Genomic DNA, 288358 nt, shown 5'->3' on the forward strand with positions numbered 1-288358 from the left:
GGTTCCTCTTTAACATCTCACATGGGAAAAGGCTAATTTTCAGAACCAAAATGTGGCACATTTTTAGAGTGAAATTTCAGTACCTTTGCAGGGCACACAGCTTTTAAGCTTTATATGTACTAACATTTAAAGACCAATTACAAGATTGGAATTTGATCAATGACTCTTGAAAAGCCAAGTTTTCCCATCAGATATACTGTGTATATATTTCCCACTCTATTCCATAGCAGCAGTGAATATATACAGCTGGAATTGGGGGTGAACAGAAGACAGGACAGAATCTAACCCACTGTTTACAACCAATTTAGCTCACATAGGATATTTTCTATTTCCTTTTCTTCATAGGGCCTGCATGCAGCAATACATCAGAGAAGCTTCTACAACCACTGATTCTGGGGCTTATTTATGTTTCCAGATTTGTGTCTTCTTTCAGTGATTTTTGTTTGTTTGCTCTTTGTACTCTACACCTGGGAAAGCTGCAAAGGGATATGCTGGGATGTCCTTCTGTAGCTGCTTCATATGCAAAGGCTTGTACTTCCTCCTTGCTTCAGAGTAAAACTAACTGGTAGTCAATTTCCCTTTGTAGCCAGCATTGTGGGAAACATATTTGCTTTGGGAGTTGCCTATTAGGAATAGATGGACACAACATAGCCAGACTGTATTTGGGGAAGTTTCTATAGAGATAATAACCACATCAAGAAAGAAGGCACAGGCAAACAGATTTTGCTTCCTCTTTTGTTAGTACTATGCATATCTGTACCCTATGTGAGCAACTGATTGCAGTAATGAGATGCAGCCAGCAGTAACAAAATGTGCTGGCTAGACATGGTCAATAGTACTCTAGTAGCAGGTAATCAGTAAGAATTCAGCACAAGCAGAAACATGTAGAAAATAGGCAATATGGGACCTCAGATAATTAAATTCAAATCTAGGCAACAGTCAACACCTGCAGCAGTGACACTAAGGTCTATCCATCATCCACTGTTGTGTTTAAGATTGTGTATATGAAGAATGAAAGACTTGGTTGTCTCTGAACCCAAACTAAAAAGCATGAATAATAACACCTGTAAACCTGACATGCCAATATTAATCCCAGCAGCAGCCAGCAATACAAGTAGCTGAGCTCAGGCTGATAGTGCAAACAGTGCGATAGCTGCTCTATCAGTAAAAACCCTATATTGTGTATTGTTGTATGCAATCTGTGTGCCTGCCTCACCCCCTTCTAGTGTTGCTTTTTCCTCTAAATTAATGCTGCAGCTAATGAGATACTGGCTCTTTCCCACTCCATTTCCTTGTTCTACCCACAATACCCCATTACACAAACCCCACTCCCTTCCTGTTCTGTAAACCCAGCATTTATCTGTTCTCCGGCCAATCAGCATTTGTTAGGCATTAATTCCTGTTCCCTCTGGCCCACTGAGATTGCAGAAATACTTTCTTTCCACACTGCTCCCACCTCCCATTTGGTTTGACTGCTAACTCCTCCCTAAGAGGAAGGATTTGTCAGGAAGACACCATATGGACAACAGCAATGCTATAGTTTTCATCCCACAGCTATATCCTGGTGATACTAATTTACCTAATAACAGCTATCTAAAGGGCCACACCCCAAGCACAGAGAAAGGTGAGGAATAGACACAGAGAAATGAAATGGTCAACAGGAAAGCAGGCATGACTGAAAAGATGTCCATGTACCCTCCCAGAGCTTCAGAAAACCAGCTGCTGGATACCGTGTGATGGGGCGACTGTATAGACAGATACCGATTTTTTTAAATTAAAAAACAGCACCACCTGTATGACACAAGCACTAATTGCCACAGTCCCACACAGCCCAATCTTCTTATCTTCCTCATTACTTTCTTTCATCCAATTCATCTTTTCAGTTATGCCTGCTTTCCAGTCAACCATTTCATTTCTCTGTGTCTATTCATCACCTTTCTCTGTGTTTGGGGTGTGGCCCTCTAGATAGCTGTTATTAGGTAAATTAGTATCATCAAGACATAGCAGTGGGAATGAAAACTACAGCATTATTCTTCATATGGTGTCTCACTCTTTATTAACGTTGACCAATTTTATGGGCCACTTTCTCCTAATACCTTACATGAGTGTGTGTATACATATAATTGTCTGGTTATACTTTTTAATAATCGTGCCATTATTTCAGGTGTTCCTACTAACAAATTCTGCAGGCCAAATTAGCCCAGAGTTGTGTGCAATTCTGTCTTCAAATTTTCTCCTACAACCAATTGCTTTCAAGGTAATTATTGTACAGGTATAGCTTAGATAACTCTGAGGTTGTTCTATAGAACTCATTACCATAGTGTCTATGGGATACTGATAGAACAGAATCCATAGCTTTTGGCTCAGCAGTGCTATCTTGAAGTCCAACTGAGAGGTTTATTTTTATCTGTAATATCTATGTTAAGAGATTTCCCCTCATGATGTAGATAGATATGTCAAGAGAGATATGTAGCACCTGGGAGGACAGCCTTGGGGTGGGGGAAAGAGGATGGCTCTGTAATGATCCTGCGAATCAGTATTTATGTAAATTCCTCAACTTCACACGGACTCCCGCTGGGCTAGTGCTACCTACTAGGAAAAGGGGCCTTTGACACGAGGGCTTCCCTGCTCTATCAGGCTTGTTTCTAGCTCCGCAGCTCGCTGCTACATTCCCTCGTGCAATGGAACCTGGCTGGCTGCTTTGCCGCATGGTCTCCACTACTACTTTGCTGGGTGAATGTGCTGAGGGGTCACAAGAACAATGACTGTGAGGGTAGCTGGACAGTACCTACTCTAGTGGCGATATATAAGGCTTCATGTGAAATTGGATTAGCACATAAAGTTAGATTGTGTGACAAAGCTTTATGTTCTAATTTCTTTAAATCTCCCAAGGAAAAAAAATCCCTTGTCAAACTCCTCTTATATCATTTGGGTAAAATTACAGTACTCTCAGATTAATTACAGAGCTTTTAATAAAGCCCTCCTCTTATTCTGCTGTTAAAATGCAGCAGAAAATGGTGTCTGTTTTGACCTTATTCTGAGCCTGTTAAAGTGACTTTTCCAGCAGACCCCAATTTGCCACATTTTATTTGTCCTTTAATTTTATTTATGGACAGAACAAGGAGGTTGGTAATGTGTTTCTTGATGTTCCTTTTGAAAGTGTGAACTGTGCCCCTTCCTTCCATCAATCTGCAGTCAGCTGATGAAGCTGCTTTTCAAAATGCTATTAACTGTTGCTATGAGCAATTAGTCAAAATAGCAAGTCAGCTTCAAACAGAAAGATTACAGATTCCCTCCATGTGTTAGGAAAAGCACATTAGTAGGATTAAGTCTGCCCAGCTGACACAAGCCTTACATCCCCTGCAGACATCTGGGTTAATGATGCACAACTGCAAATGTATCAACCATTGAGCTGCACGAAGGAGCAACCTCAGGTTAAAAAAAAAAAAAAAAAGCACTTCCCTCTGTCATTAATAATCGTGAAACACTCACACAGCTTTTCTAGATTTCCTCCCTGGTTTAGGATGTCCTTAAACATCCATGGGTGAAATGCTGGCCCCATTGAATGCAATGGGAGTTGTGCCACTGATTTCAGTAGGGCCAAGATTTCACCTCATTTCTGATGTAATCATTTAGTTAAAAGCAAACCCCCCCACCCCCAATCCCTCTTCCCATAGGGCAGTGGTTTTCAAACTGGGGAATGGAGTCGGGGGGTATGTGAGAAAAATCCTGTAATGGCAAACAGAGTGCTTTATTTAGTACAGAGGTTTTCAACCTGTGGGGCGCCAACCCCAGCGAAGCACGGAGGAGCGTTTGGGAGAGCAAGTGGCCATGCCAGGCGGCTCGGGCCAGCCCTGTGTGGCAGGGCTGAGGAGAGAGCATCACCTCAGCAAGCCAGCAAGCCACCCAGCCTCCCTGAGCCCTTGCCTTGGAGTTAACATTTTTTGGTTGCCTTCTCGCCAGACAGGCTGGGTGGCCTGCTGAGATAAGTCTGGGTGGAGATGGTGTACCCTCCCTGAGCCCCACGTTGGACTGGCCCAAGCCACCTGGCATCGCTGTTCACCCCCGTGTAAGGGGACTGTTGTCCCCTTACTAAAACTCATTGGGGTTTTTTGGTTGCCTAGCTCCCAGTACCAAAGAAAGGGGAAGGGTCAATGGGAACTCAGGACCCTGAGACTGACAGTCCCCAGGAGCAATGGGGAGAGGCCAATGCTCCAAGTCAGCCTGATTGACGGGGGGGCAGGCTAATGAGGGAGTCAGGAGGTCCCATCCTCTGTGTGAGCTGGAATTACCTGGGTCAGACAAAGTAGGGCCAAGCTAAGGAGAGAGCAGAGCCGTGCCAGCCCGAGGGGCCAGAGAAGCAGCCCAGGAAGCCGGTCGCTGCAGGGAGCAGAGTCACAGAAGCAGCCCAGAGAGCAGACCTGCAGCAACCAGAGAAGCAGCCCAGGGTGCTGGAGGCAGAGTGGAGCCAGAGCTGGAGCAGTCCGGAGCCAGGTGCGGTGAGGTGAGCAGCTGGGGAGAGCGAGGGGGGACCCTAGGCCATGGGCCCAGCGCAGGGAGACGCTCCCAGCCAAGATGCCTTGCAGGCCAGACTTGGAGGGGGATGGGGCGATGTTGGGAAGAAGGGTCCTTCCAGCAAGAGCCTGAGGGTGTGTGGCCCCCGCCAGAGCAAGTGTCCGACCTGCAGCCTCCCTGCAGCACAGCCACAGCCTGAGGAGGCCTGGGACTTGTGAGGAACAGACGAAATGTCCCTGACATTCCAGAGACGCTGGTTGTGATGTCCCCATGCCACAGAGCAGGGTGACGTGTTTTCCTTTAACCTTTCCCATTTTTTCCTTATTTTTTTAATTGATTGCTGTTTAATAAATTGTATTTGCTTTGAACTGTATGTTATGATCAGTGGGGTAGGGAAGTGTTCAGTGCACAGAGAGTACCCCGGAGTGGGGACACTCTACCCCTGTCCTAAGTGACCGCGATAAGGTTGAGGGTTGAGCCCCCCAGGAATCCTGGGCCCAGCCTTGTTGGGGTTACGAGGACTCTGCCAGACAGGAGAGTGGAAGAGGAGCTTTCAAGGTCAGGCAGGGCTCAGAGTAAAGGAAGTGGGAGCGAGGACTCAGATCCTTTCACTAGCCCATTTCACCAGGGTAGTGTATGAACCAGGAAAGTTCCCCACAATAGCGGGACCATTCCCCCGCTTACGTCTGGAAACTGTTACTAAAGGGAAGACAGAAATTGCGTGGGGGACGGGAGATGCAACGCTACATGCCGCCTCCCTCCCCCCCGTATTGTCTCTGCCTCTCTCAATACAGGCACACCCGTACTACATTATTTGGAAAAGCGTATGTAGCCTAAAAAGTTTGAAATCCCTTCTTTCAGTGTATCAGACCATACTGGAAACTTACTAGATCATTTCTGCAAGAAATTATAGAATAATGTAGCCCTGTGTATGCTAGACTTTCCCCCCTGATATTTCACACCTTTGGTTCTGCTGCTCTAGGTTCTGATTCACCACTCCAATATTCCAATTTCATGCTGGTGAAAACTTGTCACCTTGGCATAAAACTCCTGTAATCGACTGGTGAATCAGGCCCCTTGGGGAGATAAGGAAGCGGGGAGCTGCTGCTATTTCTGCTTCTCTTCAGGGTCAGATGACAAAATGCTTAAAATACCAGTGGCTGTCAATCTGTTGCCCACACTAGTGCTCCCACCTGTTGTAGCAATGACAGGCAATTTTAGGGACAGAGAGAGTCTTCCTACACGTGCATATACTCATAGGTTTAGCGGAAAATCACACAATCATAGGATGGGATAAATTTCATAATTTTTCCCTCTTCTGAAAAGGTTTTTCTTAAATATTCCAACACTGGGGATTTTTTATTGGTAATGCATTGCTAATCTCACTTGTCTTTCTGTAATTAATATGTTTTTTCAAAAAATGGCAGCAGTACCTTGGATTATTAAAAATAAAAAAATGTTTCCATTTTTGTTTCCCTCAGCACTGAACAACAAAGAGAGACTGGTAGGATTATCTTTCTGGCTTCTATATGACAGCCAAAAGCTTTAGGAGTGTAACACTGCAGGAAAGTTTTACATCAAAAGTGCTTCTAACATTTTTATTTCAATTTTAATATTTTTGCAGAAGCTAAACTTTGAGCCCCACTCTTTTGACATTCATTTAAATCACTTGCATAAGGAGTGAAATTTCTCTAAAACACTTAAACTATAATCTTGATAGAAATGAAACTAATGCTTCTCTAGAACATAGTCGCAATCTTGCAAAGACTTCTGCATATATTTAACTTTGTGCCCATTGATTTTACTGAAAATATTTGTGTCATATTGAGTTTTCTCCACTGATTTCAAGGGAACGACTTAAGCTCTGGAGCCTAAATTTGTAAAAATGTGGTTGCTTGTTATATATTAAACTCTTATGGTGGTAGGCTAGTAATGATGAGTAAATGACAGCCTGTGACAGGCACCTACAAGCTCAGAGATCAGGACATCTATCTTCCTACTGTATGAGCTTAATGATAGAAAAAGTTCAGTTCTCTGAGCCCTCACTCAATTATTTGCAATTACTGGAGGAAAATCATCTTGATGTTGGGAAAAGCAATGTGTTGCTCAAATACTTTTTTATCAATAGTTAGAGGGAGCAATCTAAACATACTGTCTAATGTACTACAGCCCATGTGGCTCTTATTTTTAGTATATAAGAATTACAAGAAATCCACAAAAGCTAGTACCTGAATGAACGTAAATGCTATTTTTAGAAGAAAAAATAGTTTAAAATCCCAAAGCACTAATCCCACGTGCAATTTTCAAGATCAAACTTTCCTTGAAGAAAATTGTTCAACCAGTTATTCCTTCAAGTATCTGATAAGACCTAAATTCATCTATTTCATAAATTTGAAGGGGAGAAGGAACAATAATAGTCTAGTCTAGTGTTTCTCAAACTGGGGTCTGTGGACAGCTGGGGGTCCCCAAAGGTATCCCTGGGGGTCCACAGGTCCCTCTGATCAACTCCTCTCGCATCCCTCCGAGCACCTCCTGCACGCTAAAAGTGCGGCGGCACAGTGGGGCTAAGGCAGGCTTCCTACCTGCCCTGGCTCCGTGCCATTCCCAGAAGCAGTGGCACATCCTTGTGGCCCTGGGGGGGAGGCAGGAGGTCTCCGCACACTGCCCCCCTGCACTGAGCACAGACTCCGCAGCTCCCATTGGCAGGAACTGCGAGGGGCAGCACTTGCAGGCAGGGGTAGTGCAAGTGCATGGAGACCCCAGGCCCCCTGCCTAGGAGCCGCTGCCAGAAGGATGTGCACCAAAATCCCTCCATCCCAGAGCCCAAGCCCCCTTTTACACCCCTGCCCAAGCCCAGAGTCTGCACCCAAACTCCCTCCCAGAGCCTGCACGAATCACCCCCTCCTACACCCCAATCCCCTGTCCCAGCCCAGAGCTCTCACCCACTCCTGCACCCAAACTCCCTCCAATAGCCTGCACCCCCTCCCGCACCCAAACTCCCTGCCCCAGCCTGGTGAAAGTGAGTGAGGGTGGGGGGAGCGAGCGACATAGGGAGGAGGGATGGAGTAAGTGGGGGCGGGGTGAGGCCTCAAAGAAGAGAAGGGGCAGGAGCATGGCCTTTGGGAAGTAGGCAGGGCAGGTGCTAAGCAGGGTTGGGGACTGCGGGGTCCCTGAAAATTTTTAAATCAAAATGGGGGTCCTTGAGTTGCTAAAGTTTGCGAACTGCTGGTCTCATGGCCTGAAGTTTCAGCATTTCAGTGTCAGAAATTGAAAAAGAAAACTATAATCTAGAACAATGAAATGGAAGATCCACAAAAATCTAGAACAATGAAATGGAAGATCCACAAAAATCTAAAAAATAGAATGTACATAACCTTCTGTAATAGATTAACAAGAAGTCATGTCTGATACTCTTATTTCCCTATTTTCATATTTGAACAAAATATGGAAATTTAGAGAAGTATGCAGGACTAACACTTAAAACCATAGGGTCAGATCCGCAAATAGCATAAATTATTTTGCTCAGTTTCTACCAGCTGAAGATCTGACCCACAGTTTACCCCAAACATTAACTTATTCTAATGTGTAAAACTGGAATTACTCCAGAAAAGTTAATTTGTAAAAGATTCCAGGTAAAATAATTTTTTCCTATGTGGTTGTTTTTGGTCTGTGGCATTATTATGGAAATAAATCTTCAGCACAACCAGAGGGAGAGAAACTGGCCTGCAACATTTTTTGCCCTCTCTAATCTGCTGAGACAGTTGATGTCTTCATAGCTGAAAGAAAAGGAGGACTTGTGGCACCTTAGAGACTAACCAATTTATTAGAGCATAAGCTTTCGTGAGCTACAGCTCACTTCCTCAGATGCATATCGTGGAAACTGCCACAGTTTCCACGATATGCATCTGAGGAAGTGAGCTGTAGCTCACGAAAGCTTATGCTCTAATAAATTGGTTAGTCTCTAAGGTGCCACAAGTCCTCCTTTTCTTTTTGCGAATACAGACTAACACGGCTGCTACTCTGAAACCTGTCATTAAGGCAGTTTCCACGATATGCATCTGAGGAAGTGAGCTGTAGCTCACGAAAGCTTATGCTCTAATAAATTGGTTAGTCTCTAAGGTGCCACAAGTCCTCCTTTTCTTTTTGCGAATACAGACTAACACGGCTGCTACTCTGAAACCTGTCATTAAGGCAGTTTCCACGATATGCATCTGAGGAAGTGAGCTGTAGCTCACGAAAGCTTATGCTCTAATAAATTGGTTAGTCTCTAAGGTGCCACAAGTCCTCCTTTTCTTTTTGCGAATACAGACTAACACGGCTGCTACTCTGAAACCGTTCATAGCTGAAGTATGCTAGAGCTTTGCTCTAGGTTAAGGAATATACTATGAGGCACTGCTGGTACAGGGAAACCATGATTTCTAAAGAGAAACCAATCAGTAAGGCCACAAGTACTAGACGGGTGTACTGAGACTTCTAAAGATGGATGATGATCAAGCAGACAGCCCTATGGGTTATTATAGGTAAGGAGAATAAAAGATGTGGGAGAGAGACCATAGAAAGGCCTGATAAGCATCACAAAAAGTTTATCTGAACCACCTAACCTGTTGAATATTTGGTAGCAATCAATGCAGATTGGCAGGGGATATATATTCCTCTCTAATTTCTATGATTTGCCTGGCACTTACACAACACAAAGGTTAAGACTTCTCTGCAAGAGACAGGAGATAGATACATGAGGCAAAAAGGCAAAGCTCCCAAAACACATTTCAATAATTAAAGGTGACACAAAATAAGGTGCAAACCAAGTCAGCGTTTTAAATATGTCTTCTTATTTTTCAGGTGTGCCACACTATGCGAATCCCCTTTCTTTGTGACTCTAGGACCCAGTACAGTGTGAATTCTAGGATAAAAAGTCTTACTAAATCGAAGTGCACAGAATTCAGTACCCAGTGTGTGAAACAAAACAGCATTAATTGATAAGATATTGTGCATAAACCAAAATATATTTTCAAATTTCAGATACCTGACAAAGGGGATACATTTCTACACAAACTACAACAGAAAACTTTTATCTTAAGAAAGGCTTGATCAAGTTAAGTACACAAGGAAATAGGGCATCATAGACTACAAGTTTGTGTTGACTAATGAGTGACTGGGATGAGTTTTCATTGGTGCCTCCAATCCATCATATAGATTTAGGAGCCTTCTGTACCCATTTATACTTTTTTATTGATATCAATAAAAAGTAAGTCTGTGGCAGGATTTTGACTTCACTGGAACACAGAATTCTAATGTTCCTATGGTTTTGTTATACAACCTAACGTCTTGGAGTTAGACAGCTAGTTAGTTGACATGGGCCAGCTGTGAGTTTGGCTAGTCTTGCAGAATAAATTAACGCATCCGTAAAGCAGGGCAAAATATCAAAAACATGACATGACATTTTCCCTTGGAAAAGGGTTTAAAGAAAACCTCAGCTTGGGGACAACGGAATCTGATTTTTCCAGCTTCCAGAGGCAAAGAGCCAGGCCACTCTGCCTACCTGAGCTCTGGGGGATAGAGACAGCTCCTGGGGTCTTTGCCTCTCCATCCCTGGAGGTGGGGTGGGGGGGATGCAGTGCACCCGCCAAAAGTGAAATTGAGCAGCTTTCCAGGCATGCAGCCTTTTGATTTTTCCCCAATGGAAAATCAAGTTTTTGGTGAAACTGAAATCTTCTCGTGGAAAATTGGTTTGGCAAAAAGGACAGTTTTCATCAGAAAGTCATTCGAATGAAAACTTTTCAACCAGCTGATCTGCCAGCAGACCCAATAGCACAAATGACAACAAGGGTCAGCAGAGGAGAGGGAAGCCGTGGACACAACGCCTTTACTTTGGTCATGCACCCAAAGCTGGCAGTGAAGGTAGGGGTAGATGAGCTACTGTGCTCACTCTACAGATTTACAAAAAGAAAAGGAGTACTTGTGGCACCTTAGAAACTAACCAATTTATCTGAGCATAAGCTTTCGTGAGCTACAGCTCACTTCAAGGTGCCACAAGTACTCCTTTTCTTTTTGCGAATATAGACTAACACGGCTGTTACTCTACAGATTTAGTACCCGTTTTTGAAAATTTTGGCCCAAAACGAAGGGCAAGATTGTGGCCTGGTTTACAAAATTATACAAGGGAGTATTTCCTTGCGCTAGCTACTCCGATAACAGGGAGTTGAGCAGCTTTGAATGCTGTTGCATCTATGCAAATGAATGAGGCTTTGACTCGGTCCTTCTTTCCTCTACAATGTGTCAGCATAGCTACACCAGTGCAGAATCCTGGTGCATGGTATTTCCTCTGGAGGTAGGGTGTGGGTTCCCTGGGAGGGAGACTCCAAATCCATTTCCCAGGCTTGCTTAGAGGAAAGCCATGACTGAGCCCTATGAATTTAAGAGATGACGGCTGTACTCAGAATGTATTGATGTGTAATTAAGCTGATCTACACTTTAGATTTTTAGCATCTTGAAAGGCTAAACCAGTTACAGGATTTAACTCCATGTCTAAAGATATATGTGAATATGAAATGAGTGATGTCTAATTTGAAATGAGGACATTTTAACCAGGTAACTTCATGAAAAGTGAAACCAGTGGATTACCTGTGTTTACAAGCCATCTTCAATCAGCCTGTTTCCAGCATTACAAAATGTCTCATGGGTCACAGACATTGCAATGTAAGGGATTTCAAATATACTAACCACAGAATCAAACAGGCCTTAACATTTGACCTCACGGGGCAAAACAAACCTGTTATTACCAAAGACAACTAAGCATGCCTAGCTCATTGACTGATCTCAAGACAGGCTTTTCTTTCCATGGCTGAACTTTAGGAATGCAATGCCTTGTCATCTTTCAATTAGCAGGGTTTTCTTAGACTTCATAGGCAACATTTATATCTTAGTATCTTATTTATATCTTAGTATCTTATTATATCTTAGTCAAAATATTGTTGTGATTCTAGGGGGGGAAAGGCAGTGTCCAATATTTTTTCTTTTAAATATGGGAAGTGTGTTTATTAAACGCTTTAGGATCATTATTTTTTAGAACACACAATTATATGCTTCTTACTTCTCCTTATGCCCTCCCAGGTTACTGGATAATCTGGTAATGGAATGTATTTTAATGGGGGTGGGGGGGGCAGCGAGAGAAAAGACTTAGTTTGCTTCTATCCTAAATCAACCAATAATCCACAACCTACGCATGTGACAATTATACATATAAATGTCAATGCCTTTATACAATAGTGTCATCCTTAGGGATATAATCCATCAATGATTTTTATATGTTTTTAAAGTCGTCCCCTGTCTTCAGTCTCCTATAGATTACATCATATTGTCATGTAAAATAGGCTTCTGTAGATACCCATCCCCATTTTTGTCAATAAGGGAGAAATATCGTTCCAGTGTTTTAAGACGATCCTCGAAAATATGCTTCAAATCATCCATAATTTAAAGTGCACATGAATAGACTGCTCACAAACTTCCATTTAAGACTGATGACAGTCCTTCACCAATACTATAAACCACAATCATCCTAAAGCAGGGGGTGAGATTTCCTTCTTCATTCTGCCATCTCACTGGCCCCAGAGGAGCTTGTCAAAGGCAACAGGCTTAAAGACCTTCCTTTCACATGGCAAGCAGCAGGTAGGAGCTTGTAGGCGATGGTCTATGGAAACTCTCAAACTGGGATGTTTTTACAACACCTGGAACAGCAAGTCTCATGTAAATAGTTGGAGTCTCTGGGTTTTGTTCACTTGTGAATCAGTTATAGTGTCTCCATGTTTTATCCAATTTTAGGAAACTCTATCCATAGTAAAAAGAAAAGGAGGACTTGTGGCACCTTAGAGACTAAAATTATTTGAGCATAAGCTTTCGTGAGCTACAGCTCACTTCATCAGATGCTGTAGCTCACGAAAGCTTATGCTCAAATAAATTTGTTAGTCTGTATCCGCAAAAAGAAAAGGATTACTTGTTGCACCTTAGAGACTAACATGGCTGCTACTTTGAAATCTATCCATAGTGTACCATGCTGATTTAAGTACTATCAGACTGTGAAAAGGAACTCTGCAGACACACTCAGGTGTGTTTATGAACATTTACTTGGCATCACCTTGTGAAAATTCAGACTTCTGGGATAAGCAATATGGTGACAGATTCCTTTTTTCTTTTTGGACACCACCTGTGAATAAACTCAAGAGAGATTAAACTGTTTATCCAAAATCTATTCCAGGATGCCATGGTACACGTTTGCTCTTTGGGGGTAACACCCCCTATTCGACCTAACTAGAATGATATCAATAAAAAATAAGTCCATGGCAGGACTTTGATTTCACTGGAACACAGAATTCTAGTGTTCCTATGGTTTTGTTATACAACCTAACGTCTTGGAGTTAGACAGCTAGTTAGTTGACATGGGCCAGCTGTGTGTTTGGCCAGTCTTGCAGAATAAGTTAAAGCATCCTTAAAGCAGGGCAAAATATCAAAAACATGACATTTTCCCTTGGAAAAGGGTTTAAAGAAAACCTCAGCTTGGGGACAACGGAAACTGATTTTTCCAGCTTCCAGAGGCAAAGAGCCAGGCCACTCTGCCTATCTGAGCTCTGGGGGATAGAGACAGCTCCTGGGGTCTTTGCCTCTCCATCCCTGGAGGTGGGGTGGGAGGATGCAGTGCACCCGCCAAAAGTGAAATTGAGCAGCTTTCCAGGCATGCAGCCCAGTAACCAGCCTTTTGATTTTTCCCCAACAGAAAATCAAGTTTTTGGTGAAACTGAAATCTTCTCGTGGAAAATTGGTATTGCAAAAAGGACGGTTTTCATCAGAAAGTCATTCGAATGAAAACTTTTCAACCAGCTGTTCTGCCAGCAGACCCAATAGCACAAATGACAACAAGGGTCAGCAGAGGAGAGGGAAGCCGTGGACACAACGCCTTTACTTCGGTCATGGACCTGATCTGGCAGTGAAGGTAGGGACAGATGAGCTACTGTGCTCACTTTACAAAATGGGAGAATCTGGGGCTGGTTATGACAAAAATGGCTGCACGACACTCTGGGATCTTGCCCAAAGAGTAAATCCTTTTAAAGCTCTAAGAGGGATTAGGACAGAAATCGCTTCATAGATTACACAGTGAGAACCTACATTCCAAAAACAATATTGCTACCAAAAAAGCAGTTATACAGGATGGACTACTGGAAATCCATGGTGAAAATATTATCTACATTCCAGATCTTCAAGGTGATTACCAAAGTGGTAAGCTAGAGCCATGCATTATTGATAAACACTGTGCATCACCACCATTACGCAAGACACCAGTGAAAATAGGGAGGTCACATGCTACTTACCTATTCTTCCTGTAATTAGGGTTTTCAAGATCTCTTTGACAGATGTTAGTATGTGCTTAAGTCCTACTGAAGTTAATGGGACTTAAGTGCATACTTAAAATTAAGCATGCGTGTATATGCTGTCCTTAATCAGGGTTTTAGGCATGGATCCTCAGCTGGTATAAACTGTCATAGGTGCATGGAATTCAATGGAACTGTGATAGCTGAGGAACAGCCCCTTCCTTTCTAATCCTGCATGGTCAGTGTCAATGAAAGTTTTGCTACTGATTTCAGTGAGAGCAGGAGTAGGCCCTTAGAGGCAAGGAAAGGATGAATCACCTCATCACGAACGGTGCCAAAGCAAATATGGGAGGGCACAAGTATAGACAACTTTTTTTTTTTAAAAAAGGAAAGCCAGGATTGCTCTGCATGTAGTCACATGCTTATATCAATGGTAAAATAACCATGTGTGACAGAGAAGTTCTGTAACTTGAAAAAAAAGTGCACTATGTGAATGTTATATGCCTTTTATATTCTTGACAACCAATTTTCAGTGCATAAAACTGAAATAAAAAATGTTCTCCTAAATAACTAAAAGCTTCTGTTGGCAAGGTGTGTTAATTAAAGCCAAGTTGACAGACACGGAAGAGGAGTAGGCAAGAATCCCATGCATCTGTAAACTGTGGCCACATTTCTGATACTAGCCACAAAGAGTCAGGTGCTGTACAAACACACAATAAGGCCTGGACCTTACCATGTAATACACAGGAAGGCAAAAGGGTGACAATTATCCACATCTATTTCCTTCCACTTCCCCTTCTAAAAATACTATCTATATGGCTTATCTGCAATTACCCCTTAGCCTGGTCATTAGTGGAAATCCTACTTCAAACATCAGCTCAGCTGTTTGTGTGGGGTAAGTGATGCCAGCAGTTCCTAGCAGTAGTACTGGTGTCACTAACGCTCCACCTGACAGCCTATGGGTCCTTCCCCTGCTCCTTATTGCTGCCATTGACTTACCAAGTGAGACACTTGTCTTGTCACTGCACTCTTCTTCTCTTGCATCACGCTTCTTGGTGTTGTTATGAAACCTAGAATAGAACAGAGCTGCATATAGATGGTCTGAGTCACTGGGTTTCATTTATAGTGAATCAATCACTTCTCTTCCACTTTGCTAGTATAATGCTTCTCAGAGAGAGTTAACCCTAAGAATGCTGGCACATGCAGTGCCAGCCAAGGGAATACTTAGATGGAACTATATACAGCAAAATAAATCTCTGCCAACTCCCACACGATTATGGTGTAAGTGTGATGAAATAAGCAAAAAATTGCTATCTCCTTATGTAAAAATCATATGTGCACAGTGATGTTATTCCACTCAAATTATATCCTTCGAACACTTTTTAGAGACTGTTTTTCTTTTGCTTAACATTGTCTCATCCATTTAATCTCTTTTCCAACCTGATACGTGCAAATGATCCTCAAATTAATCAGTAGTGTAACTCACATTTGTTTATATCCACATGTGTGCACTTTATGGAAGAGAGCTAAAATTAATACAAAGCTTCTTAGAAAAGTCATATGAAAATTATTTGCACTTTTCAAAAAGCTCTAAGCAAGAACTCTTTCAATAACTATAGCTAGATAAAACATTTAAAATATCAGAGGCATACTTAGGGCCTGATTTTGTACTTATTAAAATCAAGAACTCCCATTGGAGCAGGATCAGTCCATTAAAGAACATATAATGAAGCAATGCTTACACCCCTTTAGTAGTAAAGATGACTTCATATAAATCCAGACATGTCCAATATAATGAAAACGTAGTAAAAGATGTCCACCTTTACATTAGAACAGTTATAAAATGAACATACCAATACACAGCAGCTAAATGCAAGGCACGCATTTGAGGCCCAATTTCGAGAAGTGTTGACCACTCTTAACTCCCAGTAACTTTGGGGGGAGTTGAGGATGCTCATGGTTTCAGGTGATCAGACCCCTAACAAAACTCTATGAAAGGATAACATGACAATTCATTTCGAACTGAGTGTGATTTTTCTCTGCCAGTACATTTGGTTCTAACTGCTGTGCATTATTGCAATTAGTTGACAATCCCATTGATATGTTGTTATACTGTAAATGTTATTTCTTAAAGTCAAAGGTCAACATTGTATTCATTGGATTATTTCATTACTGTGTGCTGTAATACTGTAGACAACGTGAGTAAAGTACAAAAACAGATAAACAGCTAAGGGATATAATATTGCACTTGAACTAGAGCAATGCAAGATAAGAGTAGTTGTAATTTACAGGAATAAATCTGTGAGCAATGCAACACTCAGCTAACATTCAGTTTCAACTGTGATTTTCAAGTTTTTCAATCATCATTACCTATGCACACATCATCTTTACTTTCACCAGAAAGGTTGCTGCTTATCAGTTTTATTACTTTGTTCTACTGAATTTTGAATACAATTTTTAAAATGGCTTTATAAATCTGCTGTTTTCTAAAATGCTCTTTTTAACCCACTTCCATACACTTATTAAAAGGAAAAAATGAAGCACTTTGTGGTTGAGAAAGTTTTTTTTTTTTTTAATCTCATCAATTTCAGGATAATTCCAAATTTAGGACAGCTTAGACTTGTATATTGTCTCTTGAACACTTCAAGGCCTCTTGGTAATTTTAAATTGCTTGCACTGTACATGCACAGAATCTCATTCACTTCCAATATTTTGGAATTGTTCCATATCTTGTATGCTTACAATTGTTGGAATTGGGGCAAGTTAATGGTATGCATCAAACTATTTTCTTTTTCCTGAATGAATAAGATGAAACTGTATTTAAGGCAAAATTAGCCACTTACTGCTAGAAGTAACAATGTCCTGAAATGAAATACTTATGAGAAGCTAAGGAAGTATCCTGACAACTAGTACTGCAAAACCCTCACTGCTGCAGCATCATTCTTTTGCCACTTGCACTAGTGATACTACAAGCAAGAAGACACAAACTACTCCTTTGTTGCTCAGCTATCTTTTAGTTTCATTAAAATGTGGCTTTATCGTTCACAGTTACAAAAGACAAGATTATCCTCAAACCTTGTCATTTTTGGTCAGTAAAAAAGGCTTATTTTGACATTCAGGCTTTGATAATAAATATGAAAAATTTAGAAGCAAATACGCTCCCTACAGGAATTTTAAAAAGGAAGCCTTTGCTTCCTGAGAGCATGAAACACCTGCTAATTCACTCTTTATGGGTGAAACCATGGTTGCAGGCAGTTGATCAGCAGTTTCAAAATAGAAAGCAAATTATGGGGGCTGTATTAAAATAAATGATCTAGGCAGCTCACCAATCACTAATTAGTATCAAGAAGGCACAACATAAGCAATGGTAAAGTCAGTAAACAAAATTTTACTGTAATATTTCATAACACAGATACTGTATTCTGTTTTAAGTGTAAAGCTACTGTCTTACACAAGAAAGATGGACAGACCCTTGTTCCAAGACTAATATGGATACAATAAATATGGAGTTTTACATACTAGATCTGTACACAGAAACTTTGCCCCACAGCCATAAAAATTTACATTTAACAGTGCAACATATAATTTAATCATTTTAGTTTTTCTGACATAAGATGTTTTTACTTACTAAACACAAGCAACTACCTGGTTTTAATATACATATTTTATGTATATATATATATATATTTATATATATTTTCAACAATCTGTACAGGTTTCTAAACATAAAACTCCAAAAAGGCACAATTGTCTATACAACATGTACAAGAATGGCTGGAGCTGACGAGAAACAACAATTATTGGTCAAGAGTTCATGATTGCACAAAGATTAGTAATGAGTTTGTGTCAGAAAAATGTGCTTTAAGGAAAGGAAGGTTTGCAAAGAAACCTGTAAGTGTTATAATAATAATAATAAAAAAATCTAGGTTGCTATTACAAGTCTGTCCTCATCATCACTGCTGCCATCACTAAACTGTACAGTATTCTGCCTTCGTGACAATCCTGCTGGCCTATGTACCTGTCTCTTTGGAGAGAGGGTTTGATGGACTGGGGACTTGGTTAAAACTTCAGAATTCACCTTCAAGATGGGTTCTGAGGTGGAAGCCCTTTTGACCTGAATGGAAATGACATCACACTTTGGTTTGACATGATTTACTGGGTCAGCCTTTTCAGTATCTGTTTTTCCAGGACCATCGAGTCTTTCATACTCCTTCGAAGGAAAAGGCTCTGCAACTTTTTTTATGTTGTACCACTGGACCGTCGGTGCCGCTTGAGGAGATAAAGCACTAGTGATCGGATTGCTGTCAGCTGCAGGAAAACTCACAGGAGTCCGCTCTTGGTGAATTTCACAGGCTTTGTTACTGGAAGCTGGTGTTTCTGGAACTCCTTGCCCATCTGTAGTTACGGGGCTGACTGAAGGGATCAACGTAGGCAGTGCTATATTCAGTATTTGCAGGCCTGGAATGTGTGTATGTGGGCTGGGGTTGCTCTGAGGAGAAGTGTTTGCAGTCAAAACTTGTAGTCCCACAGCATTTAGCGTGAGTCCTGAAGGATGTATTTGAGGGGCTATATTTGTATTTGTCAGGCCTAATATGTTCACTGTCTCCATGCCCAACGGTGGAAGAGGTTGTAGGCTTGGGGCAGTCAGACTCTGGACGCCTGGCCCGTTAATCTGACCTATTGGAATACATGGCACAACACTGTTCACTTCAGCAACTCCGAGTGGATTTGCAGTGGCAGAGACTGCACGTGCCGTGTCACCAAGCGCACTTGTAGTTCTGTGGATCACGCTAACAGCAGGAATGGTGAGTTGCACTGGCCCAGCTTGAATTGGTACAAATGTGGAGTATGTGGCTAGGCCAGCAGGGACCACATGAATTCCCCCTACTGGGACCATACCATAAGGTGTCTTGGCTTGCTGCTGTGAGTGCAACGGAAGGTGGCTAAATAAATGAGTCAGAGGAGCTGTCAGTTCCGTGGCATGCAGCTTCTCTTCTTGGATGTCAGGATAGGGCGAAGCTGCTGAAGGAACCACCATTGTTGTCTGCGTGCTTTGGTCCACGGGTGGTGAGGGAAGCCGCACAGGCGCTGTGCTCTACGAAAGAGCAGCAAAAACATTTCAATATTAAGAGTGCCAATGCAGCTCAATTAAATCAAAATACCCTCAAGGAGGTAGTTTGAATTACAGCCTACTTTCCCTTTAGGAAGTTGCAGCAAATCAGTTCACAATGCAGCTCATGACTTGAACAATTATTGATTATGTCTCCGCCTCCTCACCCTTTAATAAAACTTTCCTAAGTCTAGTACATCTGCTTTCTCTCTAGTGTTAATACTTAACAAGCATTTTGGCATTTCCCTTATAGTAAATTCATTGTGAAACTCAGCTCTCGACTGGGGATTAACTACTGTGGTATCTTGTAACTGGACATCCAGATCTAGAAGCGTCCTCCTCTCCTCGGGGGTATTTATTTAGCCACACATCAGCAGCATTACAATCTCTGCACTGAAAGGCTCATGCTAAATGCATTTGTTAATACAGGATTTTAATCTGGAAGATTAGAATGAAAAGAGATGCATGATAAAGTATTGTTACCATAAACTGACATGGTTAAATGGAGAAGGCACTGAACTGGGACTTGGGAGACCTGGGGTCTGTACGCAGTTCTGCCATTGACCTGCTGCATGGTCGTGGACAACTAACTTTGCCTGTGTGTGCCTGTCTCTTCTCACACTCCTTGTCTGTCTTGTCTATTTAGACTGTAAACAGTTTGATATAGGGATACTCTCGGCCTGTGTGTTTGTACAGTGCCTACCACAATGGGGCTCCCATTGCAACTGGGGCTTCTAGGGGCAACTGCAATGCTACTACTAGGGCTTACTATCCCCCGTGACCCTACCTCATACGTCAGGTTACTGCAGAGACTGAGGAGGCAGGTGCCTTATGCCGTCACCATTTGGCTGAGTTATAAGATGCTGAAAATTGCCATTTCCCATCTGTGTTTTCCTCAGTTTGCTAGAGGCTGGTTGGTTCAATCCCTACTCCTACTCTGCACGCGCAGAATTCATATCCCCTGCAGATTCCCCTCCTCCCCCGAAAACAGATTGTCAGAGAGGCGCTGCAATTACACCTTTCTCCCACCAGGGGCTGCAGTTGTGTCAGAAGAGAGGGCAGCCAGCTCAGGGCTGGAAAAGCCAGCTTCGGAGATGAAGGCAGCAGTGGCTGTGTTCTTTAAAGAGCCTTGCCTGCAGGGCCAGGTGAGGAGTCATGGGATATGGGGGGGGACAGACAGGAAAGAGCACACAGGGCTGCTGTGGTGGGGGTCACAGACTGGGGTTCAGAAGGGCTAGTGGGAGGGACAGAGTGGGGCAGGGCACAGGAGGCTATGGTGTGACAGCATTGAACCAGGGGCTGAATGGGAGTTCAGGTGCAGAGACCCATGGGGGGAATGGAAGAGGGGTGGCTGAAGAGAGGTGCAGGGACACATGAGGATATGGGGGAGTGGTGATGCAGTGACACATTAGGATGGGGCAGAGGTGTCTGAATGAATGGGAGAGGCTAGGGATCAGCCAAGGTCTGCATTGGGGAAGCTTCCCAACTCCCTAAACAATCTCACCTCCCTTACCCCTCTACCCCCAAAAAAAACAAAACAAAACTCGTTCCATACTTCACCCACCCACACCCAACAACCCTCCAGATTCACTCCCAGGCTCCTTCCCAGCAATTACTTCCCTCTCCCTCAGCTCCTCCATTACCCTCACTTCTCCAAGCCTTTGTCCTGGTTCTGAGGGGGTGCAGGAAATAAATTTTTGTTTTATAGTTTAAATGAATTATTACTCAAAGTTTGGTATTAGCATGCCAAGTAAGGAATCTATTTGTCAAAAAAACATTTCCTGAATCTTTTTTTTCCTGTATTGTTACAGACATACTTGCTGACAGGTATTTTGAAATAAATTACCAAAATAATTGAAACTTGTGTGATTACATTGTGTTCTTTTGACAAAATATGCAGAATTTTAAAATTGTGCACAGAACTTTTAGTTTTTGGTGCAGAATTCCCCAAGGAACATATCCCTCAAGATTCCATCAGCATGGCGCATGCATCACCCGAGCATCTTGCTCAGTATGCCATATGCAGGTGAAGCTCCAGACAGACACAATGGAACCGCCTCCTGTTGATGCTGTCCTGTTCCCAACAACTAATCCTTTTGCCTAGGTGAAGGTGCACTGGGCTGGAAACTTTGAATACAAGTCTTAATTTTTTTATAGCTTGAGATTAGTAATTCTGTACTCTTCCCAGCCCTTGGTATTGAACAAGGGCAACTACTGTGCAGGTTTTTTGGATCCCGGAACATACCATTCTATTCTAGCACTAAGTCTATTTGGTATATACCACTAGTTAGTCTGAACAGTACAGCCAATTAATTCAAAACTTTTGCAAAAATCTAAAGAACCATGTTATAACTAATCCTTTTAGTCCTGGAGATACAATCTAATCTACACACTTTTTTTATTTGGGGGGGGGAAGGTAAAAACCGTGTTTCTATATTATTACTATGCTCCTAAACTTGGAATTCTTTTTTTTTTTTTTTAAATCTGTATCAGTCTGCAACAATTGTATGAAGAATATAAGGAAGGAAACTAGATGGCTTTTAGAAAAATCACCAAAATAAGGATAGATAATAGGGTTGGCTCCCAATCACAGCTCTTGAGAAGGATTTAAAATACAAGTCTCCCTTCTCCCCCTAAATTGAATACTCTAACCTTTGAAACAACAGTCGTTGGTGTTGCAGAACTTCCCAAAGCTTCTGCTGTATCTGGATAATCTACAGACATCTGATGACATGGAGATCTAGGAGAAGGGCCAGGGGAGATGGTAGGTTCTATACTTGTTTCCTTGTCTTGTATTTTCTCTTCTTTTGCTTCTTGATGTGTGATTGCTATTGGTGACCTGGAATTCCTGCAGTCTGATTGTACTGTACTGAGTACAGTCATCTTTGTAAGTAGTGCTTTAGGTAGACCATCCATAGAGTCTGTGTGGACCCCAGCAAAGCAGTCTGTAATTCTGATGTCTTCATCAGCACTTGTGGTCTCCTGTAGGATGTTTCTAGATGGATGATGCTGAGGGCTGGCGGTAACTGAGGGGGTTGTAGATAAGACTGATTCAGCTTGGCTGTCTTCATCATCATCTTCATTGTCATTATCATCATCCTCCGGGCCATCAGAATCCTCCACATCAAATCCTGATCTATCACAGCCAAACCTTTGCTTCTCACCTGTAAAATAGACCCAATACAAAAATTAGAAAAATAGTTATTCCACTGAAGGCCTAGCAAAGTTTTTCTAACAGAGTTATCAGCTATGGGGGAATAGGACAAGAGAACTTGACATCATCTGAATTGTAATGCTGATACAAAACAGAATCACAAATGTCTATCACCCAACACTCAAAGTACAACACAAGTGCATCAGCTACTTTCCACTACTAAGTCACAAACAACCAAGGGCTCTAAGCTTCCATTTTCCAAAGTGTATCATTAGGCACACTTATGCCAATCCTGTATCTTTTACTTATGCATTGTTCTCATGCCTTTCAGACTGTGATTTTCCCCCTTAAATCTTCTCTATATAAAGTGTTTCTTTTAATAAATAGTTATTTTGCAGGGGGTAGAGGGAATTGGTTTCCTGGTTCATTAAGTTTCCAGTGATGACAGATTTGTTTGCCAAGCTTACCAGTGGGATATTCCCAAGTTTGTTACTGACTCATAGGTGGACATCCTTGCATTTAGTATGAATCACTACTACACAATCTTTTTAAAGAGACAAACAAAAAGAATGGAAAGTGCTAGTCAGAAATGTGTCGAGTTAAGAGGCAGAAGAGACTAAAATTAGATTTTACCAGAATTCTTCACTTATATCAACCAAATGTACTAGGAGTTAACTGACAACTAGTGCACAAAACAGCCCTGATTCTGCAAACACTTAAGCAGGCGGGTAACTCTATTCACATGAGAAGTCCCATTGACTTTAAGTCTAAAAGCTGAACTGACACTACTGTCTTTGCCCATCATTCAGAAATCAAACTCTTGATCAGTTTTAGTTGGTAAGCTAAACTACAGATATTCTTTCTTTCTTTTCTTTTTTTGTACCACACCTTGGGAAGAGAGAAGAATTTTCTTCAGCAAAGAGAAACCCCATCTGTTGTATCCGATTCCAAGCCAAACTGGCTGGATCATATTTGACAAAAGATGAACTGCTTGGATGCACTAATATTTTATTTTATATTGGATTAAATGTCAGTCTGCCGAGCTCTCCAAAGAAAATATCAGCACAAAACAGCATTTGGCTCAGAAAAAAACCCTAATATTCAAGGATGTCTGGTTTTAGTGTTAAAATTTCAAAAAGAGCCTCTGTTTACGGGAATTTACACAGACAACTTACTGTCAAGATGAATGACTTACGAAAAAAAATCAGATCTTAATAAGAATTAAGACCTACTACCATTACTCTATTCAGCTGTGAAACCACAATCAAAACATGCATCACACAGAAAAACATACGCACTGAGCTTTAGGTTAAAAAAATTGTATCATTAGAACTACCTTGCAACATTTCAAGCCTTTATGCTTTTAAATTAGTAGTAGGATTAGGATATGGAAGAGCTCTGAGTCTTTAAATAATTCTTTGCGTAATGATTCAGACCTTGCATCCTAGATAGTAATCTGTGCATTAACCAAGAAGGGATACTATATATTTTCTTTCTGTGCTCATAGCAACTGTTAACAGAAATATAATCTAATAACAGGTTCAGAGTAGCAGCCGTGTTAGTCTGTATCTGCAAAAAGAAAAGGAGGACTTATGGCACCTTGGAGACTAACAAATTTATTTGAGCATAAGATTTCGTGAGCTGCAGCTCACTTCATTGGATGCACGCAGTGGAAAATACAGTGGGGAAATTTTATATACACAGAGAACATGAAACAATGAGTGTTACCATACACACTGTGACAAGAGTGATCAGGTAAGGTGAGCTATTACCAGCAGGAGAGAAAAAAACCTTTTGTAGTGATAATCAAGGTGGGCCATTTCCAGCAGTTGACAAGAACGTGTGAAAAACAGTAGGGGGGGGTGGGAAATAAACATGGGGAAATAGTTTTACTTTGTGTAATGACACATCCGCTCCCAGTCTTTATTCAAGCCTAAATTAATGGTGTCCCGTTTGCAAATTAATTCCAATTCAGCAGTCTCTCGTTGGAGTCTGTTTTTGAAGTTGTTTTGTTGAAGAATTGCTACTTTTAGGTCTGTAATCGAGTGACCAGAGAGAGACATTGGCCAAACTGGACAGTCTCTACGTAAAAGAATAAATGGACACAAATCAGATGTCAAGAATTATAACATTCAAAAACCAGTTGGAGAACACTTCAATCTCTCTTTGAAAAGTGTGTTTTTCACCATTCTGAGTAATTTTAAAAGATGGATTATGCTAGGGAAGGGATGGATTAGGATGCTGTTACCTATCCACCCTCATGTGTTTCAGGGAGGAGGGGAATCTTTAAACAATATCATGCACCTAAGAAAGCAATTTCTGCAGGTTTCCACTCTGGTCTGGTCTGGACTTGCTGGGAATGCAGACTGCGCATCTACACAGATGAATACCAGGCAGATGGAACCACCTTTGTGAGAGGCATCTGCAAGTGGAGTCCCTCAGGAAGCAGATAAGAGCTGCAAAAGGAGGTGGCTTGTTTGCGTAGCAACCAGGAGCACAAGGGCTTCATTGACAGGACATATGTGGAAACATCTGGGACAGAGGATGCTAGCCAACTAAGGATGACTACAGCAGCACCAGAGGAGAAAGGAGACTGTTTGTTGGCCACCTCGGGCAGTAGACAGTGGTGACCAGGTGCTCAACACAATTATTATTAATGGGGGGGGGGGAAGAGGGAGGAATGCAAGCAAATAGTGAAAAAAAATAGGTTAAAGAGATAAGTTTGATGTATTCAAGTCAGTAGGGCCTGATGAATTTCATCCTAGAGTACTTAAGGAACTAGTTGAAGCAATCTTAGAACCATTAGCGATTATCTTTGAGAACCCAGAGGACTGGAGAAGGGCGAACATAGTACCTATCTTTAAAAAAGGGAACAAGGACGACCCTGGGAATTACAGATCAGTCAGCCTAACTTTGATACATGGAAAGATACTGGGACAAACTATTAAGCAACCAGCTTGTAATTTCCTTCTTTGACAGGGTTACTGGCCTAGTGGATTGGAGGAAAAACACTAGATGTGATGTATCTTTATTTTTAGTAAGGATTTGACACAGTCCCACATGACATTCTCATATGCAAACTAGGGCAATATGGTCTAGATTAAATTACTATGAAGTGGGTGCACACCTGGTTGAAAGACAGTACTCAAAAAGTAGTTATCAACAGTTTGTTGTCACACGGAGAAGACATATCTAGTGGGGTCCTGTAGGAAGGGTCAGTCCTGGGTCTCATATTATTCAGTATTTTCATTAATAACTTGGACAATGGAACAGAGAGAATGAGTATAAACTCTGTGGATCACAGGGAGCTAAACTTGATGATCTCTCGAGGTCCCTTCCATCTCTCCATTTCTATGATTCTATGAATTACTCCCTCTTGTGGAGTCACAATGGTTTAGTTTTTCCATAGGAACAAATACTAGCAAAAGGAGGAGCATGGTGAGTGGTCGTGAACAGTGGCAGGTGGCATAAAATGGTAGTGGGAAGAGGTGAAAAGCTTAGGTTGCCAGAGTTTCTGTGCACATATGACGTACATTCTGCAGAGATTAAGTGTGCGGGATCTGTGTTGTGTAGCCAGTGAGAAATAACCATAGCTGTCATGCAAAACAGTGTGTTGTGAGTAGTTACTGATAGTTGTGATCTGAACATTGCACAGGGGTTGACACATTTCACGGTTGTTATTGAATAGTAACATCAATCATTGTCATTCAGATTTTCAGCCAATCAGTATTCAGGGATTTACATAACTGAGTGCTTTCACTGTAGTCAATGCTAGCATCTTTGCATTTTGATTGACTGAGCTCCTAAGCATTATTTAAACATCTGGATTCCGACTAACTCTTTACTTTTCTCTACATTAGTATGCCTGCTGTGTGCTAGTGTTTAAGTCTCATTTCTTTTGTTCCTATAATTAAATCTCCAATAAAAAGAATATTTTAAAACAAAGCGTGTTCAATGGCACAAGTAACAAAGCAAAGAGGGGTATTCAAAACATTGGCAGGGTTTCCCAAATGGAGAACACCTGCATTATTAGATTAGCATTCATCTGGTTTGGGTTTTTTTAGGTCCAGGCCCACAATAAAGATAAAGGAGTAAGATTTAGCTGAGCGGTATCCAGCACACAGGTAAGCTTGGTTATTTGATGCATTAAGCACATATTTTAAGAGACAGATTTTTTTAGATCATCTTACAACTTAGCTTTAAGGATATATTTTGATATTTAACATATATATTTTGTACTTTAAGTACATTTTTGTCAGCTGCATTATATATTGCAGAAGCTTTGTATCATCACTTTGAGGTGACTACACTGATGTGCACAGAATACATTTTTATATAAGGACTAAAAGAGACCCCAAGTAACTAGGCCAAAATTCCCTACTTCATTGTGAGAAATTACCTTCTCTAAACACACATTTAAAAACAGTATGGATCTCACAGGGAAATACTCTTAATATAGGACCTATGCCAATATTTTGTAAACTTATGCATATGCCTCAATCTTCCATCATCAAAAAGTGGAAAGCATGTAGGGGACACTGATTCCTTAAATGCAGGGCTTAATATGGGGCTATCATTCCCCCCGCCCACTGTTTTCCTACTTCCCTCCATCATTTGAGTTTGCCAGCTTCTGCTTAAAAGTGTAGACCTAGAGCCAGAAGCTTGCATTATAAGCAACCTGACAGGGATGAGTGTAGTTCCATTACTCCCACACTGCTTTCAAAACATTAGATGAAAAAAAAATCACTCAAGTTCTTTTGGCAATGCAAAAAGGAACACTATGCTTTATATCCATGTGTGCGTGATCACTGCACTGATAGGTCCCTGAGCTTTTGTAATTCATGAATGCTTAGAGTATTATCTAATATTAGAGATGTTACTTGTGATAATGTTCAACTCTACGGTTTCTGCTTCCTTCTTACGTGGAGGGGAGGGGAGGAACCATGAAGGTTACAGGTTTTTAATAATAAGGTGCAGTCTTTGGAAGAGTTGTCAAACAGAGGCTGTGACCACTTACTGTAACTGAAAGAGCCTATGGCACCTTTTTTTGCAAGCTGAGGCTTGTTAACCAAGATGCCTTGGTCCAGTTCCAACCTTGGTAATTGCTTTCTGCCTGCCTAAGTTCCCTGTAAAAATTTAGTCGGAAAAATGTATTATTTGCTTGCTGACCTAAGTTCTGTATGATATTGTTATTACATAGTTGATACATCACAAGAGCTGTGTGCATTTTGCTGTGGATATCAGTGTAAGTTTGTAAAGCAATATAGGACATGTTAACATTAGCAGCATTGTTATAATGATTGTGTTTAAATATTTGTTTTAAAAGTTTTGGCACATTTCGTCTTGGTCACAAAATAACCAATACAAGAATCCAGCTTGGTGAAAATAGTGTCTACTACAGCAAAAAGAAAGAAAGGGGAAAAAAGAAAATCTACTTGGAGAACTTGAAGGATGTTTGTGTAAAGCACTCAGGATAAGTGAAAATTAAGGTTTCCTGCACCCTTCTTAACTCTGTCCTCTTACATGTATGCAGTTTGACCCTGTCTAATTATGTGATTTAATCCTCTCTCAAAGAAAAAAAGGATACATTCCTCTAACATCTTAGATATGCCTGGGTAACATTCCACTACATAGTACAACTGTGTATGGATGAGTCCATGCATCATTTATGTGTGGGAGACAGGTACTGAATGAGGCAAGGGATCTTAAGAAAGCACAAACTTAATTGCATTTCCTGACTTAACTGTGCAAATCTAATGGTCTTTAAGAGGTTTTTTTTTGTTTTTGTTTTATGCAATTGAAGATCTTATGTATTTTAAAGAAGAAAAAGGCTCTATCCTGCTCAATGTCCACAATTAATAAAACAGATGCTCTTTATTGATATGGTGCCTGACCCAAAACCCACTGAAGTAAATATTCTTCAGACATTCTTCAGTCTGGCAAAGGAGCCCTGCTCTTTTCAGTGTGTACCTCAGCAGACATATACTGTATGTTCACTGAGCACCTGAGTTAGCCTCCCCAGATTTGTTTCCTTTGCTTAGAACGTTGGTGAATGTGCCTAAAATCTAGTATCCCAACTTCTGCAAATGCTTATTCTAGGATTTTCAAGCACTTATAACTTTGCAAATACAAAACTTGTTTTCAGTCTAATTTTTTACAGCTCTTCTGTTCTATAAAGGTTATTTCCCAGTCAAAGTTCTAATCCCACCATTTGAGCACAAAAACTGTTTAAAAAAAAATCAACCTCAAGAATATTTTATCAATGGCAAACACATTTGGAGAAGGGGAATGAGGGTGTTTTGTTCTCCCTCAAAAAGTGGCTGAACCACCATTTTTTCTTCAAACTTTTCCAAAGAATGTTCTCCTTAGGCCACAAATGAGACCTGAACCTTCCAGCCAGAAAAATGAAAATTTCAGGAAGTTAACTGCAAACAGCGATTTAATAGAAACACTGACATAACTTTTCACTATAGATTTGCTAGCACTTCAGCTAGTAAAACTGAGTTTTTAATCCTACTTATTCATGGGTAAACCCTCTTGATTAATTTTGTCCTTATGTCCTTGGCCTGCCACTCAGATCAGTATTTTTTACAATGGTGTTGATTAGTTAGTTGCTATAATGGCATTTTACCTCCAAGAGGGAAAGAAAAGGATTAAAGTTCCTCCACACAGCAGCATTAGTTGGAATTATTAGCATCTTAATATGTCCATTACTGAGAGAGCCTAGGGCTGACTAACTCCAGCCCTGCTCTTACCAGATGAGGATGCTACAAACTATAGGACTGAGGTAGATAATACTAAGCATTTCTTTACACACTTTTGTAAGCCCTTTATTTTAAAATATTTTCCTGCTTGAATCCGCTGTTCATTTTAGTAATAATATTTACACGCGGCCTCATAGCAAATGTTTTCATAGTCTAAGTTTATAATTTTTCAATATTGATTCTGATATGGTCAGAAATAAGCGTGGTGAATTTTTTGACTTTTCAAGGCCTGATCCTACAGCCACTTAGTCATGTAAGTAACTTCCCACTGAATTCAAATGGCAAAGTTCAGGGGCTTATAACTTGACCATATCTGGGTAAATTTTCATGGGAAAAGGAGAAGACCCAAGGACTATTCCCCTGCCAAATTCCAAGCTCCTGCTACAAAGCAGGGAGGCACAAGAACTCTTCAAAGAAACAGTTGGGGAAAAAATACATTTAACATTCGCATAACTAAGATTTTTCCTTAACCTTGTTTTTTAAAAGGGCGGAACTGCTTTTACTGCAACTTTCCAAAATTGTTCAGCTTGAGGCAGAGGGCAAGCATGGAAAATTTCAGCCTACATGGCTACGTTTGGCAAAGTTTATAAGCTACTGAAAGCAGGGAATTATAATGGAAAATGTTAGGCAATCTTAACTACAAGTGTCCCTAACAGCTCTGCTTATGAGAGACCGAAGGTACTTCTTACTAACTGAATAATATCCTGGGCTGATAAACACTGCTACCTGCAGCCTTGAGTCTATTTCCAATAAATGCAGTTTATTTTGTCCAGAAAATGGGAACATTTAACTTAACAACTAATTAAGGCATTTATTCCATATTATCAAGTTATAGTCTTTATCCAAGTTTAAGAAAGATATAGTATACTATGGCAACGAAGGTGGAAATATTTTCAAATATTACACTGTATTATCAATAATATACAGCAGCGCCTCCTTTGTAAACCATCACCATCCGACCTGTTTTTCTAATAGTACTGCAGGTACATACTTGAAGTAGCATAGGATTATTATTAGTTATTATTAGAAGAGTATTGCAGTCTTTCATTGGACATCTCCAATTCCCCAGTGAGACAATTTAAAACTACTTGGCAGAGAGCTTTCACAGACTTATAGGTAAATGTTACCAAGAAAATTACGAAACAAAATTAGCACCTCTTTCTAAATTTGATGGATTACTATTTTTTAAAGTAAACTCACACAGATTAAGTGTAAATACTGCTTCAGCTATTAGTCTCTGCTCATTACTGTCTAACAGACTCATAGTGACATCTGCTGGAAGAACCTTAAGATCCTCAGATAAGCAGCTGTAAATGTTTGAACCTGAAACTATGTAAAAAAAGAAAAGAGCTTATGGCTTCTCACATTCTTTTCTTTAAACAAGAAGTGTTATTCACACATAATCCTGCCTTGTGTATATCTCGTATTATGAATTACCAGTAGCCACAAACATTCTACTCCCAGGTCAGAGGATGTAGAGTTAGAATGCATATTACATACATTTAAGCTGAGCAAATAATCATGTTAATTATTTTTAAAAAAAATCTTCCTTGGAAAAGAAAAAAAAGGTCAATTTTAGATTCTTCCAGATTATCAGAAGTAGATTTTTACTGAGGTTTTCATTTATTTTAACCTTTTCTATGCTAAGAACGCAGAATGAAACAGCATTGAACTAATCCAGAGCCTTGAAAATCAGTTTATGAACTACTGTGATAAATGACACACTGCTAATTAACTTGGAAAAATCTGATCTTTAGAAAGGCTCATGTAATTTTGTTTGAAAACTACAATTCAGTGTATATTACATATAAAAATATCTAAATTACAGTGTGGAAAGCAAGAAATATTTTTAGGATGAAAACTTTCTGCATAGAGACTGCTCACAAATTCTTCTCATCACTGGAGTTTATTGTTAATAACCTCTATAACGTAACTGGCGATTTACTTAAGTCTGCAAACTCTTACACTTGTGAGTAGTTTTATTTAGGCAAGCAACCTCACTCATATGCACTTGGCAGGATCAGGCCTAGAACGTTTACAATTCAGAAGAGATACAAATTCATTTTATTAAAAAGACTGCAAAGTAAAAACAAACATGGTCAAAAAGGATATCCCCAGTTGGATTTTGTCACACAAAATGGTTCACTTCTGCTGACAGCTGAATTCAGATATTAACATTCCTTACATTGTAACCCTTGGGGACAAGAACATTCCATGGATCAGAAGATGAAAGGTAAAAGGATGTGGGGATGGTTTGGAACACAAAAGGTGAAACCAAAAAGTATTTACTAATACCCAAATGATGACAAATCCAAACAAAAGAACACTGTTAAAAGCTCTGATCCCACAGATTCTTACCCAGCAAGGGGGAATCTCACTCTCGCTCTCTTTTAAAGAACACCGTAGTCCTGTAAATTCTTAAGTGTAATGACTGCAATGTCTCAAGTTGTTTGAAAAATGGATAGCATTAAGTACATGCACACAATAGGGAAATATCTACAACAGCTTTCCATTCCCTTTTTCTATACGCTGATATTAAACTGTGTAGTACTTCCAGGTGAGAGTCAACCTCTTTCTGATATTGGCTACTCATAGTGGTATCAGTACTGGTATTAGTAGGATAACATAAGTAGTGGTAAATTTTAACGGTCAGACTCAAACAAAAAGCTAGTAGTTTCTTTAAATGCCAAACACTAATTTCAGCTGATTAACCCGAAGAAAAACCTACTGAGTTTTACTGGAGACAACAGCTTAGTTAAGTAGGTATCAACAGAAGTCTAGACATGTGTATGGCCAGTAAGAATATGCATTATTACATATGCTAGGATAACAAATTATAACATAAGACCTATAGACACCCTGCTGCTTCAGGACAGAAGCGAACAATTAACTGCCTTAAGGGAAAGATGAAATTTCCGCTATGACCAAGTCATTTCCCAATTGTCCCTTCCTGGATTTCTTGCACCTTCCTCTAAAAAACAGCTGGTATTGGCTGCTGCCTGAGGAAGAATATTGGGTCAGCTGGACCATTGGTTCCTATGATATAAACGTGCCACTTCTAACAATCAGTCAGCTCTTTGAATAAAAAATAAAAGCATGCAAAAGCTGTCATTTATTACAGTAAAAAAAAAAAAAGCATATTTCACACAAATAAAACATTCACCACTGAAAATCAAGGTGGTGGAAGGTGAAAGGATCAAATAATACTGATGTTATTAGGTGAAATCAGATGATTTACACAATGATTTACACAACGCCACAGTTTAGATGTATTGTAGTATCAGATCTTACTGTGCAGCATAAGCATTAAGTGCTATTAAAAATAATTAATTTTAAATAGTGCTGCAGCATGATACACATGTAAATGTACATGCAAGGTGAGGTAATAATCTTTTTTCCCCCCAATTTAAAAATGGTACAGTTAGTAAATTCTACCTTATCAAGCACATGATACTAAATTATTTAGGGTAAAATTTTCAAAAGTGCCTACGTGACTTTGGAGTCCAAGTTCCATTTACTTTACACGGTAAGTTACTGTAAATGAACCGTGTTAACTCAGAGGTTAAAGACTCTTAATTTGTAATAGAGATGAAGCTTAATAATGTGGTTCTTCTAAAGAACATGTGTAATTTCTTCCACAGAACACCACAGACCTTTAATAAAACAGAGCAAACGGATTTTCAACAGGACATAGGCTCCTAAGTGACTCAGGCACTTTTTAAAATGTTACCTTTAGTAAACAAAGGTAAATGTCAAGTACATTTCCCAATTTCCCACCTCTACTGGAGATTCTCATATTAATTTAAAAATGTTTCATATGTAGTTTTGCTTCTGTTTTTGCTCTGGAACAACAAGAGCACAATAAAGGCTGAAGAAAGTGGCCTTTGGAAAAGAAACAAAAGGGGGTGAGAGGTGCACAGCAACCATTTACAACTTTTGCATGCCCCAAGGGGAGACTTCCTGTACATCCTTCATGAATTCAGGTGCCGTGGTTACATACATCAAAATAATTCTCTCTCTTTTGTTTGGGCAAACAAAGACTAGAGAATATTGATGAGAAATAAAACTTTACACAACTGTAAAAACATAAAACTAATAAAGGGTTTAAAAAAACCTATGTGAAATAGCAGCACTTAAATGTACAAACTGTAAGCAGAGAAAAAACTTGGCATACATACAGTCAACATGCATTTCTTTGCTGATGCAATCTTAACACCTTACAGTGCATACCCAAAATTCACAACCTTGTCTAGAGCACTGCTTTTAGAAGGTCCTATGCTTGTATAACGCTGACAGATCCCAGTCGTCGGCAGGGGGGACTGAGCTTGGGACCTCTGGAGCTTCGTGCATGAGCCTCTACCGCACGTGCTAAAAGCCAACTGCCTGTTAGCTACGGCTGTAGAACAGACTCATTTTCTCTCTTGCTAAGTGCTGTCAGTGCCACTAGCTGGGACAGAACACTACACCCAGAAGGTGTGTGGGTTACATTTGCATGTACTGGCACACAACTCCAAAACTAAAGATACATGGAGTCAGTTTCTTTAAGGAGAAACATTTTAAGTGTTCCCCAAAACTTGCATTGATTTCTCTGTAGACCAGAGCAAAATATACATCATTCTACAATATATAGTACATACTACTACTAGGTTAAATTTTGATATACATTAGAACTTTTACAGAGATTACTGAAAAATGTTCAGGTCAATTTACGTCTGGGACACAGATGTACCTGAAACACGACGACAGATCCTTGCTATGTCTCGTTAAAGACTGGGTATCAAATTTTCTTCCCTGAAGAGAATTATGCACTATCTACGTGCTTTGTTTTCTCTTGGTATTTGGGCACCTATTAATGATTTTAGCAGTTTCTGGCAAGTGGACACTTCAGATCAGGCTAGGATTTTCAGAAGAGCCTAATGGAATTAATGTCTAAATCTCAATGAATTTCAATTTTCTTTTTTTTTTTTTTAAAAATCCCACTAAATTTAGCTATAGCATTTTAGTAATTTTCTTGCAAAAATGTTGTGCCCTAATATATGCTAGTGAACTACTATGTAGTCTAACAGTTATAATTAAAATAATAATTTAAAAATAACTATTGTCCAGAGTACTAATGAGGATTTTAAATCCAAAACCATAACTCTCCTACTATAAAGGGACATCTTTAACAATGCAAACATAAACCTATCAATCACTTACGTTTTTTCACTCTAGTGAATAGAACATCCCTGATCACCTATACTACAAAAGGTCAAATAAGATTATGATACCTGCAGAATGGTATTTAAAAAAAACAACAGTTCAGCATTTTTTTTTTTTATTGTGTGTGGAAACTGAACATTTGAAATAAAATTGTTCCTAAGTGAGAAATAAATGTGACTATGTAATGGCTGCATATTTTCTGTGGTACTTGTTTTGTACATCAAAAAAAGAGGACTAATTCATGAATTTTGTTGTCAAATAAGAAAGATTACCTTTGTTTTTTTCTGGTCTTCAGAAGGAATAAATCAATTTGTGCTCAGAAAGGGCAAATGCCGCTTCCTTTGTACTTAGAACATTACTGAGTCATACCAACTGAAGAACATTGAGTCACATTCTCAACATTATTAAGAATTAAATTCAGACTGATTCACTTAGTCTGCTATTAGTTGTCAAGTGGGAGCAAGTGCATTAATCTATTACCCTTTCTTCTTCTTTCAATAAACTCTTCACTACTTTTCTCTTTAAAGCCTCTTCCACAATCTAATAAACTATTCAATGTAAAGAAGAAAAATATTCCAAAGTAAAAATTATGTCTGATCCTACTGCAGTACAGGTGGGTGGGCGGATGAATTCCATCACTACACTGATGAATTTCTAGAGCCAAAACTAAGTCCTATAATAATGTCCTGTCTTACCTCTCAGAGTTGCCCACTGCTAGTGATCCATCTTATTCAATTAATCAAAATCTGCAATGTCCCTAATTCTGCATTTCTGGAACAGCTTCAACCTCCTACCCTCTTCCATCGGCAGCTTTGAGAGTGTTTTAGGAATACAGGATTTGGTTCAAATTTTATCAATTGTTATAAATGCCTTTTACTGATGTTCATGTTATTAATGACAAAGTAAAAAGGGTGAAGGTGGAAAAGCGGCAGAATTGTTAACTGCATATCACCCCACCTAGTGATATACACTCAATCACTGCTACAAGAGCACAGTCTTCTTCTGCATGCAGCACAATGACTGCTTTTTTGCTTTCTGGGATGAGCTGCACAAAATATTTACAGCAATATGTTCATAATTTGAGCATTTTAGTGAAGATTTGACATTTGGTCCAATTTTTGTGAGACTTATATTAAAATTTGATGTTTTCAAGCAAAATTATTTTCAGTGAAAAATGTGAAATTTTGTGATATGGAACTGCATGTTCTGCAGGAAAATTTATGTTTCTGAGATATTTTGAGGTTTTGTAAAATTGGTGATATTAAACTGCGTAGCATTTTTTTGAACATTTCCCAGCAATGGACTTTTAGCAAATGCCATCTTTTTTTTTTTCTGGCTTATGTGTCTTTCTAGTATCTTTTACTCTCTCTGTCATATTTCTAAGGTGTCTATCACACTGGCATTTCCTTCTAACAGAAGTCAAAGGCTTTGGGTGAGAAAGGATAGATACGTGAGATGACAGAAAAATAAATCAGTACAAACGTGGAGTAAAAAAATGAAGATTTAAAATCCGTACCATATTCTTCTCCATCCTGGTCATCTATTAAGCCTACTGAAACTCCTAAATCCATACATTTCTTGCTGTGTGCCTTGGACTTCATATGTTTTGTCAAGTTTCCTTAAGAGAAAAACAAAAATGAATTGCTCTTTAAATATACATATCTATGTACCCAAGATTTACTCTTTAAATATACATATCTCTGTATCCATGTCACATTCTGCACATGGATCTACACTGAGACAAATACAGTTACAGGTGTACTTTGATTTTGTGTATGATATATAACCAGCTCACTCTTCCCCACACCCGGATAAGCTGTCCACAGTTATCAAACATCTAACACCCTGAACCAAGTGTCACAACACTTAACTTGTAGGGACCTAGAAAAATCACCGGAACAAACACTACAATCAAAAAGCCTGAGTTAGGTGCCTAGGCTCACTATACAATGAATGGGGACAGATAGGCATCTAAGAATGAGATCCACAAAAAAACAGCATGTGAGATGGAGAACCGCCTAAGCTAGCCAATCGAAAATGCAGAGGAGAGGGGTGTGTCCTAAGCCGCACTCCTCTCAGGGAGACACCTATCTCTGCTTGCCTATCACAACCAAGAACCCCTCTCCTGGAGTCACTTGCTTAGATGGCTAAAGTGTTTCTTACAAGAATGAGGTAGGGACTTGCCACCACCACAGTGGAAGTGCCTGTTATATTAATTTTGATGAAATAAATAACTCAAAAGAGTTAAGGAGTTAACATGACCCTGTCACTGTCCACCATTAAACAGTTTTAAACCAAATTGGGGGTTTGGTATACAGATAACTTACCCTGCTTGGTGCCATGTGACAAATTCAGATTCAAGACTCACTGAATTTGTCACACGGCAAACATGCCATAAAAGGTGTTTTTAATTTTTTATTAAAGTTACAGAAATGGAGGAAAAACAATTAAAGCACTTGAAATGTGAAGTATTAAGGAAAAGAGAAAAAGTTAGTAGAGATCGGCTGGAGCTGTTGTTGATGTTCGAAACAGTTTCCTAGAAGGCAAAATGACAAATGCACACAAATGGGGAAAGAAAAGAACAGCAACGACAGAAAAATGCTGCTTCTATCTGTGGTGTTGATTCTCACCTGAAATCTCCTTGCTGGAGAAACACGTGGTCTTTTCAGCCACTTTGAGATCTGGCTGACCTCTTGTAACAGAGTTGTGCTGTTTAGGGCATTGCTTTTAGCTGCCTTTCGGGCCACAAACTTACAGCAGTGTTGCAAAATATGCAGTCTTGGCTGGCTAAGCCAGACTCTCACTGGACAGAAAGCAAAAGGAGAGAGACAGGAAAGAGAAGAAATAAGATAGGGAAGGAAATACGGCAGGGGGAGGGAGAGAGGAGAAAGAGGGTGAAGGGTTTGACAAATTCTCACACCCCACCGGTTGGGATTTTGCCACCTCCCCTGGCTATGTTATCTGGGTCCTTCTCTCTGGTCTCGCTTTGTCAGGACATCTCTTAGGATTAGGCTGACGAAGGCCCAACAGTGTCACAGTGGATCCTGGGTCCCAGGAGACGGTGAGGGTGGAAACCATGATGGTAAAGCTCACTTCTTCCCCTTTTTTTCAGTCAGCAATTGTCAGACTCAATTTTCACCCCCAAAGTCTTTTCTCTGAAGAGCTCCAAAAGTGAGTGATGGGTGGAATAGCTCGTCCCCTCATTATGTTGTCCACCAATTAGACCTAATTTCCAGTCCCACACTTCTCTTGTTTACCAGGCATGAGCTTAACATAGTCCTAGTCCATGGTTACGTCAATAGGTCTTTTTGGTTAGACTAAGTCTTTCGGTCTCCATTTTATACCTTTTCCCATCAACATTTATTTTTGTGATATTTTATGAACTTTGATGCACTTTCATATAACAGCCTTGCCAAAATCTGCATCAGCTCTGGGTGCAGTCACAAGAGCGTAATGCTGGGAAAACATTTGTACCGAAGATCAGGTTGCTGTCCTGCAGATATCTAAAAGGTATGTTTTTCAGCAGAGCTACTGAGGTAGATTGAACACTGGTGGAATGAGCTCAAGTCTTGGAGGAAGGAGAACCCCCGAGGCTTACTAACAGGGTAAAATGCATCCTTCAACCCATTTGGATAGTCTTTGGGTGGACACTGCTTGTCCTTTCATGCATTCTGCAATTGAGATGAAAAGCCTGGGTGAAGCCCTAAAGGGTCTACCTCTGTCTAGGTACAAGTCAAGAGTTCTCCTTGCATCCAGTGTGGGAAAGCTTGAGTCTTCTCTCTAAGTCTGAGTCTTACTATAAAACACAAGGAGGTGGATCTCCTGGTTGATGGGAAACCTTGGGAAGGAAGCGAGGGTACGGATGTAGAGTCATCGTGTTGTGATAGAACACTATATACCGTAGGTCAGTGATCAAGACTCCAAGCTTCATTACCCTCCTGGCTGAGTGGATGGCTATGAGAAATGAGATCTTAAAGGGACAGATGAAGGAGGGAACAGTTCGCCATAGGTTTAAATTGAGGTTTCCTCCATGCAATAAGGAGTAAGTTGAGGTCCCTTGGTGGAGTTGGTTCCTTGACAGGAGGGAAGAGGTTGAAGAGGCCTTTGATAAACCTCATTGTGGTTGGGTGAGTAAAAACTGAAAACCCTTTGACTGAGAGGTGAAAAGCTACAACAGTAGCTAGGTGAACTTTGCCGGAGCTCAATGATAAATATGAGGTTTTTAATTGAACAGGTAATTGAGAATGTGTGACAGACAATACTCAAAAGAAGCTGTATATCTCTGCCCGCACCCAGACTGGAAGCATTTTCACTTCTGCAGGTACATTTTCCTTGTTGGAGGTTTTCTGCTATGAAGCAGTACAGTTTGTACCTCTGGGGAGCAGTCTTGTCCTATACCAGAGAACCATCTAGTAGCCAGGCTTCAGGTGAAGAGCTGAAAGATTCAGATGAGTGATCAATCCCAACTCTTGGGTGAGGAGGTTCACTGTCAGGGGAATAAGGAGAGACAATCACAGAAACAGGCGAGTCAGCTCTGGGAACCACACCTCTCTTGGATAAGATAGTACTAAGAGAATGGCTACTAATTTTTCTTTTTTCAATTTCTAAGAACCTTAAGCAGTAAGAGAATTGGAGGATAAGCATAAAGCAATACATGAGGCCAAGGAATGTCTAAGGTATTTCTTGTCAAGTTGTGGAGGTCCCATCCCCTATAGCAGAATTGTCTGCACTTCACACTGGATGGAGTTTTGAAGGGATGTGTCAGTAGCTGGCCCCAGGTAAAATATCTCTGGGAATACCTTGTCATTCAGCTCCCATTGTGGTCTGTGTCTGCAGAGGGAATCTGCCAATGAGATCTGTAGTCCCGAAAGATAAACTGCTGAGATTTGCCCACGGTGTAATATTGCACTAGAGTTCCAAAGTTTTATGGATTTGGTGCATAAGGACTGGGATCTTGCTCTTCCTTGACGACTGATATAATATATTGCTATTCTGTCGTCCAGCATGATCCTGATTGGGTGGCGCCTGTTGCTGGGTAGGAAGTGCTTGCAAGGGTAATGAACCACTCTGAACTCTAATATGTTGATATGGAGTATGGCCTCCCAAGGAGTCCATCTTCCTTGCGCTATGAAGTTCTGGGAGCGTGCGTCCCAGCTTATCACCGAGATGCCTGGAATGATGGTCCTTATAGGAGGAGGCTGCAGGAACAGAACTCCCACACACTCTTTTTGTGGATCTTTCCACCAACTTAGAGTGTTTAGTACTCTCCAAGGAAGTGATACCTGTTCCAATAGACTGTGCTTGTTGGGGATATAGATGGTTCTCAGCCAGGCCTGAAGACACCAAGAGTGTACTGTTGCTAAGGGTGCCACAAATGTACAGGCTTCCATACGGCCCAGAAGTTGTAAGCAAGTCCATGCTGTGATTTACTGTGTCTTTGAACTTCAAGGTAAATCTGTCCTTGGGCAAATACTCATTGGCACTGGAGAAGTCCACAGTGGCCCTGATGAAGTCTGTGTTATCTGGGTATAAGGGTAGATTTTTTTCAGATTGAGACAGACGACTAGTGAGTTGTGAAGAGCTAGAGCTTTGCCAGTTACTGCCTGAGCCTCTAGAAATGAGCAACCTTTCAGGAGCCAATTGTCCAGGTAGGGGAAGATGATTATTTCCATCTAGCAAGATGGACTGTGGCAACCAATAAGACTGTGGTAAAGACCTTGGGCTGGCAGAAAGGTGAGATAGAAATAAGCATTCTGAAGGTCAAGGGAAATTAACCAATCTCCCGGATCCAGAGAGGGAATTATTGCTCCTTGGGTTATCATTCTGAAATGCTGATCACAGATGAAAGTGTTGAAAATCCTGAGGTCCAGACTCGATCTCTGTAACTTCAACTCTCTTCAGGACCAAGCAATACCAAGATTTAAACCTTTTTAGAGGAAATCCAGTAGAATAAGTTCAATCGATCCCAGTGTTAGGAGAGATTATACCTTCTGTCTCAAAATATTCTTGTGAGAATGGCCCTGAAGAGGGATAGGGAAGAAGGGTGAGGGGGTGGTAAGGAGCTGAACTTGATGGAATGGCCTGTGAAAATCAACTCCAGGATCCATCTGTCTGACGTGATGCACTCCCACAAAGGTAGAAAATGGGACAGATGATTCCCATAAGGGTGGGAGAGGGGGAGGTGCAGTGTAGGATCCAGAGTAGATGGTAGTTCGTGGCCCTTGACCAATAGGTCAAAACTGGTATTTTGAGGACATCACTGGTTGGGAGTTCACTGAAGAGGAGGGCCCTTTCTTAGGGAACCTGGGCTTCTTCCTGGGGTGGGGGGATTCAGCTGGTCTCAGGGGCTAGTAGTGGACTAGTCGAGATCACTGAGCAGTCTGCAACCTGCGAAGAGACCCGACTGTGGTGTCACTAACCAACTTGCGTCCCTCAAAAGGAAGGCCCTCAACAGTATTTTTTACCTTCCAGAGGAGGCTGGAAGACAGCTGCCAAGAAGCTTGGTGCATGACTACTGCTGTAGTCATGGAAAGTGCAGCTGTGTCAGTGGCCTTGAGCGCAGCCTGTAGAGGTGCCTTAGCAATTGTCTGGCCTTCTGTAATGAGGGCCTGAAATTGTCCTCTCTGATCCTGAGGCAAGTGTTTAATAAAGCCTGAGAAAAAGAATAGTTTTTGAAGTCATACTTCGCCATCAGGGCTTGGTAATAGGGCTTGGTAATTGGCTATTCTGAATTGCAAAGAAGCAAATGAGTATCTTGTGACCCAGAAGATCCAGTCGCTTCGGCTCTTTGTCTGATGGTTTTGAATGGAACTGATGTTATCTGTTCCTCTTGTTTGCGGTCTCAACAACCAGAGAGTTGGTTGTAAAGTAGGAGGTAAAAAAAAAACACTGACCCTCTGGGTGAAATATGATATTGCTTGTCAGCCCATTTGCAGGAGCTGGAATAGTAGATGGAGCTTGCCACACCTTGCATTACTTGGGCTAATGAAACATCATTGATGGGCAAGGCAATCTTGGCCTGGGGAGATGGAAGAAAGATATCTGATGGAACGTTGGGGTTCCTGTATCTCCTCCAGTGAGTCTGTAAACTGTCCACTATATGTTTCACCAGGTCTTGAAAGGCCTTGATATTATCACAGTAAAATAGTGGAGGAGGCATGACAGCCTCATCTGATGAGGAGGAGCACTTGTGGGAAGGTGTTTCTTCCTCCTCAGTGAGAAGTATTGTAAGAGCAAGGCTCAATAACACTGTTTGTTGCTCCTGACATGCCCTCTTACAAGAGGAGACCTGGTAGAAATGGTCACCATATGGGTCTCAGGGGTTCCAGACGGCTCACTGAACTGGGACAAAGTAAAAAAGGAAGGGCCCCACGGTAGTCCTTGCCAGGGTCCATGGGTGTGTTTCCCACTAAGAGTTTCCTCCTCAGGTTGAACCTTAAGAGAAGGTGGCAGGAAGGCAGAGGACCCTTGTATAGACACTTCAGAGTCAGATGAGGTGTCATTCCCCATATCCACTGGGGGAGTGGATGATGCCAGCACTGGAGGTCGAGTTGATACCAGACTCTAGCATGGTATATGCACCTTTATTGGTAAAGAGGTTTGATAGGTGGGTTGGCTGATGAGGTGGCACCAGGGAAAGTTGTGTTGGTACCAACTGGAAATCTTTCTCAGTACCCTCAAAGTGTGTCCATGGGGACCTTGTTGGTACCAGAGGATGAGACACCATCGAAGAAGGCATAGATGGAGAGTAAACAGGTTCAGAAAAATGAGTTGATACGGTGGAGAGTGTCTCAACAGTGGCAATTCAGGCTCTTCCAGGGAACAGAAGTCCTTGTCTAACAGGAATCTGGATGGTATTGGGGACTCTAGATGGGGATCCTCAGGAGTCAGTATGGCAGGTGGAGATGGTACCAAAGAATGATAAGTGTGTGATGAGGATTTTGTCTAGACTCTGCAATCCCTGTTTTGAAGGCACTGAGTCCAGTCCAAACATTGATGCCACTTAAGGAGGCTTCTAGGTAAGTGGCTTCTTTGCCACTGTTGCAGAATTGGTACTGGAGGGGATGAGAGTCTCAGAGGAATCCGTAGAAGGATGCAAAGTCTCCTGAGACCCAGACCCAAGGGAGACTTTCCCCATTTCTTATCCTGTTTAAGAGAATGGAGTCTTTTCTTCTTTGAAGGTCTGCTGCAGAGCCCCCTGGGTCTTTGCTTACCACTAGAGCAGAAGCAGTCAGACAGGTCCCGGGAACATTGGGGTGACATGGACCCATGAGTCACAGTGAGCACTCAATTAGCAGGAGTTTTAGCCTGTCTTCTCTCAACTTCTTAGATCTGCTCTTAAATCCTGACCAGAGCTTACATTTGGAGAAGATATTCAGTGTTGTCACAGCTGTGTCAGTCCCAGAATATTAGAGAGACAAGGTGGGTGAGATAATATCTTTGAGTCGTCTGTCTTCTGTTGTCTCTCTCACCGACACCTGGTCCAATAAAAGATATTGCCTCACTCACCTTGTCTCTCTAATTTGGAGGGGATGTGAGACTCCCAAAGGCAGCCTGAATGTTCGTCACTGTGGGGAAAAACCGATGGCAGGTCTGGCAGGGTTTGAAGCCTGGCCTGTTGGGCATAACCCATGCTCAAGATCATATAGTGAGGACCAAGAAAAGCGATAAAGGACCATATCAGGCAAAAAGAGAGGATGAGGGGAACCCCCACTCCAACTGTGCTAAATAATGGAAAAATAATAAAACAAAAAGTACCACTAGAAAAATAAGGAAAAAAATAAGCGAGAAGTATACAAAGCAGCATGGCTAGAAAATGGACATTGCAATGCATCATGTCAAGCTGCAGGCAACTGAGAAGGAAATGGAGTTGCGGCAGGTCCACCCCTTCCTATATACTATTGCATTGGGGCATGAGGGTATTTGGGGTGCAGGCATAGACCCTGCTGATGAAAATCAGGACAGGAAGTGAATAAAAATATTGTATCTAACTAAAGTGACAGGGGAATTGAAGTAGGCGGAATTTAATTAGGAGTTTGGAATATGGCCAGCACACCCACTCTTGCAAAAACTCCCATTGGACCTTTCATGATCAGAAGTGATAAAAGCCTCCATTTGACATTTCATCGAAAAGACTGCACCACAAACATGTGTACTCCCTACAATGTGATGGAGTACTAAGTTCCGACACACGTGCTGAATTACGTGCATCACTTTCAAAACAAAACAAGATAATGTAGGAAGTTTTCCACTCCAGTGCTGACTAGGCCTGACCCTACTTAACACAAGAGTTTCTCTGAGATCATAGTGATATAGTTGCATGTAAGTTTTAAGCAAAGATCAGATTTAATTTTTTTTAAATATAATTTAAAAACACTATAATAAGCATGTCATTAGTACAGTGTTTGTCACTCTGTTACTCATTCAATTAAGAAGAAAACAGTTCAGCAACATGAGACAGAATTCTATAGTTAAGAAAATAATTGTGTTAGAAAAGGACTGATCATTTAAAAGGTCAAATTAAAGCTAGCTTAGTCTCCTGCTCTAGACTCAGAAACCCATATATGGTGCCTCTGCAATTCAGAACTCCCAGATCGTAGGTGGAGAGAATGGTGAGGAATAGGAGTCCCTCCCTATCAATTTCTCTGGCCGCTCCTGAGGGAGGCTCAGATACTACCCACCCAATTTCATCTTGGCTAGAAGGTCAGTGGATGTGACACAGAGTGTTGAGAGCCCAGAGCTGGTGTCAAAACAAGTAAAATAGAAAATCCATATTCTTGAAGAATCACTCGGTGAGAACTATTAGGATTGGTAATTACTTTAATCCTTTGCCAATCTAATCACATGTACAATATATACGAACCTAGAGCAAGCAAATCTGAAAATGAAGGCTACTCACCTGTTACTAGAGTTCTTTGAAAGAACCTCTGCACATTCCCACTCTTAGCAGCGTGCAGAGGCCACTCAGAGAAGGAAACTAAGTTAAATTAGAAACATAACTGTTACCTACCATGTCAGAATTCTAACTTTTATATTTTAAGAGCAGTGCAGGACTACACGCTCAGACCATTAAGAGTTCTTCGCAGCACTGCGAATCCTGAGAACTAAGCGCAAGGTGAGTAGGTAACGATTTATCATCCGCTTACCCACCTTGTGCAGTCTTCAGGACTTGTGGAGTTCTTCAGGACGCGTCTCCCCCTGCGGGTGCTGCACTTCAGAGGCGCTTGTGCGCGCCGTCAGTCGGAAACTTTTGGTGGTAGTACCTGCCCTTGCTGCACGCCAAGGGCCTACGGGGCTGCGCTGGCAAACTGCCCTCAGTTCGTTCTCCGCCACAAAGCCCCACACAAGAAACACTGGAACAGGGGAAAGAGGACACGTGGCAGAGCACTCGCGAGGACACACATCTCAAAGAACTCCAGTTACTGCACAAGGAGAGGAAGGTCTCTTTTTCCCTTGGAGTAGTCTCCCTTTGGGTGCCCCTTTTCAGGTGGCTTTCAAGCAGTATCCTCAACATGAAGCAGCTTTGGAGTTGAGTCCAATACTAAAGACAAGGCCGCATTTCCCAAGGCAGCGTCTCATCTAGAAGAATGAACCAACACGTAGTGCTTGGAAAACATATGTATTGCAGACCAAGCTGCAGCTCTGAAGATCTGGACAAGGGGAATGTTTTTGAGTAATGTCACAGAGGTAGAGAAAGGCCTCATGGAATGGTCAATACCCTAGAAGACACTTGTAAATTGGCAGATTCATAACAAGGAATAATACATCCAGAAATCCATCTGGAGAGTCACTGGTTGGAGATTGTGGATCCTTTGGACATTCAGCAATTGCTAGTCTTGGAGATTTTCCAAATGATCTGGTTTGGTCCAAATAAGAGGCCAGTGTTCTCCTGATGTCTAGGGTATAGAAGGCAACATCCATCCTGGTGCGATGTGGATTCATGAAGAAAACTAAAAGATAGATATCTTGATAGATATGAAATTCAGATCACACCTAATATAGAAAATTTGGTATGTGATGTAATGAGTCTTTGAGTACGTCTACACTGCAATTAAATACTCATAGCTGGCCCATTTCATTTGACTCAGGCTCTGGAGTAGACTTGTAAAATTGCGATGTAGACATTTAGGCTTGAGCTGGAGCCTGGGTTCCGGGCTTCCCCCACATCACTGGGTCCCAGGATGGATGGAAGACTCATCACTGGGCAAACAGCAAGCGTACCAGGCCTATCTGGGCCACACTGGAACTATTAATATGATCTTGGCTTTGTCTTGCTTGATCATGTTCAATATCAGGGGCACTGGAGGAAATGCATACAGAAGGCCCCTCATCTACTAATGAGGAAAGCACTTCCCCCAGTGTGTGAGGGGAAGTGCAACTCCTCAAGTCAGGAAAATGTGACTGAGAATCCAGGACTCCATCTCTCATTTGTAATTGCTTGAGAAGTGCCTGCTGAAGTTATCAGCCTCAGTGTTTTGTACCCGAGAGGTAGGCTGCCAAAATTAGGATGTGGTTGGTTATACAGTGGTTCCATAGCCTCACTGTTTCACACAAAGGGGATCTCATGCCTACCCCACCGTCCATCACACCAGTTGATATAGAACATGCAGACTACGTTGTCCATCATGATTTTTATGAAACTGCTCCTGATTTAATGGCAGGAAGTAGATACAGGCATTTCTGACTGTCCTCGGCTCCAGGATGTTGATGTGCAACTATGCTTCTTGTGCAACTATGCTTCATTTGCCCTGAATGGTGTGGATCCCTAAGTGTGCTCCCCAACCCATCAGAGTTGCAGCCTTCATTATGGTGATGGCTGGGGAGAGCTGGATGCATGGAACACCTACACAAACATTGTCTGGGTCTTTCCACCAATTGAGTACTTGTACTCGATGAGGGACTGACACCAGTTTCTGCAGGCTGCATTTGTTCGGGGACATAAACCATCCTGAGCCAGCCCTAGAAACATCAAAAGCATAACCTAGTGTGTTGTGTCACAAAAGTACAAGCTGCCACGTGCCTGAGTAGTTGAAGGTGATTTCTTGTTGATGTTTGTGGACTGATTTGAATTTTTGAGATGAGGTTTGTTAAGGACATGACACTGTCCATGGGCAGGTAAGCTCTTGCTCATAGTGCATCTAAGGATGCCCTTATGAATTCTATCCTTTGCACAGGTCTTAGATTTACTGATGCTGAGATGAATACCTAGTCCGTGGAACCAGAGACATTGCTGTCTTTATGGTGGAGAGAATCTTGTAAGACTGGCCCTTGAATAGCCAGTTGTCAAGGCACGGAAAAACAATTATCCCCAGATGAAGATAAGCAATGACCACTGCCAATACTTTCAAGAATAACCTTGGGGCAGAAGACAGGCTGAAAGGAAGCACCTGATACTGGAAGTGATCTCAACTGATCAGAAACTGAAGGAATCTCTTGTGAGCTGGATAAATCGTGACATGAACATATGCATCCTGAAGGTCAAAGGCTGAAAATCAATCCCCCAGTTCCAATGATGAAGTTATAGCTGCAAGAGTCACCATCCTGAATGTTTGTGCCTTCAGCAAGTTGTTTGGGAATCTTGCATTCATTCACTGCTTCCACAACCAGAGAGTTAGGTGCAAGATTGGAAAATAAAAATTCAGAGTCCTTGTCTGGACTTTTTTTTTTTTTTTTTTAAATCGGCATGCTTACATGGTGGTGGTATTGTTACTAGAGTCTTTCAAATGGTCTTGGTAGGATTCAGCAGGGCTTATTAATTGGCAAGGCTACTCGAGCAGAGGGTGTCCACTGGAGAATATCCAGGAGCTTATGCTGTGACTCTGACCTCCTCTAAGGGGATCTGTAAAGATTGTGCAGTACATTTCATTAAGTCCTGGAACTGTTTGAAATCATCAGCCAAAGGTGGAGGCAGCATAATAATCTCATCTGGAGAGGAGGAGGAGATATTAATTTGCAAAGTAGCATCCTTATCTGTTCTGGCCTCCTGCTCTTCAAAGGATTCCTGCATGTGAGGTAAAGGAAGAGAAAGAGATGAAGTAGGAGAAAGTCTCCTTCTATGGTCTCCAAGAGAAAGACTAGGGACGCATGAGAATTGCTGTTGATATTTAGGCCAAGGATCCCAGGTTAGCCACTGAGGTGAGTCCATAGGAAATGGGATGGTGCTTGAGTCAGTGTGGGGCACGGATTTGTCCTGGGTGTAACTCCCTTCTCTCCCCAAAAATAACAGGAGGGAAGTTCCTTTGGTGAGTAGGGGAATCCTGCACTGAGATTAGGAGTCAGAAAAGAACTCCTCATCTAAAGGAAGTACTCTGCCACTTTTAGAAGGTGCTGGAGGACTGAACGGTACTGGGGAAAGGTCCAGTCTCAGTCACCATGTCACTCTTGCTACCAACAGACATTTGGTAACCATTATTGGTGAGACTTCAGCTCATCTGAAACGAATAAATAACTGGAGTTTTTGAATTCCTGTGGTACAGAGTGGGTTGGCACGGGGCAAGTTTCAGAGTCAACCAACAGCATAGACGGCTCTGGTAAATCTCATCTGATGGAAGTAGACAGTAATGAAGAAGATGGCTTGGGAGGAACCGAAACAGTGTAAGTAGTATGCCTCTTCCCTGGCACATCATCTTCCTGGCCTAGGAATGGAGAGTACTGAGTATATTGTAGGTGTTGTCCTTTTAGGAGTAGAGTGCTTAAACTCCTTCACTACAGTGTCCTGCTGCTGTGGTATGGAGAAGGATCCTGGTACCGAGGCATGTTTGGTGCCTTTAGTCTTAGAGGAGCTTGGAGCTCCAGGCACAGGGCTGGTACTGATGGAACATGGAGACTCAGCAGTACCCATATTGGGATGTGAGATCTTCAGTGTTATCTTACTTTGAGGAGATGGTTTTCTCAAAGCAAAGAACTGGCCCTCTTTCTAGGAGTCATAGAATCAGAATATCAGGGTTGGAAGGGACCTCAGGAGGTCATCTAGTCCAACCCCCTGCTCAAAGCAGGACCAATCCCCAATTTTTGCCCCAGATCCCAAATGGCCCCCTCAAGGATTGAACTCACAACCCTGGGTTTAGCAGGCCAATGCTCAAACCACTGAGCTATCCCTCCCCCCAGGGAGTCTTTCCTGAGTTCTCTGATGATCCTTCCCAAGTAGACCTGGACAAGTATGTAGATATTGACGGGACACTATGCTCATTCAGAGACTGCTGTGTGGGGATGGAGATGGGGGTCTTCTTACCTGGATCCAAGGCCAGATGGAGAGAACACTCCATCGTTAAGAATTTAAGCTTTGTCTCCAGATTCTTCCTAGCTCTGCTTTCAAAAGCTGAGCAGACGATATCCCTCAAAAGTGTATGTGTTTCTCCAAGCAACAGATATGCCAGGAATGCCTATCACTGATCAGAATAGCTTCCCAGCAACTGTGGCATTGTTTAAAACCCAGAGACTCTGGTATACCCTGGGATGATGGGGATCTCAAAAGAAAAAAGAAATGGGGGGAAGGGGGTGATTATAGAACAAACCTCTCTACAAAATGAACTATTGAAAAGGTTAAATTTAAGGAAAGGTAAAGAAAGAAAATGAGACTGAAGACAAGTGGGTACACTAGCACTCCATCTCAGACCAAGTCTGTTAGTCTGGTGGTTAGTCTGCATGGCCTTACATGCCCTCGATAAGGAGCATGAGGATGTGTATGACTCATGTGTGGCCTGACAAGGATCTACACAATAAATCTCCAAATCAAAGGCACAAATGGAGCACGCTTAGGGACACTGCTTGAAGACCACCACAACATTTTATAGTTGTTACTGTAATACCACTTGTTCAATTCATTTTATTACCTCCATACTCTATATTCAGTCTTGCTGTTTTTTTTTTAAAAGAAATCTAAAGGCAGTTTCAAGTAAATAGAAAAGAAAAGAAAAAGGAAAAGGAAAAAATAACTAGCTGTGACAAGTGCCTCTACCTTTAGTTTTGAAGGAGAAGTTGCAGTAGTTGCAGTGGTAAGGACGGACATCTGTATGCGTACGAATATGCTTCTTCAACATACTTGGTTTCTTACAACGTATACCACATTCTTCACAGATATACTTTCCCCTTCCTCTTCCCCGAATATACACGTATTCTTCATTTGATTTGTACCTAACAACAATATGGTAACAGTGAGGAGGTTTGTTATGAAGTGGGTTATTTTCTAGCTAAAGTCCTATGTCAGCTAAAGTCAGAAAATTAGAATTGCAGTAGAATGAACGGAATTCCAGAAATAATGTAATATGTGAATGAATGATGTCCAAATCAAAGCCTGTCTCTGATCAACTCATGGCATTTTAGTCTTCAGTTATTTTACTAGGTGGAATCCTAATGTCTAAGAATGGGCTTCCCCCCATACAACAAACATCTAGATTCCAAACTTAATCTTAAATCTGTTTAACACATACACACACTTCTAAAAACTGTCAATTTTTGAGGGGAGGAGGAAGGTGCTAAAAGAAGAACATGTTGGAGACTGATGTCTATGTAACAGGAATAGTCTGGGTTATGACAGTGAAAAATTCCTCACACATCCCTACCAATGTACTTCACTCTTAACCTAGTGGGACCCCCTCTGGATGAAAGTGTACTTCAGAGTCTACTGCCATTCATTACTTGGCTTCTCTGCTGAGAACATCATCCAGGATACCACTTGAGGTGATGATTTTTTGTGAAGTGGATCCTACCCATTAGGAAATGGGCAGAGAAAAGCAATATCACTTTGCCTGGGCAGATGGTAATAAACTTATGCTCACCATTGCCCTGGATTGGATTCATCAGCCTAGAAATGAATGGCCCTGGGATCTCATCATCACCAATGTCATGTCGTCTCTCTTCTCTTTGTTCCCCCCCAAAACCTTTAAAAATGTCAGTGTTACTTTACTATTACAAAGAACTGTTGAAATATGTTACATGGAGGGTGCCACATGCAAGTGACTTATTTTGATGAGCCATTTGATATCTGATGCAAAATGTTACAGTACTTATTATTTTCAGTAAAATTTTCAGAATGCTTTGGAAGCTAGAGCTCTCCAACTTTTTCACAGCATAGAATGCATGTAAACAGAGATTGTATTGAGGACCACCATCCTGCCCAGGCCTGATCACTTAGACCAGCTCCCCTCCCATCCACAATCACAGAACATAATTGTGGCAGCAACAGAAATCACTTACATGGACTGGTAACATTAGAAAAATACCTATGCCTCTAGCTATAACATCAGACATTTTTAATGTGATGAGTGTCGTGTTCTTTGGAAAAAATTAATCCCACTCTTTACTGTTTCTTCATTTAATCTTTCTCCTTTTATCTGTGCACCACCATGGAACATATGATTTGCTGTTTCTCTAGGGAAAACCAGGAAACATTCCACAGACCATCACTGGTCTACATGCCACAGTTTAGGAACTGTTAATTGAAATAAATTGAAAGAGGAAACAACATCATACTATCAAACAAAGCCCAGAACCAAGAAATAATTATCCCCAACAGTTTTTGGTTAAAAACATATATACTTGCCCTCCATCAAATATTTTAACTCTTCTTGGTTCGGTTTTGGTAAAGGAATTTTCTTTATCGTGCTCTGTGCTCGTTTCAGAGTTTTCTTTATTGCTGAATTCACTTGGAGTCATTTTTTTTTTATTTAATGCCCGCTGAAAGAAAATAGGAAATTTATAAATTTCTGAATACAGTTGCTGTTAGCACCTTTCATTATGTTATTCAAGTCAGTAAATTAAAAGTAAACAAAGTAAAAAACCAATTATATGTACAAATTGCTTTAGAAGCCATACCTGTAACACAGATTGCAGATCTTATTTCCTACTTTTTCCTATTACACCTTGAGAGTTTATGGACCCATTGACCCTTATGGAAATTACTCTCTCATGGCAAATGGGAATGCTGTGAGATTGCATTCAAAGTGACCTCCTCATTCTGTGTCAAGGGCTCGGCTTAGGTGGGGTTATGGAACAAGCATGAAGTTTGGGCCACAAACCTACTTAGTCCCCTGAAATCTGAAGAGGCCCTCCTATGCCTCTCCATGTCTCTTGGCCCCTTTTAAAGGGTTTAAAAGAGAACTGGATAAATTCATGGAGGTTAAGTCTGTGGCAGAAGCCATGAAGTCAGTGGCGGTCATGCTAGCTGCAACCTCAGGACTCTCTTAGGTGATGTTCCTCAGCTGCACCAGGATGCTGCTGTCCTCCATAGTTTGACTAGAAGTGAGAACTTTTAGCCATACAAACCAGTTATTTCCACTTTCTCCTCTGGAACTGCTAGTATTGTATCAGGACTACATTTCATGAGCACCATACATTCCAATCACTTGCTCATTAGAGCAGTCACAAGGGACTGCTGGGGACATGTCTCCCTCAAAAATTTGTGTCTTGTAGCTGCAATGCTCAGATTCTACCGGGGCACATGAACCACTAGTATCTCACTGCCTCGAACGGCGGCTGACAACTGGCAACAGAGATGAAGAGGGGAGAAAGAGATACTTATAGGTTATATTAATTTAAACATATGTTTCACTAAGTATCACTAGAGGAGGTTTTGGAATTAATTGAGAAACTTAACAGTAACAAGTCACCGGAACCAGATGGCATTCACCCAAGAGTTCTGAAAGAACTCAAATGTGAAATTGTGGAACTATTAACTATGGTTTGTAACCTGTCCTTTAAATCAGCTTCTATATCTAGTGACTGGAAGATAGCTAATGTAACGCCAATATTTAAGAAGGGCTCTAGAGGTGATCCTGGCAATTACGGACTGGTAAGTCTAACGTCAGTACCGGGCAAATTAGTTGAAACAATAGTAAAGAATAAAACTGTCAGACAAGTAGAAGAACATAAATTGTTGCGCAGAAGTCAACATGGTTTCTGTAAGGTGAGATCATGTCTTACTAATCTATTAGAGTTCTTTGAGGGGGTCAACAAACATGTGGACAAGGGGGAATCCAGTGGACATAGTATACTTAGATTTCCAGAAAGCCTTTGACAAGGACCCTCACCAAAGGCTCTTACGTAAATTAAGTTGTCATGGGATAAGAGGGAAGATCCTTTCATGGACTGAGAACTGGTTAAAAGACAGGGAACAAAGGGTAGGAATAAATGGTAAATTTTCAGAATGGAGAGGGGTAACTAGTGGTGTTCCCCAAGGGTCAGTCCTAGGACCAATCCTATTCAACTTATTCATAAATGATCTGGAGAAAGGGGTAAACAGTGAGGAGGCAAAGTTTGCAGATGATACTAAACTGCTCAAGATAGTTAAGACCAAAGCAGACTGTGAAGAACAACTTCAAAAAGATCTGAAAAAACTAAGTGATTGGGCAACAAAATGGCAAATGAAATTTAATGTGGATAAATGTAAAGTAATGCACATTGGAAAAAATAACCCCAACTATACATACAATATGATGAGGGCTAATTTAGCTACAACTAATCAGGAGAAAGATCTTGGAGTCATTGTGCATAGTTCTCTGAAGACATCCACGCAGTGTGCGGCAGCAGTCAAAAAAGCAAACGGGATATTAGGAATCATGAAAAAAGGGATACAGAATAAGATGGAGAATATCTCATTGCCCTTATATAAATCCATGGTACGCCCACATCTTGAATACTGCATACAGATGTGGTCCCCTCCTCTCAAAAAAGATATACTGGCATGAGAAAAGGTTCAGAAAAGGGCAACTAAAATGATTAGGGGTTTGGAACAGGTCCCATATGAGGAACGATTAAAGAGGTTAGGACTTTTCAGCTTGGAAAAGAGGAGACTAAGGGGGGATATGATAGAGGTATATAAAGTCGTGGGTGGTGTGGAGAAAGTGAATAAGGAAAAGTTATTTACTTGTTCCCATAATATAAAAACTAGGGGCCACCAAATGAAATTAATGGGTAGCAGGTTTAAAACAAATAAAAGGAAGTTCTTCTTCACTCAGCGCACAGTCAACCTGTGGAACTCCTTGCCTGAGGAGGTTATGAAGGCTAGGACTATAACAGGTTTTAAAAGAGAACTGGATAAATTCATGGAGGTTAAGTCCATCCATGGTTATTAGCCAGGCCGGGTAAGGAATGGTGTCCCTAGCCTCTGTTTGTCAGAGGGTGGAGATGGATGGCAGGAGAGAGATCACTAGGTCATTACCTTTTAAGTTCACTCCCTCTGGGGCACCTGGCATTGGCCACTGTTGGTAGACAGGATACTGGGCTGGATGGACTTTTGGTCTGACACAGTATAGCCATTCTTATGTTCAGATTTTCACTGTAAGAGTGGTCCATTCACAATTTAGTAACTTTCAAAGCAGAGATTCCAAAACCCCTTGATAACAGTATTCCATATTTGTTTCTTATTGCCAGAGAAAATTAAGAGAGTGTACCAGTCATCTAACAAAGCAAAATAATTTTTTAGTTTTCCCTTGATTATTAAAGGAGACTATTTTCTATCATTTTTTCTGTGAAGGCTGAATTCTACAACATTTACCAATTGAAATCTAATCCTTCCAAGTCTAGGGTATTTATAAAATGAGGCAATGATCTAATTAGCTGACAGTTATTACAGCCATATTTATAAATTGTTCTACCCACATAGCTGGCATAACTAGCACATTTTCTAATACTAATAAGCCAATAAAATGGTAGGAGAAAAATATTAGACTCATTATTTTAAATGCTTTTTACTGGATATAAAAGTGAATGCTGGAGGTTTTAGGATTCACAGGAAAGGCAATACCTCAGCGATTTATTTACATTGATTGCGTATTAAAACACTGTAAACTACATTTCTTAAAGGGTGACAGTCATCCTGGTATGAAGGGATTGTACAAGTTCCTCTGTGCTACTTGAGCCATGCTTTTGCTTATGTAGAAGTATGGTGCAGAGAACTGCAGCATTGGGGATGGGTCAAAGGAGAAACTAGTATATTCATAATTTGACATATCCAATGACCCTAACAGTCTGCACAAGTGCAGGATGCTGCAGCTGCTAATCCAGCATGTAAAGTTGATACATCTCTGTGCCCTGACTGGTACTGGTCTTTCGTTTCTCCAGACTCTAAATACTTCTTCCACATCAAGCCTGATAATTTTGGCTTTATACAATGGAACATAAATTTCACCCTCGTGCAAAAATATTGTTAATACAACATGAAGGATAAAGGTATCTAACACTCTGGACAGGAGATACCAGAAGTTCAAGTGGCTGTGCAAACTTCACTCAACCATACTGAACTTCCTGTATATTTCATGGCATACATTATAGCTTACACTATAAAAAGTAATAGACTAACATTTATGTTTAACAAGGGAAAGGGGAATAGAAAATGCAATTTATGTGCAATGTGGCCAGCAGTGTGTGATCATTCCCAGCACTTGGAATTTGCTGACTTTAAGTGCTTGATCTTTCAATCTTAATGAATTAACTTTTTTTTTTGCACAATTAATTTGTAATGGTATAAAAAGGAAAAGGGGAAGAGAATCCAGAGGTAATTGGTCTATGTAGCTTACAAGCTCTTGGGCCATCTGCACCAAGGTGAATCTAACTTTTATAAATATATGACCTATACATAATGGCAATGAGACAGGATATTCAAATCCATGTGTTCAAAACTACCATCCCACTTCCCACAGTCACATATTTTAATGAACTGGTTTATGCTAATTTAGCACTGGTTTTAGTGTTCATAACATACAAGGTAACCCCAGTGAGCTGTAGCAAAACTTCTGCTATTACAGAAATGCACGAATAGAAATATTATTTGAATTTCTGTCAGAGAGCATTGCAGGAATCACTGAGTAATCTGGAAAATCTGCATTTTTATTTATTTTTTGTAAATCGTGTTTGTGAAAAGTACCAAATTGACCCTCATGAAGACTCAGGTCCTCTCTTTATCTGTTTGAGAGGTACAGTGCAGGGACAGGCAATACAATCCATTAATGTGCCCCACTCCTAACCGAAAGGACCCCAGCTTGTGGTCAACTGATAAGAAAAATTATACTGGACAGTGAAAGTTTCCTTTCTTCAATTACTAATGCCTGACAACCCTCTCAGTGGCTTTTCCCCTGTTCTTATGACTGGAGGCAAAGGGCCTGATTCACCTCTGCATTATTCCAGTTTTCTGCCACACTAAATCCACCAACTTCAGTTAGTGGTATAAAACTGGAGTGACAGTGATTAATGCAGCACAGAGACCAGGATTTAACAGCTACTGCTGGCACGTACAACTGTCTCATGGAAAACTACACCCAGAACCAAAGTCTTCAAGAGCTATAACTTTCATTCTATAATAATCATTTTTCCCCGTTGGCACAGAGCCATTTAGGGAAAATGTTTTTTAATATTTCGAGATCGTTTGCTAGTTTAATATAAGACTGCTCCGATTTAACTTCTTTCCAATGGTGAGTTGGATTGTTGTCAAACATAATCCAAGAAAGGAAATGATCTGATTAGTAGGTATTTTCCATTCTTCAGCCTACTGATGGCAAAAAATCCTCACAGTGAACTGTACCAAGAATCACCTCAGAGAGGGAATCAAATTTTAAAAGAATAGTACACAAAATTAGGTAATATCTAGTCTTAAGGGAGCTACTGAGACACCACAAATAATATCAGGTGATTGAGCTTGTAATGTCTAGGGAAGAAAATGGAGTTTGGACCAAGTAGCTACCTCTCCTGTCCAAGAGGCTGCATTAGCTCACTGGGCCTTTAATTTATTTGAACATACTGTATTTATTTATTTTAGGAGCAATAGCCCCACATCTATTACACACATCTTTGGGGTGTACTTTAATCAATGGTCCATGCCCACACTATTTCCTCTGGTCCAGTTAATGGTAAAGAAAAAAAAAGGGCCCTGGATTCCTTACTGCCTGCATTTACTTCAGCATATCTTCATTCTTCTTTTGACATCTAATGTCAATAGAAATACCTTTTTAAGGATTGGGATTAGCTCGGAAAGGTGATAATATCGTAATAGCATTCTGAGCATCCAGAAAAACAGTTCAAACCCTACTGCTTGAGTCAGTTAAACCTGAACTGGACTGGAGGAAACAGCTGAGAATATACTATAGGAAAAAATCCTGCATTAGTAAGGTATATGCTAGACACATTAGGTCTTTTCTATCCTTAATTTCTATTTTTCATCCTAACCTTCGCACAATCTGAGGTATACATTAATCTTCACGTGATGATTTCTTTCAGCACTTTCTTCTTTTATAACTCTTAAGTACAAGTGCTAGTCACTCAATTTGATGAGAGTCAGAAGCTGGAGAAATGGAGATGAATTTCTCTCCAGCTTCACCATAATAATATACTTTTTAAAAAAATCAGCATATAAACTTGAAGAAAAATTAGCAACTTTGCTTCTTTGGCAGCAGAATAAGTGTAAATGTAAGTAATGGCCACATATGACAGCAGCCTCTGTTTAAAAGGACACTTGTCAAAATATTTTTCAGAATCTTGTTACTCAGTATTTATACTCTAAACTGAAATTATTTTCCGACAGAATTTTCTTTTCTTCATCATCATGCACATGGGTACCTTTTTGCAGAGGCTGCTCAGAACTGTTAAACTGTTCTTTTAAAAAAACCAAAAACTAAAGTATTGTGAAAAGCCCATGCAAAACTTGGCTTTCCCAAAGAAAATGGCTAAATGCACATAACTGGAAAAAAGGCCAATTTAATCCTACCTGTCCTGACAGTATCCCTTAATTTTTTTTTGTTTTATTTTAGTAACATTTAAATACATCTCATCTACTATATGAAGGTGACATCTTGAAATAGATGAGTACAAACAAGAAAAAGAGAAACACTGACCCACTCTCCTGCTAGTAATAACTCACCTTTCCTGATCACTCTCGTTACAGTGTGTATGGTAATACCCATTGTTTCATGTTCTCTGTGTATATAAAATCTCCCCACTATATTTTCCACTGTATGCATCTGATGAAGTGAGCTGTAGCTCACGAAAGCTTATGCGCTAATTAATTAGTTAGTCTCTAAGGCGCCACAAGTACTCCTTTTCTTTTTGCGGATACAGACTAACACGGCTGCTACTCTGAAACATTTGCAATACATAATACAATTCAGTGGCAATATGGATACAGAAACAGCAGTATTGAAATGCACATTTTTTGTTAACACAAAGGGTTAAGTCTTCACCCCAGTGAAATTAATGGTAAAACTTCCAGGGCCAGGATTTCACCCTAATACTTTCCTGCCTATAGGGGTTTAATAGAATATCCTTACAGCTCCTTTTGCAATTCTGAAGTTTTTTTTTTCCTAACCTTATGGTATTATCTCTCACAGTTAAGATGAATTAACTGTGAGAGATAATGAATTATTATCTCTCACAGTTAAGATGAATATTTTGCATCTTAACCTTCTCTTCAGCACAGAAGTACTTGACAGATCCCTTTGGAGCTGCTCAACTATAGTCTTTGCCACTGAACAGCAACACTTCTTTCCCTCAGATGGTGGTGTGTTTCCTCCACAGCAGATGCAGGTCCTGTTGACCCAGATTCAAATCCTTACACAGCCGCAGCACAAAGAATGTTGTGCTGCCAGTACACTGAAGACTAACCCAAAATAATCATTTTTAAGCCCCCAAATAATAATTTTGTATGTTCTAGACATTCTTTGCATGATTCTAGACAAACTGATCTCTGGGGCTAATGTTGAAGCCTTACAGCTGTACCCAAAAAAGAAAAAAACCTGCACAGAACTGGCATCAGGCAAAATGGTTAGGAAAATATAAAGAGGAATCTCAAACTGTACTGTACAGTGCACAGTTTTCTTTATCAGATGATGATACAGCTCAATGTGCACATTTCTACATTTTCTTAGTAATTAACCTTTCAGTGTCTGGGACAACAAATTCAGGCAGACTAGATAAACACTGACCCTTGCTGCCAATTTATAATATCTTATTGGTGTAGCATCAATAGGGAAACATTCTTAGGGTACAGAGTCTTCTTAATCTATTCGCAAAAAAGGTGCATCAGTTACTAAAGAACATCAAATTCAGTGCAAATTAGCATACAGCTCTGTTCGTTAGTTTTAAAAACACTGAAATACATAGCCATTGCAAAAAAAGTCTCCTTTCTTCCACATCTTTATAGTACACCAAGGCATTAAAAATGTTATCACCTTGCAGCTTAGAGAGTAGTTAATTTTTAATGATCACACCTGTTAACTTTTTGAAGCAGGGGGGTAGAAGAAGGGAGTGGAAATATTCTTAAAGCAAAAACCAACTGAAATCCTTTTGTCAGACAAAAGGGTGACTGTTACCCCCCACACAATGAAAAAATAAATTTTAATTTGTTTTAGTTTAGTTTGAAAAAAAGTAATTTTATACTCTGATAATGAACATTTATCAATAGCTCGCTGTCCTTGTATCTCTCTGAGGCAGGCAGGCAATTACATTGCTGCTTCTAATGCTGGTGTCCTTGGCACTGACATTCTGGAGGCTTACCTGACTGGTCAAGGACAAGATAGACTATGCCAGCCAAGATGTGCATTTGGTTACAGGCCTTCTAGAACAGTACTGTAACAGGGTGGCTTGCCTCTTAAGGGCTGGAAGACCTAGGGCTAGTCAACCCTTATTACTAAAGAGGCACACCTGGCTTGGATCAGGTAATTCCCTGTAAAGGGCAGCAAGTGGCTTTAGTGAAGGGGGAAGCCTAGGAAACTGCAGGAAGTGAGAAAGGTTTCTATGGGAAAAAACCCTGATACCACGGGGTCTAGTAGCCAGAGCCAGAAACTTGAGGCTCCAGTGAAGTAGGGCTGGGAATGGCCTGCCAAAGGAGGAAAAGCCCCAGGCAGGAAGCCCTGGGAGTGAACTGGAGACTTCTGGGAGTGAGCAAGCTCCAGAAGACAGACCTGGGATGAGGGGCAGGAAAAGCTTGGGCGTAACCCGACAAGAGGGTAAACCTGATGGACTGTGTTTTGGGACTTTCAGCTTGATTTTGGAAACTTTATGCATGTGAATAAACCTGGACCCTCGAGAAAATGTGGTGAATGGACAAGAAAAGCCCCGGTGCCATTTGTTTAAGAAGCCCTTTGAGTGAGAAATTGTTAGCAGGGCATTGCAGAGCCACCCCTGGGCAAGAGGGAGTGCATAGGAGGGGCCCAATATACGAACCAACTTGCATAGTCTTGTGTGTGTTGTGTGGGTTTTTAACAACAAAAACACGGTAATTAATGGATTGCATGTGGTGACCATCATGCATTTCCAGTTGTCTAGTTTCCGTTAACGTTTTAGTGCAGAAGTAAAAGTTACTCAAATTCACCCAAAATGTGCACAGCATATTATACTCTGATAAAGATTCTGATCATGTATGGGAAGCACCAACTGCAGTGAAACACTCATGGAAAAAAAAAATTTTCAGGACACGCAAATGGATTTGAGAATAAACTTTATAGATATAAAATATGTGATATGAGATATCACTATGCACTGCAGTGATATTTTATAAACATCTATATTGTAGCCAGTTATACTGCCTCTAACTCACTGAATTTTGCCTAGATATTCAAGCACATTCAAGACAATCATTTGAAAAGTGTATTGAAGTCCAATTAAGTAATTTGTACTGTATACTTTGGATTGAAACAGAAATCCTGTAACGGCCCATAATACCTGGCAGCATTCAAAATGCATATATTTCAAAGCAAGGATTCAACACTTTTTAGCTGAAGACACCATATTGTATAGTCATATATCATTCTCAGACTTCAACATTTTTACCTTATTGCGGTGCTCACGCAAATGAAATGCTGTAACATTATCTATAAGTAGGTATTGTTCAGGTAGGTATTGTGCAAGAGTCTTCAACAATTTGGACTTTTCAATCTTAATCTATTATTCCAGTCAGAAGCCTCTCTTCAGTTGGAGGCTGTCAAATGCGCTGAATAGCATAGGGCTTTCTGTTGAGAACATATGAGCCACTAAAGGAGTCTGATGCTCTTTTACCGCTGATTCCATGTCAATGGTGTTATTCATATGTATGTGGATTACCTATATTATTTTGAACATGTTCTTACCTCCATAGATTTAATGGGTTCTTTGGAACAATATCGATCAATAATATGGAACAGGTAGTGAAAATTCTTAAGAAAGCAGTAACCACATTTTAAATGACATTATCTTGGCAATTATTTCATCCAAACTATCAAACTGGGGGATTGGGGGTGGGAATACTACATGCTCTCTCCCTCCCTCCCACCTAAGTTCCCTCTAAGCTGTGCGGCTGCGCAGTAGGCTATAAAGGGCCATGCACCACAGGGGCCTGGAGAGGAGAAAGGTAGGAGGTGGGTGGGGACTGGGGAGGGGAGCAAGTTGGGGCTTGCAGGGCTGCCGTGGGCCTTTCCTCCAGCCCCGGAGCTCGCTGCTGCTGCCGGTGGGGCAAGGGCTGGGGGGAGTCCTCTGGCCCCAGCCCCAGGGCAGCCTGCACCCCAAACTCCTCATCTCTGGCCCCACCCCGGAGCCCTCCCCCCTCCCCCACACACCAACCCTCTGCCCCAGCCCTGAGCCCCCTCTCCCACTCCAAACCCCTTGGCCCCACCCCCGCCGCACATCACGTCCATATTGATGCATATAATAAATTCATTCCGCACATGGATATAAAAAATTAGAGGGAACATTGGCCTCCCACTCACCTTGTTTCAACTAGCAATGATATCAAATGTGTTTGTAGAACACCCATGGATAGTGCTCTCAGATTGAGCTGTTATTTTACATCAGACAAAAATACTCACTTTATAGGGTCAAATACCTGCAAAATCTTCATTTACAAACAAAACTGCTTTTAAATAGACAGTGTTAAACTATATAAATGGAAGCTATTTTTGGTACACTCTTGTCGCAATTTAAAACTAGCCAAATGGATTTCTGTCCAAAGACCTGTCCAATTTTAATCCATGAAGGATTTTTTTTATGAAAAGCGACAAACCCCTAAGAACAAGTTTCTTAATTGAAAAACATAATATCTTTATAGTAGTGCATCCCAGCACAACTGTAACACATAAGCACATTATGCATATAATTAAAGGTAGAAAAAAATCAAGGCACAATACATTATGAAAAATGTAAATGCAGTATGCTTTTTTAAAGCAAGTACTCTATACACAAATTTGATCCTTAAAATTAAAATACATAAAACGTACTTTAAGTACCTTGGTTAAGCTGTTCCTCCACTTGCTTGAGTAAACCAATACGTCGGATCTGGCATGAGTTGTTATTGCTTGAGTGTATAGTGGTTTTTCAGCTTTTTGTTTTGAATTTAGGAGGGAAAGAGCAACCTTTGTTGACAAACCAAGTGGATTGGGATTGTTGAGACTAATAGTCCAAGTAGAATATGCTGAAGTTTTTTGGTCATTTTGTAGCAGATGTAATGGCTTTCTTTTTAACAGATAACACCATGTAAAATTTGTTGAGGTCTTTAGGCTTGGAAATGACAACCGTTGTGTATCCCCTGCATTTGCCACAGACAGAGTAGTTCCCGAGTTTGCTTGGCCTTGGGTATTAAAATTTGTGTCCTCATTATTAATCCGTGGGGACCACCTTTCTTGACTGTTACTTAAAGCCTTCAGAAGAGAAGTCTGATTATTCACTGCAGAAGGTTCAGATGGCTTTTTAACTTCAAAACTTGGAGGTGCAGAAGATGTAAGATTTTCAAATTCTGGTGACTCCTTTATGGTTTCAGAAACTCCAGTTTTAACACTTTCAGATGAATGTTGGTCAGCCAACAGCACATCTGGTGAATGGCTATCTTTGCTGCTTTTTTCATATTGTGGAATAACTTCGGGCTCTAATAAGAGACCTTCAAGAGGCTCTGTGGTGCAAATCTGTCGCACCAATACTGGTTTCTTTTGCCTATTAGGGTCATTGGCTCGAATGTTCAATGGATACATTGATCTAGCATCTGTTGTGCAAGCTGCTCCACTTTCATCTTTAACACGCTTTTGGTGTTTTTCCATGGCAATATCTAAACTATTGGCTGGTGAAAGCATGCGTTTACTTGATGCTGTAGCTTCTTGTTGGGGGAAGAGTCCACTAACTGGCAATTTCTGAATAATATTCAAGGAACTTGACAAAGGTGAATTTCTGCTTCCAGTCTCAGAAAATGAATGATCAAATATAGATGCTGACTGTGGATTTGGCAAAACCCTCTGATGATCTCTGTGTAATTTTGGCAGCGGAGTTTTCCCTTCAAGAATTGGCACTGTCACAACATTTGTTTTACAGACAGACTGATTTACCTGATCCTGCGTCACTAAAATTTGGGGAAGAGGTGTAACAGTAGCAAATCCATAAGATGGAACATTACTATGAACACGAACAGGCACCACAAAAGGTGGGATTTGATATATTTTACCACTGGAGTTTTCAGGTGGTATATGTTTTTGGGGAGGCATTGAATACAGATTAGACATACTGTCAGCTAATTTAGTAGGTACAGATAATGAAGTCCCACTCTGATCCACACTAATTTGACTTGGAAGAGTGTGGATTGGGAAAGCAGTTGTTATTGGTTTAGAAGAATACGACGTACTTACATGCAAAGCTTTAACTTGAAGCTGATACTTGGGAGCAAAGTAATACTCCTTTTCAACAGACTGACAAGAAAAGGTGTTTGTGTCTGCTTGTTCTCCTGGGGCCAGTACTTTAAGAGAAGTCTGTGAATGCTGTGTTAAGGGCTGCTGTCCCTGATTATGCAAAACAGGACCTAAAGGCTGCTGAACAGAAGGGAGGCTAAGAGGGTTACAGTTCTGCGTTATTGATTGAGACTCATGTAATGGCTTAGAGTAAGGCTGTGAGTGCTGAGAACTTGAAGGAAACTCCACTGAAGTTCTACTAGAGGTCTTCAGCCTGTGAAATGGTACTGTAGACATGTCCGTTGCATGAGCTATTTGAAATGAAGATGAAGATTTAACTTGAGGCAGATGGTTTTCTGGAGCAATATTTAAAGATATTTGTCTTACAAGTGGCCCCCTCCTCCTTTCTAACAGAGGCACATGTCCAGTAACTCCACAGCCAGAAGACAACTTTGGAGAGGATATCTCTACAAGTGGCGTAGGTTTTGATGAAGACATATTTCCACAATCAAAAGATTTACTTCTGTAATCTACAACCTCCATGGATGGTTGTGTGCAGTTAATTTGTTCTGATGCAGCACGTCTCATTTCCCTGCAAGGAGGACCAGGCACACCAAGTGTATTTGAGCCAGCTGGAATCGTAAGGAATTCTGATGCTTTATTAAGATCTATTTTGGAAGCACACTCAGTTTTAGAAATGTCTTCTTTATCAAATGAAGCTGAGAAACTAGAGGCATGAGATAAACTACTCTCCTGACTTAAACTTCTAGAAAGTGTGGAGTCAAAGCTTGATTCAGCTGAAGAATGCTCAATTTCAGCCAACCGGATCCTTTTCTTCTTCGGTGGCAGTTTTTCTGTTGGCAATTTTGACAGAGTTTCACTACGCTGAGGCCAGTTAAACTTCTCTGTTTTTTCCTGATCACTGAATTGGTTTTCCTGGTCCCTGTCTGGTTCTTCCGTGACCAGTATTTCAGGAACCTGGATGTTATGTTGGCGAACTAGTTTCAATGGATGCATTACTGCATTTCTTTCATTAGAGACTATTTGACTTTCCTGAAGTTCTACTCTGGGTGCTTCTGCTGACACTGACTGATGATGCTGAGAAGTATTCAGATGAGAATGCCTTTCCTCTTGAATTACAACTGTGTTCAAAGAATGGTGCTTCTCAGCCTTATTAACCTCTTGAAAAGAAACTGGTGAAACTCTTTCAAAAGATTCTGATTTCTCAAATGAACTGGGTCTGCTCAATGAATTAGTGTGCTGTATTACTGAAATGCCAGTTCCTTGTCTTTTCAACTCTACCTTTTCTTGTGCAACTGAACTTGTCTGCTTTTTCATAAGTGGAGAGATCTTTGGCTCAGTGGTTTGTTCTGTGCCTCGAGCCACAAGCTGAACTTGAGACCTTTGAAGCAGAATGCTACCATGCTGTTGTGAACCTACTATTGTTGCATTAGGTTTAGATATACTGGGAAACTCTCCTGGCTTACTTTGACCCTCTGTACTCTTTGATGGTATCCCAGTATCATTTTGCTGTGGCTCGTCGTCATCGCCAACACTTTTCATTTTCCTTCTTTTTCGTATCTGCGGTGTCTGCTCCCAGACACCAGTTGAACTGGCAACTCTGTAGTGCAGAATTTGAGGTTGTGTAGTGCTGGGGACGATCTTATGTTCAGGCTCTCGGATAGCTGCCTTGGTTTTTGGTCCATGCAACTCTGAACAATAAAACTTTTTGTGGTTTTCAAAATTCTCCAGTTTTCTATATCTGTTTCTACAAGTTTCACACTCAAACATTGTCCCTCGCCCTGGATGTGACTTCTTTACTTTTTCCAAATTTGATACTTGTGCAAGTGACTTGCTCCTTGGTAATGAGAGTTCACTAGACAAATTGCATCCATGATAACTCTCTTCTACAGATCGTGCTGGGCCGAGAGAGTGGCTTTCATTAGTTGAGGAGTCTTCTATTGCTGTCTGTCTAACAAGAGTGCGAGTATGCCCCCCTTGGTGCAGTGGAGTGACAGGTCCTGATACAAAGACATCATCATACGAAGAGCCAATTTTATCATCAAACGATTGACTTCCTCTAATTGGATGAGGAGGTGGTATTAAATTTGCAGGTACAGCTGAATAGCTGGTAGTAGGCATAGAATTACTTCTGGTTATAGGTAAACAGTCAAGGGATGGTACAGACAGAAGAAAAACTTGCTTTGATTTCTCAGTTGGTGTGAAAGGAGACTTTGGTATGTCAGAGCTTGAACTAGTTCTTCTTCCCATCGGTTTTAAATCAAACTGGAAGGAGTCTTTAAATATGTATGATTTTGGTGAGTCTATACTGCCTCTTCTTGAAAGAGATGTTCTTCTTGGTTTCACACTATCCAACTGTTTGTCATCCACTACAGCTTCGTTATCCGATATTAACTTTGAGATGCGTTCCTCAAGTGTTTTTGTTGCCATTGGTGGTCGCATTTGACCAGAGAGAAGTAAATGTTTTTCAGCACAAACTGTTTGTACAACAGATGCCACTGTGGCACTTATTCGTGGCACAGAGGGCAGATTTTTATTTGGGTCTTTTTCAGAGATAGGCAATCCCCTGACAAAAGGAGTTGGTGAACTCATTGTTTGATCTGCACTCTCAGAACGTGAAAAATAACCAGAATCAGTGCTACCTAAACTCCTAGGGCTCAAAAGACATTTTCCTTGTTCCTGTGAACAATCAGTTGCCTGTTGTCTTTGTAACTGTGCATGCACTGTTCCTACAGCAGACCCAAGCTGTTCTTCTAATGAACCCATTTCTATTTTCTGGTGGTGCTTACCATCGGTTTCCTTGAAAGAGACCATGTGTGTTACATTTGATTTTATATTTGTAACTTTAAAATCTCCTTGTCTCTGTGCTGCAGCAAGCTCAGGCGTGGAGTCTGTTACTTCTGGACTATCGGCCCTTAAAGGAGAAACATTCACAGGATGAACTACTACTTTAGGTAAAGCTGCCCTAACTTGTGGTTCTGTGTCATGCAATGAAGAGTCACCTATTATATAGTTTGGATTGCTTAGTGGAATGGGGCTACCTTTCCGCAACGTTTCAGAATTTGAAATGATTTTCATTATTTGTGCAGGGTCCAGTTCTAAGGATCCTTGATCATCTTGTCTTTCATCAGCAGTGCCTTCATCTTCACTTTCACAACTTTCTTCCACATCTGAATGAATACTAAGTGCTTTATCTGATTCATGGGATAGGAATAAACCACCAGAGTCCGGCTGTAGGACAAGTCCAAGTTTGATTGCATGTGCATGAGATTTTTTGTGCTTGTATAGATTACTTTTGGTTTTAAATGAAAATCCACATGTCACACAAGGATACGGCCGCTCTCCTGTATGGGATCTGATATGCTTTTGGAGAACACTAGGCTTGGCACAAGCCCTATTACAATACTCGCAAACATATTTTCCTAGTTTTTTAGGCTTCTGGTCTTTCAGAAGATTACATATTTGTTCTACGCCATGGTGGACAACTGATGCTATTTGGGCTGAATTATACAGGGGAGCTACAGGTAAGTGTGTTGAATGAGATGGATTAATTGACAAAGATGAAGATGAACTAGCTACTAGCTGGTTTTGAGGAAAAACCTGAGTAACAGTAGAAGAGGGGGGGTGTACTACAGAAGAGGTTACTGCTATACTGTATATCTGTTGGAGTTTGGGGTTTTCTTGACCCTGCTGACGTACCAGTGATCTAGTGAAACCTGGACACACAACAATCTGTTGATTTTGCTGTCCAGTTTTAGCAATAAATTGTTCTTGTGAATGAGAAATTGACTGGGTCTGTGCTTGTTCACTCTTCCCTGATGTTACTGCATGCGCATTATGTGAAGGGTAGTAGTGCGATCCAGCTACAAACTCTTGCTGTGACAAAGAAAAATGATTTTGGACACTCATTGTATTGGATGTGAGACTTGAAGAGGCGCTTGTAGTTTTATTTGGTCTCACTTTTTCTATTTGCATCCCACAAGGAGGACACTCTTGTGCTAAGATGTTCAGTTCAGGCTCCATAGCTTTTAATAAGACATCAAATGCAGTACTTGTACCTGAGGATGAAGTACTACAATCAACAAAAGTAATACATTCATTATTGTCAGCCTTTGATTTACTTGACAAGGAATTAGAGAGAGGCTTCTTCTCTGGCAAGTTTAATTGGCTTGTATCACAGTCTTCTGCTGTCCATTTATTCAAATCCAAGGACTTACGTAACAATGAAAGATTTGTCTGCATCGATGTCTCAGATGTGACTGTTTCATCAGTTACCTTGTTACTATGTGTTTCCCCATTTTGTTTCACACATTGTTTTCCATTTTGTACAGGTAACTGATTTTTTGCCTGTAAGTGTTCCGAAGCATCAGGAAGAATTTTAGATGATGAAGATTCTTCTACATTTTGTTTATGCTTGGCCTGAGGGGGGTTTCTCAAAGGCGATTTTGGTATCTTTTTCAGATGGTTTTCAGTTACAATCTTTTTCCGTTTCACGCCTTTAACTGTATCTGAAGTTCCTCTAGTACCAGCCTCTGAGATATGTTAAAACAAAACAGAAAAAGAAATGGTAAATTCACATAATCACTGTATGAATTATTATTACAATACAAATAAATTATATCATCATAACAATGTAATGACATCTTACAATTTTAACAAATCTAGTCAAACATTTCAACATGTTCTAAAATGAAAATGGAAATAGTTTTCATTCCACTACAAATTATTCAGAATTAACAAGTCTCTTTGATAGTCCCATACAACACTTGTCTTATCATGAGCATTAAACTATCTAGCAGAGAAGGGGTGGAGACAGTTCCTCCAGAGTGTTCCTCATTTCTATGGACTGAACATGCTGAAACCTGCGCCTGTTGTCCTGGGAAGCAAGAGCTGAATTTTGATTCTGTGACTTGTGTTGCTAACACACCTAAGACCAGCCCCATGTTTCCCATTGTTAACATTTTATCTTCTTAGCTGCAAGACCTCTCTCTCAGCTACTACTGCTAAGCTTCTTTTGAGTAACATCTCACTGCTGCATTACGATCAATTAGCTCTGTTAGCATGAGCAACAATAATAGTACAGATGTTAACTGGGTAATGCTGTTTTTACCACCATGTCACCCAACTTTGCTCATTGAGAAAATATGATTGTGTGGTTAAGACACTGGGACTGGGACTCAGAAAATCTAGGTTCAGTTTCCAGTTCTGCTAGACTTCCTATGTGACCTTGAGCAAGTCACTCAACGTTCATCAGGAACTGAGCCTCCCAGCCCAGGTCCACAAACTTGTGATAACAGGGCTTGCGCTAGCATGCTAAATAGCCACATCGATGTTGTGGCTCAGGCTGGAGCCTGCAGGAGGGGGCTCTACAGAGCTATTTTTAGCATGCTAGAGCAAGTCCTGCTAGCACAAGTCTGTGGACCTGGGCTTAGAGGCTTGCTCCCAGATGCAGAGCAGACATACCCTTCAGAAGAAATTCTGTCCCCATTTAAGTCAATGGCAAAATTTTTGTTGAGTTAAATGGGGTGCGGATTTCACACTAATCTATCTGTGCCTCAGTTCCCAGTCTGTAAAACAGATATTTTCCTAATATTTTCCTGCTTCATTGGGGTGTTGTAAAGATAAATTAAATGTATGTGATGTGGGCCACACAGAGTACATCCATATGACAAGATGGCGAAAACACTATGACAGATAGGGCAATTTCCTGAAATATCCTGTACTACTGTATTAAGTTTATGTCTTATTGTGGGCCAGGATTGTATGTAATCTCTATAAGGGAAAATGTGACAGATGTAAGAACTAGGAGTTCTAAAGACTATACTGAAAATGTGCCAGAAAAGCGTGGACTTTGGAGACAAGTGTTCAGTTGATTTTGGGGGGAATTTTTAGGGAGAGGCAAATGTAAAGTCCACAACTCTGGTTATGCAAAAACCCAGCCTTTTAAAGCTATACCCTGAGTAGATGGTTATACCCTGTTGATTATTTGTTACAGAAGGCCAAGGTAAAAGGCCCGAGCTATATAAAGAAGCAACTGATCTGCCCAGCCTTTGTTCTGGTTCTGGAGTGAAGACAACTGTGAACTTTAAACCATGATTTGAGGACTTCAGTAGCTCAGACATAGTAGCTCAGACATAGGTGAGAGGTTTTTCGCAGGAGTGGGTGGGCGAGATTCTGTGGCTTGCGTTATGCAGGAGGTCGGACTAGATGATCATAATGGTCCCTTCTGACCTTAGTATCTATGAATCTATAACTTGTAACCATGAAGGAAAATCCAGTTGTGGGTTTAACCTACCAGAGCCCTACGTTGGTATTGGGGGTGACCTCCAGTGTTCGCTCTAATATTTTACATCCATGTGCGGAAAGAATTTTGTTATGTACACCAATATGGAGGTGATGGGTGACACATCACCCTCATATTGGTGCACATAACAAAATTCATGTGGTGGGGGGTGGGGCCGAGGGGTTCGGAGTGCGGGAGGGGGCTCAGGGCTGGAGGCTTTGGGGTGGGGCTGTGGCTGAGGGGTTTGGAGTGTGGGAGGGGGCTGAGGGCTGGGACAGAGGGTTGCGGTGCGGGCTCTGGGGTGGGGCTGGGGATGAGGGGTTTTGGGTGCAGGCTGCCCCGGGGCTGCGGTGGGGAGAGAGGACTCCCCCCAGCCCTCTCTCACTGCAGCAACTCGGGGCGGGGCGAGAGGCGCCTGTCCCCGGCCACTCTGGTGGGGCTGGGCTGGGTCAGGCCAAGTGAGGGGCTCCTCTCCCCGGCAGTTCTGGCAGGCCTGGGGGGGTGCCTTTCTCCACCTGCCTGTGCAGCCCTTGAGAGCCTGCCGCGTGGCCATGCAGCTTACAGGGAATGTAGGTGACCTCTGGTAAGATTTTTAGCATGCGTGTAGCAACTTTTATTGTTATATGTTTTCTCTGCAATGCTTTTACCTAAAGAATAAATGTGCTTGCTTAGAAGGAGCTGAGTGATAACTTATAACTGTGGGCAATACACTGGGTATAGCCCTTGGAGAGGAAAAAAAGCCTAGACACTGGTCTTTTTAGGTAGTCTGGCTGCTGGGGATATCACTAAGTAAGTAAGTAAGGCAGGGAGTTGTTCAGCCTTAAAATCCCCAGTCAGTAGGGAATGAGATGTGGGTCTCCGCAAGAGAGGTGACTGGTAGGAGTGGGAAGCCTAAATTGGATGCCTTTGGTGGACCACAGAGAGGAAATACCGTACAGTGGCCCTGAAACTGTGACAAACTGATTGGGTTGGAGGGGTGGACCATAGATATTAATTTTTTGAAACACTTTAAATTTTTTTTGGCCAGTTAAACCTAAAAATAATGGCTTAAGCTACAAACTTCATTATTCAAACTTACTTTATTATATTGGTTTTCTATGCAAACAAGTACAGAGACTTGTGCGTGTCTGCAGGCTCTAAATTTTTAGTTTTCGAATTACAGAGGCTTCATCAGGTAACAATTATTTTTTAGCCTACCTTATGTTATAAAGGATACTTTAGAATATTAAAACTGCCAGAATGTAATTCACTTGTTTATACTATTTACTGATTTCATCTCTTTCAGTTTAAGACCATGAAAATAAGACTAGTCAGTTACAGTAAATCCTGTACTACCAGGGAAATGGACTGGTGACTGGATAGGTATTTTCCATATCTAGACTCTCTGATTAGATTAGATTGAGAGAGATGTTTTTTTCCCTGAAAACTATTCTTGCTTGTTGATGCTGTAAAATATTACAAAAGTCACTATGCTGGTGTATATGAAATTCTGCAAAGAAAATATAAAGAAACTGAGCTATTTAAATAATATTTTTGGATTTATAGCAACTCCTTTCCAGTCATGGTAAAATTAAGCCTTCGTTTTGTGCTTGTTTAAAAATACAAATCATTATAGTGGAACAAATGAAGCACTGAGCAACAAATTTGTTTTTCTGTCAGGACTGTCCCCCCCGCCTCTACATTTGGCAACAGCGAGGAATGAAGACACCTTCCTTCATGGTTATTTTTGTGACTGGATTTATCGATATCTTTTCAGATGAGCTACTACCACAGATGAATGAAATCAGTCAAGTTTAAAATTTTCCATTTGTGTATTCATGAAACAAAACTAACAAAATTTGAATTATTTCCATATTTAACTACACTTGTTGCTCTATTTAAATAGGCACACACTGGGAGTTTCAGGGCTTTCCTGAATAGCAAATGATTTATAATATCAAGCAAAAGTATAATTTTGTAGCATAGGCATATATTATTCTGTACAGAGCATGCATCAAAGCACAGCGTAACATAGCACATATAAAATAAAAATAAAATAGTAATATTTACTCTACACACACGTGTATATGAAACTTGCTGTTATGTACTTTTGTTTACCTCATCTCTGTATCCTATTCTAATCTACTAAATATTTCTCTATTCCTAATGCACAAGTATCCAGAAAATCAACACCACCACCTCAAGTAGCATTGTTGATGGTTATCACAGTGGAAGCTAATAATTGTATATGGGTGCTCTCTCACCCTTGCAAACCTTTACAAATAAACCAGTAGGTCACTAGCCAGAAGATTTCCGAATGGACTGCTGATGCTCAAAGTGAAGGAAAGGTACGGGAAGAGTGGGAGGCAGATGCCCCTCAAAAGATTCCAATGAATGGTAGTTTGAGGGGTAGTACTATGGGCTTGTAAACACACGGAGTTATTCAGGAACAGCTATTCTTGAGTAACTACACGTATGGACACTTTTCTGAACTAAGTGTCCACTCCATATTTTTTCTTTAGCTAAGCACCAACAAAGTACTCTTATTCCAGAATATACAGACAGGCGAAGAATTTTACAATTAACATCCCATTGCGATGAATGGTGGCAGTCATACTTCTAGTATGGATGAATTCTGCCTCCTCCTCTGTACATTGAGAGTGGCTCTTGAGAGGCATCAGTCTGCTTCTATTCTGCAGAAGGTGGAAAGCACACGTCATATATGCTTCCTATATGACAAGGAGACCAGCAGCTCTGGAGGGGACTGTGATGTGCCACAGTGCAGTTGGGAATTAGTGGTGGGATTGGCAGATTCAGTGTAGATCCACTAATCATCCTGTGCTCCATGTATCAGGGATATAAGTGATGCAGAGGCAGCTTCAGTCTGAAGCTATAACAGCAGACCAGAGCAGCTGGGAGAGAAGGCGAGGAAATAGAGTCCCTCTCACTTCATCTCAGAGAAATGTCCCAGCACATAGCCTGGCTTTTTGGACTGTGTGGTGGGGCCAGAATTTGGGTATTAGGCAGTTCACAGGCTTGTTTCAGGCTTGATGTCTGCACAGAATGCTTTAGTTTACAGCCAGTTCACATTTAGAAGATTTTCTTTCAACCTTCAGGGCTAAATACATTTTTCTATAGAAACAAAAACATGGATTCGGCAGAAAAGGTTATTCTCTCCCATTTGCTAGAGGAAATTTAACCACAATGAGTAGGCAATGGATAGATCAAGTTCCACACTCTTGTAAGGGATCCACTGCCTCTGGGGGATGTCACTAGAACCTAGTGCCTCTGAACTCTAGAACCACAGGAGCTCCTGCTGTTCTTGTGCACAAGACACGGACTCAGATAGGAACCCACAGTAATACATATGTTTGGATAAACCGTGTATTTAATGCTTTATCACAAACAACTAAGTGACATCCAAAATATAACTGCCTTCATTAGGATGTTTTATTGTTTCAATAATATTGCAATTAACTGAGTCTTACATCGATAAATTGCCATCAATATTACTAATGATGGCCTTTTTTTTTTTTTTTTTTTTTTTAAGATGCAGCATTTATTGCCAGTTTTTTTAAGCCAGGGTCAAACAAACAAAAACAGTTGACATGAGTCAGAGAAAATATTAAGGTAATTACAAAAAAAAAAAAAAGGCCCTGCCTGCACTAAAATTTTAGCTGTGATTTTGTAACCTAAAGAGGCTGGGTCATGTTAACAGGGTGCAAGGAACACAGCTCCACTTATACACATATTGCAGCTTTTCTGCTATCAGAACCATACCTCCACACCTACTGTACTGCCTGCATTTGTACGAGAAAATCTAGGCAGCTCACCTGTAGCAGAACGGATAGCGTGCCCATGGAACAAGAACATAGACCTGGTCTGAACTAAAACATTAGGCTGGCCTAGCTTTGTTGCTCAAGGGTGTGAAAAATCTACTTCCCTGAGTTATGTAATTAAGACAAATTAACCTCAGGTGTAGACAGTGCTAGGCTGACAGAAGAATTCTTCTGTTGACCTAGATACAGCTTCTTTGGGGAGATGGATTACCGATGCCTATATGAGAATCCATTGACGCAGGTATTGTGTACACTTGAAGCATTATAGCAGCACAGCTGCAGCATTTCACGTGTAGGCAAGCCCAGAGTGGAAATAAGCAGCATGAAGAGGAATGCCCCAGCGGCCGAACATGTCGTAGCACAAGGGTAAAATGTCCTGTCCAAACTGCTACAAACCGTGAATTAAATCAGGAAGGCAACCATGTGCCACTGGTGGGGAGAAATGGTGCTAAATTACTCTGGTTTGAAACATGTTGTGTGAGGACACACATCATATTTAGACCCAACCACGTTAGTAAACTACTAACAAACTTGGTTAAAAGTTAGAGTGGACAGGGTCTTTTAAGACAAGTACAAATGCTTCAACATCTGACCTGTGCCTAGCTTCTATCAATTCAGTAATTAGGAATCTCAAATTCACTGTGAAAATAATCTCAAGAGTTTTGGAGGGTTATCTAGTGCCATATTTTGTAAAGACATACTAATATATGGTGACTGTATATTTTTTGGGGGGGGAGGAATGAAGACTGTGTAGAAATGCTCTCACAAAAGGCAAACAACTTGTAGAAATGGTTTATAATTTGTTTCATTCTTCAGCAATCACTGAAAGTGGGATTTTCATACTGAAAGAACTTTGAATCAGCAGGAATTATGAGTCATGCTGCTTGTTTTTATTCTTGGCTCTGTCATTGACTCCCTCTGTGATCCTGACCAGGGAAGGTGTTAAAATGTACCTCAGTTTACTTATCTATAAAATATTGTAAATAAAGCACTTAACAATGGTATTCTGAACTTCAATTGTTTTCAGAAAGTTTTGAGATCCTCTGAAAATAGGCACTATAGAAAAGTGAAAAATATTCATCTTATGCTTGCTAATTGCACAAGCTACAGTATTTTTATTTTTAAAAGGAACTGCTCCCTTACAGCCAATCTTCACCTATATTTTTACTTTTTTCTACCTTTTTGGGTAAATGTTCTTGAGGATATTTCTCTCACAGTTTTAGGGTATCCACACATGTATTCTGCCGGAGGCCCCTTGAGGTAACCCACTTACTGGTTTCCAGCTCCTCGACATCTCTGGGCAGACACCTGTGCCTCACTCCTTCCTAACCAGGGTTTTTCCAGGCTGTACAGTTCCCTGACTAAACTGTGATATCCACAACAAGGCAGACTACCTAAACAGGCCAGGGTCTGTGCTTTGCTTTCTTTCCAAAGACCATGAACAGTGTAATTGCCAGCAGTTACAAATTTCCCCACAAAACTTTCTGAGCACATTTATTCTAAAGGTAATAAAAGTATTACAGAAAAATTGTATTAAAAAAATACAACAATCTGCACACATGCACAAACATGTATCAGAAAACGTCCCCAACTCCATCCTCAGGCTCTGATATGTGGGTAGTCTTTCAAACCCTGCAACTGGATTTTCCCCATTTTTAATTCAGAACCAAAACTCAGGCTGAGCAGTTCAGCTCAGGACTTTGATCTCCATGAACAGACAATGAACCACATCCAGGGCTTAATTTCAAAAGGCTGGGTTTTTGCATAGATGGAGGTGGGGAATTTACATTAACCTCCCCCGAGATAGTCACACTTATTGAACCAAAAGCCCACTTTTGTCCAGCACATTTTCAATATAGCCCTTTGAACTCCGAGGCCTGACATTACACCTTCCCTCTAGAAAGGTTACAAATAATCCTGGCCCACAATAATACACATCTTATTGTATTAAGGTTTTTATGGATATTGCATGAAATAGTCATATCTGTCACAACTTCATTATACAACTGTGTTAATTTACAAAAATCTTTATCAAAGTAATGCAATGTTTGAGATTGATTTGCTTTTAAATAGTAATTACATTTGGGCAAGACAGAAGCAATCAATCACAGACTGATAAACTCCCTCATCAAATTACAAAAGCCTCATCCTTCCAAATCACTGTGCTTCTGTGAATACTAATACTTCCGTTGGCCGGTCAAATGCTTCTTGGTCAAATTCGAATAAAATTTCTTAAAACATTTTTTCTCAGTCTATCTTGCAGTACGGCAGCCGTTGCTAGGGTGACCAGACAACAAGTGTGAAAAATCGGGACGGGGGTGGGGGATAATAGGCGCCTATATAAGAAAATGACCCAAAAATCAGGACTGTCCCTATAAAACTGGGACATCTGGTCACCCAAGCCGTCACCCACATGTATCTAGATGGTGGGCATACAGAAAGTAGTCCCAGGGCCCTGTACTGGCTCTCTTTGACTTGTACTTCCATTCTTTCCCATCAGACCCCATACCAGCTTATCTCTAATGTTTTCCCACTATCATTTTTCCTTGTTTTTTGGTTTGCTTTGCTTTCTTTTCACTTCCCCTTTCTTCTTCCCTGCTCCCTGGTTACTCTCAGAGATGCTGGAACTAGGGATGCTGGGGGTGCGGCAGCATCCCCTGGCTTGAAGTAGTAATAACAACCAAATATATGGTAAAAGCTTTCAGCACCCCCTCTACAAAAGTAGTTCCAGCACCTATGGTTACTCTGCTTCATTCTGCATTCAAGTGTGAGCAAGAGACTCTGCCAAGATTTCTACACATCACTTCAGAGACCTGCAATTTGTCAGTTACTCTTTGCTCCATGCACATGAAGAAGAGCAGTAGAATACAAACAACAACCCAGTAATACAATAAACATGACAAATAAAGGAAAAATATAAATTACTTGAATTTTTCTTCCTTTTTATTCACCCAGGAACCTGACACTGGCTTGTGCTCCATGGCTCTGTGGCAGTAATTCTTAGAGCTGCCTGTCTGAAAGTCTGCTCAAACCCACATGTTATTAAACATCCACTTTCTCTCTCTCTCTCTCAAAAAAAAGCTGTGGGCTTGAATAAAAAAGAAAGAGCAACAGAGAGCAGAAGTAAGGTATCTACTTCCGTTCCAATACTACTCTGTGAAAGTTACCTTTTGGATTCATAGTTTTCTGGCTTACAGTTGAACAGATAGTACATTATTCAGTTTCTAGTATTTTTAGTTTATTCTTTAGAAGTATTTTAAAACACATTATAAATCCATATACTAGGGCCAACATTTACTATTAAAATGCATATTTTCTGAAAAAGAATGCAGTTAAAGATGTGCAAGCCTGTCAAAAGAGAGGCAGACCATTGCTAAGGGTCTTCTGCAAACTAAAATTAGAAACCCTCGGGACTTGGTATTTTAAAATATTTAAAATATTTCTACATTCCTATATGTGATGTCTATTCAATTACAGCAATGATCTCTGAGCCTATTGCAAAACAGTTACGAATCATCCCTGTGAGTGTGTTTTCATGAATAAACAACAGAAAACTTGAGTGCTAGATACAGAAAGTAAGTCTAAATGGTGAAAGCCAAAGGATCTTCATTTAAATTAACAGCAGACTGCTAAAACCTTTTGTTTCTGTAACTGACCAACTTTTTTAAACCTCATACAGCAGACTGGACATTCAAATAATGACAGAAGTTTTTAAAATATTTTTTGCCTTCAAAGTTGAAAAAAAAATTTAAGTGTCAATACATACATACATACACATGAAAATAATTAATGAGGCCAAGATCATATTCTACCCAAATTTAGTCCCCAATTAAACAAAACACTTAAGCACATGCTTAATTTTAAGGACAAGTAGTTCCTGTACACTAAAATTGATACAGGGGAAAGGCTGGAGCAATACTGGGCCAGGAAAGCTCTGCCTCTCAAGCACTGCAGAGCATGTTTCTGGGGAAAGGAGCAGTAGAAAGAGAGCTCCAGTAGCCCAGGCAGGAGGGAGGAGAGAAGCAATTTCCTAGAGGGGCACTGCTCTACTACAGTAGGAGAACAAGCCCTTTCCACAGCAGTCCAGCTGTGAGTCTATCTCCTGTCCCTTTAGACATTGCCCAAGAGGCAGTGAGAACTGCGTGGATGGGCATCAGAGGGTCACCTACATTAGTCCTGAGACTCCGGGGTTTGAAGCTAAGGACTACAAGTGAACAGCAGCCATGCCGTAAACTGAGCCATTTGGTGTGATAGGAAGTGGCCCAGAGGAAGGTGAGCAGGCGTTGGGCCAAATGTAGGCCATCCCATGCTCTCACACTTTCAAGGACCCTGGGCAGGCACCTGGTGGACCCATGTCCCCGTACACACCCCAAATTCCCCTATAGCTAGCCCTGGGATGGGCAGGACTAGGGGGTTATTGACAAGTAGGCTGATCCAGCTGAACCCCGTTCAGAAGGTTCCGGACACATTGAATAAAAAAGGACTGGAGCAGCAAGCCGTGACCACTACGCCTGCTGACTGAAAAGAGAACCGCAGTACTGTCCCCTTAAAGTCAACAGACAAAATTTTAAAATGCAACTAATGGTTTTGGGTGCCAAACTTGAAATACTTTAAAGGGCCTGACTTTTTTCAGAGGGAGGGTGCTCAGCACTTTCTGAAAATCAGGCCCCTTTAGACATTTTAAGTTGGGTACTCAAAACTGGAGGCACCCAAAATCAGTTGTCGCTTTTGAAAATCTTGGCAAATGGGCTTAAAAAGCCAAGCATGTGCTTAATTGCTTTTTTGAACAGGAGTTTTAAGATTATTTTTTCTTCATGAGGTGAAAGAAACCTTAAAAGCCACGTAATCTGCTTTTACATAAATCACAATTGGAAATAAGTCAATAAAACAAAATGTTATTTCAACATTCAAAGGATCCAATACACTGACTAGAAACCCACTAAAACCTATGAATTTTTCTATTTACCTCAGTGACCATTGGATCAGCTCTCTAAGGCTTGCTTCTTCTACATAGTTTTTGTACCAGTATTACTATTGGTTAGGGGTGTGAATTTCTTTTTAAAATCAAAATAGTTATGCAGGTACCACTTTTAGTGTGGGTACGAAGGTACCATGCTGGAAGAGCTTATTCCTTTTCCGTTATGGGAATAAGTTGTACAGGCATAAGCAACTCCATAAGGTATAGGTGCATTCATGGTTGGTGTGTGTATTGTACTGCTAGAACTGTGATAGTTCAGTTAAAGCAGTCCACACATACAAGTTGTACAAGCCTTTAGTCTTTGAACCTCAAAATATTTAGGCATGTGCATAACTTCACTTGTGTGAGTAGTTCCATTGACTTCAATGGGACTACTCATTTATCTAAAGTTACGCACAATTTAAAGTATTTACAAGATCAGATTTACAAGAATCAAGTACGGCTGTGAAGTTACTGTATGTAAAACATACTAATGCAAACTGTACTAAGAAGATCAACTCGTTAACAGAGTGAGATTTAATGGCCAATGAAAGGAGGTCAGACTAGATGATCTAATAGTCCTTTCTGGCCTTAAACTCTATGATTCTATATATAGGGTGTCTAGAAATAAACTACAGCCATTCTATATTTTAAAGTTACTGCTGCCAAGTTGGAAATCCCAATATACCAGGACAATACATATAGAGTTGAAGAACTTCTAAATAGTTTAAAATGTTTTGGGGTACCTGCAGTATCCAAACAGAGGTCTCCATCTTGTTCAAAAATCTTGACCACAATATATGCCCACGAGATCCTCACTTAACCATGAAAGTGGCTACACAGAGGAAGACATTGCCTGTGAATTCTCCCTTTTCCTTCATTTTCACAGCTGCCTCTTATTCCTTGTTCTTTTTCCCAACTCCCACCACCAATCAAATTACAATTGCATGCACTCTGCCCACCGCATCTTAGCCATGACAACACAGAAACAAAAATAAACAGTGGTCCAAAGTGATACTGACAATTTTCTCTCTGTTCTACAGGATATCTTAGAGGCAGTGTGATGTTGCTAGTATCATAATCTTAACTCCTTACAGCTAAGTCCAGTCTTTTGCAAAGCGTATTTTCTGAACGAGTAAGGTTTTTACATTTAATCAAGAAATGTCCATGCTTGTGGTTTGTTAGACTGATATATTTTCACCTTAATAACCAGTAGTTAAGAAGACTCAAACATTGTTTGATCCTGTATTTTTTAGAGAGAGAGAGAGAGAGAGAGAGAGAGAGAGAGAGAGAGAGAGAGAGAGAGAGGACGAGCGAGCATTTTAAAGAACTTAATTCTAATAATTAAAAGAAAAATGGGAGCAAGGGGAAGGAAGAATAGTTATTTCTTATCTTTTACTGATGACTTGAACGATTTTACCTCACATTTTAGCCGGCACAAGAGAGAAAATAATTTAAGGGACAGCAATATAGATGATCTGAAACCTCCTTGTCACTGCCCAGTCACAATAGCTGTAGCACTTAAACATACACTGAAGCCAGAAGGAAAAAGTAATTTATTGGAAATAACAAAGCTAGACCAGAAAAAGTGCTCAATCAAGACAACTGGAAGTTAAAATGTTTCATCTAGGAATCAACAATGTGTACAACTTGGATGAACAAGCAGGGAGAGTGAGATGTCTGACAGCTTTAGAATGTGCAGGCAAAGAGGAAGGTGTTCCACTTGGCTTCTCCTCCTCACAGTTTATATGAATTTGAGATATTTCATCAGCAAGGGGAGATAGGATCAGCCTTAGCAATCCAGTAATATCACAGCATAAGGCAGGGAAGATCCCAAAGACATAATGCCTGGACTCATGAGAAAGTTCCTCTGTGATACTATTTCTTCCCAAAAAGAAAAGGAGGACTTGTGGCACCTTAGAGACTAACCAATTTATTAGAGCATAAGCTTTCGTGAGCTACAGCTCACTTCTTCATCTTCTTCATCTTCATCTTCATCTTCTTCACATCTGAAGAAGTGAGCTGTAGCTCACGAAAGCTTATGCTCTAATAAATTGGTTAGTCTCTAAGGTGCCACAAGTCCTCCTTTTCTTTTTGCGAATACAGACTAACACGGCTGTTACTCTGAAACCTATTTCTTCCCAGAAATAGAAGTCGGTTAAGACAAAGTGAATTTTGCCTTAAATCAGTGGTTCTCAACCAGGGGTACGCATATACTTGAGGGTATGCAGAGGACTTCCAGGGGGTATCATAGAATATCAGGGTTGGAAGGGACCTCAGGAGATCATCTAGTCCAACCCCCTGCTCAAAGAAGTACCAATCCCCAACTTTTGCCCCAGATCCCTAAATGACCCCCTCAAGGATTGAACTCACAACCCTGGGTTTAGCAGGCCAATGCTCAAACCACTGAGCTATCCCTCCCTCTATTATCAACTCATCTAGATAACTGCCTAGTTTTACAACAGACTACATAAAAAGAACTAGCAAAGTCAGTACAAACTAAAATGACAATGACTTGTTTATACTGCTCTATATACTACATGCTGAAATGTAAGTACAATATTTATATTCCAACTGATTTATTTTATAATTATATGGTAAAAATTAGAAAGTCAGCAATTTTTCCGCAAGTGTGCTGTGACCCTTTTGTATTATTATGTCTGATTTTGTAAGCAAGTAATTTTAAAGTCAGATGAAATTTGGGCGTACGCAAGACAAATCAAACCCCTGAAAGGGGTACAGTAGTCTGGAGAGGTTGAGAGCCACTGCCTTAAATGACTGGATATAGATGAGAAGATGATGCTGTCCTGAAGTTAAGTCTGTTAATGTCATGACTCATACCACCTAGAAAAATTATCAGAAGAAGTTCAGGGTGGGAGTGGGGACATAATTTAATTAGTAGGCCCAAGAAAGGTCATCCTTGTAACAAAAGACTTCTATTTACGACAGTTAGCTTCTAGGTTTGGCTGAAGGAAGTCATGTCCGGCAGAGCTCCAGCCACAGAAGAATGCCTTGCTTAACAAGGAGAGATTGAGAAATGGCAGAAATGGCAGAAATGGCAGAGCCAGGAAGGCTCACACCCCAGAACTTTGCAGCAGCATTTCCTCTTCCTTGGTACAAATACCCCAAATCCACAGAAACCAGCTGTTCAGTTGCTGAAGCAGAGTGATTTTACAGTTGCAGAGAGTGATTTTACTACTCAGAGACCACCAAAGGTGATGCTTTGGAAACTTGACACAGAAAACAGAAACCCAACATGACCAGTTGGTGCTGCTTTGCTAGGAGAGGAACACATTCTTCCTCTCTGTTCTATCCGATTACTTATACGTTCGTATATACCACCATGAAGAGAGGAAACAAAACACACACAACTCCCGCACCCCCACCCCAAAAAATCCCCTACCTCCTACCTAAAGAGGAAACAACCTGGGGAATAGCCTGGGAGGCTGGGTGGGAGTTCAGAATTTCTGCCGCCCACAGTCTGAGGCAGATCAGGACTGGGATGTTGAAAGGAGGCTTGAGCTTACCAAATTCGCTGCCCCAAAATTCAACACTTCCATGAGTTGACTGTGCCTGTGCGACTGTAATGCAAGCAAAAAATCCATCAAGTTTAAGGACCAAAGATCAATAAACATGTGACCACTTTATGTAATGCCAAAGCCTCAATGGAGCAATTCTAACCTCCACTGTTAAACAGGCATGCTATAGTATATCCCAATTCAGTACATATGTTTAGCCAAAATATCAAAATAACCTCCAAAACAACATCTTGACACCAAAATCTTTAGTCCAATGAAAGATTCTTCCTACAGACTGTTTTTTTTTCTTTCCTCTCCAGTGTGCCAAATTTGGAATTGAAATCATGAAATGAGGCATTTTATGCTAAATGTGCCTACTTAGTATTGCATGCAGGAATAACATCTCATTGCATGGGTCACTAGATTTCAAAAGCTTTTTTGTAAGAAAAGGAGAAAGAGTGGCCAATGTAAGGGTCGTTAACAAACCATTACCTGATTTAATGAAATCCTGCCTACAGACAATTCCCCAACCATGAGTATGGACGGGAAAAATAGAAAACCTACATAAGAAAAAGCCCTGAATATCAGGACATCTGGTCACTCTACCTAAGCTTCCTCTATACATAATGATGTTGAGCCAGAACAAGTTTCTGAACAAATAGTCCCTGTTCCCTTCTCTTCAGTTCTTTAATACATATTTCCATTTGAAAAGATGGGCTCAATTAAATCCACATTGCCTGAGGCAATTAGGGAAACATGAGCACTCATTTAATGGCAATAATGTTTAAAGATACATTAGACAGAAGATGGTGGGAACAATTTTAGCCCTAAAAGATGGAACTTTAGAAGTTTAAACGCTAACTCTTCCTTTTTGGTCTTAACAGAAGCAGAAGAGGTTAATTCAACTACACTCTAGCACAGGGGTTCTCACGTGGGGGGTCGCGAGCTGTCAGCCTCCACTCCAAACCCCGATTTGCCTCCAGCATTTATAATGGTGTTAAATATATTAAAAGTGCTTTTAATTTATAAGGGGTGGGGGTCGCACTCAGAGGCTTGCTATGTGAAAGGGGTCACCAGTAAAAAGTTTGAGAGCCACTGCTCTAGCAGCCAGTGATGCCTTAACCAGCAAGGAAGTTAAATATGGAAGGTTAAAAGGTGGGAAGGATGATATCCACGAGGGAATGTCCCTTTTATGCATTACTGCAAAGTTCCCAGTCCCGAGATCTTTGGTTTGCTGGAAGTGGCTCTTCACTAGCTGCAGATTATTAATACTACTTCATACGCACAACTTTTTAGAAGTTTCTCATAACAAATCTTCAGCCAGGTCAGGTCACAATATCTTTCCACAAAAGGAGAATTACTTATATTTTCATCTGAGTACTCTGTTGTATCAACCATTTTAAAACACCCCTTTATCCTTTGGTGGAGGACTAACTAAATGAGCAAAAACCTGATCTAGGGAAACCTCTAGAAAGACTTGGTAATCATGTCTGAGTCCACACAAGACTGAGGAAACCAACAGGAACCCAGAGTCCAAAATTCTGCAATGAAAGCGCTTGCTTACGCCAGTTCGAGTGTGATGCAACAGGCAACCCACCTGCTTAGATATATACCCATCTAAAAGGAATGAGTTTGTTCTGATCTCAGATACATGAGTGCCTCTCATGCAGTCTGTTCTCTCTGGATTCTTCTCAATTTCATTACCTTACCAGCTCACAAGGACTGGAAACATTGACTGTAAACAAGGACTGTAAACAGGAACACAGCACAAAGTACACAAGCGTATCTGCAATCAAAACAAACCAAATATCCTCAGTGTGGTGTTGGTGGGGCACAACACCCAGCTGCAGGTTTAAAACTGCAGCATAGCCTTAGTTTTGGAGGATATGTTTCTTGTTTACTATCAGAAAGATTTTTTTTTTTAATGTGGGGTCTGATTCAGGACATCTGGGGCATGCTAACCTGTAATCTGGGGCATGCTAACCTTTGAAAAAAATGTAATAGATGCATCCTGGAATCTCTCTTTGTCGAACTGTTATTCAAAAACTTTGCTGTACTCGTCAAAAAGTCAAAATACTATTACTCTAACATCACATTAATATGATAAAGTTCTCATAACACTTTCAGAGGATGACATTTTAATTTTAAAATTGTAAATCTGTTTATCTCCCTAACTGTCAAAACAATACCAGAACTTGTTTCGTCTAGCACCAGCAATTAATTTGTTTACACAATATATTTACTAAATAAATAAAACAAAAATAGCTTTCCCTCCAAAATAGAAACAGCAGGTACAGACATGGCCTTGCAGTCCAAGCAGACTTGGGAGCCAGGAACGGCTGAGTTTCAAGCCCAGTATGGCAAACAAATTCACCAGCTGGTACACCGTGTTGTGGCTAGGAGCAAAGTTGCATATTTTTTTCCCCTGTAGTCCTGCTGACCAGGTCCACTTCTTGTCCCCTGTTGTCTTGTGTCTTGGCCCTCCAGCAGGGTCACCTTTTGGCACAGCGGCATGCCTCACAGGTGCCGTAGGGTGGGGGGAGGGGGCTTCTTGAACCCAAAGATGCTATTTAACCCATTCTTGCCTGGCGTGGGGTTTGTATACCTGGTTACACCGAGCTCTAATACCTCTTCCCACTCTGTCCTAGGGAAATTGACCACCTCCCATCCGTAAAATGAGAATATTGAGACTTACTTAGCTACCCAACAGAGGAGTCAGGGAGTGAGGAGTAAGGCCTAATCCTACTCCCACTGAAGTCAATGGGAGTTTTTTACTTTATTTCAATGGGAGCATGAATAAGTTTATAAAGAGCTTTAAAAATGAAAAGACCCCCTCTACCCCCCAGTAAGTCACAGTTATTCTCAGCAGCAGCAAACAGATGTCTAACACGTCTGCTCACTCCATTTTGAGTTACTCAGAACCATAGGCCTTGTCTACACTTGTGGCCACATGTAGGGTACGTGCAGCTATACGCCACAGTGAAAGGCAGGCGGTGTCCACACTCACTATGGTGCGCAGCTGGGCAGGGAAGAGGCAGTGCGCAAAGGTTCAAGCAGTGGGACACCACACTGCTAAAAGCAGCACTGTAGACATTGGAGGCGTGGCTTGGGCATGCACAGAGTCTGATGGGGTATATACCCTAGGGTTCTGATTCCCTAATCATTGCTGCACTGTCTACGCTGCTATTTATCCCATGCTAGGTGGGCATACAGTGTCTGTACTCTACCTGCTGCTGTAAAGATAGACCTATTCATAGATTATAATGCCAGAAGAGACTGTTATGATCATCTAGTCTGACAGCCTACATAACATGATAATTCCTGTGTCAAGCCCATAACTCCTATTTGTGCTATATTTTATATCTTAGAAAAATATCCCATATAGATTTAAAATCTTGTAGTCTAATGTACCCAGAATCACTTAATATCCACTTATATATGTTTTAATTATGTACAGGACCAAAGACTTTATGTAACCAGTCAACGAAAACATGCAACAGAATTACACAAATGATTATTAGTTTGCACTTTAAAGGCATTTAGAAATTCAAAGCTAGGCAACTCTGTTGCAAGCAAACAGAATAAATAGGTTAACTCCGGGCTTTAAAAAATCCCCCACTGCCAAATGAGAGCTTTGCATGGTGAATGTGGGATGGGAATTAAACCTTCAATTTTTGAAGAATTTAAGCTTTCATTTAAAATAAGTAAGCTTCTATTCTTTATGGTTGTGAAGCTAACCTACAAATACAAAATGAATGTAATGAAAGCATGGATCACAGTGAGTAGGTCCTCTTCCAGAGGCAAGGGCATAGTCTCCAGCAAGTATAAGATAAAAAGAAGGCACTTTTGGCTACTACTACTGAGTATCCAAAAGTAGTGAGGAGTCCAAAGAGACTGTACTAAAACCTCAGGGTAAACAGCTTCTGTGGAGGGTGAGGTCATATCATGGTAGATCATCAAAATGCTTTCATTTGCCTATCACCATCACTTCCATCTTTCCAGATTTTATCTTGAGCCATCCCTCTGTCATCCTAGGTCCCTGTTTTTCTCAGGCATTGGGATAGTGGGCATATAGCACAGTTTATGAGTGATGAGGAGATATTGCTATTAATGGCACTCTGAGCATCTTTCCATGATTTCACGCAGTGACTTTATACATGAACTGAACAAGAGAGGTGACAAGATTGAGGATTGCAGGACATCACAAATTAAAGCCCTTACTGAACACATTACTGGTTACTGAAATATGATCAGTTCTTCTCCCTCCTTCCCCATTATGGTAGGATTTCTTTTCCTTTTTAAAATGTTTTATTTTGGGAAAGCAAAATCAAACTACACGCATTTTACATGGTACTTTGCCAGAATGAGGCAGACTCTATAGTATGTTGTACATGAACTACTTGAGTTCACGACAACTTATGTTAGACCTGACTGAACACTCTATGCAAATATTCCTAAAGCAGACCTTTCTAATGCACCTTAATTCACAATTTTGCTGCTGGAGCCAATTCATACCTTAATGAACACAAGGAAAGGGAAAGAAGAACGGAATACTAAGAATTTTAGGCACTGACTTTTCAGGGTCTACTTTTCAATGTTCAAAATTCACTCACTGCAGAGTTAGCTTAGTATGTAAGGGTGGAATGGTGTCTGGATATGCTGACAGTATCTGTATTCACTATGTGCTTTCTTGCTAGTGATTAGCAACAACACTTTGTACTACTTTAGCTCTTTTAATCTAAGGATTTGAAAACACTTACCAAACATTAACGAATTAAGGCTCACAGTATCCTATGAGGCAGATATTATTACTATTATTTCCATTTTACAGATGGAGACGGAGAAGTAGTGACTTGTCCCAGGACACACAGTATGACTGTGATGAACCTATATTATCAGAACCTGACAAAGTCCGGTGCTTCAGTTATGACAGCAACCTTCCTTTCCTAAGTTACACTGGAGTTCAATGTATTGCATAAATTAATATTTTTTTTCATTTGAATTAAGAATGGTCAAACTGTTTCTTCTCTCATGTATATGAAACGTAATCAGGTCCAAGATATTTGTAAATTAAAAAGTCTTGATTTTCCAGTTGTAGCTTTATTCTAAATATTATTAAAATTATTATCTTAATATCTAGGAGCCTCGGTCATGTACTAGGACCCCATTGTACTAAGCACTGTACAAACAGAACAGAAATATGGTCTCTGATCCCAAGAGCTTACAATCTAAGTGTAGCACAAGATGTAACAGGTGGATACAGACAGACCCACGGCAGAGTACAAGGAAACAATGAGATAATATTGGTCAGCTTGACAGGCAGTGGACTCGGCACAACAGCAGCCTAACCGTTGTCGTACAGCTCATGGCAAAGAAAGATTTTAAGAAGTGATTTGAAGGAAGATAATGAGTTAGTTTTGCCGATGTTATGGGTAGCTCCTCCAAGTGGGGAAGGCCACATAGGAGGAAACATAAATGTTCTTGTTTGAAATTTAACAAGATGGCAATAGGGGCTGGTATTATGGGTCAACCAGAGACAGGGGCTGACCTTTCTATAGGTAATGAGAGATGATAGGAAGAGTGGGGACATGCTGTGAACATGTAAGGGTCCATAGGTAGAGAAGTATGTCTATAAATATTGCTATTCTGCTTCTTTATTTTTCCTCCCTGTTTTTGATAAAGAAAGATCTATTACAATTTTCTTCTTATTTTCACTACTTTACTGAGTGAAAAAAGGTGTATTTAGCACAAACTCGTTTTGTGGCTTTTTACACACACACACACACACCATTTATAAATCTGATCACTGGCCAATTACCGCCAGCTGAAAAAACAGTATGTCCAATAACCTCATGAAAACATTTTCCTCTCCAAGCAGGGTATGTAAATTACAATATTACCAAACAGTAGTTGGCTTGTAAGTTTGTGGAATTTATTACCCTATTTATTTTAAATAGGAAAGACACTTATCTAAAGAATCTCTAAACTGAAAAGACCATTTGGTAATTTAGATACAAAAGAACTGAAAGAAGGAAAGAAACACATATACTTTAGGTGAATTTGTGTATATTTTACTTTGTTTCATCAACATTATATTAAAGTGTCCGTATTTTAAATTACTTTTTCAATTTTATACAAATATTCTTTTCAGTCTTTCAATATCCTTAAGAATTTGATTGCTTCTTCAAATGATATCCATCAGAATCTAGTTCATACTAGCAACTGGTTCACCAAGTACAACATACAAACAAAACATAAAATAAATAATTTTTCTAAGAGAAAAAGTGCATTTCTACTCTGTAAAGAGACTTCATTAAAAATGGTAACAGATGGTACTCCACTTATTGTCTCAATTATTTCCATATTAAATTCTGTAACTGCCAGTCTCATAAACTTGGCCTAAGAGCTGAAAGTCAAGTCATTACCAATAGTAGATTTTGAAGGCCAAATGTTGTCATCACTTGAACCTCTGTAACCACATCATCTTCAAATTGTACTCTCTGTTATACCTTGGCAACCCTATTGCCTTCAATGGGGCTGCACAGATGTAACCAGGCGCATAATTTCAACTATGCCGGCTGCATGCATGGTCCTGAACATAGTTAACATTTTGGTTGATTATGCCTAGCCTACTTCTCCCAGAGCTGTACTGGTTTTAGACTGCAAGATTGACAATAAAAAAAAAATATCTGGTTTTATCACTTAAATAAGCAGTTATAATCTGATCTGAAGATACACAGGGATCTAGGATCTACTAAGTAAGAATGTGCCAGAAGTGGTTAAAGTTTAGTATCGAGTCTGATTTGAGGAAATGGAAGTGTCTCTAAATTTGCAAAGGAAACTCAAATATAGCACAGCAGCTTTAAGCCTGATGATTTTATCATTTAATCATTTATTTTTGTTTTATTCACCCTTTACAAATATTAGGTGAAACGTCAATGCCCTGACGATGCAGAACAACAAAAGCTTGCATCCAACTTTTCCTAAAAGGACCCTTTGGTTGCTTCTCTTCATACTAAAAGTTTTTATTTCTTCCACTGATTGACCCTGTACTTTGCAAACTTAGTTAGGATACAACACCACCTCTATGATGTCGGCAAATGTAATCTCTGTTTTGAGGATGGGCTATCAGTAAAGTCTGAAAATATGATCTGTAAAAAATTATGAAAAACTCTTATAAAAAAAATAAGCAACTCTGTTCCAGGCAACATCAAAGATTCACCAAACTGTCCACCATCTGCAACATGTCAGATAACACTTCAAACATACTATCAAGGAGGAAAAGAATGACTTTAACATTTGCCACAAAGCACCAATCTCCTACGCTACTGCTGTCAGCCAACCTTATATGACCACTACCACTAGTCACCACGCATCTCTGCTACACAGATTTCATCTGTCAGAAGTCATCTGTATGTTAAAATAACTGATAAGTGTCCTCTCATAATCCATATAACCCAATCACAGGTTGGTCATCAAAGACAGAAGATAGTTATTAATAATCAATTAACCTCTAGTATGAGCTGAAATGTCAGTACAGACCTAACTTTATTCACCTCAGCAGCCAAAGTCAGTGGGACGACTCAAGTGGTTAAATTTAAGCAAGTGTTTGTTAGCAAGACTGTGTTTGTTAGCACAGCATTTGCTCTACAGTCATGCATTCTATTGGCTTATCCCTAAGCCCAGCAAAATCAAAGGGAGACTTTCCACAGACTACAAAAGGCTTTGATCAGTTTTGCCATACATTGTTTTTGCTTTCTTACCTTTCTGCTGGTCTTCTGTCTCATTAAGTTCTTTTTGTGCTTCTTCAATTTTGTCTGTTTAAGAAAAAAATACATCATATTAAAATATAAAATAAAGTTGTAAAAAAGTCATTTCTTGAAAATATCTGCTTGTGTTAATATGCTAACTACTTTGTTGGATAATCTCATTTACATTTATGGGCAATATATGATTTACATGTAAATAAATACGTTGTGTAAGTCATACAATACATGACAGTAATACTGGCAAGTAAAATCTTACTGTGTTGTATTAGCACCTACATTTACTAAATTGCTACTGACAGATTAGCATACATAAAATAAGTAGTAAAGAAATAAAAGCATTGTTATGGAATATGCAGTTGATAAGTAAATCACAACATGTTCACATTATCTGCAGTAACTCATGTAGCCCAATGGACTACATAAAATAGGTATTAATGTGAATTACTGACATATACATTTTTTAACTCATCTTAGAAAACATCAAGTGCTGTTAAAACGTTACAATGTTATTACAGCATTAAGAATTATGGTAATATAAATCACAAACAGTATTTGTTTTTCCATAAATACTGATGTGGGTAGAATCAAAAGGCCCAACTGCGCTTCCCCATGGTAAAGCCCAAGGACAAGGCAAAGGGATGGAAATTGTTCCATCAAGTGTGTATGGTTTATCCAACTATGGAACTGTCCTACATAACCCATGGACCAGCAAGAGGTCCATCTGTGCAGAGAACCTCTGCTCCCAGCAATCCACCCCTACCAAGGGATCCAATGGAGCCAGAGTGGCAAGGCTTCTGCAGTGGGCATCTGTACCATGACACCTCACCATGTGTGCGCACAAGCAGGGATGGGGAGTAGTGGGAAATGAATACAACCTTGAGATGTATTTCTTTTTGTACTGAACTCTGGTGGATGTGCAGGTGGAGGAAGACACAAATTCCCCTGCCCAGCTTCCCCACGTACAGACCTATGGTCCTCCAAACAGTCCTCCACGTGCTCTGTGGGAAAAGAGGTAGTGGTGGGGAATGCTGCTGTAGAAGTAGCTGAGCCTGTACTCCATAAGGAAGCAGGGAATCTGCACACAGATCTCTTCCCAAGGAAGATCACATGAACCCAATCAAGTTCAAAGACTTCAGCTCTCGGTATAACTATACCTCAGTCTCATCTTAAATAAGACATACTACTGTGGAAGTTAATCTCAGTTTTTCTACATCTGGGATGTAGTATCTTTTCCATGCATTCTAAGTCAATCTTAAAGATGCATATAACATCTTAGGGAGTGAGTTTGTTTTTTAAATTTAATATCCCCAAATATGAAACAGCACACACACATACACGGGTAAACTTTGACATTCCTATGCAAACACTTTTAAAAACAAAGTGACTGAAGATATGAACCAGTTCAGGTTTTACTTTCCTACCAAGACCTGAGTTCAGGTTATAGCATTTAGATACAAAGCAAATTTTTCAAAAGCACCTAAGTGATTTAGGAGCCCAAGTCCCATTGGACAGCCCAGAGTTGGTGGTAATGCAGAACTGCACTGCTGCAGGGGAATCTCTGAAGCTCTCTGGCTGTACTGGTGAAGTGCATTTAAAGGGTGTAGTATGCTTAGATCTCCTAATTTGCACACTAGAGGAATGAAACCTTAGCTCTGCATACTCTCCACCCTCTTTCAGGTAAGCTGTTCCTGGTGGGGAGCATCTTGGCGGTAGCTAGTGTACTCTCAGGAGAACAGGAGCTGGCTGGCCTTACCTCCTCCCACTACCCAGTGTGAGGCTATGTAAGGGTCCACCATAATATATCCCCTAGTGAACTTTTCCCATGATAGACTCTGCCTTCTTACGGTCTTTCCTAATATCTGAGAGACAAAACAATAACACACCATAAAGACTTGTTAGGGTTTGGCTCATTGGCACTATTTGTAAATAACTGATGTAACAGCCTGCAGTTATTTTTCAATATTTAAAAAAAAAAAATCTGAAAAAAATTCAAGGAAGAGAACTATAATATAAATACTCTTTTATGGGTTTGGAGAGTAAGTGCTGTCCGAGTTATTCTATCTTGTACTTTTAAGTCTCAAAATTAACAAGAGAGAGGATTTATATTCACTACGCGCACAGAGGCCCAATCTTTCAAACATTTACACTTGTGATAACATCACTCCTGTAAACAGTCCCAGACAATGCAATGGGACAGCTCGTGCATATTTAAAGGACTGACCCCCCCCCGAATTTATATGTAATTAAACAGCCAAAAAAGTCTACAACTGTAGTCCTGTGGGTGAACTCCTCCTTAGGTCAATGGGTTTTTGTCATTGACTTCAGTGGGAGCAGGATGTGACCTACAGCCTGCAGCAGAAAGTCTTATTTAAAATTTGTTATTTAGTTGTGATTAGTTGCTTACCATTAACATTAGCAAACCAGAAAACAGCAATTTGGAAGCATATATCGTACATATTAGACGCTTGTAGATATGCAAAAATTAAGTACATTACATATAAAAGATGGTCTCAAAACCAAACCAACATGTAGTAATTTGTATAGTGGGCCTGATCCTGTGAGGTGCTGAGTGTCTCCTTCAAATGAGAGTTAAGGTTTGTCTGCAGCTTGCACCATCAGACCCCCAATGATGAATCCATTGCAAGAGGCAGCATTAAGGAGTTGTTCACATATCTAGTCATGCTGACTGACTTTATACAATGCAGACTTTATACACTTGTATCTTCTCAGAGCTGGACATAACTGAAATGTACTCTTTTTTTTTTAAAAAAAATCCCCTGGGAAAAGGCCTGTCAAAGACAATTACTAAAAAAATATAAAATATGAAGCATCAAATGTGCAGTTTTATACACCCCTTTCATGACTGCTTTCATGGGAGAGAGAAATACAACCCCTCTGACAATCTTATTTTACTGGTCTTCTTTAATTACTTAAAAACTACTCAAGATAGTTAAGTCCCAGGCAGATTGTGAAGAGCTACAAAAGGATCTCTCAAAACTGGGTGACTGGGCAACAAAATGGGAAAGGAAATTCAATGTTGATAAATGCAAAGGGATGCCCATTGGAAAACATAATCCCAACAATACGTATGAAATGATGGGGTCTAAATTAGCTGTTACCACTCAAGAAAGTCATTGTGGATAGTTGGAGTCATTGGAATCATTGTGGATAGTTCTCTGAAAAAGTCCACTTAATGTGCAGTGGCAGTCAAAAAAGCAAACAGAATGTTGGGAATCATTAAGACAGGGATAGATAATAAGACAGAAAATATCATATTGCTTCTGTGTAAATCCATGGTACGTCCACATCTTGAATCCTGAGTGCAGATGTGGTCACCCCATCTCAAAAAAGATATATTGGAATTGGAAAGAAGTTCAGAAAAGGGCAACAAAAATGATTAGGGGTATGGAACGGCTTCTTTATGCGGAGAGATTAATAAGACTGGGACTTTTTAGCTTGGAAAAGACAACGACTAAGTGGGGATATGATAGAGGTCTATAAAATCATGACTTAGAATCATAGAATCATAGAATATCAGGGTTGGAAGGGACCTCAGGAGGTCATCTAGTCCAACCCCCTGCTCAAAGCAGGACCAATCCCCAATTAAATCATCTCAGCCAAGGCTTTGTCAAGCCTGACCTTAAAAACTTCTAAGGAAGGAGATTCCACCACCTCCCTAGGTAACGCATTCCAGTGTTTCACCACCCTCCTAATGAAAAAGTTTTTCCTAATATCCAACCTAAACCTCCCCCACTGCAACTTGAGACCATTACTCCTTGTCCTGTCCTCATCTACCACTGAGAATAGTCTAGAACCATCCTCTCTGGAACCACCTCTCAGGTAGTTGAAAGCAGCTATCAAATCCCCCCTCATTCTTCTCTTCTGCAGACTAAATAATCCCCGTTCCCTCAGCCTCTCCTCAGAAGTCATGTGTTCCAGACCCCTAATAATTTTTGTTGCCCTTCGCTGGACTCTCTCCAGTTTATCCACATCCTTCTTGTAGTGTGGGGCCCAAAACTGGACACAGTACTCCAGATGAAGCCTCACCAATGTCGAATAAAGGAGGACGATCACGTCCCTCGATCTGCTCGCTATGCCCCTACTTATACATCCCAAAATGCCACTGGCCTTCTTGGCAACAAGGGCACACTGCTGACTCATATCCAGCTTCTTGTCCACTGTAACCCCTAGGTCCTTTTCCACAGAACTGCTGCCTAGCCATTTGGGCCTAGCCATTTGGTCCCTAGTTTGTGTGGAGAAAGTAAATAAGGAAGTGTTATTTATTCCTCATAACACAAGAACTAGGCATCACCAAATGAAATTAATAGGCAGCATGTTTAAAACAAACAAAAGGAAGTATTTTTTCACACAACGCATAGTTAACTTGTGGAACTCCTTGCCAGAGGATGTTGTGAAGGCCAAGATTAACAGGGTTCAAAAAAGAACTAGATAAGTTCATGGAGGATAGGTCCATCAATGGTTATTAGCCAGGATGGGCAGGGATGGTGTCCCTAGCCTCTGTTTGCCAGAAGCGAGGAATAGGCAACAGGGAATGGATTGCTTGATAATTACCTGTTCTGTTCATTCCCTCTGGGGCCCCTTGGTACTGGCCACTGTCAGAAGACAGGATACTGGGCTAGATGGACTTGCGGTCTGACCCAGCATGGCCACTCTTATGCTCTTGTGTACTTAACAGTTGAAGCACTAAGATATTTTATTAACATCTATACTACACCTTTTAAAGTATATTACATCACTGGGATTCACAGGTAATCTGGGAATGAACATTGTCTACATTCTTCCAGCCCTGACTGGTATTTGTGAACCAGATAATCTTTAAGATTCCTAAGATGCTATTTAGCAAACCAAAACTGTAAGTGGGATATCCACCTCATTTTCCCCAAACATTTTGACATATACACATAAGACATAATGTTTGCCTTTCTTCAGATAATTTAGCAGGTTTGCCATCTAAATGTATTTTTGAATACACTAAGAGCTACAATTTTATCTCAAACAATTTACAACTTCAGTATATTACACTTAGTTACAGTAAATTCATACATTTAGATTAATAATCATAGAATCATAGAATATCGGGGTTGGAAGGGACCTCAGGATGTCATCTAGTCCAAGCCCCTGCTCAAAGCAGGGCCAATCCCCAACTAAATCATCCCAGCCAGGGCTTTGTCAAGCCTGACCTTAAAAACTTCTAAGGAAGGAGATTCCATCACCTCCCTAGGTAACGCATTCCAGTGTTTCATACGGAAGCCGTTCCATACCGCTAATCATTTTTGTTGCCCTTTTCTGAACTTTTTTCCAATTCCAATATATCTTTTTTGAGATGGGGTGACCACATCTGCACTCAGGATTCAAGATGTGGACGTACCATGGATTTACACAGAGGCAATATGATATTTTCTGTCTAATAACAGTATATAGAATAAAATCAATTATGTAAATATTATGGAAGCCTTCTACTTAGACCTTCAGGAGGATTATTAAGAAAGTACTTTCAGCTCAAGTGCATTCTGTTTTCCTTTTTTCAAATAAACTATAACAAATGCCCACAGAAATTTCTAACCACTTCTAGCACAGTCTGTTATGCTAAGTAATGAGAAGCTGATAATGGAAATAATAATAATAAATAATAATAATATTATATAATAATAATATACATTTTGTATGCAGCTACGAAATTTCTTTCACTTCCTGCAAGTCATGCTATGCAATAGTTATAGTAATTTATTGAATACAAGTATTTCTTTGTAATATATGCATCAATACAGATGAGTTTCAAGCATTCTGAACTTAGAAAAACTTCAATATTGTACTAATAACAGAGCCATTCTGAAATACGACGAGGAGTCCAGTGGCACCTTAAAAACTAACAGATTTATCTGGGCACTGGCTTTTGTGGGTAAAAAACCACTTCAGAAGTGAACCTCCATGAAAGCTTATGCCCAAATAAATCTGTTAGTCTTTAAGGTGCCACCGGACTCCTTGTTTTTGTGGATACAGACTAACACGGCTACCCCTCTGATTCTGAAATTGTGAACGGAGTGGCCAAACAAGCAAGAATAGTGCATCAGTAAATTTACTTCCATCACATATTTGACAAGTGCGGTTTAATTTTTAAATCATAATTACAATTTTAATTATTTTTAAGATTTAATTTTCATACTTCATAAGACTTTACTACAGCACTCTTTCTAAATCTTTGCTGAGAAGTGAGAATGAGACGCTTCCAAATTTGTTTGTACCTGAGGTGTATGGATTAGCATGGGTCTAATTTACTAAAAATTTCATTATTACATGTTTGCAGCAATCCTTATCAGACAGATACCTTTACTAATCATGCACAGAACACTTCAAAATGTTCATAGCTCTTTATAAAATTGAACAAGATATGTACCCTACCTCAAGGATTTTACACTCTAAGGCCTAGTCTACACCTAAAACGTATGTCAGCCTAGCTACATCGCACAGGGCTGTAAAAAATTCCATGCCCTGAGCACCATGCTTAGGTCAACCTAACCCCAGGGTAGACGCAGGTAGGTCAACTGAAGGATTCTTCTGTCAAGCTAGCTATTGCTTCTCAGAGGAGCAGATTACCTACACTGATGGAAAGTCCTCTTCCATCAATGTCAAAAGAGTCTACTCTATGGTACGACAGCAGCAGAGTTACATCATTGTAGCTGTGTTGCGGCAGCGGCTGTAATCCTGGCACTCATTCTAAAACAGATCTGACAGATAAGTGTGAGAGAAATTACGCCCCCTTAACGACAAAACTGTACACCACACTGTATCTTTACACATTTACAACCATTAGTTCTTGTCTGCACTGCGAAACTGCATTGTGTTTAAAAATGTATTAGTTAACACATTTTAATGAAACATGATGTTACATATGATTTTACCCGAAGCGGGATTCCTACCACTAACCACTACTAGGTAACGTACTGCTTCTGTCAACACCAGAAACTAAGTTGTATTTAGCATCAAATTAGTTAAAATGTGCTAGCTAACACATTTTCCATCTATAGACATGGCCTCAGGATCTGTCTGATAAAATAATATATTCTGCTTTTTCAATTACAGGAATAATTGGTTTACTGTGAAGGTTTCCGAAATTAGATTACATAATATATTTTCCAAGCTCTGCACAAAAGTTATAAATACTTCTTCCCTATTTTTCTTTAGAAAAGCATCAGGTGTACTAAAAATAACTTACTAAATAACATTAAATTATTAATGTCATTTTCATAGATTCTAGTCTGACCTGCTGTAAGAAACAGTCCACAGAACTTTCCCAAAGTAATTCCTAGTGCAGATCTTCTAGAAAAAGCATCCAATCTTGATTTATACCCACCATGAACTTAGTAAGTTGTTCCAATGGTTAATTACTCTTAATGTACACCTTAATTTGTCTGAATTTTTCTACTTTCAACTTCCAGCCATTGCATCATCTTATACCTTTCTCTACTAGACTGAATAGCTCATCATCAAATATTTGTTCCCCATTTAGATACTTATAAACTGTGATGAAGTCACACCTTAACCTTCTTTCTGTTATGCTAAATAGATTGAGCTCCTTGAATCTATTGCTATGAGGCATGTTTTCTAATCGTTTAATCATTCTCACCGCTCTTCTCTGAACTCTCTCTGGTTTATCAGTATTCTTCTTGAATTGTGGACACCAGAACTGTACACAGTATTCCAGCAGCGGTCCCACCAGCGTCAAACACAGAGGTAAAATAACCTCTTTACTGCTACTTGAGATTTCCTTGTTTTGGTATCCAAGGATTGCATTACTCCTTTTGACCACAGTGTCACAATGGGAGATCATGTTCAGCTGATTATCCAAACTTACCCCTAAATCTTTTTCAGAATCTCAGCTTCCCAGGATAGTGCCTTCCGTCCTCTAAGGACGGCCTACATTCTTTGTTCCTAGATATATACATTTATATTTAGCCAAGCCACATTAAAAAACAGAGGGTAAGTCTATACTGCAGTAAAAGACCTGCAGCTTGCAATAATGGAGAGAGGCAGGAGTAAGCTGGAGAAAAAAAAGGGCAGACAGAAAAGAACACCCAGAATCAAATAGTCCAATGCAGTCTGATAACACCACTGGCACACAAGTGTTCTAAAGGTATTGGGGGCAGGGAGACTCCACCTAAGTCTCTAAGCTGCCATGCAGTTCTGGCACCAGCAAGGGAATTCTCTACTACTTCCAAGGAATGGCTTTGTCCTGGTAACTCTGCTGTTCTTCCCTCTCACCCACAGATTTAGGTGACTGCTTGGGTACTGGTCCCCCTTGAGAAGACACACCCCAGGACTGGCCTCTTATAGATTTTTACTCTTCACTGGTACCTCTCCTTATTTTAATCACATTGTAGTAAAAGTACACCACCAATATCAAGGTACAAAAACTATATTTAAATCTGCGCAGGCAATAGCAGCATCAGCTCTTATATCATTGCCAGGAGAAAACATTTAGCTCCTTCTAGACCTACTTATCTTGACCCTAGTAAAACAAAACAAAACAAAAAACCATTTCACGATCACTGCTTTGACCAGAATAATCCTGCTAACAAATACATCTGATTTTCTTCTCGCTTTAGGGAACTGGATACAGTACCCTCTTAAAATGTGTTTCACTAGTGAACTACTATTTCTGCTGCATTTTTATTCAATTCCACAGCTGTCATTTGTAAAACACAGTTTAGAAAATGATTACATACAGTATGGATTACTTGATACTCAGAATTCTCTCCTAAATTTTGTAAGATAACATCCATCTGCCCATCAACCAAGGCTTTTATATTCCCTCATCACGTAGTGTTTGAGCACCTGTGAGATATACCCAGATGTTACAACTGGAAGTATCAAGTCAATCACACATTAGTACAGCAAAGAGATTCAGGTGAGTTAACTGAAACTTTCAGTTGTATTCATTACGCAGCATTTTCATTAATCATCACTACCTAGGCAATAAATACCATTTTACATCTCAGATTTAGGTTATTAAAAATAACCTGATTTCTAATAAAGCCATCTTTATTTGACTAGTATCAGAAGGATAGTTCCATGTCGGATTCTTTCTTGAGCAGCACAAGCTACAGCTAAAACTTTACACCGTATCACAGAGAGAACTGCCATCTTCAGATATATACGGTATTTTCCTTGGAAGTCACTTATATTCTATTCTGTATATGTTCTTATACCATGCTCATCAACATAGCACAAGCACCTTCCAATTATCTATTAAACTAATATCTGGCATATGTTAATTGTACTCTTATCCTCTCCCCAGGGGGAGAAGTGAAGTGTCTTGTTTTGATAGGATTGTGTGTTTGTTTTGGGGGAGGGGATTTGAGGGGGTTATTTTTTATAATATGCATGTTGCTATGTTAGAGAAGGCAAGGTTGAAGAAGTGTGTCTTGCACTTGGACGTGGTGAAGCGTGTAAAGGAGCAAGTTAAGCTATGAGCGAGTAGGTGTAGCACCTGGCAGAGCTATAAATCCCTTGTACTGAAGATTGTTTTGTTGGTCCAAACCTCCCACCACTACCTTCCTGCCACAGAATCCAACCCTGTGAAATAGACAATTAGCAATAAAAAGTCACAAAAATGATGTTATCAAACATCTTTCGTTCTTACATGAACTTGCTCCATCACAAACCTCAGCACATCCAAGTGCAAGACACACTTCTTCAACCTTGTCTTCTCTAACATAGCAACATGCATATTAAAAGAAAAATATATGATCCATAACACAGACCCCCCAAACAAACAAAGCCCTATCAAAACAAGACACTTCACAGCATATACTTCTCCCCCTGGGGAGAAGATAAAATCACAATTAATGCATGCCAGATGTTAGTTTAATGCATGACTGAAAGGTGCTCGTACTATATTGATGAGCACAGTATAAGAACATGTATTAAATAATTTAAAGTCAAACTTCTGTCTGAAAGTGCTTTACCTAATAGTGCTACAAGTAACATCCATGATTATTGTAATTAAAAGACTACATGGGACAAAAATTGCCCCTATTTTTCCAGTTTGTGAATGGGACATCACTTTTGTATATTGTCAATTTCACCGTTTCCCCTGTACAGTTAGTTGTCTCTCACCATGTGGATCTTTCACGCAGCAACACGGAATGAAAAAAAAAGTTCTTACAAATGAGACAATATGTTTTGATCCTAAAAAGTGGAAGGCAGATTCAGAGAAGGTTTAATTGCTGGAACTACCTATTATAAATGTTTAAGTATTAATTTTTTGAGTTTAAGTTATTTCTTTAGGTGTAAAGTATTCTACCAGCCATTATCTATTTGATCAGTGACTTATCAGACAAAAAAGTTTTGTTTCAGGGAAATTTTCATAAACCTTTTTCTTACTGTTGACTTTGAACAATATCAATGTCCTAAATTATTATTTGTCATTTAAAAATTAAAATAATAATTTTTAAAAAAGATTCAACACAAAACACAAAAGGTAGAAAATAAAATAACCTTCTCATTCATTTTTATTCTAAGAAGTGCTTTGAATTTTTTTTAAAAAAGAGGGTTGATTATGTTAAACAACATGCTTTATAATTTTCAGACTAAATGTACATAAGCAGTGAACATACATACCACATTAGTGAAAAATTCAGTGCCATAACTGTGTATATATTAAACGTAATACACAAAGGCTCCAATCTTACGATCGTCTGTGTGTTACTTTAAGCATAAGACACAAGGTGAGGGACGTGCTTTTATTGGACCCAACTTGTGTTGGTGAATGAGACAAGCTTTTGAACTACACATAGCTCAATGGGACTTATACATAAATTATATATGTGTTTGAAAAATCAGGTCAAAGTCAATCCTCCACACTATGAATGTAATCACCTCCACAATGTTATCTTATATTGATACTATTTGAATTGATTATTAAACTTGCTCAAAAATAGGCTGACAAAGATAGATAGATCCTTGGGTGATGACTACTTGCATCCCTAGGTTAGAAAAATAAACAAAACAAACAAACCCAGAGAATTAAGTATCTTCTAATCTGTGGGGACAGCCAAAACCCACAGTAATTATCAAGCAAACCACTCAGAAGTAAAGAAGGTGAATGATCACCAGCTGAATCATCTGATGAAGGCATCTTTTTACATTGTATGAGTAAGTATATTACGTAATATCTTTAGTTTTCATTACACTGAAGGATAATAACTATCCCAGTAGCTCCACAAAGCAAGGCATTACTTTGTTTACCTCAGATATTACCTGTGACAAGACTATTTTTTATTTATAGCTATTTCAATTATATAACCAACTACAAATAAAGACAGCGATAGTGTCTGCACTTGCAGAGTTTCTAATCAACAAAATACTAAGATAATTACTACACAGCTATGCTGATATTCTACACAGAAAGCCAAATGTTACCTATATACATAGAGCTGAATGATCATTATAGCTAACATGTTCTTAATTATGTAAGTTGCTGGTGGAGTCACTATTCAACATTTAATTTGTGCTTTATATGCTCTCTCTCTCTCTCTCTCTATAACTCAATATAGGATTTTTTAAAAAGGAACAATATAGAAACAGTATGAAAAAGGTAAACAAAAAATAAATGCAACCATAACGGGCAAGTTTTTCAAGTTAAATTTGAAGAAATCAGAGAAAAAACACAAGTATCCATTCCAGATTCTGACAGGGAATGGTTGAAGTAAGCAAAGGATGTCGATTTCTTAGCCAATTCATGGAATGACAAGGTATCATTAGCACTGGTCTATGCAGGGGATATACTGCAGGCAAGTTGTGGAGGTATCAGTATTTTTCTTTTTTATGATATGTACCTCAGTTTACTTGATTAATATTATTCTAACTACATGGATTTGATTTTAAAAGGGGCTTTTAGAAAGAACAAGAAGGAAACTAATCAATTACTAAAGATAAAATATGGGGGGAGGACATATTTCAAGGGTCATTAAGAGAACAGTTGGCTTCTTGATTGGGATGCACCTATCTGCCTGCCTCTACATAGGTTAACAAGTTTATATTTTTCCAAGGCTGGGGCCTAAGATCAAAGGACACTAAACTGTTAAAAAAAAAAAAAAAAACCTGCCTCGGGAGGATGGGGACATGTGAGTGATCAGCAACTGCTGAGGGGGAGACCCTGCAGGAGAGACACTGAGGGATAGCCTACACTGAAAAGGTTTTGCCAGCAAAGCCCATTAATGGAGATACAGTTCATACTGGAAAACAGCGCTGTTTTGTATAATTAATAGGGCTGTCAAGCGATTAAAAAAATTAACTGCACAATTAATTGCATTGTTAAACTATAACACATATTTCAATAAATGGTATTCTATTTAAATATTTTGGATGTTTTCTACATTTTCAAATATACTGAATTTATTTACAACACAGAATACAAAGTGTACAGTGCTCACTTTATATTTATTTTTGATTACAAGTATTTGCATGGTAAGAAACAAAAGAAATAGTATTTTTCAATTCACCTCATACAAGTACGTAGTGCAATCTCTTTATCATGAGAGTTGAACTTACAAATGTCAAATTATGTACAAAAACCCCCCTGCATTCAAAAATAAAACAATGTAAAATTTTAGAGCCTGCAAGTCCACTGAGTCCTACTTCTTGTTCAGCCAATTGCTCAGACAAACCAATTTGTTTATATTTGCAGGAAATAATGCTGCCCGCTTCTTGTTTACAATGTCACCTGAAAGCGAGAAAAGGCATTCTTTTGGCACCGTTGTCACAAGATATTTAGGTGCCAGATGTGCTAAAGATTCACATGTCCTTTCATGTTTCAACCACCATGCCAGGGGACATGGGTCCATGCTGATGACGGGGGTTCTGCTCGATAACGATCCAAAGCAGTGTGGACCCATGCATGTTCATTTTCATTATCTGAGTCAGATGCCACCATCAGAAGGCTGATTTTCTTTTTTGGTGGTTCTGGTTCTGTAATTTCCGCATCGGAGTGTTGCTCTTTTAAGACTTCTGAAAGAAAGCTCCAGACCTCGTCCCTCTCAGATTTTGGAAGGCACTTCAGATTCTTAAACCTTGGGTCGAGTGCCATAGCTATCTTTAGAAATCTCACATTGATACCTTCTTTGCCTTTTGTCAAATCTGCAGTGAAAGTGTTCTTAAAATGAGCAATGTACTGGGTCATCATCCGAGACTGTTATAACACGAAATATATGGCAAAATGTGGGTAAAACAGAGGAGGGGACATACAATTCTGCCCCAAAGAAGTTCAGTCAGAAATTGAATTAACGCTTATTTTTTGAATGAGCGTCATCAGCATGGAAGCATGTCCTCTGGAATGGTGGTTGAAGCATGAAGGGGCATTCGTATGTTTAGCATATCTGGCATGTAAGTAATTTGCAATGCCGGCTACAAAAGTGCCATGTAAATGCCTTTTCTCACTTTCAGGTGACACTGTAAATAAGAAGTGGGCAGCATTATCTCCCTTAAATGTATACAAACTTATTTGTCTTAGCGATTGGCTGAACAAGAAGTAGGACTGAGTAGACTTGTAGGCTCTGAAGTTTTACATTGTTTTGTTTTTGAGTGCAGTCATGTAACAAATAAAAAAAATCTACATTTGTAAGCTGCACTTTCACGATAAAGAGACTGCACTACAGTACTTGTATGAGGTGAACTGAAAAATACTATCTTTTTTATCATTTTTACAGTGCAAATATTTGTAAGCAAAAATAATATACACTTTGATTTCAGTTACTACACAGAATATAATACGTTTGAAAATGTAGACAAACATCCAAAACATTTAATAAATTTCAATTGGTATTCTATTATTTAACAGTGCAATTATAACTGTGATTAATTGTAATTACTTTTTTTAATCGCGATTAATTTTTTGAGTTAATCGCATGAGTTAAGTGCAATTAATAGACAGCCCTAATTTAATTAAAATTTTGCCTTTCCAAGTTGATCTTTTCATATTAATTCTTTATTTTGTCTCATATTCATTTCATATTCCATGAAATGTAAATATCATTTGTGACAAAGGTAAATTACAAGAAAGGTGGAATTGATAAAATTGAAAAGCCTTTGAAAAACTAACCACCACCACCCTATTAAGACCCAGGGCTAGCTGAATAAAAAATGAACATGGAGATTTCTCAGTTGTTCCCATGGTCAATAAATTCGGCATTGTATTCAATACAAAATGTGCACATTTTTGTGAATGGTGAAAGTGATATGAGTTGGCCAGTAGAAAAAGATTTAGGAAACTATCTGAGCACAAAATGAAATAAAACCACAAGGATACATTACTGCTTTGTTAAAATTCCAGATGTGGGATTAGCCTTTCTAACTAGATTTATCCAATAGCCACACCTACTTTTTGCTCTATTCCTATAGCTGCAACAAATGAGTTTTGTTTAAACTAAAACTGGCAAATTAGGCTCAAAGTTGATTTTACAACTTATTTTAATTTTTTTTTTAAGTTTTAAAAACTACCAGAAATTTGGTGTAAAAGTTTCCTGCGACCTGTTGAGTGCCCTCAGCCTGTTCAGTTCAAGTCAAAGGAGCTGTGTGTAGTGATCACCACCTTCTCAGACAGTGCTCAGCAGCTCACAGGATCAGGGTCACAGTGAATAAAACTTGACAGATCTGAGCCTATTAAACCTGAAATTAGATTTCAGATGTCAATTTTTAAGATAAAACTTAAATGCTGAGTAAAAGAATACTGTGTGAGACGTGTAGCAACCCAGGCAATCTCTAGGCAATATGGAGCTCTTAATAAGGAAATTCTGTCAGATGTTTACCGAGGATGGAAAGTGCAATGGTACAGACTTAAATATTCTCAAATATTCTTTGGCAACATAGCTTCAGTGGCATTCCAGCTCCAAATGGAAAATGCTGCTCATAGGGGGAGGAGGAGAATTAATCAGGGAAAATGGAAATCAGCAGGAAAGTTGTGCGTTGATTACCCTAAATCATCTGACTTAGCCAGATGCTTCCCAAATTACTGCCTTGGGAATGGAAGGGAAACATTTTGGCATACATGCTTAGATGAGATTAGAGGCATAAGGGAGAAGTCCTGTACTGCTGCTCGCTCAAAGATAAAGAGAAATAAAATTGTATTAAGAAAATTCACTCCTATATTCAAAGCACATCAGCAGTCTTTCAAGGAGCAAAGAACTATAAAGTCATTTTATCTTTTTAAAAGAAATGCCAGAAACTGAACTCTAGTAGCTACTAACCTGTTAACACCGATTCAGGTAGGTATTGAAAGCTGAACTTGCAGGATACTTGGCACCTAGCAGGACCATGTCTCAAACAAATACTGATTTCCTCTGACAAAGAGGATTTAAAGTTTCATATTAAAGGAGGCCAGGCAGTCATACATCAACTGTGAAAAATATATTACTTTCATGCCCTGATCCTGCAAACATTTAAGCACATTCTTAATTTTAAGCCAATGAGTAGTATTTCTCACATTACTATTTTCTCCCTGAAATTGTTCCCATATATACCAGACAGGTTTGAGAATATAACTGCACTCTCTTCGTTTGCATGGGTTAGGCCATCCTGCATGAACCCTGTAAGATACACTACTAATGGAATAAACTGTGTACCGTGTCAACCAGAACTTAAGTGTTTTATAATAAATGAACCCCAAATCTGGAATATTTGGAGATAAACCTACAGGAAGACACCTCTCTCTCCCCCCTAAAGAACTTTCAACCTTAGAAACAGTTTTTGACCTATCCCATTAGAGATATTTTATGGTCAATCGTACTTTTATTCTGCATCACAATTTGTCTATGTATTTGCTTTATACTTTGATTTTTTTAAAAAAAGATTAGAAAAAACAGGACCCATTAATACCTTGGTAATGAGTAGGGTGTCACAACATAATTCATATTTCACTATTGGTATTGTGCCAAACATTACAGTAGGCGCTATGGAAACAGCAGAAAAGACAATTTACAAATGTGAAATCCTCTGTGATGGTTGTGACACACTGTACCTCAAAATAACACCCTGTACCTAAATTCCCTCTAAGCTGTACGGCTGCACAGCTGCCTATTAAGCCCCATAGAGGGGCTCAGGGTTGCAGCGGGGAGAGATGCCTCTCCCACAGCGCGGACCTCCACGTCAGGGAGCGCCCCTCAACGGCGGCCCCAGCACAGACCTGCCCCAGACTTGCCACGGCCAGTGGGAGGTGCCTCTCCCCCGGCCCCGAGCTGCTGCAGCGAGAGAGGGCTGTAGGGGGTCCTCTCTCCGCACCACAACCCTGGGGCAGTCTGTACCCCACACCCCTCATCTCTGGCCCCCTTCTGCACACCAATCCTCTCATTCCTGGACCCACCCCAGAGCCTTCACCCTTAGCCAGAGCTCTCACCCCCTGCACCCAATCCTCTGCCCCAGCTCTGAGCCCCCTCCTGAACCCCAAATCCCTCATCCCCAGCCCCACCCCAGAGCCTGCACCTCCAGACAGAGCTCGCATCCCCCCCCAGCACCCCAGCCCTCTGCCCCAGCCCTGAGCCCCCTCCCACACTGCGAATCCCTCAGCACACCCACCTCCCACATAAATGTTGTGTATGTGCACCAATATGAAGGTGATATGTCACACATCACCTCCATATTGGTGCACATAACAAAATTCATTCCGCACATGGATGTAAAAAATCAGCGGGAACACTGCCCTGTACTCCCATATTCACCACTTGTATATGGTTATGATATTTTGTACAAAGTACGCCTTGTGAGATATCATTTGAAACATCATTATTGGTTGAAACTCATTGTCCTGTTTAAATGTGTGCATCAATGTATAGCAAGTGATGACATTTTGCTATATGTCTTGTTACTGAAACATGTTGTAAGTCTGGGAGATGCCCACAGACTAATCTCTCAGAAAAAATGAAGGGCCTATAAACAAAAGACGTGCATGTCATCCCCAGAGAGGGCTCAAGCCTCAGACAGACAAAAAGGCGTGAGCAAGCAGTTTTACAATTCACCTGAGACACACTACATACTTCACGGCACCCCACGTGGGTGGAGAGTTATGCCTGAAAGCAAGAAGAGTATAAATAGAGGACAATGACATCATCACTTCACCTGCCTCTCCTCCCCCATCTTTACGCAAGAAAAAAGATCAGGAAGACAAAGAAACTCCTTTGAGGCTATGGGAAGGGCTGGGTCCTGACTAGAACGCATTCTAGTTAGCAAGAACTGCTGCTGAAGTGCTGCGTGAAAGAAATTCTTTTGCTTTTAGAATTATTAGCATGGTAAAGTTTAGGAATTAGCTTGCAATTTTATATTTTGTTTTCTTTTGTAGCTAATTCTGATCTTCTATGCCAGTACCACTTATTCACTTAAAATCTATCTGTTTTATGTTTAATCTAAACCAGCGTATTTTTGGCTGAAGTGTTTGGGGAATCTACTCAGGTTAACAAACGGTGATGCATAATCAAGTTCTTTGCAATTGACGGACCTTATGAGGTTGTACCGTTCAGTAAGTAACTGAACAGTGCCAGACGGGTACGTTTCTGGGGTGCAACGCTGGGACCAGTGATATGTGTTGCCCTATGTGTAATTCAAGAATGGCTGGGCATAGCACTCCGGTGTATGTCTGGGAGTGGCTTGCATGTTAGAGGCTCGGGTGAATGGCATGGAGTCAACTCACACATCCAAAGAGGGTATAGTGCACACCCAGGGGGAAATCACAATGGTGTAATTGTTCATGAATTGGATCTTTGTAACGTTTTGATAAAGATTCCTGGCTAATAAGTAATTGCTGTATGTGACTTCTCTACTTATAATAATGAATAAATTCACAGGTTCCACTTTCACTCTCCCTATTCACCTGTACAACAGACCTAAGATGTAGTAAATACTAGTAAATTTTAATCTTTGTAACTAAATGTGGATAATACCAATCACATATATTAAAATAAGTACAATTCATAAATTGACTAAACGCATAAAACAAGCAGCACAAATGACCAACTATTAATTGTAGGGTATAAAGTATCAGAGGAGTAGCCGTGTTAGTCTGTATCCACAAAAACAATGAGGAGTCCAGTGTCACCTTAAAGACTAACCGATTTATTTGGGCATAAGCTTTCGTGGGTTAATAAATCGGTTAGTCTTTAAGGTGCCACTGGACTCCTCGTTTTTGTAGGGTATAAACTTTGTGCTCTTTAATAAAGTCATTACTGATCGGAAAACTGATGAATTTGCTGTGATCGAAACAGGTAATTTTAAAGCAGCTACACAAAACAGAAAAAAAAGTTTAATACATATTTTAGAAAGTATGCTAAAGAAAATCCCTGAGAGTAACTGGTTACCCTCCAAGCTAAGTAGATAAATAATGTCTAATACCGACACATTTTCAACTCCATATTCTTATAGGCCTAGGAGATAAAGAATTCAACTCTTTGACCATTAAAAATAGTATAGCCTTGAAGTTTGGTAACAGGGAATAAGGGAAAGCACACAGTATGTAATGTTTTTAATCACGGTCAACAAAACATACATGTTGCAATGACAGGTCTGCATGTGGAGCAGGAGTTCATGGAGAAGACAGGTAAAGGAATAAAGGAAGGAAAATTTACAATGCACTCTGAACAGATTTTGAACAAAGCCTGATTTCCAAGTCAGACAACTTCTTAATTATTATTTTCAGCAAAATTGTTGCTACATTCTGGATTTTAATCAGCTGTAAGTGCACAGGAAGGGCAGATCCAGAATACTCTTCAGACTATGAGGTTTGTAACGAAGAGCAATAAAAAGGGGTAAAGCTTAGATCCTTTGTTGGCAATCTTTTTCCATTACCTGTAAGCTGCAATACAACACGAGTTTGTAAAACAAACTCTGGAAAGGTAGAAGAGAAAAACTGAAATGTCTATAAATGGTAACTTTTGTGTTTCTCACGTAAAACTAGTCTTTATATGAGACTAAATGTATTTTATTGACAAAGACCCAGATTTAAAATATATTTGGGCATTGCTGTGATCAGCTTTGCTACACCTAACTGGCTCAGGAGACTCAATCCCATTAATTTACAGTGAGATTTAGGCTCTCACATGCCTATTTCACTTTTGAAAAGGAGACTTAGGATATGTCAACACTGCAATTAAAAACCCACAGCTCGCCCGTGTCAGCTGACTCTGGCTCACAGGTATTGGGCTAAGGAGCTGTTGAACCATGGTGTACTCTGCAATTAAACAGCCTTTTAGCCTGAGTCTAGAGAGCCCGAGTCAGCTGACACAGGCCAGCTATAGCTTTTTAACTGTAGACATACCCTGAGGCTCCTAAGACAGTTAAATGTTGCAATGCCTATATACATTTAAGAATCTGGACCTAAGTCAAAAAGCAAATATGAAATGATTATTTGAAAACAATCTAACAAATATTTAGTAGACTCCTAATCTAATCAAACATGGCTTCATGACACATGAAAAGATATATGCACACACTTTTTACCAATTTTAACTTCACGTTATATATAACCTTGTAAAACATCTCTTGGGAGAACCATGTATTGTTTTGTTTCTTAAAAAAAAAAACACCTCCTTTCTGAAAAACATTAATTACAAAGTTACTTTATTAACTTACAAGTTAGGAGGAGAATTAACTATCATCTTACACACCTATAAAATACTGGTGCTATGCAACCTGCACATCAAAACCCTATTTTTCCTTTATTTTTAAATTCATGCTCAATTTCATTCAGTCCGATTGAAGATGAGGGGTTGGTGAGGACTGCATGGGAGAAAGCCACAGTAAGTTGCCACAAAAACAAGCGCCCTATTCCACACTGCATTTGGAAATGAACAATTAACTCTGGAGGGAGCTCACTTGAACAGTTATGTGCCGAAGAGCGTGTCAAGGGACGCCCAAGTCTTCAAAAGGGTTTCTGTCCTTTAAAGAGATTTACACAAATCAACTCTTGGTCAGAACAGTAGAAAGACTTGCATCCAACTTATTAAACTCATTTGCAGTAAGATACTTAATTTTTGGAACAGAGACTTCTAGAAAATATGGTGAGTGGGAGAGGAAATCATAATAAGCTACTATACTAAAACAACTGGAAACACAGAGATGGTGTAGTGTCCTGGGGCTATCATTTTAAAATATGCTTTTTTGGTTTTTACTAGGGTACCACTAAGCTTCATGTTTTAATAAACATTCCCTTAGAACCTCTACAAATATTTAGATTTAAAATTGTCTCTCTTTCTTAACATACTGTACCTTACTGCTTACTAGCTTGGATGATAAGTTTGGTTTTCCTGACCACCAACACAAGCATTTTCTCTTCATCATAAAAGAATGGGTCTATTCACATATATAGTTTTGCTTAAAGTTTCCAGGTTAAAAATGGGACCTGAAATTGTATGGTTGATTACAAAAATACAAACAACGGAAGAGGGGAAAAACAATAAACAACCTCTTATTAGTCAATTTCTCTTCTATCAGAAGGGGCACATCTGCCAACCATCTTCCTGTGGGTTGAGTCTCCTTGACTGAGGCAGCTAAAGCTTTGCATTGGAGTGAACCTAGCCAGTAGATGACCGATCCACTTACTTCCCTCCAGAAGCTTATGACAGCATTAGTAAACTTCAAGAATATCTCAACTAAGCCTCATATGTAACTGAGCTATAACCCATGGAAACTGAATAAAAATTGTGTCACTGCATCTGTGTTTCTTAGGCAAATACCCAGCAATATTACTACATATCCCCATCCCAAAAATTGTTTTGGAAGAATGTCATAAATATAAAAGGGAAGGGTAAACCCCTTTAAAATCCCTCCTGGCCAGAGGAAAAATCCTCTCACCTGTAAAGGGTTAAGAAGCTAAAGGTAACCTCGCTGGCACCTGACCAAAATGACCAAGGAGGAGACAAGATACTTTCAAAAGCTGGGAGGAGGGAGAGAAACAAAGGGTCTGTGTCTGTCTGTATGCTGCTTTTGCCAGGGACAGAACAGGAATGGAGTCTTAGAATTTTTAGTAAGTAATCTAGCTAGGTATGTGTTAGATTATGATTTCTTTAAATGGCTGAGAAAAGAACTGTGCTGAATAGAATGACTATTCCTGTCTGTATGTCTTTTTTGTAACTTAAGGTTTTGCCTAGAGGGATTCTCTATGTTTTGAATCTAATTACCCTGTAAGGTATCTACCATCCTGATTTTACAGACTTTACTTCTATTAAAAGTCTTCTTGTAAGAAAACTGAATGTTTTTTCATTGTTCTAAAATCCAAGGGTTTGGGTCTGTGGTCACCTATGCCAATTGGTGAGGATTTTTACCAAACCTTTCCCAGGAAGTGGGGTGCAAGGGTGGGGAGGATTTTGGGGGGAAAGATGTGTCCAAACTACGTTTCCCAGTAAACCCAGTTAAAGTTTGGTGGTGGCAGTGGAAATTTCAAGGGCAAGGGGTAAAATTAATTTGTACCTTGGGGAAGTTTTAACCTAAGCTGGTAAAAGTAAGCTTAGGAGGTTTTCATGCAGGTCCCCACATCAGTACCCTAGAGTTCAGAGTGGGGGAGGAACCGTGACAGAAGAGGAGAAGATAAATGTGACTAGAGCAACATTTTCCTTTCAGTGGTCAGGTCTGCTGATCCTCTGCTTTTGTAAATAACCAGAAGTGAAGAGCAATGAAGGGAAGGAAGATAGGAGATACATATACAAATTACATAGAATATTTTTTAGATAGATACCAACTAAATGAAGACTCTTCTGCCAACATGTGCATCTGAAAACACCTGATGGTTGGTCTTATAGCATTTGTTAACAAAAAAAAAAAGGGGGGGGGAGGGGGCAAATAGCAGACCAGGTCCCCTCCTATTAGCTTTTCATGCCAACCATGAGGACAAATCTCAAGTTCTTTCAGACAGAACAAGTCTTTCACGTTGCACACCTCCCTGCTACAATAGCAGCTGCATTCACAGACTATCCTTTTGGACCCTGCACTTCACAGGCCAGTGAACAAGCAAAGCCGTGGATTTTTTCTACATTGCTCAGTTTTGCTGAGGTAAATCTTCAGCGTTCTTACACTGAACATGTGCCAGTTTGTCTTGGGATTTGGGCAGAAAGGCAGCATAACTATGTTTTGGGACCTACTGAAATGAATATTCTCTTGGGTATGAAATTTTGAATATCCTAAAAAATATGTTATTGTATGAAAACAGAAGTTGTTGTGACAGCTTCCAGGAAGATGACCTAGAGGATTAGGAAGTATATAACTTCTGATCTTCAAGGCTTGATCTATCTTTTTGTGCACCATTTCCCAAATTTATTCACAACATTGTTGGCTGATTGGAAGAAAGGTAATTTCTGAGAGTTCAAAGGGTCTTAATGACAGCACTGACCTAACAGGCTTTTCTTCATTTGGTTTTGTTCAGCAGCCACCTTAACAGACTCAGGCTTTTCAAGATCCATGTGTCACTGGGCAAAAGGTTAAAAGATCTTTTTCAAGTGGAATACAAAGGAGTTCACACATGGTGAGGCAAGAGATCTCAAAAAAATCGGATCCATCCTTAAACAGGAAGCCCTATCAGCATGACTCTTGCCCGAGACCCTCTTGGTTTTCTGTATCACCTTAGCCAACAATGGAATGAAGGTAAGTCACATAGCAGGTGTCTCATCCAGTCTTGGAAGAGATTGCCCATTGATATCAGCCAGTGGTCCATTTTCTTTACAAAATATATTCTCATCCCGTGAGTAAGAGCAAGGTATCATTTTATTGTGATTTGCTGGCTGGTCCAGCTCTATGGTGATTCATTACAATGGGAAGAGAGCGTGCAGCAGCTTTTCTCTGTTTGGACACTTTGCTCTTACTTTTAGGGTGCCCTTAACTGAACTCATTAGATGAATCATAGGTAATGAAAAACAGTCACTTCCTTGTGGAACTCCCATGGTTTTTTCTTCTTTAATATAATATAAAATGTATATCAGTCAAAGTAACTTCCAGGACATTTGCATGCACTTGGAATATGTAGGTATGCTTCATGGAGGTCCATTGACTTTCGCCCAAACCTTTGGTTGGACACTCACTAGCGTGGAAAATAGTTTTCATCCTGATTCTTCTGTATCTAGTTGAGAGCTCGGAGATCCAAGGACAACTCTGATTCATCCTAACTTCTTCAAAACAAAAAAGAAAAACTGAGCACAAAATCTCTACAGAGGGGGAACTGCTTTGATCATCCCTGTAGATGCTGCTTTTGCTAGGCTGTGTATTGTAGTGGGGGAGGGAGGTACCTGCTCTTTCTTATATCTTGTGTCCTACAACTCAAAAAGTACTCTCTCAGAAAACTCAATTTGTGCCTTTGGAGGGGGTGGGACCTAGACTGGTCAGATGGGTAAGAAGCTTCCATCTTGAATTTGTTTTCTGCGTGCTCCTCAGATAGAAACAGGAACTTTCTCCTCAGTGTTGAAATATGGAAAGAGGAGCAAAAGCAACGAAAAAAGTGTCACAGAACTAGAGAAAGAGTAGAGAAAGTCATGAAAACAGGTGTTCCCAGAGTAGAACCACGCTATATAACAACCAGTGATGGGCTGAAATTCACCTTCACTTTAAAAAAAAACAAACAAAAAAACCCAAACACATACAAACAGATCAGTTATAGTTTGAGAATATTACCGTTCAGAAAATCATAGGAAGTAAGAAAATACTAAATGCAAATTTCCTGTGTATTTCCAGATGTAAATAAAGTGGCTTTAGAATGTTAGACAAAACTTTATCGATGGTTGTAGCCATCAATATACCCATGTCAAGAAATACAAGTGCCCTGGTAAACAAGCCGGGGGTTCACATTGCTGACAATCTTTTTGTCTATTTTTCCTTTTTCTGTAATTGTATTTCATAATGGCAAACCAAATTTCAAATACAACATTATGGTTTTAAAGGATTATCACATTTCTTGGGTGGTCAGAAGTATTTGGCATTTAGCTTCATCAATTAATCAAAGACACCTATGTCCAACTGTTAAGATTACAGTAAGTCCTCACTTAAAGTCGTCCCGGTTAACATTGTTTTGTTGTTATGTTACTGAACAATTAAGGAACATGCTTGTTTAAAGTTGCACAATGCTCCCTTATAACATTGTTCGGCAGCCGCCTGCTTTGTCCACTGCTTGCAGAAAGAGCAGCCCGCTGGAACTAGCTGGTGGGGGCTTGGAACCAGGGTGGACCGGCAGCTCCCTGCTCCCCTAAGTTCCCTGTGGCAGCTGCCCAGCAGGCTATCAATTGCTGGCACTTCAGTTGTCCCTTCCCCCACTGACATGTGCTGCTCCTGCCCTCTGCCTTGGAGCCGCTCCCAGGAGCCTCCTGCTTGCTGTACGGGGGGCTAATATCAGGGTGTCCCCCTCCCCCCTGCTCCTGCCACCCGCTTACCCTATCTCCATAGAGCAGGGAGGTGGACGACAGGGCTCAAGACGGAGGGAGCTTGTAAGCAGCAGCTGCTGTCTCAACTTCCTGATCTAAAAGGGTCAGTGTACTTAAAGGGGCAGTGTGCATCTCTCTCTCTCTCACACACACACACACACAGGGTGTGTCTCTGTCTGCCATGCTGTCTCCCCTCCCTCCATTTGTGCTGCCTTGTAGAGTGTGAGGCTACATTAACAAAATTAGTATGGAAGATGAGTATGTGTCAACCCTTGAGGGCTCAGCCAAGTGCTAGTTCATCATTTAGCAATAAGGCATTCCCTGGGAAATATCCCATACTCTTCCACCCTCTGACTCCATCACCTCAACCAAGCTTCACAATCATCATTGTTGTGTTACAGTATTAAGTTGTTTGGTTAAAACTCATACTGTGTATACATATAAATATATAATATAGTCTTTTGTCTGGTTCAAAAAATCTCCCTGGAACCTAACCCCCCCCCCTTACATTAATTCTTAAGGGGAAATTGGATTTGCTTAACATCGTTTCACTTAAAGTTGCATTTTTCAGGAACATAACTACAATAAGCGAGGAGTTACTGTATTTCACTCATTAATAGATTTAGTGTCTGTTCAAAGAGACATAATATCAAATGTGTGGTTTGTGTCCCTGTTTAAATATTAGATTTCCCATTTATTTTATTCTGTTTAGTGATCACTTTTTCTAGGTCAATTAAAATATCCATTTTAATAACTTCTGAAGAGTAACTGCCATATTTATTCATAATTAATACTCCATGAGTAATCCCATTAAACCCAGAGTTACATATTACTCAGCATGAGTAATGATAGCCTAATTTGGCTCTACTAACAACAAACTACATAAACTTCAGTGATTAAAAATTGAAATCTCCCACTTTTAGTAGGTCATTTTAAAAGGCTTGATAGTTGTAATTTAATTGCTTTATATGTTATGGTAAGCAAAGGATTCAGAAATTACTATTGTTCCATACAAAATTTAGCATAAGCACAAAGACAGACTTGGTGACAGTTGTCAAAAACAAACCTGGACAAAAAAGGGAAAAAAAGACAAAGACACCACCCTGAGTTACCACTAGGAGTCAGCTCTGTACAGGTCAGGACTATAAGTACTTGAGTTTATTCAATATTTATAGAATACTGTATAGAAAACGAATACTTGTGGCACCTTAGAGACAAACAAATTTATTTGAGCATAAGCTTTCATGAGCTACAGCTCACTTCATCGGATGCATTCAGCTGTAGCTCACGAAAGCTTATGCTCAAATAAATTTGTTAGTCTCTAAGGTGCCACAAGTCCTCCTTTTCTTTTTGCAGATACAGACTAACACGGCTGCTACTCTGAAACCTGTATAAAAAACCTAATGTTATAGGAAGTTTTAACAATCACTTATTTTCCATGTGTGCAGGACAGAGTAATGCAATCTTCCTAGTACATTATGTATCTAAATTGTTTGCATGAAAAATGCTTCTTCTCAGATAGTTAAGTTACTGCCTGATCTGCTAAGGGAGCAGTCTTTATCAAAATATTATGAAACTGAGACAGAGTTAAACAGAAAGCAAATCACAATGCTTATTTGAACTACTCAAACACGTTGATGGATTGTAGATTAACTGTAACCACTCAGGAACAGACCTAGATGTCACTGCAGACAGCTCACAGTCAAGAACTATTAATGCACAACAGCAGTCAAAAATGTAAACAAGATGTCAGGCAGTATTAAAAAAAAGACAGACAATACTACGACAAATATTATAGTGCCATTAGTACTACGATCAGTGTAGGATACAGCAAACAAGATATAGCAAAAGTACACAAGGTCCAAAGAAGGGCAATAAAAATTGTCAAAAGTACGGAAAGGCTTCAATACGTGGGGAGACTAAACATTTCTCTAATCTTAATTTACAGAGATGTAAAAGAGTTGATATAATATAGGTATACAAAATAATAAGAGACATATAGACAGTCAACAGGAGCACTCCTGTTTACCCTCTCTTATAAGAGCAAAGACAAACCATTGGGGGAAAAAAAGACAAATTTGAAGACCAATAAATATGATCTCGAAATGTTTAATATCATGAAGTTCATCTTAGTAGTTGAGCATCTTTCAAGCTTCATTTATTTTAAAAGTATATCTTAATTCTCTTCCAACTTGTTTTAAAAATATATAATTGTTAGACCTAGCTTTTACACTGAGTTATCAGTTTTCTTTAGAATGGAATAAAGATAAATCCTTTTTTACAATACATAGTCAATCAGCTTGTGGAATTCACTACCACCTGACATTATTGAGACTGAGAACTTAGCAGGGTACAAAAAGGAACTCGGCATATATAGTTACCCTAGCTAGATTAAAAATGTTCAGGGGAGAGACTACTGAATGCCTGGGGTTAAGAAGAAATATTCTGGCCTATAGGCTGTTATTACATAATTGTCCATTATGGATGTTTTACAGCATCCCTCTGAATCATTTGGTACTAGCTAAAGTTGGAAAAAGGATTTCACATTAGATGGACCACTAGATTTTTGTTTTAAAGAAAAGAAAAGCAAGTTTAAAATAATTTTGGTTGCTTCAGAAGCTGACATCCTTGGTTTTGCTTTATATGAGGTATCATTAGATGCACAGTGGACAAATGTCTATTACCATCTCATGGCATCCCCTCCATGAGTAGCATCAACCAAAATGAAAGCAGACAAAAAAAAAAAAAAAAGAAAAGAAAAGAAAAACGTGGAACAGGCTCATGTTTTAAATGCAATCTGACTGAAAGAGCTGTCCTCTAATGGGGCCCCTTTTAGGGCCAGCACCAGAAACCCTAGACCTGGGACTGTTCCTCAAGATGTTGCATTTTAATACCAAGGAAATATCGACAGTGAAAAGAGCTCTCTTTCTCCACTTAGTTACAAACACTGAAACACACATTATCTTGCTTCAGGAGATGTGCAGCTTCCAGTTGCAGGCTATACCGTCATGGGTCATCACCATCACAAGCAGTTTGGAATGCCATCTTAGAGAAGGGCTGTCACCATGTCAACATCTGTAGAGCCCTCTGCGGATACAACTTTATATTCGCAGATGCGGATATCCATGGATATAAAGTGGATATCTATGAAGCTGCAGGGCTCTACCAGGAATCGCAGCAGCGAAAGCAGCAGTATGTCAGGCCACCGCTCGCAGGAGCCAGCGCCCAGCCCAGGCAGCTCCTCCGGTGTGGCTGTACCACCCCCAGCCCTGCCCACTGGGGCCAGCACTAGACTCACCAGCAGCTTTCGCTGGTCGTGCTAGTGTTCGTAAGCGGCTTGCACGCTCCCGAACAGGAGTCCCTTCCATACAGTGGTTTGCATCTCCTGCAGAGTTCTAAACATGTGGTCCAAATGACTTCATAGAATGGAAGGCAAAAAAGGTAAACAAACCTATGCTGATTAATGTCTACAACCCTTCATCAGTTAACTGGCCAAACCCAGCTCTGCCCACCCTTCTAGGATCTTCCATCTACTGTGGTGACATCAATTCCCACAATGTCCATCTGTGATATCCTGAAAACAGCGCAGACAGAGAATGATTAACGGAGCGGACTTCAGCCGCTGACCTACAACTCTTCTATGATCCAAAGCAAATGCCAAGCTTTCACAGTAGCAGATGGGTAACAGGCTCTTCATCCAACATTGTCTTTTCATCTTCCAGGCAACTGGTTCCAGTGGTCAAAAGTGGAAGATGCTTGAAGCTTTCCCAAAGTCTCAGCATGGGCTCTCTTTGATCACCACGGGCCTGTGGATATCAACAACAAAACAGCTTACAGAAGGCCCAGTGGAATTATCGGAAAGCTCAGTGGGAGGTCTTTCAAGCAGAACTAGAGATGTCAGTCAGTGAACTGGCCCTGAACTTCACATGTCCAGGCAATATTAAACAACTCCTACCAAACTTCTGCAAATTAGTTCAAGCAGCTGCTTAAAAACCTGATCCCTAGAGCACTGGTTTTCAAGCTGTGGGGCAAGGGGAACCTAAGAGGTTATCGGGGGCAAAGGGGAGTGCGAAGACCTGACTGGTTAAGAATTTTTTCTTGTTTCTTCAAAATATTGTTGATAAAATAAGAATTCCTCTCACTAGTTGAGTCTCCAGCTTCAGCTCCTGCTGTGAAGCCAGAAGAACAAGAAGAAAAGAGAGACGAGGAGTGAGGGACACAGCCTCTCCCTACGTAGGAAGTGTATGTGTGGAGGAGGGCTTTCCAGCTTACTGGCCTCTTTGAGGCATGCTCTCCCTTGAGAGCTAGTTCCTCCCTACCTGCACAGGCTCTTGTGCGTGCATGCCAGGGATCGCACCAGGGCCCAGGGCATGAGAAGGGGGGGTGCAGCCAGACTGCATTCTGATTGGGCCACCCACCTGAAGAATGTCCTAGGCAAGGCACTAGGACATCCTGGCCAGGATGGGGTCCTGGACCCCTCACATCCATGGACATATTGTCTCTTAGAAAGAGGGGGGTGCACATGAGATTCAAATCTCTCAAAGGGGCGCAGAAAAAACAAATAAACAAAAACAAAACAAAAAAACTATGGGACCTCTGCCCTAGAAGCTATCGCTGTTCCTATGTGGCCAGAGGCAATTAATCTCTACCAGGAATTAAAATCTGCTGTTACTAAGAGCAAGGAACTCAATCCATTACTCGCACAAACCAGGCATGATTGATGGAGAGAGAAAGTCACAAAGACAGACTTTACTCGTTCTAGCCAAAAAACGTAGCAGATCATCAAAAGACTTCCTGGAGATTCCAGCCTCAGCAAAAAGAGAGCTTCCAGGTCACCACAATCATCATCACACCCAGCTAGTGGCTAATGGTCACATACAGAACTTGGGTAGGTCTTTCAGCTGTGAAGATTATATAAATATGGAGTTTCTACTTCACCTAGGACCAAAAGCTGGCTGCTTTGGTTCCTCAACCAGTGTCTCCAGGATAATTGCATCCCATAAATCTGGTGCAGGGCAAAGTTCGTAGACATTCTGAAACCAGGAAAACCACTGGAAAATCTTAAGAGCTATGGAACCACCTATCTCTTTTGTGTCACATACAAGCTATGGAGAGACTGACTCTGAGGCATATCAATAAGACTATTGAATCACAACTGCCCTTCATTCAGTCTAGCTTCAGACAAGGACTGCATAACCAAGATCAAGTCATTTGCCTAACACAAGACATCGAAGATGCCTTCGAGAAGGGCAAGAAAGTTGGCGCCGTTCTGGTTGATCTGTCACATCCATAGGATACTGTTGACCAGCAAGTTGTTGCAGATTATTTCTTGGTGCGGTTCATTAAGTAAACGATAACAAATCAAAGCCTCTTTTTGAAAACTGGAGACAGTCAGCCAACTTAGGCATCTCCATAATGCAAGGATCTGTTCCACCTCTTCTCCTTTTAGACATATGCATTTATGACCTAACAACAACTAAGGCTAATAAGTACATATATGTAGATAACATATAACTTGCTGATGTGGTAAACAAATACACAATACTGAAGAGCCGCTCATCCAGAACATGAATGCTCTGGCCATTTGCCTTCGTCAGCAGAGACTTATATTATGTGAGTCTAAAACGGTGGCCACAACCTTCTATCTGAAGAACTGCCCAGACATCCAACCCATACAGGCAGTGTTAAGGATTTCACTCCCTTTCCAGCCAGCTGACACTTACTTAGGAGTGAAACTGGACTGCACTCTAACATATTGGTCCTATCTAGAATAAGTGAAGAAAAAGATCACCTCCCACATTTCCTTGATCCAGAAGCTAGCCAGGACATCCTGGGGAGCTCAGGCAAGTGTTTTACAAACCTCAATCCTAGTACTGGTGTTTGCTCCAATGGAATATTGTGGAGCAGTTTGGGACAGAAGTTGGCATAGGTGTCTCGATCTGGAACTGAATACAGCCACCCATGCCATTAGTGGTTGTCTTAGCCACACATTAACGTAAAATGTATATGTGTTGACTCATCTTCTGCAGAACTTCGATGAGATGCTGTTTCCCTTAAAACTGCAAGAGGGCTATGACAGATGAAAACAGCCTGCTGCATGCAAGGCTAACAATGGTTCCAATGGGGGCAAATAAGCAATACACACTTCCTATAAGATCTGCCCACCTCCAGAAGAAAACACCTACATTTGCAGTTCCTGCTGACTTGCCATGACTGAATTCTAAACAACCTTTTGTAACAAACATTCATGTCCAGTGCTAATGGCTTAGTGCCAACCTTGGATGAACAACAGAACATCAGGGCCAACAGCTATGTCCTCACAGAGTGGCAGAAACTCTGGGACAGAGAGACAGGTATGCAGATGAATTTCAGAATCCCTAACTCACATCACCTTTTGCAATCTGGAACGCATATCCTGGACCAGACTTAACAGGCTCCTGCTGGGAATAGCAAGAATGGCAGCCACAATGCAGATATGCTTGGCCCAGTTTTCATGGCATGACTATGCAGCAGCACTGCAGACTAACAAACAACTAGAAGTGCACAGTCAGAAGACTGCAACCCCTCGCTACCTTGATGATGCAGCAGTTAGATGGCTAAACAATCTAGATATCAACTTGTGACACACATGAAAAAAGATTACATACATAGTACTACAGTGCACCTGTACCACAGATTCAGGAACCACTTTAACCCTTTTGTGAGAAAGCATAACCAAAAAGGTTATGAGAAGGTACAGAAATTGTACTTTCACTATATGTTTTTTCTTCACAGACCCTGCAGTAATTCACAATATTGCCACCACAGATATCAAGTGAAATTGTTTAATTATGTCTAGTTTGGGGGCAAGATTGGGACCACAAGATACTACAATAACCCAACTGCCTAGTAGTGCTTCATTAAAAAAACCAAACCAAACCAAAAACTTATTCAACATTAAAAAAAAGTTTTCTGTATCATCAAAAGCAATGTAGAAGCCACCTATTGTATTGTCAAATCAAAGGATTCATTTTTGAAGTATGTTTCCAAATACAAGAGTATTAAACTATATGGGGGAAGGGCTCCCTTTTGTTATACCAAAATGTTTAGCTTATACTTCACTCAGAAATTCTACCCTATGGCTTTCTTACTTTGTTTCCCATTTATGTTATTGAGGGCACTTATCCTACCAATGGTGAACCAGGTTTTCATTTAAAAAAACAGATTTCAAAACTGCTAGCCTATTTGTCTGGGTTTTGTTATATGTAAAACATGGACCGCTATTATGTTCCATCCAAAATATATCTTAATGAGTGCAAACAATGAAAGGACTGCTGTCCAGACTGGTAGACCTAAAGGGGATTTACAATATTTATTTTGGGTTACACTTGTTCATGTGATAACAGCCACTTAATGCTGTGCCATCCCTTGCACTGTACCCATTGTTTCCTTGGTTCTGAGTAGCAGATCACTGAAATATAGAAAAAAAAGGAGTGCTTAGGGGAGCACAAGTCTCCTATTTCAATACATGGCCCGCTCACAGGACATGAGCACATAAACAAAATCCAGGGATGGCTGGTTAACCATCAAGCAATCTTTAAAATTAAATAAAAAAGCAATATACTAAAATGCCTAGGCAAAAGAGTACTATAACAAGAACGCTGTGACTTAACTCCAAAGGCTCTTGATTTTACTGTTTTGTCTTACTCTGACCCGGCACTAAAACATTACTTAGCTCCATATCACTCTGTCTATATATATATGGGGGGGGGGGGGGTTGTGTCTCTCTCACTCACTATAATAAGACTACAGCAGTTCATGATGCTTACTGCGTAAGGCTAAACCCAAGTGCAGTTTATTACCTTTTACAATCCACTTGTAGGTTTTTAACTGTAGTGATTTGGGAACAAGTTTTGCATTTTTATTACTTATAATTAAATACATACTTAGTTTCTATTACTATTGTTTTAAATGAGAAAAAAATATAATTAACTGGGATTTTAAGACTTCTCAAATTGGTACTAATCAAAAGATTGTTTTGACCTTAAAACCACATTAAAATTTAAAATTTAATATATGTGTCATTTAGAGGAAGATTTTGCTGTACATGTCAGTATACTGGATGTATTTTTGGCTTACTTTTTAAATATAGTTTTCCTTTAATTATATATGTTTTCAAACCAGTTATATAAAAATATGTAAAATTAATTCCTATTGTTAGAGACACAAAGTGGGTGAGGTAATATCTTACTAACTTCCGTTGGTAGGGTTGCCAACTTTCTTCTCACACAAAACTAAACACCCTTGCCCTGTCCCCTATCCCGCCCCTCCTGAGACTCTGCCCAGGCCCTACCCTTTCTCTGAGGCACCATCCCCACTCACTCCACCCCCCTGCCCAGCTCACTCTCACCACCCTCACTCACTCGCTATTTTCACCGGACAGGCTCAGGGGGCTGGCATGCACGAGGGGGTGAGGGCTCCGGCTGTGGCCGGAAATTAGGAGTTTAGAGTGCAGGGGGGAGCTCCAGGATGAGGCAGTGGGTTGGGATGCAAGAGGGGATGAGGGCTCTGGTTGGGGGTGTACGTTCTGGGGTGGGGCCAGGGATGAGGGGTTTGGGGTGTAGGAGGGTGCTCCAGGCTGCAACAGAGGGGTTCGAAGGGCAGGAGGAGGATCGGGGTTGGGGTACAGGCTCCAGGCAGCACTTACCTCAAGCAGCTCCCGGAAGCAACGGCATGTCCCCTTCTGGCTCCTATGTGGAGGTGCGGCCAGGAGGCTCTGCACGCTGCCTCATCTGCAAGCACCACCCCCTCAGCTCCCATTGGCCAGGAACCACGGTGGGGGAGGTGCTTGGGTTGGGGACAGCGTGAGGAGCCCCCGGCTGCCCCTATGCGTAAGGGCCGGAGAAGGGACATGCCAGCTGCTTCCCATGAGCTGCGCAGAGCCTAGCAGGGAGCCTGCCAGCCCTGCTGCGCAGCATCGCCAACCAGACACTCAACAGTCCGGTCAGCACCATAGCTGCCAGGATCCCTTTTTGACCGGATGTTCCAGTCAAAAACCGGATACCTGGTCACCCTATCCGTTGGTCAGAGAGAGAAGCACAACATTTGAGATAAACAATATGTAAAACTAAAACTGCAGATATGAAATTCAGCAAAACAATGGAATCATAACTCAATTTATTCATTTGTTTTTGACAAGCTGAGTATTTTTCTCTGGGAGGCCATTTTGCTAAATTAAGCAATGTGTTAACCTTCTTTGTTGTTCTGCAAAACCGTCCAAATTTGATATACTGAAAAATATTAAATTTTACTTTTAAATATAATTATACTGGGTGTGATGCTTAAAATAAAATTTCACTGAAGTTTCCTTTATTTATATTAAAGCTAAAAGTGATTGGTATTCTTCACATATACAACTATAGTATAAGCAAACAGTGACATCTATTTGTTAGTTGTGTGCACTGTACCATAACATACATTTGAAAATGTTACAACTGACTTAGTCTACATCTTTTCTGTAAATTTCATAACCAAGGACACTGTACGAAATGGAGTCAATAGACATTTGCATTTATGAGAATACCGATTTTTAAATGCCCTATGGATATATACAGAGAAGGCACAAGTTAAACATGACCATCATTTCCAATGTCTAAGTATTACACCAGCGGTTCTCAAACTTTAGCAACCCAACAACCCCCATTTTGACTTAAAAATTTTTGGGGACCTCCAAGCCCCGCCGCTCAGCCCTTGGCCCACCCCCTTCCCCTAGGCCACACCACTGCCCCAACCCCTGCTCCAAGGCCATGCCCCCGCTCACTCCACCCCCCCCCCCATCACATGCTCGCCTCCACCCTCACTCACTTTCACCAGGCTGGGGCCCCTAAGGGGTTGGGGTGCAGTAAATGGTATAAATTAGTTTATTACTGAACAAGTTTCACTGTCTTGCAACTTCCTAGTCAGTATTCCTCCTCCATTTTCAATAAGTGCTAGGATTTGTTGAGTTGCTGCTCTGATGATCGGGAGATTGCTGAGCAATGTTTGGTCACCGAGTTGATGGCATTAGTCATGAACTCTCACTTAACAGAGTGGGCCCCGTGCCATCTTCCACACAGGTATGGAGCAGATGCAGCTGCATGCGACTTGTGGATACCCAGCTGAATACAGTGGTGCAATGCATTACAGGAACTCTTAAGTCATCTCCAACACCCTGGCCACCTGTTCTAAGAATCGCTCCCCTGCTGATACACCGAACTGCTGCAACAGTCCACAAAGCTCAGTGAATCCAGGAAAACAGATGTTTTCCTATTCACCAAGACTTTGACAATGTCCTCCTGCAACGTCTTAAAGTCCTGCAAGCCTTTCTGGGAACATTAGTTTAGCCTCATACAACCAGGCTACGATCAGAAGGAGGCTTGGAAAGCAGATGGGGCTAAACAAGACTTAAAAAATAAGCACCTTGTGGCGGATTCCACGCAGAAGGTTCCTGGGTTTGACCTTCCACAGTCATCTTGGTCAACTCTGAACCGAATTTGAACCAACCATGGTAGATGCAGATATCTAATGCACAAATGGAAAATCAAGGACTCCCCGGTGTGCAAGTGTAGTTCCCATCGAACATATCACTACCTACTGCCCAATTTATAAATATGGAGGAGGCATTACTACAATAAATTCTGCTATTCCTGATGTAGCCATTTGGCACCGATCAACTTCAGGTGAAATTGTAGTTGCTGCTCTACACCAGCCACATGAAAGAAGTAGTAGTAAATGCTAGTAGTGCATTTTGGTTGCAACTCCCAGACCCTTGTGAGCTTAGACAGTTCCTGTGAACTTTCCTCTAGTGCAAGTCACTAAGTGAGAATCTGTTAATGGCATCTGATGGACTGGAAGTTCTATTGGCATTCTTAACTTGTAATCTTGTTGGGTCAAGGACCATCTTTTCGTTATATGCGGTACCTATCATAAGAGGGCTGTCATCCTTGGTTAGTGGCTTCTAGATGTTACTGTAATACAAACAATAATAATCTGCCTATGTAGCTACTGGACCTGCTGATTGTAACATCAGTTTGAAGTCTCTAGCTCCTTTTGGACTCCCCAGTGCTTTTGGATACTCAAATATACACTGAAAAAGGCTCACTTAGAGCTGTGCCAAAGACTGTGCTCCATTCTATCAGACATAGATATGTCTATGGCAATCCCATATACTTGTGACCTCCACGGATGCATATACAGTAACTCGTGATCTATCTATATCCAAAGCCCACTGAAGTAAGTAGAGAGAGATTCCCAGTGTTTTCAAATGGGCTTTGCATCATGCCCTATGTCTAGGAATGAATCCACACACCTTGAAAAAAACTAACTAGTATAAAATACAGCATTCCATTTACTTAGTAGCACTACCATGGTGAACATATCACCCTGGTGCTCTAAATACAGAGTTCAGTTTAATCTCTGATCTAAAATTCAAAGACTGTGATTTAGTATGCTGGATTACCCTTTGATGCAGACTTTATCATAACATTCGTATCTGTTCTTCATGGCCAAATACCATTTTGAGCTGTAGCAAAAGGCTCTTTTCTTCACTGACTCTCTCTCTTTCCAAATGGAGATATAAACAGTCCAAGAAGCTGACTTGTGAGAGAGTAGACTCAACCATGTCTCAGAGGTGCTGTCATCTTTAATCAGTGATATGGCAGCAAGGGCAGTTGTCTCCGGCACTGAAGCTTGCTAGCATATATAGCTGCATTTTTCATCAGAAGCTTGAGGACCTGCCATAGGATGGAGAGATTCTCTTTGGAGGCAAGGGTGGAAACGGAGGAGGTTCTCATGAAGGCCAAGGTCACCCTTAAGTCAGCCTATAGACCTGCAAGTGAACAATCTTCCCCATGTATATATAGAGAAAGGGAAATTCACTGGCCACGAAGCCAACTTACATTTTTAATGGGATTCCAGGGTTTCCACTATACCAGACTGAAAGCATTCTTCCTCCTTTCCAGCAAAAGCCTTCCTGCACGAGAGGCTTCTGCCACCCCCCTCCTGGCCTTGAAATCTGTGAGTGGCCCTGGTTATCTTGGGCATCTGGGTACTCTGTATTAGTCAGTAAAGTTACAAAAATGGAGAAATTTCTCCTAGTCACAGCTTGCCACTTCAGGAATGCTGTTGAGTTCAGCAATATCAGGAGGAGACAGTACAGAAAATTCACTGCATCCTCAAAAGAATGCTAGTAAGATAATGACACCACACCTAAGAGGTGTCATATTATATTTTTTGTACTCCCTCATATTCAAAAGGAGAGAGAGGCTCTGTCCTAGCCAATCCTGCGCATTGGAACTCCTTAATTTTTACCGTGTGAAACCTCTTTCTCCTTTAATAGCCTTGGAGTTCAGGGTTTCTTTCCCATGTTGCTGAAGGAGAGAGAGGGGTAAGCTGGCCAGGATAGTCCCTGTTCTTTATTTCCCATACTTTCCAAATGGCTGCTTTGCTGGAGGAAAGAAAAGAGGCTAGGGAAGCTCCAATTCAAAGCTGGATAGAGCTAGACATTAAAGTACTGGCTGTCACTTTGGTAGCTACTCTCAAAATGCAGTCTGAAGAAAAGGGAGGAAAAGTGTAGAGGTGTAAAAGCAGCAGTCATTGAAGCAGTATGGTACACTGAACCTCATTTTCAAAATCACAGTGCAGTGAGCACACATGAAACAACTGTGTAGCACAGCGTTTCTCAAACTAGGGTCTGTAGACCCCTCGGGGTCCCCAAAGGTACTCCAGGGGGTTCGCGAGCCCCATTGATCAACTCCTCCCCTCTCCGTCCCTCGCTCCCAGCACCTCTTCATGCTGGGGAAGCTGGAAGGGAGGGGAAAGAGCAGGGACCCTTCCCCCGCACCGCTCCCCAAAGCGGCCAGCACACCCATGCGGCCCGGGGGAGGGGAAAAGGTGGCCTCCGCGCGCTGCCCCCAGCCCAAATGGCGACTCTGCAGCTCCCATTGGCTGGGAACTGCAGCCAATGGGAGCTGTGGGGATGGTGTCTGCAGGCAGGGGCAGTGCATGGAGACCCCCTGCCCCTCCCCCTGCCTAGGAGCCACGCCAGTTGCTTTCGCGAGTCACCCAAGGTAAGAGCTGCCCTCCTCATCCCCTCCCACTCCCCAATGCACTGCCCCAGCCCAGAGCCTGCACTCAAGCTCCCTCCCAGAGCCTGTGCTCCTCACTCCCTCCCACACCCAAACTCCAAGATTATTTATTTTAAAAAGGGAAAATCCTAGTTAAAACAGAGTTTTCAAAAAATAGAATATACCACAGATAGTTGAGGAAAGCACTTCAAACTACCTCCATACCTGGGACCGAGTGTAACATTTTATCAATTATGGGTCTGTGGACGTACTCATCACAGTATGGAAATAGGCACCCACATTCCAATATATGGTTTGCGCATCGGATGCACAACATGACATCAGCTCTTTCAAATCTATGTAACATAGAAGAGGCAATGAAAGTCTCAACTTAACAACAGATGTTGACTTGAGTCAACTTTCTTTGTTACTACTTAAGAGAAAAAATAATACTAACCCGCATAAGGGAAAATAAAAATGAATTTTAATGTAAATTGGAACAAAATTGGAGTTGTCATGCTTTGCAAGTCCAATTTCCATTACATTTCTCTTGTTCAATCTGTGTAACCAAAAATATATTTAAAAAAACATTCTAAGCCTCTGTTAAGCAACTTGTGAACATGAACAAGATAAGTGGAAGAGAGAATAAATAATAGTATACCAAGTAACTGTCAAAATGCTGCTGTAAGCAGAGTATCAGAAGTAATGTTGCCATATCAAACAATTGACTGACACAGTATATTATAAATAACATTTGGGCTTGCTTTGCAGATTTCTTTTTTGTTTCATCAAGTCAAGTCTTGGGTACAACACAACATTTACAGGATTTTGTTTTAATAATATGTCAGTGTTTTATTTATTTTAAAAATACAATTTAAAAGAGGATCTTGCAAAATCATTGGTGATACCAGAGTAAAGCTTGGTTGTTGGGTGTAGTGTGCTGGTTGGTGGCTCTGATATACAGGAGGTCAGATTAAATGATCTGGGGGTCCCTTCTGACCTTGAACTCAAGGATTCTAATAAATTCATGTAGCAGAAAAGAGACAGAGCTACAGTAAATCTCACTGTTGAATGCATATTGGGAATATTCTGTAAAGACTGATAGGAATCTTCACATTCTCTGTCAGTTAATAATATACTGTTAATCCTTGGTGATACAAATTGGATGTGATGTAACAAGATGTAGTGCACTTTAAAATTCACAGACAAAAACTAGGATAAAATAGAGTTAGGGTTGAGAGTAAACGCACCCAGGAAATTCAGGTAAGGTTAAATTTAAAATAAATTCAACACAGCAAGGTATGCAAATACACAGTTGAAGTACCTCAACAACCTTAACTCAGCTCTATAGTGACACCATGAAATAATTGTATGATTAAGGCATATTAGTGTTTTTGATTGTGATGGAATGTGCCCTTGTATTCACATCCTACACACTACTATAATAATCTTTGTACATGACCTATCTTGTGAGATATCATTTGAAAAATCAATTTGCTAATCAGTAATATCATGCTAAAATGCATGTAGCAACATGTTTGTAAAGTTATGAACATAAGCTGAAATCATGACTGAAGTGTGTTTCCAAGATAAGTCTAGGGAGTGGCTAAACCAGTTTCTCAAAGACAAAGGGCAAGCTGATGCCCCCAGCGAGTTGTCAAAAAAGCTATCACTTATCAAGTGGCCATTCTTTGGCAAGAAAGGAGGGCAGGTATAAAGATCTGCAACTTAGCAAAGAAACAGCATGATGTCTCCTTCGTCCACCAGCCCCCTGTATCTTGGTTCTCACCCGGAAATGCTTTTCAAAGAGGGGCTGAAACTATAAAAAGGAGGGGCAAACATCCCAATGCACTCCTCTTTCTCTCTGCCCATCTCATTCTCTCCACCTGAGAAGAAAAAGACAACAGCTGTTGGACTCTGGGGGAGGAGTCCTGACCAGCAAGTTTGTTCAGTAATGCTGTTGGAAGCATGTGGTGAGAAACTTTGCTTTGAATTCTGACCTTTATGCCTCATTGCTTGTACTCACTTAAAATATCTTTGTAGTTAGCTAATAAATGTTTCATTGTTTTATCTAATCCAGTGCGTTTAACTTAAAGTGTCTGCGTAACTCCATTTAAGGTGATAAACGGATGTATATTATTTCTTTAAAGGAATAAGGAACTTAATATATTTGGACTGTCCAGGAGAAGGCTGGGCAATACAAGACATACACTTCCAGGGACAGTCCAGGACTGGTAATGCATTGGGATCACCTTGCAGTATTATACAGACTGGCAAGAGCTAGCATGTAACCCAAGTGTGGCTGGCAGGCTGCAGTTACACACGGACACTCACGGTGTGAACTGCATGCTGGAAGGCTGTTTGGGGGTGGTCCAGCTGGAAGCTATTACCAGTAAGGCATTGTAAGGCACCTAAGGTTGCAGGGCAGGGGTGACACAGCCCCTCACTGGTCTGGATTGTACCCTGGTATGTCACAGTGATCCCAGATTTCTATACCTGGAGATGTTCATACCATCTGAGACTGAAGCCAAGCTGCACTCAGGCAAGAGAGTAGCCTCCTGCACAGTGAGGAGGAGGAGCGTTCAGCTAGTTGGGAATTTTCTGAATAAACATTTTTTCTTGAAAAATGTTGATTCCTCCAAACTGACACTGTTCAGAGGAAAGGATTGGTTCTGATTAATCTCCCAGTTCAGAATTTTTGAAAAAAAGGTTCAAAAAATGTTGAACTGTCCAGTTATGACATTTTCTAAACAAGAAGCTTCATTTTTTTATCTGAAATTACTTTTCTTTTTGAAATTTTAGTTATTTTGTATACTAATAAAAGTTACCTTTTTTAAAAAAGGTTGAAATTGAAATGAAATGTTTCAAAAATTCCCTAAACAAAACATTTTGACCAACTCAAACCAATTTTTGTTTTGGATGGTCAGTTAAAAATTCTGATTTCAACTTGTTGTTTTGTTTTTTGTCTTGAAGGAAACAAATCTGACTTGTCAAAACCTTTGTGGGACAGGTAAACCACTTTCTGCACAGCTCCAGAGAGAGGAACACTCTGAGGAGCAGGTGAAAAGAGGCAGAGACCATTATTGCAAAGGACAGCCTGTGGCTTCAGTTTCTCTGTGAATAATGGGAAATGGCAGCAATTTGAAAGACAGTGATACTTTTTAGAATTCTTTGAAAACTAATTAGCCAGCACTGCTGAAAAAGAAACATTCTATTATGAAGAAAAATGGCCAAAAAAACCCACAAAACAGTACAAAAACAAAAGTTCTTCAAATGTAGCCCATGCAGGACATTTCAATGAGTTAACAATAAGGGAAGCTTAAAGACAATGTTATCTTGTTACTAAGATAATAAGGCATGCACACACACAAATGTTTGGCATCTAGTGCTAAATTTTTACAAGACCCATTTTTAAATTAATCTCAACTGAAACATTCATAGATTTACTTGTAAGGTTTCAGAAAAATTAGTCCACGAAGTCTTACAATTTTGGGAAGGCTAAGTTTTATCTTTCACACAACAAAGAAGATGACTAAAATGTAAAGTTCAACTCAAATTTAAGTGTAGATCTGCAAATGGTGCTTCCACAATATTCACCCTCTCTCTCTGCCATATATACACAGACACACACACTCATTCTATGCATATTTATATATAATTACATATCCAATATGCATATGTATGTTTTCTATTTTTCAGGAAAGAACAATCGCTTTCATACTACCTTCTATTGACTGGAAAAAGTTTGATCAAACTGAAATGCCTTTTTTGGCCCCATACTGCAAGCACTCCACTCCAGCATAAAATCACTATAAGGAGAGGATAGCTGATGAAAAGTCCATGCTCTGGGAACTTAAAAATCTCCAGAACATAGGGAATTATAATGACCAGGGGAAAGCAGAAACTGTTAACCCAGAAAAGCCACGTGTGCCCTAGTTGAAAACCTGACCTCACTGAAGTCAATAGCAACGTGCCGGTGGACTTAATAGAGGCATGACAAAACCTCCTGGCATTCCATAAACTCTTCCAGCACTACAACGCCCACCTATCTATGGAAACTCTTGTTGCTACTTCTACTCCCCAATGGCAAGTGATTCTGTAGACCTGCCAAATTTCACCCAAAGGTGTTACTTCAGATTTCTTCTGGGATCCTACAGTGCAGAGAAAAGCAGGAATGGACTGCAGTGGGAAGTAGTCATCCGTATAGCAATATAAGCAGGTGGCAGGATGCACACCAGCAGCACAAAGCTCTCTACACACAGAGAGCAGGGTGAGGGAGGAAATAACTGCTCTTGACTAAGCAGTCCAAAGAAAGAAATGGAAGGAGTAACACACACATGGGGGGGGAGGGGGGGGAAGAGGGAAGGACTCAGGCACTAGACTGGATCTCAAAGATATCAGACTTTAGTTCGTATGTCTGCCACAGATTCCCAGTGTGACCAAAGGCAAGTGGCAATCTCTCTGTGCCTGAGCTCCCAAACTGTAAAACAGAGATAATATTTCCATACCTCACAGGGCTGTTGTAAGGATAAAGTCATTAATGTTTCTGAGGAGCTCACTTGGTATACTGATGGAGCACAGTATCCACACACATCAGCAATTTACTGCCATCAGCCTACAGGGAAGAAACTTTTGAATTCACTCCTTAATTACTCTTAATATTTTTACAGTGCACACAAAGTTGAAGGCTGTTCACATTTCTGCTATCTGATCATGTGCTACTATCACGCGGCCCTTATGGCGTACTAGCTCCTCACTGAGGCTATGTCTGCACCTTAAACTCTAATCGGCACAGCTGCAGCTGCGCCACTGTAGTGTTTCAGTGTAGACACTCGCTACAATAGTTCTCCCTCACTGTGGTTAATCCCACCCCTGAGACATGTAGCTATACTGATGTAAGTTTTCAGTGTAAACCAGCCCATAGAGAAATTTCTTAGATGTTAAAGTACATATGTAGCCCAAGAATTTCAAAGCTGACTACTGATTTGAGGTGCCCAACTTCAGACACATTAAAGGGGCCTGGTTTTCAGTGACTGGTTGCGCAGAATCTTATGAAAATTGGGGCCTTTTAAAGTTGAGTTACCTAAAATCACAGAGGTCTGCATTGAAAACCTTGACCTCAGAATATATCTTTGTTTTCTTTAGAAAGAATGTACAAACTATTCTAGTAAGCACAATTTATATCATGCTACTTGGAAATTAGTCCTCTTCTAATTGTGTAGAATGTTATTTCAAAATTAAATATCTTAAAAATATAGACCAGAATTTTCAAGAGCACTCAACTTTTGTCTAATTCTGCTCCCAAAGAAACCAATGGTAAAACTCCCATTAACTACAATGGGCACTGAATTAAGCCGATGCTAAATTCTTTTTAAAATCCCACCCATTAATTCTGGGTAAATTTTCTACCAAAGCCTTCTTTTAAAAAAGGGTTCTGTGATAAGAAAGCTTATTATCTGATACAAAGTTCTTGTGCATACCCTATGTGAGGACATTTATTATTGTTTAATGTTTATTTTACACCACCACCCAGAAGGTACAATCAAGATTAAGCCTCACTGTTTTAGGAACCATACAGACATACAAGATGATGTGGTCCCTGTCCCAAAGACCTTAGAACAGTGGTGGACAACCTCTTCCCACAGCTCCCATTGGCCAGGAACGGCAAATCGCAGGAACTGGGAGCTGCAGGAGGACCGTGCCGTGCCTGCAGATGGTCAATGTCAGGAAAATGTCTTGCGGCCCACAATCAGATTACCCTGATGGGCCGCAAGTTGCCCACCACTGCCTTAGACTGTAAAAGATCAGAACAGTATGCTGGGATAAGTTTTTTTTTAAAAGAAATTATTATTATTATTTAGCATTTATTGTATTTTTCTATTACATGATAGTGTGTCGCAATCCGCTCATTCTAGATCTGAAACACTCCACAGTGCCTGATTTGGGAGACCCTCCCTAATTTGGCATGACCCCCCACCTGGCTATTGCAATTTTTTTCTTGGCGAGTAGAACAGTCCATTAGAAGAGCAGACTACCCCACAAACAGCCACAAGCTTCCTTCCCCCTGTTGCTCAGACATTATAAGCTCTCCATAAGTAGGAATTAAAGCAAATTTTACAAAGTATAAAAAAGCTTTCGGATCATTCTGGATCAAACTTGCTATATGAATATATGCTATTATGATATTATATTAAGGGAGAGATTTTCAACAGCATAATTAGGCACCTAATGCCCTTTGTGCCTTTGGAAAATTTCCTCCTAAACAAATTGTCGCTGTCCTTTCATAATCCTCCTCAGCAACTACTTAGGAGACAAGCTAGGAATGGATGAACCAACACAGATATTTCTTCCATTGTTCTAAAGAAGAATACTAGGTTTAGTCATGCCAAGTTCTGTCATGCAGCTTCTCCAATGCCTTCGAGCAGTATTGGGATTTATATTCAAATCACAGTATGCAAAGTACAAAGGAGCCAACAATCCCCATTTGATTAAGGCTGTCATTTATTCTGGTATAATTACATTGACAGTTGCAAAGGTCTCCTATTTTTAAACTGTTTCACAAACATTTAATTCACTTCTCATGATGACAAGTGTTCAGTACACATGCCAACATGATACAGAAATAAGTAAATACTGTTTATATGTAAAGAAATATAAACATCTCAAAAAACACATCTACAAAGAAACACAGAAATGTAGGGCTGGAAGGGACTTCAAGAAGTCATCTAGTCCAGCCCCATGTGCTAAGGCAGGACCAAGTATACCTAGACTATCCCTGACAGGGGTTTGGCAAACCTGTAACAATGTTGGAGATTCCACAACCTCTCTTGGAAGCCTATTCCAGTGCTAACTATGCCTTGTGTTAAAAGAAAAGGAGTACTTGTGGCACCTTAGAGACTAACCAATTTATTTGAGCATTTTGCGAATACAGACTAACACGGCTGCTACTCTGAAACATGCCTTGAGTTAGAAACTTTTACCCCCATCTTCCATGCTGCAGATGAAGCTGATTACTTCTTGTTTCGCCTTCAGCAGACATGGAAAACAATTTATCATGATCCTCCTTATAACAACCCGTAATATATTTGATGACTTATCAGGTGTCATAAATATAAAGGGAAGGGTAAACCCCTTTGAAATCCCTCCTGGCCAGGGGAAAGCTCCTCTCACCTGTAAAGGGTTAAGAAGCTAAAGGTAACCTCGCTGGCACCTGACCAAAATGACCAATGAGGAGACAAGATACTTTCAAAAGCTGGGAGGAGGGAGAGAAACAAAGGGTCTGTCTGTCTATATGCTGGTTTCTGCTGGGGATAGACAAGGAATGGAGTCTTAGAACTTTTAGTAAGTAATCTAGCTAGGTATGTGTTAGATTATGATTTCTTTAAATGGCTGAGAAAAGAATTGTGCTGAATAGAATAACTATTTCTGTCTGTGTATCTTTTTTGTAACTTAAGGTTTTGCCTAGAGGGGTTCTCTATGTTTTTTGAATCTAATTACCCTGTAAGATATCTACCATCCTGATTTTACAGGGGGGATTTCTTTATTTCTATTTACTTCTATTTTTATTAAAAAAGTCTTCTTGTAAGAAACTGAATGCTTTTTCATTGTTCTCAGATCCAAGGGTTTGGGTCTGTGGTCACCTATGCAAATTGGTGAGGCTTTTTATCCAACATTTCCCAGGAAAGGGGGGGTGCAAGTGTTGGGAGGATTGTTCTTAAGATCCAAGGGTCTGGGTCTGTAGTCACCTAGGCAAATTGGTGAGGCTTTTTACCAAACCTTGTCCAGGAAGTGGGGTGCAAGGTTTTGGGAAGTATTTTGGGGGGAACGACGCATCCAAACAGCTCTTCCCCAGTAACCAGTATTAGTTTGGTGGTGGTAGCGGCCAATCCAAGGACAATGGGTGGAATATTTTGTACCTTGGGGAAGTTTTGACCTAAGCTGGTAAATATAAGCTTAGGAGGTTTTTCATGCAGGTCCCCACATCTGTACCCTAGAGTTCAGAGTGGGGGAGGAACCTTGACATCAGGTCTAACCTCAGGCTTAAAAAAAAAGAAAAAAAGAGACTAAACATGCCCAGTTTTGTTTTTGTTTTTTTAAAAACCTTTCCTCATAGGTCAAGTTTTCTAATCCTTATATTGTTGTTGCTCTCCTCTAGACTTTCTCCAGTTTGTCCGTATCTTTCTTGAAGTGTGGGGCCCAGAACTGGACACAATATTTCAGCTGAAGCCTCATCAGTGCTGAGTGAAACAGAACAATTTCCTCCCATGTCTTACATATGTCATTCCTCTTAATACCCCCAGAATTATATCAGCCTTTTTCTCAACTGTATCACATTGTTGGGTCATTTGTGAGCCACTATACCCTCCAGACCCCTCTACCTTCTAGCAGTTATTCCCCATTTTGTAGTTGTGCATTTGATTTTCTTCTTCCTAAGCACAGTTCCTTTGCAACTGTCTTTACTGAATTCCATCTGGTTGATTTCAGACCAATTCTCCAATTTATCAAGGTAGTTTTTAATTCTAATCCTTTCCTCCACAGTGCTTGCAACCCCTTCCAGATTGGTGCTATCTGCAAATTTCATAAGTATACTCTCCACTCCACTATCCAAGTCATCAATGAAAATATGGAATTATACCAGACCCAGACCTGACCCCTGCAGAACCCTACCTAACATATCCTCCCTGTTTGACATCGAGCCATTGATAAGTACTTTTTCAGTATGGTCTTTCAATCAATTATGCACTCACCTCATAGTAATTTAATCTTAATCACAAAAACCAAATCTAAAATGGCATCCCCTCTTGTTGGTTCAGCAACTATTTGATGAAGGAACCCATCAGCTCTCACATCTCAGAAAATCTGAGCCCTATTATTATTACTAGCACTTGTCCTCCTGTCTATATCTGGGAAGCTAAAGTCTCCCATGATCACGCAGTTCCCATTAGTATTTACTTCATTAAAAATATTAAAGAGGTCTCTACCCATATCCAAATCGGATCCCAGTGGCCTATAGCACACCCCAAGCACTATCACAGGGGAGGCTCTAGTAGCTTTCCTCCCCAATGTGATTTTTGCCCAAACAGACTGACTGTCTTATCCATTGCATCGCTTATTTCTTTACAGTCTACCTCATCATCGATATACAATCCTACTCCACCACCTTTACCTTTATTTCTGTCTTTCCTAAACAGCACATACCCTTCAATACCTGTACTCCAGTCGTGACGACTATTCCACCATGTTTCTGTTAGCCCTATAATATCTGGTTTCACTTCTTGCACCAGTAGCTCTAGTTCCTCCATTTTGTTACCTAGGCTCCTCGCATTAGTGTATAAACATCTTACTTTTTGCTGTTTGGCCTCACTCACTTCTTCACCCGATTAGGCACAGACATTCTACCGCCAGTATCACCTATTAGACTGGTATCCACACTGCCCTTCCTCCTCATGTCCATTCTCCTACCCACAGCTGTATCCTTTCTTACTTCATTTTCTTCCCTCTCAATGTTAAAATCTGGCGTGGAGATTACCTGGACATCTCCCAACCATCTCCCCCAAATTCCTAGTTTAAAGCTCTCTTAATCAGTTGTGCAAGCCTCCATCCTAGAAGTCTATTTCCCTCCCTACTCAGATGGAGTCCATCCCAAGACAAGTCCTCTGTCCATGAATGCCTCCCAGTGGCCATACATCCCAAAGCCCTCCTTATAGCACCACTGCCTGAGCCATCTATTGAGCATCATAATCTTGTCACACCTTTGTTACTCTTCTCTAGGAAGAGGCAGAATCCCACTGAAGAGCACCTGAGCCTCCATTTCCTTAAGAGTCTTCCCCAGTCTGGCACAGTCTCCCTTCATACGTTCCAGCGAGAATCTATCGGTATAATTTGTTCCCACATGAAGGACGATCAGTGGATTCTTTCCTGTTCCCTTTAGGATCCTCTTCAACCTCAGGTCCACATCCCGTATCTTAGCACCCGGTAGACAGCACACCCTTCTGTTCTCTGGATCAGCTCTGGTTATAGGCCTGTTTATTCTTCTCAGTAAGGAGTCCCCAGTCACATAGACCTTCCTCCACTTTCTGAAATGTGTTGTTCCCAATACATTCCAAGAAATTGTTGGATACTGTTTTTTAGTATATTACTTTTCCAACACATGTCTGGATAGTTAAAAGCTCCCATTACTACAAGATCTTGTGTTTTGGATACCTCTGTTACTTGTTCTAGAAATTCCTTATACACATCCTCAGCCTGATCTATAGTAGACCCTTACGATGACATCACCTCTATTTTTCTCCTCTTTTATCTCTACCCAGTTGAAAGTCTCTGGTATGCCTCTCACCTCATTCTAGGCCTCAGAACACATGTATATATTCTTGATGTATAATGCAACACATCCTCCCTTTTCCCCCCTTGCCTGTCCTCCATACCAATATTCCAGTCATGAGATTTATACAGAGATGCCAATTAAGCCATAATTTAGCTTATATAATAATACTTCTAATTCTTCCTGTTTATTTGCCACACTCCTTGCAGTTATGTATAGACATCTAAGATGTGGAAGAGATTCCTCCACTATTTTCCCTCTTGTTGATCCTATGACTCTATTGTAATTTTCCATTTCCTCCCCATCATCTAACCCCCTGCTAAGGTCATCGTTGTTTATGTTTACCTGTGGGCTTTTGTCACCTGCCCCCTTTGAACCTAGTTTAAAGCCTTCCTCACAAGGCTGGCGAGTCAGTGCACAAAGATGCTTTTCCGCTTCTGGGTCAGGTAGACCTCATCTCTTCCCAGCAGTCCTCGTTTCTAGAACAGCAACCCATGTCAATGAAGCCGAAACCAAGCCTTTCCGTCAACACCATCTGTGTAGCCAAGCATTCATCTGCAGGATGTGTGAGCGCCTGCCTGGCCCTTTACCCTCAAAGGGCAGGATGGACGAGGATATAACCCGTGCCCCCAACTCCCTCACTCTCGCTGCCAAGGTCCTGTAATCACTGCTGCTCTGCTCAGGGCCATACCTGGCAATATCTTAGAACCCATGTGCATGGGTAGTGGTCAGACGGATGGATGAGCCTCGGAAACCTGTGATATCTTTGGTGTGGGCTCCAGTCAGGCAGCACACCTCCTGGGACACTAGGTCAGGTCAGCAGATGCATGCCTCCATCCCACTCAGAAGGAAGTCCCCGACCGCCACTATGCTATGTCTCCTCCTCGTGGGGGTGGTGGCTGGGAGCCTCTCAGCCGTGGAGGCTGTACAGCATATAAGTTCTTGGCTGTAATGGATGGGGATCCTGGGTGGAGGATGAAACATGGTGCCCTATCAAAGGAGGTGGCAAGCAGCCTGTCTCCTCACCGTAGAACAGCTGGTTTTCCTTCCTCCCCTGGTGCTGCGTTAGTATTTTCTAGTCAGCTGGCATCCTCCATCCTAGCTGTCTATGTGCATCCTATTGATGAAGTCCTCATGCTACTGAATGCTATGCAGATAAGCCACTCTCCTTCACCTACTTCTTGAGGGACTTCACCAAGACTCCTCTCACACTGGGTGGCTCTGCTTGCCTGGCTTTCTTTGGCAAGCACCTGCAGGCCACATCCCCAGCAAGTCAAAACCAGGATCTGAGTAGAAGTCTCCAGAGCCAGGATACCTGTCTGGCCAGCACCTCCATATGTGTAGGCAGTGGAAGAACTAGCAGTGCTGTTGGTGACATGCCGTTTTCTTCCTGTTGCCAGGAGCGGCGAGTTATATGCCCCCTGGTGCCCGGGCTCCAGGAATATTAAGAGCCCAAGGGCCCGGCTCCACCCAATTTTTGGAGCCAGGTCTCTCTCCCAGCCCTGCCTGCCACCCCCACGTGCCTCCCCCAGAGCGTGCCCCAGCCACCGCCAGGCCCGAGCATCCCTGCTTCAAGCAGGCAGCTGCCCTGCCACTCCACACTGCGCTCCCTCACGGCCGCTGGCGGCCACTGCTGCCTACAACACGAGATCAGCACTGGTGGCAGACTGAGGCAGCTGCTGCACCTGCAGAGGAAGGAAGTGCATACATGATCGGCAGCCCACCCCTCCACTGGCACCCACCTGGAGGTGATGCCGAGGGGGCTTCTGGGAGACGGAGTCTGGACCTCACCTGAGCAGCTGCTGGGGCTTGGGTTAGCATTCGACCATGTGATCTCCCCCTCCCCCCCGCAGCCACCACTCCTGCCCCATGCTGGGCAAAGGGCAGCCCCATCCCCCGTGAGGCTACAGTGAGGGGCAGCAGGCTGCAGCAAGGGAGGAGGCCACATGTGATGGCACCCACTCACCACAGGGGAGGCGAGGGGGCTTCCTGGACCTGAGAGGGGCCCAGCCCAGAGGAGCACGTGCAGTGATGGTGCCGGGTGAGTGTGCTGCCCGGTGGGGAAAGGAGGGAAAGAAAGAGGGCTTGGGGGGGGGGACTGTGGAATCCTCCTCTCTGGCCCCAGCCCCGGGGCAGCCTGCCTGAACCCCCAACTCCTCATCCCTGCCTCGCCGCACCCCAGAGCCCGCATCCACAGCCAGAGCCCTCATCCCCCACATAACCCCACATTGTGCAGTATAGGAAAACTGTTAAACGCTTACTGTTTCCAGTCCATTTTTACACTATTTAAAATATATATATATCAGTTTACAAGGCAGGTGGGGGGGAAGAGGGCAGGACTTGGACCCGGACCCGTTCTGGGCACCACCAAAAATTATACAAACCTGCCGCCCCTGCCCCTTGCGAGGTTCTTCTTTATATCTGCAAGTCAAGGGGGAAAACAAAAACAAAAAACAACCCCACCTTCCCGCCTTACTCCACTGGCAAACCTAACTGGCTAAGTCCCTTAGTCTCCTAATTTCCTTCATCTGACCAGCTGCATAATCACATCACATTATATTGATCAGAAACATGCAAATCCAATGAGCTAAAGACTTCAGAATCAAATCAGAAGATGGGTCATGTGTCACTTCCTTTACAGAGGAAGTATTTACTGAAATCCTACACAGTCAATGCTTGCTGCCAAAAGAACAGCAATTAATTCTCCACTTTCAGCTGCATATGCCCAGTCCAGCCAAAAATAACTTTGAAGTCAAGGATCATCCATCTTCATTTGTTTTATACTTCGCCAAGGTAACTGCCATTAACTTATCAAGTCTCAGGCTGAAACATTTAACAAAAAGAAGGCTTTCAACTAAAAAAAAATGGGGTTATTGGTATGCATGGATACGTCTTTAAATAAACAAATGTTACAGTTGCTGAATAACACTGCCTCTTAAAAACACAGTCAACAAGACGAATATAAAAAGTATCAACATGTAAAATATTCCCACCTACTAAAAGGCAGTTGCCTATTTTCACCAAAAAAATCACACACGCGCACATAGGCATAGGAAAACCCACGTACAAAAAATAATAAAAAGCATTATGGTGTTTTGTATGGCACTGCACCACAAGCAGTAAATTAATCTGTATTAAACCAAGAAGAAACATGAGCAAGCAACATCATAATGTCTAAATGGTATTAAATTCCTTCAATAAACATGGTCTCTTATCTTCACATAAGATAAAATCATACGAAGAAAATGCTAGTTCAGAAATAATCTTTAAAAACCCGCATGCCTGGCATACCAAACAAACATTCCGACAGCCTATCTAATCTAATCAGACGCTCTAGCAAGCTTTTAAAACAGAACTATTAAAATTCAGCGTACTTTCAGTTACTATTATAGTTGTCTATAAATTAACTCCATTACTGTACCATGGCATTCAATCATTATCAAAAAACGGTTTCTCATCTCTTTACCGCACTCCCCAGATAAACTATTGCATAACACTACTGCAATAAATCTGACGTTCCACTGTGCTGCTCATTTACTTATATTTTGGTGAAGCTATTTTACACCATTTTTCAAATGCAGCATACTCTAGCCTCTAACATCTTTAGAAAATAGACACACACAAAAAGCAGAAACGAGAAAATAATAATTAAAGCAAAAAATGCTTTTTCAGATGTTTTCATATAATAAATATCCAGCTTGCACAAAAAATGCTGTGGTAGGTTGTCTCAATGGAACTTGGAAATAAAGATTTTACCTTGACCTTCAAACAGAATGTTAAAACCCATGTCACTTTTAAAAAGTCAGGCTTTCCCTATTTATACAAAAGACATTTATATATTTTGACATTCCATTAGTCTACTTTTCTCTTCTTCACTCTACAAGTTTTACAAAGGCAGAATTCCTTTATTCGTGTGTACCACAATTTTTTATTTTTTTTTGCAAGCAACAGCCTGGCAACTAATAACAATTTTAGAGCAATTCTAATATAATGAAATGCTGTTATTGGCTGTTTATATAACAGTGAATTAACCCCCACTGGTATATTTCAAGAATTCATACCCATGGTGTATAAAATGTGACTCATAAGAGTTCGCTATTATAAGAGAAAAAGCTGCCTAGATTCAAGAGACTGCCTCTCAAACTAAATATGCTTAGCCTGCAGTTTCTGTCATGGAAGAAATTACTCAATTAACTTCAGACAACAAAAACAACAGGGTTATAACTAATGTACAGTAAATGCTCTGTGGGTGTAATGCAAGCTCATTTCCCAGTAATATACTCCCTTACATTCTAACCCATTTCTCACCTAGCTTTTGCAAAAACAACTTAAGTATGTTACATTTACTTAGATTTTTCTCTGAACATCATATTACCAGAAAAATAAGTTGCAAAATATTAGTAACCTGGTTAGGGCCCTCTCTTTCTCTTTGAAGTATATTCCCAAAGAAAATATTTTCAGAATGAAGTATTTCTCCCACCTACTTCTAGACAGTAAATCACCTTTTTCAAAGTTAAAATCAAGTCCCATTATCTATGAAGTTTCTGCCCACAGTGATGATTTTTCCTGGCAGCAGCAAAGGAAGAGACTACAATGACAGTAATCAATAAATGATCACCTGTTTCTAGGAATTAAAAGCAGGGAAATACAAATACTCAAAAGCTTTAAAAGACCAGATTAATAACAGTCTCTCTCACTCTGATGCCCAGTGAGTATTGGGGTAAAACATCAATTATTAAAAATAACTAAAAGAAAACTTACCTAAGTAGACATATATACCTGCCTCCCGTCATTCCTTCCACTCACGTTAAAATATCCATCAATGACTTGTTTTTTCGCCTAGACTGCTAGATAATTTGCCTGTAGCACTGAGCTAATGTTTGCTAACATCAGTCAGTTACAAATTTATTGCCGGTTACATGTTATCCTACAGCATAACATTTTTAGGATATATATTTGTCAGCACCATAACACAGCTTTTGCTGTATGATTAAATAAGAAAATAAAGGAAATTAACAATCAAATCTGCAGATTAAAGTTAAAACAAATACAATTCTGCTACATGACAGCCAGACCCTTAGCAGATGTTATCACCATGTATAAATATGTGTAAATCCCCTTTTCATTAAAGCCTGCCAAATAGTGTAAACCAACCTTGTAGAAGGTGCTGTCACATCTTAAAAACACAGCCAACATGCAAATAAACATAATCCTCTTTACTCTCAAAGCTAATTCACAAGCACCACTTTATTTTTATTTTAATATTATGCCTATAAGAAGTATTTTAATAGTCACATTACCAGACAGATGACAGGTCATCCCCCTTTATCTGTGCCACAGCACACCTGAATTACCCTGCCACATCACATTACATTCAGAGTGCAATTCTAAAACAATCTCTCACAGGCTATGGGATCCTAGGAATCCTCCCCCGCTATCTCTCCATGGCAACAGTAGCTACAGTAAAGACAGTCTACCTCTTACGCAAGCAAAAAAAGAGTATGAAACACGGCCAAAAGGCCACAAATGTCAGCAGACAAAACATCACTCTCTCCCCTCCCCATTTAGTTTCTGCCTTAAAGAAATAGTAGTCTATATTTCTTTTCCCTTACAATTCAAATATCTCAAGTCACCTTTTGCTGGATGAGAAACAGCTTAAAGCAGACTTGGAAAATAGAGCTGCAACCCAAGTACATACGGATAATACACCAATGTTTTCAACGACAGATTTCCCCCCTATATTTTCATGTAACAAGTACTTCAGCAGAATATTCTTTATCCTTGCACAGAGATATTCTTGTAGACAAAAGAATTTTACAATGTCTACTTTAGGATTGTGGATACTGATTACTTTAGGATACTGCCACCAATCACCTTCTGAATGTTAAAATTTAACCCACAAATGTATAATCTAAACTGTGGAAAAACTTTGTTTTTAATACCAAAGCAATTTACCAGGATATTTACATTTTTTTCCCAGTAAGTCATTGCTGCATCTGAATTGACTTTAACTTTCTGAACCTAATAAAATGATAAATTAGACCCTCAAAAGGCAAATATTAAAGATGAAAACAAGATATGGACATTGGCACTGAAATGTGACCCAAGAAGGTGGACCCCAGAGCCCATATGGAGAACCACTGAAGGTCAGCCTGTGCTGATTGGATTGCAGCATCAAGTCCATAGAAAGCAAGCTAAAAATATGTAGGAAAAAAAAATCTTTAAACCTGGTACCTTTCAACAAAACAAGACAAAAAGACTTATAAGAAGTTATCACAAAGGACTATTAAACATATATAAATAGCAGTCAAACTTCTTAAGCCCCCATTCAGGAAAGTACTGAAGTATGTGCTTAAATCCATCCCTATTCAGGGCAGCACTTAAACATGTGCTTAAGTTTAATCTTATTCTTAAATTCCCTTGAAGGATGTAAATATGTACTAAGTGCTGCTCTAAATAGGTATGCTCTTCTTTATCAGAGCCTTATAGCACAGATATACTGGCCTGATTTTTCCATATGTGCTATGAAGCAACAAAACAATATATCATTTTATTTTATTTCATATCACATAATTCTTATTTCAAATTAAACTACCAGAACCCAAACAGACTATAGAAAATGAAGTGTCATTTTAGACTTACAAGCTTTTTCCTTAAAAAAAAACATTTATTTTCCTTTATATTTTTAGGCCAACAGACTATAGACTGCAATGTGTCCCCATGAAAGAGCCTCTTTTATGCGGGGAAAAAAAGTTAGCACATGAAAATAGGAGAGCTCTAACACTCTAGAAATGTCTGGAATTCCCCCCAACATCTTGTTCATGAGCCAAGACAGGGTTACGTATAGCAGGTCATATGGTACATCCACTAGTTCCTTTTTGACATAAAGCTCTACAATATTCTAGTCTATGAATATATTTCGGCTAACATGGATTGTAGGTGTTTGCCAGATGAAGTAAGATCACCATTACCTCTAATGTCACAGGACTCCCTTTATAGCATAAATGACAACTACCCAAAAACAAAAACTAAACACACAAAGCAACCACACATCCACTTTCTGACACATAGGTAAAGATGACACCAAGCACTGATATAACAAGCTATGAACTTTAAAGACCACTACGGATCAGTAGCATTTAGGCCTTAAAGTTCAGCACCATGACATTATGATTATGGGCACAATATAAATAACCAAACAGTCTGGTATTTCAGTTTCTCTTCCACAGTGGATGGGTGTTCCTTGGAGCTCACAGTGGTTTGTGTTCTTAAAATTAGAAGGATCTTCCACCCTCAGAAAGAGGCTTTTTTAAACAGAGAAGCCACCCACAATTTTGGCTGTTCCAAATATCCTTTCCCTTGATATCATGTAGGGATATTATTCCCAATCAGCAATCTGTTAAAGTATGTTAAGATGTTTCTTCTCTCTTCCTACAAATAAAAAGAGCGAGGAAAACCACCTTTGTCAAGATTAACTCTTTTTTTGTATGCCAATCAGAGTTTTGGTTGAACACTACAATGGATGCTTTAGAAGTGGGATGCTTTTATTTAATTTTTCTGTTCCTTTTATTATGTTGTTCTGAGGCAGCTAAGACCAAAGTTCCTGGAATAGGAGGCATGGGGGGGAAAGCAAGTCTCCTACTGCAGGACTTGACACAGTTAAGTATCCTGGTAGAAGATGACACTAAAACCTGGTTGTGCTCCAAGCTCTTCTTGGTCAACCTTTCATTAATAGACAAACACACACTCTTATGTTTTGCCCCCGAGATGTCAAAGAGTTTGGATGCCTTTTCCTGGCCTGCTGCAACTCACACAACCAAGACCTGAACTTAATGCATCATCATCTCATGGAAATTATAAAGAGGAAGAAACAAAGAATTGACCAAGAAGTCATCTAGTGATCTATTCCTCCTCCTTCTGCCCTGATTCAGAGACATCCTCTTCTAAATGGACAATGGAACCTCCAGGAAATAGTGGCCTCTCAGTTACTTCTTTAGGGTGCTTTGGTGCTGGACAATGTGGTTGCTCAGTGATCTTACCCTCAGAAAGATTCCTGAGGGAGGAAGTGGAGACAGACTACCAGCCCCAAGGGACACAACGGTTGCACTGGTCATAAGAGCTCTGACTTTGCACGTTTGGTTCCCCAAATGGGAAAGAAAATCCAAGAGGTGGGGAACTGACCTCTTTCCATGGAAAGAGTTAGGGGAACCACAACCAGGGAACAGTCGCAGGTACCTTCACCACCCACCACAGGGAGAAGGTACTCCAGGAACTTCCTCCTTGCAGGGATGAATTCTAATAAGCCCCTAGCTAATAGCAGGAGCAATAAAGCAGAGTAGGGGGCAGATCAGACACGTCAGCCCCTCTGCATCATCCTTGCACCGAGAACCAGAAAGAAACAGCTCCAGACCCCCCCAAATCATGAGATATCAGCGCCTCAGTTTTTATGTAAAATAAAAATAAGTTTCTTTCAATTGAGAGGTGTCTGCCTGAGTCTGCACACAGCCAGAAACAACAGCTCTAAAGGCAGGGTGTAAGGTGGGCGGGGGAGGGGGGTGAATGAAATGTCCCATTCATCTCTACTGGACATTAACTTCAAGACTCAGTATTCTGGGGTGCTCTGCTAACACCACCCCAGCAGAGAACTCTGTGGCAAGATGTGAGGTGATGTCAGCAGAACTTTTTTCCTCGCAATGGACTGTGTTCATCATCACTAAGCCCAGACAATGGGCAGAAAGGAGAGGGGAGAACATGAAGGAGGCTGGCATTAGGGGATATAGAGGGGATACAGGATGCTATTATTCTTCACTCAAAGTGTGGATTTCCGAAGTTACAACAAATGAACAGGCAAAGGTTTTTTTTCAACAAGGATGAGGAAGGGCTAAATACAAATAAATCAGCACCCTTGCCCATTTGTTGATATGTTTTATCTGCTTCTTCTAGCCCTCATGTGTTTTGTATTTATCATTCAATTTAACTCAACACCTCTCTTAATCTCAACTACTGAGGTGGTACACAGTAAGACCAGGACTCCCTCAGACAACCGGGACCCAAAGGTTTTCACAGGACAAAGTCAACACTTTGAATTGCATTTGTAAGCAGACAGGAAGCCTATGAAGTTTCCGGAGAACTGGTGTTCCAGGTAGGTAGCTGTGTTCTGAATCAGCTATAAAACTTTCAGAGGATCATCAAGATCCTAGGAAAGCTAACACACCATGCCATTTAGAGCTGAAGAAAACAAGACATACTTGTCATCCACCTGCTGATCATGCTTCAGCCTGAATAGTCTCGCTAATGCTCCCATTGGCCTTCAATACATAAACAGCCGTAGGAATAATGGAGTAGAGCCACATATCAGAACTCTCTTGGGAAGACAAGATGTTTATCCCCGAACATCCTCTGAGATTTCAGAAGCAATAATGCCTTTTTTCAGGACCACGCCAGCCACCCCATCTAGGATCTACTCAGGGCCAGCTATGTCAAAGACAGCTGACTCCAGCTTCTTGGCTAAATTCCAAACTCCTCTTGCAGCTTCATTTGGATAGGATTTACTTCATTTTCTGCTCTAAGCTGTTGTACAGTGTAGCTCTGGGTAGTTACCAGCTGCCTTACTCCACCGCAGAGGTAAATGCAGTTCAACTGTGGGAGGGGAACAGAGGAGATGAAATACAATTTAAGATACTTAAGATGAAAGGCACTATATCAAGGTCCTCTAAGTATTTATGCTTAAATACCTGTGTTTAAAATAGAGTTCACACTAAACCAGATTCTAACACAGTTTAAAGAGCTATTGTGGATGGATTGAAGTAGTTTTGCAACTGTTTTTAATACATGGTTGAGAAAAAAAAAAAAGTCCTAACATGGTTTTGTCCCTTTAAACTATGCTGTAACCAGATTTAACAAAAGCTATGTTTGAATCATATTTAAACAGAACAGGAGGACTTGTGGCACCTTAGAGACGAACCAATTTATTTGAGCATAAGCTTTCGTGAGCTACAGCTCACTTCATCGGATGCAACAAGTACTCCCTTTCTTTTTGCGAATACAGACTAACACGGCTGCTTCTCTGAAACCTATATTTAAACAGAGTGCCCCAGCAAATTTAAACCATATGTAAATTCAAGATAGCTTTATTAAAAGACCTAATGAAGAAGAAACATGCTTTCAACATCTGTTGCAGAGATAGAGAAGATAGCAACAGGAACAGCAAACACTATTTTCTTTTTTGAGATGCAGTCAACCCACTGAAGCAAAATATCAGTAAAAGTAGAACATCTTTAAGAGGAAGGAGGCTTACACTGGCTTGTAACTTCCAGAATGAAGATGACTAAAATTCCCAGGTGGTGACTATTTCAGAACCTCGTCTGCTTGCTTATCACCATCTGCTAGCTCTGTCTTGGGAAAAAATGTAATCTCTTCCTCAAACCTATTACGCATCTTAGAGAAAAATTAGCAGTTTTACAAAATGCCAAGTTTAGGTTAAAAATCTCACATTTTCTAAAAAATATCAAATTCCAAAGAGCATTTAAAGCGCATTGTCACACAGCGGCTGGCCATGGTAAACAAAGTAGGTCCAGCTCACCGGTGCCTGGACAGGTGTTCCCGTTTGGCCAATTAAAATGCAGGGCAGCAGACAGGTGGCTATCAAGGGCCCAGTGAATCAGAGAAGACTGGTTCAATCAGGAAGGGCAGGTGAGAGGTGCCAGAGACCAGGGGGATTGGAGGAGTCCCAGAAGAAAGCAGAAAATGGTTCTTGGGAGAAGTCTGAGGGCAAAAGATCAACAAGAGGGAAATGCTAGTTGGTGTCCCCAAGCCAGAGAACCAAGGCCAGAGGGATGGAGAAGAGTGAGGGCAAGAGGAGCAGCAGTGGGAGCTGCCTGCTGGTTCTAAGCAAGAGAACCACATCCAAGAGCCAAAAGCCTGAAGACGGGAGCAGCAGAGGGTCTTACCTGCTGACATCTCCAGGGTGAGAGAGCCAGACCCAGAGGAATCCTTAAGAGGGCTGGGGGAGTGAAGGATACTCTCCTGGCAGGATGCTTCGCAGCCGAGAGGCTTTAGGGGTTCCTGCTGGGAAGACTGGGGTTGCACTCCAGTTGGAAGGGCTGGGATGGCTGTCCTGGTATAAGCACATGAGAGCACTGAGAGAGTCTAGGCATGGTTTACGGTGACAATTTGTGACACATGGGGCATCAAGAGATGAGATAACTTGAGTACTGATGACTGCTTACACTAGGGTGAGAAACAGACTACATCTGTGAGGCCTTTATTATGGACTGTTTTGAACTATGTTTTCGTAACAAACCATGTTGATGGACTAGAAGATAAGCCTTGCATGGAGTTATTGAGTTACCTGAGAGGGGAAATTAGGCGGCACAGTTGTCCTGCTGTGGCCTGCTGCAAGTGGGCACTCCAAGTGGGACTGCCCTATGACATACTTCAAATGTTATACACATTAAGGTAAGAATGATCAGTTGTATGACTCAACAAGGATATCCTTGAGGTGGATACCCTGTCTCTGTCTAGGCCACCCTACAATATATTCTGCAGAGGTTCTACAAGACAAAGTAAGAAAGTGTTTGGTATGCAACTTACGGTTACTTCATGAAAAAAACTGGTTTCGGTAAATGCAATAAAAAGTCTTAGAAATGCTCATGTCACAGAAATGCCTTACAAAATGATATTAAGTCACATTAGTGTAATGGATGCATTAGCTTGACAGTTATGTCAATGTTTTAACTTAAAATATACATGGAAAAAACAATTTCATACTTATCCATTTCTGTACAAATGATCCTCACTTTGCTGTACAGGAGAACAAACTCCAATATTTATGCCTTGAGAATTTACTATTGACTTGAACAATTAAGTAACCAGGGACAAAGACCCTTCTGATACTCAACCAAAATGCATCAAAATGTTGCTCCCTTATAATGTAAGTAATACTGACAAATTCAGGTTAGCTGTACAATCTGATAAACAAGTAAAGTCAATTTTCCCCCCTGGTTTTTAACACAATACATATAAAATAGTCATAACAGTATAAAAAGAATAGCATCTTTTAAAAGTCTGATCCTACAAACAGGCTTACTGTGTAAAAAAACATTTTAAAAAATCTGTTCAAAAGGGTTTTTGGAGAAGGCTGAGGATATGATTCCCAGGATGACAAAAGGGTGGAAAGGTGCTTTTATTGTAAGTGGCAGACTAGCAGAGTTCCTTCTTGAATGATTATTTTAATGCTGTGGTTTTGAGGTAGTATTAATTTTGTGTTAGGGCACCTAGACTATTGTACAGGCATTTTTTTAAAATTATTTAAACGGAAATAAATAAAACACAGAAACTGTAGGTACTCAGCACTTCTGAAAACAATGCCATTATTAACTTTAACACTCAAACAATACATTAACAGCAAATAATGCATTCAACATTGTGCAGCTCTTTGGAGACAAAGCATCTAGTAAACTCTAACACTGCTCCTTCCTTCACAGGGAAGGATAATATCTGCCCAGATGCTCAGAACAGTACATGTGTTTATGATAAGCACCTCCTAGCACATAAGAGCTGGGAACCATGCTGTCAATGCAATTGTCTCTATTTCTAGAAAAATTAACAAAAAAAAAAATCCTAAATGACGTAAGTGGAAAAAATGTTAATTTAAAAACATTTCTATTTTGAGTTTGAGACAAGGATTTTCAGAGTAGAACACCAAAGGAGAAAAATAGCCCAAAGAGTCTGATCTGTTTCTCCATAGTCTTTGGCCTATCACCTAGAAGCTGATTCAAACTCTGCAAACTAATAAACTAGGTATTTGATTAATGCTCTGGCTTACAGGAAATATACTTTGCCCATCTCCATGGCAGCAGTAAACTGAGGAGTAAGCAAGTTGTCACCTACACCTTTTCGCACAATAGCTTGTCAACTCTGGCAGGGGACCAACCAAAGGGAGTCTTTCCTCTTGTCATCTCTAACACGAATAGCTTTGTGTATCTCTGAAAATAGCACAAAACATTCATAAACAGCATCAGGCCTGTTAGAAAGGGCTCAATGTCCATAACCTGTCTGAAATAATAGAAGGTGAATTCCTGCTGCATTCTCTAATTACTCTGTTTCTATCCATTTTCCAGCAATCTGCACTGAGACTCAACAGTACAAAGTTGCTAATAATATACCTCCAGGGTATGTTCACCCACAGTACAATTTATTCCCCCACCCAAAAAAAAGAGTCACATCATGAATGAGAAAAGTTGTTTGAACATCACCCCAGCATTATAAAACATATATTTTAGCCACCTAGCTTTATAAAAGAGCCCTAATAAATGTTACTGTGAATAAAACCAGCTGAACAAATAGTCTTTGGAATTACTGGAAAAAATTATAGTGGTGAAATTTTACAGGCATTTAGCCAGCAGTGAGGACCAACAGTTTTTTTTTTTTTTCTTGTCCAATCTGGAAAATAAGTTATTTTAAATGAGTAGGGATTTCCGCCCCCTCTCCACCCCTTTTAAAGGAAACATTTACTGTGCGTGTGTGGCAAGTTTTAAATAGCATAAATGTCATAAGAGTTCTTTAGTATTCAGTCTCCATACTCAAAGAACTTTGGTGAAGCATAGTGTAGAAAGACTAAATGTTAGTACAAGTGATTGCACATTCTCCAGGGAACAATATGGGTTTCCTTAGGGAGTGGCTTAAGTACACCAAAACAGGAAGAGAAGTTCACCAATATTGGCCATCATTACAGATCTTGGCCTCATATGCTGATGGGACAGAGCACAAAGTGGATAATGGAGACATAACATGTAATTTATCTGAAAGAAGGTTATGGCTCCAAGCAGGCCGATGGCCATTCAAACAAAAGTAAGCAAGAGTGTGCAGTTTATGGAGCTTATAAGCATCATCACTTAGACTTGATCAAGACAGAGACTGGATGGAAAAACAAATAAAAATGGGGATCTAGTCACCTTTTTCTCTAGACATTTTTTTAAATAATGAGATTTCCTGCGGTTTAGAAGATTAAGACATTTCAAAAGAAATTTTATTCACACACAAAAATTTGAATTTAAAAGTAACTTGACAATGTGTTTTTCCCAGACACAAACATTAAAACATATGCGAACGTGCCAAATGTCAGCATTGATCATGTAAAAAAACCCCCCAAAAAACCACATAAACCAGCAAGTTATCTCCCCCTTTATGTGCAAGAATGTTGTTTTTTCTGTACCCATCTTATATCCACAGCCAGGTCATGTCCCCAACATCTAAATCAAACACCAACGTATGTTTCGCTGAAGTCCTGGCATCAGATTTCATAAACACTTTTTTTTTTTAATTTGCCAATTTCCTCAAGTTTTCTGCTCTTTCAATTCAATGCAATATTTTCCTTGTTTCTCAGTCTCTCTATGATGAATTTTCTTCATCCATTCCTCCATCTCAATCTCCCCATTCTTACGCCACTCCAATTTCCATATTCCGTGAGCCATCCTTTCCAGTCTCCCATGATGTGATGTTACCCTGTTCTTCCAAACCCTTTCAAGCACAGGCTTCCTCTGAGCCCTGGGGTTGCTCAACCCCCCTCGCCCCATGCCCTACCCCCACCCCACATATTCCCACCCCGGTCCACCCGCACTCCACCTCTTCCCGCCCAGTTCCACCCCCTCCCCCGAGCATGCCCTATCCCCACTCCTCCCCTCCCACCCAGCACCTCCTGCACTCCATGGAACAGCTGACTGTGGCATGCAGGAAGCATTCGGAGGAAGGTGGGGAGCTGGGTGCCAATGGGTGCTAAGCACCCACTAATTTTTTTAACACCCACAGTGTCGGCACCTATGCTTTCTAGCAGCTAGTCCAATGGGGCACTAGAAAGGAGTAGGGCTTATGTTCCCCAGCCACACTGTTTAGAGATGTAAGGGACAGAGATCCGTTAAGCACGCCTACTCCTTGCGACCCTGGAGTTGGGACCAGCTACAATCTGGCCATGAGCCGTGAGCCTAAGGCAGAGTTAGTGCAACATATAGCTGATTGTTGTCACCTGGCTACCTGTTAGGGCAGACTAAGTTGCTTGATTTGGTAAGAAGTTTGGGGGCTCAGGCATGTGAGTAAGACAAGAATCAACAGGAAGGTGATGGGAGGAGGAGTCTGCCCATAGCAGGGGGAAGAAATTTGGTACATCTGTGTCCTGTTTAGTTTGGACTTTCCTATGGATTCACCAATGTATGACACATGACTAAGACTTTGACACCGAAATTTTTATTAAAATTCACAGGCAGGACATGGGCAATGAACAATAAATCACAGAAGCCCCAGCCCCACTGCTGTGGGGGGCGGACTGCCCTAGTTCGAGTCGGAAGTCATGGAGGTCTGTTAGAGTCGTGACCTCCGTGACAAAACTGTATCCTTACACATGATGTTCGCTGAGCATCTTTACTCTGCATGTATGTTGCATCACTTTCCCCTTAGTCTGTCTTGTTTATTTGGATTGTAAGCTCTTTGAGACAGACATTGTTTTGTTCGTTTGTACAGTGCCTAGAACAATGAGACCTTGTTCTCAATTGATCTCTAAGTGCTACCATAATACACATAAATGGTAACACCTGCTGTGACACTGTCAGTCAGCAGGGGCTTCAGAGTTAGAATTGGGCTTTTAAGTTGAATGCCAGAGAGGAAAGGAACCTAACGGAGCTATTTTCTTCCTCCACAGATGGGGCTAAACTTCTCTTTTTAACTCCATTAAAAAGGAGATTTTGCTGGCAGGGCAGACTCCCTTTCTTCTCCCAATATCCATGGAAGGAACGGAGAGCTGGCAGTGTGGATCCTGTAGGGGAGAGGAAAGCGAAAGCAAAAATTGCCATCTCTTCTTTCCTACTGCTCCTAATGGGGAAAAGAAGCTGAGGATGGGGAAGAAGAGGCTTTTTTAATCACACTTTCCCTCAGAGGGGGATCAGATCTTCTATTGCTGTTAATTACCTATATTATGGTAACACCTAGAAGTCCCAATCAGGATCAAAGCCCGAGTGAACACAGACTAAGAAACAGTCCCCTGGAGATCCCACAATCTAATAAAGACAAGATGCAACAAGTGATTGTAACACTGAAGTAGTACACAGAAGGAAGGGCAATGGAAACAGGAATAGGAACATGCGTCCACCAGGGTCCAATAAATTATTTCGCTATTAGAAGTCCTCACTGGCCAATCCATCTTGCCATTATCAGTTGGCACTTTCCCAAAGGTATTATGAATAAAGTGGGTCTGGCACAAAGATGCAAAGGAGGACAGAGTAATGGCTTCATCGTCTAAATCAGGATTGTGTTCCAAGCATGAGGGTCTGGAAGGAAGATAGAAGTATGAAGGTGCTTGGGGGAGCAGAGAAATGGGCAATAGAAACTAGCACTGAGGTGACCCATGCTCCTTCATGCAGGACAGCTGGGAGTCCTCAGACAGTCATCAGCTCATTTTGCTAATCCTACTTCAGATTTCCCTGTGTGGCAAACCCTCATTTCACCAACCAGTGAAAAGCGAGAGCAGTCCTTTCCCTACACCGGGGAGAGGAAGTCTCAGATGCTTTTAGCAGGGGAGGAGAAAACTGGGTTCTCCAGCATAAAGTGGCTGGAGTGAGGGCAAAGATCTCATCCACAGTATACACACACACCTTGGGTACATACATAGTACATACACAGCTTTTATAAGCAGTCTAGAAAATGCAAGCATCTTCAGAGTTAAGGCTCTTTTGGAACAGAATGTAGTCATAACAGAACACCACTGTAACCATATTATTGGTCTATTAATTATTAATGCTAAGATTTTGTCACGGTTATCTTTAGTAAAAGTCACAGAGTGTGAATTTTTGTTTATTGCCCATGACCTATCTGTGACTTTACTAAAATTAACCAGGGCAGGGCTAAGTAGGGGAGAGGAATGGAATCTCATGGGGGAGAGGGAAGAACTGACAGGCTGAGCCCCTCACCATGGTGGGGGGGCACAGCCACAGCTCCATCACCCACAGCGCAACAAGTCACAGCAGTCCAGTAAAGTCACAGAGTCCATGACTGCTGTGACCAAATCATAGCCTTACTTATTATTGCCTAAGGCTCTGACTATAATACAAAAATTTGCAGATCCTGAGTGTGTTTTCAAAAGGTCATGCCCTATCCATATCCACCTGCGTAGTTATGTTACCTGCAATGGTTTTTGAAACTGATCTTCAAAACTGCATATGAATTTTTTTGTAGCATAGACAGGGCCTAGGTATGCCTTAACTGAATTTACATCCTTTCGCTGTTTCAGTCAGCCCATATCACTGTAACAACATTGGTCTTTGCAAACATATAATCCTGAGCAGGAGGAAAAATAAATGAACCTTTGATCTGTGGTCATACCATTATTTATATACGGTTACAGTAATCCTCATTTTTCAAAATACCCCAAATCTTATATTTTACAGCCCTTGTTTGTATAACAGACACACTTGACAGGGTACAGGATTTGCACTGGCTCACCACATAAGATGTCATGCTTTACTCATTTGGAAAGTACCTAAGCACTACATCTAAACTCATTTTGAAAGGAGAGGCCAGTTCCTCCTGGTTTGTACAAAAACTATTTATCAGAAAACCACGCACTCTCAGAAATCTCCCAGAGCAGTAACTAACAACTATATTTAGAGGAAAAAAAACAATTATATGCATGTGCACACAAAAAGGATATTACATAATGTGCACAGTATGAAATCTTAACCTAAATTTTGACACAAGGATAGCTGCTTGACAGTAGTTGCTTCATCAGACTGTGGCAGCCTGTGCCACAGAACAACCACCTCACTTACATTGTCTAAGTACAGGGTTCACTAACTTGCAAAAAGCTAATGGCCCACATTTTCAAAAGTAGAACCTAAAGTTCGGATCTGGGGAAATTCTGAGAACCCAACAATTCCCACTGACCTTAGTGGTGCTTAGGACTTTTTAATATCAGGCCATTTATTTAGGTGCCTAAATATTAATTTAGAAACTTCACTTTGGGCTCCTGTTTTTAAAAACCTTGGCCAATGACTGCTGTACATGTTTTTGAAGATGAGTTCTTTCCTACTAAAATGAGAGCGTAGCTACTTAGGTTGAAGACTGTTACCAACTCTCATGATTTCATCACAAGTCTCACAATGTTTGGAGTTTTTCTTAAAGCCCCAGATGCTAGAACCAAGAGGCTGAATGAAAATCTCATCTTTAGGGAGTTTTTTTGTTTGTTTGTTTTTTGGTGGGGGTTTTTTTGAGTTTCTAGCCCTCACATTTGCAGAGAAAACTTTAAAAATGCAAAGTAAGCGAACCCTAAAGGCTCAAAAACCAGAAGGCAAATAACTAACTCCAAATTCATTATTTAAAAAAAAAAAAAAAAAAAGTTATTCACCTTGTGCAGTCATGATGGTTCTTCGAGATGTACCTCTCTGCCCCCTCTCCCCCCCATGGGTGCTCCACAACCCACCCTTCCGCCCTCTACTTTGGACTTCTTGTCTATGACTCTGCGGTAGAGAAAGAACTGAGGGGGGGGGGGTTACCCTGCATGCGCTGGCAGGGCATGAGGTGAGACAGTGCCTTATGGACACGGCTACTGAAGTTCTCCAATCAGCAGCACAGGGACACAAGCACAACTACAGTGGAGCACCCTTGGGTCACACATCTTGAAGAACCATCATTACTGCACAAGGTGAGTAACTACTTCTTTCAGTAACATCCCTTTGGGTGATCCACTGTAGGTGACTCCCTAGTAGTACCCCTACCAGAGGTCTGGGGCTTCGGAGTTGGGTCAATAACAGATGACACTATTGTGAGGGAGCCATACATGGGATCAGAGGCGGAGTCCCCAGTGATCGAATGATGTTCTGTGAAGGTGTGGACGAACGCCCATGTCGCCGCTCTACCGATTTCTGAGATAGGGAAATTCTTGAAGAAGGCGACAGAGGAAGAGACTAGCCTCATGGAACATATGGTCCTCAAAGTCGCTTCTTCCTCAATGCTTCCCTCCTGCGCCTCTACAATCTCTTCTGGCGGTTCCAAGGCTCTGAATGCCATGGTCAAGGGTGAGGCCAAAAGCCCGAGAGGCATGGGGGCAATATGCAGCCCAAGGATCCCAGTATGGCCACTGGGGTGGTGGTGCCCATGGTTGGCCATACCAAGGTGGTGGTGGTGGTGGGCCATCTGAGGATATCCTGAGGGGCCCTCTTGGTAGTGGGCACTATAGAAAGCATGACAGAAGTAATGAGACACTGCCTCCTCTGGTTTGCCGTTCGAGACCGCATTACAGAGCGGGTGTGCATGGCAGGGCAGCGGAGAAAACTCCCAGCCGAGGTCCTGGTACCGAGAAGAGGAGACTCCAATACGTCGAATATGTGGAGGTCTCTCGAGTGCCGGAATTCCAGCAGTACGGACCGACTCGGTGCCAGTGCTGATACCGAGCGGGTTAGAGATCTTGCCCACACCGACCACTCTGGTGCTGGATGGGGCATTGATGATGGTGCCACGATGGTATGGCACATTTCAGCAGCATCTTCTTAGTGGAGTGCTGGCTCCTGTCTTTGTCCTTCAGTGCCATGGACTCAGTGCCTGTGCCCATTGGGTCCTTAGGTGCATCAACAGCACCTGCTACTCCAGATCTTCATGAGCCATGGGTACCAGGCAAGGATTGTCTCAATGCCGATGATACCAAGCATGCCAGAAATAGTTTACAGCTGACACAGGGCTCACTCTGGGGATTTCCCTCTCTTTTTTGATGACTTGCAAGAAGGGTCTGTAGTATTTTGAGGGTTGTAGGAAAGACTCACGTCTGCCAGGTAACTCTCAGTGCAGGTCCAGGGAGAGTTGGAGGGCCTTTTGACCCACGAAGATGATCTTCTGTCTCAACTCCCTATCCTTGCGAGACCTGGGTCTGAGCTGCTGGCAGAGACCACACTTCTATGGAATGTGGCCTTCCCTGAGGCAGGATATGCACTGGGAGAGTTTGTCTGCTACAGGGATGGCCTCTTTGCAGGAGAGGGACTTCTTGATGCCCAGTGAACCAGGCATACCTGTTGAGGGAAGGGTCCCTGACGAAAAGGAGGGTGGGGGGAATAAAAGTCTTGTTTGTTTGCTTTTTTGTTCCGGAACAAAGTAAAAGAAGAAGAAGAAACAACAACTAAGACCAGGAAGACTAACTAACTATAGAAATGCAAAAGAAGGGAATGGTTGGAAACAGATTGCTAATAGTTCTGTCTCTAGCCAGGGGCAGTTGAGAAGGAACTGAGGGGGGCTAGTTCGCGCACGTTGGCTAGGCTTGTAGCGAGGCATGAGGAGAGACAGTGGGTGTGCAGGCCTAATGGACACTGCTACTGAAGTGCTCCGATAAGAAGCGCAGGGACACAAGCACACCTACAGTGGAGCGCACCCATAAGGATACTACTCAAAGAAGAATCTTTTGATTTCAAGCCTTTTGGGGGGGGGGGGCACCGAGTCAAGATCTTTGAACATTTGTTATTGGCAAAACTGGTATTCCGAAATTAAGGCCCTGATTCTCCACTATGTCACAGAATCATAGATTATCAGGGTTGGAAGGGACCTCAGGAGGTCATCTAGTCCAATCCCCTGCTCAAAGCAGGACCAATTCCCAACTAAATCATCCCAGCCAGGGCTTTGGCAAGCCTGACCTTAAGAACTTCGAAGGAAGAAGAGTCCCCAGGTGACGCATTCCAGTGTTTCACCATCTTCCTAGTGAAAAAGTTTTTCCTAATATCTAACGTAAACCTTCCCCACTGCAACTTGAGACCATTAGGCCTCGTTCTGTCATCTGCTACCACTGAGAACAGTCTAGATCCATCCTCTTTGGAACCCCCTTTCAGGTAGTTGAAAGCAGCTATCAAATCCCCCCTCATTCTTCTCTTACGCAGACTAAACAATTCCAGTTCCCTCAGCCTCGCCTCATGAGTCATGTGTTCCAGTCCCCTAATCATTTTTGTTGCCCTCCGCTGGACATTTTCCAATTTTTCCACATCCTTCTTGTGCTGTGGGGCCCAAAACTGGACACAGCACTCCAGATGATGCCTCACCAATGTCGAATAGAGGGGAATGATCACGTCCCTCAATCTGCTGGCAATGCCCCTACTTATACATCCCAAAATGCCATTGGCCTTCTTGGCAACAAGGGCACACTGTTGACCCATATCCAGCTGCTCGTTCACTGTAACCCCTAGGTCCCTTTCTGCAAAACTGCTGCCTAGCCATTCGGTCCCTAGTCTGTGGCAGTGCATGGGACTCTTCCGTCCTAAGTGCAGGACTCTGCACTTCTCCTTGTTGAACTCGTCAGATTTCTTTTGGCCCAATCCTCTAATTTGTCTAGGTCCCTCTGTATCCTATCCCTACCCTCCAACCTATCTACCTCTCCTCCCAGTTTAGTGTCATCTGCAAACTTGCCGAGGGTGTAATCCACACCATCCTCCAGATCATTGATGAAGTTATAGAACAAAACCAGCCCCAGGAACAACCCCTGGGGCACTCCACTTGATACCGGCTGCCAACTAGACATGGAGCCATTGATCACTACCCGTTGAGCCCAACAATCTAGCCAGCTTTCTATCCACTTTATCGTCCATTCATCCAGCCCATACTTCTTTAACTTACTGGCAAGAATACTGTGGGAGACAGTGTCAAAAGCTTTGCTAAAGTCAAGGAATAACATGTCCACTGCTTTTCCCTCATCTACAGAGCCAGTTATCTCGTCATAGAAGGCAATTAGATTAGTCAGGCATGACTTGCCCTTGGTGAATCCATGCTGACTGTTCCTGATCACTTTCCTCTCCTCTAAGTGCTTCAGAATTGATTCCTTGAGGACCTGCTCCATGATTTTTCCAGGGACTGAGGTGAGACTGACTGCCCTGTAGTTCCCAGGATCCTCCTCCTTTCCTTTTTTAAAGATGGGCACTACATTAGCTTTTTTCCAGTCTTCCGGAACCTCCCCCGATCACCATGAGTTTTCAAAGATAATGGCCAATGGCTCTGCAATCACATCCACCAACTCCGTTAGCACTCTCTAATGCAACGCATCCGGCCCCATGGACTTGCGCTCATCCAGCTTTTCTAAATAGTCCCGAACCACTTCTTTCTCCACAGAGGGCTGGTCTCCTCCTCCCCATGCTGTGCTGCCCAGTGCAGTAGTCTGGGAGCTGACCTTTTTCGTGAAGACAGAGGCAAAAAAAGCATTGAGTACATTAGCTTTTTCCACATCCTCTGTCACTAGGTTGCCTCCCTCATTCAGTAAGGGGCCCACACTTTCCTTGACTTTCTTCTTGTTGCTAACATACCTGAAGAAACCCTTCTTGTTACTCTTAACATCTCTTGCTAGCTGCAACTCCAGGTGTGATTTGGCCTTCCTGATTTCACTCCTGCATGCCCAAGCAATATTTTTATACTCTTCCCTGGTCATTTGTCCAGTCTTCCACTTCTTGTAAGCTTCTTTTTTGTGTTTAAGATCAGCAAGGATTTCACTGTTAAGCCAAGCTGGTCGCCTGCCATATTTACTATTCTTTCTACACATCGGGATGGTTTGTCCCTGTAACCTCAATAAGGATTCTTTAAAATACAGCCAGCTCTCCTGGACTTCTTTCCCCCTCATGTTATTCTCCCAGGGGATCCTTCCCATCAGTTCCCTGAGGGAGTCAACGTCTGCTTTTCTGAAGTCCAGGGTCCGTATTCTGCTGCTCTCCTTTCTTCCCTGAGTCAGGATCCTGAACTCGACCATCTCATGGTCACTGCCTCCCAGGTTCCCATCCACTTTAGCTTCCCCTACTAATTCTTCCCGGTTTGTGAACAGCAGGTCAAGAAGAGCTCTGCCCCTAGTTGGTTCTTCCAGCACTTGCATCAGGAAATTGTCCCCTACACTTTCCAAAAACTTCCTGGATTGTCTGTGCACCGCTGTATTGCTCTCCCAGCAGATATCAGGGTGATTGAAGTCTCCCATGAGAACCAGGGCCTGTGATCTAGTAACGTCTGTTAGTTGCCGGAAGAAAGCCTCATCCACCTCATCCCCCTGATCCGGTGGTCTATTGCAGACTCCCACCACGACATCACCCTTGTTGCTCACGCTTCTAAACTTAATCCAGAGACACGCAGGTTTTTCTGCAGTTTCATACCGGAGCTCTGAGTAGTCATACTGCTCTCTTACATACAATGCAACTCCCCCACCTTTCCTGCCCTGCCTGTCCTTCCTGAACAGTTTATATCCATCCATGACAGTACTCCAGTCATGTGAGTTATCCCACCAAGTCTCTGTTATTCCAATCCCATCATAATTCCTTGACTGTGCCAGGACTTCCAGTTCTCCCTGCTTGTTTCCCAGGCTTCTTGCATTTGTGTATAGTCACTTGAGATAACTTGCTGTTTGTCCTGCTTTCTTAGTGTGAGGCAGGAGCCCTCCCCTTTCGCATTCTCCTGCTCGTGCTTCCTCCCAGTATCCCACATCCCCACTTACCTCAGGGCTTTGGTCTCCTTCCCCTGGTGAACCTAGTTTAAAGCCCTCCTCACTAGGTTAGCCAGCCTGCTTGCGAAAAGATGCTCTTCCCTCTCTTCGTTAGGTGGAGCCCGTCTCTGCCTAGCACTCCTCCTTCTTGGAACACCATCCCATGTCTCTACCCAGGCCTTTTCCTTCTATAGGGAGGATGGACGAAAATACCACTTGCGCCTCAAACTCCTTTATCCTTCTTCCCAGAGCCACGTAGTCCACAGTGATCCGCTCAAGGTCCAAGCTGTCACTTGTGGTTCCCTGAGTCAGAGCTACCCAAACTTGGTGCATGTAGGGCTGCAAGGGGGAGGAGCCTAATGTCAGTAGAAGACTGGGCCTAACTCTTCTCTGTTTCACCACACCACCTCACCTGCCCATCCTTCCCCACTACATCTGCTTCCTTCCCCTTCTCGTGGGAGGGAGAGGCAGCCGCTGGTGTAGGAGGGGTTTTCTCAACCTGTACTGCAGCAGAGTTTCCTTGCAGAGTGGGGAATTCACCAGCTACTTTAAAGCTACTTTGCGCTCCTCCTGCAGAGCAAAGTAATAGACTGGAGAGCTCTACCCTCAGTCTCTTATTATAGGAACCATACCATGCTATATGGTAACTTGTCATCTACTATGTACAACGGAACCACTATTCCTTCTGAATAGCAACAATGCCATTCTAGGAAGAGACAATCACCTAACTTTACCTTCTGAGCATGGAAGGGGCGAGGGGGGGGGAGAATTAATTATCATTAATTACTTGTGTAATGGAAGTGCCCAGTGGCTCTAGTCGTATAACAGGACACCGTTATGCTACACAGTACACAAACACATAAAAGAGATGGCCTTTGACCCACAACACTAGTAATGAAAATCAATAAAGAAATAAAGGGTGTGGTTCAAAAAAAAATCAGAAGGAAAACATACTGGGCCCTTGAACTTTCCCCAGCTCTTCTCATATCTGGATGAATCTGTACACACACATACACACACACACACACACTCCCCACATCTCCTTTTTCAGTGGCTCCCATATTTTTTTATACAATAAATGTTCTACTTTAGGCATTTTGTGAGTTGTAATCTATAGCTTGTTAACCACTATATTCAGCTAGAAAAAAGCATCTGTTTAGTCTGTAACACAGGCATAAGAGGAAGTTAAAAATCACGCCAGAGAATGCTGCTTAGCTACCAGGAAGGATAGCATTTAGCAGTTTGCAGACATGAAAGGAGCAGAAAAACAGTTTGGAATTATCAAGCAGTTTGTGTGCACTATTGCTTTTTGTTGGTGACCGTGTCCATCTTCAGTTATATATAGCTAAAAACTTAAAAAAAAAAAAAAAAACCCTCCAAAAATGCAAACAACATATGCAAGTGTGCGGCTCTCCCTACACATTTAATTTCTGTATGCAAAATGGATGCTTGCAAAATATGCTCCGCTCACTACTTTTCATGTGATTCCAAAACACTATCTTTTATTGAACTTTTGATACATCAAAAACTTTAAAGCTGACAATGGTAATTTCACCTCTTTAGAAAAGTGCAAAAGCAAAATTGAGCTGGGGACAGAAAGTGAGTATAAAGCTAAAATTATGGTCTCAACAAACTAGAGGAAAAACTGGTATCCAGCAGTGCTGGTAGATACTTAGACATTATGGTGATACAGGTCACATACAAAATTAGATAGCTATCTTTGTTTCAGATTCACATATGCCAAGTTATAAACTACAAATCTACCATGCTAATAATGAACCTCCTCTACCGAAAGAAAATTCAAGCTTGCTGAGTTGCTTATTGGTGTTGTCTTCACACCTTTTGAAAGGCAATATTTTTAGTTTGGAAGATAGAAGAATCGTGCATGCAAAATTTCCTTAGTATAGTTCTAAGCAACTAGCCGTACAGGGCAAACTACTGAAAAGACATACTAAATAAATAAATCTACAGTGACACCCACACAAAATTAAGTTAAAAGAACATTATTAAGATTACTAAGTGAAGCACTCAAAAGTTAGGAAATGCCAGATTTAAGTTTGCCTCTAGAACCCTAATTCAACCCCACTGTGTACATGCACCATGCTATAGTTTTAATTACATGCTCACTGCTACTTTTTCCACAGGAACCCCTGAAACCGAAATAAAACAAACTCCATCACATGGGATCATAGCGACATCCACATGGGCCATCAGCAGAATTGCTACCTTTAGTCCACTGCTCAGACCTCTGCCACTTGAACTAACAGAGTAATTGATAGTAGTAGTAGGCTAAAAGAAAAGGAGTACTTGTGGCACCTTAGAGACTAACAAATTCTATATACAGACCAGAACTAGTGTGAAATGAGATAGTTTGTCATTGGGTTTCACAGACATTTACTTACAACAGGTGAATGGTAAGACTCTGAAACCATGGATTCCATTCCAGGCTCTGAGGGAAGCATGCTTTTAGTAAGCATAGACTTTCTGCTTCCTCCACCCCGGCTTGATCCCCTCTGCCCCACTACTTTTCCACTCCCAGACTTCTCCCATCCCTGCTCCCAGTCCCCTCCCCCAGACCTTCTGCTCCTTATCCCCAGTCTCCTTGTCCAGACATTCCAAGTTCCCTGCCCCTACCTCAGCTCCTTATCCCCAGTTGCCTTGCTCATTCCATCTCAGCTACCCCTTCCTGATTCCTCATCCAATGTCTCTCTCACCCCACCCCCCACATTCCCTGTCTCACTGACTCCCATTCCCAGTCTCCTCCATGGGCTCCTTGCGTGGCTTTGTCTCGGTTTCTTTCATAGATTCATAGATATTTAGGTCAGAAGGGACCATTATGATCATCCAGTCTGACCTCCTGCACAATGCAGGCCACAGAACTTCACCCACCACTCCTAAAAAAGACCTCACACCTATATCTGTGCTATTGAAGTCCTCAAATTGTAGTTTGAAGACCTCAAGGAGCAGAGAATCCTCCAGCAAGTGACCCATGCCCCATGCTACAGAGGAAGGCGAAAAACCTCCAGGGCCTTCCAATCTGCCCTGGAGGAAAATTCCTTCCCGACCCCAAATATGGCGATCAGCTAAACCCTGAGCATATGGGCAAGATTCATCAGCCAGATACTACAGAAAATTCTTTCCCGGGTAACTTGGATCTTACCCCATCTAAAAACCCATCACAGGCCATTGGGCCTATTTACCATGAATATTTAATTACCAAAACCATGTTATCCCATCATACCATCTCCTCCATAAACTTATCGAGTTTAATCTTAAAGCAAGATAGATCTTTTGCCCCCACTACTTCCCTCGGAAGGCTATTCCAAAACTTCACTCCTCTGATGGTTAGAAACCTTCGTCTAATTTCTAATCTAAATTTCCTAGTGGCCAGTTTATATCCATTTGTTCTTGTGTCCACATTGGTACTGAGTTTAAATAATTCCTCTCCCTCTCTGGTATTTATCCCTCTGATATATTTATAGAGAGCAATCATATCTCCCCTCAACCTTCTTTTAGTTAGGCTAAACAAGCCAAGCTCCCTGAGTCTCCTTTCATAAGACAAGTTTTCCATTCCTCGGATCATCCTAGTAGCCCTTCTCTGTACCTGTTCCAGTTTGAATTCATCCTTCTTAAACATGGGAGACCAGAACTGCACACAGTATTCCAGGTGAGGTCTCACCAGTGCCTTATATAACGGTACTAAAACCTCCTTATCCCTACTGGAAATACCTCTCCTGATGCATCCCAAGACGACATTAGCTTTTTTCACAGCCATATCACATTGGCAGCTCATAGTCAACCTATGATCAACCAATACTCCAAGGTCCTTTTCCTCCTCCGTTACTTCTAGTTGATGCGTCCCTAGCTTATAACTAAAATTCTTGTTATTAATCCCTAAATGCATGACCTTACACTTCTCACTATTAAATTTCATCCTATTCCTATTACTCCAGTTTACAAGGTCATCCAGATCCTCCTGTAGGGTATCCCTGTCCTTCTCTAAATTAGCAATACCTCCCAGCTTTGTATCATCTGCAAACTTTATTAGCACACTCCCACTTTTTGTGCCCAGGTCAGTAATAAAAAGATTAAATAAGATTGGTCCCAAAACTTCTTTGTCCAAAAAGTCCCAGTTCTCCCTGCCCCTCCCCCCGCCCCACACCCACATACCCTGGTTCCTTGTCAGATGTGTCTTCCTCCCCCCCAACCCCCACCGGTTGCCAATCTCATTACTCAGCCAGTCCCAGTCTCCCATGAGGGCTCTTCATCCAATGTCACTCTCCCAACACCCCAAATCTGAGGCTCCTTTGAGGTCAGACTAGAATTTCTAACAGGGCTTTCTGGCCTTAAAGTGTATACATATATTAATCCTCTGCCCCTTCCCCATAGCTCCCAAACTCTGGAGTTTAGGCAGCAGCATGGGAGATAGTTGAATAATTTTGCTCCTGGAAAAGCGGTTTGGGTTTTGAGCATGTAGGAGACTACTAAAGCTACTGGCACAGGGAAGGACACGTATCACTTCTTTTCTTCACACTTAGGCTTGATCCAAAGTTCATGGAGGTCAGCGGAAAGATTCTCATTGACTTCACACCCTGAGCAAGAAAGTGGCAGCAGCTGTAAAGTGGCAGTGTAGACAAGGCCTCAGACAGACAACACTACATTAAGATTACACGCTGTTAACCTTCTAAATGTGTCCTTCAGGATGATAAAGAAGCAATTTGTAATGAAAGCTTAGATTTGGGAACACAATTTTGGGAGAAAGGGTAGGTTCTGTGGCAAAGTCCATACCTTCAGGGCCAGCTCCAGGCACCAGCTTTCCAAGCAGGTGCTTGGTCGGCATTCAGAATGGGGCGGAAGTCCGTGTCCCACGGTGGCAATTCGGCAGCAGCTCCGCCGCTCTTCCGTGTGCAGCGGCGGCAATTTGGTGGCAACTGCTTGGGGCGGCAAAATTGGTAGAGCCGCCCCTAGATACACCTCTAAAGACCTGAAACCTGGAAGCACTCCAAGCACTGAACTCTCTTTGAAGTCAGTAGGGCTTCTGCATGCAGAATACTTGCAACATTGGGCCCTATGTTTCAAAGAACTCACTATGCTGAAAAGCACAGCATGCGTCTACAGAAAAACTATTTCCTCTGCTCTTTCTAAAAACAAACAGAGTGTAAAGCAACACTACAAAAAAACGAAAAAAAAACCCCTGAAAACAGCCTGAAGGTGCTAAAACTATGCTACCTCCATGTAATCCAGAGGATTAATAAAAGCACACACACACCAAAAAAAAAAAAAAAATCACATTTATCTCAACTTCTGCAAACTAAGACAAAATTTTAAAGGGACACATTCAACATGAAATCAAGTAAATTAAAAGACAAGTAGTAGTACAGCAGAGCAGCAGCTCTGCTAAAGTTAAGCTTCAGACAAGCTTTCAGTTTAAACCTTGACTATTCTAAGTGCTTTAAAATCCATATGGTTAATTGGATTGCCTTGAAACTTGGTATGTCTCATCATGGGGGTGCAAGATATAGTCAGTGATCCAGCTTGAACAACGGGTTCCTGAGATACAGCTCCTGAAAAACATAGGTTTCAGAGTAACAGCCGTGTTAAGTCTGTATTCGCAAAAAGAAAAGGAGTACTTGTGGCACCTCAGAGACTAACCAATTTATTTGAGCATAAGCTTTCGTGAGCTATAGCTCACTTCATCTGAGCTGTAGCTCACAAAAGCTTATGCGCAAATAAATTGGTGAGTCTCTAAGGTGCCACAAGTACTCCTTTTCTTTTTGCTGAAAAACATAGCTTTTCTTAGGCTTTGTCTATGCCACTGTAAGGTCCACAGTATAGACATAGCCATAAAGTTGACACAGGGCTTGTCTACACTTACAGTGCTGCAGGTGTAAAGGTTTGGCCAGCCCCGGAACAGCATGAGCCACGTCCTTTCCAGGCAGGGCCCGCCCTTTACTCTCAGTCTCCCCTCTAGGAAAGCAGCAGCTCCTCCCTGCAGCTTCCAGCTGTTGCTCCTCCCTCCTAGCTGCCAAGCAGGGCCCCGGCCGCACAATGTGACCGAGCAGGGCCAACAAACCCTGGCAGAAATCTAGGGGGCACATGACCTTGAGTACCGCCCTTCCTCCCCCCAAGCATCGCCTCTGCACCAGACCTTTGGAGGATATCAAATTAAAATATAGTTTGAAAAAGAAAAAAAAGAAAAAAAGAAAAAAAAGAGTTGCTTCTGCACTTAGGGGCCCTAAGGCTCACACACCTAATGACTTACACTGAGCATGGAGACAGAGAGTTAACAGCATTTTTAATCTATAAAGTTTTAGATCAGTTGGCCAGCTCAATAGGCTAAACAGTAGTCCTTTGAACCTAGCCCATCCAGCCAGTGAGAGTTCTGAGTCCCACCGTGGGCTGAAAATCTGGAAAAGGTTGGACAGCACGTCGCTAAAATCTCTCTGTTGGTTTTGAGGGAAAGTAATCCCACTAACGTAACAAAACAAAAATCAGACATGTGAATGCTTGCTGGCAGGAAGGGGCATTTTAGCAGGTGGAGGAGTTGAGGGAATAGGGGTGAGAATGCATCAGGTGAGGGAGATAAATGTGGATGGGTGGCAGAGGCGGTGAGAGGGGCTGGGGGACTCAGCTTAGGGGGAAAAGACACTGGTGGGAAGGGGACATGGGGGTGAGTGGTAGGGACTGGAAAAGAATTGGGGTGCCTGTCAGCACCATAGTGTGTGTGTGTGTCCCTGCGTACCCCACCAGTGTGAGCTGGAATATAGGGGTCCCTGCCCTCTGGGTGGAGAGGGTCAATCCCTCCTTCACTCCCCACTATGTAAGCCAGGTTCTGGGAGAGGCTTGCCATAGTGGGGGTGTCTGAGCCCCACACCCATGTGAGCTGAAGCTCTTAGGTGCCTTATACCTCTAAGGGGCTCTGAGCCCATCACCCTAGCCACCCCAATGTAGGCCACTATCTGAGTAAGCGCTCCATCCAGAGGGGTCCTCAGGCTAAGAACAGGCATGCTCAAAGTATGAAGCAAAAACACTGTTGTGAGGAGCCGAGAATGGGCATGCTTAACACTCTCTAGTAGTGGGGAGGGGGCCTGGGAACACCCAGTGACATGAACAGAGCAGTTCTCTCATCTCACAGCTATTCTTTCAGGCTGTATTAATCTCCCCTGGGTATCCTCTTTCAGCTAAGAGCACCTCATTGAGATGAATGGGCCATTTCACACCTCTCATAGCCTCCTATGCTGCAGATGGATATGCAGGGCTGGGTGCGCCATCTACCAAAGGAATAGGGGGACAGTGGGGAGTGAGTGATCTGAGCGGAAATCCAGTAAGGCCAAGAAGCACACAGAATCCAGTTCCTTTTCAGAAAACGGAGATGACTCTTAAAAGAGCTTTTTGATGCTCTCCTATCCATAAGGGGAAAGCCAGATTCCAAGGCTAAGTCTGTCAGAAACCTGGGTACACTGCCACGTACATACACCAGGGACAAGCCTCCCCTGCCTGTGTGTGTGTGGATAAAACAGCATGGTGGGGGCTGGCTGAGAGGGTGGCCAGACTGGAAGGGAAAGGCTGGTTGATGGTACTGAGCAACAAGAAGCAGAAGGGTGTAGGGCCAGGATGGATAGTCTATTTGACCTATAACTACTATGACGACTCCTAACTCCTGCCAACAAGGTTGTTTTTGTTTTTTTGTTTTTTTTAATGTATAAACAAAAACACCCTAGGAGATTAAATGGCAAAAAGCTTTAACACCACAGATGAGGCTTCCTGGTGACGGGCCCACGGGACCCTCCTGCCCAGCCGCTGAGCTTCTGGCCCAGGAGCCTAACCCCCAGTCCTTCCCCGGCTGTTCCCCCTGCCCTGCAGCCTCAGATCACTGCACTGCTGGTGCAATGCGCTGGGCGGCGGGGCTACGAGCTCCTGCCGCCAGCGCATCTGCATGATGCCTGACCTGGTGCTCTCTGGTGCACAGTGGTGTGGCAGGCGGGCGGCGCGGCTCCAGGGGCTGCGGATAGGGGTTGGGGTGGTCAGAGGGCAGGGAACAGGGGGGTTGAATGGGGGCAGAGGTCCCAGGGGGCAGTCAGGAAGGGGGGGGCCGGTCAGGGGACAAGGAGCAAGGGGTTGGGTGGATGGGGCAGAAGTCCTGGGGAGTGGGGGGCCGAGCCATGTCTGACTGTTCGGGGAGGCACAGCCTCCCCTAACCAGCCCTCCATACAATTTTGGAAACCCGATGCGGCCTCCTCAGGCCAAAAAGTTTGCCTGCCCCGACCTAAACCTATGTGGTCTCTTATCCATCGTGAAACTCACAGACCGTTCTCACCTCCGCACTCACTACTGACAATATCCATGGCAAGAAACACCCCCCAGTGTCTTGCTATTGAGACAACCTGTAACATTTTGAAATAAAATGATGCAGACTAGCTCCTGAAGGTAGTCATGTTCTCCTTTCCTTTCCTTACACACGTGGGGTACACACAAACCCTGATCTCCTCATCTCATCATTACAGCTCTGTGATGCTCCTCATCTCACAAACACGCATCTACCAACCTGGCCTTGTCATAACTCAAGCCATTCAAAAAACAGCTACAACTCACAACAGAAGACTGCAGTGAACTCAGATAGTTTGCAGTGGCTTCTGCAAGCTCCAGAGGGACAGAGTTAAGGTTGTGTGTGCATGTACCTCAACTCTGTATTTCCTGGTTTCCTGAAGTTTGAGTTTTGCTGATCTCGATGTTTTGGAAAGGCACCAGCTATCATCAGGAAATTTAAATTTGCTTTAATGAAGATTTTTGCCCTTTAATTTGGTAAGACCCTTACTCTTAACTCTCTTGCCAGTGTCAGTGGTTTTACTATCACATTTCCTCTTTAAAAAAATCCTTCCCCTAATGCTCTGTGACAGAACCACTCTGAACAAGTCAGCCAACTACCCAGAAGCGACTACATACAAAGTACACAATTTGTTTTTTCTTTACCCGCTTGATCTTACAGTAATCTTATGTACTTCTAACAACAAAAAGGGTAAAAGCATTCAGTCTTAAGTGTGGCTTTGAAGATGAAATTCAAATTATGATAAATGCAAAGTAATGCACATTGGAAAACATAATCCCAAGTACACATAAAAATGATGGGTCTAAATTAGTTGTTACCACTCAAGAAAGAGCTCTTGAGAGAGCTATCCACAATGACTCCAAAACATCCACTCAGTGTGAAGCGGCAGTCAAAAAAAGAAAACAGAATGTTGGCAATCATTAAGAAAGGGACAGAGAAGAAGACAGAAAATAACTTATTGCCTTTATATAAATCCATGGTACACCCACATCTTGAATATTATGTGCAGATGTGGTGGCCCCAGCTCAAAAAAGATATATTGGAACGGGAAAAGGTTCAGAAAAGGGCAACAAAAATGACTAGGGTATGAAACACCTGTCATATGAAGAGAGATTAATAAGACTGACTTTTCAGCTTGGGAAAGAGATGACTAAGGGGAGTAATATGATAGAGGTCTATAAAATCATGACTGCGGTGGAGAAAGTAAATAAGGAAGTGTTATTTACTTCTTCTCTTAACACAAGAGCTAGGCGTCACCAAATGTATTTAATAGGCAGCAGGTTTAAAACAAACAAAAGGAAGTATTTTTTCACACAACGCATAGTCAACATGTGGAATTCTTTGTCAGAGGATGTTGTGAAGGTCAAGACTATAACAGGGTTCAAAAAAGAATTAGATAAGTTCATGGAGGATAGATCCATCAATGGCTATTAGCGAGAACAAGCAGGGGGGTGTACCTAGTCTCTGTTTGCCAGAAGCTTGGTTTGGGCGACAGGGAATGGATCACTTGATGATTACCTGTTCATTCCCTCTGGAGCACCTGGCATTGGCCGTTGTCGGAAGATAGGATACTGAGCTAGATGGACCTTCGGGCCGATCCAGTATGGACGTTCTTAAGTTCTTTAAGAAGAAAAATTAGATGGATATGCAAGGCTTGTCTACACATGGAGTTATTCAACAGCTATTCCTGAATAACTCCATGTATGGACATTCTTATTCTGGAGTAAGTGTAGCGACACATGGAATTATTCAGGAATAGCTACTGCACTTTTAATTTGGACTCTACTTTAATCCAAACTAAATTTCCAAGTTTAGACAAATACTTACGTACTCTTTTGAACAAATAAACTTGAAAAGTAGTAATTATACATAACTGAATGAAACATATGTTACTATAAATGATTCAATTTTAAAAAAATGCTATAAAATCCAAGATGCCCTCATTGAAGCAAACTACACAAAAACATTAAAAAAAAGTCACTGAGCTTTATGGACTGCACTTCCCACCCATAAACACTCATAAAAACTACTTTTGTAAATACAATTATTTAACTAATCTCATATTGTTTTCTACTGTACATCTCCAACAAACAAATTCAGGAATCGCATATATTATGACTGAGGAGAGTCCTGATTTTTATAAATCATTAGTTCGTCTCCAATCAACATTCACAACTTCTCACAGCTCTGAAATGTTCTCAGTACCATGAACAGAAGTCCTCTCAGAATACTGACTGGTTTATCAACTGTTCCATTGTGTTTTCCTCCTGGCGTAACTTTCCATATTAATCATAAGTATTCTGCTTAATAAATAAATAAATAAATAAATATTCCATATCCACAGCACAGAATACTAACAGCAAGAGGGAAACTGCATGTATACAAAGTAAATACAAGACATCCAAGTTCTCAAGATATAATGCCAGTGATTCATTTGCAAACTTGGTGACAAAACTGGTTTGTTTTGCAGTTCCCACAGTACTGACAACACAAGAGGTACTCTTTATGAGTTCTGCAAATATTTCCAGTTCATGCAGCATTTCGAAAACATTATCAGACCAGTTGACGTGTGAATCAGAAGATGTAACTCTGTAAGAGGTAAAATTGTGCGTTTGCACAAGGAACATTTACTTCTTTGTACATTCATAAACGCTGCCACTCCTTCCCACATAATGCAGGGATAGGTCATGCTGCTTCAATTCTGCCTACTTCTGAGCAACAGAGTACTTGTTCCAACAGTTGACTTGGATGAGGTAGCTCTCTGCTATAGCTCGTATAACGAATGGATACCTATCCCCAACCTCATGCTGCCCAATGTCCTGGATCCTGCAACAAACTGCAGGTGTGACACGGCACCATCTACAAAACTAAAACCACTCTGCCCCAATGACAAGGAGATTTGTTTTTAAAAAATTCTGCCAGTTGTACCACTCATAGTTGGTGTTACTGATGCTGAATGGGGATATGGCTGTACTCAGTCTCCCTCTCCTTGGATGATGGGAACAGCACAAGATAAGCATAATCACTACCATTTTCCTTACCACTCCTTTTGACCTCTCTGGGTATGCCCACCCAACAAATGCTACAGTGGTATAGGAGCAGCACTGCAGCTACCCAACTGTATTGTAGACACTTGCTACTGCAATGGAAGGGGTTTTCCATCGCTGTAGTAAATCCATCCCCTCAGGGCAACAGAACTTAGGTCAGTTTAACTACATCTCTGAGGGATGCAAATTCTCCCACCCCTGAGTGATGTAGCTGGGTTGACCGATCTAGTGTAGACCAGGCTTCTGCCCTCAGTCCAGCACTGAATACAGAACAGAGTACTTCATGTTATGCTGTAATTAATGGGAAACAGGATGTTAAAGTGGGGGATCCTCATTCACAGCTACCATAGAGCAAAGAGTTTGTCTCCTGCACCTGGATCCAAAACATTTTGTTCCCCTTTTTACCAGTGTGCATATAAACCTGCTGTTCTTGCTCTTCTCCTTCCCATTACATAGTCTCATAGCCACAATTTTGGCTTCCTAGTGATTTCAAAAATTTGGCAAAGAATTCTCTCCAGAACTGGAAGCCGCTGCTATACCGGTGCTAAGCCTTCTCCACAGTCTCTGATAGTTATACATTTCTCCCTAATCAATGCTTCATCCTGGTCAAATCTGACAAATAAAAAGTAAATTTCAGGGAAGCAGCTCTCAGAAGTTTTCAGGTGGAAATGTCTAGCTGTAAAGTGACCATTTCTAAACAAGCTACACAATCCCGACCCTCTCCATCCAGCTATGGCCACTTGATGTATCTTCTTTTTCATCTATGGCTGGAGCTGGTACTGCTACTGGCAATAACCATTTCATGATATGGTGAATGACTGATGCTGACGCCAACATAATATGCCAGGAGAGAAGGCTAACATCAAATAGTAAAGCAGTTTTCAAAGAACTGTGGGTATTCCAGAGGCTATTACTAGCCTAGAAGTACAGGCCTCCATCGAGGAACAACACACAGTAGGCTTAGTTGTGATGCAACAAGAGAAGATTCGGCTAGCAACGGCTATGTTCTACCCTAGGGAATTTTGGCAAACAATTCCCACGGGCGTTATTACTGTTGCAGTTGCACTGGTGGGAGTGTTAGTACAGACAAGGCTCCAGAAGCTTCCACCATTTTTCCCACCAGGTTAATTAAGCAGCAGTAGGTTTAATTGACATGGTAATAAAAAGGCTGGAAAAAAGCTGCTATATCCCTATCTACAGAAGGGCTCACACTTTTGCTACCACCAGTAGAACTGGCCCCATAGTAGCCCCAGTGGGAATTTTTTGCAAGAATTCCCTAGTGTGATCAAGATCAATGGTAAAACATGTTACCCCTTGTAAAAATGGGAAGTAGGTATTTCAGGCAGACTATTAAATAAGGAGTCTGCAAAGGTTCAGAAACTTTCCCCTAATTATGGAAATTAACGAATGTAGACCTATATCTAGGAATAGTGAATCAGAGCCCTCAGGCTGATAGCATAAGGGAACTCAGTGAAACAAAAATCCCATTGTAAAACTGGGATATACGGACATCAGGAGAAATAAAATATAGAAACAACAGCTCTCAAAGTAATTACGGCAGATGACAAATATAGTAGGCCAATGCTTGCCAGAATCAGGCAGATACAGGATCTAAGAAAAAACTTTTCCCTTCCCATACGTCCCAGTAAGGGAGGACAATTTAACTGAAATGCAGACCTTCTCTCTGAGAGACCAGGTGAAAACAATTCCAGCCGAGCTGAGCAGGCCTGCTTGATCACATGGGACTCGTTCAGCCAGTGAGTGACAGGAAGAATACCATGATTTGCTCCATGACCAATCCTAACAAGCAATTAGACGCCCGTGTCAGATGACTCAGGCTCGCAGGGCACAGGCTAAGGGGCTATTTAACTGCAGTGTAGACATTCTGGCTCAGGCTAAGGTCCGAGCTGTGGGACCTTCCCATTGCACAGGGTCCTAGAGCCTGAGCTCCAGCCCTACAGGACATCTACACCCCAATTAAAAAGCCCCTTAGCTCAAGACCAAGTCAGCTGGTGTGGACCAGCCACGGGTTTTTTAATTGCAGCGTAGACGTGTTCTATGAAGTGGTAGACTGTCTTTCTCTCAGCAATACTGATTCTCAGAATTTACTGGTATTGGCCATGGCTACATACAAATTCTATTATTGGAGGTGTGTACTGATGAATATCTGGACTCTCATCCAACTCACTTTGAGTTTCCACTATTGTAACTATAATTTTAAGGCAGCAATATTTCTGCTGTGTTAAACCTGTTCTCCTTCCACTCCCCCGCCCCGCCCCAACCCACCCCCGGCAATCCATTTTTATTTTGTCCTTTCTTTCCCCACTTTAAGAAAAAGCCTTAAAACATTTCAGCTTCCCTCATCCTCCCCCAGAATAATCTTTAGAATGATCAGTCTTGGCCCTTTTTCCTTTTAAATTAGACCCCTTCTTTTACTGACTATGTTTTAAAAAGATTTTTTGTTTCTCATGACCCCAAAAACTTTGGGAAGAGTCATTATTTAAATTATTGTTCTAGTTCAAGTCAGAAATAATTCACAGGAAAAGTGCCTCTTACACCACATAGTCACTTGAAGAAATCCCATTATTTCTGCTTCCAAGCATAAACATGTCCATTTGCCTGCTGCGCAAGATTTTAGGGGCCCCAATTAAAACAATGCATTTGGTACATGGAGGAAACTTATGCCCCACTGAGGTTGCCTCCCTTATTGGCTTTGCAGGATTCCTGAATATTCCACAGTTATTTGGATTTTTTTTTTTAAAACCACCGTAGCCTACCCAGATGAACAGAGATGGTATGTGACCAAAGACAAACAACTATAACAAGTCAGACAATTGGCTCAGTTAGTACAGGTTCACTCTGGTAACCATCAACAGAAGGTCTCCCTTCATTATAGCTGCATAATCCACCACTGAGTATACGAGGACTGTTTCTGGGAATGAAAAACATCTGAGGCTTTAAACCCATGGCTCCCACATTTGGAATTCACCACGGAGGATTTTTGATAGTTTGAAAAAAACCACGCATCATTTTAAAAAACAAAAAGCAAACAAAAACAAAACATGAATGTTGAGATAAAGAGCATTAAGTCTGGTTCATTTACAGGGTAGGAATTACAGAAGTGCCTAAGCATCTTTGGAGCACAAGTGCAAATGACAATCAATAGGACTTGTACTCCCAAGGCATTTTCAAAAATCCAATTCTTCGTGAGTAAGGAAAACGGTTCTTCACAGAAAACAAGAAATAATGGAGAAGAGAAACAGACACACACTATGGACCCATGTTTTCAATAGGCATATTTTCACATTGCTATATTTTATATCTTCTTCCCCACTACATTCATAAATTGTACGTATTCATCAGTATTAGATGAAAACAGATAAGGGCATTATCTCTGCCATAAAATGAAAGATAAGTTAAAGTCTTATCAAAACGAACAACCAAATCACTCCACCTTCTATCTTCAACACTAGTTTAACAACCATTTTATGAATATTTTCCTACTCAATCTCAGTTTCATTTTTATTTTTAACATTATCCAAAAAAAAATAACTGGTTATACTAACAATCACTTTGTTCATTACAACAACCCTTTAAATAATATCACTGAACATGATAAGGGAAACATTGTAAAATTCATTTTAAATTTACAACTGATGCAATAAATATTAAATCAGCATATCATTTTAAAAACTCAAGTCATTTTACCTGAACCAGTTAGTTTAACAATCTTCACAAACTAATACAAATGTTTACATTGCATAAACAATGTGTAAATTATCTGCAAGTGAGAAACGTCAAGAGAGTGTTACAACATACAGATCACACTTTTTTAAATTTAAATAGAAGTATTATATCTGCAATTTAAAGTACAAATAGGTTAAGAATTTTTTTGCACTGGTCATAGATATGTTTTCCTTTGACATGTTTTTCCATTTCAGATATTACCTACAGACAATAGTTAATTTCCATCTAAGCTGATATATGTCCACAGTACATTTGTTTCAGACATGCGGCATAATAGAGGGAGTTAACAGCTACCGCTGTATTTAGGTTGCTTAACACTTTCCATTATAAAAGACTTTTCAATGATTTTATGAGAAGCTCTAATTCTGCCATTATTTTGTCCATGTTGACTTCCAAGGACTTGCTGCAAACAATGGTAGCATTAGAGAAATCATGTACTTTAAGACTGAGTAGCGACCTGGAGAGGTTTCTTAAGCTTGTCCCATGAAATTCTATTCAGGCTGGCAGAGTTATAAATGGTTAAAAACTGCTATTTCCATTCTCTCACATGGGTTCTTCAAAAAAAAAAAAAAAAAAAAAACCACCACTGGCAGCATGCCCAACAATAACTGAACATGAACATTCTATTGGGTCACACTGACCTCACAACCAAAGCAGCACCAGCACCACTGCACTAGGAATGCATGGGAGCTGCCAGAACAGTAGCAGGAGTGGGTGGGAAGCTAGGCCAGCCTTCCCCTCCAACTCTATCTATGACTCCAGAGTAGTGCCCTCATTCCAGGGACACTACATGGAGCAGAAGCTCCTCAAACTCTTGGTGTGGGAAGAGAACAAAGCCAAATTCCCCACAACCACTCCCCCGGATACAGAAACCCATCTTCCCCGCTGGGATAACATGCTTTTCTTAATGACAGAGGAGGTAGCAAATCCTCTAGGTCAAATCACAGTACTTGTGCTTCAGTACTGTAGGCTCGGGGTTCAAACCCTTCTGATGATATATGATTGAGAAGGAACTTGTAATAGTTATACATAGTGAATTTTTTAAAATCTTTTTCATATTAAAAAAGCATATGAAATTACATTAAAAAGCTATATAAAACAAACAATAATTTAGGTTGCAAAGTCAAGCACTCTAAAGTTAATGTCAAATGTACAGTTGGCCCATATAACCTTAATTCCGCCTCTTGTATGTATTCATTATAATCCAGTCTTTAAATTACATGATCAATACTAATTTTTTCCATAGAACATTTGCCTCATTTAGAGCACAAGACAGATGTACATGGAAGCAGAACAGAATTTGCATGGGTAATCATAAATCTGGAATTTCCTAACTTTCAAGTGTTTGACTTTGCAACCTAAATAACTTTCATTTCACAGGGGTTTTCATGTAGCCAACATATTCCGCAGCTTGAATTTTTTGTTAAAAAGGAAGGGAGATGTTTATGTTAGCCTTAAGAAAATGCATGCACAATTATTTCCATGGATGTTATGTAAATTGAAAGGGGATAATAATAAAAAAAAAAAAAAAGAGAGAGAGCGAGCGAGCAAGAGCAAAGAAAAACACAACATTTGACCAAACCAGCATGTTTACTCATCTCTTCCTTTCCACGTGTATGACCTAGCACTTATATCAGTCAGAGCTAGGTATTTGCATAAACAGAAAGACATACCTCACAGGGAAATTTTAAATTACAAACTAACACTTAAATTAATAGTCATCTTTACATTAATGTATACTAAATCTATCATACACTGCACCTCAGATGTACTGCCTTGCTCCTACCCCAATCATAAGAATTGACATTACTATTTACTTCTTTTACATTTTCTAACTATTTAATACAAATCTTTTATATAAATCCTTAACATAAATCCAATCCACATACACAGAAAAATTCAATTCTTCAGCATGGCCATTGTTCAGGCCCATTTTGGGGGGCTTTTTTTCATACACTACTGAACTGCTAGGTTTGATCATTGTATCAGCATTGGAGAGCCATTCATGCCAGCCAGCTGTTTTCTATCTCTATTGAAGAAAACAGAGGCAAACAACATGCATAATTAACTCTCCTAGCCTTACCTTAAGATTGCACCCCTCTCTTTGTCTCCGGAGAAATAATGGTTTAAACAGTATCATTCTATCTATAGTACTTATATGGCCTTCAAGGCTATAGTATCTGACTGTCACACATCCTTTAATGCATTTCTCCTCACAACATCCTTATGAGATGGGGTAATGTTATTATCGTCTCTCTACAGACGAGGTAATGGGCAGAGGGAGACTAGGGATAAGGTTTTTAAAGGTACTGAGGCACTGAAAATGATTTAGACTCTTAAATCAGTTAGGCATTGCAATGCTGAGTGCCTCAATACCTTTAAAAGTCCAAGCCTAAATTACCAGCTCAAGGGCACACAGGAAGTTTGTGGTGCATAAGTCCATGTGTAAAAGGCATATTTTACTAATGATTCTAAAGACACCTGTAAGGAAACTATTTTGTTTCTCCTTTTTATCTGAAGCATCTGGCACTCGCCGCTGTCAGAAGACAAGAAGATGGACCATTGGTCTGACCCAGTATGGCTACTCTTACGTAAATTCCAGTGAGTGCGTATGTACACATTATGTTGTAGAACATACATATTATATAGCATATTTTATAAGGGTGCAAAACAAGCAAAAACAATGTATTGCCAACACTGATTAAGTAAAAAGATCTCCTGGAAAAATCCTAAACTTTTTTGGTGGAGTCCAAAAAAGGCACATTTCTTTCTTCTCTTCAGAAACTATAACAGCAATTATGTTACAGGATGCTATTTAAAGCCAAATCATTTTTCACTCATTTTATACTAGCTGTTACTCTACATAACACATACTTAGAATAAAGAGATTTCTATTTCTGACAGGATTGCTAGCCCTTCAGGATTGTCCTGGAGTCTCCAGGAATTAAAGATTAATCTTTAAGGCTGCGAGTTTGTCACAGAGGTCGTGGAAGTCCCGGGGCCAGCCATGCCAGCCACTGCTGGAGCCACCCCTCAGCCAGCCGCTCAGGCAGTCCCAGGGCCAGCCATGCCCCTCCCCACCCCACTAGAGCAGCGGCGCCCCCCCAGGGGGGAAGGGGAAGGGTCATCCCCACCCCATCCCAGCAGGGCTGGGGCAGCTAAGATTGACTCAGGGGTGTTTATAGAAAAAGTCATAGACAGGTCATGGGACGTGAATTTTTGTTTATTGCCTGAGACCTGTCCATGACTTTTACTAAAAAACAGTCGTGCCTAAATCTTAGCCTTATTAATCTTTAACTAAAGGTTATGTCATGTGATGAAACCTCCAGGAATCTGTCCAACCAAACTGGCAACCCTAGTTTCTGACAACCTATAAATCTATTATACAGTCTATTGTAAGATGTCAAATATTAAACTGTTATTGAAAATAGATGCTGACTTGAACAATTATTTTTGGAAATTACTCATTAAAGTGGGAAACTTGCATTTGCAAACTAGCTGCTGATGATAGTTTCAAAAGGTGCAGAGAAGAAAAAAAAGAAGAAGGGCAAGACAATTTATTTGTGAATCTGATTTGGATTTGCCCCAGCAGCGCACAGGAGTTTTAAGTCTTTTTTCTATTGCTTGACTATGCGTATTTTCTAATGCTTGCCTGTAGTACCCTCAATGCTCTTGAAATAGTTTATTTTCCATCCTCTGCTGACTTTGACTTCGCATTGTCCTGTTCATCTCCCAGTGTTCTTGTCTTATGTGTCTTCCAAGCTTCACGTCCTCCTTCAGCATCTCCAACCATATTTTTCTAGGTCTTCCTCGTGGTAGTTGTCCCTTCACTACTAGCTCTTGTACGCTCTGGCCAACACCTCCAATATCTCACAACACCACATGACCCAGCCATCTGACTCGATACTCCCTCAGCTTTTCTGTGATAGGGGTTACCTGCATCCTGGCTTAGACTAAGTAATGAAAAGGTACATCTCATTTTACCCAGCGTCAACTTCAGCATGCTCATCTCAGAAGCATAAAGTAGTTGTTCTTCTTTCTCCCTCAGTGGCCAGCATTCTGACCCATACATTATGGCTAGCCTAGTCATGATCTTATACCCTTCATTCTTTAGTTTACTTGGCACATTCTTATTGCACAGAATTCCTGTCAACTTTCTCCATCTACACAAAGCACTCTTCATGCAGCTCCTAACATCTGCATCCACATTCCCATCATGGCTTAGATATTTAAATTATTGCACAGACTAATTAACAGTTCTAGGGCCCTTTCCAGTTCGTATTAATCTCCATGGCACAACATGATGCCATTGGCAAAAAGAATGTTTCCATGGAGCCTCTCCCCTAATCTCTTGCATCAAGGCGTCCATTACAATCATAAATACGAATGGTCTCCAAGCTGATCCTTGATGCAGTTACCCTCAAAGTGAATTACTCACTATAGCCACAGTCGCTTTTCACTACTGTTATGCTACTCTCAGAAGTGTCCATGATACTCTGAACACGTGTCTTCGGCAGACTGTGCAACTGCAGGCACCACCATAAGGATTCTCTACGAACTCTGTCATAAGCCTTCTTTAAATTCACAAACACTAAGCACAATTCCTCATATTTCTCCCCATATTCCTCATCAAATAATCAGGCTCCAAACCCTGCATTCATGTTGACCCTCTTGGCATAAACTCATATTAGTTGAGGCTTCAGCTCCTCCCAAAGTCTTTTCTCGAAAATTTTTCCAGCCATATTATCATGAGGCTAATCAACTTGATGGTCAGTAATTACTATGTTCTTGAACATCTACTTTACATTTAAGGATAGGGACCAATGTGTTCATCTTCCACTCATAAGGGATTTTTCCAGTATGGAGAATTAAACTGAAAAAGTTTGTCACCATCATCACTCCTTCATGGCCTAGTGCTTTAAATAAGCCATCCTCTCCCTACCCACCAAAACAGCATTAAATGTACCCAGAAAACCTTGCTTCTGTAAATTACAATGGAAGAATCACTCAAAGCCCAATGCAACAAAAAGAGATATGTTTGACGATACTGGAAAAATAAATAGGTTCTGGAATCAAGGAGGATAGGGAAGGATAACAGCTGTTTTGGGGAGACTGAAGAAGGATAATGAAGATGTTGTGCAAATTGAAGGGTTGGGTGAAGGTAAGAGATTAGTTTTTCCATGCTTGGGCTCCCTCTCAAATGTATTGTAGGTGAGCATTTTTTCTCCTTCTGCAGTACCACATTTAACGTTGCTTACAGAAGAGGTGTTATGGCTATTTCTCAAACTGTTCATCTTCCTGCTGCCTTCTCCCTTTAATAGTTACTTCAAAAGTTCATCATTTTACCCAAAAATCTTTTGGGGAACTGTTTCGTACTCCTATAACTTGTTCACTTCAGAAGAGTAATACCCTAACACGGAAATGAAGATTAAAGAACAATTAAAAAAAAAACAAACAAGCATGGGGAAAATGGGACTCCTTGTGCCTCACTCCTGAATTTGTTTTGATACAATGTCCCTGTTGCATGAATTTTCAATGTGCTTGGGTCAATTCCACTACTCTTAGCCACACAGCTGTCAGATTTTCACTTTTTATTATGTGCCTACGTGGCAGGCCAACATTTCTGTAGAACGTCAGCTTTTCTAGGAGCTGCAACCCAAAAGGATGTAGTTATTTTCTTGGTCACATAAGACTTAAATGATCAGTGTAAATAAACTAATGGGTGAATCAAAATATTCTGGGACTTTCAATTAATGTTAATGGAATCTTTGTTTATCTGAAAAAACTGTGAGGAAGAAATCCACATTACTGTGACATCAAAAAAGGTAGCCCTAATATTTGAGAGATCCATTGGTAGGTGTGGAAGTGAATACTGCACAAGGAAAAGGCAGCTTCAGATGAGGATTCTAATCAGAAGTGACTCTTAAAGAAACTACAAAGGGCCTGGGGTGTATTCAGCACATTACCAGAATCTAAACTAGATTGTGACTGACCCACCCCAGGGCATGGCTACACTGGAAACTTCAAAGTGCTGTTGCAGGAGCGTTCCCGCAGCAGTGCTTTGAAGTACGAGTGTGGTCGTGCGCGAGCGCTGGGAGAGAGCTATCCCAGCGCTCCTGGTAATCCACCTCCACGAGGAGATTAGCTCCAAGCGCAGCTCCCAGCACTCGGAGCCTGTTTTAAAGCTTTAAAGCTTTTAGAGTTTTAAAGAGCTCTGACTCGCTGTACTCAGGGGGGTGATTGTTCACACCCCTAAGCCAGCAAGTTAGAGCACTATAAAATGTAAGTGTAGCCAAGCCCGCATAAACAGATGATGTTCAAGAAGTTTCACATACACAGTGGATTCAGAAGCTCTGCAAGTGGCAGTGAAAATACCAATGCACAATTTTCTCTTTTAAGATTTGGAGGAAGAATCCCAATATATTTTCCTCCACTATTTATTGCCTTTGGTACTTGAAGGAAATTTATCTCCAGCTTTAAAACAAATTCTGTGGCATCCTCGTATTTTTAACGTTATATAAGCAGCTATTCAATGCATCAACATTTAAAGACAGAATACAGATGTAACTAGTCAAATATGCCTACAGGCGTCTTTCCATTTAATAGAGGTTCTCCTTTAAACATGTTGTCTTAGTTACTGTTGCCAAAACTGTTTTTAAAGCCTAATGGAGAAAAAGCTGATTAGTTCTAGTACTGGCTCAAGAGACATTTACATCAGCATTTGTGAGAAACAGGACTCCTACTAACACGCAGATACAAGTACATGACTGCATCTAGCTTAACCCTTCTCTTAGCTCAGGTAGTAAAGAGGCACAATTTTTCTTCTTCATCCCTTTCCTTTTCCTCCATCCTTTTTTTTAAAACAGTACAGCAGATATAAGTGGTTAACCAGAACTCAGCTCTGGAGAACATTTATCACTACATCTCCTTTTTGATTTCTTATATTCTGCCAATAAAACATTAACTTATCAGGATCCACCCTGTATCCAGGGATTTTTAAATATCATTTTATAGTTACTAAAATCTGTAAACTAAAACATTACAAGGCTGCAGAAGGCAAGAGCGTTACTAAATTATTACTCATTATCAATCATGCTGCCCAAAGTTTAATTCTCTGTTCACATTGGGGGGTGGCAGGAGGTTAAAAAAAAAAAAAAAAAACTTTTACAAGTTTACAAGCTTTTTAATGTCTGGGCACAATACCAAATATTGAATATGCCTGGTTTCATTCTGTAACAGGTCCTAAAATTCATAATCATTAACTCATAAATATGTGGCAAACATGGAGGCTCTAAGAAATGCAGGTCACCCAAAACTAATGGACACGAGCTCTCCTATAAGAGGTCTACTTCTGTAAGTGTCCCAGAAAGGACTTCCAATAGGAGGCTATTCCTAATGAGCCAGGAAAAGCTAGTCAGTATTGAAGCACAGACACAAAACATACAAATTGAAAACTATTAGATTTAAAATATTTTATAATAAAAGGGGAAAGTACCACTCTTTTTGCACAACTTTAAAAAAAATGCTTTATTCCTACACTCAACTCATTTTAAGCCTACATTTCCAATCAAATATTAAGAACATTCCTCTGTGTATCTGTGCAGACATTTTAAATGCTACCATATATACATTCACTCTTCTTCCTCGGAGTACATCAAGTTTGTAGAGACAGGAAATAATAATCAATTACTTGTTACCACTTTGAGTGTATTATAAATTTCACTCCCCCCCCCCCCCCAAACTTCCTGAACAATTCATTAGCCACTGTGGTGGTTATTGACTGGTTGGTTATTTGTCCTATGATCTCCAAATATTTTGTAAGCATTATTATTCATGGCTTATTCCTTTTTTTTGAAAAAATTCTTTTAATAGACACATTTACTGGGAAAGTTAAGTATTACTTTCTGTGGCAAAGTAAACAAATATAACTAATAAAAATGTAAAATATGTAAATAAAGAGGATACATCACAGAGATTTAGTCTACTAAGTTTTCTATGCACTATAGCAAGTTAAATTGGAAAATCCATAGTGCTCTCCATTAAATACCAACTGGATCAGCAGTGCCAAACACTCATCCTGCAAGTCTGATGTGTTCATATACATATGTAGATTCTGTTCAATCTAAGCTTTCATAAAGAAAAAAGTTAATCTACCCCTTGTGGCCTCTGTTTGCCAGAAGCTGGGAGTGGACGACAGAGGATGGATCATTTGATGATTGCTTGTTCTGTTCATTCCTTCTGACGCGACTGGCATTGGCCACTGTTGGAAGACAGGATAACTGAGCTAGATGGACCATCAGTCTGACCCAGTATGGCCATTCTTATTGGAAAATTTCCAAATGTGAACAGACTGTAAATTGATACAGTGCTCTCTTCCTAAGTCTGCAAAAAAAACCCCACCTTACTCACTATATTAATCCCACTGAATATCAATTCTGAAGCCTAATGTTGACACTAATATCATTGTTGAGCATTTTAAGAGACGGAATGGGAAAGGGGCAAGAGTGAGGGCTATAGGAGAGAGGGAACTGGGAGCTCGTGCAGAAAAATGAAAGGAAAAGGAAGAGACATATAGGGAAGAGAAACAGAGAGAGGAGGAGGATAGGGAAGAAAAAGAAACAAAAGGCAAAAATAGCAGTGGTCCTAAATGGGAATATGCTTTCCTCAAAACCAGATACAGAAAGCGGTAATACTGAAAGAATACTGAAAAAACAATTACACGTACAGTTAACTAGATAAAAGGCTTTGATCTCTGTGCAAACCTCCCATTGACATCAGTGGGAGTTCTGGGACCAGAGTACACAGGTCGATTTGTGTACTAATGTGCATATTTATGAGGATACAAGACCCTTCGGCAAACACTTCAAATATGGCTACGGAAAAGTCACCTTATTACTATGAAACTCTTTAATTAATTAATGTGTAACTGAAAAAAATTCAGTTAGCCAACTGAAAGAATCACAGACCCAACACAAAAAGAATAAATTGCACAAGTTGACAAACATATCTTGGAGTTTCTGAGCACACTCAGGTACTTACAAACAACTACAAGCCCTCAAAAGACAGAATATTCAACTTTTAATAGGGAAGCAGATCTGGATTTAACAGTTAAAATGGTAATCATTTAGACAACAATCTCTTGTGGGCAGGCATTCTCTTTTTGTTCTGTGTTTGTACAGCACCTAGCATAATGGTATATGGACAGCATCATATTAGGGCTCTTAGGCGTTACTGTATTATTTGTGTTACCTTAATAATGAACATGCTCAAATTCAACTGTGATGCTTATCTGAAACATCAGTTTAGGAACCTGAACATCTGTGTGCCCACATAATGAGCAATAAATTTTAATTCAGAAGTCTGAGGAAAATGAAATCTATGATGCACTCAGAAAATGGTAAAAAAAAAAGCCTATTATATATCTCCAAGTTACATCACGGCTTCAGGTCATGTCTTAACCTTAATCTTCTTACAGGAAGGAGGCAAGAAAGAATATATGGACAATAGCATTTGAAATGTGTAGCTGGACAGGTACTAGATACAATTAAATAAAAGCACAATATATGCATACTTTTCTAAAACCAATTTAAGATTTGATTAGCAAAGGCATTACACCAGAGATGACAAAGAAAGGAAAAACAAGAAAAAGCAATTCAGATGATTTCTAGTTAAACTAGGTAATAGAAGAGCATCATAGGGAGGGGGAAAAAAAAAAAGATATCCATTCATAGAGAGATTATTTCTCCCAGAAGCAACATCTAAGTAATGATTCTATGTAATACTTAAGGAAACCTCAGACAGCCCATGATATAGTAATGACAACATCTTATTAGAAAGTTATAAAAACACTCTGGTAAGGTATTTTAGAGATATCAACTATCCCTGGGTCTTGTTCTACCTCTTGTGGTCTTTTACTGAAGAGGCTGAATATTTTCTCAGAGTAAACAAAACTGTACTGTTCCAATCAGGGTGGATTTGATCAAATTGATTTAAATCACGATTTAAATCACTAGTCGGGAAGACTAGATTTAAGCATGGATTTCTACATAAAAGTGCATTCTTTTTGGTTCTTACAACCTTGATACATATTCGTCACAACTCAAAGACAGATGAGACCCAAATTGGGTCTTTTTTACGGTGTGCTGCCATTATAGGTTTTCCCTTCTAGTGAGAGAATGGCATGGCAGATCTCAAATCCATGAAGGCTACACTCAGAAATACTTCAAGACTTCTGGAATATGCTGCTCAAACAGTTTCACTTTTGTTTCTACTGCCTGTCCCTCCCTTCTCACATTTATCTCCAGACTTTTTCTCCTTGTGCAGATCTATTCCCCAACAATCTTCTATTCATTGAACTTTTTGAAACTTCGCACTTTTAGAGAGAGGTAAGGGACTGACTATGTACACAAATTTGCAGAGGTACAATAGGATTGAGGTCTGTTATTTCTCACCTCTATATATTATTTATTTAAAACATTTTTGCTGTTAACAAGCATGTTATCTCTGGAGACACAAATTCACAGTTTGAAAATTGCAAAACTAAGCATCTCTGATGGGATCTGCTAGACTATACAGAAGGCCCTGGAACTCCATAAGATTGGGTCCCTAATCCATGAACTATTGGAACTCATTTACAAAACTTTTCTTAAACATTACATCAGTGTTTCCCAAACTTGGGACGCCACTTGTTTGGGGAAAACCCCTGGCGGGCCCGGCTAACTTGTTTGCTAGTCGCGTCCGCAGGTTTGGCCGATCGCAGCTCCCACTGGCCTCGGTTCGCTGTGCCCAGCCAATGGGGGCTGTGGGAAGCAGTGGCCAGTACGTCCCTTGGCCCACGCCACATGAATATATTGTCTCATACTATAGAATTAGAATTTATAATCCCTATTCCATGATGAAATATCTTTGAACTATAATATATCTTAATTAAAACTATCTTTAGATAGTTTTTTCCCTCAAAAAGTATTTTATCAAAAAAAATCCAATTTAAATTTAAAAAATCAGATTTTTTTGACTTTTTAAAAAAATCATTGACTTTTATCCACCCTGGTTACAATACATGTATTTAACTGTGCTTCTTAACAAGATGTCTCAGGAATTACATTTTCGGCACATCACAAAATGCAATATTTTCATTATATTAACAAAACAAAATCTTCAGGATTTTTAAAAACACTATAATGTGTAAACATCATTGTGTTTGATAGTCATGGGCCAGAAGTTCTCCTTCTGTCGAAAATCTTGCAGAAGGGATAAAAGTTTTAAACTCTGCATTTTGCTATTAAGACATATACTCCTTTACACTCAGCAGGGCCACCAGTGATGTTGAATAGGTAGGGGTATAGCCTAAAAACGACATACAAGCCAAAAATTCATAGAAAGTGACATTGTAAGTACCATGCTATTTCTGGTTTTATATATATATATTTATATTTCTTTGCTCTGCACACTACTTTGCCCCTGTCAAAGGCATCTCTAGAATTCAAGGCAAGCATAAGACCTCCCCTCTGGGTTGACAAGGCTCACTGGTTAAGACAAGCTAATGCTGAGATTTATTATGCTACTTCCCACACCTTCAAGTTATGCCAATAATCAAAGGGAACATGCTGTTCAGACTGGACATTCCATGACTTCTTCCCTGGCAGGACCTAACCCACCTATTTCATAGGTAACTGAATGCATCTCACACACAGTTGTAGTTACCAACAACTAGGCAACATGATGTCATGAGATCATACCACAGCACTGCTGCTCCAAATCTGTTGTCATACAATTTCAGACCGTCATCTCTCCATTGGGCCATGTAAGAGAGGGCAGTATAATACGGTCCTATTCTTTTAAATATATAGGGCTCTTTATTTAACAAAAACTAAAATTCAGCAGCTGTTTAAACTACAAATCACTTCTGTAAAACTTCTATTCATCTCTTCTCATGGTAACAAACAATAAGTGAGGGTAACCTGTTAAATCCAGGGGTCACCAAATCCAGTCATTACTTAGAAATTCAAACTCCAAAGGATTTGGTTTTGCTGGTCATATTCAGGTAAACAGGACTCTTGAGTTTAACATTTAAAAAAAGTAGTTTTCATGACCCTGTGTATCATTATAAAAACATTTCTTTTAGTCTGTTACCGACTTGCACAAGAAGTGCTGACTCAGTCAGTTTATACACTGAACTACTTCAAAGAAATTTTAAGAATAATGTTTAAATGTACTTATAAGACAAACTGTGTCTCCTGCCCTACTAAACAAGAATCGGAGGGGTAACCATGTTAGTCTGTATCCACAAAAACAACAAGGGGTCCGGTGGCACCTTAAAGACTAACAAATGTACAGATTTATTTGTGCATAAGATTTTGTGGGTAAAACAACCGACTCCTTCAGATGCATCAGATTCTACAAAACAAGAGTTTCCCCACTTCCTCCACAAATGCGTCACAGCAGATTCCAAACATTTGACCAATTTATTTTATGAAATGTAAACACTCTGAATGTTACTGCACTTAAGGAATGAAAAAGAGAGAAAAATACTACACCCTGCCCTGTTTATCTTCTTCAGTGCTTTAGACTGTAGTTTATAGGTCTGTTGTAGTGCACTAAATCTTGATTTCCACTATTTACAACTACCGTACAGAGACTTCATTTAAAAAAAAAAAAAAGCCACCTCACAGAGCCACTACTGAATCAGAAATCCTGCTAACTAGTTCACCCCCATTTCTACATCAGTAAGTCAAGTAAAAACAAGCTCTTGGAAAATTTACAACTCTGGAAATTCCCCTTAACATTTAGAAGCACAAATACAACATTTTTGCACAATAGGAAATCGAGTTATTTGAACATCAAGAGAGTCTCAAATGAAGATTACTGTACTGAAGAAGTAATCATAGAAATGTAGGGCTGGAAGGGATATCAGGAAGTCAGCAAATGCAGCCCCTTGCACTGACGCAGGACCAAGTAAACCAAGACCATCCCTGACAGAAGTTTGTCTAACCTGTTCTTAAATATCTCTAGTTATGGGGATTCTACAATCTCCCCTGGAAGCTTCCACAGAGCTTACCTTCCCCCTAGTTAGAAAGTTTTTTCTAGTATCTAAGCTAAGTCTTCCTTACTGCAGATTAAGCTCATTACTTCTTGTCCTACTTTCAATGGACATGAACAACTGACCACAGTCCTCTTTACAACAGCCCTTAATGTATTTGAAGACTGTACCAGGTCCCCACTCAGTCTTCTTTTCTGAAGACTAAACATGACCAGTTTATTTTTTAAAAATTTCCTCATAGGTCAGGTTTTCTAAACTTTTTATCATTTTTGTTGCTCTCCTCTGGACTCTCAATTTTATCCCATAAAATAAACCTGGGATTAAAAAAAAAAAAAAAAAAAAGATTCAATTCCACAGCCTCTTGAATAAATGCAATTGTGCGGGTAAGAGTGGGCTATGGGGAAGCGTTCAAAAAGGGATGACAGTTTGACCAAAGTGGTTTTCATTTTCCCACAGCTACTGTGCAGTGTGCTGGGTGTCAGCCACCAACTGCTCGCTAACAGACAGGTGACTGCATTTGCATGTATGCATCTGTTTAAGTAGGGCAATACATCATGTAAAATGTTATTGCTTCCCATTACCTAAAGCAGTATTTTGCCTATCATTATTGGAAAAAAGCCAACAATTCTGCTCTCAGCATAAGTGTTATTTAAATTATGTTTTAAAAGATGATGCATGTAAAGTACTCATCATTCAGCAAGGTGCACATTAAGAAAAAATGAATGTTATCAAAGACTGAGCTAGATGTAGACAAGTCACAAGTTTGTTTTAAAAAGGCAGCTACATACCTAACACATCTGCTGGGCTTAAATACCACAGAAGCTGTCATAAATATAAAGGGAAGGGTAAACCCCTTTGAAATCCCTCCTGGCCAGGGGAAAGCTCCTCTCACCTGTAAAGGGTTAAGAAGCTAAAGGTAACCTCGCTGGCACCTGACCAAAATGACCAATGAGGAGACAAGATACTTTCAAAAGCTGGGAGGAGGGAGAGAAACAAAGGGTCTGGGTCTGTCTGTAGTCGTCTTGGCCGGGGATAGACCAGGAATGGAGTCTTAGAACTTTTAGTAAGTAATCTAGCTAGGTATGTGTTAGATTATGATTTCTTTAAATGGCTGAGAAAAGAATTGTGCTGAATAGAATAACTATTTCTGTCTGTGTATCTTTTTTGTAACTTAAGGTTTTGCCTAGAGGGGTTCTCTATGTTTTTGAATCTAATTACCCTGTAAGATATCTACCATCCTGATTTTACAGGGGGGATTTCTTTATTTCTATTTACTTCTATTTTTTATTAAAAGTCTTCTTGTAAAACACTGAATGCTTTTTCATTGTTCTCAGATCCAAGGGTTTGGGTCTGTGGTCACCTATGCAAATTGGTGAGGCTTTTTATCCAACATTTCCCAGGAAAGGGGGGGTGCAAGTGTTGGGAGGATTGTTCATTATTCTTAAGATCCAAGGGTCTGGGTCTGTAGTCACCTAGGCAAATTGGTGAGGCTTTTTACCAAACCTTGTCCAGGAAGTGGGGTGCAAGGTTTTGGGAAGTATTTTGGGGGGAAGGACGCGTCCAAACAGCTCTTCCCCAGTAACCAGTATTAGTTTGGTGGTGGTAGCGGCCAGTCCAAGGTGTAATATTTTGTACCTTGGGGAAGTTTTGACCTAAGCTGGTAAAGATAAGCTTAGGAGGTTTTTCATGCAGGTCCCCACATCTGTACCCTAGAGTTCAGAGTGGGGGAGGAACCGTGACAGAAGCCCTCTGTAATAACAGTGGCCTGAACATATACTGAGTCTATACATTTCCTCACCTTCACGTGTCACTGTTTTCAGAATTACATATTCGTTTTTGTTTTTCTAAAGAAAAAATCCACTAGGAAAGAGCTGAAACCAAAAATCTTAACTACTGTTCATAAGGATGTTCACTACACACTCCCTCATAAAATTCTAAATAAGTTTCCAACTAGATATTTGCACTACAGCTATTTTAGCCTACTGGATAGTTCATTATAAATCCTGATGGCTACACATAAGTAGTGGCTACTTTTCAAAATAACTTTTTCTGCAGAATACCAAAGCAATTATCTCATATATGGATTAGATGCAAAAACAGAAGCTATTTTGAGCACTGAGTGTAAAAAAGCATCTTTATTCAGTCAGCAAAAAGACTTTTTTCTTTAAACTTTCACATAAAAGCTTACTGAACTGTCACAAAATGCAAGCCAAAGTTTTCTTGGGCTCAAAGGCTTAACAAACACAGGGTATATCTACAATGCAATAAAATACATGCGGCTAGCCTATGTCCACTAACTCAGGCTGTGGGGCTATAAAAGTGTAGTGTAGACATTAGGGCTCGGGCTAGAGCCCAGGCTCTGGGACCCTGCAAGGTGGGAGGGTCCCAAAGCCAGGGTGTATATGAAGGAATGGAGGAAGAGGAACAGGGACAGAAACCCAGTGAGGGGGATGGAAATACAAATTATAGAGTACACTCCTCTCCAGAACCTGGAATTGAACTAGGATTCCCACATTTCAACACTCCTCTGCTGAGAACAAAGAGCTGCAGAGTCCACTGACAAAAGTGTGACTCATCCACCTCTAGTGGCTTGTCCACACAGAGGATAGCAACCTACTAGCGCTACCAGTTACTCAATTAATTCATGTGATAGAAGCTTCTGTGCTGTAGTTCTAGAGGTCCCAACCCTATTAATGACTTATGTATGTGAGGGTCAATGTGGTTCAATTTTGCTTTTTCAAAAACCTAGGAAATTATATAAAAATTACATTAAAAGAATGCTAAGGTTGCATCGTCTAGCACTCACAAGTTAGAAAGTGTCAGAATTAAGGTTGCACATGCATTCTTTAAATACATGATCACATACTATTTTATCCACAGAATCCCTGCCTCATTCAGAGCACAGGATGGACAATACTCACGGACTGGATAGTTATTAAATATTTCTTTTAATCTTTATCATACAAAATGTGGCTCCAGGCCTGGTTTACAGTACATCCTGAACAGAACACAAAATTATTCGTTTCCTCATCAACTTTTCCATAGTGCTCTCCCTGTAGTATCTGAGTGCTTCACAAACGAATTAATTTATCCTCACAACAGCCCTGTGAGGCGAAGTGATATTGTTATCTCCATTTTATAAATGGGGAACTGAGGCACAGTGATTAAGAGACTGTCTACCCAAAACTAGACGACACTTTTGACAATTTGAGATATCTAGGACCTGATTTTTCAGACCATTTTTACCACATCATGTTCAAATCACAGGTCTAATTGAACAGCTGCAATTGTGAGAGCTCAGCACTTTGACCCATGTGTCTCAGCTGAGTTATTTTAATAAATGAGGAACACATAATTAGTGGCCTATTGTGAAAAGTTTGTTTTAAAGAGATTTGCCCAGCATCACATAGAAATTATGTGGCAGAAGCAGTGATAGAATCCAATTCCCCAGGGCAGCATTCAACTGCCTTACCATGAGAGCATCCTCTCTCTTCCTGCAATCCTCTGCATCATATGATACACAACTTCCAGCTTCTGCAACAAATGAGGCAGGGGTCCTACAGACCACAGTCTCTTTCACTACACAACTCTGGTTCGTTTCATAAGCACAGTCAATCCTGTGCACGGAGGAAAAAATTATGTGATCACATATTTAAAGACTGTATCATAATGCATGTGCACAAGGGGAATTAATTGGCATTTCTTAACTTTTCAGTATTTCACAACAGTAACGTTCTACTAACAGTGTTTTTGTATGTAATTACATAGAACATATTGTTCGTGTTGAAGTAGCACTTAGAGGACTCGCTCAAGATTGGCCTCACCGTTAGGTGCTGTATTTACAGATAGTACAAGACAGTCTTTCCCCCCCAAGTATCGTATAATCTAAATAGACAAGACAGACAAAAGTGTAGGGGAAAATGAAGTATCATTACTGTCACGTTACAGATGAGAAATTAAGACTTAGAGAGATTAAATAATTTTCCCAGGTCTCCGATAGACCATGAGACTGAACACCGATTTTTTAAGTCTCAGGCCAGACCATTAACCACAAGACCATTTTTCCTCCCTAGTTCTGTAAAGATTTTTGGAATAATTTGTACAAAAAAACTACACAAAACAAAGTATGTGCTATACAGAAGCCTCAACTCAATGGGCACTTCTATAATAATGTGAAATCTTCTGGCAAAGCACAACCTGAAGTCCAGAAATTGACAGTTCTATTTCTGGCTTTGCCATAGACATGCTATGTGACTTTGGACAAGTCATTTATCCTCTCCGTGCCTCAGTTTTCTTTGACTTGACAGACAAGTTAATGTTCCCCTATCTCTGATATTCACAGGTACACTGTACAGGCTTAAATCATTAATTTTTGAGACGTACCAGCACCACAGTAATGACACCTCAGAAATGCCTGTAAACAAAGCACTATTTGTGCAGTAGTAACAGAAGTAAAAAGCATGTCAACATTATTCTTAGTTTTTTTAAGCTGAAAAACTAAAATACAGAATCCGATTTTTATTTTTTTATTTTTTTTAAAGTGTTAGGCACTTGATTCAAACCTACTCTTAGTCATGCTTTGTAAGCCTGGCACAGCAGCTGATTTACAAGCTATATCGAAATGTGTGCCAAAATACTGGTAAGAAAGATCAACCTGTTAATCTTCAATCTACACTGGCACCTTTCATTACTGAAAAATAGTTTCTAATTTTAACCATACTGAAAGAACCCTCTACTTTCATTACTTAACAGAACACTTGTTCAACTCCATTGAAGTCAGTGGAAGAACCATAACATATCCAGCTTTCCAATCAACTTCTGTTCACTGTTTAGATTACAGTAGAACATAACTTAGTTTGACATTATGCTCAGACTTCTTTAGCAGACACAAAATGTTAAAAGCCTAACAGGGCTGTTAAGCTTTAGAGACAGAACACTCATCTGCTTCAAGTAGAAAATATTTGATGGTAAAGGGAAAATACAAGCAATAACTAAAATTCATACTCTTAAAATATAATTTTAAAGAAGCTGGCCCATATTTTTGGAACCAAATTGTGCGCTACCATCTTTTTGTTCCGTGTTTATACAGCTTCTAGTGCAATGGGGCCCTAGTCAGTGACGGCACTCTTAGGCACTACCAGAATACAAATAATAAACAACCAGCTTTAATTACAAATACCTCACTACTGTGACCTTCAATAAATATCCAAGAAAGCAAAAGCATGAGAGTGAGTGTTTTGCTCTATATCCGCACAGCCATTTGACAACAAATACCAAATGTAATCAACCCTGCTAAAAGTGAGTCTCTAATGTAATTACACTTCGGGGAATAGATTAGTGAGAAATGTTAGTTATATTTGTGGAACAACTGGCTAATCTGGCCTGTCCCATGAAAATAGACAGAGTAGCTGCATAGAGTGCTCCCTTCACCGGTCAATTCTCCCCTTTATAATTCTGTTGTATTAAATAAGACATGAATAGTATTCAAAAGATGAAAAGGAAGGAATAGGTAAGAAAATGTAACCTCCAAGATGTTTAGGAACTGAACTATAACACCTAATGATTTTAGTCTTTGTGCCTAGCTATTGGAGATAACAATGTGTTTTCTTCTTGTTTTTTTAAAACGTGCTGATGTTTCTTAGTTAGAGACATGATATCCCATCAGATTACTTATAAGGCTAGAAAAGTACAGAAATGCCTGAAAAAAAAAAGCACTAACTAGAAAAGTGCAGAGAACTTCTGTTTATGAAACGTTACTCTAGTTTAACCTATGGGTAGCACAATCTGTCATTGCTTTAACCTGGGCATGCCTTTGGACTTTATGTTTGGAACTACTGAATAGTTTTGGTAGTATAATTATCCTGTTACTCTGAGACCTGAGAACATACAACTTGTCTCAGACTTTTGTCAATCATCGCCAATGCTGGAGTTAACACCTTCAAGTTAAACAGTCAAGAGCCTAGGTTTGAAAATATCTTTGAGACCTTTGGCCAAAACACTCAATATGTCACTAAAAAATTTACATCACATTAGGATATATTCAACACAGCCATAAAGAAATGAGAAGATTAATGCTGGGAAACAAAATGATACAAAGCAGGTATATGCAATGTGTTCCACTGAGACTGTTCCAATTTAATGCTCATTTACCCGTTTGACATAAAAACCCCTATGTCAGTATTGTATAATCATGAAAGCAAGTGACAAGATGATCTTATTCTCACATAATTATTTGTGAAATAATGTTTCCAACGTCCTGTCTTCTTGCTAAATTTTCTTCCCTCTGTAAAAGTCAGATTAGTACAGCACTATATAAATACAGTGAAAAGGCAACAAAAAAACCAACCACCTCAAAGCCCATAAAATTAAAGAATGCTTTAGGGACACATCTAGTCTGCAAGTGATAGTCAAATGTCTTTACTTAAAACCCTGAGAAAATGAAATTCACCTCACCTGAAGAAAAAGCCATATTTCACTGGATATCTTATCTCTGGATTTAATATCAACAGATGCTATTTCATTCTCTCAAACCATGCAATAATCAAACAACTTTTAAAACACAAGAACATATTAAAACAACGATTTTAAACTTTATCCCATGCTATGAAAAGTATAGTATTAACCAAAAAGGAGATTATTTTCAAGTCTCTAAGAGGCAATAGAAATGTTAAATTCTTGGTCATGGTTGCTCACTCTCCAGAGTGGCCCGGGATGTAAGTGCAACAGACATAGCACATTTGGAAACAGATCGTGTTACAGGATGTTTAATAGTGACTCCTGTAAGGAGCTCTGAAGGAAGTAAAAGCATTCAGATTGCTTGAACTTCAGAAGCTGAGTACATAACACTTGCAATAGGGAAGGGAGAAGTCAGGAAAGTCCATTCATTAGGAGTGGGGAGAGATGATAAAGATGATATTGCTACAAGTGATTTTAAGATGCTGACAATCTACCTACCAAACAAAGTACATGATGCCCTCCCTAAAATACAGTAAAGATTTCCTAATCTTATACTGTTAATAAATTATGCTTTTATTGAAATTGAAAATATTCATTGAGTTTCATCTTAGAATCCATACATTTCCTCTTTTGGCAGATCTAATCATTAATTGAACCAACTGCTATAACTTATTACATCATACATATGTCTGATTCATTTAGAAGTTCTATTCATTAAAAGAGACACTGTAAACAGTCTCTAAAATTAAAATATGTAAATATTTCTACTTTACAAAATTCCAGTGAAAACAACTATTTTAAGCAGAGATTTCCTGCAGTGCTTGCAAACAGTGATAAAGCAACACTAAACCTGAAAAGTGAAACTGACCAAACAGAAGTGAAACTGACTAAATTTGCTTCATTATTTAAGATGAGAGATGGAAACAACATAAATAATGAAAAGTAAACTGATTTTTAAAATTCCTTCATTTCTATAACCTAAGATGATAATAAATGTGTGTGTGTGTGTATGTATATATATATATATATATATATATATATATATATAGTTTATAGCCTCTCTAAGCAATTTTAACTATAACGATACGTGCTAAGGAACGCTTGTAAAAAATCATTTTACAAAATTTGGGCTTACTCTATACCAAGATTTTCCTTCTACGAGTTCTTTGCTTTTTAATGAAAGACTCACTTAACTGTAAGGAAGACTAGAAACTCTGATGATAATGCTAGCATGCACAGCACTATATCAGAGGGAGACACCCTCCCACTGACATAACTAGCACCGCTAGTTTTATTATGTCAGTCAGCATAACACAGCTACACGAGCACAGCTGTATCAGTACAGCTGTGCCTCTATAAGCTTGTAAGTGTAGACATGGCCTTTGACTGTACACTCTCTGCAGCAAGAAACCACATCTTCCTCTGTGTTTGCAAAGTTCCTAGTCTATGTTGGGCACTTCTGCAATCTGTAGAACAGCCACGTGCTGTCCATGCACAAAATAAACAAACTACAAGAATGGAAAAAGTGCCCCCCAACCTCTCTCAAAATTGTCTCTATTACAGTAATCTTAGACATTACATCTAACACTAGTGTGTAAAATATTTTTCAGACAGAAACTTTGGTTTTCAAGTTGTGTGTTCCTTTAATTTTCCATTTTAAATTGTTCCCAAGTTTCCTGGAGATTTTGCTTTCTTAGGTATGAGCTTCTTACCTCTCAGATTTCTGGGATGTATCTGTTTTGTCCGAGGCATTTTGCTTTAATCAGAGGCCACTTTCTCCTCCCCAGTATAGCAAGTAGAGCAAGCAGAGGAAAGGCAGCTCCATAAATCTGCCAAAGGGGTCAATTAATCCATGTGCTAAAAAGAGAGGGAGAAAAAAGGTGTTTGTTTTTTTAAGAGAGACATATAATATTAATATGAAAACATATCTTCTCTACCCTTTTTACCCTAAAGCTGCTACACAAATTAATAAAGCATAGATAATAATCCTTTGTACCTGTATAGCATCTTTCATTCCAAGAAACTCAAACTGTCTTTTATCGCTATTGTTAGCACAAACAGACTTCCAGGGTTACAAAGGATGTCACTGACAGACTAAGAAATAAAACACTGCTCATACCATTTACCAGTTTCTTCTCTAACTTCCAAAAACATGCACTTTTCCCCACAAAAATACTCAGCCTCAGGCTTTGAGATCTTGACCCATGATGAAAGGAAGTGAACAGAAATATGTTGTACTAGAGATCCTCTCATATATACTTCCCACTCCTTCCCCTCCATGACACTAGGTATCTGTAGGACTCTGCAGTTGTGACAAAGTCAGGAGAAATTTTGCTGGTGATTTCATTGCAACATTTCTTTATAACATTGAAAACAAAATCAGGCCCCAATCTTGCATGCGGATAGACTCCTGAACCACCCTGAAGCCAATCAATAGAGCTCTAGATGGGGGTAGCTGTCCACCCACACCAAAGAAACTGCAACATCAGGGTCTAAGTGTAAGGCCAATATCTGAAATAGACCAAGGTGAAGTGACACTCTTCTAATATTCCACAACTCGGTTTTCCATATATTTGAAGGGACGCAAATAAGTATTTTAATCACAAGAGCTAGAACCCCCCAGTTCCTCAAAGCTTAATACACAGAAATGTTCTCATGATTTTTTTATTTCTATTTAAACAGTATTTTGCTTGGATTTAAATCTCTCTGCAGTGTTTACAACCCTAAAACTGCAGGATCCTGCTCATGTATGAGAACTGCTTATTGAAATTGACCTGTACATTTCCACTATCCAAGCTAAACAGAATGAAAAAGTAATCCATATAAATATAGAGTTAATTTTAAAATGTAAAGTCTACAGTACTAACAACACAGGTAAGGATTTTTTAATTACTTGACATTGAGCCTTTAATTGGACTAGGTAGCAAGTGAAACTGCTTGACAGGGAAAAGGGAGATAAAGACCATCCTCACACACCTTATCTTCAAGGTGCAACAAAGATATAGTATTTTGTTTCCAATTCTTTGTTTATAAAAGGACATCATAAACCTGAAATAATTTAAGTCAATAATAAAGTGTATATGTTTCGGTTACTACACCTACTCCTGAAGCTTACAGGTTGTTTTGTATTTACAATGACACATTGCTATTAATTTTAAATGTTTTTCTCTTATCTGTTGTTGTGTGAAAGACTCAAACAAAAAAGAGAACTGACTACACAAATGAAAACTGGAAAATAGGTTTTTTTCACAAATTTCTTTTAGTTGTAATAATAAATTATTATGTAAATAAAATCCCATGCAGTAGTGTGATGTTTAAGTTGGTCATCCTTTAAAATATGTTTGGTATAATTATGAATACATCATAAATGAAATTTAGCATTTATCATCAAAATGTTCAAGCTTTGTTGACTGAAGTTAGGCACCTACATCAGTAGCCAAATTTTAAAAGGTGCTGAGCATCTCTGAATCCTGATGATAATAATAAACTCCAGTGAGAGCTATGGGTAATCACCTGGCACCTTTGGAAAAGGTATACCACTTAAGTGCTTAAAGTTAAGCATCCAAGTAAGTTTCAAAATGTTGACATATATTTGAACAGGGCTTCTTAGAACATTTCCTAGTGTTTAGTTGCAACACAAGTGACATGTTACATAATATTTAAAACTCCATAGGTTAGTTTTCCACCAGCAATAAAATAATAAGATTTTTTGGCTGGGGGGGGGGGGGAAGAGAGGGGAAAATCAGGCAGTAGCAAAGGTACAGGTAGAAATCTTTTAAAAACTAAAGAAATCTGAAATCTTTTTCCTCCTCAGTTATCTGCCCTAAAAACTTGGCCATATCATAATCACCAGCAAACTACGTTAGAGGCAAGGATTTAAATAAATAATAATAATAAAGATTAAAAAATGCAGAGAGCGAGAGAAGCACGAAATGATGAGAAGTGCAAACACAAGTTGCAAAGGGGAAAAACATGAATGAATAAAGAGGGAGGAGCCTGGGAAAACCCCTCTGCAACGCTGCACCGAACAAAGCGCTGCACACATCCATCCACATGCCAGGAAGGGGGAGAGCCACCGCAAACCGGGACCGACCCGGGGAAGAGGCTTTGGGGGTGGGGAATAGCTGGGAAGGCCTGGGAGCGGGGGAATCACCGGGATGCCTGCCTACCCCCTGCTACAACCCAGCAAAGCCTGCCTGCGGGCTCCTCTCCCTCTCTCTCACACACACACACACACACACTCACAGAGCCCGGCTGGGAAACAAACACACGCGGCTGGAAGAGGAGTAAAGGCGGGTTTCGCACAAACCGCAGCCCCCCGGCAGGGAGATGGGGGTGGGGGAAGACGGCAGCTGGAGCCGGGCCTGCTGGTCCCTGCCTCCCGCCCGCCCCGATCGCCCTACCGTGGCGTGTCTGGGCGCCGCCGCGGCTCGCACGGGGCTCGGACGGGCGGAGGGGGCGGCTCCCCGGGCCGCGCCGGGCGCATGGGACCCGCTCTGGCGCTTCACAGCAGCGCCGGACTGTGCCCCCCACTGCCGGCCTGCTCCGGGGGGCGGCTGGAGCCGGCCCTGCTGGCTGCCGCGGCTGATGGCGGCGGCTCCGGTGTAAGGGGGCACCAGCGGCGGAGGCAGCCGCTAGGAAACACGGCGCCTGGGAGCCTCCTTCACTTGACAACCTCGGACAAACATAACCCGGGGCTGGCTCCCTCCCCTGCCTGAGCAGCCGTGCAAAACGCCCCCCGCCCGCCCATCTGTGCCGCCCCCCTAGCCCCCACCGCTCCAGCATCTGTACCGCCCCAGACCCCCCCTCAGCCCCGCCAAGCTCCCACCGCTCCAGCATCCGCACAGCCCCCAACACCCTCCCCGAGACCCCCGCCCAAACACCCACCGCTCCAGTATCCGTGCCGCCCCGGGGCCCCCGAAACAGCCCCAGCCCCGGCCCCCGCCTCCACCGTGCCGCCCCGAAACAGCCCCGGCCGGCCCGCCCAAACACCCACCGCCCCAGCAGCGCTGACGCCGCCCGCACCCACCCACCCAGGCCCCAGCAGGGAGCCCCCGCTGGGCGATGTCTGTCTGTCTGTCTGTCTGACACTAGTCCCGCCCCGGCGCGCAGGCAGCAGCGGGGGATGCTCCCTGCACGGGGCGGGCTGGGCAGAGCCGCTCATGTTCCGGGCAGGGGCCAGCGGGCCGGGCTGCAGGGGGAGGCGTCCCTGGGGCCGGGCTGTGCGAAGGGGGCAGCGGGTAGGCGGGTCCCCCTGGGGAGCGGGAAGCTCAGGCCAGCGGGGCCGGGCGGGCCGCTGGCGGCGCAGCCATTGGGGGCTCCCCGGCCGATCACTCACGGGGCTGGCTGGGGGCAGCAGCTGGGCAGCGCGAGGGGAGGCGCGCGGCGGCGGCGGCGGCTCCGAGTCCGGGGGGGAGGGAAGGGAATGGGGGGGGGGGTTACCTTCTCTCACTTTCTATTGCAGGAAGCGGCCCGGTCCAGTGACGTCATCGGGTCTCCCGGTCCCGCCCTCTTCCCTGTCTGCATGGGAGGGGGAGGGGTCACTGAGGGGGTTTCCTCGCAGGCTGGTGGGAAGGGACAGAAGTGAAACTAGATACGCACCCAGGCTAAGATTTAAAAAAAAAAAACACCCAGCCAGCCAGGATTCCCTCTCCCCCAGCCCAGCCACACTGCCCCCACCATCCCTACCCTGCAAAAGTGACATCGTGCCAGAGTGCCCAGGGCCACACTGGGCTTGGCAGTGCCCTGTCAGATAAAGTCGTGTTAACATAATAAACAGGCTGTCCAGCACGACAGTGGAGCCATGCAGCATTGTGCCAAACACAGCGTCACTGCGCCAGACTTCACAAAAGTGTGTCAGACTTTCGGGACAGCGTTAGATGATGTAGCACCGTGCCAGCCCATGCAACAACATGTTAGAACGTGTCAGATGGTGCAGCACCATGTTAAGTTGTATCATGACATCTTATTTGGTCAACTGGTATTACTGGAGACATTTTCAACCATGAAGCAGTTAATCCCAAACAGCAGCAGCAAGCAGCTGTTAAAGTCTTATTAAAGAGAATTCTGTTTTTCCTAGGAGACATGACCAAAAAGTCAGGACTCGATTAAGAACCTAAAGAAAACTTATTACAAAGCTATTTGCATTCTCACACCCCACCATGAGGGGCCGCTGTCACAATGCATTGCAGTGGGCACGCAGGTGTGTGTCGCACTCCCCCCTACAGCGGCCCATCCCTCCAGCACAGACAGAGAAGACACACAAACACACACACACTCCCATGTATGCGCATAACTGGGGCTGCTGCTGACGCGGAGATCCCGGAGGTTCCTCCTTGCTGCCACTGGCAGGTCACACACGCTGTGTCCTCCTTCCTCTGCTCTCTGGGTTTTCCCGTTCGCTAGCAGCTACGCTTAATCCCCTCCTCCTTCCCATTGCAACATACCAATAAAACCTCCCCCTGCTGAGGACAGCCGGCCATCCAACCCTCCCCGTACAATTTTCCCCAACGAGATTAAAAGAAGAAGCTCACCAAATGCTCAAAGTCTTTGCACTTTCTTTCGCAGTTAACTTTTAAAATAAAGCGACAAAAGCTGAACGCAAAAAACCTCCTCTGCTGGAAGTGGGCGTGAGAGGAAATACGAGGAGGAGGCGCCTAATGCTCTCTGCTGCTGCTCCCCTTTTTTGGCCCTTGCCTAGGGTTTTGCTGTTCTCGTCGTACTGCGCTGATTGGTTTACTACATCAGCTGTTTATATAGATTTTGCGTGTGTCATCTTGAATGGGGAAGATTTGTGGTGAGGGATTCCTCCTCCTCTTGTTGCAGGGAAGTAAAGGGGGTGGATCGCTGGTTAAAAAACAAACAAACAAAAAACCCTTGTCTTTTGTTAAAAAGCAGACAGCTTTTTAATTATTATTTAAAATACATTATCCTAACAACCGGATATTTGAAGTTTCTATTACCACTGGAGTTTTAGACGAGATTCTCCTTTATATTGCACTTGGATCCAGCACATTTTTTTTAACAGAACAAACCTAATTAACTGACCTCCCATTAAGTCTATCTTATATTGTCTCATTGTTTACTTGTGCTTCCTCAGCTAGCTTGTCTTACACTTAGACTCTCTGGGGCAGGAACTGCCTTTTTGTTGTACATTTGTACAGTGTCATCAACACAGGATTCCAGTCCGTTTCTTGGTCTCTCTCTCTCAGGTACTTAAATAGCTGCCATTACCATAGTATCTGAACACCTCACAATTTTTTAAAGGTATATATCCTCACAACATCCCTGCAAAGCTGGGAAATATTATTATCCTCATTTTACAACGGGAGAACAGAAGCAGAGTGATACAGAGTGACTTGTCCAACACCACACAGGGAGTTAAACCCAGGTGTCATGAGTCTCAGGCTAGCACCCTAACCACTGGGCCAGTCTTCCTCTCTAGGACTCTGGGGTGCTACTTGAATACAAATAATATCACATCCCTGACAGCAATGTGTGACGTACAATGCACACTTACTTAACTAATTCAATACCACTGGGGAAAAGATGAGAATGTTTTGGAGTTATAGTATATTTGCAAGATCATCCAGAGGTATGCTTACACTTAAACCACTACAGCAGACACTACCTGCACTGACAGGAAAACCCCTTCTGCATCTCTCAGGGGTGTAAAAAATTCACCTCCCTGAGAGAATTCCTCTGTCAACCTAGCGCTGTCTGCACTGGGAGTTAGGTTGGTATAGCTACATTTCCCAAGGTTATGGATTTTTCACACTCCTGAGAGATGTAGCTATGCCAATGTAAGTTCCCAGAGTACACCAGCCCCGGGTCTATAGGTGAAGCAGTGTTGTCAACCTACATTAGTTTGAAAAAGGAGGTCTTGAAAAGCCCAGCTCCCCATGGTGAATATAAAACTTTCCTGGTGACAGCAGGCATTAATTCATCAGTATCTGAAGAATTTAAGCTTTTATGAAAAAAGTGTTTCTAATCCTGTCATAAATATAAAGGGAAGGGTAATCACCTTTCTGAATACAGTGCTATAAAATCCCTCCTGGCCAGAGGCAGAACCCTTTCACCTGTAAAGGGTTAAGAAGCTAGGACAACCTTGCTGGCACCTGACCAAAATGACCAATGAGGAGACAAGATACTTTCAAAGCTGGGGGGGGGGGGCGGGGGACAAAGGGTCTGTCTGTCTGTGTGATGCTTTTGCTAGGAACAGATCAGGAATGCAGACTCAGAACTTCTGTAAAGTTAGTAAGTAATCGAGCTAGAAATGAGTTTGATTTCCTTTTGTTTAATAGCTGGTAGAATACACTGTGCTGGATGGAATGTATATTTCTGTTTTTGTGTCTTTTTGTAACTTAAGGTTTTGCCTAGAGGGATTCTCTATGTTTTGAATCTGATTACCCTGTAAAGTATTTACCATCGTGATTTTACAGAGGTGATTCTCTTACCTTTTCTTTAATTAAAATTCTTCTTTTAAGAACTGGATTGATTTTTCATGGATCTTAAGATCCAAGGGTTTGGGTCTGTGTTCACCTGTACAAATTGTTGAGGATTTTTATCAAGCCTTCCCCAGGAAAGGGGGTGTAGGGCTTGGGGGAAAGACATCTCCAAGTGGGCTCTTTTCCTCTTCTTTGTTTAACACGCTTGGTGGTGGCAGCATAGGGTTCAAGGACAAGGCAAAGTTTGTACCTTGGGGAAGTTTTTAACCTAAGCTGGTAAGAATAAGCTTAGGGGGTCTTTCATGCAGGTCCCCAAATCTGTACCCTAGAGTTCATAGTGGGGAAGGAACCTTGACAAACCCTTAGAGTGCAAGTATAATTTTTCAGATGTGAACCAATTAAGTGCTATATTCCAGAGTCTGCAGACAGCTCTATTGTCTCTGCCCTGCTCATAGATTTCCCAAGCAGCAGAATGAAATTGACAACTGGGAATACACCCAGGGAATAGACATAAGGATTACAAGAATAGTGCCATTTTCACATTGTTGCTTGTTGAATCAGTAGCGGCAGAAGCAATAGAACTATTCACAAGGCAGGAGAAGACTAAAGTAGCAGACATCCCACCTTCCAACCTACCAGCCCTTCTGCAACTTGGATGCTGGGGTGAGACTCAAAAGTTATCAGATACCTACAATTAGATGCGGATTTAAAAATGGGGCCTTCAAGCAGTGTCCTGGGGCAGCACCACAACAGGAATCCACGTACGTTTCCAGCAGAAAGGGGTGAAGCAAGTTCCTTAGCAGGGATTTGCCTCTAGATTTTGCTAGTGAGGTCCTTTCCCATCTGTCTCTGGCTACTAAATTTAGTCCTCTAGATAATAGGAGGTAGCATCATTCACTGGATAGGGCACAGGCCTGGGGGCGGATCAGGAAATCTAGATTCTATTCCTTGTTCTGTTATTGATATGCTGTGTGACCTTGGGCAAGTCATTTCATCTCTTTCTGCCCTGATTTTTCCATCAGTAAAATGGAAATAATATGCATATCCACCTATGTAGAGCACTTAGAGATGTCTGGATGAAAAGTGCTATGGAGTATTATTAGTAGCAGGTGCCTGGTAATCTTTTCATGCCCTGTGCGTGAGGGAGATTTCAAAAAAATAAATCAATCAGTGAGATTTTAAATGTCTCATTGAAACACGCTGCAAAATCCTTCTCACACTAAAAGTAAGATACTTTAAAACCTGCTGTGATGTTGCACCCCATAATGCTTATAGAAATATGCTTATGAGTGTAAATATGACATAACTGGAATATGTTTATGCTAGATATGCCACATAACATACCTTTGCAAACATTATGATCTACTGAATATATCATCCTATTTGTATGCATGTATCATTTTTATATCTGAAGTTATGAGCATTAACTTTATACTTGTATTTAAAGTGTTTGCTGTAGGAAGCACATAAGGCAGATTTGGTCAACATAGTGGGAAGGAGTTATTTGTTTATGGAGGAGATGGTATGATGGGATAACATGGTTTTGGTAATTAAATATTCATGGTAAATAGGCCCAATGGCCTGTGATGGGTTTTTAGATGGGGTAAGATCCAAGTTACCCGGGAAAGAATTTTCTGTAGTATCTGGCTGATGAATCTTGCCCATATGCTCAGGGTTTAGCTGATCGCCATATTTGGGGTCGGGAAGGAATTTTCCTCCAGGGCAGATTGGAAGGCCCTGGAGGTTTTTCGCCTTCCTCTGTAGCATGGGGCACGGGTCACTTGCTGGAGGATTCTCTGCTCCTTGAGGTCTTCAAACTACAATTTGAGGACTTCAATAGCATAGATATAGGTGTGAGGTCTTTTTTAGGAGTGGTGGGTGAAATTCTGTGGCCTGCATTGTGCAGGAGGTCAGACTAGATGATCATAATGGTCCCTTCTGGCCTAAATATCTATGAATCTATTAATCTATTTGAGTAATTGGGAGTACTTAGCTAACAATGGACCTTGGGAGATGCCAATCCACATCTAAGCTTTCCTGGGAACGTTCAAACTAATATGTAAACAATGGTGTCAGCTTGCAAAAAGCTGAATCATTCAGACATGTGACTTGCCCAGGTGCCTGCAAACTCCGTCTTGTGGAGGGGATTTTACAGAGGAGAAGAGGAGTTTCCACCCACAAAATAAAGACTATAAAAACCCCTGGAAACCCCTCTATTTGGTATTCAGCTGGCTCAAAAGATAACCTCTCCACCCCAAAGAGATGCCTGAAAGAAACTGGAACAAAGGACAGTAACTATGGGGGTGTGAGTGATTGCTGGAACCAGACTAGGAGGAAGTCTAGTCTGTAAAAGAAGCTTATTGGAACATCTCTGAGGGTGAAATTTACCTGCATTTAGTTTCCTACTATATTAGGCTTAGACTTGCATGTTTTATTTTATTTTGCTTGGTAACTTACTTCATTCTGTCTGTTATTACTTGGAACCACTTAAATCCTACTTTTTATATTTAATACAAATCACTTTTTACTTATTAATTAACCCAAAGCAAGTAATTAATTCCTTGGGGAGCAAACAGCTGTGCATATCTCTTTATCAGTGTTCTAAAGGGCAAACAATTTATGAGTTTACCCTGTAATGAGCTTTATATAGAGTAAAATGGATTTATTTGGGGTTTGGATCCCATTAGGAACTGGGTATCAGGGTGTTGGAGACAGAAGCACTTCTTAAGCTGTTTTCAGTTAAGCCTGCAGCTTTTGGGGGACGTGGTTCGGACCTGGGCCTGTGTTTGTAGCAGGTTAGTGTGTCTGGCTCAACAAGGCAAGGTACTGAAGTCCTAAGCTGTCAGGGAAAACGGGCTCAGAGGTAGTCCCAGCACAACAGGCAGCAGTCCCAAGGGGGTTTCTGTGACTCAGCCTGTCACAACTGCATCTAAAATTAATCCCATGTACATGAGAGTCACCCATCAAATGAGTGAATGGAAGGAAGGGCTATTAAAGCATATTTTACTTTTGACTCTATTGTACTTTCAAAAAGGGACTAATTTTTAAAATTTCAATATCTTCCCTCTAGAGGGCATGCATAAAGCATCCATACTTGGCAACAGATGATATTGTATAAAGGTGCTTCCATATAATTACTAGTTATTATTTATACTACCATAGCACCTACAAGTCCTAGTCCTGCAACAGGAGCTCTTTGTACTACTCCTGAGTCTACCATACAGGTACATAGAAAGTTTAGAAGTAGGAAAAGCCAGGATACAGCAAGTAGCTTTAAATAATTCAGCATTTACCACACCATGGTATTTGACTTTACTACAGTTTTTACTAATTATGGAAACTGTGGCAAATTTAACTACTCTGGGCAGCAAATATTGATATTGTTTATATTGTCCATTGCACAATGACCTATTATAATAGGCAAGCTTAGATTTATATTTCTCACAGACTTTAGTCACTCAAGGAGATATACTAGTGCCGAACCCTTGAATAGAACAGAATCTTATGGGGGGAATGGGGTCTTCGGCCTGGCCTATACTATACAGGTAGGTCGACATAAGGCAGCTTACGTTGATCTAATTATGTCAGCCTTAGCCGCCGCTGTAAGTGCCCTACCACACCGACATAAGCGCTATGCCTCTCGTGGAGGTGGAGTTATGTCAGTGCAGTTAGGGCAGGGCAGCGTCTCTGCAGACACTGCTACTTACATCAGCTGTTGGACGACTTCTCAATTTCAGGGCTTCATGCTGGACCAGTGAAATTGACAAGAAAGCTGGGCAGCTAGAGCCTGGCAACCCCCGGCTCCCTGCCAGCTGCCCCTATCTAGCTCCCCGTTCAGGGAGGTGAGAAGCCCAGGTGGCTGCCCCCTGCTCCCAGTGGGAAACAGGGAGGTGAGAAGCCCAGTGGGACAGCTGGGCTCCTTGTGGGGAGCTGCATGGAGCTGAGAGCTCTGGCTCTCAGCCCCCCACACTGCCCCTCTTCAGTTAGTGGAAGCACTCCTGGTGAGGACACACACACACACCAATAGAAGAAGGGTAGTGTGGACATCAGCCACTGCAGTAATTACTGTGTTGGCTGTAAATTAACCTACCATAGGTAGATTTAAGTCTGTAGTGTAGACATACACTAGGCAGATGTGGAATAAACCAGAATATAATTTACTGATATGTCATTATACCTTAAATCAGTAGCTGACTGTTAACCGACACTACCCCAGAGAATCAAGTAACCCTTCAAACACTGAAGATCTGTTAAGTCATTGATACCACACTAATCACCATATACTATCCGAGTATCTAAGATGAGTACACTTGTTCTTCATGTTTTGTACTGAACGACTATTACGGTGAGTGTATTGTTTTCAGTATCTCTGCCCCATCCCTACAAGAGTCCCACTATCTACTTCTATATTCTCTCATTCCTAACCGAATGAAAGCCACTGGCAATAATATTTACAAACTCAAGGATGACAGGAGAGGTCCCAGAAGACTGGAGAAGGGATAACCCATTTTTAAAAAGGGGGGAAAGGAGGAGCGGGAAATTTTGATACATGGGAAGCTATTAGAGCAATGAATAAACCATTCAATTTGCGAATACCTGGAGGATGAAGGGGTGAATTACTAACAGCCAGCATGGATTTGCCAAGAAGAAAGCATGCCAACCCAGCTTGATTTCCTTCTTTGACAGGGTAACTGATGTGGAGGATAGGGGGAATGTGGTGGACATAAGACACCTTGACTTCAGCAAGGCTTTTGACACAGACCCACAGGTCAGTATAAGTAAGCTGGAGAATTGCCATCTCAACAGAACTACCATTAAGTACATACATTATTCCTTAAACAGCCACAAACAAAGAGTAACTATTAATGGAATGAAGTCCGAGTGGAGGGAGGTCTCAAGTAGGGTTCCACAGGAATCTGTTCTAGGTCTTGTGTTGTTTAACATCTTTACTAATAATCTGGATGTAGAAATAGAGAGCATACTGATCAAATCTGCAGATGACACAGAGCTAGGGAATGCTGCAAACACTTTGGAGGATAGAACTAAAATTCATAGGGATCTTGATAAATTGTAGAACTGGGCTATAGACAACAAAATGAAATTCAACAAAGACAAAAGTAAGGTGCTATACTTAGAGAAGGAAAAACAATACATAAATACAGAATGGGAGAAAACTGCTTTGGCAGCAGCACAAAAAGATATCGGAGCTGTACAAAAAAAGCAAATGCAATTTTAGGTTGCATTAACAGAGGCATAGCATTCAAGTCATGGGAGATGACAGTACCGCTCTACTTGGCGCTGGTTAGGCCTCTGCTGGATTACTGTGTCCAATTTTGGTCACCAAATGTACAGAAAGGATGTAGAGGCAAGTGACAGAAATTATCAAAAGGGATGGAAAGCAGCCATACGAGCAAAGGCTGAAGGAACTGGGTATATTTAATTTGGAAAAGAGGAGATCAAAGGGCGGGGGGGAAATATGATAGCGGTCTTCAAATAATTGAAAGGCTTCCATAAAAAAAGATGGAGAAAAGTTGTTCTCTGCAGGACAAGCAGCAATGGGTTCAAACTCATCAGCAATCCCTCAATTTTAGGATGATCTCTACCAAAGGTTTACATATGGGTCTCAAGATGACTCAGGAGTCCGATCCTGGAACCACAGATGTACCCACACTAGGTACAGGCATTTTCTGGTGGGTCAGCTGCCTGCTGGAAGCAAGTTCTTTCTTTTTCCTTCCTTTTCGCTCTTCAGCTTCAAGGGCAAGGCTGATGGAGGATGTGGCGCTATTGAGGTCAGTTGGTGGCTTGCTTCTCCCAGCTTGTGATGTCCACATCAGTTTTCTTGAGATATGCTGTCAGTGTGTCTTTGTAGCGTTTCCTCTGACCACCATGGGATCTCTGCCCATGGGTTAGCTGAGAGTAGAGGGCTTGTTTTGGGAGGCAAGAGTCTGGCATCTGAACACCATGTCCAGCCCAGAGGAGTTGGTGCATAGGACAATTGCTTCAATGCTGGTGACATTGGCTTTAGTAAGGATGCTGGTGTTAGTGCCACAATCTTCCCACTTGATGTGAAGGATCTTCCAGAGACATCACTGGAGTCTGGAGGTACCTCTCCAGACTTGAGATACTATCAATAGGTCACCCAGGTCTCACTGCTATAAAGAAGTGTAAGAATAACAATTGTCTTGTAGACCTGAATTTTGGTGTCCTTCTGTAGGTCATGATCCATGAAAGTGCATCAGAGTAATTGCCCAAGGAAGCACATGTGCACTGGATCCTGGGCTGATCTCACTGTCGATTTTTGCATTTTGAGAGAGTTGGCTACTGAGCTAGCAGAAGTGCTCAACTGTCTCCAAAGTCTGGCCCTCGACGGTGATTTGTGGTGGGTCATGTGCAAGGCCTGAAGCACACTGATGGAGCACTTTAGTCTTCTCAATATTAAATAAGAGTCCTAGGCTTTGATAAGCTTGTGCAAAAAACTCCAGTGTGGACTGAAGGTCGTTCTTAGTGTGCAAGAAGATGGCACAGTCATCAGCATACTGAAGCCCTAACAGCGGAGACGCTGAACATTAAAAAGCCTCCAACCCATTTTGTATTGAATGTCAACTCCAGTGGGGAGGCAGTCTTTAATGAGGACCAAAATGACTGCTGAATAGATGGAGAACGGAGTTGGGGCAATAACGCATCCTTGCTTAACCCCAGTTTTGATGATGAAAGGATCTGTCTCCAGGCCATTACAGAGAATGGTGGCAGTCATCTGACCATGAAGAAGCCTTAGGACTGTAATAAATTTTGGAGGGCAGCAAAAAGTCAAAGGCCTTTGTCAAATCAATGAAGGCCATTTACAGGTCCTGATTTTGCTCCTGAGACTTTTCCTGGATTTGGTGGGCAACAAAAGGGTTCAAGCTACAGCATAGCAGATTTGGATTAAATCTCAGGAAAAATTTCCTAAATGTAGGAACAGTAGGACAACGGAATAGACTGCCTAGGGAGGTTGTGGAAACTTCTTCACTGGAGGTTTTCAAAAGGAGGCTGAATAGCCATCAATCTTAGATGGTTTAGACACAACAAATCCTGCATCTTGGCATGGGGTTAGACTAGATGACCTTTATAGTCCCTTCTAACCCTGTGATTCTATGAGCACTCATCTGGCAACAACCCCACAGAGAGTCCGAGCACTTCATACTCTGGCCCCAATTCAGTCTGCCACTGCAGCCCATTTATGCTGCTTCAGGAGTGTAAAGAAAAGATAACAGAGCTGTGCAAAAGGGCTTTTCTGGTGATATAGCACTGGCAGAGCAGTCCTATGCCATCCCCCCTTGCAGCTCCTGGCACAGGAGCTAGGCAGAACATGAAGGGGGTTGTAATGCTCCCAGTTTCTGCGAGAGAACAGCCCACTGGAAGCTATAACAACTCACTGCAGCCCTTGTGGTTCCTCAAAGTTACACCCAGGACCAAGCAAATCCCCAGCAGGGCCCAGAATCCTGAAAGCATAAAGAAGGCATAAACGCCTTAAAGTAGGCAAGCCCACTATTTATTTCCCCTACTCCCAGCAGCCTGGACAAGCCTGCTAAGCAGTTTCTCCTGAGAAGCACAGTTCAAAATTGGCACCTCCCCTTCCACCTGCTTTTTTCTCCTGCCTCTGCTCCATCTCACCGAGAACACATATTGAGGATTACACACAAATTACTATCCCCACCAGCATGATTTCCTGATATGACCTTCTTCCCGCTCCTGGTTACCAGCCTGAGGGGATAATCAGAAATGGATTCACCACCTTAAGGTCTTAACTCAGCCCTGCTGTCCTCCAACCATAAAACTCTCCCTCTAACAAGCATGCAAAACCTTGGGAAATAAGTCCAGGTGACATTGTGACCCTATGGCTATGTCTACACTACAGCCCATATCAGCATAACTTATGCTGCTCAGGGCGGTGAATAAATCACCCCCCTGAGCAACATAAGTTACACTGACAAGCACTGGTGTGGACAGCGCTATGTCGGCGGGAGAGCCTTTCCCACCAACATAGCTACTGGCTCTTATAGGGGCTGGAATAGTTAAGCCGAAAGGAGAGCTCTCTCCCATTGGCTTAGAGCAGCTATATTGGAGAGCTTACAGTCATGCAGCTGCGCTGCTGTAAACTCTCTAGTGTAGCCAATTGGCAAAGGGTTCACTCTTGTGAAGGAAAGACTCTTAACGGGCCTGACAAACTCAGTACACCCAACCCATTGCTTTCACAGTATTCAAGCCAAGAGGGACAAGTGAGGTATTTATTAAAAACTTATGTCAGATTGATCCTCATGATCATTGCAAGATGTACATACAGATTATTTGTAAAGAGTTGTGTGTATATATTGGAAAACGTTTTAAAGTCTGAATCAAAGCAGCGTTGATGAGCAGTTTTTGACCAGCCAAAGGATGCATCTTCACCGGTCTGCCTTGGTTTGCATGTAAAATAACCATTGTAAGCCAGCATAATGGAAGCTGGTTTGCATGCACCATCATATCCTCATATTGATGTTAACATGGAGCCAGTACACCAGGGAATGAACCACAGGGATCCTCTTGATTCTAGAGACAAATTGATGGCTTAGGGGAATATAAGAGGAAGGCAAAGAGACACTCCTTCATCCTTCACTGAGGAAGCAACAAAGGACAGCACTTTTTACATTCATGAAACAGCCATTTTGGTTGGAGATGCTGGGAGGTTGCTTTTGGTGAGAAACTAGAGGATTTTAGCCTGTTTCAATTAAGTTTAGACTCTAGGAAACATGTTATGCTTCTTGTTTTATATATAACTATTTCTGTTTCCATCATTATCCTTACTCCCTCTCTTTTAAATCTTAGCCTTTAATAAACTTATGATTGTTTTCACTACAAATGTATCTCAGTGCTGTGATGTTATTCTGGAACCAATCCTCAGTGGAACCAGACAAGTTGGTGTGTGCACTGTTCCTTCGGGGACAGTTTACCTGGTAATCTCTCTGAATATCCTGTGGTTAAGGGGTGGACACTGCAGGGGAAAGTTTCAAGGGGACTTGGGGTGCACTTACTGTTAACCTGCAAGGCAAAGTAAGGGGTGGTGGTGTCAAGGAACTCACACTCAGTTTAGCACAAGGAAATCTTCCTTTCACTGGAGACGGGGGATGTGGGTAACAAGATGAATCGGTCCTGAGCAACCCAAGAAATTGTTAAAGACATCCACCTGGGGAAGGATTTATATACAACAGCTGTCATAGTTTATTTTAAAACATTAATCTATGATTAAAACACCAACACCCAAGACTATTTTAGCCCAATGACTGTCTTCCCTGTCTCGCAGGACTGTCCATGTTGCCCTGAAAACACTTAATTTAAAAAGCCTACTTATTGCTTATATTGTGCCTCACATTGCTACCTTTTACCCAGAAGGCTGCCCAACTGACTGTGTTCAGCTAGGAGAAGTGAGTTCCATGCCTGATCTCTCTATTGAAAATGCAGTGTGGTCTGTCTTTTTATCAAGGATTGGCTCTCACCATCTGTGGAGAACGAGGGAGTCATGTGTGTTATTTTTTTAGAAATATCATATGCCTCTCAAGTTATTTGTTTGATATTAACTGGGCGGGCTGCCAGGAATTAAATTAAAGGAGGTGGGTAAGGTTGAAACCCACAAAAAACAAAACAATGATAAGGCTCGTTGAAGAAACAATGGCTAGACACATCAATAGGGAAGAAACTACCTGTCTGACTCCATCCAGGCTAGAATGCTTTACTCTCCCCAAAGCTAAAGCCTGGGATTGAAGGGAGTCTAAAAACCTCAAAGATCCTAGAAAAAGGAGAGCGGTTGGGTGGGCTCAGATAGGCTGCCCAATGTGTGTCAGTAGAAAGCTGACAGCCTGGCAAACACGCACACAAAGGGAGAGAGGTAGAAACTGCAGTAGGAGGAGCAGTCTGTTTCTCCCTGCCAGAGATGGTATTAGCTGGGCTGAGAGGAACTTACAAAGGTGTAAGACAGACGGATGCATATAGGCCTCTTATTTATTGTGTTTTAACTTCTGCTCTATATGCTTTGCACTTTAGAGGAATGAATAAATCATGCTTTGTTTTGATGATGCTGTTTCTGTCACTGCAAACTTATCCTGTCACAGGTTCCCAGGCTATAATAGGTGCCAAAACCAAGTTGGGCCTGTGCTGTTAAAACCTTGGGCACCAGAATGCTGCAGCCCGGAGAGGCAATCCAAGAGTGGTTGGGCCACATGGTTTCACCCAGAGTGAGGGGCCGGAAGCCAGGCTTACCATGTAAGGGGTGCATTTGAGAGGAACTAACAGGAGTCTAAGGCGCAGTTCACCCTATAGTGGTGACACTATCTCTTCAACATCTCTGCACTTTTGCCATTTTTTGTATGTGTACCACTTCAACCAAGACAGACAGGTCATCACTAGCCTTTTTCACAAACTTGCCCTTATTTTCTACTCTGTTGTCCTTCATCTCATGCTTGCTGGTTAAATCTACTCTTAAATCTTTCTTAACTACGGATTCCATACTAATCCGCATAAATATAATGTAGTTCACATGTGTATTTAATAAACCTCTTTTCTCTTTTATTTCATCCATTTAAAAGCCTACTGAATCGTGTGAGCGTACAAGATGCTTCTCATATGATACTATTTCCATGGCATGCTCTCTTTGTTTAAATTCCTCAATAACCACCTTATCACACCTTCCTAATTGAAAGGCATTCGGTGGTTTTTTGTGAAGCATTTCTGTGGTTCAGTGCTATTGTACTAACATGTCTGACATTTTAAAAGTATATTTTCTAGTATTCCATTATAGCCTACTGAGCAAAGGATCTGCTTGAAAGTTCAAAGGTTGTGGGGGCAAGACTTGCTTTTTCAGGAGAGGATTTTTTTCCTGTACACATTTAACAAAACATTCAAGAGGGGCGCAGGGGAAACTTAGTTACAAAAATTGCTATCAGATTTGTAACCTTTTGATTATCAGGGCATACTAAGCCAGAATTATTGGAAAACAGAATGTTTTGCATAAACATACCTTACAAAATGTCAAACATACAGGGAATATACAAGTTTACCTTTTGAAAATTAAACATTAAAAACAAAATGGTTTGTACTCTTTCTCCATAAGTGAAAGGCAGGCCATATGCAGGGTATTTGCTGTGGTGGGTCAAAAGCCAGCACTAAACTATTTAGTTGTGTTCAGCTCTCATGTTTGTACCATTTGCCATTGTTTTGATGTTAGTCTGCAGGTTAGTCCCCTACTAAATGAAAAAGGGGATAGCAATGATCTCTTGAATTCATATTTCTGCTTAAAATTATCTTGGGGCCTCTTCTTCCAAAGGCTTGATTGCTATACTACTGTTATTTTCTCATAGTCGGCTCTCAATCTTTCCAGACTACAGTACCCCTTTCAGGAGTCTGATTTGACTTGTATACCCCCAAGTTTCACCTTGCTTAAAAAACTACTTGCTTACAAAATCAGACATAAAAATACAAAAAGTGTCACAGCACACTATAACTGAAAATTGCTTACTTTCTCATTTTTACCATATAATTATTAAATCAATATAAATATTGTACTTACATTTCAGCGTATAGTATATAAACCAAGTCATTGTCTATATGAAATTTCAGTTTGTACTGACTTCACTAGTGCTTTTTACGTAGCCTGTTGTAAAACTAGGTAAATATCTAGATGAGTTGATGTACCCCCTGGAAGATCTCTGTGCAACCCCAGGGGTACATGTATCTCTGGTTGAGAACCACTGTTCTAACACATCCCCCTGACAGCTGCAGCCAATGATTTTGCTAAACCTTTAAATATATTAAATTAAACCTTTTGTTAACTCTAAATTACTAACATGCCAAAGACTCCAATGCTGAGGAGTTAAGTTTTTTCAAAAAAGATCTTAGCAAACAAATGCAAGGACAAGGCATATCACACACATGCATCTCTTGAGGGCATACCTTGCAATTCAGCATTGTCCTCATGGCATGCCTACCATTTTGCAAGATCTCCACAGTAAAAATTTATGGACCTGATTTTCTACAGCCATGCACCTTACTCAGTCATTTACACATGTGCAAAGTGGATATAAAATGCTACCAAATCAGAGTGGGTGCATCTTACACACGTGTAAATAAATGCCTACACGATGTAAAAGGCAAGTAAAGCCACACTGGTGCAAATGAGACTAGAACCTGGCCCAAAGTTAGCATCTCTATCCAGTAAATTACATGGGGAACTAGATTTGAATTTGGATATCATGGATTTTGGATTTCCATGCCATGACCTTTGAGCTATTCCTAGGTAAGCAGTTAGAGTGAGTGCTGGCATCCCTTACCTGTCCATTTCTCTCTGGCCACCCAGAGTGCATGCTGGTAGTGCTTCTTCAGTTTCAGTTACCTTGTGTTTCCATTCAGAAGGAGGGTGTTTATTTTTCTGTAAACTATTTGATTGCTAGGCACTTTTTCTCTGAAAAGGGAAATATGATTATGTTTAAATAGAACAACAACTTAAAAGGCAACATCAAAACATTACAGTAAATGGCACTGACATGCCACTAAAACTGCTAAATTGTTGGCTCACCACTTGTCACAACAGAAAAATGTGTGTGCTTGAAACACATGCTTCACTTCCTTGAGAGGCACAGAATCATAGAAATGTTTAGCTGGAAGGGACCTCGAGAGGTCATTTAATGCAGCCTCCTGTGCTGAGGCAGAACCAAATATACCTAGACCATCTCTAACTGGTATTTGTGTAACCTATTCTTAAAAATCTCCAACAATAAGGATCCCACAACCTCCCTTGGAAGCCTGCTCCACTGCTTGCTATTTTTAGCGTTAGAAGTTTTTTCTTGATTTCTTAAATCTCCCTTGCTTCCGATTCAGCTGATTACTTCTTGTCCTACCTTCAATGGACAGAGGGAACAACTGTCATGTGGGACTGTGTCAAAAGTCTTACTAAAATCACGTTACCTGCCAGAAAATGTTGAGGCCTCCTTTCTATTGCAAGTGCTGAGGTTCCTCTATGTCAAAGATACAGTATATTTTTACACTTGGATATAACTGTGACATAACTGCTCTCACATATAAAATAGAAAAAAATTCAATATTGATGCAACATTAAGCTTACAAATGCGAACATTACAATGTAAGGAAATGCAGAAGTTACAGAGCCAGATCCTCAACTGGTGCAAACTGGCATAATTCTATTGAAGTCTGTGGGACTACATTACTTTATAGCAGCAGAGGTTCTGACCCAAGGTTGTAATAGTAACATTAACTTGGCCACATTGCATATAATCCAACCATCTAAACAGAGATCCAAAATACTGTATGTGCAATCTGCCTGAAATATCATTACTATTGGGATCTTATTTGAGGTGGGAGGAGCGACTGGCCAGGCTATAGAATATGAGGGGGCTAGCTAGCCACCTCCTAAAAATAATGGAGTAGAAAAATGACAGAGGTAGAAACGCAAGGGTAGATGTTACACAAGAAGATATCCAAATGGAGGGTAGGCGTGGAGGCCAGGCATGCCCAGATAAAAATGGCTAGGGATGAAGTTCTGACTTGAGGAGAAAAAGAATTAACTATGAGATGTTAGTCCTTATTGAGTGCGTCAGATATTACACTGGTGAGGGTAGGCTAAGAACCTATAAATAACAGAACAGAATCCTCAGAGAGGTTAGCACACCTTGGCAAAGTCTGGTTCTGACTTAAGTTATAGTCACTATTTTAAGCAAGCATCCCAATTCAGGAAATAACTTAAGTACGTATTTAATTCCCACTGAAGTCAGTAAGTACTTTCTTGTGTAAAGCTACTCATAGAATCATAGAAGATTAGGGTTGGAAGAGACCTCAGGAGGTTATCTAGTCTAACGCCCTGCTCAAAGCAGGACCAACCCCAACTAAATCATCCCAGTCAGGGCTTTGTCAGGCCGGGCCTTAAATACCTCTATGGATGGAGGTTCCACCACTTCCCTAGGTAACCCATTCCAGTGCTTCACCACCCTCCTAGTGAAAAAGTTTTTCCTCATATCCAACCTAAACCTCCCCCACTGCAACTTGAGACCATTGCTCCTTGTTCTATCATCTGCCACCACTGAGAACAGCCGAGCTCCATCCTCTTTGGAACCCCTCTTCAGGTAATTGAAGGCTGCTATCAAATTCCCCTACCCCCCCAACTCTTCTCTTCTGCCGACTAAATAAGCCCACTTCACTCAGCCTCTCTTCCTAAGTCGTGTGCCTCAGCCCCTAATCATTTTCATTGCCCTCTGCTTGACTCTCTCCAGTGTGTCCACATCCTTTGTGTAGTGAGGGGCCCAACACTGGATGCAATACTCCAGATGTGGCCTCACCAGTGCTGAATAGAGGGGGAATAATCACTTCCCTCGATCTGCTGGCAATGCTCCTACTAATGCAGCCCAATATGCCATTAGCCTTTTTGGCAACAAGGGCACACTGTCGATTCATATCTAGCTTCTTGTCCACTGTAATCCCCAGGTCCTTTTCTGCAGAACTGCCGCTTAGCCAGTCGGTCCTCAGCCTGTTGCAGTGCATGGGATTCTTCTGTCGTAAGTGCAGGACTCTGCACTTGTCCTTGTTGACCCTCATCAGATTTCTTTTAGCCCAATCCCCCAATTTGTGTAGGTCACTCTGGACCCTATCCCTGCCATCCAGCATATCTATTTCTACCCCCAGCTTAGTGTCATTTGCGAACTTGCTGAGGCTGCAATCCATCCCATCATCCAGATCATTAATGAAGATGTTGAACAAAACCGGCCCCAGGACCAACCCCTGGGGCCCTCAGCTTGATACCAGCTGCCAACTAGACATTGAGCTGTTGATCACTACCTGTTGAGCCTGACGATCTAGCCAGCTTTCTAGCCACCTTTCTACTCATGTGGTCAAGTGTTTGCAAGCATGTGGCCGTAGTTGTTAAATACAAATAAACAGAGAAAAATAAAACAAAAATGAAAAAGAAATGTACAAAAAAGAATTAACCAAATAGTTTGTAATAAAGTGTAACAGGACTACTGATAACTACTGGTTAATCAGGCAAAAAGATTCTGCAACTCTTAATCACATTTAGTAGTATTTATGAGAGTGAGGTGGGGTTATATTGTGCCACTCTATAGTTCCTTCTTTGGTTAAAATTTGTTTGTATGTTTGTTTAAAAACAACAACAGTAAAGAAAAACTACTTTTTTCATTTTATTTTCTTCAAAAGTTAGTTACACGCAAAAATTAAGCTAATTTAACATTAAATAAGATTTTAATCACGCAAGTCAGGAAATACAGAATTACTTTTCAGCATTGTTAAGAGTTTAAGAAATTGAAATAAACTAAGAATTTTGCCCACTGCATTGTTTCTGCAAGCTAAGACCGCAGGGTCCTTGCATCCCTCCATTTCCCCAGCACCCCTCCCACACAGAAGCTCCCTGTGTGCCACCCTCCCATTTTCCCTCTGTTGCAGGGACTTCTCCCCCACATTGTCCCCTCCCTCATGACAAGAGCTCTATCTACCTCCCATTCCCCGCAGCCCCAGGGCTCTGTGTGCCCCCTATTTTTCCCTCTTGCCCCCACTCAACCCCATTCCCCGTTCAACCAGATCCCAGGGATTCTGTGCATCTCTCCTCGCCCGCCCCCTACCCCAAGTACCGTTCCCAAACAGCTACTGTTCTCTCTCTCTCCCGCTCCCCCCCCCCCCGTCATGCAGCAGGCTTTGGGGAGGCAGCATACTAGGAGGGAGGGGAAAAGGAAGCCTCCTGCCCTCTGGCTCCCCCTGAAGCCTCCTGCCCTCTGGCTCCCCCTGCTGGCTGCGCATCTCCCCACAGCTGTTTGGTGGATCTCAGCAGGCAGAGCAAAGAACTGGTTTTCAATCCATAAGCACTCATATCTGAACCATGCTGAATGAATTTTTGAAACATTTAATTTGTGAATACTCCCCTTGCATCAAATGCTTTAATAAGGTCCTCATATTACCTATAGTTCATTGCCCTCATCCATTGATTTTGTAATTAGATTTTTTTTAATTCAGTTTGGGCTAGAATTATTTGTTCTTTATAAACCTATCCATTCCCCTGCCCACAAACATCATCTCCACTAAATAGACTGAGGTTAAGCCAGCTAGTTTTCATCAAGGAACCTAACTCATTTAAGTACCAGAATAGCAAGGATACTGCAAAATCTGGGTTCGATGTGAAAAAGGAATGATATTGCATGCCAAAATACCCCACAATCCCCGTGAGTAGCTACATATTCACAGTGAGCAGGGATGACGGTGATGAGATGGAACTGCACAGGATGTGACTCATGAGAGTCCTGGGGCAGAATGAGCAATGGCCTGACACAGCTCCCTCTGGGTCCTCCTATGAATGGAGCCACTGTAAAGCCATCCCTTCCAGGTCCCACAGATGATTCAATGGCACCTCATGCTCATCCCTCTGAAAGGGCAGTGAAAGATCAAATACAGTTGTCATGGACATCTGATGTATGTCCATTGCCAGAAGGAGACTATCAACCAAAAGTAGCAGGGCAGTCTCAGATTTTGAAACTTCCAAGACAAACACACTGGACACCCGATGAACTCTAGCCACAGTCAGCAGCTTTCAGGTGCTGAATTTAATTATGGTGACTGACAGTTATATAGTGCAATGCAACCAGAAAGATCTCAAAGTGCTGTGGTCAGATTGCAGCTCTTAAACCCATGGTCACGCTGCAGGGGGGAAGGCTGGACAACCATACTGCAGCAGGAGCTCTTGGAGGAATTCTGGCTGATTCACCCAGAATTCCTGTAGGGGCTTGCATACCAGAGCTGTGCCGCCCTTTGAAAGGATGAAGTATATGCTTCTCTTCAAGCTGGGCCAGGTTTGTTGGTTGGTGGGGAGGGGTTTTACCTTCCTCAATTTTGATAGACTAGGGTTGTGTGGTTAGCACAAACAAAAAAGGGTGCTATGGTGCCTCATGGAATTGTGCCTTGGTTAATTATGAGCTTGTGGGCAGTTCCATGTACCCTCCTCCCTTGAATAACTATGCAAGGCTAGGCCCAGTCTAGCCCTGTATACAGCACTCCCCACTGAAATACAGCCATCTCGGAGGTGAGAAATGGCCGCTGCCTAACAGTGCACAGTAACACTACACATCAGTTGAGGGCAGGAAATAAGAAATGCCTTTTCCAACTGAGACTATCATGGCAATTTTAGGTCGACAGAACATAACAGATAGATCAGCCAAGCTGGAAATCGGCCCCATCACTGGAGTTTAAACAACAGTTTTAGCCTTTGGAAGTTTTTCACAGAATGACAGATTTCAAGAGTTTACTTTAGTCAGGGCTTACATAATCAATTGCACAGATTGTGTATAGGAGATGGTTGCCATGTTGCTAACCTCTAATATTATCGGAGATTCATCCCCATTACAGAGGCCTAAAACTTAGGTTGACTTAGTTACATTGCTCAAGTTTGTGACCTAATTCCTGCTGCAGATGCAACTAGGATGACTGAAGAATTCTTCCATCAACCTAGCTACCGCCTCTCAGAGAGGTGGATTGCCTACATTGACCCTAAAACCCCTTCCATTGATGTTGGAAGCATCTACACTGTAGCGGCACAGCTGCAGGGCCGTAATTATGCATCTGTCGCTGCTGTAGTGTAGACATGCCATGAGAGATTAGCAGGGCTGAATTGTCACAGGAAGCTCTCTCTCACTCTAGAATACTCAGTTTATCATGTGAACACTTTCCCTTTAAACAAAATTTTCTTTTTAAAAAAATTATGGATTTCCTCCCCCGCCACAAACTTTCTTTTTTAAGAGGAGGATTAGTTGCTCTTGATGTGACCCACGTCCTCTTTATCTGTGCTTCTGTTGTTCTCCTAAGTAATTTGAAGTGCTTTCTACATGGCCCAATTCTCTGCTGTGTTGCCCCTTGGGTTGTCTTTTAAACCTATACAAAGTGGGTCTGAGTCTCATTTACATTAATGGCACTTTGCATCATTCTTTCAGTGTACAGTGCCTTAAGGTGAGTGTAAATTACAGTTAAGAACATAAGAATGGCTGTGCTGGGTCAGACCAAAGGTCCATCTAGCCCAGTATCCTGTCTTCCAAAAGAGGCCAGTGCCAGGTACCTCAGAGGGAATGAACAGAACAGGTAATCATCAAGTGATTCATCCCCTGTCGCTCATTCCCAGCTTCTGGCAAACAGAGGCTAGGGACACCATTCCTGCCCATCCTGGCTAATAGCCATTGATGGACCTATTCTCCATGAATTTATCTAGTTCTTTTTTTGAACCCTGTTATGATCTACCCTTTACAGTGGTAAAGCCTCCCAAATCAAAATAGAAGCATTTTACACCCACTTTACATTCCCTTTATGCAGTTGTAAAGTGCTATACAAGGTGCAAGGCAGTGGAGAATCAGGCCCACAGGCTAGATTCTCCACTGACTATAACCTTGTTGAATAGCATGGCCAGTGCAGAACAGCCCTTAAGACAGAAGAGTTGGCCATGGAAGGATTACCTCAGGGTAGAGGAGATTTTTGGAGATCATAGAGTTAGTGTAGTATTCCCTTCACCATCCCTGTGACTGGCATACGGGGAAATGGTCAGCACATCACCATACGTAGCTGACCTGCTTGCTGTATTGGGACTGTTTGCAGTTGGTACCATTGGAACAGTCCTTGGGGCCACAGGCAACTAGCACAAGCCTTCAGGCTGCTCCAGTTTATGTCAGGACACTGGCATGGTACACAGCTCACCTAGGATTGGCGAAGCATAAAGATGTCTTAAAGCCACTTTTGCCTCCCTCCTTAGACCCCTGAATTGCTCTGTGCACTACTTTGTTGCAGCCAAGGACCTGGGACACAGTGTTTAGCAACTCCATGGTTGGAAAACACAAAAATTGCATCCAGAATCCACATTTTAACCCAACATTGGTTCCTCTCATTTTTAATAGTAGATCTTCATAAATGTACAGTCAGATTGCAAATTGGCACCTTTATTTTATTCATCTTAACACAGGTCTGTGATATTGCTGAACAGTCTGAAAGCTGTATGTTGAGGTGGAGAGTTGTTAAAAAAAATTATTTTGAAGTATGGAATAATTATGCCGCAAGTAGGCACGAGTAGTGATAAGCGCACCTATTAGAGTACTTTATATGTTATGCTCCTTCCCAGCAGGAAGATCACTGAGAGCACTAGATACTGCTTACAAGTGATTGGATCTTTTTGCTATATTTTCTTCATGTGAATCAGGAAATGATCAAAGGCACAAGAATCTAATTATAGCCTGATCAAAATGATAGATTCATACATTCCAAGGCTTAAAGGGACCGCTGTGATAATCTAGTCTGACCTCTGTAAAACACGGGCAATAGACCTTCCCCAATATAATTCCTAGAGCAGATCTTTTTGAAAAACATCCAGTCTTGAAGAAAAATCTCCAATCTTCAGCTAGCAAGCAGGATACTTGGTTAATGTTTCCACAGGGCTCAGGTCCTAACCCCTGGTCTGGCTGCTTTGAGCTGCTCTGGTTTAAAACTGGCCAGATGAGCAATCTCCTGTCATGAGGATGTGGGAGGAGTATAACTCTGCTCCAACAGTCCCAGGCTGGTGTAGTCAGCCCAGAGTCTGCTTTAAATTACACCAGGGAGAGTGCCAGTATAGATCTGGGCCCTAGGATCAGGGAGTACTTTTTTTCTGCTCAGTTCATAGAGGGCACAACGGAGAATCTGGGCCTATGTATTTAAGAGACACTAAGCAACACAGAATGCACTCTAAGTGATACACAATGGATATATGTATGTGTCTTCCTACTTACACTAACGTTGAGATAAATAAGGCGTTAAATAAAAACAAAACATTGAAATCAATGGTGTTGCACTGGTGTAAAACAGGAGTCAAGCAGCAGTGAATTAATCACAACTAAAACATGTTACACAATGATTTGATTAAAAGGAGCATTCCACTTAATTTGAGACAGCAAACATGGATCAGCACAGACAGTTTTTCACAATATCATTCGGCCAACAGTCATTCAGCCAACAGTCCAGAGCAGCTGTTAACATTTAAATTGTCAAACCAGAAGGTTCTTAGTGTCTCTTATATGCCTAAGGAAATATTCAATCTGAGGTCTGCTTGATAAACTCAACATGAGTTTGGCCTTCATATGGATTGGGGTTTTTGCCTTTGAGCAGTTTCTGAGTACGATAAAGAAAACATAATGAAAAGATACAAAACCAAACCAAATCCAAACAAACAAAAAAACCACCTCTACCTATGTTAAAAGATTATTAAGGCTGTGAAACCAAGCACTCAAAGTTAGGAAATGCCAGAATTAAAGTTGCCTGCGTAACTTAATTTGGCTCCCTTGTGTGTCAAAATCCAGTCATTTAATTATATTATCACGATACTATTTTTTTCACAAGCTCTCCTAACTCATTCAGTGCACAAGATGGATAGTTCTCTCTGAATAAGCAGCTATTCAAAATTTTGTTTTCTCCTTATTGTTCAATGTGTGGTCCTGGGCCTTATTTATTGTATGCTATTCAAACCCTGGTATGAAGACAGGAATATTAATTTCCTAAAGGGCTTCTCTGTGGCACTCATAACTATAATATCAAAAATATTAATGAATTTATCTGAACAACACTCCTGTGAGATGAGGGGACATTATCCTCATTTTACAGATGGGGAACTGAGGCACAGAGAGATTAAAGTAATAAATTTCCACTAATTTTGGTGCCCAAGTTGAGACACCTAGGCCCTCATTTTTCAGAGTATTTAGCATTAAAATAGCATTTTATATGTTCAAAACAAAGCTCCCATGGACTTAAATTGTAACTGTGAGTACTCAGCACTTCTGCAAATCAGATCGAAGGGTCTCAGATTGGGCACCCAGAAAATGAGGTACACAGAATTAGTGACCACCAATGAAAAGTTTGGTTTCAGTGATTTTCCCAGCATTGCATAGGAGCTCTGTGGCAGAGACAAGAATCAAAACTAATTTGCCAGGGCAGCATTTAATTAGTTTAACCCTGAGACCCTCCCTTTCTCTTTCTTTCCTCATTCATTACACTACCGCCACTCCTCCCACATTGGTTCCTAGTCCCAGTCTCCTCCCCTCCTCCCAGCAAACTCAATGTACATTCCAACAAGCTCCCAGTCCCACCCACAATTTCCTTCACCAGCTCCCAGTCCAGCCTTCTCTCCCCACCAGTTCCAGATCTGATGCATTCAAATCAGACTTTGTGTTCCATGCTGCCTGGGTGCGAGCAGGCGAAGGAGAGTCATTGAGAGCACCAGAGAGAAAGGTTCCCTGCTCTCAGTTCAGGTCTCTGGCCCTGTCCGAGCCTGGAGCAGCTGGAAGCAGCAATTACAGGGAAAGACTAGCTTCACCCTTGTAGTCCTAGGCTGGAACATGTGTATTCTAGTCACATATAGGAGTTGTGAGGGGATGAAGCACATCAGTCACTTTGTGGGGATGGGTGTATGCCGAGTCTGATTAGCACTAGGAACTGTGAGAGGCTTGAGCATGCTCAGTGAGAATGGAATCTTCAGGGATTTTAGCTGCTAAAATCAAAGAAGTCTCTACTGAGCATGTGCAAACAGCAGTGTTTCAGAGTCTTGCAACTTGGTCAAATTTGAGCACATTTTCATGGGGATAGCGAAAGACGTAACCCTGACAAAAAGGACACTCCTTACTCCTAAGCCTGGGGACCCTTGAGCTTTTCAAAGAAAAGGTCACCAGAATTTTTTAACATGAGCAAAATAATGTATTTTCCCTATCCTTGATCTTGGAAATGGTGCCCCCCCCCAAAAAAACCCCAACAACAACCCCCCGCCCCCCCAATACACCAAAAAACCAGAAAAACTGCCTGAGGCAGACACCTAGCACAGACACTCATCCTAAATGGTTGAAGTTTGGCAAAGTTATAAGTGACTGAAAACAGGATCTTCTAATGGAAAATGTCAGACAACCTTAACTCTAGGTGTCACCTGTAATAAATAATATATTATTATGTATTTGTTAAGCACCAACAATATCCTCAGTCCTATACATTATAGAAGAAAACCGGATTTCTGCCCTAAGGGATTTATAATTTAATTAGACTTTAAACAATTATTGGCTTGAACTATTGCTTCAGCTTGGAGCAAGTGCTCAAGTTTATAAGTTAGTATATGCAAGAAAATGCTTTGTGAAATTTCACTCACAGGTTACTCTGAAAACTAATAATTTACCCTTGTGAAAAATGTTCATGACCTACTTTTCCTGTAGAAGTAGTTGTACTTGCAATGCTCCATAAATGAACTTGGTATACAAATGAATAACAGAATCTAGTAGACACCAAAATAAACCTTCTAAAGAGCCAAAGGACACATATAAAGAATTTAAATTTGAGATGGAAAATGCTGCCCAGGTTCCTAGTGACAAATCTCTTTCCCCATTCCTCTCTGGCTCCCCACAGCTGAGCTACAGGAACAGATCCATCGGCCCAGGAAAACAGAACAGAATATATGTTGGAAATCAGCAGCTTTTAACAAGTAGCTTATTTAGTGTCCTCATGGGAGCACACTTTGGATGTAGAATTAATAGGCGCTGATAGAAGATTGGTAACATCATTCACATAAAATCTTGTGCAGAGTCATTTGCTTATACGCCACTTTCCAATTACCTCAAATCCATTGGGCCAAAGATAATGTCCCAGTTTTTTAAATTTAAAAATGTGTTTCCCCTCCACATAAAATCTGTTTTGCAATGATTCTCCTGATGGACAAAGCCCCTGTCCATTTATTATTTAGTTGACTCTGTGACAGATCTGGCAGTTTCCTTTATATCCTTGGGGAAACTTACTGAATTAAGACAGGTTTCAGAGTAACAGCCGTGTTAGTCTGTATTCGCAAAAAGAAAAGGAGGACTTGTGGCACCTTAGAGACTAACCAATTTATTTGAGCTGTAGCTCACGAAAGCTCATGCTCAAATAAATTGGTTAGTCTCTAATGTGCCACAAGTCCTCCTTTTCTTTTTACTGAATTAAGTTTAAGTATCTTTGGGGTCCATTGTTTAAAATGAATGGTTTATGTATTCTGCTTCATGGGGGAAGGCTACAACAGCTCCTCCAGGAACTAAAAGCAATGGATGGTGATTAAGGCAAATCGGCCAGGTTGTAACCCTTCCGGAGTGGTACCATCTCCCGGAAAGACTCACATATACTAGTGCAAATAGGATTTTCCAGAGACCAACAGACAAAGAAAAAGCTTTTGGATAAATAGCCTGAGTTTAAATGGGCTCAGGGCCTTCTTTCTGATCCAGCAAATGGAAAGGATCTTCTGTCCCAGCAGGGCTCCAATCCTTGTGGAAGGATTGGGAGGACGGACACCTTCTAGAGCCCAAGGCAGGAGTTGGGGTGACCTCTGGTAAGGTTTTTTTTAGCATGTGTGTAGGTTCTTTTATTGTTTTAAATAAATTTTCTCTGTAATGCTTTCCACCTTAAGAATGAATGGGCTTGTTTAGGAAGGGCTGTGTGGTTATTTATAACTGTTGGTCATTATGCAGTTTATAGCGTCGGGGGGGGGGGGAAGCAAAGTGCAGATGCAGCCTGGCTTGCTGGGGATATCACAGTGTAGACAGGGAACTGTGCAACCCAGTCAGGAGGGAGAGAGACACAGGTCTCTGCCCAAGAAGGGTGATGGCTGAGGAGCTGGGGGACTAGAGTAGGTGCCCTCAAAGGACCACACAGGGAGAATACAGATGCAGTTGCCATGAACTGTGACAACCTCCATCCATTAAATACCTCTTCCCCCGTTACTTCTTCCAAATCCACTATCTTGGTAACTCCCTTGTTAAGCCCCCACTGCTAATAACCCCATCATTACGCTGCTTGTTATTCCCTCTGCCCTCCTAACCATTCCCTGGCAAAGCAAATTGCTTGTGATATAAATATTCTTTTTTTCATCCATGTATGACCCAGTATGAAAGTTCCTCTTCAAATTCAGAGGGGGATATTCTTCTCTCAGTGCATTCACGTAGCTTCCATTAACACTAATGGGACTCCCAAGCATTGAATGAGAGAAGAATGTACCCCAGAGTATTTATAGAATCAGACTAGTGATATGAATTCTACAGAGTATTTCACTTTACTCGTCTGTTCATTTTTGATCCATTTCATATTTGAAACAAGCAATTAAGTGCATGTGTGATATTTGAAACAATAGGCTGAGTTTGCATACACTTGTCAATTATCACGGCTGGGCCTGGGTAGTGCTCTCACTAGGCTCTGGCCACACTGGGCAAAAAGAGATCACAATCATAACTAGAGCTGGGCAAATACATGACCCTGAACATTTGCTTTAATTTTCCAGTGAATTCACTTTGGCTGCCCATTTAGTGTTTCCTTTCTGGGAACATTCTATCACCAAGGTTGATTAGCATGAACATGTGCAGGAAGGATAAATTTATGTTACACATTGGTGTTTTTTTCCTTTCAGCTTCCAGGCTCACCTTTCCAGCTATGGGCTTTCCTCCTCTTAGGCTTCAGAGGAGAGATGGTCAGACTTGACAGTCACTGAGGCATGGCTCCTCCAATCAAGATTGCTTCCAAAGCTGAAAAATATTGCAAAAGAGTCTGAGATTAAGGACTGAGGGAAAGGATTAACTAGGACTCCTTTTGAAATGTAATTCACCACAGAGCACAAAATGCCTACCAGTAAGGGATACACTAAAGGAAATTCCCAACAAAAGCAAGAAGGAGTGGTCAGCCCGGAAGCCCAAAGAAAAAATATCATTGCAAAATGTCCCAAGTTCCTATCCAGTACCTCCTCTGCCACCAAGTGCCACTCTCAAAATGTACCGCTTTCCCCAGTGCTTCCTCCCTGCATGCCCAATGAAACAAAGTGTCTCAATGGGGCGGGGAGGTGGTGGGTCATAGCTCTGCTCCTCCACCTTTGCTCTGGCCCAAAGAACTGGCTGGATGTGGACAGGGGACAAGGCTGCATTGTTCTAAAAAGCTGGTACAAGTTTGCACGCTCTTCTGCACACTGGGCAGTGGAGGAAGAGACTTGTGCCTCCTGAGGCCCACTCTTTCTCAGAGCTTTCATGAGCTGGCTCAGCTCCACATCACCCCAACACAAGCCTGTGCTTCAAGGACCTGATCTACAGAAATGCTGAGCACCTACAGCTCCTGCTGACTTCAGCTGGAATTGTGGATCCTCAGAACCTCTGAAAACTGGGCCCTTAATGGCACAATTTGGTTGTGAGAGTAAACACTTCCTAACTGTGGGTCTGAAACCTTTACATGTATTTCCAAGTGAGAATGCAGCCAACATTATGAGTTTCTCTAAGTTCCCTGCAAGCTGCGTGGCCGTGCAGCAGCCTATTTAGCGCTGCGCAAGCAGTTAAGGAACCTGCCTGGGGACCTACTGTGGCCGGGGGAGGGGCGCCCCTCCCCCAGCCCGCACCTAGCATGGCCCCTAACCTGCCAGAGCGTGGGGCACCCCTCCCCCGTCCCCAAGCGCGGCCCAGAACCAGCGGTGTCGCCCAGACCTGCTGGGGCGGCGCGGCTGGATGAGGCCCAGCCACGGTTGGGGTGGAGCAGCATGGCCCCAGGCACGGCCGGAGCAGCCCGACCCCAGCTGTGACCGGGGAGCCCAGACCTGCAGGGTGGTGAGGCCAGAGTGGCCCAGCTCCAGCCACAGCCGGGGCGGCCCTCCCCCGACCTGGACGTGCTTGGGCTGGGGGAGGAGCACCTATCCTGCAGCCCCAACCCCAGAGCAGCCGCAGTGGGGAGAGGCACCCTTCCCCCCCAGCCCACGTGCTGTTGCTGGGAGAGAGAGCTGGGGGGAGTCCTTTCTCTCCACCGTAACCCCTGAGCTCCCTCCTGTACCCCAAACCTCTCATCCCTGGCCTCACTCCAGAGCCCTCACTTCCTGCACCCCAATCCTCTGTCCCAGCCCTGAACCCTTCATCCACAACCCCACCCCAGATCCCACACCCCCAGCCAAAGGCCTCACACCCCTGCACCCCAACCCTCTGCCCCAGCCCAGAGCCTCCTCCCATACTCTGAACCCCTCGGCCCCACCCCCACCACATGAATTTTGTTATGTGCACTGATATGAAGGTGATGTGTCACACATCACCTCCATAACGGTGCACATAACAAAATTCATTCCCCACATGGATAGGAAAAATTAGAGGGAACACTGCTCCCCTGCAGCATTCAAACACTTTGGTTTAGTAGGTCCATGGTGGGGGTACTTGATCCTCTTCTATTAAATCAGAGGTAAAGTACAGTTTTATAGCTTAAAATTCAGACACTATAACTATTTCTAGAGCTGTATATGCGATGGAACATGTTTCCATCACAGAACATTGATTCATCGAAATATTTTGCAGAGGTGGTTCAATTTTCATGCTGGTCCAGTGGCAACCTTTCTGGTTTCCTGCCACCTTGTCTGCTGAGCTTCTCAGCAGCCTACCTGGTGGGCTGCTGAAATTCACAGGCTTCCAGGGTACTGGGTCTTCAGCAGCTCGCCTAGTGGGGAAGCTGAGAGCCCAGAAGTCCTGAGAGACCCTGCTCCCAAGCTCCTCTGCAGCTTGCCTGGTAAGCTACTGTAGAGGAGGGCTCCCAGCTCCTTCACAGCCACCAGGTGGGTTGATAGGGAGACTGGGAACACCAGCTTGTGGCTTGTCAATAGCTTGGACTTCCAAGGTCCATGGCTTCAAGGCAGCCAGCCATGCAGACCACCCTGGATTTGGGGACCCCAGTGCTTCCAGAGTCCATGGCTCTGTGCCAGTTAGCCAGGCAGACTGCCCCAGAGTTGAGGACTTCAGGGCTCTCCCTTTTGCAGAGTACTTCTAAATGTTTGGGTTTGTTCCAAATTGGAACAAAACCAAATTTCAAAATTCTGAAATTCTCCATGAAATGGAGCTACCTGTCTCCGCATATCTCTGCTTATCTGTGGACTGCATGTATTTCAGAGGGAACCTCCTAAAAGGCTGTTTCAGCTAGATTGTGCTGACCTATCACTCCAAGAACTACAACTAACTGCAAAATTAATGTTTTCAGATGGAAGGGAAATCTGAGAGGCAACATGGATTAGACACTGCATTGGGACTCAGAAAACATGGATTCTATTCCAAATTCTGCCATTAACCATCAAGGGCAAGTCACTTCACCTGTCTGTGCCTTTTTCTCCTTCTATCCTCTTTGTCTGCCTTATCTAATTATGCTGTAAGTTCTTCAGGGCAGGAATGTCTCTTACTGTCCATTTGTACAGGCCCTAGGCTCCAATCTCAGTTGAGGCCCCTCGGTGCTACTGTAATACAAATAAATAAGAATAGTAATAAAATCATTTTAGATAAAGTGGTTTTACACTGAGTTTCAGAACATATTATTGCTTTGCATATTCCTTGCAGGAAGTGCCAGTAGCCAATTAGCAAATTAGTGGCCAGGATGACTGATTTGTTTAGACCACCATATTTTCAGCAGTAACATTTAAGTATCACATTTTAGAAGGGAGAAAAAGAGGTACAAGTTGAGGACAGAGGGAATATTGTACATGAAGGAATTTTACATAAAGTGGCTTTTTACAATAATTACATATCTTTATCTCCTTTAAACACATGCACATGGCTTCAGCTTCTACAGCAGTTGCCACACTTATCTACTGTGTATGAATGATAAGATACTTGACAGTAAGAATGGTTCCATTAATTCTATTCTTCAGTTAGTTTGGTAATCCATCTGATGCTCTGATCTGAACAAGTCAATTTTAGTACTATCTGCTGGTACATGAAAATGCAACAGAGTAATATTTCTGAAACAGAAAAGCTGTAAGTCATAAGCGAGCCATTACAAATTTACTTTAGTCATAAAAGATTATTATTTTAAACTATGTCCCATAAAGTACTGAAGGTTGGAGGCACTAGGCAATTTTAAATAGTTTTGCTTTTTCATTAATTTTTCTCTCTTTATTTTATTGGAAGGTATCTAGATATGAGTAGCCATATACCTACAATCAACATGTTTCAGAAACAGCACAGACTTTGAAGAGGAGACTTATGTGTCTTCTTCCAGTGTTCATAAAAGTCCAAATCCTATTCTTAATTACATCTATATGTTTTTTTTTCCCTAGTCTGGATTCTGATAGCCATAGCTAGATATTATAAAATCAATCATTTCACTTATTTATTATTGTTAATTTATTTACTTCCAGTAGCAGCCACAACATGCTTGGCATTTTCCAAAGAGAAAAGCAGCCATGGTTCCTGTTCTAAGAAGTTCTCAGGAATCTAAGTCAGAATCCATTTATTGTAGCTGGTAATCCACAGGATATGAAGATTTCCAAAAACTGCTGCGTGTCTGGTAGTTTTAATTAAATGATCCACCAGTGCGCTAGATTCCTTAAAACTGATCTGGTCTGTCATCCAGCCAAGCACAATATTCTAGACTCTATAATAACTTTAACCTCAGTCATTTTATAGATATACATTAATATAATATTCCCCCAAATGTGTACAGAGCTACATATGACCAACATGGAAAGATGGGAGTGTGACAGATATGGCAATTTCCTGTAATATCCTTGGATTACAATATCCTTTATTGTATTATGTTCGTGTATTATTGTGGGCCTGGATTGTATGTAACATCTGTAGGGGGGAGATGTGATAGATGTGAGGCCTAGGAGTTCAAAGACTATACTGAAAATATGGCTGACAAGTATGGACAATAAACAGTAAGTGGATTTCTTGGGGAATACTAGGGAGAGGCTAATGCAAATTCCCCAACTCCAGTTATGCAAAAACCCAACCTTTTGAAGCTATGCCCTGAGCAGAGGGTTATTGTTGTCTGCTGATCACCTGTTATGGAAGGCCAAGCTCAAAGGCCCACTTTGTATTAAGAAACAGCTGACCTACCCAGCCTTTGTCCTGGTTCTCGATCTAAAATGTATATGAACTTGTAACCATGGGGAAAACCCAGATATGGGCTTTGAAAGACTGAAACCTATCAGAGCTCTAGGTTGGATTGGGGGGCAGGGTGACCTCTTTTAAGCTTTTTAGCATGCATGGAGGCACTTCTTTATTTTCATGTTTTCTCTGCAATGCTTTTACCTTAAGAATAAATGTGCTTGCTTAGAAGAAACTGTGTGGTAACTTGTAACCGCAGGCAATACACTGGTCATAATCTTTGGAGAGAAAGCAAAGCTCAGACTCCTGTCTGTTTAGGCAGTCTGGGGATATCACAGTGTAAATCAGGGAGCTGTGCAGCCTTAAAATCCCCCATCAGAAGGGAGTGAGACATAGGTCTCTGCTCAGGAGAGATGATGGCTGGGAGCCAGAAATATTTAAGTGGGTGCCCTTGAGGGACCACAGAGGGGGGAACATGGGTGCAGTTGCCCTAAACTGTGACAAGGAGTACCTAGTTCTCTACATGCTCCCTAGCAAACAAACTTAAGTCCCAACCCTGCAAGCTACTCAATGTGGGGAGATCCTAGCACCTGTGCAGGACCCCACTGAAGTCAGTAGGGCTGTACATGGGAACAGAAGTCTACCTGCATGGAGAATGTTGCAGAACTGGGGCCTAAATCCTACCACTTACTGAGGCATAGTTCTTTCTATGGTAAATCATCCCATTGACTTAATTAGAATTGCACATGCTAATACATATTATCACGATCAGACTTTTTGGGATAAAGACTGAAGCTATTAGATAAAAGGAAAAATCCATGTTGTACAATGTAACCAAGAATTATTTTCCCTTATTAGAAACAGAAATTCTATGTGCATTTGACCATGTGTAATTCAAATCTGTACTTTTAAAAACCTATTTTGCTTCCACATTCTAAACTTCCACTTGTGATTCTGTGGGTGTGTTGGGAGAAAGAAAGATGGTGGGAACAGTTAATTCTCCTTTATCCTCAATAAATATGTTTCTTAAACCCCTGCATTTGTTACATGCAGATGCTTTCCTCTTACCAGCTACAGTCTGGCAATATCTATATGTTTACATCTCAGTTATCATCTTTCCACATGTAATTTGTTTTCAAAATAGGTAATCTTTGGAGCAATAGTTAACTTCCAGCAAGTTACTTGATCACATTTAGCTCACAGATGCTTTGTAAGCTCTGTAAGCTCTTCAGGAAAGAGTCTCCCTTTTATTTTTGTATTGTACAGTCTGGAGCACGTTGTTGAAAACTAGAAGCCCTAGCTGTAGAATTCAACCACTCCTTTGGATTAAAGGCAAGAATATCCATAAAGACAGAAGCAGTAATTAACATACCGAGCTCATTTAAAATTAATTAACATACTGAGCTCAATTTAATTCGATGTAACTTGTTCTTTCATACCAGATACCCTTTTGTTCTTTTCCTCTTTAGCTGATGGGGGAGAGCATGGGAATTTCCAAGAGAATAGTAGCTTACCAGAGAAGCAGCAAGGTGACATTTCTTTGGGGAGTGGTGGGTGGCTGAACATGAAGCAATAGCCTGTGATCTATCCAGAGAGTTGGTTGATGAGCTGCTTCACAGGCTTAGTTTAGGAGCTCTGCGTGGGAACTGGAAAAGCAGCTCAAATTTTTCAGTGAGTGCAAACCAAAGGGCAGGACAGATTTTTATAACAGCAACAGCAAACAGGAGGCAGCAAACTGGAAATTCCTGCTGGAATTCAAGAAGGGAGAAAGAATATGAAGTCAAGACCCTGAACAAATAAAGAGCCAGTTTTTCTCAGCTATGCAAGTCTAGCTCTGGAGTAACCTCAGTGAAGTCAATGGTGTTACTCCAGAATTATACCAGTGGAAGTGTGAACAGAATCCATTCCAACAGGGGATTTAGAAGGATCAAGGAAGAGAAATTTGTAGGCAGGAGTAAGAAGCATGCTCTATTTATCTCGCTTGCATGGGAGCATAGGAATAAAAACAAACAAAATCCATTAAAAAAAAAAAAAGCTTAGTTACCTTTTTTACACATCTGGGGCTGTTTATAGCTACTGCAGTCCTGGAAAATAGGTCATTAGATTACTACTCATAGGCAGAGTTCAGCAATGCCTTTAGGAGTGTGTATGCCTACATGGTTCAAATATTTTATGTGGGGTTTGGGGAGAATTCTTGGTTTCCCTTATACTTAATTTGTCTCAAGCACAGACCAGTAACATGCCTGATGTTCTTAACTCTCCTGGTAACGACTGCCTGGAATTAGACAGCAGTCTTTTAATCATGTAAAATTAGCCTAAGGAATTTTACTAGATTAAATCATATCTCCTTGTGCTGCAGTAGGAGTCCCTTAATGCTATGGTAATGCAATAGTGCATGTGGCTACCAAGATCCTGGAGACGTTATGTGCTCTGTACTTTAATGGCAATTGCCAAGTGCAGAAGTTATGTATGCCAGGAGTCTTCGCCTCATCATTACCACGTGTACTGTAGCGGTGTCAAGAGGCCCTAACCAACTGGAACTCTGTTATGCACACACACATCATAGAGAGACTTTCTCTGTCCTGACAAGCTTACAGACAAGACAGAAAAAAAACATGGAAGGGCGGGGGGAAAAGCGGTGAAGTGATTTGCCCATGGTCACAAAGCAAATCAGGGGAATAAAATCCAGATCTCTTAAATTCCACTGAAGCCTCTGTGTCTGGGCTACTTTAACTCGCATCCTTTTACACCTTCTGTTGGCTTCTTGCCAGGTGAATTACATCTCCTCCAACTTTCTTCAATAGCAGTAGACTGGATCTAAGGGAGGGCAATGGAGCCTTGAGTGTCTAACTTGCACTGCCTTACATACTGAACCCAAAGCTGCACAAGCATAAAATTGAAGTCAGTGGAGTTGCTTCAGATTTACACCAGTGTAAATGACATCAGAATCTGGTACCGGGGAGTCTAAGGAAGTTTACCTTGACTGACAAACATTGAGGGACTGGAATAAACTGCTACTTAGTGTAGGGCACCACTCTGGACTCCTTCTAAATTTTATTCAAATTGCTCAGGGCAGATCTACACTACAGACTTCTGCCAGGACAGCTAAAGGAGTCAGGGGTGTGAAGAGGCATTGCTTAGTTCCTGTTTGATGCATTTATCATGATGAGCAACATAGCACAAATAAAGCAGCTTCTTCTTCTAATATAGAAGCTTCCTGTGTTGTTTTCCTCAGCCCTTGTCACAGTGGATGAGTTTTACTGCTGTTTCATATTGGCAATAGTGAGACGAAAGACACATAAAACATGTCCTATCATTCAGTCTGTGTGGTGCTCTGTCTAGAGGATGGGTTTTATGACTGGTTGCATGTTGCTGTGTAGATTGGGACCCTTATTAGATTCTGACTGGCCTGTACAAAGGGGAAAGCTCCTTGTGTGCCCCCACCCTCTGTGCACTATCATAAAGGCCAGGCAGAACTGCAGTCCTTGTGCTGCTCCTTCCCTATACTCCTGGGAGTACACAGCAATCCCAGAGCGCACTGAGATGTTGGGGACATGACTCCCCCCCTTACCCACATATATATTCAGCTGGCAGCTGAATAAACTGCACCTCATAATTGGGCGTAACCAGTGTGGGGGCACAGCCTTTGCACAACTAGAAGTACGGGGAGGCTGACTGCCGTGCACTATTCTCTCTCGGCTGTGGTTGAGACACACGTGAAGAACAAATTATTAACATGATTGGGTGTGTAAACTTTAAAGAGGATTACAAAAAGTAGTATATCTTTCATTTAAAAGTGTTGGATGATGCTTTTGTTTTTGTCTCTTTTCCTTCTCAAACAGCTTCCAGGTGTGTATTTCCTAGTATTTTTATACAGTATAAGGTTGCATATTGTGTTAAATAACTGCACAGATTTCTTTAAAGGGGAGCCCCAAAGGGCTTTTGTAATGCTAAGGAAAAAGGAAAGCAGAACTGATTTTTTCCAATTGGAGAAGGCCAGTGCAAACCACCTGGGAAATGATATAATTTCAAGCTAGAAGGAGAATATTATAAACATTGGCAAGGGGAGAAAAATTATTTTAAAAATGCAGCTGACAGTATCACTTTAACCTTCTGAATATTTTTTTTAAAAAATTATACCCTAGTGGTGTGAACATTTTCATACTGTACTGGCAGATTTAAAATGATCAGCTCGGTCAGATTCATTACTGGATTTCACTGACTTTGTCTGCCAGGAAGAAAGAGGTATGATGAGCTGCTTGTATTTCTGAGAGAGAAAATCTGGCAAGAAGGATCATGATTCACCATTGTCCTGCACCTTGCAACACCATATCAGAATGGTAGGTTTTTATACTCACTTTGTACTGGAGTCAAAGGTGCAGGGCAATGGCAAATTAGGTCCAGCACTGGTCCCATTATCTAGGCCTTATTAAAAAGATATAAAATTGTTTGTTTCTTTTCATCATCAGTTGCTCTTCTATCTGCTTTAGGGTTCAATCTCACAAACAGTACTACATGTAACTATCACAAATAGTCCTACTGACTTCAATAGAAATATTTATAATAGTATGTGTAGATTCAGGAGGCTCACAAGCATTTCTGGCAAAGTTGGCAGAGTTTATTGGATCTACCATATTCAGAAGCTCTGGCTGAAGAACTTTATAATCTGTTCTGGTGAAACTCTCCAAGTCAGCTAGCACCCTTATTTTTCTTTAATTTTCTTTTAAGCTTGGGGGAAAGAAGCAGGGGGGGGAGGGGAAGGGGAGAGAGAAGCTCTAAAAAACAAAACCCAGCCTTCCTCCCCCACATAAATTAAGTAAGCTGCACTGTTCAGCTCACAAAAAGTCCAGAAATGCAAATGTAGTATATAAAAATAGGGCGGTAGCCCTTTAAATAGTTTTTGCAACCTCTATCAGCGCTCACCATGTTCTGTGTTTTTGAAACTGCCGGCATCCATTCAATAGTTAAGGTTCCATCTTCAGCTGGGCTGCATACATATCCCTGGTTTTTCACTGCACAGTAGGTCTGGTGTATTTTGCATTTAGGACCAGATTTTCCAAAGAGCTCAACATACAACAGCTCCCATTTAGGAACCTAACTAAGTGGCTGGGCTTTCAAAAGTGCTCGGCAGCAACAGCTTCGCTCCCTGGGACTTATAGGGTGCTGACCTATTTTTTCAAAATCTGGTCACTATATTTAAGTGTCCAAAGGAGAGCTGAGCTCTTTGCTCTGGTGAGGAGCATTTTTGATGATCTGCCCTTTTTTCTGCTATCGTTACCAAATTAGTGCTAGACTGGTTCACCCAAATCAGACAGCAAATTTATTTACATCTGAAAGAGCCCCCAAATTTCAGATTAAAAACCAATAGTATGCACAGTACAAGTTATTATATCCATACATTTGGATAATCTTGGCACATATAAATCAGATCTTCACTGTATTAAAGAAAGTTAGTGATGTGTAACACAGTCTGTTTACAAATCCAGGGATAATTTCAGATTTTCTTGCAAGTAGTCAAAACACCAGAAAGTTTTAGCAGAGTTAGAGTAACATGTATTTACTACCAGATTGTACGGGTTTTTTTTTTAAATTATGTAATCTACTTTATTTGTGTATCAGACTAGGCATATTCATGTAACTTTCAAACGCAGTACAGTGGAGTGTTTGCAGAATAGTAGCTGCAGTTCATCACATAAGAGTAAGCAGCAAGAGTGATGCTGTTGCATAAACATTAATTTAATCTAGAAATACACATTGTGAATGTAATGTTGACTAAACTCCCAGGTAAGTACATCATTTATATTCAAAACCTAGCTCCATAATAAATACCCAGCTTCAAATCTTTGGGGTCACTAGCTTTCAATAGATATTTTAAAATGTACATTCATGGAGTAAACAGAATAGCTAATGGATTCCAGCAGTATATCAGATTTGTTACAATTATGGAAGTTTTTGTAATCAAATATTCATGCTTATAGTTATTATGCAATACTGAACGTTTTCTAACTTGTGGAAAAAAACAAGAGTTCACTGAGAATTTATGTGATAAGTGGACTGTTTAATCTGACAGGGGTGACCAAATTTTCCATGGATTATTTGCCATAGGAAGATGAAGAGATGCATTCCCCGATCAAGAGAAAAAATGCAAAGGCACATTCATTTCAGTTTAAAAAAAAAAAAATCAGATACATCTCTTGATCTGGCTGCATATTTTATATTCTTTCACTCTTGTAAAAGGCCATCATTATTTCAATTAGATTGGTTTGCAGGTGTTAGGGTTGAGTATTGCAAAATACTGACTCATATATTTCCACTACAGTAAGGGGGGGTTGAGTCACTTGACTACTCCTGGGGATGTTGGTAACAAATATGAGGACCAGTCCTGTACTTTGTATTCAGAAGAAACTCCATTTAAAAGTCAAATAATAGATTTACCTCAGAAAGGAGTGCAGGATCAGGTCCCTGGATTGTTTTCTTTGGGCCTAGCTTAGAAATGTTCTAGCATTGAAAATATTTAGTCCAAGATTCTAACACACAGTATGAATCTGTACAAAATATTTCAGCACGAATGGCTAGGGGGAAAAATTAACGATGTAACCATGTTAGAATTTCTTCTAAAGCAAGGTTACAGAACTCATTCAAAAGAGATTTTCTTAACTTTTTATGTGGTGGTGAGCAGATGTGATTAGCTGCAACATATAGTAGCTACACATCCATACCATTGTCTGCTCTAAGTATGTGGTCCCTGACGTCCAATTTCTTTAATACCTCCATGCAAGTCAAGATATGGAAAAGCACTAGAGCTGGTTCAGTACTATACATGGAATATATTATTTGGCAAATGTCAGTGATATAGTTATCAACTATTAATTTCTAGTATTAAACCAACCAGCTCTAGTTAATCACATAAATGACTGTTCACTTTTTTCAAGGAGAACTTCTGTATTTCTGAATCACTGAGACAACCCTCAGAAAAAGAAATCATGAATCTTCTGGATGCCACTCATTGGTTATTTTGTGTCTTCAGTACAGCAGTGGTTATAGCAAGCTAGATCAAGGAGTCTGGAATCTCTGAGATGGAAGTCTAAATAAGAATATGCATAGCACTCAGACTTTCAGTTTGAACCACATGGCTGAGAGGGAAAAAAGAAAATTTTGGGGGAACATCAGTAGACTCTGTTGTTCCATCCAGTAAAACCAGAGGCCAAATTCCACTCTCAGTTACACAGGTGGGGTTCGCACAACCCCACAATCAATGGGGGTTGCACCCATTGAACTGAGGCAGAATTTGCTCCCAAGATTATACAGCAATGAAAGGGACACTGGAGCATCATCAAGATTTTAGCTCATACCTTGTGAGAGAAGTGTATTCTAGCTGGCTCAGCAAAGGAATGGGAGCCTCTGAATACTAGCCGCATATCTGTCACCAGCTGTGTGTATCTTGCAGTCTTATCTTGCAAACTTAACTCAGGCAAAACTCCAGTACAAAGTACAAGTTGGGAACCACTGATTTAACAATAGTACAGGGCACAATTTTGATCCACAATGAAACTGCATAAGACTTGTATTGCAGTGTAAAATAATATTTAAATGGAGTAAGAGTTTCCATAGAAATTGCCATAGAACATCAGACCAGTGGTCTATCCTGGCCAGTATCCTGGCACAGACAGAACCAGATTCTTCAGAGGAAGATGCAGGAAACTCTGCAGTAGGCAGTTATAGGATTACCTACTCCTAGTGACAGGTTTCAGAGTAGCAGCCGTGTTAGTCTGTATTCACAAAAAGAAAAAGGAGTACTAGTGGAACCTTAGAGACTAACCAATTTATTTCAGCATAAGCTTTCGTGAGCTACAGCTCACTTCATCAGCTGTAGCTCACGAAAGCTTATGCTCAGATAAATTGGTTAGTCTCTAAGGTGCCACTAGTACTCCTTTTCTTTCTACTCCTAGTGAAATCTCTTCCTAATCTTCCAACAGTTAGAAGCTGGTTTATGCCCTGAAGCATGAGGTTTTAATATTCCTGCCAACTTGTGAGGTCTTTTAATCTTTACTCTGTTACTCTTTTGATCCATATAAATATCTAATCCAGATTCCATGAAGTCAGAACGAGGTCCACAGGCTAATTGTGTGTGAAAAGTTATTTCCTTTTGTCAGTTTTGAATTTGACACCTTTCAATATCATTGTTTGTCCATTGTCCTTGTGTTACAAGAAAGGGTGAACAGAAGTTCCTAATCTACCTTCTGTAGACTATTTGTTATTTTTCATATATTTATCATGCTCCCTTTTATTTGTCTTCTCTAAGACAAATACCAATCTTTTGACTCTCTCACTCTCACTCTTTTTTATGCCCCCAATCATTCTCACGCATTCTCATCTATTTGTGCTATATCCTTTTGAAAACAGTGTTCTAGGTGAGCACATAGTGATTTATATTAATATACAAAAACATCATTTTGAACAAGTTAGGCTTACTGTAACGTGGCTGATGATAAACCTACAAAAGCAGGGAAATGAAAATTTAAGCCACCTAACAGCCCATACCCTCTTACCCACTCACAAGCACACACCTGACCATTATTATAGCTGCCATCCACCACAGACCATGCATCACAACCTCATCTCTGTGTTCTTTTGGCCCTTCTGCATATACTCCTTTACCAAATTCTTGTTCCCAGCAGTAGTAGTTGTGGATATTTGGTATAGTAGTTGTTTTGGAAAAGTCTATGTTGGGAAAGGGGTAGGTGCAAGAAGGATGGCGAAAGGAGGTTTGGAAGGCTGACCTCTTGTGAGAAGATCTTACCGAAGGCCTCTTGGAAGTCTAAATAAAATACATAGTTGGTTCTTCTTTAGCCACCATTTTATTGACATATTCACAGCATTATAAGTTATTAGTGAGTTATGATTTTCCTTTGCAGAAGCCCTGACAATTAGGCCATACCATATCACTATCTTCTAGGTTTTATAATTCTATGTCAACTATAATTTCAACCAATTTACCAGGTACACAAGAAAGACTTCCTGGGCTGTAGTTCCCTGGCTCACCTATACAACCTTTTTATAATATAGATACAACATTTTATAACAAGATCTAATACCTAGAAATTGAAGCTAGACAAATTCAGACTGGAAATAAGGTGCAAACATTTAAACAGTGAGGTAATTAACCATGGGAACAACTTACCAGGGGTTGGGATGGATTCTTCATCACTGGCAATTTTTAAGTCAAGATTAAATGCTGTTCTAAAAGGTATGCTCAAATTCAAACAGGAATTAATTCAGGGAAGTCCTACAGCTTGTGTTATACAGGTCAGACTAGATGATCAAAGTGGTCCCTTCTGGCCTTGGAATCTATGAATTTATTATCCTCTAGTATAACAGGTATTTTAATGCAAGACTCCATATTTTTGCAAGCAGCTCAGCCACTTACTTCATTCTTAAGTTCCTTCAGAACTCTTGGGCATGGTGACCTGGTGCTTTTTAGTTTGTCATCAGTTTGTTCCTCTTTTTTGGCACCTCAGACAAGAGTCAAGTCAAGTCCTTATTTTCATTAACTGCTCTTTTTAACCAGAAGACTCACCAATTCTTTTGCAGGCTTCTTGCTTCTGATATACTGAAATAATTTCTTGTTAGTGTTTTTAATATCTTTACTCATTTGCCCTTCAAATTCTATTTCAGCCCTCCTAATAACCTCATTACATATTGCCAGGTATAGTTTATGCTTCTTTTTATAGGCTTTACTAGAGTAGATTTTCAGTTTCTGCAGGATCTCTCTTTGGCTAGAATAACCTCTTGACCCTTGCCATATAGTCATATTAGTTTATTTCTTGCCTTCCCGCTTCCTTTTGTATTCAGAGGTATGCATGACTTCTGAGGCTCTGCATTGTTTCGTTGAGTAGCATCCAGGTCACGTCTAAGGAATTTCTCTTTTCTTTACTTTAGACTTCAGTACCATTTTGATTAAGTTCCTCATTTTTCAATACAAATCTTCCTTTGTAAAAGGTAGTATCACTGGGCTAATATTTGGTAAATTGCCGCCTCCAAGGATGTTGAACTTAATTACATTGTGGACCAAGTTGTTCCAAACGCTGCCCTCAGTTATGCTGGTGAAATCTAACTGCATCAGTGTAAGTGGGAACAGAATTCACCCCCAATCCTTCTCCCTCCCCCTTTTTTTTTTTGTTAAGATACTTGAGAATTTTAGCTCTGATCCTCCTATTTTCCAAAGAGCTGGCTGGTGCATTCAACTGAACTGTGGGCCATCAGCTTTTATCTTCTATTGCAAAACCTACATAGAGACTGTTAAGCAGCTTCCCATCTAGTATTTGCAATGGAAATAAGTGTATGTTGAAAGTAACCCTGCTGTTTGAAAAAGTCAGTCTGTCCATAGAGGGTAGTTTCCAACACAGCCACTCTATTTTTCCCCCCCAATTAGTTTCTTCTCTTTTTAGTGCCAAGTTAGGGGTTTAAATAACTTAAACGAGAAAGTACGTGGCCACCCCAGGGCACTGACGAGCCACAAGGCCAAGTATGGCAATGAAGCTGAGCAACGCAACTTCAGAAGCTAGTTTCGCTCTCACAAATGGAAGTTTTTCTGTTAAAAGATATTACCTCATCCACTTTCTCTCTTTAACAACCTTTCTCTATGTCCTGTAGCAGCTCCATAGTTATCTCTGTGACTAACTTCCTACTAGACACTCTATTTTCGACTCTTTTCTTTATCCTACCCAAGAAACACATCTTCTGGAAAATTCTCACGCAGATTTTTTCTTTTCGTGGAAAGTCTATGCATATTTGGCAAAGATACAGGGTAGGAAAATCTATTAGCAACTTTAGCCATTCTGGGTCTGATTCCTCTCACTTGCAACAATGTAAATCAAGAGTTAGTTAACTGGAGTCAGTGGAATTACACTTCTCTAAAATTGGTGTTAGTGAGAGAAGAAACAGATCCAGGCTGTATGTAAGCCTGATTCGCCTGTCACACTAGATTGCCAATCCTCCAGGATTGTCCTGGAGTCTCCAGGAATTAAAGATTAATCTTTAATTAAAAATTTCCTGGAGATTTCATCACATGACATTCATCCAACCAAAGTTGGCAACTCTATGTCACACTGAGGCACCTCAGGAGTAGCTCCATTTAAATCAACAGAATGCAAAATAAATGGAGAATTGAGCCCAACATTTATGGGTAGTCTTTGAAGGATTAGATTTTTAATCAGTAAATGTTGGTAAATTTCAATTTCACCATATATGTTGTTAGATGAGGCCCTGAAACATAAACCCTTGTATCAGAGGCCCAGTATGAGGCCTAAGGCCTGAACTAAAGCAATGGTCAAGACCTTGTTAACATAAAGTTAAGCTGTGAGCAAGAGGCAGGCCCTGCTCAGAGTCTGGCAAGGAGAGGGCTGATGTTGCAAAACACACATATCTGCAAGGAACTGGACACTAGAGATATAAACATGTGCCAGGATGGTACCAGAACACTCCGCTACTAGCACATTCCACGCAGATAACAAGGAACATGCTGACCCATCCTAAAGACAGGACAAAAAGGTAAGATGATGGATGGGGTTGTTTTGATTGAACCAACATGTACAGGGCTATAGGCAACCCCTTACTATGTAGAGGGGTTGTACCGCAATAAGTCAGGAGTGAGGTGTAACTTGTTTGTACCTGTGTATAAGAATGTACCCCAAGGGGTTGCATTTGTCTGGCCTAGGGGGCAGTGGTAATTCCCGCCACTAACTGAGCCGGTCCATTGTCAGGAAGTACATATGTACTAGCAGAACTGTAGACATCTGATCTGGGGAGCTAGAGACTGTTTCATTTGGCAATAAACTGGCAGGGTACCTTCATACTTTATTGGAGTCTGTAGTCCTTGGAGTTTCTCTCGGGGTCTGCTGTGCCAGCTATCTGCAGAGCCAGGACAGCACACAGAGCGAACACACACATGCAGCCAACAGTTATCAACACTGGATAGAGCAAAGCACCACACTGGTGACGCTGAACAACATTCTGTGACACACAGACATAGACTGACCGAACAATATTTCCACTGATAATAATCAGAATTAACAGGGAGGCAAAGAAAGAAAAATGCTGCTTGAGAACTAATTAGAGTTTGATATATAGATATTTACTTCATATATTTTGACATGTGATGTTGAGCCCCTCATCTTGTGCAACTGTGAAAATGTAAAAATCAATAAAAATTTAAAAAAAGCTTAAAAATAAACTAATATAATCCATCAAAATAAAATTCTGCCACGCCCGATCCTTGTGTAATTATTTGCACCTGAACAAAGTGAGTGCAAGATGTTACAAAAGCTGCAAGGCAGTAGAGAATTAAGCACAATGAGGGGCTCTGGGAAGCCAAAATAATGGTAACTGAGGTACATGGAAATACTTCATAAGATTTTTCTGGGAAGCTTTAACAGATAGCAAGTTTGTCTATTGACTATTAAACTCAGTAGGTAGCTCAAATGCCCCATCTCTTGTAAGCATGTTTTTCAAGCTAGAGTCCTTGTGCATTTTCTAAGTGTTTTTCAATGATCATGCTCCCTACAACTCTAAATTTTCTTCACTTTATTCCTATTTGTATAGGAGTACTAAAATGTCATCTTTCCAATCACATATGCTCTCCTGTCCCCAAAACACTTAATACTATTCATTTTCTTGATACTGCTGTAACAATTTTTCTTCATGTTAGAAGAAATTAATGGGGTATTATGGAATTTTTCAGTAGTCTGAAGGGTCTGATAGCATTTACTAGTAGCTAATAGCAAGAATAAAAGTTAGTGTATAGTACACTGCAAATTCTTAGGACCAAATTACCCTGTGACATTCCCCTGGTGTTATCTGGACTGGTGATCTACTAGGTCACTCCAATCCTTGACTCTGGGAGTCAGCCTTACCATGCTCTGCTGTGAGAGTCCCCACTCCTGGGCTGTTCACGCACAGTCTCTGGCATGTAAGCTGCTCCCGGCTAGTTGCAAGTGAATGACACTAGCCAATACCTCTGGTCCCAGACAACCCTAGGAACCTCCATCTTGCAGAGTCCAGTTATGCCCACTGGATACTGCAAGCTTATATGAGTTCATCGATTTAACAAAGAAATTGATATGTACCAGGTTTGTTATCCCAAGGGAAGTCTCTGACACGCTTCAAACCAAACATACTGCTTCAGGTGGAACAAACACAAATTTATTAATTATGAAACATATGTTTTAAGTGATAAGTCAAAGCATAACAAGTCGGATTTGGTCACATGAAATAAAAGCAAAACGCATTCTAAGCGGATCTTAATACTTTCAATCCCCTTACAAACTTAGATACTTCTCACCACAGGCTGGCTGGCTGCCCTTCAACCAGAGCTTCAGTCATTTGGTGGTGATGTTTGTAGATGGAGGTGGGAGAGAGAGGAAGAGCATGGCAAACATCTCTCCCTTTTATCATGTTCTTTCTTCCCTCTTGGCTTTGACCCTGCCCCTTCAGAGTCAGGTGAGCATTACCTCATCGCAGTCCCAAACTGACCAAAGGAAGGGGGGGGGGGGTGACTCACTCAAGAGTCCAACAGATCCTTTGTTGTTGCCTGGCCAGTGTCCTTTGTTCCTGTGAGGCTGGGCTGGGCTTGTCACATACATGCCCTGATGAGGTGTGAACTGCCCCTCTGCTCTTGGAGAGTTTTTGCCTGGGCTTGTTTTAAGCCATGAGGACACATTCTCAGCCTCATAACTATATACATGAAATTACAACCTATAACATTACTATAACAGTGCTCAGGGCATCACGAGCCTTCCAAAGACAATGGACATGACAAACTTTGCATTAGATACAACACAATCATATTATAAGGATGAACATGGAGGTGCTGGGTTTTCCCCTGAGGTACAGAACATCACACCCTCCATCCAGGTAGATCCTGCTTAGGGGAAAAGGAGCTCTGCAAGTCTGGATTTGTGGATTTTTCAACTGATTTCATCAGTGGTGAGGGAACTTGCCCAGATCTATTAGTACATGTCCTGTGTCTCTGCACTGACTCCTGGTTCTACCCTTTCACCTGCCTGACAGTATAACACCAGCAGGATCTGTGGTTCCATGCTGTTCCCAATTGCTGTTTCACCCTAAGCTCCTCATCTCGCTCTGGGAGTTTCAATGGCATAGTAGGGGGGGAACCAGTGTAAGCTAATTCTAGGAGTGGGAGCATTAACTCATGCTAGGAATTCACTCAATCTTGGCCTCATCCTGGGGCTAGTTCCCCAGTTGTCGCAACTTAGAGCGGCCTCGATCTTGCACTGAACTACTCGTGGCCTCATGGGACAGGTTTGCCAGACCCTTAATATATACAGCCTGCAGTATTTGAGATCTGCCTTTATTTTGACATTGCACATATACAGGAAGCAAGCACAGCCAAACAAAAACAACAATTACACAAGGATATGCTGCAACACTTGTCAATGAACAACTCCAGATGGATTAAAGGAAAATTAATGCAAATAAGCCAGTCTAAGCATAATAATATAAATGATTTTAACACTGAGGATACGCTAAAATATTTAATTGTAGATCGGGAGTGGCAGCGATTTTTAAACCACAGCATGTAAAAGGAGGAATTGAATTGCATGCAATGGCTTTTCTGCATCCACTTGTAAACCGCATGGACACCACTTCTTGCACCACTTCTCCATGTCTAAATGTATTAGGACAACAAGGCTTTAACAAAGAGTGAATAAACCTATAATTAATAGCCTACGAAAGAATTAATTTACCTACAGCATGCTTGCCCTCAACATTGTCTCTCAGCATAGTTTTTCCTTCTGCTTTCTTTTCTGTCTACATTTCTATCTTTAGTATACTTTATTGCTTTTCTGCTTCAACTCATTTTTGAGCAGGACATGAAATAAATTCTTTCAATATGTGTGGGTAGTAATTATTCTACTCATCAGATCAAGAATACATAAGCTATTGTAGCCAATGAATATCATCTCTGTGTGAAACAATGTATTTGTATCTCAGAAGTATTGCTTATTTTTTTCCTCTTTTCTTTTTCAGAGTTTATTGTGGTACTTTGTCTTCTTCATATTGCTTATCTTTTTCTGGAAAATTTCAGCAGAAAGATAGATACTTACAGGAAAACCAATACGGTAGGTACTGGCTTCCATCTCACACTATAAATGATATATAGTAATTTAAGAGAATGGAAGATATACTTTTAGGCTTTCACGTCAAAGAATTTCTTTTAGGGGAGATGGGTTAGTATATGGATGATAAATGACTAAAGTACACAAAGATAAAACAAAAACAGCCATTGAAGTTGGTAATAGTTGATTTCTCTGTAGGGCTTGAATTTGCAGGGCACTGAGCACTAGGGTCCTGATCCAGCAAAGCATTTAAACATTTGCTTAATTTTAAACTTGTCAGTAGCCCCATGGAAGTCAATGGGATTAAGTCGACCTAAATTACACAACTCCCGCTATGTGAATAATGTAGCTGGAGTCGATATAGCTTAGGTCGATTTATTGTGGTCTCTACACCGTGCTGGGTTGATGGGAGAAACTCTCCCATTGACTCACCTTATGCATCTCATTCCGGTGGAGTATTGGAGTCAATGGGAGAGTGATCTGCAGTTGATTTAGTGGGTCTTCACTAGATCTGTTAAAATCGACCCCCGGTGGATCGATCACTGCAGCGTTGATCCCCAGTAAGTGTAGACATACCCAGTGATTTTAAGTATTGACAATTGCCTCAATAAGGAAAACTACACCTTCATATGACATCAGGTCTCGTGAGGGACATACTCTATATCCTCTATTCTTCCCAGAAGCATAGAGCAAATCTTCTTTCCAATAATAGTACGGAATGTGGAAGCTCCCAAGTTTCTCAAGCACCTAATTTCTATATATGCTCCTACCTGTACCCCTGAAAATTAGTGAAAACCTGCCATCCCAGCAAATCTACGAATGAGCAATATACCTATAGTAATTCCATTTTGTGCTGTGAATTAATTAAATCTCACAAGCTGAGTATGGCATTACAGGTTTGAGTTCTGGGAGGCCAAATTTACCTGAAAGAGTTTAATAATTAAAAAAAAAAAAAATGAATAGCTACAATTTGCTGAAGAAAATGTGTATGGTTACATTTTTTAGGGTTGGAGTGCCACAAAAATTAAAGTGGCTTTTCAATCTGATTAATTCATTCAGAATGATTCCAGTTGAGTAATTATCTACAATAAAGTTCTGTTGATGACAATAGCTAGAAATTGTCATTTCATATCAACTATAAATTATACAATATAATGGGGTCAGGTGCACATAAACTCAAAGTCATCTGAAATACTCATATGATAATTTTGTGAAATAATAGCACTGAGATGGTGAAAACAAAAGTAAAGATAATAGTGAGGATCCTTTATGTTGCTGGACTGAAATACAGGATAAATGATTTTGCGTATTCATCCTGAGAAGTACATCCTAGATGGGCACTATCTGTTTATGGCATGAGCAACGTCAATGAAGCTACGACAATTTCCATCAGCTAAGAATTTGGCCTGGAAAATCTAAACTAAGCACAAGTTTGCTTAAATAGACTCTGTGTGGCAGGAAATAACTATCTGGGTTGCTGTCACGGGAACTCCAGCAAACCCTGCAGGCTGAATTCATCAAAACCTTTTCTGAAACCAGGAAATAACATTTTTAAAAAAAATTGTTGGCAGGGCACCAGAGTGGTACATGAAGAAGAGAATTTAAGTTCAGCAATGCCCAGGGGAAAAGACATAGTACCAGCAATAAACCATGGATAACAGACCATAAGTTGGGGTTAGCAGAGGGAAAACTGAAGGAATCCTGCACCAGAAAATATGCCACAGTTTACATATACATCATAGGGTCCCCTTCTGGAAAGCAGCCAGTTGACCATAGTTGCCGTTTTCAAGGGGATAGTGACCTAAAACATTCTATTAGACTGCTTATAGGAAATGTAAAAACCAACCAAACAAAAAAGGAGCTTTCACTTTAATCCCATTGAACAACTCTCAGATTGATTTCAGTTGTGACAGAAAAGAAGCCCATGGGAGCCACAGATACTCAGCACTTCTGAAAAATAACCTTATTTAGGTGCTCAAATATAAATGCCTAATTTTAGGCCCCTAGGTTTGAACATTTAGGGTTAAGTGATCTACTCAAGTTCACCATGAATGAATGCTGGGAATAAAACAGAGGTCCAGTCCATTGCCCTGTCTATTGGATCACACTGCCTTTCTTATACTTCAGATGAAAAGCATTTCTTGCTGTAAAAAAATGAGGAAAGAAAATGATGTCTCACACTGAGAGATAAGGGCCCCAGTTCAGCAAGATATATAAGGACATGCATAACTTTCAGCTTGTAAATCACACTGATTTCATTGGGATGATGCATTTGCCCAAATTAGGCATGTGTTTAAGTGCACTGGCTGAATAAGGGCCTATTTCAGGACAATAGAAATATGTGCCTGCTTATCATCTGATTTAATTTCTGAGAGTTAAGTCTTATTATAACAATTTAATTTGGTGCTGTATTTAAGGAACTATAAATAAACATTGGGGGAGGGGAAAGTGTCTTGGGCTAATAAATTCACTCATTTTATTTTTTCCGATTCTTGCTTCCTCCACCTTCTTTGTCCAACGGTATATCTATATTGCATAAAGGTATGCTTTTTAACTCAGAGAAGCTAACTGAGGTTAAAATAGCTGTGATGACATGATAACTCTGCCTTTAACTCAGGTTGGCACCTTGAGTAGAACCCCAGGCTACCCCTATAGGTTTTAATTTGAGTGGCTAACCTGAATTAAAAGTACAGTTGTGTCCTCACTGTTATTTAAAAGCAGGTTAGCTAAGCAGTGAAGACAACTGTACTTTTAACTCAGGTTAGCAGCTCAAGCTAAAGCCTATAGGGTAGCCTGGGGTTGAACTCAAGGTGCCAATCTGAATTTAAAGGCACAGTTACTATGTCATCACTGCTATTTTAACCTGGGTTAGCTACTCTGAGTTAAAACAAAAACAAAAAACACCCACCTATTTTTGCAGTGCAGACATACCTGAGTACTTTCTTGCCTTCTTCTCTCAAGATCAGATTGCCCATGAATTTTAAAAATCCTCTTATTTTGTAATCTGGCTACATTAAACTTTCACTCTATAGGAACAACGAAATTCACAGATTTTTAATATTACCCATTATGCTTTCTTCATTGAAAAGGCCATTGCAGAATCAGGTGAGAAGCCAATAAAAGCAGAAAATCCAAAGACAGTGGGGAGACAGCACCACTTTTAAAGGATCTCCATTGACAACTACCTCAGCAACTTCAAGCTTGTGTCTTCCACAAAAAGGGTATGTCAGAAGCTTCAAGCAATGCTAGATCAGAGATCACATCTAGTCTGAATTCTTAATATACGGTGAAAGTTACAAACAGCTTCCCTTTTAGGGTGACCAGAGGTCCTGATTTTATAGGTACAGTCCCAATTTTGGGGTCTTTTTCTTATATAGGCTCCTATTACCCCTCCACCCCCGTCCCGATTTTTCACACTTGCTGTCTGGTCACCATATTCCCTTTGCTGATGCTAAGCACAGGGGAGTGGGAAAGTGTTTTGCAAAACATTAAAAACTCTACCATTGATCTACAATTAAGGCAGAAATATATATTTCTTTTACACTGATCCCCACAGCAGCTACAGTAGATAGGCCTTGTCACAGCGCTGCTGCTGGAGATGCAAGTCTCCCAGAGCCACTCTGGCTCACACATTTTAGGACTGTCCAAGGAGGATACAATTCTTTTGGCTAAAAATAGGTTGGAGGATTAATGAGATAATGGATATACCTCCTTAAAAATTACTTTCCAGAACTGTGTTTTGGGATGTAGCTATCATCTTGGAAATTCCCTAACTCAGAGGTTCTCAACCAGAAGTACGTGTACCCCTGGGGGTACTCAGAAGTCTTGCAGGGGGTACATCAACTCAGCTAGATAGTTCCCTTGTTTTACAATAGGCTACATGAAGAGCACTAGCGAAGTCAGTATGAACTAAAATTTCATACAGACAATGACTTGTTTATACCGCTCTATATGCTATACACTGAAAAGTACAATTTTATATTCAAATTGATTCATAATTATATGGTAAAAATAATAAAGGAAGCAATATTTCAGTAATAGTGTGCTGTGACACTTTTGTATTTTTATGTCTGATTTTGTAAGCAAGTAGTTTTTAAGTTAGGTGAAACTTGAGGGTTGCCAACTTTCTACCCACACAAAACTGAACACCCTTGCCCTGCCCCTCCCCCAAGGCCCCGCCCCTGCTCACTCATCCCTCATGTCACTCACAGTCCCCACCCTCACTCACTTTCACTGGACTGGCTCAGGGGGTTGGGGTGCACGAGGGGGTGAGGGCTGTGGCTGGGGGCTCCGGGATGGGGACAGAAATTAAGAGTTCAGGGTGCAATAGGGGACTCTGGGCTGAGGCAGTGGGTTAGGATGTGGGAGGGGGTGACGGCTCTGTGGTGGGGCTGGAGATGAGGGATTTGGGCTGTAGGAGGGGGCTCTGGGCTGGGCGGTGGAACCGAGGGGTTTGAAGTATGGGAAGGGGCTCTGGGCTGAGGCAGGGGGATTGGAGTGTGGGTTCTGGGCTGGGACCAGAAATGAGAGGCTCAGGGTGCGGGATGGGGCTCTGGGCTAGAGCAGGGGGTTGGGGTGTGGGGGGGGCTCCGGCTTGAGGTGCAGGCTCTGGTGTGGGACTGAGGGATTTGAGGTGCAGGAGGGGGTTCTTGCCTGGGGCTGAGAGGATCAGGACTACAGCAAGGGGTTGGGGTGTAAGGGTGGGGGTGAGGGCTCTGGCTGGGGGTGCAGGCTCTGGGGTGGGGATGAGATAGAGGGATTCGGAGGGGGATCAGGGCTGGAGCAGGGGGTTGGGGCGTGGGAGTGAGTCAGGGATGCAGACTCTGGGTGGCGCTTACCTCAAGCAGCTCCCAGAAGCAGTGGTATATCCCCACTCCAGCTCTTAACAGAGGTGTGGCCAGGTGGCTCCGCATGCTGCCCTGTCCACAGGTGCCACCCCTGCAGCTCCTATTGGCCGTGGTTCCTGGCCAATGGGAACTGCGGAGCTGGTACTTAGGGCGGGGGCAGCATGCAGAGCCCCATGGCTACCCCTACACCTAGGAGCCGGCGTGGGGGACATGCTGCTGGTTCCGGGAGCTGTACAGAGCCACGGCAGGCAGGGAGCCTGCCTTAGCCCTGCTGCACAACCGACCAGACTTTTAACGGCCTAGTCAGCGGTGCTGACTGGAGCCACCAGGGTCCCTTTTCGACCGGCCATTCCAGTCAAAAACCGGACACCTGACAACCCTAGGTATGCAAGACAAATGAGACTCTTGAAAATATTTTGGCTACCTTTTTAGAAATCTGATTGATTCCCAGTAGATTAAAACTGAGATGGCATTCTCTTTTCCCTTCCCTGTGTCTTGTTTTTCTGTTCTCTTATTTTTTGGGGGGAAAAATTCTGTGTATTTATACACAGACACCCGCACGCATTAAGTAATGGATGCTCAAACATTCCTGATTATTTTTAAAAATAAAGTTTTGTTTTAAAACAAAAAACTTTACTGAATGTAGTTCTCATGAATAGCACTGGAATGGCAGCCCTGAATTTTCTTTATTTCATTTCTGCAGAGAATAAATACTGCATAGACAGTAGCACTGAAACTTCCTCATGCTGTCTTGCCCACATGCAGTTGAGGCGCCAGCTTTGTAGGTAAAAGGGTATTCATTCTCCAATGCGATCAAGGGTTTGTCTACAAAGGAAAATGTACTGCCAGAATTATACTGGTATAATTCTACTGCTACCTTTAAGGCAGTGTAACTTTCCATGCCGACACTTTTATTCCAGAATAAGAGTGTCCACACTGAGTTATACCATTATAACTATAGCAGTATAATTGTACCACTATAGTTCTGCTGGTAAATTTGTCCATGTAGATAAGACCTAAGATCCTGATAGAACACCCACTGAAAATCAATGGAAAGACTCCCATTGACTTATATAGGCACTGGATCAAGGGTGCCAAATGTGTGGATGGTTTGTGACACATGGATACACATCCAGTAAGAACTAGACTGAGACCACTGTAGTTATTTCATAGAGACCATGAATCTGTAGTTAGATGGGGATTTTTTTTTTTTTAAACAATAATGACTTGAGCTAGATTTAAACTGGCACAACCAACCATTATTAGGGCTAATGCGTTCCATTACATTCATATATATTTATTTTAAAAGTTTTCCATAGAGATGGGCCTGCAACTTAACCCAAGATGAAACCTCCCCTTAATTTTGAAGGGTTCAGAATCTGAATCCAGATCTGAACATTACAACTGATCCTTATTGCTATAATGCGCTGACCAATATATCTCAAACATCCCAAAAGCCTTGGGATAGTCAAGATCTGAAATCTGGGTCCCAGATGTATCTCTAATTGTATTAATTGGTCTATTACAAACCATAACACATTTTAATACAAATTATTGCATTACAGTGCACCCAATCCAGATTAGCACCTCATTGTGAGGTCATTGTACATAACACATGTACAAAGCTGTCCCCCGTCCCCATGAAATTTAGGGCAACACTGGCCAGGGAATTTATCTTGCCAACAAAGAAACCCTAACTCAGGTGAGAATCTGCCTAAATATTAGTATACTCAAGAGACAAATAATCAAGCATTTTTAATGCTATTTATGTAACTGATTCAGTACAAAATAAGCATCTGAGCCTGCAAACGCTGAGAGCCCCCAATTCCCATGCTATCTGTAGAAATTAAGGGCACTTGGTACCTTGCAGCATCAGGCTCAAAAGCTGGACTATATTTTGAGATTGTTGGTTTTAATGTCAACCAAACCTGTAAGAAATGTGTATGTGTTTTGTGCAAATAGGTATTGACACATACCAGTCAGCTCCTAAATATTTTGCACTTGACATTAACATTTAATTATGCTACAACTTGGTTATCTTTCTTTCTGCCTACTCTAAGTCCCTGTTCTGCCTTACAGTGCTCCTTGGCTTCAGCGCTCTATTATTAGGGATGGACTTACCAGTGCTGTAAATCAGTTCAGACAGGACAGAGTGTGGTATTATTGTTATGCTTGCCCTTTGCCTGACCAGGGACCAGTAGAAGTTACATACATATAGTACCTAGAAAAGCTGGTTACAAAAGGGTAAAAGGTAAGATCACCTGTATTGCACTATTTATGGTCCATACACCATGATAAAATGGATCCCTATGGAGACAAAAGCAATCATATTCTGAGCTACTGTATCCATGGCAAGATATTGGAGTAAATACTGGTTAAATTCTATTTGCTTGTCTACATTACTAAATTTGATATTTTACAGCAGGGTAGTTATAATTGCTTTCCTTTTTCTCCCTTTAACTTTGTACCATATAGAGCATTACTCATTAATTTCCTCACACAACCAGACAGAACAATTGTGGAAGCCCCTTTCCCCTGAAAAGGTTATGTGACTGTCCATGTATATAAATACCTGGATTTATTTATGTGTCTGCAGACTGCAATATAAAATAGTGATTTTACCACCATGGGGAATGGGGAACAGTGAAATTTCATTAACTTTCTGTTGGAGATAAAGGAAGTTACATTCCATGATTTAATCAGTTTTTCATGAACCAGAAAGCATTCTGTTATATTGCAGTCGGTTGCATACAGATTCAGGGGGAAAGCAGCATGAATTTAATTTCCATTATGTCAACACTGGAGCTGGTCAAACCCTTGTGAAAAAAAATTCACAGAATTATTCAACAAAAACAGGAATATTTGCTGAATAATATATGATCCAGACAGCACATTTTACCTCCCTCCAACAATATTCATAGATATTTAGCAGACCAGAAACATCCTAGTGAAAGGAATGCATTTTCAAAAGACGACAACTTAGAGTGGCGACAGCTAAACTGAGCACAAATGTTGCCAAGTGGTGATCTCGCCTGGGAATTTATTTAGCGGTCACTGCTGTAACTTAAGGGGGGGGAAAGCATGTTTATACAAACACACATTTGTATATCTACAATTTAAAGACAAAATAGTAGAATTCCAAATATTAGTAAATGGAGTAAATGGGAGATTTGCTATTGATTTCAGTGTGTACTGGCTCAGGCCCATTCTGCTGCATAGCTGCCCTAACTATGCACATATTACAGACTGATTTTTTCAGTATCATGCACATACATACAGAATGGGTGTACTTAACATTTTCTGTGACGATATTTATCCCATTATGATCACTGTCCAATGTCCCTTGCACAATAGGTGGTCTAAAAGAAAGAATGGAATAAGCGCCAATCTGTCAGTCATTCCAACTGTGTGCAGCAGGTGGCATTCCTTGAATAGTCTCAGTTGTGCTGTGCATACGCCTCTCGATGAGCCCACCCCAGAGACTCTCTCATCAATGAAGATTTGATGTTCTTTTTACTGTGATAACAGATTCCTGGAGATGGAGTTTAGGGATTGTGCTAAGACGAAGATGGTTACGGTTATTCTTTAGATATATCTCATCCTTTGCTGCCCGGAATTCTGGTGCTTTTACACTTGTGAATAATATTCACAACTTATTTATATGTACAGGATATTTTACTGCTGGTAGAAGCCAAATGTTTCACATGTTTTCCTGGTCCTGCAATTATGGTTACACAAGAAAAAAAAAACCCCCAACAGCTACTTCTTCCTCTCAAGCCACGTTCAGCTTTTCCATCTCTTCTCACCCCCACTGGAGTAGCTGAGCTACTCTGGACATTTCCTTTTTCTGTCTTTTGAACTGCGCTCAGCTACTACTACACCCTCCCCTCCTGAGCTACATTCCACCTGCACCATGTGCCCCTCCATTTTTCCCATCAGGCTGGCTTCTGATTGGGGGAGAAAATGTCACATGGAGTTGGGGTATTTTCTTGGTGTAACTGTTATGTACACCAGTTCTGCATCAGAGAGGGTCACCAATGACCCCCAGTAAATTCCCTATTGCAGAGATCTCAGCACAAACACCAATGTGGTGTTTCCAGGATGCAACTCTGCTCCAAGAATTGACTGTAGTTAGGAAGATTAAGGAAGACAGCAAATTCCCTTGCTGGTTCCAACAGCTCCCCCCGAAAAGGAGCGGTCTCCCAAAACTAACAACACAGCATTTCTTCAGAGATTGAGCTGAGCCAGCACACAAATAATTTGTAAGACTATGTGGAGCAGCACCATCTGGTGATTTCTACTTCTGTACCAGATGGGAGGACAGCTAATGTGACACCAATTTTTAAATAAGGCTCCAGAGGCAATCACAGAAATTACAGGCCAGTAAGCCTAACTTCAGTACCAGGCAAATTGGTTGAAACTATAGTAACAATCAGAATTATAGACTAACATAATATGCTGGGGAAGAGTCAACACGACTTTTATAAAAGGAAAACATGCATCACCAATTTATTAGAATTCTTTGAGGGATGTCACCAAAGATGTGGACAAGGGTGATCTAGTTGAGACAGTGTACTTGGACATTCAGAAAGCTTTTGACGAGGTCCTTCACCAAAGGCTCTTAAGCAAAGTACACAGCCATGGGATAAGAGTTCCTCTCATGGATCAGTAACTGGTTACAAGACAGGAAACAAAGGGTAGGAATAAATGGTCAGTTTTCAGAATGGAGAGAGGTAAATAGTGGGGTCCCCAAGTGATCTGTACTGGCTCCAGTGCGGTTCAACATATTAATAAATGATCTGGAGAAAGGGGGCAAACGGTGAGGTGGCAAAATTTGCAGATAATACAGAATCACTCAAGATAGTTAATTCCAAAGCAGACTGGGATCCAAAGGGATCTCACAAAACTGGGTGATGGAGCAACAAAATGGCAGACAAAATTCATCTTTGATAATGCAAAGTAATGCACATTGGAAAACATAATCCCAACTATATATACACAAAATGATGGGATTTAAATTAGCAGTTACCACTCAAGAAAGAAATCTTGGAGTCATTGTGGATATTTCTGAGAACATTTGCTCAATGTACAGCAGCAGACAAAAAAGCTAACCTAATGTTAGGAACGATATTGATATTTTCTGTCTTACTATCTTGCTACCACTGTATAAATCCATGGTTCATCCACACCATGAATACTGGGTGCAGTTCTGGTCACCCCATCTCAAAAAGATATATTAGAAATGGGAATGATACAGAGAAGGGCAACAAAAATGATTCAGATGGAACAGATTCCATATGAGGAGAGATTAAAAAGACTGGGACTTTTCAGCTTGGAAACGAGCCGATATGATAGTGAAGGGATATGATAGAGATCTATAAAATCATGAATGGAGTGGAGAAAGTGAATAAGGAAGTGTTGTTTACTTCTTCACATAATATAAGAACCAGGGGTCACCCAATGAAATTAATAGGCAGCAGGTTTAAAAACAAACCAAAGGAAGTACTTCAGACAATACATAGTCAACCTTGGAACCTTGCCATGGATGTTGTGAAGGCCAAAACTATAATGGGGTTCAAAAAAGAATTAGATAAATTCATGGAGGACAGGTCCATCAATGGCTATTAGCCAAGATGATCAGGGATGCAACCCTATGCTCTGGCATCCAGAGCCTCTGACTGTCAGAAGCTGGGAATGGGTGACAGGAGATGGATCACTTGATGATTGCCTGTTCTGTTCATTCCCTTTGAAGCCCCTGGTATTGGCCACTTTCAGAAGACCATAAACTAGGCTAGGTGGATCATTGGTCTGACCCAATATGGTCATTCTTATGTAATAATCATCTCTTATGTCTTGCTTCAAGACAGTGGCATCTAACTTTTTCAGCCTGAGGGTCAAACTGGCCTTTTTGAAATAATTTGTCTAAGGGCCACAATCAATACATTGGGGCAGATTCTCTGTCCTGTTCCATTCCCTTTACACAATTTATATGGCATAAAAGGAGTAGAAATAACCCACAACCCTGCTGTGCCATGAGTTCCGAGCATGGGGAAAGCCACTAAAGGGCATGGAGTAGGAATAGCCAGTCCCTATACCTCCTCCCTCCAGGAAGGGAGAGTGGCTGGAGATCACTGTACTCTGTCTATATCCCCAGACAACATATGGTTCCTTGGAGGCTACAGACAACGGTTGTAAGTTAGAGAAGCCATGAGGCTCCTATAACCTGCATCTAGGCTGGGGCAGAGAATAAAGGAGTCATAATGGTGATTGTTTCTCAACTTCTCTTTTTCACCTCTCCCCTGGGCTTCCTGTGAGTGAGTGTAGGAGCCTCCCCCTTTTTTTAAAAAAAAAAAATGTATATTTTATTTCCCACCCCACTCTAAAGTAGTAAGGGGAGAACAGAAAAAAAAAACCAAAAAAAACACAACACAAGCACTAAAGACCAAAGGAATGGGAAGGGAGGGAAAGGAAAGGAAGAAAGAGGCAGGGAGGGGAAAGGAGAGTGACAGTTTTGTTTCCATTTGCTAGAATTTCCTTCTGGCTCAGGCTCCCCCTCTTGGGCTCCCACAGATTGGCAAGGAAACAGGCAATGTCAGAACAGTCAGCAGGGCTGGTTTACTAGGGAAGGGTTATGGGGAACATGTCACACAACATGTTAAGTCTTTACCTGAGATGCTCTTCCTCTGGTGAGTTTCACCTTAGTCCCTTGCATCCTCCTCCCACTGTCCATCTGGAAGCTTTCTGTAACCTCTCTGTAGCGATGCAAAGACTCACCAGCACAGCACCTCCTGCTGGAGGTCCAGGGAATTAGCTCTTGCAGCCTGGAGCACCCTCTGCAGGCCAGTGTCTTGCTTGCCTCAGGCCCCCCCCCACGTCCCTCCCAGACCCCAGTGCCCCTTTATCTTAGGTGCTGCCCCCTGGCAGTACACCCTCTCTCTGGGTCTCCCCACCCAGGGGAACCCCCAACCCTTTATCCCCACCTTGTCTCAGTGTATGGCTACTGCCAGTCACCATCTAGCCCCTGCTCCCTGGGGCAGACTGCAGTGTACAAGCCATTCATCATTGGCAAAGGGGAGTTTGGACCTGCTGCCTTTGCCCAAACCCTAGGCTGCAGCCTCTGCAACCCCAGTACCTGATTTGGCCTTTGACAAGGCCTGCAGAGTTGCCAGGCAGGAGCTCCTCTCACCTTTCCCCAGCCCTGCTTGGTTGCCTGCACCCTCAGCTCCCAGACAGCTAGGTCCTTCTCCCTCTGAAGCTAGAGGGAGAGTCCTTTTGAGCTCCTGGCTCACAGCCCTTTACAGGGCCACCTGTGGCCTGATTGGGGCATGGCCCCAGCTGTGGCTGCCTCCCCAATCAGCCTAGCCTATTGGCTCCCCAGGGCAGCCCTTTCCCAAGGCTGTTTTAACCCCTTCAGGGCCGGAGCGGGTGACTATGCTGCTACACTCTGACACAAGCTTTCTCCTTTCTGTTTGTGGGTGCCTTTTTTTTTTTCCCTTTGTCTGAAATGTGGGCACAGCAACTGGCATTGTCATACTCCTGAGTTCCCTGGAGAAGACAGTAAAATGTATTAGTGATGACATACTACTCGTACATCTTACTTACTGAGAACCAAACTAGGCAAAACGGCAGCTCACAGACATATTAACCTGCTAACGTGCTTCAAAATAGAGATTGAACAAATGCCACAGACAGGCCTTTATGCCAGGTTTATGAGCTATTTCCAGCACTCTGACCTCATTTCTGTCAATATCTTCTCTGGGATCCTTGTTATCCAGCGTGAGCTCAGTACCTTTCCTGGCATCTCCCTAGAGCTAGCTCAGCATCACAACACCCATCAGAAGACTCCAAACTGGTGCTGTCAACATGTGGTGCTTCCCCACCACTTCCCCAGTGTTTTCACATTCTGCACAGTTGTGTGAGACAATCTAATGTGAGTGCATTATATTGTGACAAGGTACCATGTTAGAATGGAATAGATTTCCCAAAGGCCCTCATATCATTCATCTGCATACTATTCTACAGTAATCAGCCACTCTATATCATTATGTGTCACACCACATCACAGAATGTTAAACACAGACAGGGACGGGAAAGCATTTCAGTGGGGGTGTTTGTGTTATGAGGACACTCCCACTGCTGTTCTCTATTTAGAAAAGTAACCAATACGTACATTCCCCTCAAGTCACACTGAAGTTAATGGGACTTGAGAGTACTCAGAACAACTTTTAAAAGCTGGCCCCAAAGAGGTAAATCTTAGTAGTTAATAGGAGATTGTGTTATTCACTCATGGCCACTTTGTTGGATCATATTAAAGAAGTTCTGTATTAAAATCACAAATGAGTTTGATTCCCCATAGTTTAAATTCCAGGGTATTACTAATTAAGAGGTCTCTTGGGTTTTGGTACTGTTTCTATCCCTCTGTTTGTGAAACTTGCAAGCTGCTAATTGTGTTAGTACATTCTAAGACAGAGTCTGTATCAAAGCAATTCACAGAGAGAGAGAGACTCAAAGCAATACTCTAACAACAGAAACAGCACCCAGAGACTCCCCGCCCTTTTGTCGTATTAACAATTGTGATTAAAATAGAGATAGAGGATGTATGTGGATGGATGCGTGGTGTGGATAATAAGTGAATGATCAGGGAGGTGCCAGCCTAAGAATCCAGCGTCCATCGGCTGAAGAAGGCGTCAAGTGGAAATAACCAGAGGACCCCCGGAGGGCAGACTGGAATCCACCCAACAGCCTCAAGAATGGGAGAACCAAAGAACAAGATAATATCTGGCAGCACGGAGCCATCAGGAACGTGCCATCCGCTGATTGATTCAGCAACAGCATGATGAAGTAATTCCCATAGACTGGCATTAGAAGAAATTCCTATAAAAATGGACTCTAGAAAGTGAGAACTTTGGGGTCTGATTCTGCAAACCAACTTCCAGGAGCATCAGATGAACATCTGACAAGGCCCTGCTCCCTCCTCATGTCCAGGCCACCTGGCCAGTGGCTTGGCATGAGCAACTCTAAGGCTGGTAACTATGATAACAAACTTGCAGAACCTGTGTGTGTTTGTATGAATGAATGTGTGAATAAATATGAAATTGAATGGAATGTTATAGTTATAACTAACTGCTTACTATGATTCTTTCTGTATTCACAATAAATGTGGCATTTTGCCTTTTCCCCTTTAATAAGATCTTGCTGGTTTTTATTTTATTGGTACAACAACTTCCGTGAGGCACGTCATGAGAGACATAGCACAAAAGATGCAGCCATGGGACAAATGTGGCTGTAAACCACCATGGTGCTGCCCAAATGCTGGGCCACTCTGGGAACCAGTGGAGCCCACAGCATAAGTTAGAGCAGCTCTGAACTCTATTCTGAATTTTCTGCAACTTTCCTTCTCCCCTGTTGCTGGAATTGCTTAAGTGCAGAATGGTCCGGCCCTTCCTGTGCCATCTCTGACATGCACCTGTGCTGGGTAACTACCCTGAGGCATGCTCCATCTATATGCTGCATGGACCAGCACAAGATTCTGGAATCCAGCCCTCAATCTCCACAAGCTAGTTATCATGGAAGTTCATTAGCCTATTTGCTGGTTTTTCAGTATGGTTGAGATGCTAGGGTTTGTGTTGTGTCAACAGCATTTGTTAGAACTCTGAGGAAATTAAGGCTTTGCAATGATCACAAAATAGAAAGTCTTTGCCTTTTAATTAGTAATCCTATCAAACTTTTAATTCAAAGCAAACTAATCATAGAGGCACAAAGGCAAGGTATGTAAAGTGGATTTCTGCATGACTGGACAAGCCTTCTTAGTGTGCAATTGGCAAGTTCTGTATGCATTAATAAAACAGCAAATATTTGAAACATTTGGGAAAAGTTAATCAGGCAAAAATACAGGATTTTTTTAAAAAACCCATCTTTCTAATTTGCTTATAGTTGCTCATTTAAGGCCAAGTCTGGTCCCACTGAACTCAGAGAGATTTTGCCATTAACTTTAGGAAGATTAGGATTTGGTTCTATATGCATATTTCTGCTCCTTACCCTGACTATTAAAAGTTTGGTTCCTATATTAAATGCCTTGAGGAGCCTTGCAGGGCAGTTAGACTCACTCTCAATGGATACGATCTGTAATTTTCTTCTGAGCTACACACAGGCAAAAAATAATAAAAGTTAAAAACAAACATTTCAAGAGATGCATTTCTGCAAAAGTAATTTTGCTATGGATGCATCTTCCTGAGTAAATGCATCTCACCTTATTTCAGGTCACAGACTTCCTTATAGCCCTCTCTTATTTTAAAAAATGGTCTCTGTCAAACTCATACGTTGTACACATCTGTATGCAGAAATCTGCACTCTTCTTCAATTCAACACTTTCCTTTTCTTAGCAAGTCAATTCAGGAGTAACCTCTCAGAGCACTTTGCCTGATGATGAAACCTCAAGTGTTTTAATTTTTATGTACTGAAGATTATTTTTATTTGTCTTTTCAGGCCCGTTCATTGTTATTATTAAAAGAAAAATCTTAAGCATAAAAAAGTGTTTGTGAGTGGAGAAAGGCGTGGACAGCTATTGTTTTTAGTTCCCGAATGTCAACACTGGACTAGTTTCACTGACTTTACTGCTCAAGGGTATAAGTCTACTCTCCATGTGCATGTTTAGCTGTCAGTAAAGACGATAGGCTGGCATTAATACATATACGTCGAAGGGTGAGTATATACCGCTCTGAGGCCTAGAGCCTACATTGTGGCTGAGGAGCACACAGTGCAGCTCAGAAGTGGGTGGCTCAAGGCGATCTCTGCTTTTCTCCAATCCTGAGGTGGATGCATGCCAGAAGAGTCCCCCTGCATAACTTTGAACAGCAAAAAGGTTCTTATTAAGAAATCTCTTGAAGACTTCGGGAGCGTTCATTAAAGAAAACCTGCTAAACGCACAACGGATACAAGAAAAGGCCTGTAACAAGGGGGCCCGGCTGCACGTATTCAAACCAGGTGACCAGGCTCAGAGTCCAAATTATTGGCCTGATGGCAGTCAGGCAGGAGGGCCTCATCAGCTGCTATGAGATCAGGCACGGGGAGAAGAAAAAAAGAGACCCAAGTCTATTATCTGAATCTATTACAAGCCTGGAAAGACCCAGAGGGGTTCCTCATAACCCCGTATCCTTTTTTATGCTTAAGATTTTTCCTTTGGACACAGAATTAGGACCCCAGGTGCCCACAGCACAAATGGCTGGGCCCATGTAGATGAGCTAAGGTCTGCAGACTGAACAAAAGACCCAGGAACTTTTTAATTCATTTCCCACGATATTCTCACTCCTACCAGGGTAGACCTATCGAACGTACCACCATATTGAAACAGTCAGAGGACAACAGGTCAGGGAAACTCTGCAGCTGCTCCCTTGTAAAATATGGGATACTGTGTGGGATGAACTTCAAGCCATGTTGGTCATGGGGGTGGTTGAAGAAATCACACAGTCAAGGGAGAAATCCCATTGTACTAGTGCCAAAGCAAGACAGCATGACCCATTTCTGCACTGATTTCCAAAAGATCAATGCAACATCAAAATTCAGTGCCTACCTGATGATGAACTATGAGAATGGTCGGGAGCTGTCAGATATACATCCTCTTAAGACCTTTCAAAATGTTACTGGCAAATACTGTTGATGCCAGACTCCTAGGAGAGGACAACCTTTTCCATGTCCTTTGGCTTGTATCAATTCAGGAGCATGCCTTCTGGTTCCCATGGGACAGTAGAGACTTTCCAGAGGCTCATGGACTGGAAACATCAACTGCATGGGCAGTATTCAGCCACCTACCTGGATGACATCATTATCTACAGTCCAGATTGGGAGAGCCACGTAAAGCAGCTTGCAGCAGTGCTCCGGACCCCCTCAGATGCCGGTCTAACACCTAATCTAGAGAAATATAAAATAGGGAACTGCAAAGTTATGTATTTGGGCTACATCAGAGGCCACTAGTCAATAAGATACAAGCATTGATAGACTGTCCATGACAAAGAAACAAGTCTGGCAATTCTTGGGTCTGGCAAGATAGTATTAGTGCTTCTTGCCAGGATTTGCCACCATCACAGCCCCTGCTCACAGACCTCAAAGAGTGGATGCCCAAGGAAGTTCTAGTGGTCAGAGGCTTGTGATCAAACCTTCAAGACATTGCAGGAGTGTTTATGCTGTCCTTTTTAATTTGGACTTGGCAAAAAGATGCCTCAGATGTGGGAGTAGGGATGGTCCTTTCATAGGAGATTGACATGACAGAGAAGAACACGCACTACACTTTATATAAGCTGGAAGCCATTGCCTCAAGAAAAAATATACTCCATCACAAAGAAGGATACACTGGTGGCAGGGGTGAAAGTAAGTTAAAGGACTTACCGGGGTGATTTAAAGGGCCCAGGGCTCCGGTTGCCACTACCGCAGTGGAGCCCCATGCCCTTTAAATCACTGAGGAGCCCTGGGGGCTCCCGGCTGCCACCGCTACCCCGGGGCTCTGGCAGAGCTTTAAAGGGCCTGGGGCTCCGCTGTGGTAGCGTCTGCTGGAGTCCCGAGCCCTTTAAATCCCCGCCTGAGCCCTGATGCCCGAGCCCTGGGGTAGCGGTGGCCAGGCTCCATCGGGGATTTAAAGGGCCCTGGGGCTCCAGCAGCCGCTACCGCCCCGACCCTTTAAATCCCCTCCGGAGCCCCAACGCTGCTACCCCAGGGCTTCGGAAGCAGGGCTCTGGCGGGGATTTAAAGGGCCCGGGTGGTAGCGGCTGCTGGAGCTCCGGGGCCCTTTAAATCCCTGCCGGAGCCCCGCTGCCGCTATCCCAGGGCTTTAAATTGCCGTCTGGGAAAGCCGGTCCTGGTATAGCACACTGGCTCTTGCCGTTACGCCGTACTGGCTTACTTTCACCTCTGACTGGTAGTGAAGTGGGCCATGGCTGCACTACAGTAGTATGTGTTGGGAAACTCCTTTTCTTTGATCATAGACCACATTCCATTCAGGTGGCTGTATACGCTAAAAGACACTAACCCATGGAAAATGCATTGGTACCTGTCATTGTAGTCTTATAGTTGCCAGGTACTTCACTGGGCCTGCAAGAAACACCAGAACACGGATTTATTTTCATAAGAAATTGGCGCTTCCAATCCCAATGAATACACCCCTGTGCCGGTCCTGAGGGAGATGGTGGGTGATGGGGTATATAAACCTCCCAGTAGCATGGAAGGGGATAAGGAGCTGCTTTGGGCTGGAGTGACTCCACCCCTCCGCACTGCAAATCATGCCAGCACTGGAGGAGGAATTCAAAGGAGAGAACTCCACTCAGGTTGGGGGCAACCCTGGGGAGGGACCAGGGTGTTGAACCGTCAGCAGATTCTCTGACTTCACAGAAGGAGACTGTGGATCCCCTGAGCTAAAAAGGGGAAAGAGACAGACATGCACTGGAGACCCAATGACCTCAGAAGTGGACTGTGATACTCCCAGAGCCCTCTGGGGTAAGAGAGGCCCATATCCTCACAGGAGCTGCCTACAGGGTCGCCTCACCCTTTCTTTTTCCCTTCATACCTTTATTTCAACTCAAACGCTGATTGTGGGCTGTTTTGATATTTTACCTGGGATCCCCAGAGGGCAAGAAACAGCCAAGAGGCCTTGGCTGGATGGATTGAGCGCCAGCCCACTAGAAAGACACACCCCCTCCCCACATCACCTGCTGGGATGGGGGTAATTGGACTTCCATTAAAGGGGGCACCCAACCATGGACAGATTTGTGACAATAATGAGCTCCAGAAAATGGCAGATAATAAATGCTGGACATATTTGAAATAATAAATGTAAATCTGCTGCAATAAGCATGCTGCTCAAATAGAGTATTGATCTTAGCTTTACATTCTTTAACAGAGCCACCCTCATCTCTATGAATATCACTGTTAAGTGTGGTTGGTACTACAAAAGGTCCAAATGTTATTGAGATAAGTATTCTCCCATCCTTGACAGCAGAGAACCTGTTTGCACAGTGATGACTCAGTCAGCCACTCCAGCTGGTATTTCAGAAGTGCGCACTATTCTTATAATTGCTGAGCACTCTTTCTTGAGAAATGTAATCTTCAAATGTTAAACCCTTAACTTTGCAAGGGCTCGTGTGTCAGACCTAAAACCTGTTTTAGGTTAAACACAAAAAAATAATCTAGATTATTTGGGAGTTTTTCAAAAGCGAACAACAGATTCTGGAAGAGTCTGATAATACAAAATACTTCCAGAAAGCCATTTGGATTTGTTTTGCTTTGTTTTATTCCGACTCATGTTTGGTGTGTTTTGGATGGAGTTTTTAGTGTACTGGGTTTCCTGTAAAAGGAATCCTTCATTCTTCTCACACCCCGTTCATTTATCCTTACAGTTTCAAACAAAATATTAACCCTTATCTTTGGCAAGAGTATTGTTTGGTCTTTTCAAGTGCATAATTTCATCTTCCATAATCAGAGGGTTTGTAACCAAGACATTACACAAGTCTTGGCCTTTTAGTTGCAACATTAATGCCCGCATACCTTTGACAGTATTTTATATACAGTAAATTGGTCTTCTATGGACACAGCAAGGTGCATGGAAGGACCTTTCAACTTCCTTCCTGTAAAAATATGCAGTAGTAAAGCTATAGCTGTCATACCTCAAAGATCTTGCTTCTTTTTTTATGTCAATAGAAGAAATCTAAACCCTGAGAAGTCTTTTCCAAATGGTTTCTTAGCCACCACTTCTTGGGATGCTGCACCATTATTATATTCGATGAAACATATCAAAATATTGCTACAGAAACATGAACCTTCAGGTTTTCCCTCACACTACCTAATGTTTAGATTTTGTTTCTAGATGGCAGTGTGTACCCATCTGGTTAAAAATGGTGACTGCATTAAAAGTAGAGCAGAAATATTCTTCATCTCCTGTAGTAACAACTCCTACTTCTAATCCAAAGACAGCACTTTAACTCCCATTGGGGCTCTATAGGGGCCACTAGGAGACTCACCATTATTATTGATGATGATTATATGCATTGCGGTAAAGCCTAGAGGGCTAAACAGAGATTGAGGCCCCACTGTGTTAGGCACTGAGGAAATATATAGTATGAGAGTCAGTCCCTGCCCCCGGGGAGTTTAGGCCTGGATTCACAAAAGGAATTAGGCACCTAAGTCCCATTTTCAGGACCACTACGATGCACAAAACTGCTGCTGCTGAACCCTGTAGGCACGTAAACTCATTTGGTGCCTAAGTTTTTGCAGTAAAAATTCCCTAGGCACCTATGTTTCTGCCTCTGAGCATGCATACTGCTGCCTCCCTCGAGGCACCAAGCTCCCATCTAACCAAAAGACAATTATGGTTTCTAAAGGTTTATTGCTGTCTTCCGTACACACTAACATGTAAATACATTTAAAAGCTTAAATTCAGTGCATGTTTTCTGAGTCCAACTCTGTCTTAAACTGATAGACTGCATCTGCTCTGGTGTGCTGTTACTGTTTATCTCCCAAATACTAATCTAATAATACTCCCATGAAAAGCTCTTCAAATCTGTCTCTCTTTTCCATGACTGTACTATAAAGCAAGTTAATTTGCATTAAAAATACATATAAAAACACTGCTGAAAAGGTAACTTGCCCTGCAAAAAGGAAAGACACTCTCAAGACTACTGGTCAGTGTACAATGTGGCCAAGGTTTTCAAAAGGACTAATGATTTTGGGTGTTTCAAGTTTTTGGATGCTTAACTTGAGACACCTTAAATGGTCCAGCAATTTCTGAAAATCAGGCCCCTTTAAGGTTTCTCAGGTTGGACACCCAAAAATGGAGGTACCCAAAAATCACTCTTCTTTTTATAGGTTTCAGAGTAGCAGCCGTGTTAGTCTGTATTTGCAAAAAGAAAAGGAGGACTTGTGGCACCTTAGAGACTAACCAATTTATTTGAGCATAAGCTTTCGTGAGCTACATGCATCCAATGAAGTGAGCTGTAGCTCACGAAAGCTTATCCTCAAATAAATTGGTTAGTCTCTAAGGTGCTACAAGTCCTCCTTTTCTTATTATTATGAGGCATCTCCACTTCTGGAGGTTTGCCACCATGGTAGACCCTTCTATTAATCAATTTGTGGATGAATAGGCATTTTGATCCATCCAGGATACCACATTGTCCATTGTGACAGGTTTCAGTTGGTCCACCAAGCCGCTGCGGGGCGGTGGGAAGCTACTGCCTCACTGGCAGGCCTTGGTTACACCTTTCTGTCACTAGGGAATTAGCGGAGGGAGATGTGCCGGCCACAGTCAGTGGCGCGCCCCTTGGGCAGGGGGAGCGCCGGCCACAGTCAGTGGCGTGCCCCTCGGGCAGGGGGAGCGCCGGCCACAGTCAGTGGCGTGCCCCTCGGGCAGGGGGAGCGCCGGCCACAGTCAGTGGCGTGCCCCTCGGGCAGGGGGAGCGCCGGCCACAGTCAGTGGTGTTGTCGGGATTCTGCTACCCGAGGCGGGTTGGCCGGGATCGGGGGACGCAGGCCCACCCAACTCCACTGTGTTCCAGCCCAGGGCCCTGACAGTGGCAGGAGGAGAGGGTCCCGCCACTGGGTCAGCGGGTCCCTCTGGTCCCTCCAGCTCGTCAGGGTATTCAGCTGCTGGCGGCTCCAGCTCCCCCTCCACATCAGGCTCACGCTGGCCCGGGTTACTGCCTGGCTCCTCCAGTTCCTCTGGGTACTCGGCGGCTGGCAGTCCTGGTAGCCCCAGTCCTTCCTCCAGGTCAGGTTTCTCCTGGTCCAGGGCCTCCCCTGGCTCGACAGCAGGGTCTGGAGGGAACAGCCAGCAGCCTGTGTCTCCCTCGCTCCCTCCCTCCCTGGTGCTGCCCTCACTGGGCTAAGGTCCCCCCCCTTTGTACTTCCTGTCCCACCCCTCCCCTTCCAGGGGTTGGACTAAGCTTGGTCTGGCCCCGCCCACTCAGGCTGAGAGAGTGGCTCTTTACCCCCTGGTTCAGAAGGAAGCCACCCTGGCTCCCTACATCCATCCAAGATCCTTTTCTGTCTTGTGTTCTTCTGCTATCAACTTTCCCTTTCAGAGGCTGTAAATATGCATTGCCTACTGAACCCTTTAAAATTTGACCTGCAAATTGAATCTCTCTTTTCATCAGATCTCTGACTAGCATTTGCTGTGTTCCAGTCATCTCTAAAACTTTTTTGTTAGTCGAGCCATGAACTTTTCAGAATTCTTCAGCACCACCATAATTCGAAGAATTGTAGTTCCTTATTAAAGATTATTTGAATGTCCATGTTTCTCAGCAATAAACTTACATTTGGTCTGTGTTAAATTAAGAGTTGGAATTCAGTCTGCAGATTTATGTCCCTTTTCAGCAGATGTTTATTCTTCCAGAATGTCTCGTTAGCTTTTGCTATTCTGGTGCTGGAATTCTGTATCCAATAATCATCTTCTGTAATGATGCTTCCGAAGTAGCAATAATTTCTCATTTACTGTATGGCTGTGTCATTCACTGGAACCTTGCATGTTTTCCCAGGATCCTTGAATACCACTATAGTTTTTATCTTGGTCACATTCAAGTCTAGACCATATTCTTTGGCATATTCATATATAATCTCCATTAACTTCATCAGACCTCCTTCTGAATCAGTTAGCAGTACTGTGACATCTGCATAGTGAATATTATTCACCCATTTTCCCATTCATCTTAAGACTTTCTTGTTTATTCAATTAATTTAATCAAACACTTGCTATAAATGTTGAATAAAGTCAGTGACATTATACAATCTTGTCTCATTCTTCTCTTGAGCTCTATTAATTTTCATTTTCATCTGCCATTACAAGTGCTTTCTGATTCCAGTATAATTGTTTAATTACTTGGAGTTCATATCCATCAATCCCTACAGTTCTTCATATATTGAGTAATTTGTATCTGCAGATTCTTTTAAATATTTTTTTGGAAATCAATAAAAAACGAATACCTTGTTTTCCCCAGTTTAACTGATCTTTCTAGTATGAACTTAAAGTTCATAATGGCGTTTATCATGCCCTTTCCATGTTTGAAGCTGTATTGTTTGTTTATTTCCTTATCAAAAACTTTCCTTGTACTCAGTCTTGAACAACTTGCAAAAGTATCAAAGAGGCATGCAATATTAGGCTGATTGTTTTGAAGTCTTTATGGATGATAGATTAGTTTGATATTCAGTTTCATCAATACCAAAGAAGTTACAGAAAGTCAAATGCTATCTAGGATGGAAACTTGAAGCTCTGAGGAATCATGAGATACAAAATCACTATCAAGAAGAAGTGTTGTGGATCATGAATGAAAAGCAACATCTGAAAGCAGCTATCAAACAGCAGATAAACATGTAGGGAAGAAGTTAACAGCTTTGAAATCATTGTTACAAAAGAAGGTGACCGATACAACCCTTATGGACAATATTCAACACACCCTAAAGACAAGAATGAAAGATGGAAGGAATATATCAAGGAACTATATGCTGATGATAGGCCTGAAAAAATTCAGCTAGAGATTAATCTAGTAAACCTGCCTGTGATGGGGTGGACTATGCCTATAGGTCACCTCGTGGAGACCTCAGGGTTCTGCCACACCCATCCCAGGAAAGGAGCAGTGGAGAGGTCCTCCAAATGGCCTGGAATGTTGTGAGGAAGCAACCAATCAGAGGGGCTGCTGGAACGGTCACTCAGGGGACAGTAGGGCCATATAAAAGGAGCTGTAGAAAACAGAGCAGCAGTTAGTTGCTGTTTGGAGCTGGAGAAGAAAAGACTGTGTGCCTGGCTGGACGAGCAGGAGGACCAAAGACAGTCTGCTGGCAGTGACCGGGGGAGCGAGAGGCTCCTGGCTGGCTGCTGGACTGAGCCAAAGACAGTCTGATAGCAGGGACTAGTGGAGCAATGAAGAAGTTCCTGGCTCGCTGCTGGGACTGAATGAGGACTGAGCCTAGGGAGGGCCGCAGGAAGATAGTGTCTCCAGGGAGGAAGAGCTGGCTATATGGCCCCATACCAGGGCTGGAACTACTTAAAGGCTGAGCCCAGGGAAAGCTAGGGAGACACCACCAGAAGGGTACTGAGATAGGCGCTGGTGGACTGTATACCCCGGAAAGGGGCTGTTCTGGTTCACATGCAGACAGTGTGAGTGACTCAGCCAGAGGGCTGAGTCGCTGAAAAAAAAACAACCCCACCTGAGAACCACCGAAAGGGGTCACCGGAACTAAAAGAATGCAGACACGCCCAACCAGAGGGGGCGCTTGCGAGAAGTGGGCGCGCACCCCGTTACACTGCCAATAATGGATGAAGAAATCGTGGTAGCAATAAAAAGACTTCTGAACGGAAAAACACCAGGTTGTAATAGAATACTGGCTGAATTGTTAAAAAGCACAGGAGATAAAAGATTAAAAACCCTGTCAGAGACCATGAAGAATGTGTTTGAGACAGAGAATTGCCAGAAAACTTTACAATCTCAGCATGTATCCAAATCCCCCCTGAAGAACAATGCTATAGATTGTAAAGATTACAGCCTCATGTTGTATGTCTGAAATCACAAGTCACTTGAAAATCCCAGGCCATTTGCTTTTGACCCCATTATTCCCTCCCAGTCCTCCATTTTTGTTTGTCTCATCTCACTGCTGCATCTTGGCATATTGTAAGTTCTTTGGTGCAAGGAGTACGGTTTTTGCTTTAAAAGTGTGTTTAGTGCTGTGACCCAGAAATATCTTGATCCAGCTGGCAGAGGGCACAGGAGGTGCATAGAGTTTTACAGGAATCCCCTGGATCAGATGAATGCATATTAAGTTTCCAAAAGGTGGCATGTGAGGTCTCTACCAAAAACCAAGAGCCTACTGGCCATAACCATTACAAAATAAATGTAGGGATAATGTTTAAGGAATTATGTATCTGTACTGAAAATAATGTTCTTAAGTATGTGAATTAAAACATGTCACCAGAAGATGATAAACATGCTCCTGTCAAATAGGAAGGAAGAGATACTCTCTTTCTCTCCAGCTGGTTATGTTTGTATTCTGTATTGTCTACTTCACAATGGAGGCCTAGCTACAGTCTGAGTTCAATACTAATCAGGAGATTGCGACATTGACAAGAAAGAGGCATATGGGGCGGGGGGGGGGAACACCAACAGGGGGCATCTTGTTTATAGATAAAGACACTGGATTGGGGGGGTGTAACTGGGGGCACAGAGAGAGACTCCCAAGTTCTTTTCCACTGAGGAGGCAAGCTGACAGCATGACTCATCTCATAAACAGTAGATCACAGCCAAGTCTGGCTGTAAAACACTTGGAGGACTTTAGGTGAGCACTGTTCTATAAGATATGAAAGTACCTAGTTAAGTAAGTCTGTGTTCCAGAGTGCAGGTTATGATTTTATTTTATATGGCACCATGTGTTCCCAACATTTCTACTTGCAATGCTATCATTTGAAACTCTACTCTACTCTTTGCTAAATCAACTTTTGCTTGTTTTTGCTACAAACAGATCTAAGTGCTATGTGTTAAACAGAGCTGTGAGCTTAGATGTAACTGGTTTGCTGGGGGGGTACCATTCCTTTGGGAGCAGCGAATCTGTCAATTCTATGAATGTCCAGTAGATCAGGGGCTGGACACCCAAGGGAGACACTCGGCGGTTGGAGTGTGCCTATCATTAACCTACAGAGGGACAGTGGAGCCTGTGTAGGCTAAGAGGAGAGTTCTTGTGGCCGGGGGGTGTGGGGAGGGAGGGAGAATGGTTTAGGGAGCTGACCCATGGCAGGCACAGACAAGGCTCCCTCATTCTAAGGGCAGGTGGTAGCGAGGCGCCTCAGAACCAAGGGTGCCTCTGGAAAGTGTCACAACTACCTCCTACAATGAGGTCCTGATCCCTCCTGCTGTTTACAAATAAGCACTCAGCATTATGTGCAGACATCGCCATGGTGCAATGCTCCTCCACTAGGCTCTGTGCACTGGAATTCTGAGACTTAGGAAGACTCATGGTGGCAGAAATTCAGGATGTCAAAGGCCATTTCCCTAGAAATCTGTGCAGAGCTGGGCCCAGAGCTGCAACATCAGCTGGACCACCCACATGAGAGCTCCCGTCAGCATGGAGAAGTGCATGGTCAATGCCACCTGGAAGCTTGCTACCCCTGAGTGCTGCTGGTCAGTAGCTAACGGGTTTGGTTTTGGTAGATCAACCACTGGAGCTGTTGTCATGGAGGTGTGCACTGCTATCAAGGAGGTCCTCTCTCTCTTTCTCTCTGGGTTGTAAGGCCTGGCAATGAACAGGAGGTTATTGATGGATTTACATGGTTGGGATTCCTAAATTGCGTTGGGGCCACTGATGGGACTAATGTGCCTATTCTTGGTCCTCCACACCTGGCATCAAAGTTCACCAATGGAGAGGTATTTCTCCAGGGTTTTTCAAGGACTAGTTGATCACCATGGAAGGCTCCTCATTAGTAATGTGTATTGGTCTGGGCAGGTCCATCCATTGTTTCCCAACTTTACTCATGCAGTCACTTGTGCACACAGTTTTGGGGCATTATCACTTGTGTTGCAAATATTGGGGTAAGTTTATGTACATAAGTGTTAGTTCTCCAAAAACTACACACACACAAAATGATTTCACAAGCACAAATGGAGGCTACATTAAAGTCACTTATTTTTTTAAAATCAGCCATCCAAACTCTTCCAAAATTCACCGGTGTTCTGATCCAGTGTTTTCGTTCAGACCCATCTCTAGTTTAAACTGATTTTTCATAGTACAGTTTAAAACTAGAAAAGTGTGTGTGTGGAGGGGAGAACCAGTGCATATGCCAAACTTATTACTGAATTGCTGAACTAAGATCCCTAGCAACACTGAGACACAAAAAGATATTTTCTTTCAAGCAGTAGCAGACATGATTCCCTATGCACCAAGTAGGAGATTCAGAATTGCAACTCTCCCTCTCCATTAGTCATTATACCACATCCCTCCCCATTGTCATGCATCATGTTCCTCTGCTGAGAAAATGAGGATGCCATTGGACTCCTATCTGCTCTTAACTGACAGCTTGGAGACATTTTTCTATGAGGTAATTGTCTGTTATATTGAGCTACAGAAGAGTTTGGGATTTAAAAGTATTTGCAGCTTTACACTGATATAAAATACTTCTTTTAAAACCCCTGAGAACAAAGAGTACACTGCATTTAGCAGGGATCCAACTTTTGTTCTGGCTTCAAAAGGCTCATTCAGCTAGGCCTCGGAATACAGTGCAATTTCTCTCCTACATAAAGTGCCTGCCCTGTACTCTCTTCAGCAGGTCTCCAGTATTATAACATCTCTCAGGTCTCCAGTAGTTTATTCAGAAGCACAAATACAAAAAACAGCTGATACCAGCAAGTACTTACTAATCACCTAATTCAACCTCTGCTCATCTCAGACCTACAAGGGACTTACATCACATCCTGCTTTTTAACCCAGAGAACAAAATGTGCAGTGCAAGGGCCAGAAGAACATTCTGACGCCCTGGACTGACACCTGTGTTTGAGACCGAGAAAAGCTGATTCCCTATTCTCGTGGTACTTGCTTGGGAAGAGGGGGTGGGGGAGGAGACAACAGTGTTTGAGGGAAGCAGGATAGTTCTATTTTATTTTTCTTTTGTGTTCCAGCTGGTGCTTTAGAAGGAGATGAAAGCAACTATGCTTCAGAAAACACTGGGCATTTCAATACAGTTTAGCCATGCTGCTAGATGTATAGTCAACCTTTCCCCCCAGTACTCTGATTATTATAAAATTCCAAGTATAACAAGGCATTTCTGTCAGGGGAAAAAACACTACTGTAATGTGGTCCAAAACAGAAAGGAGTTCACAACCCATCTTTTATTATCCTGGCACATTTAGTCATTAAGGGTCTGCCATTATTTCCTTTTTAGATGCCCATTTTTCAGAAGTATCTCTGTCCATGCTATTAACTGGTTTCTAGCAGGCATTCAAGACTTCACCGTGGGAACAAATATTTTGTTTACAAGTTTTCAGTTAAATCAGTGGGGCTGACGTAAAGGTACTGGTGTAAATAATAAAGATTCCTGGTTAAATAATCTTTTTCTTTGGTCTCTCAAAACTCCAGAATCAACTTTGCTTTTTAAAACTGAATCGTGACCATTGCTCCATAATAAGGATAAGCGGCTTTAGGAATGCTGGGGAAAACTTCTATGACCCCCATTATATGACTTATAAACATGTATGACCCTCATTACCACAGGATCTGAGCACCTCCCAGATTTTAATGTATTCATCTCCACAACACCCCTGTGAGGCTGTAATCATGATGTTACAGATGGGAAGCTGGGGTCCAGAGAGACTGACTTGCCCAAGGTCACAAAGGAAGTCTGTGGTGGAGAAACCCAGGTCTCCCAAGTCCCAGGCTGGTGCCCTAACTACTGGACCAGTCTTCCTCTCCAGTAAAAAGACAACTCCAGTGTTCACTTCAGAAGCATTTTTTTCCTGTGCAAGTGCAAGAAGGGGTTTCATTTATTCTAAGATCATGTCCACACTCAGGGTTGGATGAATCTTTTGTGGGCCCTGATGCCTGGACCATGACCCCAGTGCCTGGACCATGCCCCCGCCCCTGCTCTGCCCGTGCTCTGCCAGGAGGCCCTGCCCACCGCTCACACAGGGAGGGGAGCAGAGAGTAGAGAACAGGAGGTGAGGGGGGTGGAGAGAAGTGAATCGTGGGTAGGGCCTCGAGGGGAGGAAGCCAAGTGGAGATGAGGCCTCGGGATGGAGAGCGGGGCCATGGTCCGGGCGCCAGGGCCCCTTCTGAGTGTGGGCCTGGTGCCACTAGCACCATTTTAAACCCAGTACTGTCCACACTTATGATGGCATGTAGAGTACAGACACTGCATGCCCAGCTAACAGAGGTATAAAGAACAGTGTAGATGGTGAGGAATGGCTTAGGCAAATACAATAAAGTGCTCTACACAACTGAACCCTAGGGTATGTACCCTACACAGCTCTCTACATGCCTAAGCAGTGTCTCCCACATCAACATTTCTATTTGTAGCAGTGTAGTGTCCCGCTGACTCTCTGCTGCCGAAGCCTTTCCCCACCACAGTGAAAGACTCCAGCAGCAGGGAAAGGCTGTGGCAAAGGGGAGCTCCCTCCGCTTTGCCAGAGCCTTTCACTGCCCCTTGTAGCTACACATTGCAGTGAGTGTGGCTGTGTGACAAAGTGGGACTGTTCTTAATGTTTCCTCTGAATAGTGTGGGGGGTGCCTCAGTTTCCCCTATGCAGTTCTTAAGTATCTAGGTGGTGGGGTAAGGGTGAATGATCATTGCAGAGCCCTAGAGGGCAGGGGTGTGCAGGGGTCTGGACACAGAGAATGACCTACACCCTGTTTGCCGGCAATTGATGGCCTGGGCCCTTCCCCCCTGCAAGGTGAGAGCTAAAGGGTTGGAGAACAAAGGAATCAGGTGACCTCCTGGCCCAGGAAAGGGAAAAGCCCAGAGGAGGAGGGGCTGGAGGGAGTTTCAGTTTGGGGCTGGCCGGGACATGGAGTGAAGTGCAGACGTGGTTGTCTGGCTCACTGTCCCCCAAAATGGACCCAGCTGAGGGGTCCTGTGCTCTGCACCTACAAGCTCTGTTTTAGACCATGTTCCTGTTGTCTAATAAACCTCTGTTTTACTGGCTGGCTGAGAGTCACGTCTGACTGCGAAGTTGGGGTGCAGGACCCTCTGGCTTCCCCAGGACCCTGCCTGGGTGGAGTCGCTGTGGGAAGCGCACGGAGGGGCAGAGGATGCTGAATGCTCCGAGGTCAGACCCAGGAAGGTGGAAGTTGTGTGAGCTGTGTGTCCTGAAGACAGGCTGCTCACAGAAAGGAGACTTCCCCAGAGTCCTGACTGGCTTCATAGGGAGCAGTTCCAGAGCATCGCCCAGGGACTCCGTGACAGGCTGCAGCCCGCCTTTCACTGTGGCATGAAGCTACACATACCCTACATGATGCCACAAGTGTACACAAGCTCTAAATCAGTCTTTTCAACTCTCACTTAAGTCACTGGAAAGACTCCCATTGACTTTTATGGGAGCTGGATAGGTCCCACAGCGTGCAAAGAATGGACAGCTCGTGCAATCCTTACCCAGGTACAACTTACATTGATTTCTGTGGAGTTTTGCCCAAGTAAGGACCGCAGGATCCAACTAAGTGGAATGACATTAATGTTAGCAAGATCACAGAAATTAGAGAGGGAAAAGACCTCTTAGACTACTGGGCCCATCTTACTATCTTTGCAGAATATAGCAAAGGAGAGATCAGATGTTTCACACTCTCAAGACAGCAATATCTCATGGTCAGCGCTATTAAAAAGAGCAGCAAATATCTCTGTCATTGACAGTTATAACTTGGATAGGGTCTTCTATTGCACATGCACCAGAGGCACTTGCCTGCTTTGTTGGGGCTTGAAATTGGATTGAAATCGGGACAGGGGGTGGGGGATAATAGGAGCCTATATAAGAAAAAGACCCAAAAATCAGGACTGTCCCATTAAAATCGGGACATCTGGTCACCCTACCTGAAGGTCATGGGCCTAAATCTTCATAGAATTCCATGCACATTATGGGGCATTATCAAACCACTTTAGGCACCCTCTTGCTCTTACCCTGTGTTCCTGCTGCAAGGGTGACAGGCTCTAATTCAACAGAGGAACAAACAAAAGTCAAACTGGATCAGACCCAATGTCCACCTAGTCCAACATCCTGTCTCTGACAGCAGGGACAGTGCTAGCGGGGGCTTGTGTGGCTATAGCAACGACCTGAACTGCGGCAGTTAAGTCCTTGATTCAGCACCCATTCACTCACTGAAGAAAATGGAAAGACCCTCATTGACTTAGAATCATAGAATATCAGGGTTGGAAGGGACCTCAGGAGGTCATCTAGTCCAACCCCCTGCTCAAAGCAGGACCAATCCCCATTTGCCCCATATCCCTAAATGGCCTCCTCAAGGGTTGAACTTACAACCCTGGGTTTAGCAGGCCAAAGCTCAAACCACTGAGCTATCCCTCCCCCTAAAATGAGCTGGGGAGCAGGACCCTGTTTTGCAGCATCTGTAATGTACATACACGGGCTTTTTAAAAAAGCATATTGTAATGGGCTTCCCCTCCCTTTGTGCCCAGGTTGCAGGCGGGTGTGGTGTAAGAGAGAGGCTGGGGGAATGGGAAATTGAAACCCAGTGTTCTTGGTTTGGGTTGGGGCTGCCTGTCATCAGCTCTATTGGCACGGCTATGTCAGGGCTTTGACAGCATTAAAGTGTGTGGAATTTTTGGATAATGTGGTCTTCCCTCATTCCTTCGGATACTCCTGATATTACACTATGTATTATTTGATTAAAGAGACAATGTATATTATTAAATCATATGCTTTAAACAAGCTCATACTCGGGTTAAAGATAGGAGGTTCTATTAGTACAAGTGAAAGAATTTTTTAATCCATTTGGCTTGTCCCATTTATGCTCTTTGTTTACTTTGTGCAACTCTTTCAGCTTGGACAATAAAGCCAATTCCACTTTTGTTTATAGTCAGTTTCAATGTAGGGCTCTACTCCCAACACCACAGTGGAATGTGTTTTGAAGCAATTGTTTACATTTGAATTTAAAACAAATAGTGGCAACAGTTTGTTTTCAGTTTTCATTTCATAATTTGTTATGACAATTCATAACAAAATACAAACTGTTAAGGAAGAAAATTAGAAAAAATTGGTATCAGCAATCACGTCTGGCAGTGAGGGACGCTGATGGGAGAGGTAGGTCCAAGTGTCCCTTTGTAGAAACATTTCTATGGGGTTTAGATTTTATGAAAGTTTGTTTTTAAACACATATTTGCAGCCAAAGTTAACTTGGTAGAGTCCCCTGAAATGCATGTTTTGGCACATGCATTGTGTATATTGTTATTGCTACACGATGTATTAGATTGTTGCATAAAGAGGTAGTATATGCAAGATGTGAATATCAGGCATTTTCACAAACGTTAAGTGTGCCAAAATATGCATTTCTCACTTAACCATGCAGTTTATACAGCAGGTAATACTAGTCCCCGGTAAGTATAATACACTAACATTTGTTTACTTAACCCTCTAATTAAGGTGCTTTTAAAAAGTTTTCAGATTAGCGACACAATCACGGCAATATAGGTCTTCAGGATCAAATTCCTCTAAGGTGCCAAGATTCACATGAGGTTCATTTAGGAGCAGCAATTTGTATGAGGTCTTCAAAGAGGGATAGCTCTGTGGTTTGAGCACTGGCCTGCTAAACCCAGCGTTGTGAGTTCAATCCTTGAGGAGGGCTGTTTAGGGATCTGGGACAAAAATTGGGGATTGGCCCTGCTTTGAGCAGGGGGTTGGACTAGATGACCTCCTGAGGTCCCTTCCAACCTTGATATTCTATCTAAGATAATGCCATATTTATAAACAAAAATATTTTCTAGAAGGAAGATAGCTACCCTGAAAAGATTCTTGGTCTGTAGCGAGCAGTTTGCTACAAGAATTTAATATTCAAAATTCAAAATGTGCTGGTTAGTTCTGATGGAACACAAACATCACGTGGTATCTTTGTGTTCTCTGATTGGAGGAATAACTCAGGTTCCTGGTGAAACTACTTGTTTGTTATGAATTCAAGTTTCGTTGCTTGTGATTATTCTCTAACATGTGCTTGGCATTTTCTGACTCCATACTCGTGTGCCAGTAACAAACCCATTGGCAGAAAGCAAACACAAGAAGAAGGTGAAACAGTTCAACACATTCATATAAAAATGGGAATTTATTTTCATCCAACATTATTTTGCAACATTTGCTTAGCTCTGATTTCTCTGCTGGCACAACCAATTAAAGCTGATCTGTAGTAGGCAAGCTGCTGCAATTGGTGATGGAAATGTTTTGGAATTAGTGTTTGCCTCTGGCCATGTCTTTGTTGCCTGGAATCATATCATACTGGGCATGTGAATCCATAGCTTGTGATTTTATTTTATTTTTAAGATGTCTTGGAAACTGCCTTGTTTTTTCTAGCTAATGCAATGTGCCTTTGGGCTGCATTGTCACATAAGGGCAGCCAATGTGGTGCACATAGGGGAAGGACTCAAGGAGGAGATTCTCTAGTGCTGGACAACAAGGATGCCTGGATGACTTTTTGTCTGTTTCTTTGTTTCCTCTTAATTCTATATGGCCTCTTCAGCCTTGGGGCATCATGGTCTCCTAAATCCCCTCACATGTCTAATCTATGTAGAAGAGTACTTTGGAAAAATCAGATACTAGATTGCAAGCAACGCTGTAAATCTTCCATTACAAGCAGCATATTTATAAGCACCCTTTGCCATAACAATTGTAAAGAGTCGAAATATAAGCACCTAGGGGGAAATGTCCCCAAAAGAAGACTAAAGATACCATACAAGAATTAAAGCTGATAAAAAAAAGACAAAAAAAAAAGACAGAACTATTTTCTGTCAGAATATACAGTTCTGTCAAAATTGAAACACTTTGTGAAATCATGTAGATTTTGCTGAAGTTTTGTGTAGGAAAAAACAAAAAAAGTTGGAACAAACATTTTGATTTTTCATTTTGAAACTTTTTATTTCAAATTCTTTTGATTTTTTATCATAACAAAATATACAATTGTAAAAGATCAACATTGAAATGTTTAGATTGATCCCAAAGATTCCCCTCAATCCCCGAGTTTTCTTTTGTGAAGAATTTCTAAATTTTGGGGTTTCATTCCGAATTCAACAATTCTGAAACTTTGAAATCTTTTACAAGACAGAATTTCCACTCTCTGCACAGCTGTTCAGAGTACTGTGGGATCAAAGCTCTTTTCTTTTGCCTGGCAGGTGAAGTTCTGAGGTTCCTTTGTGTCACTAAGGGAGGGTGGAAGCCCAGGCTCACCTTTCTAGGCCATGTGGTCTCTCCATGAGCAATCTTGGACTAAAGGTTTTCAAGGTGTAAAACTCAGAGGCCCGAGGTCAGAAGAGGAACACTGTGAAACTGTGAGAGAGTCAGAGGCACAAGGTAGCTATTTCTGGGGACAGGGCAGAGGTGCCTTACTTGAGGTTTCTGCGAACAGGGCGTTTCCTATTTGTTGTATGTTTGCGGAAACAGGACTCATGTACATTTTGTAAATGAACAAATTACACTAAGGAAATAGGTGACTCTGCATCACCAATTTCTGCTCCAGATGGGGAAACTAACCTGGAAGGACCTGGATTGCGCTACTGCTCAGCAAAGGGGCAACAACAGTATATACACATAAATATCCCTCCACACACACAGGTAGTAGGGGCACAGGGCCAGAGGAAGTCTCCTGTTACAAAGGGGAAAAGACCATGTTTGCTTCAAGATGACAAGGAGCTAAACTTAGCCCGGATATAAATTGGCACAGTTGTAGGCTGTATAGCAGAAATGAATTTGGCCAAGGTGTGTAGCTTTGGTGAAAAGCCCTCTTCAATGAAAGCCCTCTATTCCAAATGGGAATAAAGTATACAAATGTAAGGAAAACAGTGTAGAAATGCATTCTCAGAAAAAAAGAACACCTCATATAGCCGGTGGGATCAACTCCATGCTCAAGCTTGCCAATGAATTTCTGTACACAATGCTGCTGCAATGTGGGTCTGTAAGCATGTACCACATGCAGAATTGTTTAAATACCACCTTGGGCAGCCCCAAGAGTCCCTCAGGTATGACATGATGAATAAATAAATACTGCACTTTAGCAGGATGAGTCACCAAATCAGTGGATTTTTCTAAATAAAAAGCTGTGCTGATTGGGCTGGATTCTTCTCCCATGCTGATGTAACTCCATGGCTTCATTGGAGTTACCCATTATTTACACCAGTGGGGGCAAGACCAGGATCAGGCCTATATAATCTCCTGCAGTTAAGTATTTTCTAAATAACTGGGTGCACTCAGAGACGCCTCTTGCATTTCTGTAAAAAGCAGGGTGCTGGGTAAGGTATTAGTCTGTCTGCTTTTGCATACACCAGGGCGTTGTGTGGCAATCGCCTTTCTGCGCAGAAATCCTTTGTCTCTTAGTAACATGCGGAGGTTGCATCCTGCAGGCTCCTGGCGAGCGGAGGGGATTCTCATTTTCTCCCTCCTCCTCCTCCTCCTCCTCTCTCTCCTCCCAGGACACCTCCCCTCCTCACATCTGTTTTTTCCCCATTCGGCTGCACAAAGCCCCCTTCTGAAGCGGCATTCACAGGAACAGAGGAGACAACTGGAACCACAATTACACATAATTTCTGTTGGTGAAGAATTCTGTTTAATACCACTTAAGCACAAAGCATAATAGGCCGAACTCTGCTCAGTGATGCCAATATAAACCTGGAGTATCTCCACTTGTGTAACTGCACAAGTATAACAGAGCAGGCTTTGGACCACCTAGCTTAAATCATTTTTGAAATGTGCGTGCAGTTATGGATCTGTTTGTACCAAGTGCACTCCTTCAGTGGACAGGCCCAAACATTTACCCTCTGTTTCATACATATTTTCATTCATACTGCCCTCCTCATCCCTGACTAAATCTGCCTGTCCCCCTGTCATGGGGTTCACTTACCACTCTGGCGCCTCCTGCTGGTTATCTTGGGAATTAGTACTGCTCTCCAGGGTGCCCTCTTCTGGTGGTGCCTCGCTGTTCTTAATTTTTGTTCCAGGACCCACACCACTCCCAGGAGTGCGGCATCCGGCTGTGCCACACTCTGTGTTTTCCCCCCTTTTGAGGGACCTGCAATCTCTGTCCTGCCACTTCCCTCAGTGGCAACTGCAGTCATAGAATCATAGAATCATAGAATATCAGGGTTGGAAGGGACCCCTGAAGGTCATCTAGTCCAACCCCCTGCTCGAAGCAGGACCAATTCCCAGTAAAATCATCCCAGCCAGGGCTTTGTCAAGCCTGACCTTAAAAACCTCTAAGGAAGGAGATTCTACCACCTCCCTAGGTAACGCATTCCAGTGTTTCACCACCCTCTTAGTGAAAAAGTTTTTCCTAATATCCAATCTAAACCTCCCCCACTGCAACTTGAGACCATTACTCCTCGTTCTGTCATCTGCTACCATGGAGAACAGTCTAGAGCCATCCTCTTTGGAACCCCCTTTCAGGTAGTTGAAAGCAGCTATCAAATCCCCCCTCATTCTTCTCTTCTGCAGGCTAAACAATCCCAGCTCCCTCAGCCTCTCCTCATAACTCATGTGTTCTAGACCCCTAATCATTTTTGCTGCCCTTCGCTGGACTCTCTCCAATTTATCCACATCCTTCTTGTAGTGTGGGGCCCAAAACTGGACACAGTACTCCAGATGAGGCCTCACCAATGTCGAATAGAGGGGAACGATCACGTCCCTCGATCTGCTCGCTATGCCCCTACTTATACATCCCAAAATGCCATTGGCCTTCTTGGCAACAAGGGCACACTGCTGACTCATATCCAGCTTCTCGTCCACTGTCACCCCTAGGCCCTTTTCCGCAGAACTGCTGCCTAGCCATTCGGTCCCTAGTCTGTAGCGGTGCATTGGATTCTTCCATCCTAAGTGCAGAACCCTGCATTTATTCTTATTGAACCTCATCAGATTTCTTTTGGCCCAATCCTCCAATTTGTCTAGGTCCTTCTGTATCCTATCCCTCCCCTCCAGCGTATCTACCACTCCTCCCAGTTTAGTATCATCCGCAAATTTGCTGAGAGTGCAATCCACACCATCCTCCAGATCATTTATGAAGATATTGAACAAAACCGGCCCCAGGTCCGACCCTTGGGGCACTCCACTTGACACCGGCTGCCAACTAGACATGGAGCCATTGATCACCACCCGTTGAGCCCGACAATCTAGCCAGCTTTCTACCCACCTTATAGTGCTCCAGTCCATTGTCCCGGGGCTGCTTCCCATGTGGCTCCAGCACCTTCTTCTGCCCTTACCTCAGAGCCTCAGCCTGCAGGCCCTTGCAGCTACCCAGGAGCTCTCTCTAGCTCCCCATGTCCCTGCTTGCAACACTAAGTTGCACCTGGTGCTGGCACTTCTTCCTCCTGCTAGGAGCCTAGTCTTCTCCAGTCAGCTACTGACCTCTGCTCTGCCCTGCAGCCCTTCTTATATGAGCCTGCCGGGCCACGATTAGCTGCTCCTCTCAGCCCTTTTCTAATTGGTGCCTCCAGCGCAGCCTCCGTAGCGCTGCTTTTAACCCCTTTTCTACCAGTGAGGGGCAGCCGTGCCATCACCCCCTCCCTTCCCCCCCCCCACACACAAAGGGGAGCTGACACAGAGTCATCATTGAAATCACCCATCAGGGTGACCCAACAACAGCAGGGGCAAACCCAAAGTATGAAGTTTCTACATGATCCTCCACACCTCAAGGAGGCAGCACAACAGTATGGACAAGGCACTGGATTGGGACACAGGAGACCTGGATTTCTTTACCAGCTCTGCCACCAGCCTGCTCAATAGCCCAGGGCAAGTTACTCCCTCTCTGTGCCTGTTTCCCCTCCCACCTTTTTGTCTATCTATTTAGCCTGGAAGTCCTTTGGGACAGGATCCAACTTTGGGCAGTGCCTAGTACAGTGAGGCCCTGATCACACATGAGGCATCCAGGCACTACTATAATGCAAATAATAAATAAAGGTCAGGAGTTTGTGAGCATGATGCTCTCTCCTCACTTGGGCTCTGCTCCATTCTCGAAACCAGGCAAGATATTTAAATATGAGAATCCTACTGCCATATATTACTTGACAAGACAGCAGAGTCCTTGAATATTACCATAGCCTGACTGTTCACAAGGAACAAAGCAGGCAAGAAGAGCCAGAAGGCCCACATCATGTGACCATGCACACCCACTCACCAAAACACAGCTGGTAGGTTTAACTTTCGTCCAGCTTTGCCAGGGTCCCTTTAAACTTTACTGGTTTTTGTCAGTTTGCGTCACAGAGCTAACATTGTTCAAATGCAGCATATTATTTTTGGCCTGTGAATCACAGAACTCACGCAAAGTCCTCATCATGTAACCCACTGTAGGGGCTACAGCATATTACTGCATCTATTTTCATGGCAGGGGATTGTTGTTAGAGCAACAAGAATGGGGATTTGCTTCACAGATTTGCAAATTAGGAGTAAACTATCAAATAGCTTCTCAGGGCTATAAACCGCACAACTTCCACTGACTAATGGAGCTTGTGCTGCTAAATATCATACATGGCTTTCATCTGGAGGATCACAAAGCTCTTTACTGACTTACAACCATATACAAAATAAACAAACTTCACTTCATCCACTACAATATAATGCAGCAGAGCCAGTGCTGAGGAACATGCAAACAGTGAGGCCACACTTGGGAACTTCCCCTCTCCCCTTTGTTGGGGGCAGCCCTTTGGGAGCCAACGCACTGGGAGCTGTAGCAATCAAGCATTTATTTATTTTGATAGAAGTTGTTAGGGATGGGAGCGGGGGAATGTAGTGAGGGAGGGGTGAGCAGCAAGAGGTTCATAAGTGCGTAGAGCGGACTGAAAACAAACTAGGGCCCTCTAGGCAATTCCTGCATGTCTTCTGAAAGTATATAAGACTAGTACTTAAATGCTGCCATCTTTGAGGTTCGATGCAACAGCTGTTTTACACCACCCACAATAACACTACTCAACACAGTTTAGGAGAATTAGGGAGGAGGATCCATATCCAACTGAATTTACTGTAGCTATGCAGAATGTAATAATTACCCAAGTTGGAATTTACCCAGAACATAGGGGTTAACACCCTTACTCTTGCAAAATGTATCCTGGATATCTTTAACTACCAGTATTGGTCAGGACTTGATTTTGCATGTCAGCCAAAAGACCCCAGACTATGTAATGCTTTGAAAATGTATCTCTTAGTTTTTGTTTCTAGGAGAACCACTATTCAATCATATTATATCCGACAGATTTACAGCATGAGTTGCAGCTGGGGGGAGAAAAAGAAACTGAGAAGGATACAGTTGGGTAAAACTGAGTTCTAACATTTTAATAGCCACATTATCCCAGTTGTTGGCTTTTTTCAAATTATGCACATTCAAGAATGTCTGTTTTAGAGCCCGAGGAAACTCCAAATAATGACGTGTGTTAAAATGCAAAGAATGCAAATGTGGTTATTTATTATTTGGTCTGTGGTTTCTCCTCCACTCTAAATTAAAAAAAAAATTGTGCATAACTTATATTTCCCAGCTTGAAATAAAATAACACATTTGTCATTTTATATAGGGGGATTGCAAGATGTTTTTCCCCTTGGTAAGGGGGACCAATGTTGTGATATGACAGTGTTTTAGGACCCAGCTGGGGCTGTGCAACAAATCCTGAGCAAAGGGCTGTGCATCACTGGTTGTCCCAGAAGCAGGCCAAGAACCAAATGCTAACCCCACCCCCCTAAATCTGCGTGACATGCTAAGAAAGGGTGGATGCACATATCCCCCACATAGCAGGTGCAGATTTAACGCTCACCCATTGCTCTACTTCAGTGTTTCTCAATCAAAGTGGGTTGCAATGCTATTTCCATGACAGGGGGACCATAAAAAGGGGAAAATGAGACTCAGGGTATGTCTATACATAGAACTGGTGGTATAATTTTCCACTCAAGGAGACATACCCATGCTAGCTCTGATGGAGAAAGCATGCTAAAAATAGATTGTAGCTATGGTGGTGCCAGCAGCAGGAGGGGCTAACTGACCCAAGTCCCTGTATGAGATTCTAAGCATGTATTCAGGGTAGCTAGCATCTCCTACCACTTGCAAAGCCCTGGCTACACTAGTTTTAGCATGCTAGCTCCTTAAGAGCTAAGGTGGGTGTGCCTCCTCCAGCTGGAAACCAAACCCTCCAGCTCCAAGTGCTGACATAGCCAAAAAGGAATAGGAAACAAGAAGACTGGAGAAACAAGTAGCTGAATAAAAGCCACTCAAGGAATTATAGCTTGTAAAAAAAAAAAAAAAAAAATCAATCCCAGCTAACAGAAAATTGGACCATTTTTTAGAATCTAAGATTTCTTTTTTCTTCCCTAAGAAAAATGAAAAGCTGTTTTTACCCTCTTCTGGTTGCAAAGATCACTTTCCAAATGTAACAGCTACACTAATTTGGTTTACTGAATATACAGCATTGTGGAATGTGCAATTAATGAACTATTGCAACAGAATGTATAAATCATACTTGCTTTCCATATCTTTTTAAATGTGAAATTGTCATTCAGGCCTTCTGATGTAAATGATATCTTTGGCCATGTATGGCACAATAAGCTTTAAAAAATAAATAAAGTATATATTTGCAGTGCTCCTTTTGGTTTAAACACCACAAAAAATTCTGGAATTTGAGGGTTACATGAAAGCTATTGGTTTGGGGGTTAAGAATGAGAAAGTTTGGGTAACTTAATGGAAAGAAGAATGGTAATTGTGGTTAAGGCACTAACCTGAGGATCAAGACTTCTGGCTTCAAATCCCACCTCTGCCACAAGCAACTTGTGGGACCTTTGGCAAGTTACTTAATTTTTCTCTTGCTGAATTCCCCATATAAAATGAAAATAGTACTTCCTTGTTTATAGCGGTGTTAAGGAGAAATATATGGGAGGTGCTCAGGTACTACACTAGCAGGAGGCCTCCCAAGATAGCCGTATCCTTTTCATGTACGTGGAACTGACCACCAGAGTCACTTTCATTTTATTCAGGTTCTGATGATACTCTGCCCATTGCATGTGCGCCCCCCCGCAACCTTTTTGCAAAAATGTCATCAAAACATCCTTTGGGATTTGAGGGTAAATTGCACCATTTTTTAAACAAAATGAAATGAATACTAAAGAAAACGGTCACTCTAGTTTAATGTGAAAGGTGTCTTCCAGAGAAAAAATACTGGGCTTGTGACCTTTCGATGATATATAAAGAAAAGCCTACCGAAAAAAAAAACAACAAAAAAACCTGAGGAGGGAAAAATATTTTCTGCTTGTTCCCCCCAAGAAATTCAGGTCTTGCCTATCCTGGAAGATTCTGTAGAAAGTGGAGAACAGCTAGATTATGGCATCACAAGCAGCGAGGAAGTGAAACCTGATTTACTGAGAGAGGAAGTGATTTGTATGCAGACTGTTACCAACAAAGAGCTTCAAATGCCAA

General features: G+C 41.6%; 1 protein-coding gene across 20 annotated transcripts; it reads right to left on the reverse strand.

Annotated features, from left to right (window-relative positions):
- Positions 1-14433: 14433 nt before the first annotated feature.
- Positions 14434-201668, reverse strand: HIVEP1 (HIVEP zinc finger 1). Of its 20 annotated transcripts, none has more exons than XM_078851621.1 (13): positions 201479-201668; positions 200398-200509; positions 196658-196802; positions 89947-90069; positions 89066-89119; positions 81312-81365; positions 61275-67258; positions 50645-50778; positions 49061-49236; positions 35621-35722; positions 21637-22148; positions 17953-18969; positions 14434-14944 (listed from the first exon to the last, which is right to left on the reverse strand). In XM_078851621.1, the coding sequence occupies exons 3-13, from the start codon at positions 196695-196697 to the stop codon at positions 14936-14938; spliced, it is 8205 nt and encodes a 2734-aa protein (XP_078707747.1). In that variant the 5' UTR covers positions 196698-196802; positions 200398-200509; positions 201479-201668; the 3' UTR covers positions 14434-14935. The 20 variants fall into 20 exon arrangements, with proteins under 20 accessions (XP_078707747.1, XP_078707745.1, XP_078707742.1 ...); XM_078851619.1 differs by lacking the exons at positions 14434-14944; positions 89947-90069 and adding exons at positions 165119-165894; positions 170175-170276 and having other exon boundaries at positions 16075-18969; XM_078851616.1 differs by lacking the exon at positions 14434-14944 and having other exon boundaries at positions 16075-18969; positions 61284-67258.
- Between the last annotated feature and the right edge of the window lie 86690 nt (positions 201669-288358).

This window comes from Lepidochelys kempii, chromosome 2, assembly GCF_965140285.1.
Source record: "Lepidochelys kempii isolate rLepKem1 chromosome 2, rLepKem1.hap1, whole genome shotgun sequence".
Classification (NCBI taxonomy): Eukaryota; Metazoa; Chordata; order Testudines; family Cheloniidae; genus Lepidochelys; species Lepidochelys kempii.

Coding starts and splice junctions, on each gene's coding strand:
- HIVEP1 (XM_078851610.1), bottom strand. CDS start 196,697: ATGCCTCGGACAAAACAGATACATCCCAGAAATCTGAGAG. Junction 67,259..81,311: donor ATTTTGGGGCAGCGAATTTG/GTAAGCTCAAGC, acceptor AACATATCTCAG/AGGCTGGTACTAGAGGAACT. Junction 50,779..61,274: donor GCTTAACCAAGGTACTTAAA/GTACGTTTTATG, acceptor ATTTTCTTTCAG/CGGGCATTAAATAAAAAAAA.